The 288,358-nt window shown below is 42.6% G+C and overlaps 3 protein-coding genes across 19 annotated transcripts in view; 1 reads left to right on the forward strand and 2 right to left on the reverse strand.

The window, feature by feature from the left end:
- Positions 1-4,557: 4,557 nt before the first annotated feature.
- Positions 4,558-14,375, reverse strand: IBA57 (iron-sulfur cluster assembly factor IBA57). 7 transcript variants are annotated; one of them, XM_033960921.1, is made up of 3 exons: positions 13,917-14,375; positions 12,518-12,864; positions 4,558-5,957 (listed from the first exon to the last, which is right to left on the reverse strand). In XM_033960921.1, the coding sequence occupies exons 1-3, from the start codon at positions 14,360-14,362 to the stop codon at positions 5,572-5,574; spliced, it is 1,179 nt and encodes a 392-aa protein (XP_033816812.1). In that variant the 5' UTR covers positions 14,363-14,375; the 3' UTR covers positions 4,558-5,571. The 7 variants fall into 7 exon arrangements, with proteins under 7 accessions (XP_033816812.1, XP_033816814.1, XP_033816815.1 ...); XM_033960923.1 differs by lacking the exon at positions 13,917-14,375 and adding an exon at positions 13,617-13,715; XM_033960924.1 differs by lacking the exon at positions 13,917-14,375 and adding an exon at positions 13,548-13,715.
- Positions 13,860-140,839, forward strand: CSNK1D (casein kinase 1 delta). 9 transcript variants are annotated; one of them, XR_004540873.1, is made up of 10 exons: positions 14,299-14,436; positions 18,161-18,271; positions 43,196-43,344; positions 43,884-44,112; positions 67,143-67,313; positions 82,008-82,156; positions 104,172-104,343; positions 115,307-115,446; positions 119,994-120,319; positions 140,027-140,839. XR_004540873.1 is itself a non-coding variant. In XM_033960920.1 (10 exons), exons 4-10 carry the CDS (start codon positions 43,246-43,248, stop codon positions 140,075-140,077), a joined length of 1,011 nt encoding a protein of 336 aa, XP_033816811.1. In that variant the 5' UTR covers positions 14,421-14,436; positions 18,161-18,271; positions 22,610-22,779; positions 43,196-43,245; the 3' UTR covers positions 140,078-140,839. The 9 variants fall into 9 exon arrangements, 8 of the variants coding, with proteins under 8 accessions (XP_033816809.1, XP_033816807.1, XP_033816804.1 ...); XM_033960920.1 differs by lacking the exon at positions 119,994-120,319 and adding an exon at positions 22,610-22,779 and having other exon boundaries at positions 14,421-14,436; XM_033960918.1 differs by lacking the exons at positions 14,299-14,436; positions 119,994-120,319 and adding an exon at positions 13,860-13,963.
- Positions 140,840-157,523: 16,684 nt separating this feature from the next.
- The window catches only part of SLC16A3 (solute carrier family 16 member 3), a 133,719-nt gene continuing 2,884 nt past the window's right edge, over positions 157,524-288,358 (reverse strand). The window contains exons 1-5 of one of the 3 annotated variants that reach the window (XM_033961477.1): positions 265,775-265,805; positions 219,722-219,965; positions 195,324-195,467; positions 183,926-184,693; positions 157,524-163,897 (exon numbers count right to left, since the gene is read on the reverse strand). In XM_033961477.1, the coding sequence (XP_033817368.1) occupies positions 163,632-163,897; positions 183,926-184,693; positions 195,324-195,467; positions 219,722-219,944 (1,401 nt within the window). In that variant the 5' untranslated portion in view covers positions 219,945-219,965; positions 265,775-265,805 and the 3' untranslated portion in view covers positions 157,524-163,631. Of the gene's footprint in view, positions 163,898-183,925; positions 184,694-195,323; positions 195,468-219,721; positions 219,966-228,014; positions 228,064-265,774; positions 265,806-288,358 lie in introns of those variants that run through there. The other 2 variants (XM_033961478.1, XM_033961476.1) reach the window with 2 other exon arrangements.

Consider the following 288,358-nt stretch of genomic DNA (forward strand, 5'->3'; position numbering starts at 1 on the left):
CGTTTGTAAGGGCGCCTAACATAACCCCTATAACCTAACATTGTGAGGGCCACTACCAATCCTTACACCTTCGTTTTACCTCCCCCCCCCATCCAGCAGCACCTCTTCCCTGCTCCCCCTGTCCAGCAGCACCCCTTCTGGCCCACCGGCACGAACCTTATGTCCATCTCTCTCCCTCCACCTTCTGTCTCCTCACTGAATTGCTCTCCCTCTCACCATCTTGCCTCCTCCAAACACCTCGTTGATGGCCGCTCTCAGCCAGGTCGTTCTAGCTGCAGCGGATGAGCTGGTTTTCCACCCACACCGGCATGCTTGTGAAAGGCTATTAAGGCCCGTCTCCCATCTTCCTGCCCACAAGCGCCAATTCGGTGCACGCGAACGCCGCCAGCACCTGCCCACTTCCCAACGACCGCCTCGCGGTCCACTGCGGCCAGCCCTAGCGAGGTTTCTCTGGCGGTGGATGAGTGAAGGCGGGAGGGGGGAGTTGCAGCGTGTTTCCTGCCTCTGTCAATCGGCCACTGCCACAGCTAAGCGTTCATGCGCACTTCTGCCAGCCAGGGACCTACAGATCACAGAAAACGGAACACGCAGGGTAAGAGTGTGCATGCATGCTTAGCGTTTTATTATAGTAGATGCACAGGGAGGGCCTATCCAAATCTGTCTTTGTCTCAATTCTCTATGTGCTTTCTCAATCCTTATACGGGACTTGTGCTGGTGTGTCAGAGAAGCCATGCATTAGAAGCTTATGAGTAAACTGTATCAGTCACTTCCCTACTCAGCCCCCTCCGGTACACCATATACTGCAGATTTGATCTTACAAGATTTTATAAAACTTCCAATTTTTGTAGTCATATATCCCATACATTTATGAAGAGTTGTAGTACCTCCAAACCTTTGTTCTGAACCACTTCCATCAAGTGGTGTCCCTCTGCTTCATCAAGCCTGTCAGACAGAGCAGTTATTTTTGCATCTAACTTCTCCACCATTTCGGCGATTTCTAATTTTGCTGACTGTAGCTCTCTCAGCACGATTTCCAGTGCTTCATTCTGAGATGTTTCCAACGCCCATGAATGGGGAGAACCCCCCAATCATAACACTTCTGACTGAACTCATGCTACTTCCAGCTCTTGGTTTGGTGGCCTTACTTGCGTAGAGGTCCTTTATGGTGGGAGTATTCTTTCCTTTGAGGAGTTGAGATATTCCTGTTATTAGCTGCACTCTTTTGCTGCAGTGTTTAACTCAAGGGGAGAGGCTGTGGATCACAGAACATAAGAATAGCCTTAATGGGTCAGACCAATGGTCCATCTACTCCAGTATCCCGTTATTGTGGAGGCCAATCCAAGTCAGAAGTACTTGACAAAAAAACAAACAGTAGCAGCATTCCATGCTACCTTCCCATGTCTATTTCAACAGCAGACAATGGACTTTTCCTCCAGGAATTTGTCCAAACCTTTTTTAAAACCAGCTACATTAACTGCTCTTACCATATCCTCTGGCAACGCGTTCCAGAGCTTAACTATTCTCTGAGTGAAAAAATATTTATTCCTATTGGTTTTAAAAGTACTACTCTGTAACTTCATTGAGTGTCCCCTAGTCTTTGGAAATCTTAATGCAGTAAAAAATCGATCCATTTGTACCCATTCTACGCCACTCAGGATTTTGTAGACTTCAATCATATCTCGCCTTAGCCATCTCTTTTCCAAGCTGAAGAGCCCTAACCTTTTTAGTCTTTCCTCATACGAGAGGATTTCCATCTCCTTTATCATCTTGGTAGCTCTTCTTTGAATTTTTTCTAGTGCCGCTATATCTTTTTTGAGATAAGGAGACTACAGAACACAATACTCAAGGTGAGGTTGCACCATTGAGCGATAAAGAGGCGTTATAACATTCTTAGTTTTGTTAACCATTCCTTTTCTAATAATTCCTAGCATCCTGATTGCTTTCTTGGCCGCTGCCGCACATTAGGTGGAAGGCTTCAGCATATTGTCTACGATAACACCCAGATCCTTTTGTTGAGCACTGACCCCCAAGGTGGTCCCTAGCATCCGATAATTATGGTCTGGATTATACTTCCCAATGTGCATCACTTTGCATTTGTCCACATTGAATTTCATCTGCCATTTGGACACCCAGTCTTCCAATTTCCTAAGGTCTTCCTGCAGTTTTTCACAGTCCGTATGCATTTTAACAACTTTGAACAGTTTAGTGTCTGCTCAGGATGGAAGCTCACCCAAAGTCCCATAACTAGCTACATTGAGATGGACATATATAAACCTACATTTCAGTGCCTAGTTAGTTGATTATCTTTCTGTATATTAGTAGCTATTTTTCAGAAAACATGGCTGCCTTCATGAACCTAACCATGATAATAAATATCAGACTTGCTAAGTTTGTTCATATTTGAAAAATGAAAGTCAAAACAGTGATATGAGCTGTGTGATACATTACAAAACAAGAAAAATGAGAACAAGTCCCCCCCAAAAAAAACAACCTACAACCCAGATGCGCAAATTAGACACTGAGAAATGGAGTTTTCAAGGAAGTCTTTAATGGGCTTAAAATAGAGAACCCGACACAGTCTGTGTTTTCAGCCCAAGCATGGGCCTGCCCGAAGCAAGTCCACCTTTCTCTCTCTCACCATTTATCCTTCAGTGCGTTAAGATAACTCTTTAACACAGTTGCCCTTACATCATTAAGAACATTTGCTTTCTTCAAATAAGGCTTGTCATGTGGCTGAACATAGCCAGCGAGCATAATTGTTTTTCTTCAGCAGTAGTGGAGTTGCTTTGGTTATAAAACTACACTTCAAGCATTAAAACATCATTTACAAAACTGTATTTTAGGCTTTCAATAGCATTTCTGGAAGTTTATTCATTCATTTGTTTTTATGTTTTACTTTCTCATTAAGGACCCTTTTATGAAGTCATGTTAAGGTTTTTATTGCCTGCTGCTGTGGTGAAAGCCCTCCTCAGGAGATCTTTAGAAGCACAGTGGCTAGGAAGTCTAGCGAGCTATCCAGAAAGTCAGCTTTGAAAACCGGCACTTGGACGTTTTGGTGAGAAAAATGTCCAAGTGCCAATTCATGCCATTTTTTGGACAACTTAGTGTTTTCAAAATGTCTTTTTTTTATATCATTTTTATTAACGAGGCAACAAGAGAAACGAGCATGATACAAAGATGAAAAAGCAAACATAGGCAGCAATGAACAAAGAACACAATAACCATCAATAAGAGTACATAATAGGCCAGCAAAACACAGGACTCCAGGAGCAATAACAGCCCACTTCCCTCATCGGTTCTATAAATTTTCAGTAGAATAAACCCAGCCCCAAGGAGCCCCTACACAAGGGGCTACACATACACCTCAAAATGCCCTTAATAGTCATGCAAGTGCCTGAGTAGAACCTGCAGTCAATGCAGTGACAGGTAGCAGACTGTATGATGCCTGTAGTTACCTCAACAATGTGCTGGAAACTGCCAGTAGCCAGAAAGGACAGCTGCTGGCAAGGCATGGCTCTTCAGGGTAAGGACCTTGAGCATGTTATTCAGCAGCTCACAGAGGTCTGCAATAATGGCCCTATTGAATCTGGTGCTCTGAAATGCATCTTCCTTTGTGAGCTGGAGGTAACTCACTCTGAGCCTTGTATCTGTGTCTCTGATGCTGGGGCTTTGCTAGATCATGCCCTTGTACCTGTGTCCGGAGAGATGCCTTATTTATTTTCTGAGTTTCTATGCACTATATTGTTGTACTATATAGCCCTAGCACTAGGAGGAAAAAACCCCAACCTAACCTAACCTTTAGTTTTTCTACTAGGGCCCCATAACCCATCTCCCAAATCTATTCAGTCTTCCACCCTTTGCTGAGACTGCCAACAAATAAACCAGTCAGTGCCAAGTATTTTAAGGCTGTTTTGAGTTTTGCAATGTGGACTCCTATCCACTTCACATAAGCCAATAGGCAGCCTAGTGCAACCTACTGGCCTAGAAGAGGCAGCTACTATAGTATCGTGTTTCCCCGAAAATAAGCCCTAGCAGGATTTTCGGGGTAGGGCTTAATATAAGCCCTACCCCAAAAATAAGCCCTAGTCCTGGGATTCGCCGGCAGTTTCCCTTTCCTCCCTCCCATCCCTTGTGCAGCAGATCCCTTGAGCAAGCACCCCTCCAGCACCCGCCCCTGCTGTGCAGCTGAACCCCCATCCTTCCCTCCCTCCCATCCAAACTCCGCTAACCGCGAGCGAGCCCTACATATGGTACCTCCCTAAGCAGTGTTGGGCCGGCAGCACTCTAAACAGGCTGCTTCGGCCTTGTCTGCCCGTGAATTCACTCTGCCACGTTACTGATGCCCGACGCTGCTTAGGGAAGTATGTAGGTCTTGCTCATGATTGGCGGGGTTCGGATGAGAAGGATGGGGGTTTGGCTGTGCGGCGGAGGCGAATGCTTGGGGGGGGGCAGTGCTCGCTCAAGGGTTCTGCTGCACAAGGGATGGGAGGGAGGGAAGGGAAGCTGGGCAAGGGTCCTTCTGCACAAGGGATGGGAGGGAGGGGAAGAAAGATGCTGCACATGTGGGGGAGAGAAAGGAAAGAGGAAGAATTGAGCTGAAGGAGAGGCAGGGAGAGATGATCATGTACATACCCCGAAAATACGACCTAGTGCATTTTGGGGGCCTAAAATTAATATAAGATACTGTCTTATTCCCATTAATGATCATATGGTCAGAATAGTACTAGGAAATTTTAAAACAATGTAGGAATGTGAAGACCTTTGAAGTGAAGATGATGAAATACTTGGGGCACCATAAGAAAGGACTGAACAAAGATCTAGCTTTCCTGTCACCTTATACTGCTTTTTCAGTTTGATCATCCATCCATCTCTCTGTTTCTCACTCCCGTCCCCTACCTTTCCCCTTGAAACTACCACTGGAATGCTTTTATCTTTCATTCATGTGTTCCGATAGTCATTTTTTACTCCTGCTGACCTGACCTGAGGAAGAAGTGTCTGGTCTTTGAAAGCTAGTCCTTTAAAAAAGTATCATCTTATTTTATTTTGTGTTATTTCTATTTATTATATTCTATCAAAGCACCCAGTGTCCAAACAATATAGTATGTGACCTCATAGATTGCAATAGTGCTGGATTAGCTACACTCTGATACACATGAAAACCAAAACTTAAATGCAAACTCCCGCCATGTATTCACATTAACATCATTCTTAAGATTATGTCTTGTAGGCCAGGGAGGTAGTTTTAGAATTGTTATAACATTTTGTGATTGTATTATCATTCATGATGTTATGCCAAACTCTGCACTCACTGAAAGAGATCACATGTAATGCAATGTAATAATAATTATTTGTAGTAATATACCGTAATAATTGTCAGTTGACTAGCTGAGGGACAGCATTGGTTCTCCAGCATTAAACTTTTCCCTTAGAGAATCTTGTACACAGCTCTATCCCACAACAAGCCAAGACTCAAGCAGATGCCAGCTGTGGCATACGCAAAAGCAGAGAAACAGACAGGCTCACTTTTCAAATGTACTAAACAAAATAATTTCACAAGATTTAACTGATCATTCAATTATTGCTAGCTTTTGGCCACCATTCTGGTATGGAAGCACTTAAGTTTATTTGAGCATTCCCAGCTATTTTCAGGTGCAGCTCTTCCTTTACGTAAACCAGTCGAAGCAAGGCTAAGCCAATATCCTCCTGCCCTGCCCTGTATCTGCCAGCTGATTTTCCTGCCTGGGTTAACACCTCTGCTCCCTCAGAGATGGGCACCACAGATGAGAACCGAACTGGCACCAAGCGCTTGCGGATGACTCCGGTATGGTGAGTCCTGGCTGTTAGCTCCTGACCCAGATAACAGCCTTTGCTAAAGCAGATGCCATTCATGTAAGCCAAGTTGGATTCCAAGGGCAATGCGATGCCTGGAGGAAGGTCTTTCACCCCTTCAGGGATTCCTGCAATAATGAGAAAAACAAGTATGTCAGAAGGGATGGAACTGTGCTTCCCAACCAGTGATTTCCCCTCATGCTATGCTCACAGACCTTTAAAATGAGGTGGGATCTTTTCTGAAGTTACCACCACTACCACCCAAATACTGCAAAATCAGAAAAGAGCAGAGGTTTTCAGCTTGTCTTGCTCAAAGTAATGGCAGCTTATTGAACTTTTTAAAATGGACAACAGAATGTATTTTGAGATTAGCTAAATTATTGTTCAAATATATTTTATTGAACTCAAAAAGGAATCACACAACAGTGCACAGATAACAGCAAAACAAGCTCAAGGTATATAAAAAATCTCTAACTTACAGTTATTCAACCCCCCAAACTAGACCCCCCCTCCCCCCTTCCCCGGTCTTCCTTCCAAATAAACACCCTGAATGTACAGAGTAGTACCACCGAAAAGAGAACAGTATACATAAAATAAATATGACAGTAGAAAAAAGCATCAACAATTAAGCAAACGGCTACGCCCCAAAGACATCATAGTGTTCCAAAAGGGTTCCCAAGTGCACTGAAAAGAGCACCCTGGGAGAGTGGAGAAGTCGGAAACATCTCGTCGTTCCCATAGCAGAAGAGTAATCATCTGGCACCGCCAAAGAGAGTAGTCCGGTGCCTCATGATCAAGCCATTTAAGCAGGATGCATTTCAATGCAAGAAGAATTGTCCATTTGAGGAAAGCTGCAGCCCCCTGTTTACGGGGGGGAATAGTGGGGGACAGCTCCAAATAATACCAAGGGAGAGTGGCATATAGTTATATTCCAAATGCGCTCCACAAAGAAAAAAATAGCATCCCAAAAGGAGCGAATGCTGGGGCAAGTCCAAAACATATGTCCCAAATCTGCCTCGGACATCTGGCATCGTGGACAGGCAGCTGACTCCCTAAATCCAGAAAGGTGAGCCCTTTTAGGGGAGATGTACAATTGAAGGACCAATTTATAATGTTGTTCCCCAAAAAACAGTGTATTTATGATAAGTAGACAACCTGTGAACAGCTTGCAAAATCACAGATAAGTCCACCCCAAGGTTACGTGTCCAGGCATACCATAAGCTAGTGATCGAACAAGGGGGACTCATCCTTCAAATGATGATGGTGAAACTTAAGAGGAACAGAGAGTTGAGAGCCAAAAGTAAAGGCCGTAGATAACAACTCTTGACAGGGGGCCATGAGTTAGAGGGTAGGGAATTAATATAATGTTGAATTTGCATATAGGCAAAAGTATCAGTAGACGGAATATCAAAATCAGTCCGCAACTGATTAAAGGACTTAATTCTCCCATCGTCATCCACCAATTGAAACACATAATGAATGCCCCTTGTTTTCCCATCTAGCAAAACTCACTCCATCAACCCCAGGAAGAAAGTTATTATTGAAATGAATAGGCATAAAAGAAGTGATAGTAGGGTTAATAGAATGAAACTTACATACCCAGTGCCATGCCTTTTACCTTACTAGTGAGAGACTGAGAAGCAGAGGGGACAGAATGAAGGTATGCACTAAAATGTGTAGTCCAGAAACAAGAAAATTCTAAAGAGGTATTAGTGAAAGCAGTGGAACCCCGAAAAAAGTCATTAATATAGCGCATACCGCAACTAATAGTCAGATAGCAGATATTCAGCAAACCTAGGCCGCCCTTGTACCACGGAGCCACTGCCCGTTTGTAAGGAAGTCGGGCCCTCTTACCCAACCATAGGAACTGTTGAACCATACGTTCCAGGTGACACTCATCCCATGAAGTCAAATAAAGAGGGAGCACCTGAAAAACATACAGCCAACACGGGACAATAAGCATGTTATATAAATGAACCTGGCCGAGAAGAGAAAACGGTAAACCCCTCCAAAGGTGCAATTTATTCTGAAGGGCTTGAAACAACAGTTCCACATTAAGAGAATACAAACGATAAATCAAACGGAATAAGTACCCCCAAATATTTTAAGTTTGAGTCCGCCCATCGAAGAGGATATGTACCCCTCCATGCAGAGCGGAGGGTAAAGCAATGGACTTATCTAAGTTGAGAGAAAGACCGGAGTGAAACCCAAATTCTGAAATAAGGTCCAATGCCGTTGAGAGAGAGTCCTCTGGCCTAGTAAGAATCAAAAACATATAATCAGCAAAGGCCAAAGTCTTCAATGTAATCCCAGCAACACTAAGACTGTGTACAGCATCAAACCCACGAAGAGTGCAAAGCAGAGGTTCCAGAGAAATAATAAATAGCAGGGGTGAGAGAGGACAACCTTGACGCGTACCCCGAAGAATAGGAAAGGAATCTGTGCGCGTCCCATTAACCAATAAAGAGGCACGCGGGTTAGAGTAAAGAGAGCTAACGGCCTTCAGATAGAAGTCTCCCAGCCCAACATACTCAAGTGTTCGAAACAAAAAAGACCAGTGGACGCTATTGAAGGCCTTGGAGGCGTCCAAACTGACGAACAAAGCAGGAATATGATGATATTGACAACGTGACAGTGTAAAAAGGACCTTATGGATGTTACAGACGGATTGGCGACCACGAACGAAGCCCACTTGGTCCTCATGGGATTAGCTAAATTATATTTAGCATTAAATCAGTTTATATTTGCTTTGATGCAGATTTATAAAACAAAACCTTGGCCACATTTGTATGTGGTTTCCCATATATTTTAATATGTTTAATATATATGTTTCAAATATTGTAACCAATTACTTTTTACGGAATCCTGTGATATTGCTCACACTCATGATGTCTTTGCTCATAAAACTAGATAGGAAGTGATTTAATTTTTTTTTTCTATTTACAGATTTGCTTTTTTCTTAACTTTTTTAAGAAGTCTTTTTTATTAACAACCATGAAAAAGTTAACAAAACTCAATACAAGATATTCTAGCAAAAATTTTACACTAAGAAACATTGATTACACCAACAACCCAAGTCCAAACCTCCTTTGTCATACCTAACCCTACCAGTAAGCCACAGTGACTAGAGCCCTTGACTCGTTATGGGCTCCAGTCTCCTTGACTTCCTAACCTTATACAGGCTTCCCCTTAACCCCCTTACTAGTTCTCTTCATTTTTAAAAGACCTCCTAACTGCCGAAAAGAAGGGGCAGAAGTGTCGGTGGAGCCTCCCGACGGTCGGTAGCCCCGTTGCCTGCTGTGGATGACATCTTTCGGCGCCTCTTGAGCGAGCAGGATTTGTCGGGGATTCGCACGCTGGGAGCCCCGGCAGAGAGTAGTGCCGCGGGGTCTCCCTAAGGGCTCAATGTCACGCTGAGCCCCGACGTAAGGACGCCTCCTCTTCAACCACTATCGCTGGGAGCCAGCTCACTGTGAGGAGAGAGCACATCCGAAGAGGAAGTGTTCTCTCCCCGAGAGGCCAGTCTGTTGGAGGGCTTGCTACAAGGAACAGCCCAGAGTGATATTCTCCTCTGGAAAGAACCAGCAATTGGGACAACATTGGCTGAAAAATCCCAGGACCCCAGTGAGGTAAATCAATTGACTGAACAACAACCATTAATGATACAAGCAACTTTTACTCCTCCTGTTAAGCCCTCTGAAGTCACTTTAGATTCTCTTTGGGACTTAGTCATTAATTTAGGAAATTCCCTAAATCCGCAAATAAAATATTTGGATCAAGAATTAAAAAACCAGAAAGAAGAAATTAATATCTTAAAGTAAAATATTGTATTGTTGAAGTCCGACATACAAGAGGAAATCAAATCAAGATTTATTTGTTAAAGATAATTTAATTATGAAAAAAAATTGGAAGATCTTGGGAAAATAAAACTCGGGTTAATAACTTGCGCCTAATTAATTTTCCAAAAATTTCATCAATTTCTCCATGAGAAATGATAAAGCGCTACTTTCTGGAGATATTAACAATACCTGAGGATTCTTTACCACCTCTTACAAGGGTATATTATTTGCCTACAAGAAATCAGGATCCTCAAAAGAAAGAAGATGAAGGAAAATCGCAGGAAGCACCCTTGGATGTTTCTACGTTATTGGAATAATCGGATAGAGAATTGGCTATTCCAGCCACTCTCTTACTGACTGTAGCTTTGGCTCCAGACAAAGACTGGATCCTTAAACTTTTCTTTAAAAATAGGTCTAAGGACTTCCTGAGTTTCCATATTCAGATATTCCCTGATGTCTCGAAGGAGACTCAGAAGAGAAGAAGGGAATTCCTAATGTTGAAACCAGGTGCGACTCAGATTGGAGCTTTTTTCTTTCTTAGATATCCATGTAAATGTATCATTAGATACCGCTCCTTTAAATATGTGTTTGCAGAATCGGCTCACTTGATTGCTTTTCTCTCTCTGAAGCGTCTTGAGTCTTGTGACAGGGAAGCTCCTGTCACAGGTAAAAAGACGGTGGGTCCAGTCAGAAATACTGCCCTTAAGGCTGTAAGCTCTAAAATAAAGCCTGTTTCTCCTGGTAAAAGCAGCAGGGTAGCACAATCAAAGAACCTGGGGGAAAAGCAGGGGTGGAGTCAGCCCAAAATTCTGGAAGGGAGGGCACTGAAACCACAAGCCAGTCCCTATTACTCCTTTCCCCAGGTTAGAGAAATCCAGGTAGAAGGGGGTGGAGCTGGTCACCGAGCCTGGCAACCATGCAAACCTCAAATAGGCAGAAGGCAGAGTAATCAGGGAGGAGGAGGAGGCTCACCTGTTCCTGATTGTAGGAGCCCAGCAGCACACCAAGATAGCTGCTATCTCCCTTCTTCCACCAGCCAACCAAGAAAGTTCCCAGGACGCCAGCCCATCAAGGGAGAGAGATTACCTCCAGGGAAGTACAATCACTTTCCTAACACATTTTTGGGTGAGGGGCTGGAAGGTGTACCTGAAGGGGAAAACGATTGGAGAGGGCTAGCCAGCATTCAGAGAGGGGGATGGGAAGAACCAGCAGAAGTGCAGGACTTCATAGAGAGCCCTAATCCCCTGGAGCCAGCCTGGGAAATGCTCAGTGAGGAAGGCTCTGGAGAATACATGTTTGAAGAAGACATGGACATTGGGACCTGAGCAGGAGGAAAGCTCCCTGCAAAAGGCATGGCAGCCATGTCCAATTAAGAAAGAGAAAAGTATTTCCTAGAACCTCATTTCTCCCAGTAGTCCTTTGAAATAAAGTTCAGGATGTTAGGGGCATGTTTGGGTGGGCGAGAAGATCTTTAGCATAAGGGAGGCTTGCCCGCACAACCTGGGTTCAGGTTAGGGTTAGGGTCCCAATGTCCATGTCTTCTTCAAACATGTATTCTCCAGAGCCTTCCTCACTGAGCATTTCCCAGAGGGAGGGACTAGGAGAGAAAGAGGAAAAAGAATAAAAGCCAAAAACGGTTTTTTTTTCTTCTACAAAGTATAGTGGAAAGCTTGCCGACACCTGTTGTGCTCAGCTGTGAATTAGTAAACCAGCTTGGGTTGGGAAAAGTCTGAGGCCTGAGAGGAGACGCTACGGAGGCAGTGAAGAAACTGCAGAAGCATTTTTCAGATTTTTTTTTGTTTTCTGATTTCAATGCATTGAGGAAGATTGACAGTCCCAGGCAGAGGCACATCCAGCGTGCCCTGGACTTGTGTAATATACTGTGAATGCAATGACTGTGCCCTGTGACAAATGTGCATGCAGTGATGTTTTGTTTTGCACGTTAATAAACCCGAGGAAGTTTTGCTAGAAGTCCAGTCTCCGGGTTTTTCCTTTGACTAACTATATAAAAGGCGCTCCTAAAAATCTTATCTGTGATCCGAGCCGGGGTTTCCCACCTATTTGGGGCCTGGCCCGGCCACAGTCTGAAATACCACCTGTATCCAAGTGAAAATTAGCTCTGCGTCAGCACAGATTAAGTGAAATTTCTTTGTAAAGTTATTCCTCAAATTTAATTACTCTTTTCGTTAATCTTGGATCTAAATAGAGGGCTAGTGTGTGATTAAGATGAGAAGTGTTTTCTTTTTTCCTTTTTTTTTTTCTTGAAGTAAATCTAATTTTATGGTTTCTTGATCATACTTTCTGTACTAGATGTGATGCTTGATAATAATGTAAAAATCTTATAAATAAAAAAAAGACCTCCTAATAGCTTTCTGATGTTGAAGGAGAATATGGGTTGCATTTCACTGTGCAGTAACAGAGAGGAAAAAAAGACCATTTAATGCAATCCGGGAGCCGGAGAGCAACAAGCAATGAACATGCAAAATGGTACTGTGTGTTGACACCTCTTCCCTTTGAGGGTGGCTGTCAGGTGGAAAGAGGAGGCATGGGAAGGATGCTATTGGGGATCCTTCCAGTGCAAAAGCAAGGATGATCTTTACAGTTCCCTAACACTATTTCAAACCAGATTCTGTTTTCATAAAGTCACTTCTTACCAGAGGGCTCAAAACAAAGAGGAATGTTCTAATATGACAGTCACACAAACATGTAAGAGGAGGAGGGTAACCTAAGGATACAGTGGCAGCTGTTTTCTCTGTCAACCCAAGGCCACCTCTTCCATGAGCCACTCATATTTAGCAACCTAGCAATGAGGATTCTTGAGTGATTCCCTTCTGTAGAAGATGTTTTACCTTGATGGTACCTGTGTCTGTGATAGTCCTTATCATATCCTAGTTGACTATATTCCACAACCTCCAGTGGGTTTTTGTTTTTGTCAGTCACCATCCTCCAACCCATAACCACTGCTCTTGGATCAGGGGTTAAGATCAGAGCACCATCAGGACAGGAAGTGAAGGAACAGGCTGCATCCTCAGGCTGCTCCAATGGAAGAACTGCCCACAATGACAGATGTAGGCAAGGGGCAATGGTCACCTTCTTCCGAATCTTGTACACCTTCAAGTGCTTCTGGAGTGGTTCCAATGCAGACACATCACACTCCAACAGAATGTCTGGTTCTTCTTCCAGTCGTGTGTGCAGCCTGAAAGGAAAGACAAAACAGCAGCTTGTAAAGAAGGAAACAATGGGAGAGCAAACTCATGGTGCAAGCCAATAGACAGTTGCTACTACACCTTCTCAAAGTGTTTGTGTTCTAAACAAGGTCTCACCAAAGACTTACAAAGAAGCACTGTCACCTCCATTTTTTCTGCTGGTCATTCCTCTCCCTAGGCACCCAAGCACCCTTATGGCTTTTACCAAAGCTTTTTCTACCTGTCTGAAGAGCTTTAGATCATCAGATACAATTACACCCAAGTTCTTTACTTAGGGACCCCAAGGTCTGGCCCCCATGAACCAGCCTTTGAGCTGACACTACTAAGACTCAGTGGGGGGAGACAGAACCAGCCCACTACAGGTCGGACTGGCCCAGGGGATGTGGTGTTCCGAGCAGTCTTTTATTTCTGCATCCCCAATTTAGGCCAATCTTGCAATATGAACCATGAAGATATCAAGGTTCATACTATCCAGGGAGGCTGCTATTTACCTGGATACAGGATGAAAATTCCTCTCTTATGCAGAGAGATATTCCCTGTCCTGATAGCTTGTAAAGTTGGGCACAAAACACTGAAGGCTTCAAGAGCAGAATTTTTGAGTTTATTTAATAAATGCAAAGTAAATATAAAATTAAAAGTACTTTTGTGTTCAAGGAAGAAGAAAACGCATTACATTCTCCTGATCTGACAAGGCTATACATTTTATCCTTTCCCTGACATCACTTGCAAAATTAACACAGACTTTCCAAACATCCTGTGGAGCCTGCGATTAGTATAGCAGCTGGGCTAAGGCAGCCAGTCTCCCCTCCCCCCCCTCAACGATCGCGGCAGGAGCGTGCCCAACTCCTCCTACCGGAACCCCTCCCTAGGGCTTACTCGCACTCGTCCAAATGAGGCGGGCCCGCCCCGCCCCGCCCCTGCCCAACCCACAGGATCCTAGGGCCGGATTGGCCCAGACGCCGACTCCGGCCCAGAATCTCTCCGCGCGCAAGAATGACATCGTAGTCTGGCGCCTCAAAGCGTTCCAAGGCACCGCCCTCACCTGTACAGGATGACGTCATAGAGCGTCCTGCCCTGCAGGTTGAGTAGGTGCGCGTAGAGCGCGCGCCGGCCCTCGGGGCGCAGGTACTGCGCGTCATTGGTGATGAGCCCCTGCAGGAAGGGCCCCGCCTCGGGACCCTGCAGTCGCAGCAAGCCGCGCTGCTCCAGCGGGAAACAACGGAACCTGGCCCCGGGAAGCGGCGTGGAACACAGAGAGCGGACGGCCGCAGAGCACGAGCGCAGGCTACCCAGCTTAAGCGCAGGCACCCAACGCATCCTGCCCGTCTGCGAGGGAGGGGAAGTGACATCAGAACCCGAGGGAAGTGCTTCCGGGTCGTGGCGCCGGGTGCCCCTCGTCGCTCCTATGGATAGTGAAGTACAGTGAACGCGTCGCTCGCGCGTTCTTTCGGCGGCAGCCGTTTGGTGAGCGGAGCCGGGCCGGGCCATGGAGCTCAGAGTCGGGAACCGCTACCGGCTGGGTCGGAAGATTGGCAGCGGCTCCTTCGGTGACATCTATCTGGGTGGGTGGAGGCGGCCGAGGCCCAGCAGGGGCTGGGAAGAAAAACCCGCCTTGCACTTGAACGAAGGCTGTGAGGCCACTTTAACGGAAACCCAAAAGCCAAAGAGACGGGGGCAAAACCTGGGTAACAGGAAGCAATAATGCTTGCCCTGGATGGTAGCATGGAATGTTGTTACTCTTTGGGTTTTGACCAGGTACTAGTGACTTGGCTGGCCACCTTGAGAATGGGCTACTGGGCTTGATGGGACCATTGGGCTGACCCAGTAAGGCTTTGGATGCACTGGGGTAGGGGATTTTTCTAGAATAGGGTCTAGGTAGGGGTTCCTCACTTTACACCAGGAACATTTATTTTTAATTGTCAGGTCTGGTGTGGGAGGTGCCATTAGATACCAGGGCAGTAGTTTTTTAAATTGGGAGGAGGGAAATTGGTCCTGGGTGGGATAAAGGGGTTGAGGATGGCTGGTGGTTGTGTTAGGGGAGAGAGAAAAAGCTAATAGATATTAGTATACAGGAGGTGAGTTTTTTTTTCAAATGAAGGAAAACTCCAGAGGGCATAGAATGAGGTTAAGAGGCGAATAATCTAAGGAAATACTTTTTTTACAGAAAAGGCAAAAGTCTCCCATTGGAAGTGGTGAAGACAAAGACTGTGTCTGATTCAATAAGCATGGGATCTCTTAGGGAGAGAAGGAGATAGCAGATGCTGTAGATGGGCAGACTGGATGAGCCATTTGGCCTTTATCTGCCATCATGTTTCTATCAGGAGGTGGGGGCAGGGTGATAATTGGGGCCAAGGCTGAAAGTGGAGGCTATATGCCAATCTCAGATCAGTGGTAGGCTTCTGGCTAGTGCTGTCTGATTCAGAGAAAAATATTTTGATTCGATTCACCCTGTTGAATCAATTTTTTTATTTGATTCACTGTTAATGACACAGCTTTTTAAGTTTAAACATTTTATTTAACCAAGGCAATATCATGTCAAAAATAGGTACATCCAAACTATAACATAGCTTTAAAATTAGTTAGAAACATAGATTAAATAAATTACATTTGCCAGTTCTTATTTAGAAATATCAGTTTGTCAGCTTTGGCTGGCTTCAGAAAACTTCGCCAAGCAGCAATTATTTAGACTATTGTGTACAATTCTGGAGGCCGCATCTTCAAAAAGATATGAAAAAGATGGAGTCGGTCTAGAGGAAGGCTACTAAAATGGTGTGTGGTCTTCATCATAAAGTGTATGGGGACAGACTTAAAGATCTCAATATGTATATTCTGGAGGAAAGGTGGGAGAGGGGAGATATGATAGAGACGTTTAAATGCCTATGTAATGTAAATGCGCATGAGTTGAGTCTCTTTCATTTGAAAGGAAACTGCAATGAGAGGCCATAGGTTGAAGTTAAGAGGTGATAGGCTCTGGAGTAATCTAAGAAAATACTTTTTTTTGCAGAAAGGGTGGTAGATGCATGGAATAGTCTTCCAGAAGAGGTGGTGGAGACAGAGACTGTCTGAATTCAAGAGGGCCTGGGATAGGCACGTGGGATCTCTCAGAGAGAGAAAGAGATAATGGTTACTGCGGATGGTCAGACTAGATGGGCCATTTGGTTTTTATCTGCCGTCATATTTCTATGTTTCTATTATGAGTTATTGTAGAGATAGACGCGACAGGCTTTCAGAGTCTGTTGGATTTGCGTGAATATGAGTAAACCTAGCCTAGAAATCCTTTTTATCATGCAGTGGCTATTAACAATCCAGTAAACTGCTCCTTAAGGGTGTACTGTAGGCTGGGACAGCTTTCTGCATCGGATCCAGAGTTTGTGAACACTGTCATATTCAGGAAGCAGTAAATAACAGTCCTAAGCAACCAAAATCACTACGAGAGAATTTAGAGCAGTGTTTGTAAGCTTTATATATTCTTAAACAGCTTTAGCATCTTTGTAGAAAGTTCAAATCCAAAGCTCCCCAGCCAGAGAGGGGAGTGGAAATAGCAGCTATGACATCAGAGACAGAGTTCAGAGTTCCCCAACTAAGGGACAAGTGAGTAATTACTGTGATGTGGAAGATATGGGAAAAGGCAGCATCTGAAATAGGGGCAGCCCAGGCAGTAGAAATACTGATTCCTCTTTGGAAGGGAAACAAATACCCTGTTATTGCTGGGAAATAATTGTAGTGTTTGCTATATTGCTAAAGTTAGGTTTTTTTTGAGTGAATAAAGACTTGTTCAAAACTTATACATGTCTTTTGATGCATGTGGAGGAGGAGATCATCCTTATTCAGAATGCAAGTGCAGCCAGAAGGGGGCTGCTCAGCTAGTGGTATGGTGTACCCCAACGGTGGTGGGCTGTCACACTGGTGATTGTGATGCATGTGAAAGGCAATTCTATAATTAAGTAGCCTGTTGCAAGCGAATGATTATGTATATTGCATTAGGTGCTTAAATGCAAGGGTCTACATGTTAGCAGAACATGTGAGAGAGCTGGGGGTATTCCCAACTGATGTGCACAACTTAGAATACTGTAAAAGTGCTTTGCATGCTGTGCTTAGCTGTGTCCATTTTTGCCTGTCATTGACTAGACACGTGATTACACTTATGTGTGTCAGTGTGGATTTAAGAATCAGAATGCCTGGATGTCATCATAGAATAAGCACTCTCACACACAGCATAAGGGTACCTTCTTAATCTTTATTACCACAATTCAGTACAAATATCAATGTTCTGGCCCTGTGTTGATTGTAATACTTTTCTGATAGAGGTGTTTAAATACTTAAGTGATGTAAATACGCATGAGTTGAGTCTCTTTCATTTGAAAGAAAGCTCTGGAATGAGAGGGCATGGGATGAAGTTTAGAGGTGATAGGCTCAGGAGTAATCTAAGGAAATACTTTTTTACAGAAAGGGTGGTAAATGCGTGGAACAGTCTCCTATTAGAGGTGGTGGAGATGGAGACTGTCTGAATTCAAGAAAGTGTGGGACAGGCACATAGGATCTTTTAGGGAGAGGAGGAGATAAAGAATGTGCCATTTGGCCTTTATCTGGTGTTTGGAATTAACTAACTGATGGTAGTGATCATAGGAGCCATCTTTTAAAATGAGTGGTGGTGCTAAACCCCAACAGAGATTACCTCTCCATGGTCACAGTGAAGCAGTTTGTTCAGTAGTGTGTGTGTGTGTATTCAAGCACCCACAGAGCTGGCTCTTTTGATAGTGGTGTGAGCAGGGGTGGATCTGCTCCCCCCTTCCACCCCCAAGGCACTAAGGGTCTTTGGCCCCTAACCACCTATCAAAATTGATTAAAACCAGATGGAAGTTAGGGGAGAGTGGGCCCTCAGGTGCTGCCCTATTGTCCCAATAGTTAGCTCACCCCTGGAGTGAGAGTTCGCCTTCCCCTGGTTTACAGTTGTGGAGCATCAGAGTAAGTTGCATTGATGCACATCTGTGCAAAAGATTCCTCTGTACAGAATTCAGTGGTGAATAAAATTTAATGAGTCATTCCATAGCTCCCCACTCAACCATCTCAGAAATTGATGACATTTTTTTAAGGGGAAATGTTGGGACCTCCATATCCAAAGTTTTGGGGAATGATCTCAACTAGGTCCAGAGTTAGGGGCCACTTTTTTGTACCTGCGGAAGATGTCGAGTGGGGACCCTCCTTTATACTGGACCAGCATGGAATTACCTGTATTCTATGTCCCTACAACTAAGTTACATATCTTATTTCATTTTTTTTCTCTAGGAACTGACATTGCTGCAGGAGAGGAAATTGCCATCAAATTAGAATGTGTAAAAACAAAACATCCCCAGCTTCATATAGAAAGTAAAATCTACAAAATGATGCAAGGAGGAGGTAAAATCATGGAGCGCTTTACCTTTCTATATAATTTGTCAGTATGATGAAAAGTACAGTCATTTACTATGCTAGAATAATAAGATAGGGCAAATGTAGCACTCAGAAAATTTTGCTACTGTGTATAGAACCTATAGTTTTTTATGTCTGTCTTCTGGAGATGGGCGATACCATAAAAATGTTTCTAGTTCAATAGGAACGTCGGTCTTGAACAACTAGGTTTATGCACCTTCACCCACGGGGTATGTATTTTTTCATTTTTTTTCTTTCTTTAATTATTTATATACCACTTATAGCCTAAGTGGTTTACATTCAGGTACTCAAGCACATTTGCATTTTTTCCGCTCTGCCTCCCTTCTCCCTGAGCTGTCCAATACTCCTTAGTTATTCTCTCTACCCGTAAGGTGGTAGGAGCCCATCTGTTCTGCTCGGGTTTATTTCTTTTATTTTTTGAGTTTTTTTATCAGATGGTCAAGAAGCTTTTCAGTGCTGCACCCAGCCTCAGGACATTTTTGATTGCAGGGGTCGATTGGGAAGTGCTGCGCAGGGGATGGGAGGGAGGAATGGAATTCCCTTTTCCCGTGCAGAATCTTGCCGTGCTGGGCCATGTCAACATCAAATCTTGCCGCATCACAGTATCAGCAGCAATTCCCACATGGTGCCGCTGACACACAAGTCTTTCTACAGCAGGCAGGATGTGAGAGTCACTGCTAATACCGTGATCCGAAGAAGCAAACCTTGGAGTACAGTGGTGAGAGGAAGGAAAGCTGGTGGCATAGGAGGAGAGAAGAGGTAATAGGAAAGAAAGCTGGTGGCACAGGGGGAGGGAAGGGGTGAAAGGAACTTCAGGAAGGAAAGTTGATAGTACAGGGAGAGGGGAGGGTGAGAGGAAGGAAAGATGGTGGCGCAGGGGGAGGAGAAAGAGACATGCATGGTGAGGGGAGAGGATGAAATTGCAAATAATGGAGGGGAGGAAGGGAGAGATGGAGCATGGAGGGGAATAGAGAGATTTGATGTAGGGCACAAGGAAGAGAGAGGTGTTGGACATGGGGGCAGGTGAGAGGGAGAGAGAGATACACAGGAGGTGAAAGGGAGATGTTGGATCCAAGTGCAGAATGGAGTGATGGAGAGATGCCTCGAGAGGGTGGCAAAAAAATGGATAAGAGGGTAGAAATATGGTAATGGAGGTACATTGAAGATGAAAGGGAATGGAGGGCTGAGGAAGGAATGAGATGGGAATGGGAGAGAAGATGAAAATTTGATAGGTCTCGATGGATATACTATCAAATTCTATAAACACTTTAGAGAACTGTTGGGACCTTTATATGTTAGAATGGCTAATGGGGTGAAGGAGGGTGGCTCCCTACCAGCTTCGATGAGTGAAGCAGGTATTTCAGTGCTGCTGAAACCAGGTAGGGATTCACAAAACTGCCGGTCTTATTGACTGATTTCCCTTCTAAATATTAATGCTAAGATTCTTGCCCTCTGGTTGGGTAAAGTGCTACCGAATTTAAATAAATAAATAAATAAATTTTTATTTATAAGATTTTCACTTTTACAACCAAGCATTAAATTTACAACTTGATAAAGATCTAACAAAATCAAAGTAGTAAAACATAAGAAAAATTTAACTCCTATTTAGCCCACAACATTGGAGATCAAGAAAAGAAATAATTTCCACCTATTATTAATTAAAGATATATTAGAGTAACGGCACTAGATAACCCATCCTATAGCCGGTATGTGCACGCAGTGGAAGGTCATACATCATTAATCATGGTTACCAGCCCTTCTTTTGACCCAATAAATTCTATAAGCTGTTTGAGCTCAAAGAAAAGAAAATTCTTACTTTGATAAGATAGAAAACATTTTGCAGGAAATTTCACAAGAAATGTAGCTCCCAGAGCAATGACTCTTGGCCTCGAGGCCAAGAATTCTTTCCTTTGTCTGAGTTTTCTGAGCAATGTCAGGAAAAATGCGAACATTAGAGCCCAAAAACTGGTCATTAATAGGACGGAAATACAAACGAAAGAAACTATACGACAGCCTTTTAGCGACACAGGCAGCAAAGATCGATACTACCATCACCAATCTACTGACCAAATCTACAGACATTAAAGTATTCCGAAAAGAAATCAAAACTCATCTCTTCAAAAAACACTTCCCATCATCATAACCTCACAAAAGTATTAGAAAATGTTCTCACGACCACCTCCATCACCACCACCAGCAACACCCTGAATCCGAACAGTATTATCTCTATTCGTCTAAACAACCTATCACTATCTACTACCTGCTATCAATTTCTCCTGGAAAAGTCCAGACTAACAATTGTAACTGGACACACTCTTGATTACATGTACTGCAATGCTACTGGAAATGTCCAGTCCTCTAACTTGTAATCCGCTTAGAACCGCAAGACACAAGCGGAATAGAAATCACTAATGTAATGTAATGTAATGTAATATTCCTTATTACTTTCTAAGTCCTTCTTATATAGAGACGCCTTTCAAAATTAAATCTTTAAATGTATAATGTTTCCTCGTAAAGAAACAAGAATCACAGGAGGCTCCAGACATTTCCCCTGTTAACCCAATTTGTGCTTACCATGTTTGTTTCTTTCCTATAATTATTGTAATTCTACCCCTGACCCTTTTGTATCATGTTGGTCCTTATTTGTTTTGGTATATGTTCTTAACTTGTAACATTGTATCCCTATTTTAAAATTGTATATCGCTTAGAAGTATTATAAGCAATACTGTACTATCAAATTTTAAATAAACCTGAAACCTGAACATGGTAGTTCTATCCATTACAAATTCAAGGGAACTTTCCCAATATGTACCGGTAGTCAAATTCATGTCCACCACTTTATCTACTGGCATTTCAATAGGAGTAGATTCCCCTTGAGATCTCTTGATATTCAAATAGTACGCTCTCACAAATAGAGGCAGATTTTCTAATGGAATGGCCACAATCTCATGGAAATATTTCCTTGCCATCTCAACTGGTGATATAATAGGACATTTTGGAAAATTCAAAAATCTCAAGTTATTTTTTCTCAATTGATTCTCAAAGTTCTCCATCTTGCTGCATGTCTAAACTTCAAATGTAGGCATTGTCCATCCAAATTAAATTGAATGCTGCTAAAACCAAATTGCTTTGGGCTGGGCCAAGAGTAGAAAAAATCCCTTCCTCTGTTATACTGAAAACAGGCATTTCACTACATATAGACTTTTCTTCCAGAGTCCTGGGTATCATCCTGGACTCATCACTTACATTTCATGAATAGATAAATTCTTTGACAAAAAAGTATTTTTTTAGTCTGCATATGTGGAGGAAAGTTAGATCATTATTCCATCAAGAATATTTTTCAGTGTTGGTACAATCCACTGTGCTTGCCCAGTTAGATTACTATAACTCAGTTTATCTGGGCATTAAGCAAGGCAGTCTGAAACGACTTCAGTTAATACAAAATATAGCAGCTAAGCTTATTTTTGGGAAATGCAAGTATGATCATATGTCTCCTCTGTTGAGAAAGCTTCACTGGCTCCCAGTCCGTTTTAGAATCCAGTTTAAATGTGCATGTATAATCTTCAAGCTTCTCTATGGAATATTTGACTCTTTAGTCCCCTTATGTTGGAATACCTTTAGATCTTGTCAACTGAGGAATACACAGCAATATAAACTATCTTTCCCTTCTTTTAAGGGAATCAAGTCTGCTGGGAAGCTTAGTCAATCTTTTGCCTTCAAGTTGGTAGAGATCTGGAATGGACTTCCTGACTCTATTAGACTGATAGGCCAGCTACAACTATTTCGTAAAGCCCTGAAAACTCTGTTGTTCTCACAATATTTAAACGGCTTAACTACAATATCAACGAAATGATAATACTATAGCTCTTACTTCTCTTATGTTCCTCTTCTATGTACTCTAGTCTTAATTATATGTGAACCGAGTCGAGCTCCATTGGGAGATGACCTGGTATATAAACCGAAGATTAGATTAGATCTCTCTTTAACCATTTCCAATTGTACTGTTTTCATCTCATTTAACTTGACTTCTTGTTTCTCCAACTTTTCGTTTAAGTTAGATAGTAGTATCACCTGTTGTTCCACCTTAGAAAAGACAGTTCCATAGTCTGTTTTGAAGATTGTAAGATTCAGTTTAAGATTGGAGTCCATGACTGATATGGCCTGCCACAATGCTTCCATATCGATTTTCTCTGGGGGGGTTTAACTCCCCCAAATTGATAGAATTCCCTCCCGAAGCACCTCTCACCTCTTCTTCTATGGTGCAGGGAGAATGCTGACTAATTTCGTCTGCACCTTTCTCCTTAGAGTCCAGTGGAGGCGTCCCTCCTAGACTGAAGTCCAAACTTCCCTCTTGGTGCACCAAGATTCCAGCTGCTCCCTGTGCCAAATCACTTCCGGGTTGGGGAGGAACCGGTTTCTGCTCCAGGCTCAATGATGCACTAAGATTACCCGCGAAGTCTGGGTTCTCCCCCGAGGTAGGTCGGGTATCTTCACCCGAGTGGGCGAAAGCACCCATAATCGTTGTCTGGACCAGCCGCTGGGGGGGTTCCAGTCACTGGAGGGTTAGGGCAAGAGGTTCCTTTTCTCTTTCCCATATTGTAGCCAAGAAAGAGTAACCACAGTCGTCAGGACAGGCAAGTCAAGCAGCACAGCCCACTCAGGCGTCCGCTCTCAATGCCATCTTGACCAAAGTGCTACCAAATTTTTTTTAATGTTTTATTTTTATTTTAGTGAAAAAAAGAAACAGAGAAAAACAAGTGCAGCAAAAACAGTTGCATCATGACTCTTAGATACAATGCCCAAAAACACATCAACAATTGTTCTACAACCCTCCCCAACCTCCCCTCCCATGGAAATAGCACAAAATCATAACACAGCTAGACAGAGATTCCCCTTTGTTCACACCAAACAACATATGGTTTCCACCATTTCTGAAACCTTCCCAATCTATGGTGCTTCATAGTAGTTAACTTGGTCATATGGTAGACATAATCTATTTTTTGAACCACTTGATCCTTGGAAGGAATATGCTCCTGACGCAATGCTGCGGATAAAACCAGGCACTGCAGTCATCAAGGAGGCAATGATAGGAGAGAACCTAGCAGGCACTCCAATTGGAGTCAAATTTAATAACGCACATCCCACCTCTTTAACAATTAAAACCCCACAAATATCAGATAAAATGGAAAATACCATATCACAGTAAGGACCCACCTTGGGGAACATCCACCAAATATGAGCAAGCATCCCTTGAGCTCCACCGTTACACCAACAAATATCTGGCAAGTTGGAATTAATCTTGTGGAGTCGCTCCGGGGTATAATACCACTGATAGAAGACTTTATAACCGTTTTCCACTATGTTTGTAGCAATGGAAACTCACAGTAAAGCATGCAACATGGATTTCCATTGTCCCTTGGTAAATGTGCACTGCAACAAAGTCTTCCAATGCTGAAAATAGTGTTCCGGTGGGGGGGGGGGGGGTCATGGTGCACCAACAATTGATAAAGTCTGGAACTACATCCCCTCCCACTAGAGGCCTCTCAAGCTCTATCCCAGGCCGTGGTATCTTGAAGCAGATCTGGTAAGGCTTTTCTGCAAAGAAAATCCACCACCTGATTATATTGAAAGACCTCTGACGCCGTAAGGCCATATTCTCACTGCAGGTGGGATGCAGAGATTAAGTTACCATCAACCAAGAACTGTCCCAATGTACCCAGGCCCCCCACCTCCCGTACTTTATATCTATTGTCGGTATGACCCGGGACAAAACCCTCGGACACTACAGCAAGAACTACAGCAGAACGGGACTTGGGAGTAATCATTAGCGAAGACATGAAGTCTGCCAATCAAGTGGAGAAAGCATCATCCAAGGCTAGACAAATGATGGGTTGTATCCGAAGAAGCTTTGTCAGCCGGAAGACCGAAGTTATAATGCCATTGTACAAATCCATGGTGAGACCTCATCTGGAATATTGTGTACAATTCTGGAGACCGCATTATCAAAAAGATGTTCAGAGAATGGAGTCGGTTCAGCGAATGGCCACCAGGATGGTCTCAGGACTCAAGGATCTCCTGTATGAGGAAAGGCTGGGTAAGTTGCAACTATACTCACTCGAGGAGCGTAGAGAGAGGGGAGACATGATTGAGACGTTCAAATATGTCACGGGCCGTATTGAGGTAGAAGAGGATATCTTTTTTTCTTAAAGAACCTACGGCAACAAGAGGACATCCGTTGAAACTCAGGGGTAGGAGATTTCATAGTGACACCAGGAAGTACTTCTTCACCGAAAGGGTGGTTGATCATTGGAATAGTCTTCCACTGCAGGTAATTCAGGCCAGCAGCACGCTGGACTTTAAGAGAAAATGGGATAAGCATGTGGGATCACTTCAGGGAAGAATTTAGGGGGTGGGTCATTAGAGTGGGCAGACTTGTTGGGTCGTGTCCCTTTTCTGCCGTCATCTTCTATGTTACTACTGATGTTTGGCCAAAATAGGTCCTTCCCGGAAATAATTTCTCCCAGAAGGAAACCCAAATGCGAAAGAGCACTCCTATCAAGGGATTAACCCGTGGGATCATAGAACGAAGCTTTCTCAGTGCTAGCCACAGCACATGTCTCAGGGAAACATCCCCCAAAAACCAGGCCTCCATTTGTACCCAGGACTTATGGGATTCCTGTTGCCAATTGATCAGCCATGTAATAGTAGTAATAATTCGGCACCGCCAGCCCGCCCTTTTTCTGAGATTGAAAGAGCATAAATCTTCTAACCCGGGGGGGTCGCTTCCTCCAAATATAAGAAAAAATTCTCCTATGCAGCGAGACAAAGAAAGATTTGGGAAGGAAAACTGGTAAAGTCGCAAGTAGATATAAAAACTAGGGAAGGACCATCATTTTTATCATATGCACCCTTTCCAGCCAAGAAATCTGCAGATGCTCCCAGCGGTCCAAATCTGCATGGAACTTTTGCAAAAGAAGGGGAAAATTAGCCGTGTACAGAGAGTTCAGGTCAAGTGCTACCAAATTTAAAACATATCGATCAATCTGTTTTTATACAGAGGCGGCAAGTGTGCGATATTAGGTGCATGCTGCATTTGACATGGGAATCTGGTTGGAGGCCAGATAAAGTTGCACTTCTGGTGATTGATGTCGAGAAGGCTTTTGATAGTTAACTGGGATTTTTTGTGGACAGTAATGGAATGAATGAGTATGGGTGGCCCTTTTTGTGAGTTGAGTAAAAGCATTCTATCCATTCCCTTGTCCTTGTCTTAGGATTAACAATGCCTATACTGACTTTTTCACAATTGCGCATGGGACCCAACAAGGCTGTCCCCTTTCTCCATTGCTGTTCGCAATTTTGATAGAGCCTTTGGCTAAATATATTAGGAGACAGAATGAGGCTACTTGCAAGCAAAATCAAGACAGAAATTGAGAAGTTTTTAAACTAGGAAGAAGGGGGAAGCCGACAGTCAACCAAGAGTCGATAATTCGGGAACTGGTATACCCAGAGGATACTGTGTGGAAAGATAGTGGGGAAGACTCACATGAACCTTACATGACCTTACATGAACGCAAGGAGCCTAAAGAATAAGATGGGTGAAATAGAAGCTATGGCACAAAAAGATAACCTTGACATCGGCATCACAGAAACATGGTGGAATGAGGAAAACGTCTGGGACACTATGCTACCGGGATACAAGCTCTACCGCAGGAACAGAATGGGACAAAAAGGTGGGGGCATTGCCCTATATGTCAAAGAGGGAATTGAGTCTACTGGAGAGAACACAAAGAATAAGTCAGAGTCTCTATGGGTCAAAATTACAGGAACAAATGGAATGGAACCGAAGATTGGCATCTACTACTGACCCCAAGGGCAGTCAGAAGAAATTGATGGAGAAATGACAGATGAGATTAAACACAACTGCAAGGGAGGCAACGCAGTTATCATGGGTGACTTCAATTATCCAGGGATAGACTGGAACCTAGGCACCTCTGGCTGCGGTAAGGAGACCAAGTTCCTGGATGCAGTAGGTGATTGCTTCCGGAACAACTCGTCAAGGAAAATACGAGAAGAAACGCAGTTCTGGACTTGATTCTAAATGGATTACGAGGACCGGCGCAAGGTGTAGAAGAAGAGGGGATGCTGGGAACCAGTGATCACAATATGATCCACTTTGACCTGGACACAAGGGTGAAACATCGATCCAGAACAACGGCCATGGTGCTGAACTTCCGAAAAGGGAATTACGAAGAGATGAGACTCATGGTGGGGAAGAAGATTAAGAGGAGGATAAACACTGTAAAGACGCGGTCACTGAGGCGCAAAATCTGTATATACCATGTATCAACAAAGGATCCAAGAGGATCCTTTGTAGCGTGGCTCACTGTGACGGTGAAGGAAGCGATCAGAGACAAGAAGACTTTGTTTAAGGAATGGAAAAGGTCAAAAATGGACGAAAACTGGAAAAACAAAAATAGCATCAAAGCAGGTGCCATAAGGTGATAAGAGGGGCCAAAAGAGACTACGAGGAAAAAATAGCCAAGGAGGCAAAAAACTTCAAGCCGTTCTTTCGATATATTAAGGGGAAACGACCTGTGAAGGAAGCAGTTGGATGACCATGGAATAAAGGGAGTGCTAAAGGAGGACAAAGCTATCGCCGACTAACTGAACACATTTTGCTATACACGGGGAACAAAGATGGAAAACTGACAGGGTTGACGGTCAGTCTAGAAGAGGTATGCAGGCAGATTGATAGACTTAAAAATTATAAATCCCCTGGGTCGGATGGCATCCATCCGAGGATCATCAAGGAATTGAAAGGGACTATAGCTGAACTGTTTCAAGTAATAGCCAATCTGTCGATCAAATTGGGGAGGATTCCGGAAGACTGGAAGATGGTGAATGTTACGCTGATCTTCAAAAAAGGTTCGAGGGGTGATCCGGGAAACTACAGACCAGTGAGTCTGACCTCGGTACCGGGAAAGATAGTAGAGGTTCTGATAAAGGACCGCATCATTGAGCGCCTTTACAGACACAGTCTGATGAGGACCAGCCAGCATGGCTTCAGCAAAGGAAGATCTTGCTTGACGAACTTGCTGCATTTTTTCGAGGGAGTAAACAGACGGATAGACAAGGGTGACTCAGTCGACATTGTATATCTTGACTTTCAGAAGGAATTCGACAAGGTTCCACATAAATGTCTACTTCAAAAAACTTGCGAGCCATGGAATCGAGGGTGAAGTACTCATGTGGATTAAAAACTGGCTTGCGGATAGGAAACAGAGAGTGGGACCTGTGCTCTTCAACATATTTATAAATGATCTGGACATTGGTATGACGAGTGAGGTGATTAAATTTGCGGATGATACCAAGTTATCCAGAGTAGTGAAGATGCAGGAGGATTGAGAAGACCTGCAACGGGACATAAACACGCTCGAGAAATGGGCTGCGACATGGCAAATGAGGTTTAACTTGGATTAGTGTAAGGTGATGCATGTCTGTAACAAAAATCTTATACACGAATACAGGATGTCCAGTGCAGTACTTGGCGAGACCCCCCAGGAAAGAGACTTGGGAGTACTGGTCGACAAGTCAATGAAGCTGTACACACAATACACTGCGGCAGCGAAAAGGGCAAACAGAATGCTAGGAATGATTAAGAAGGGGATCACGAACAGATTGGAAAAGGTTATCATGCCGCTGTACCAGGCCATGGTATGCTCTCACCTGCATCCAGCACTGGTCGCCGTACATGAAGAAGGACACAGTATTACTTGAAAGGGTCCAGAGAAGAGCGACTAAAATGGTTAAGGGGCTGGAGGAGTTGCCGTACAGTGAGAGATTAGAGAAATTGGGCCTTGAAAAGAGGAGACTGAGAGGGAACATGATTGAAACATTCAAAATAATGAAGGGAATAGATAAAGACAGGTTGTTCATCCTCTCTAAGGTAGGGAGAACAAGAGGGCACTCTCTAAAGTTAAAAGGCGATAGATTCCGTACAAACGTAAGGAAGTTCTTCTTCACCCAGAGAGTGGTGGAAAACTGGAACGCTCTTCTGGAAGCTGTTATAGAGGAAAACACCCTCCAGGGTTTCAAGACAAAGTTAGACAAGTTCCTGCTGAACCGGAGTGTACGCAGGTAGGGCTGATCTCAGGGCATTGGTCTTTGACCTGGGGGCTGCCGCGGGAGCGGACTGCTGGGCGCAATGGACCACTGGTCTGACTCAGCAGTGGCAATTCTTATGTTCTTATCTTTATGGGGGATTTCTTTAGCTAGTGTAGACCATCGCATAGCGCTATTTGCTAATGATATGTTATTGTATATCAGGGATCCCAGGGAATCAATACCTCCTCTTTTATCCATCATTGGGGAATTTTGGGAGGCTTCTGGATTTGATTAATTTGGATGAATCTGAGGTGTTGAATCTTACCCTTGAAGAGGAGGAAGTTCAGTATCTTGTGGGTCACTTTCCTTTTAGATGGGTGAACAAAGGGATACAATATTTGGGTCTCGGATTCCCAGAGATCTGTCTTGTTTACATGCAGTAAATTACATCCTGGTAATTAGAGAGATTTGTTCTGTTGAATGGTTTTGTCTAAAACCAGTCTGATTGAGGTGTAGGGCTTTTGTTTTTTCGTCAAATTCTGAAATTTGATTAAACAAAATTTTTTCTGTGAGTTTTGCTAAGAAGGGGATATTTGCAATTGGACGGTAATTTTGCCTTCTCAGATGAGCTTTCCTTCTAATCTTTATAGGGTGGATTGTTGATTCTTTCCATACTTTTGGTAGTGTTGCTGATATCAAGCTGTTTGGGACCAATTTGTGTATGTGAGATCCAAAGATTGTGAAATAAGGTTTTGAGATGCATGGGGGCATTGTGTTAGAACTTGATCCTTTAGTGTTCATTGAATATAATATTCGTTGTATGTTGTTCAAAGAAGGAAGGGAAAAAAAGAGTGCATTGGTTTTGCTTGGTGGGGTGGATGATGTAATGAAAGAGGGTTGGGGAAGACTGGTTCTAATAGTATGAATCTTATCTACAATATAAGCCACGAGTTCCTGAACAGAGGGAAGGTTTTCCAGCATTGAATTTTTGTGTTTTGTAGCTGTAAGTGCCTTAAAGATTGTGTATAATCTGGATGAATTTTTTCCTTTTGATATGCAGTGTGACAATCCTGCAACCCCAAGGCTTGTCACAGAGAGATTTGGGAGGAATTACAAGCCCAGATACAGGAGGGCGAACCAAGTCAGAGCCCGGGGGAGTAAGTCATCTGACTATCCTGTGGACTCAGAGGGAGAAAGGGAAGCAGGTCCAGAAAGCTGGGACTGCTCTGATAATGTACTGAGATCAGACAGTAAAGATTGGCCTTATCGTTTTACAGAGTCTGTGAAGCAGAAGGCAGCACAGCAGGGTGCCTGGAGAACAGTTTAAGCCAAGGGAAGAAAACTTTCTCCCCTGCTGGAAAAGGGGAGTGTTTTTTTCCCTCAGCTTAAACGGAGACTCTCTAATGAACTAGAGGGGAGAGGAGGAACATGGCAGAAAGGAACCAGCAGATTCTCCAGGAGAAGAGCAGAGCTGGAGCCAGAATCCCAGCCTGAGGCTGAACTAGTCTGGAAACACCCAGTGCCCCTTTCTCTGACCGATTGGGACATGCCAGAGGTACAGGTTAGACACTCTCCTGTGGATTCATGTATGCCTGAACCTATGTTGATAGGAGAAAGCTATAACTTAGGAGAAACCCAGAGTGAACCCATGGAAATCTCCTAAGGAAAGGTGGGGGCAGGGAAAACGTTTCTTCTGCCTACTGGTCTTCTGCTGACCTGCTGGAACGTAGGGAAAGCCTAACAGGATGTTAAAGTGTTGTAAACTGCCAAGTTGTGTTCCTGTATGCTGGATTTGTGTAAAGCACTAGAGCTGATAGGATGTGGTAAAGCATAGCTTACTTAAGCAAACGCTGTACAGGGAATCTGCCTAAATGTCTGTGATTCATAATACCAAACCTCGTGCAGGCACAGCTGTTAGCTAATCACATTAGCAAACTGTGGGAGGTAATTTAACTCCGTGTGCTTTTTGAACTGGATAAAGCTCCAACTAAAAGGACTGTTCTGTTTGACCTACATTATCTCCTGCAGTACAAACGCAGGAAAATAGTTTCCATAGAATCAGGTTCTACAAGACTGCTTAGAATAAGAGAACCTGGAACTTTGAGGGCAGTTAGCCCCTTTAATGAATGCACTCTGGTGAAGAAAGCGAAGTTACTTACCTGTAACGGGAGTTCTCCGTGGACAGCAGGATAAGTCAGCCACACTTTTGGTGACGTCATCTACGTTCCCAATTTGGAATTGCTCTCCCAGAGCTCAGGTGAGGCTTTAGGAGCCTCATCTGAGCATGTGCAGGTAGCCCTATATATACCTGTGCTGTCCCTCACTAATCCAGAGATTCCCCTAGCTTGAGTCTTATTGCAGTGTCACCCATAGGGGAGGAGGGAGGGTTAGTGTGGCTGACTTATCCTGCTGTCCATGGAGAACTCCCGTTATAGGTAAGTTACTTCGCTTTCTCCATGGACAAGCAGTATAAGTCAGCCCCACTTTTGGTGACTCTCCAGCTGCGTCCCCGCTACCTCGCTGCGGTAGGGTGAGGCTGCATAAATGTCAGGTGAGGGACAGAGACAAAGCCCCAGTTACTGAGACCAGTCAGAGTTATGTGTTGTAAACAATAGGAACTTTATGTTGGTCCTTAGAACTGGACCAACACTCCCTTTCTTTTTTTTTTTTTTTTTTTAAATCTACCAACATGGTAGAGTATGTATCTCAATAACAGATAGCAAGTATAGCAAAATATATCACCAACGTGGTGTTTGAGTAACACTTTTTTTTTTTTTTTTTGATTGTGCCAACATAGCAGAATATAAGCTATCTAGCAATCTCTTCTATGTCTAACATTCAGACAGATCAGATAGTCCTGTTCATCTAGTCCAGTTATTGGTGTCTTTTGCTGTGTCTGTTTTGGTCACCTTTCGCAGTATGTTGAGACCAAAGTCATTGGAGGTCTGTTTTCGGGCGATCCAGGCAATAGTGTCTGGTGAGGGTGTGTGGGGTAGACCATGTGGCTGCTCTACAAATGTCCTGAAGTGGTGTGTTGCTGAGGTTTGCCAATGTTGTGGCCATGGCTCTTAGTTGGTGTGCTGTGGTCTTTCTCTCAAGGGACACTCCCTCTTGCTCGTAGCAGGAGGCAATGCAGTTTGAGATCCAGTTGGATATAGTGCGTTTCCCCACTGGTGTTCCTGGCTTGTTGGGGTCAAAGGAGACAAATAATTGTACTGCCTTTCGCCAGGGTTGTGTTCGTTGAATGTATAGGCAAAGTGCACGGGTGCAGTCCAAGGTGTGTAGGAGTTGTTCCGTGCTGTTGGTATGTGGTCCCGGGCAGAAGGAGGGGAGCACTATCAATTGGTTTACATGGGAAGATAAGACTACCTTAGATAGGAACTTTGGATGAGTTCTCAGCACTGCGTGATCATGAAGGATCTGTGTGTCTGGTGGGTATGTCACCAGGGCCTGTAGTTCGCTGATACGCCTTGCTGATGTGATGGCAATGAGCAAGACTACTTTCCAGGTGATGAATTTGATTGGCGCATCCTCCAATGGCTCGAAGGGGTGCGCTGTTACCCTGCGGATGATGATGCTCAGGGGTTATTCCATGTCAAGTGATCAAGGGCTCCCTGCATGACCATCACGGATTTTGATAAAACTTTATGCACAAAGTCCCACATGTATCAAACGAACTTTGGTAAAGTTTTAGTTTCGCCTGTGGAATATTCGTGGAGATATAGCCATTTGTTTGACCCCATACTGCAATGACATACAGTACATAGAAACATAGAAAAAGCGGCAGAAAAGGGCTACAGCCCACCAAGTCTGCCCATTCCAAGTATCCCCCCCCTGAATTTACTTCCTTAAAGATCCCACAAGAGTATCCCATTTATTCTTAAAATCCGTCACGCTGCTGGCCTTTACCACCTGGAGTGGTAGTCTGTTCCAATGATCCACCACTCTTTCGGTGAAGAAGTACTTCCTGGAGTCGCCGTGAAACTTCCCTCCCCTGACTTTCAGCGGATGTCCTCTGGTGGTCGAGGGACCCATGGGCCAGAAGATATCATCTTCTGACTCGATGCGTCCCGTGATGTATTTATACGTTTCGATCATATCTCCCCGTTCTCTTCTTTCCTCGAGTGAGTACAGTCGCAACTTCTGTAGTCTTTCACCATATGGGAGATCCTTGAGCCCCACGACCATCCTGGTGGCCGTTCGCTGAACTGACTCGATCCTTAGCACGTCCTTTCGGTAGTGTGGTCTCCAAAACTGAACACAGTACTCCAAGTGCGGCCTCACCATGGCTTTGTACAACGGCATCATAACTTCAGGTCTCCTGCTGACGAAACCTCTGCGGATACACCCCAATATTTGTCTTGCCTTGGAGGAAGCCTTCTCCACTTGATTGGCAACTTTCATGTCTTCACTAATGATCACTCCTAGATCGCGTTCCTCCGTGGTCCTAACCAAGGTCTCGCCATTTAGTACATAAGCTCTACGCGGGTTTCTCTTGCCCAAGTGCATTATCTTGCATTTCTTAGCATTGAAGCCTAGCTGCCAAGTATTTGACCATTGTTCCAGCAGCAGTAGGTCGTGTGTCATATTATCAGGTAATGAGCTTTTGCCTACTATGTTGCAAAGCTTGGCGTCGTCGGCGAATAGTGATACCCTTCCTCTAAGTCCTTGTGTCATATCCCTTATGAATAAGTTGAATAGAATTGGGCCCAGGACCGATCCCTGCGGCACTCCACTGATCACGTCCGACGCTTCAGATGGGGTACCATTCACCACCACCTTCTGACGTCTGCCGTTCAGCCAATCCCCAATCCATGTTGTTAGAATGTCTCCTAATCCTATCGATTTTAGCTTGTTCAGTAATCTTCGATGAGGGACGCTATCAAATGCTTTGCTGAAGTCCAAATATACCACGTCTAGTGACTCTCCGGCGTCCAGTTGTCTAGTAACCCAGTCAAAAAAGCTAATCAGGTTAGATTGGCATGATCTACCCCTGGTGAACCCGTGTTGGTGTGGGTCACGTAGGTTTTCTTCGTCTAGGATTGTGTCAATATGCTGTTTGATCAGCGATTCTATGAGTTTACACACTATAGACGTGAGACTCACTGGTCTGTAGTTTGCTGTCTCTGACCTGCAACCCTTTTTGTGGAGTGGGATTACATTGGCGGTTTTCCAGTCCAAGGGGACCCTTCCTGTGCTTAGGGAAAGATTGAAAAGAACCGATAATGGTTCTGCCAGGACTTCTCTTAACTCCCTGAGCATTCTGGGGTGTAGGTTATCCGGTCCCATTGCTTTGTTTACTTTGAGTCTTGATAGTTCGTTGTAGACGCTACTGGGCGTAAATTCGAAATCTTGAAACGGGTCTTTCCGGTTATCTCTCGTCTGAAGCTGAGGACCAGCTCCCGGTGCTTCACGAGTGAATACTGAACAGAAGTATTTGTTTAGTAATTCTGCCTTCTCAGAGTCTGATTCTGCAAATTTACCGTCCGATTGCTTCAAGCGTACTATGCCATCTTTGTTTCTTTTTCTGTCACTGATATAGCTGTAGAAAGATTTATCCCCTTTCTTCATTTTTCGTGCTAGCTCTTCCTCCATTCGGAGTTTGGCCTCTCTGACTGCTGTTTTGACAGTTTTGGATCTGTCAAGATAGTCCTCTTTTGCCCCCTCTCTGTCTAAATGTTTGTAGGCGATAAATGCGTCTTTTTTCTGTTTAACTAATTCTGAAATTTCCTTACTGAACCATTGGGGTCTTTTGTTTCTTCTACGTTTACTTACTGTCCTTATGTATCGGTTTGTTGCTTCGTGTAGTATGGACTTCAGGGACAACCACATATCCTCCACGTTGTTAGTTTGTTCTTGTTTATGTAGTTCCTGATGGACGAACTCTCCCATTTGATTAAAGTCTGCGCCTCTAAAGTTGAGAATCCTTGTTGCTGTGCTTGTTTTTGGGAATCCTTTTCTGAGGTTGAGCCATATCATATTATGGTCGCTGGAGGCCAGTGTGTCACCTACCGAGACCTCAGTGACACTATCTCCGTTGGTGAGGACCAGGTCCAGTAACGCCTGGTCCCTGGTGGGTTCTGACACCAATTGCTTGAGGCGTGCTCCCTTTATGGAGTTTAATATTCTTTTGCTGCTACCCGTGGTAGCAGAGAGTGTGTTCCAGTCTGCATCTGGCATGTTGAAGTCTCCTAGTATTACTGAGTCCCCACGCAGCGTGATATTCTCTATGTCCTCAATCAATTCCATGTCTTTGTCCTCCTGTTGCCTGGGAGGTCTATATATCACACCAAGGTATAGGCATTTTTCATTCCCTCTGGCCAGATTCACCCAGAGGGATTCCCCAGTGTATCTAACATCTGTGATTTTGGTGGTTTTGATGTTTTCCTTAGTGTATAATGCTACTCCTCCTCCCAATTTACCCACTCGGTCGCAACGAAGTATGTTGTACCCTGGTATAATCATATCCCATCCATGCGATTCCGTGAACCAGGTTTCAGATATCGCTATCACGTCAAGATCGGCGTTTGCTATTTCAGTCTCTAATTCTAGAATCTTATTGCCCAAGCTGTGTGCATTAACATACATAACCCTCCATATCTGTGAAGAGTTTTCCTTATTTGTCAGTGTGGCTCCCGAAAACTCAGTGATATTTCTCCCTGATCTATTGTGGGTATCATTGGTACTTACCTTAGACTTGGTAGTATGAGTACGACAGTGACATTCGGACAACTTTGAGACACAATATCTCACGAGCTATGTTTCCAAAAAAACTGAAACTTAGCTACCCTGCACAACTTTTGGAGCTCTATTCAGTACTACCAATAATAATTTTTGTCGAGCACTGAGTGAATGGCTGAATTACAGTAAACTTGTCCGAAAAAATTAGTGCTCCAAAAAAAGTCAGTTTGACATTACTTAGCTCCCACAATAATTGAGTAATAAATGCGAAATTTGGCGCATAATGTCTCAGTACAACGTTGTTTTCAAAAGTACAATTTCAACCTCCAAGCTCTTTCCATTAGTTTACAAATTAAGTGTAAAGTTGCTAATTTGTGTAAAAAGGCCAAAAATAGGGTATTTTCAGCCTGCTTTTACAGAAAAATACCTTTCAGAAACTCTTTCAAATCAGTCTCATTAGAAAGAGCATATTTCAAACCCCCTAGAAAAGTGGGCTTCATTTTTCAACGCAGGTTAACAATGGCCGAAAAAGGGGGACAAAGTTGGGAGATGTCACCATGGCAACGGCCTATGTTTCAACTTACAATTATGTCACTTTTCACACTGTTTTTCCCTGTTTATTTTTACTCAAGCTTTGGGTACAATTATAGTGTTCTTAATTAATGATTATTCCTAACTAGAAATTGAGGTGATAATTTTGTTGCATGCAGATCACAAATTACAACTTGTTTTCTTTTTCAGATCCACATTATTATTAATTCAGTTTAAAATGGATGCCAACGAATCGACTAATAATAATCCTTTTCTGCCAGACTGTGCCATTGGGCAAAAATTGTTGTCAAAGTGTCATGACGGCACATTTTATTCTAAAAAATGTGGGCTCATTTTTTTACATAATTTGTCAACCGATGAAAAATTGCTTATCACTCGGCGCTCTGAAGTTGAACTGATGGATAAAGACCAAATCTGCCTCCACCACAAAGCAAAGTATCTCGACAAATACGAATTAAAGCAAACATCGTGTTGTAATCCATTTGAAAAGAAAAATCACATTGTTCAAAGTGGATTGTTAAAAGTCGATCTTGCCATGTCTAATGATTTTAGAAAAGTGGCAAAAATAAATATCAAGCCAGGTCAGAAACTTTGCAGTAGGTGCAAAGCCCAATACGTTTCAATGAGTGAAGCTACTGCAGCATCTTCATCTTCAGACAATTTTGATATCAGCATCTCCGATGCAGTTGATCAAAGCTTGACTGCTTTAGGAACCTCTCCATTGAAAATTCGAAGGTTAGCTAGTAGAGATAAAGCCAGCTATGTGATATGAAAAATTGAACGTGTGCAGAATGTGATAGCCAAGAAGATTACATCTGCTGCTGGAGTTTCAGCTGAAGAAGTTGGGCCGTCTCGTCAGTCTGTAGAATGCAAGTTATGTGAAGATTACACTGACCTCATTGAAGAAATGAAAACGAAAATTGCAATATCCAACAGGTCAATGAAAGTTCAATTATTGACGATGGCCCCAAAAAGTTGGTCAATAAAGGAAACAGCAATGAAGTTTGGTGTTTCAGAGCGCATGGTTAGAACAGCCCAAAAAGTAAAGAAAGAGAAAGGCATTTGTTCTATACCTGATGCAAAAATTGGCAAGTCCCTTCCAAAAGAAATTGCAAATAGAGTTCAAGATTTTTACGAAGACGATGAATTCAGCAGAATATGTCCTGGCAAAAAAGATTGCATTTCAGTCCGCCTCAATGGTTTAAAAGTACAAAAGCAAAAGCGGCTGCTGTTGTGTAATTTAAAAGAGCTGTACGTGGCGTACTGTAACAAATACGTTACTGAAATTGTTTTTTCCAAATTATGTGAGCTCAGGCCAAAGTGGTGTGTAACCGTTGGTGCATCAGGTGCACACTCCGTGTGTGTCTGCTCGATACATCAAAATGTAAAGCTCATGCTACAAGGCGCCAATGTCAAAGAGAACTACAAAGTTCTTATGGAAAAAACTGTGTGCGACCTAAATGTCAAGGACTGTATGCTACAACGATGTCAAAACTGCCCTGGTGAAGAAGCACTAACAGCATACCTGGAAGAAATATTCAAGGATTTAGATCCAGAAGAATCAATAGAATTTAAGCAATGGGTTCACGCTGACCGTGAAACATTAGAAACAAGCGTACTAACCATGGACAACTTTATTGAAAGACTTGCAAGCAAGATTTGGAAGTTGACAAGCCACCATTTCATTTCAAAACATCAAAGTGAATATTTGAAGATGTTGAAGACAGGCTTAAAAGAAACGGAAATGATCGTTTTGATGGATTTCTCTGAAAATTACTCATTTGTTGTACAGGATGCCGCCCAAGGCTTTCACTGGGAAAATTCACAAGCTGCGGTACATCTACACTTCTATGCTCTACCCTAGGCCATGGAGCAGCCGTCGGGGAGCTATCCTGTAGTTGGAAAGTTTCAGGAGCAGTCTACTCTGTTTTTGCTGGGCTTCCTGAGGCAGCAGATAAGCAGGGGCTGCTTTTTGGCTGCATTTTTTTTTTTTTCTCTTCTTCCTTCGCTGGTCTTCCCCCATGGTGTGCAGCTTTTGGAGCCGATTTCTTCTAGCCCTCAGACATTTTTAGGCACTGAGGGCAGGCTGCCATGAGGTGTGCTTCTCCTAGGCAATGGACACACACCTCATGGGGGTCCAAGGAGCTCATTTTTCTTTTGCAGTCCGGGCACTTCTTGAAACCCGGTTTTCCTGCAGGCTTTTCATTTGTTTTTTTTCTGCCATTCTTCTTCTTTTCTTCCTTTCTGGGTTTTTTGTTCTTGGTTTTGTTTTTTGTTTTTTGTTTTGAATGGAGAGCTGTGATCTGTCCGTTTGGGAAGAGCGGATGAACTAAACTGGATTAATGAGGGACAGCACAGGTATATATAGGGCTACCTCCACATGCTCAGATGAGGCTCCTAAAGCCTCACCTGAGCTCTGGGAGAGCAATTCCGAATTGGGAACGTAGATGACGTCACCAAAAGTGGGGCTGACTTATACTGCTTGTCCATGGAGAAAATGCTTGTACTATGAGGCATTTAGGAAGTCCGGAGTAGTGGGAATTATATTTTTGATTTTGAATGAACTTTTTCCTGTGTGCAAAATTTATGTTACCGGTGAAACCGGGCTTGCCTGAGGTTGCCAAGGCCAGTGGCCCAATAAAAGCTCTATCATATTTTCACTTTCTTCTCTTCCGAGAAATGCACTATGTAACTTTAACCTACTTTACCCCTTCCCATTGTTTTTCTAGTTTGTCTGTACTGTCTGTCAGAAGTATTTTTGTACCTCTTTTAAAGCTATGTACAGCATCTTTTTTTTAAATTGTTGCTCGCTTAGTATGAAATAAGCGATTTATCAAATTCAATAAAACTTGAAACTTGAAACTATTGAAGCCATTCTGACTGCTGGAGTTTTCTGTGCCAAGAACACACCACATCTAGCCCAGAAAACTATAGGGGCAGCCTGCAAGGTAGCCCTACTTAGGGGCTCACGCCAGGTGTTAGAAGTGTGTCACTGCCTAGCGTTGGAAAACCGCTCGGCCAGAGACTAGGTGGTGACAGCAATCAGAGTAATATATATATATTTTTGGCCAAGTTTATTTTTGATTTATAGTAGATAACCACTATTACTACTACAAGGAACGTGCAAAGGTTTGGATGATCTAATGGCTAGCAAACCCAGGTGTTTAGCAGATAGCAGACCAAAAGCCCCTAGGAGGTCTGCTCGAAATAATTTTCCTGGCTTTAGGTGCTTCGGCCCAGAGATCCTTCCAGAGCCTGAGGCAGAGATTTGGGGGAGCTAAACATTCCCCTGGACAATTGGCTGATTCAAGCCCCATCCACAGCCGAGAGTAGAAGCCAGCAAGACACATGGTTCTGCTACTTCAGACCCTTGGCAGGGTCATAAATGTCTGGAAGAGCTACTTAGACCCATCTCAGTCTCTGGAGTACCTGGGCATATGTTTCAATACAAAAGACAACAAGGGTTTCCTCCCAGAGGCCCGCAGACTAAAGCTCACATGGCAGATCAGAGAGCTGCGGGACAAGCCAGCATTGACAGCATGGCAGTACTTGCAGGAACTGGGTTCAATACCAATGGTAGCAGCGGGTACCTTGGGTCAGGGTGCATTTGCGTCCCCCTACAGGATGCCTTAAACTTGAATAATAGAATGGGTTCGGTAACCTGTGGGCTTTGTTTGGGGTTTTTTCCCATTTTTTTTTTCTACGGCATGGATGTTGTGTGCCTTCACTGCCCCCCTCACCCCCCGTACCTCTAGCTCTTCACTGGTGCAAGTATCAACTCCAACCTGTTGCTCGTGCCAGCGTTGGCTCTCCCTCTGATGTCATTTAAGAACATAAGCAGTGCCTCCGCCGGGTCAGACCATAGGTCCATCCTGCCCAGCAGTCCGCTCCCGCGGCGGCCCAAACAGGTCACGACCTGTCTGAATCACCAGAAGGGGCTCCCTTGCCACTTTGGTTTCTCATTGAAGTCCTATCTTCCCATCGAAGTCCTAACCCTCCGGTCTTGCACATGCATGACCTGGTTGGGTTTCTATACTTATTACCTGGTTAGCTTTCTATACTTGTGTTACATCCCAGCTCCTCCCTCAGTATCCCACGATCCCTTTATCCCTCAGGAATCCGTCCAATCCCTGTTTGAATCCCTGTACCGTACTCTGCCTGATCACTTCCTCCGGTAGCGCATTCCAAGTGTCCACGACCCTTTGGGTGAAAAAAAACTTCCTTGCATTTGTTTTGAACCTATCTCCCTTCAGTTTCTCCGAATGCCCCCTCGTACTTGTTGTCCCCTTCAGTCTGAAGAATCTGTCCCTATCCACCCTCTCTATGCCCCTCATGATCTTGAAGGTCTCTATCATATCTCCCCTGAGCCTCCTTTTTTCCAGAGAGAAGAGCCCCAGCCTATCCAACCTCTCGGCGTATGGGCAGTGTTCCAGCACTCTTACCAGTTTCGTTGCTCTCCTTTGGACTCTCTCAAGTACCGCCATGTCCTTCTTGAGGTGCGGCGACCAATAATGAACGCAGTATTCCAGGTCAAAAATGTATCAATGTTCAAGGGAATAATAGAAGACAGCCTCACCACAGTAGAAGTGGACTTGGACTAGATATACTACCAGATCGACAAACTTAAAAGTGACAAATCCCCCGGACCGGATGGAATTCACCCGAGAGTCTTAAAAGAACTGAAGGTTGAAATCGGAGAACTATTGCAAAAACTTGCCAACCTGTCAATTAGAACTGGACAGATACCTGATGACTGGAAGATAGCGAATGTTGCGCCGATTTTCAAAAAAGGATCAAGAGGAGAGCCGGGCAACTACAGACCTTCGAGTCTTACGTCTGTCCCTGGAAAGATGGTTGAAGCACTGATTAAAGATAGCATAGTCTGGCACTTAGATACACATGACCTGATAAGAGCCAGTCAACATGGCTTCAGGAAAGGGAAATCATGTCTGACAAATTTACTTTAATTTTTTGAAACAGTGAACAAATTGATAGTGGAGAACCGGTGGATATAATATACTTGGACTTCCAGAAAGCGTTTGACAAGGTTCCACATGAAAAACTTCTCAGTAAACTATAAAGCCAAGGAATAGAGGGAGATATACTAATATGGATAGGCAAATGGCTGGAGAACAGAAAGCAGAGAGTGGGCATAAATGGGAAGTTCTCAGACTGGGAGAAAGTGACTAGCAGTGTGCCCCAGGGCTCGGTATTTGGGCCCATCTTATTTAATATTTTCATCAGTGACCTAGAAGAAGAAACATCCAGTGAGATCATCAAGTTTGCAGACGACACAAAGCTATGCCGGGCAATCAGATCGCAGAAGGATAGTGAGGAGCTCCAGATTGACTTGTGTCAATTAGAGAAATGGGCAGGGAAATGGCAGATGAAGTTTAATGTGGAAAAGTGCAAAGTAATGCACTTAGGCAGAAAAAACAAGGAACATGAGTATAGAATGTCAGGTGCAACTCTGGGTAAGAGCGAACAAGAAAAGGACCTGGGTGTACTGATAGATAGGACCCTGAAGCCATCGGCATAATGTGCAGCAGCGGCAAAGAAAGCAAATAGAATATTAGGCATGATAAAGAAAGGAATCATGAGTAGATCGGAGAAAGTTATAATGCCGCTTTATAGAGCAATGGTCAGGCTAGTAAATGGTATGGAGAACTTGAATTACGAGGAACGACTTGAGAGACTGGGATTGTTCTTCCTTGGGAAGAGGAGACTGCGAGGGGATCTGATTGAGACTTTCAAAATACTGAAAGGAATCGACAAAATAGAGCAGGAAAAAAAGTTATTTACAATGTCCAGTGTGACACGGACAAGAGGACATGGACTGAAGCTGAGGGGGGACAAGTCCAGGACAAATATCAGAAAGTTCTGCTTCACGCAGCGGGTGGTGGACACCTGGAATGCCCTCCCGGAGGAGGTTGTTGCGGAATCCACCATTCTAGGATTTAAAAGCAAACTAGATGCGCATCTCCTTACGAGAGGCATAGAGGGATACGGGTGACTAAAATTACACCAGGGTACACCTGGCTGGGCCTCTGCGTGTGCGGATCGCTGGACTTGATGGACCTAAGGCAGTTCTTATGTTATGTTCTTATGTTAATTTGATTTTCTATTTATATTTATTAACCTTAATAAACTTGGATGCCACACTATTTATCCTGAATTAAAAATAAAATTATTTTTTCTGTCTTTGTTCTGGCCATTCATTTCTCTGGTTTCTGATTTCCTTCCTCTTAAGTCCAGGATTTTTCTCTTCTTTTTCTTTCAGCTTTCTTCAATTTATTATTCCACCTCTATGTCCAGATGTAACTCATTCGTAATATCTAGTCTTCAAGTTCCCTCTTTTTTACGTTCTACCAGCAGCTTTCCATCTCTTTACCTCACTCTGACTTTCCTATTTTACATCCCCTTATTCCCAGCCTTTCACTAACTGTGTCCCCTTTCTCTCCAGTTCTGTACAGTGATTGCTCCCTATATCTGCCCTTTTTTCCCCTTCCATCATTATGTCCCTCATCTCTCTCCCCCCAAAATATCTGCTTATTTTTCTCTCCTCTTCCATCCAGCATTTACCTCCTTCTATATAGCGTTTCTCCTCTCTCCTTTTCCATCCAGCATCTCTACACTTCCTCTCCCATCAGTATCTCCGTCCTCTGTCTCTGCCCCTCTTTCACTTCCTCTTTCCATCATCTCCCTCCTTTCTCCTCCCTCTTCTATCCAGGCTTCAGTCTCCCTCCTTCTTTACAGCTTATTCCCTCCTTCCCTTTCCATCAAGCAACTCCCTTCTCTCCCCTTCCATCTTCTTTGTATCTCTCCCCTTCTATACTGTATGTCTGCTCCCTTTTTCGCCCTCTCCTTCTATCTAGCATCTCACCTTTCATTTCCCCTGTTCCATCATTTCCCTTCTCTATGTACCTCACCCCCATCATCTGCCCTCTGTCCTGTTCTGTCTAGAATCTCTTTCCAGTTATATACAAAATCTAACCCCCACTCTCTCTCTCCCCTTCCCAAACCATTTCCACCAGCTTCTGCCCCCTCTCTCTTCTCCCACCCTACTTCCACCAGTGTCTACCTCCTCTTTCCCCCCACCCCACATCCACCAGCATTTGCCCCCTAGCATCTCCACTGTGGCTGCTGCTTTCCCAAAGCAGCAGCAACAAACAAAACCAGCTGTGGAACCTTCCCATACATATCTGCCTCTGCTGGCTTTGCCCCAGAAGAAGTGACTTCGGAGAGGGCGGGCTGGTAGCTGTGAGTATATATGAGAAGGTCCCACAGCTGGTGTGTGTCAGTTTCCTGCTGCTTTTTCAGGAAAGCAGCAGCAGAGGTACAAGATGGAAGAGTGATACTAGAAAGGTGCTGGTCCCGACTCCTCCAGCTGCATGGTGGGGTTGAACGGAAACAAAATTTATGGCCTTCTGTTAAAAGGTGCATGGGTGCGCAGCTTAGGGGGAACATTGATTGAAAGTATACAGGTAGATCCTACATCATAATAGGTGTTACAATCACTGCTAATACAATGAATAAATTTTGTCTCTGTTCTAGTCGGTATCCCCACAATTAAATGGTGTGGAGCAGAAGGAGATTATAATGTCATGGTAATGGAGTTATTGGGACCAAGCCTGGAAGATCTCTTTAATTTTTGTTCACGGAAATTTAGTCTGAAAACTGTGCTGCTGCTTGCTGACCAAATGGTAAGATATTATTTAAATAATAATTTCTGGGGACAGACTTAAAGATCTCAATCTGTATACTTTGGAGTAAAGGTGGGAGAGGGGAGATATGATGGAGATGTTTAAATACCTATGTAGTGTAAATGCACATGAGTCAAGTCTTGCATTTGAAAGGAAGGTCTGGAATGAGAAGGCATAGGATGAATTTAGGAGTAATCTAAGGAAATACTTTTTTACAGAAAGGGTGGTAGATGTGTGGAACAGTCTCCCAGAAGAGGTGGTGGAGACAGAGACTGTGTTTGAATTCAAGAAAGCTTGGGATAGGCACATGGGATCTCTTAGAGAGAGGAAGAGATAATGGTTACTGCAGATGGGCAGACTGGATGGGCCATTTGGCCTTTATCTGGCCTTTATCATGTTTCTATGATTTTTTTTATTTGCCATGCTTAAAATTTAGGGTTTAGAGACTGTGCTATCGATACTAAAGATTTAGTGGGGTGGGTGTATGATATTTTTTCTTCTAGAAAATCAAAATTTTAATTTTGGTTTTGCACTTCTAGATTAGTCGAATTGAATACATTCATTCAAAAAATTTCATCCACCGTGATGTGAAGCCAGATAACTTTTTGATGGGGCTGGGAAAGAAGGGGAACCTGGTCTACATCATAGATTTTGGACTGGCAAAGAAATATCGAGATGCTCGAACTCACCAACACATTCCCTATCGTGAAAATAAGAACCTAACAGGAACTGCCCGTTATGCATCTATCAATACTCATCTTGGAATTGGTATGTTGTATTGGCTGCATGCCCCACTAAAACTTAAACAAAGAACTTATTTTTTTATTATACTCCATAAAAAAAATGATATTGTTAGTCTGCAGTAGAGAATTTGTCCCCGTCCCTGCGGATAACCGTCAGAAACCATCCCGTGTCATTTTTAGTGTATCTTAACCTCGGTCTTTCTACACCAGCATTCTTCAATGCATGGCTTTGAGGGTCAGTGGCTGGGCCAATTTATACTCTGATTCTTCCCTCTCTCCTTAAAGAATGACATGGGGATGATTTCCCTCGGATAACCATGGGAACAGGGACTGTCCTTGTGCCAGTCTCTTAGCTCTGTAGACTTGTACTTTTTCTACCTTATAGAGCAGGGGTCTCAAAGTCCCTCCAGTCGGGTTTTCAGGATTTCCCCAATGAATGTGCATGAGATCTATGTGTATGTGCTGCTTTCAATACATATTCATTGGGGAAATCCTGAAAACCCGACTGGATTGCGGCCCTCAAGGAGAGACTTTGAGATCCCTGTTATAGAGTAACCTTATAAGGAACTTCAGCATATAGAAGAATGTTTACATGTTTAAGGAATCTTATATAAAATTGGCTGATGTATCGTATTTTTTGGACCATAAGACGCACCCACCTGTAGAGGAGGAAAAACCAAGAAAAAAAATTTGGTTCAGAATTTTTTTCTTCTTGGTTTTTCCTCCTCTACACATAGGTGTGTCTGGTGGGCTGGTGCTGGGAAGCCTGTAACAGCCCAAAGAAGCAGACTGCAGCCCGAAGCAAGCCCCTCCCCTCGAAGCCTGAAAGCCCACCCCCAAGCCGCCCGAAGAATGGCCCTTCCGAAGCCGCCCAAAGAATGGCCCTTCCATAGCCGCCCAAAGAATGGCTCACCCGAAGCCGCCCAAAGAATGGCCTTCATGAAGCCGCCCAAAGAAAGGACCCCTGGTACTTTTTTAAGAAGTGGTGGTCCAGCGCGGTCTCCTGCTGGACGGCTGCCTCTCTGTAAAGCGACATGATGCACAATGCAGGAGCACGACCTTTGCGCTTCCTGCCTGGTCCCACACTGCTCTGTGATTGGCTATAGTTGACTCAAGGGAGAAGAGGCCCAGTTTTTCTAATCTCTCACTGTAAGGCAACTCCTCCAGCCCCATAACCATTTTAGCTGCTCTTCTCTGGACCCTTTCGAGTAGTACTGTGTCCATCTTCATGTAAGGCGACCAGTGCTGGATGCAGTATTCCAGGTGAGCCACAGTTTTTTCAATGTCCCAAATATTCTTTATACTTCTTTTATAATTCCTATTTAGGGCCTCAGATTTGCCATTAGGTGCCACACATTTCTGGGGTCACCAATCAACTTTTGGCTATGGCTTCCATACTAGCCCCATTACACTTTTTTAATGTTTTTTTATATATATGTAAAGTGCTTAGTGCTATATTAATAACTTAATCCGGTTTTGCTTAGTTTTTTCATAAGAACATAAGCATGGCCTCTGCCGTGTCAGACCAGGGGTCCATCGCGCCCGGCAGTCCGCTCCTGCGGCGGCCCTCCAGGTCCATGACCTGAAAGTGTTCCCTACCTCAGTGGTTCCCAACCCTGTCCTGGAGGAACACCAGGCCAATTGGGTTTTCAGGCTAGCCCTAATGAATATGCATGAAGCAAATTTGCATGCCTATCACTTCCATCATATGCAAATCTCTCTCATGCATATTCATTAGGGCTAGCCTGAAAACCCGATTGGCCTGGTGTTCCTCCAGGACAGGGTTGGGAATCACTGCCCTACCTAACTTAAAATGTCCATACCCTATTCGCTCAATGTCCTGTAAGGTAAACCTCTATCTGTACCCTGTTAACCCTGTTTTCTCAGCATAAAAACTTATAAGAACTTTATAACTTATCTCAAATCTTTTCTGTTAATAACATCGGGAAGGGACCTGTCATTCAACATGTTTCGCCCTCAGGCTGTTTCAAGAAAAGTCCCCCCTTTTGAAATTTACTCGTGCCATCCTGATCTGCATAGCATTTCTGAAGAAAAGATCCAGGTGAGGGCATATCAGAGAGAGAGAAAAGGAGACAGGCTGGCCATTGGAAGGTGGGTGTGAGTGTGGGAGAGAGAAAAGGAGGCAGACTGGCCGTGGGAAGGAGGGTATGGGTGAGAGAGAGAGAAAAGGAAGCAGACACACCCACCCATCTCGAAAAGATAACAACAAACCCAACAACAGGTGAAGCCATCGTAGCAGACAAGCTGGTCCAACTTCCCAATCCTACTTTGATCGGATATGAATTGACTCTACAATAAATATAGCCATGCTTCCAGCGAACTAAATAATTGCCCCACCTACCTGTTATCAAACGCCTCCACCACATTCAAAACCAACTTCATGCTATGGATTCAAACCACATTGACAGAAGGCCAATTCCCACAGGACCTAGGAGAGATCTTAATCATGAAAGATCACAGAGGCCCAATAGATAGCCCCTCCAACTACAGACCTATCACTTCAATTCCAATATACGTCAAAATAATAGAAAGCCTAGTTGCACAATACCTCACAAACTACCTGGAAAAACATAACCTACTCCACCCCTCACAATCAGGATTTCGAACTAACCATAGTACAGAAACACTACTTGTCTCACTTCTAGATACAGCCTGGCAAAACATCAGTAAAGGAAAAAAGATGATACTAATACAACTTGACCTCTCTGCAGCATTTGACCTAGTTGACCACACCTTATTACTACAGATACTCGACGCCATAGGGATCTCAGGCAAGGTCTACAATTGGTTTCAAGGGTTCCTCAAATCAAGAACCTATAGGGTAAAACACAATGATATCAAATCTGAGCCATGGGCAAATCCCTGCGGAGTTCCACAAGGATCACCTCTCTCACCTAAGCTCTTCAACCTCTTTATCTCCTCCCTAGGAGCCACCTTAGATAACCTAAATGTCATATCCTTTAGCTATGCAGACGACATCACCATACTCCTCCCCTTCGACCCATCAGAGCCCACCACCACAGCAAAGCTGGAAACAACCCTAGATACAGTAGAAAAATGGATGATGGATCACAAACTAAAACTAAACTCAGAAAAAACAAAATTCCTTTTGCTCGAAAAGGCCAAAACTCCTACCATCACAGAACTGATAATCAAAAATACCAAATACCCAATACAACCCGAACTAAAACTCCTAGGAGTTACTGTAGACAGATGTTGCACAATGCAGTCCCAAATCAACAAGACGACCCAGAAAGCTTTTCTAACCATGAGAAACCTATGTAAAATCAGAAAATTCTTCAACCAAACACAATTCAGACTAATTGTACAATCCCTAGTCTTAGGTCTGCTGGACTATTGCAACTCCCTATATCTTCCTTGTCCAGCCATTATGATAAAGCAACTCCAGACCATATAAAACACCGCCCTCAGACTGATCTACTCACTTAGAAAATATGATCACATAACAACTGCCTTCTTAGACTCCCACTGGCTACCCAAACAAGCACGAATTCAATTCAAATTCCACTGCCTATTATTCAAAGCAGTACACGGCTCTTCCCCCTCCTACCTAAACAACCGCTTAAACCAGATCTCCACCTCAAGACATAGAAGAACCCCTAACCCTTTTGCCTTCCCCCCACTCAAAGGCACACAACGCAAAAAAATGTTTGACAACCTTCTGGCAACACAAGCAGCAAAACTCAACCATTCCATCTCCAACCTGCTGACAACATCGGACGACTTCAAAACATTCCGTAAAGAAATCAAAAAACCCTGCTTTTCAAAAAATTCATCCAAATATCTTAAACCCTCTTCACCTACCTCCAGCTAATTCACCTACCTCCAGAGAATTCACCTTCCGCCAGATAATTCTCCCCCAAATATCCCACCTAAACACCTTTCAAGTAAACAGACCCCTAAAATAGACTGTAATCTGGCCTACTCTAACTGTATTCCATTTGCTAATATCACACAGTTCGGCACTGTCAGTTTTACTATCCAACCCGTAAGGTCCCCTAGAATTCTATCCAGCTACCCCCCCTTAAAAAAAAAAAATTGTATCTTCACTGGAAAATGTCCAGTCAAATCTTCTGTAATGTGATCTTCACTGGAAATGTCCAGTCAAATCTTTTGTAATCCGCCTTGAACTGCAAGGTATAGGCGGAATAGAAATCCGTAATGTAATGTAAGGTAGAAAAATGAAGTAAAACGTGTTAGGCAATAGTCATTGGCATAAAGAATACACTTATGCCCACACTGATTACTACCTGAAATTTACAGGCAGAAGTTTAGAAAAAAAAAAATATAAGAAGTCTGTTAGAAGAGGAGAGATGCCAGCTCCAGTCCGCACTGGGCTTTTCACCAGGGCAGAGACAGCCAAGAAATAGAATTAAAAGCACAAGGTAAAAAAGTAAAAGTTATTAGTAGAGATGTGGCGTGTCTTAATTAACTTTGAAACAGGCTTTTCTTCAGAGCAGCTCAAATATTCTTACATGCAACACACTCTAGCAAGCCTATAATAGCAAAGCATACAATGCAAACTGGCACAGGTAAACTACAAAGACTTTTGATAGTAAAATCTCACCAAATATAAAACCCAAAATATTACTGGACCTTTTCACAACTGTGTCATCCAGTCTAAAACTATTTAAGGGTTCCAGAAGGTCTTTTGATTTCTATCTCACTCTGTCTATCAATCAAAATACAAAGTCTATTGCTAAGTAAAATCTCACCAAGTATAAAACCCTACAATATTACTGGAACTTTTCACCAGTGTGTCATCCAGTCTAAAGTACAATCAATCTAAGGGTTTTCCAAGGTCTTTTGATTTCTATCTCACTCTGTCTATACTGCACAAGGTTTTTTGAGTGAAAAATACCATCCCTCACCTTGTCTTATGCAGCCAATAATCCTATTACACAGTGCATATAAGAAAAAATTGAATTCTACTTACCCAAATGAAATCATCGGGAAGGACCGAGACGAGCCCCCAAAATGTAAGGTTTGAAAGTCAGGTCCCCCACAAGGTGAGGTGGTAGGGGGTAAGAGGATAAATCAGGGGAAACAAAACCACAACCTCAAAAGCACAGAACAAGGGTGGAATTGGCCCAATCAGAATGGTGCACAAAATAGTATCTTTCAACTCATCTGATAAATCCAAATGCCTTTATTCATCCAAAATTCATAAAATGACTCTACGACTCGACATGCGCATGTTTCGGCCCAACCGGCCTGCCTCAGGAGTCTTATGAGTCTTCAGTTTTGTAAAAAGGTGCACAACCTCACTAAATGTTCCTTCGGAAACACGTATTGCGGTGACACACACTGCGACACTGCTGCAAAAGACAATTCCACCTTTGTTCTGTGCTTTTGAGGTGGTAGGGGGTTATATGAGAGGCGCCCTTACAAACGCCAGGTCCCAGGTTCAGTTCCCTCACAGAAGATTCACCAGGAGTAGAATCAAATAAGAAACACAGCCAGAGGTGATTGCACAAAGAATATATTATAGAAATAGGCTTTCAGAAAAGCAATATTTATAAGCATTACAATTAAGCATTACAATTAATGAGAGAGTAAAGCAGTTTCCCTGCCTTACAGAGTTCAGAGGAAAAGAGTGAGAGAGAGTCTGAAGTTCTAGGGAGAGCCAGAGAGAGAGAGAAAGGGGGATGGGGTGATGGTCTAAGTTGCAGGTTCCAGAGATTGGCCAGAGAGAGAGAGGAAAAAAGATGAATGTGTGTTGCAGAGAGGAGGCTTTTATAGTTTGGAATCTTATTCTGAATATAGAAAACTACTGAGCTTCAATAGAAGTTAAACCTCCCCCTCCTTAGTAAACTTGTGCTAGACAGAATAAGAATAGGCTGCAGTCATATGTGATTTCCAGTATGTCTCTGACAATAGTTTCTGATTAACTTTAGTTATCTGTGCACCTGGACCCATTGTCCTAAGCACCCTCTTAATCAGACATTAACACATTAACACCTTTTAGCTAATCATGATTTAATCAGGGCTATTTGAAACTGTCTTTTAGGGTTGTATGAAACCGTCTGCCTGCACTCGGTCTATCTGCATTCACATGCCAGAGTCAGATTGATATAATTTCCCACAGGCCTTTGCTGACATTAGTTATGCCAACTGAAAATGCTGATTGCTAGCAACAGCTATGCTGACAGCCTGTAGTTTCCCGGATCTCCCCTCGAACCTTTCTTAAAGATCAGCGTAACATTCGCCACTTTCCAGTCTTCCGGAATCCTGCCCGATTTGATCGACAGATTGGCTATTAGTTGAAGCAGTTCAGCTATAACCCCTTTCAGTTCCTTGATTACCCTTGGATGGATGCCATCCGGTCCCGGGGATTTATCACTCTTGAGCCTATCAATCTGTCTGTATACCTCTTCTAGACTGACCGTCAACCCAGTCAATTTCCCGTTTTCGTTTCCTAGGTATAGCCTGTCAGCCTCCGGTATGTTGCGTATATCCTCTTCTGTAAATACAGATGCAAAAAATGTGTTCAGTTTGTCGGCTATGGCTTTGTCCTCCTTTAGCACTCCCTTTATTCCATGGTCATCCAACACAGGTCGTTTCCCTTTAATATATCGAAAGAACGGCTTGAAGTTTTTCGCTTCCTTGGCCCCTCTTACCGCCTTATAGCACCTGCGTTGATGTTGCTTGTGCTTTTTCCAGTTTTCGTCCATTTTTGACCTTTTCCATACTTTAAAATAAATCCTCTTGCCTCTGATCACTTCTTTCACTGCTACAGTGAGCCACGCCGGTTCCTTGTTCTTTTTCCTCTTGGATCCCTTGTTGATATGCGGTATATATAGATTTTGCACCTTAGAAACATAGAAAAATGACGGCAGATAAGGGCCATAGCCCATCAAGTCTGCCCCCTCCTGGAAATCACACTCCTAATGACCCATCCTTAACTCCACCCTCTTAGGGATCCCACATGGGCATCCCATTTACCCTTAAAATCTGGCACGCTGTTGGTGACTGTGTCCTTGAAAAGGGACCATGCTTGCTCTAGCGTTTAACAAATTATTGTAATGAATGAATACTATTTTTCCCCTTAATTATGCATGTCCAAGGTTGGGGAATGGGGGTTAGATTTTGGTCTTTGTATAAATGTAAGGAATGTGGGGATGGGGACTATTATATGATTTTCTGTGTTCAAAAATTGTTATTGCTTAGGGGGGAGGAGATAAGTTCTAAACTGGATTATTGCAGAATATTAAGTGCTGTATCTAATATTTTTTTCTCAAAACAGTGACAGGTGTGACAAACCCAAGTCCGTTTCGGGTTTTGTTTATGACAAACCCAAGTCCGGTCCGGGTTTTGCCACAGGGACAAGGAGGAAATACACTATACCCCTATGCAAGAGAGCGGACCACGTAGAATCATACACTACAGAGTTAGCTGACTACTGCTTGGGCATTGAAGGGGAGTCGGAAGAGGCAGAGCAGGAAAAGTTAAAGCAGGGAATCTGCGCACCGTTTAAACCTGGCCCTAAGCCTGCTAGGAGATTACTACCTTTCCAGCAGCCTATCCATACAAGAGTCAAGGCTGGAAAGGAACATGCACTTAGCCAGATGGAACAAGCCTGTGTGTGGGAGGCCCTTCCCCCATCTAGTCTGAGGGGGAGTGTCTCTCCACAGTTTAAAACGAGGCAGTGCAGAACACTGGGGAGGAAGCAGAGTGGAGGCAAATGGGAGAGAGTAAATCTGGAGGGAGCCAGCCACTCTCTCTTCACCCGATGGAGTCTGGAGGTACAGACTGGCAGATGGTGGATGCAGAGGAGCTTGCTTCTGTCTCTGATAGTTGGGAAGGAACCCCAGGGGAAGCCATGGATACACAAGAGAGTCTTGTAGGAACGGAGGTTTTTCCCATGGACATTGAAATGTGTAGTGCCTTTGCCCACAATCTTTGAGTCTCCAGAGAAGACAGAGTTTTGTTTTGAAGGGGATTTGTATGTCTCTCTGTTTATATTGAACTTTAAGTTTGAGCCTGAGAGCTTTATTTTGAGGCTAACAAATGTTTGGAAGTATTTTCCTGTTAGCTGCTAGGCTGAGCCAGGCACGTTCCTCCCCCACAGCTGTGCATAATTAATCACAGTAAGGTCTCAGTAAAATGTGCTGGGAGCCCTGCACGTTCCCAGAGGCAAGGCTATTCCAAAGATAACTTCTCTATCGATTTGGTTGTGCTAAGGGTGCCTTATAAAACTTGTGCATGTGAGGGTTATGCCTCTTTACAAAACAACAGTGTGTTTGGGGAAACTGAGCTGGAGATAAAACCAGGTGACATGCTTGCCTGTTTTTCGTTGTTGCTCAGTTTTGTTTGGAGTTTGTTTTTCTTTCCTGGACTTTACATGCCCATGAACTGGCACAGCTGCTGAAGCACAATCAGCTTAGTAAATGTTCCAGAAAGGATGTGCTTAAACTACCTGCTCTGGTGAAGAGGACTGTGTAGCAGAATACTGAGAAAGTCCAGAGGCAGGGGACTGAATGTTAAGGCTGTACTTACCAAAACCTGGACACTGGATTAGAGGATTTTGCCTCCGAGTGAGCAGCTTGTGTTTGCCAAAGGTTGATGAGGCTCTTTTGACCTGGTTGCTATAGAGATGGACTTTTCTTCTTACTACAGAGATTACATTCCAGGGGAGGAGGTTTCCCTCTCCTTTTTTGCAGGGTAAAGTTAGAAATGCTAATTGGATATACAAAATGATGAATTAAATGTTAGTAAACTAATAACATAGGGACTTTCATATTCAAGGGTTCAGATTGAAATATAATTACCTCTAACAATTGTACTGGAGGAGTCATATAGGAAAATGTAGGGTCTGTGGGAGTGGATTGGCCACTCCCCTTTTCTTTCACTGAGACACGGGATTTTCAGTGCATGCTCTTAAATGACTCAGTAATATGGGAGAAGTAGTTTAACTCTTAAAGAGAAATGATTTAAAGCTGTGTGAATGGATAATTTTTCCTCTGTAAGTATATTATATTGTAATACTTTTTCCTGGTTTCTTCTGTACTTTTCTTTATTAGATAAGCTAGTATTAAAATGTAACTTTTAAGAATTCTTGTGTGAGGGGGACGGACACTCCCCCAATATGCATTCAAGCGCCTTATATGGTATAAGTATTTATGACCAATTATATGCAGACAGTAAAGTGTCATCATGTATTAGGTATATTTAAGTGAACCTAGCAGAACAGAATTTTGAGGGCGTTATGTCAGGGAAGTTGCATTTACACTCTGAGTTGTAATGTGCCTCAATTGTACAAATGAATGCCTTGAAACAGGACTGTCTGTTGAACTTTAATAAAACAAGATTTTATCTGAAATATTTGTACAATTATCATCATTTCAGTGCATCTATGGCAGGGGTGTCCAATGTCGGTCCTCGAGGGCCGCAATCCAGTCGGGTTTTCAGGATTTCCCCAATGAATATGCATTGAAAGAGGGCGTGGCTTGGAGCGCGCACGATATGGCAGCTTAACCGCGGCGCTCCTGAGTCCCAGGCAACAACTGAAAAAAAAAAAAAACCCTTTACTTCACTTGTCCGACTTAAAAATAATAAAAATCAACGGCGGAGATGGCAGCGATAAGGCAAGGAAAAAATGAAAAACCTTGTACATCGGGAGTGTCGGCGAAAAGGTCGAAGGTAACCCCTGTATCGCCGTCCAGCGTACCAATCCCGCTGGAAGCAGATGAAATTAATGAAAAAGCTGACATCATGGCGGAATTATTTAAAATCAAAATAATGTTGACTGATAATGCCAACAAATTATCAGAAGTAAAGGAAGAGTTGATTAACCTGAAACAAGAAATCCAAACTGACAGACAAAGAATGTCTGTGATGGAGGAAAGAATCTGCCAGTTGGAAACTTTCACACAAAAGTGTGAAGAGGAAAAGAAAGATGTAACAGCCTTAAAAAATCAACTAATTGATATGGAGAATCGAGGAAAAAGAAAGAATATTAGAATCCTTGGCTTAGCTGAAAATATTGAAGGAGAAAACCCTATACAGTTTCTGGAAAATCTTTTGCCAAAACTGCTGCAGCTGAATTCTAAATGGCCGTTGGAGATAGAACGTGCCCACAGAATCCCCACAAGAAAACCAACAAACCAGACAGCTCCTAGACCTCTGATCTTCAAAGTATTAAGATACCAACAAGCATTTGAGATCTTAAAAGTGGCAAAAGCAAATAAAAACCTAAACTATAAAGGATCTAAATTGATTTTTGTTCCTGACTTTGCTAATTATACTGCAAATATAAGGAAACAATTCCTCACATTCAGACAACAATTAAAAGAAAAGGGCTATATGTATGGACTATATTATCCGTCTACAATGAGAATTTCTACTGGGAATAAATCTATATATTTTCAAGATCCAGCAAAACTGAAAGAATTTTTGACACAAGAAGAACCAATGTCAACATGATAAAAAAGAATAAACAGAGGAAAAAAAAAAAAAACAGAAAAGGAAGAAAAAGAAGATGGTTAAAAAAGAAAGAAGAAAACAATGACTACTAATAGAATAATTGTTTTTTTTTTTTTACTTATATTGACTATCTTTGATTTAAATATTATTATAATATATTGAATGTCATGATTTTTATTAATTATTGATTTTATTCCATCTATTTAAAAACAAAACAAAACATTTTATAATTTTTGATTCAATTATTATTAATATATATAATGGAAGTTATAATAAATTATAATATAATACAAATTAATATTATATATAAAAATTTCTACATCTATATTTAATAATGTTAATATTAACTGGAAAAAAAAAAAAAATTCTTTTTGAATTGATTAAATGAATGGGAAATTATTATAAATTGATATTAATTATATAATTTTCTCGATATAAAATATATTTTATTTAAATACCTATATTTATTAGGTTATTATAAATGATAATATAAAAAAAATGTTTAAAATAATTTATTAAAATTTAATATATGGAATTAGAAATATATTTAAAATATATTGAACTTAATATAGGAATAATATACAGTGGTGCCTCGCATAACGGACGCCTCGTACAGCGAACGCTGCGCATAACGAACTTTTTGTCTTGCTCCCTATAACGAACTTCGTTTCACACAACGAAGTCGCCCGAGGGGCCCGGGGGGGGGCGGAACTACTCTCGCCGAAGCCGGGAACAGCAGCACCCTCCTGTCTGAATGCAGTGTTCCATCATCTCCCTCCACCTTACCTTAGATGCCGAGTTTTCCGGCTTTCTTTTTCGGCCAGCCACACACTTTCAAAGAGCAGCACATGCGCGCATGCTCTGTTGTTCAATCTTCTCCTCTGACGCAACCGGAAACCGGAAGTTGCAGGATAAGAGAACATTGATCAACTTCAGCAGCTGCGCGTGCACAGCTTTTTGAAAGCGTGCGGCTGGGTGAAAAAGAAAGCTGGCAAACTCTGCATATAAGGTGAGGTGGAGGGAGGGAAATGTAGGGCTGCAGAACGAATTATTTTCTTTTACATGTATTCTTATGGGGAAACAGGGCTGCAGAACGAATTATTTTGTTTTACATGTATTCTTATGGGAAAACGCGTTTCACACAACGAACGTTTCACATAACAAACTTAAGTACATAAGTACATAAGTAGTCGCCTCCGCCGGGGCAGACCAGAGGTCCATCCAGCCCAGCGGTCCGCTCACGCGGCGGCCCATCAGGCATATTGCCTGGTCAGCGGTCCCTGACTAATTTTATTGCCTACCTCTACAGTTATCTCTAAACCTTCCACTGCTCTTATCTGTACCCCTCAATCCCTTTGTCTTCCAGGAACCTATCCAGGTCATCCTTGAAACCCTGTACTGTGCTATTTCTTATCACGGCCTCCGGAAGGGTGTTCCATGTGTCCACCACCCTCTGTGTGAAAAAGTACTTCCTTGCGTTTGTTTTAAACCTGTCCCCCTTCAATTTCATCGAGTGACCCCTTGTTCTTGTGGTTTCTTTCAAATTGAAAAATCTGTCTTTGTCAACCTTTTCGATGCCCCTCAGGATCTTGAAGGTCTCTATCATATCTCCTCTGAGTCTCCGCTTTTCCAGGGAGAACAGCCTCAGCTTCTTCAGTCTGTCAGTGTATGTAAGGTTTTCCATACCCTTAATCAGTTTAGTTGCTCTTCTCTGGACTCCCTCAAGCATTGCCATGTCCTTTTTGAGGTACGGTGACCAGTACTGTACACAGTATTCCAGATGCGGGCGCACCATAGCCCGGTACAGTGGCAGGATGACTTCCTTCGTTCTGGTCGAGATACCCTTCTTAATGATACCTAACATTTGGTTTGCTTTCCTCGAGGCTGTGGCGCATTGTGCCGACGCCTTCAATGTCGTGTCTACCATCACTCCCAAGTCTCTTTCCAGATTACTGACCCCTAGCATTGATCCCCCCATTTTGTAAGTGAACATCGGGTTCCTTCTCCCTATATGCATGACCTTGCATTTCCCTACATTGAAGCTCATTTGCCACTTTTTCGCCCATTCTTCCAATGTCGTAAGATCCCTTTGGAGATTCTCGCAGTCAACCGTGGTTTCAACCTTGCTGAATAGTTTGGTGTCATCTGCAAATTTGATGACCTCGCATTTTGTTCCCGCCTCCAGGTCGTCAATGAATATGTTAAACAGGAGCGGTCCCAGCACCGATCCTTGAGGAACCCCGCTCGTGACCCCTTGCCAGTCCGAGTAATGGCCCTTTACACCAACCCTCTGCTTCCTGTCTGCCAGCCAGTTTTTGATCCATCGGTGGACCTCCCCGCGCACCCCATGGTTCCATAGCTTCCTGAGCAACCGCTCATGTGGTACCTTATCGAAGGCTTTCTGGAAGTCTAGGTAAATTATGTCTATGGGTTCTCCTTTGTCCACCTGGTTGTTTACCCCCTCAAAGAAGTACAACAAGTTTGTGAGGCACGACCTACCCTTGCAGAACCCATGCTGGCTCGACCTTAGCTGTCCATTTTTTTCGATATGGTCACAGATGCTGTCCTTAATCAGTGCCTCCATCATCTTTCCCGGGACCGATGTGAGGCTTACCGGCCTATAGTTTCCCGGGTCGCCCCTCGAACCCTTCTTGAAGATGGGCGTGACATTAGCTATTTTCCAGTCCTCCGGGATCTCTCCAGTTTTTAGAGATAGGTTGCATATTTGCTGAAGTGTCTCTACTATTTCATTCCTTAATTCCTTGAGCACCCTTGGGTGAATGCTATCCGGACCTGGCGACTTGTCGCTCTTTAGCTTGTCTATCTGCCTGAGGACATCCTCCTGGCTCACCTCTAATTTGACCAGCTTGTTATCTTGATCTCCATTTTCTATTTCCTCTGGTTCCGGAATGTTGGATGTGTCCTCCCTCGTGAAGATCGACGTAAAGAAGTCATTTAACTTGTCAGCTATTTCTTTTTCCTCCCTCACTACTCCCTTTCTATCCCCATCATCCAAGGGCCCCACTTCCTCCCTCGCTGGTTGCTTCCCCTTTACGTACCTGAAGAATGATTTGAAATTTTTTGCCTCTCCCGCTAGTCTCTCCTGGAACGGATTAAGTTCGTTGTGTGAGGCACCACTGTATTAGTTAAATCTAAGAATTGAAAATATTAATATGATTTATACAATTTTAATTGATACAAATTATTATATCTATATTAATACTGATATTATTAATGAGGAAATTTTTTTGGAATAAGTTTACTGATATTATTAATGAGGAAATTTTTTGGAATAAGTTAAATGAATGAGAAATTATTATAATTAAGATATTAATTATAGAATCTTCTTGATATAAAATGATTTTATCAAATATCTACTATTATTTTTATAGGGGAAAACATATCTATTTATATATATGAGAATATGATATATGGAATTAGACCTATATTTGAAATATATTTAATATTATATAAAGGTTTAAATGAATATATATGGTGGGAAAAGAAATATGGAATATATTGAATTAGAATGATTGTTGCCTGAGGAAGGGGATTTAGGTTTTGCATGACCAATGTGTGTTTCAAGTCAAACATTAATAATGGGAGGGTGGGGAGGGAAAATAGAGGGTGGGATTGGGGATCAATATATATTAATTGTGCTAAGAACTAATCATGTATATTATCATAGAATATTGGTTAAAATTTAATGATAAATAAGATGGATATAAAATTTTATTCTATGAATGTCAATGGTTTAAATCATCCTATTAAGAAAAAGAAAATATTATCGTTCCTTAAAAATCAAAATGCGGACATCTACTTCATTCAAGAAACCCATCTTTCTGAAATAGAATCTAAAAAATTATCTGAAAGTTGGATCTCTAATTGTTTATTTGCACCGGCTTTAAAGAAAAAAGCTGGAGTGGCTATTCTGATAAACAAAAAATGCAATGCAAATTTTAAATTAATAAATTATGACCCCTTAGGTAGATGGGTGCTTGTCAAAATGGATCTGGGAAATACAACCATGGATTTATTCAATTTATATGCTCCTAATACAAATCAAATGGAGTTTTTCAAACAAATTCAACAATTACTTTTACCACTGGCTACATCTAATTTAATAGTAGCAGGGGATTTCAATGCTGTAATGGATCCAATTTTGGATAAAAAACCAAGTAGAATTATGAAATCATTAGGCTTAGATAATTTGATTCAATCTTGTGATTTAATAGATATATGGCGTATTCTTCATTTTAATGATCGGGAATTTTCCTTTTGTTCTCAAGTCCATAAATCCTTTTCACGAATTGATTATATATTTGTTTCTAATAACCTAGCGCAGCGTGTATTAAAAGCAGTAATAGATCCTATTATAATTTCGGATCATGCTGGTGTGTGGATTAATCTTCAAAATTATGATATTGAACATTTCAATTCAATATGGAGATTTAATAATAATTTTTTAGCAGATTCAAATTTCCTTGAAGAATTTCAATTAAAAATACAAGAATTTTTTCAAATTAATGATTCAGAAAATATTAATGCTGAGATTTTATGGGACGCTTTTAAAGCAACAATGAGAGGAAATATTATTTCATATTCAGCATATATCAATAAACAACATAAAAAACAATTTTTTGAATTAGGAAAACAAATTCAATTATTAGAAAATAAATTAATTGAAAAATGGGAAAATAATACATTACAAGACTTATTAAAACTAAAAGTTAAATATAATGAGATTTCTTCTCAATTTGTGAGGAAAGATTTATTTAATAAACAAGTTCAATTTTATGGAAATTCGAATAAAGCTGGAAAATTATTGGCAAATTTTCTTAAAGCAAAAAAAAGAAAATCCAAGATTATTGCAATAAAAGATATACAAGGTAATACACACACTAACAATAAAGACATTTTAATACAGTTTCTTGATTTTTATAAAGATTTATATTCTTCTGAATCTTATAAAAATAAAGAAACAGATGGACTTAATTTTTTAAATTCATTTATTGGACCAAATGTTCCAGATCATATAAAAGGAAGTTTAGAAGAACCTATATCTTTAAAAGAAATAGAGTCAGCATTGAAGTCTCTTAGAGTTGGATCCGCTCCGGGTGGTGATGGTTATACGGTTGAATTTTATAAATCATTTCAAAACATTATTTTACCATATCTATTAAAGTTGTATCAATATCAAATGAATAATGGAAATATATCAGGTACTATGGCTGATTCACTAATTATTGTCTTACCAAAACCAAACAAAGATCCTACCTTGGTTTCAAATTACAGGCCTATTTCTTTATTAAATGTAGATGGTAAATTAATTTCTAAAGTACTAGCAATAAGATTAGCAAAAGCTCTTCCTTTCATTATTGATGTGCATCAAACAGGATTTATTGCTATAAGACATTCATCACACAACACTAGATTAGCATTCCATTCTTTAAATCTAGCAAAAAATATAAATGATCCTGCATTTATGATATCTTTAGATGCAGAAAAAGCATTTGATAGAGTGGAATGGAAGTTTATGTATCAAGCTTTAGAATGGTTTGGAATAGGCCCCGGTTTTATTAAAATGATTCAAACCTTGTATAGCTCTCCTGGTGCAAGATTATATATAAATAACAATTTATCAGACAGATTTAAATTGCAAAGGGGAGTTAGACAAGGATGTCCTTTATCCCCCTTACTTTTTGATGTTGTTTTAGAACCCTTGTTAATTGCAATTAATCAAACTAAGGAGATAAAAGGAATACCATTTTCTAACTGGGAATATAAACTATCTGCATATGCAGATGATATTTTATTATATTTGAGAGAACCGAGGAATACTATTCCAAGTTTACTTAATCTTCTAGAGAAATTTGGAAAATTTTCTGGATATAAAATTAATTGGAATAAATCAGAAATTCTTCCTATTAATGTTCATTGTAACAAAGGATTATTTGATTCATATTCATTTATTTGGAAAGAGGAAGGATTAAAATATTTAGGAATTATTATCAAAAATACAATTGATGATACAGTCAAAGAAAATGAAAAACTTTTATTGAAAAAAATTACAGAAATGTGTGAACAATGGAATCCTTTACATCTTTCATGGTGGGGAAGAGTTCAAACAATCAAAATGATGATATTGCCTGTGGTTTGTTATCAAATGAGTATGATACCAATATTTTTTCAGGGGTCCTTTTATAAAAAATTAAACAATATTCTTACAAAATTTGTTTGGTTTGGGAAAAGACCCAGAATTGCTTTAGTATCTTTACAAAGACCAATTATGGAGGGAGGGGTAAATTTCCCAAATTTTTATAGGTACCATCAAGCCTATATTCTAAGACAAGGTATGTATTGGATCCTCCCAGATCTCATGGAGAATGTACCAGATTGGTTATATTTAGAATGGCGGCTCCTGTTCCCATTACATTTAGAACATTTAATTAGTATAACAATGCCTAGAAGATACAAAGACAACAGAATTTTATTAGACACTTGGAAAACATTAAGATATATTAATAACCTATCATCAGATCCAATTAATAAATCACTAAATCAATCTATTTGGGTAAACTCCAGGATCAAAATTGGCGGATTTAAGATCGTCTGGAAACAATGGATAAGTGCAGGAATACGAACATTAAATGATGTCATTTCAGAAGGTTCACTGCTTAGTTTTTCACAATTGCAAAATAAATTTGGCTTAAATAAAACACAATATTTTAAATGGATGCAATTGAAGCAGGCCATTCAGATAGGGTTCTCTGAATGGAAAAATCTTAATACTCAATATAGTCTGCCGGTTTTATGTTTCCAGGCGGATTTCTTGGGACACCAAGCCGCAAAATGGTACAAATTAATATATGGATTTTTAAATAAAAAGAAGAAAACTGGTCTTAGAGATATTTGGAGTATTGAGATTGGACAGACAATTTCTGCATCTCAATGGCCACGATTTTGGTCCTGGAGACTAAGATCTACAAAGTCAGCATCTATGAATCAAACATGGTTGTTTTTATTACATAGAGTGTTATGGACCCCTACGCGCCTGCAAAAAATAGATAATACTAAATCCAATAGATGCTGGCATTGTAAAATAGAAATAGGGACGTTAGATCACTTAATTTTTTTTTGTTCCTGTGTAAATGCTTTTTGGAATCTGATTTGGCCCCAAATTAACAAATTACTAGAAAATCATGTAGGACTCTCATATGACACTGTATTATTTGGAACTGCAATGAGAACTCAGAGTCCGATCTCAGTAAACAATAATAAACTACTATTAATATTGACAGGAGTCGCCATGCAACAAATCACTCAAAATTGGAAAGACTATACCAAATTAAATTATACGTTCTGGTGGAACTCTGTCTGTCATATCTACAAAATGGAAAAAGTAATAGCATTACAACATGGGAACTTTCATAATTTCAATAAAATTTGGCAACCATTGACTAATTATTCTAATGATTAGATTTCTTAGCAAAATTATAATACTTATATAGAAAAGGGGTGGGATATGTATAATTTTTAGAATCATTAATTGAAAAAAGGGGAGGGATTTATAACTTTTGAATATATATAATTTATAATATATACTGTTTATAAATTAAGTTGTATTAATGATAGATACAATGATATATAGTAATTAATTATATTACTTGAAATTCAACTATTGTAAAAATTGAAAAATTTAATAAATAAAATTTAAAAAAAAAAAAGAATATGCATTGAAAGCAGTGCATGCACATAGATCTCATGCATATTCATTGGGGAAAACCTGAAAACCCGACTGGATTGCGGCCCTCGAGGACCGACATTGGACACCCCTGATCTATGGGCAGGGTAGAACCAAAACTCTGCTCAAGGTGAATGATTATTTGTTTTGAAACTGCTAAGCTGAAGCCTGTTCTTTTTGCTTGATGAAACCAGTGACCATAATAAAACTTTGATTTAAGGCATTCTGACTTGGACTCTTCCCTTACATGCCCTTCTTAGGCTGATAAGAAGCCAGACAAAGTCCTGAAGGGTCCCTTGGTGGTAAGGGACACATTGGACCAGAGAACTGTCACGATCCCGGGGCTCGCAGCGCCGCTCTAGAGCGCGGGTGTGACACAAATAAGTATGTTGGTTTGCTTATGATGACTAATGTTATTCCGATGTTAGGAGACCATCCCGGAATATGTATCACAGCACCTTCTTGCATCCGTTCACACCATGCAGCACCCGCAGCGAAAATGTCCCACCTCACCCACCCTGCTAACAGACCAAACATCTGCTTTGCATAAACAGACATTCAAATTCCTATTACAAGAAAGTGCAATTTTGCACTCCTTAGATTGAAACTCAGATCTAACTTGTAGCTTGGGCCACAACTGTTTAATTTTCCTGCCCAATCTTTGAGGTAAGTGAGAAATCTCATTATACAAGGAATAGAGGAATCATTTTTTATCTCTTATTTGATACTGTAACAACTGTTTATGAGAACTATACCAAGCTCTCTTGAACGCTTTAGAGATCACTGTTCCTGGATACCCTCTCTCCTGATATTTCATTTTCAAAGTCTCAGCCTGAGACAAAAATTCATAATTGGAATGACAAATCCGACAGTAATGTAAAAATTGAGATGTTGGCAAGTTATTCTTCAATGCCCCAGAATGCATACTTGAGTATTCCAATAAAGTATTTCTATCAGATGATTTATGATGTACTGTTGTCTGAAATGTAGTATATAATTTTGTGATCTTCACATCCAAAAGCACAATCTTAGACTGATGAATGTGCATATCAAATTTAATGGTGCAGTGGCAATTGTGCAAATATTCCACAAACTCCATAAATCTCTTTTTGGTAGATGTCCACAAAATAAAAATGTCACCAATAAATCTTTTCCAAAGGTTCACATAAAAAAAATATTGTGAACCATAACATAAACTCAATTAGCCTCAAGGTTGGCCATAAATAAATTAGCTACGGAAGCCGCAAACAATGCTCCCATAGCAATGCCTGACTTCTGCAAATAAAAGTTATCATCAAACAAAAAATGGTTTTTGGACATGTCTAGCATTGCTAACTTTTTAAGAAATTCTGTAGGAACTTGATGTGGTTTGTTGTCTCTCATTTAAATTTTTCACTAATACCTGGATCACCTCTGTAGTAACCTCGGTAGTAACACCTTACTATCGACGACTGCATTGGCTGCTGATGGAGGCGCATGTGAAGTATAAGTTTGGTTGTTTTTGCTTTAAGGCACTATTCGGTCTAGCCCCTAAATATATAACTGACCTTTTCTTTTTCTCAGCCAACAACATAAGAGAAGCTCACACTTGAACTTTGTTTCCCCTCTAGTTAGAGGATGTAAACTTAAAAGACATCATCAACACCTTCTCTCGCATCAGGCAGCATTATGGGGTAAAGATCTAGATCAATTGCTTATGCCCCCTATGTATGGGGAATTTAGGAAACGCCTAAAAACATATCTGTTCCTGAAGTATTTAGGTAGCTGACCTGTACAATTCTTACTCCAAAATAACTGTTAATCTATACCTGTTAATCACTAGCTCTTAACTCTGTTTATTCCACTCAAGTTGTACCATCTTTTAATCTTTGTACACCGCATAGAACTTCACGTTCCTGCGGTATATAAACAGTTATTATTATTAGTCGCTCCTGAGCTCTGGAAACGTTGCCCATTTTATTGCAAGAAAAAAAAAATCTCAACCGTTTTAAAGGCCAACTCAAGAGTCATTTATTTAAAGAAGTTTTCAATTTATGATATCTGCCTGTTTGCAGTTTGTCTTTAACTTTCATAAGAAACAATTTTCAGTAACCCCGAACCTCTTATTCTTCCATTAATTGTTCTCCTCTACTATCTCAATTGTATTTTCTACCCATATACCTTTCGTCTCATGTTAGTCTAGCCTTATTTGTTTAATACTGTTTTAAAATTTTGTTGAATTTAGTCTATTTTTTAATTGATGTTTATTTTAGTCCCCCATTTTTACTTGTAACCCACTTAGAAGTCCAGATAAGCAATTGTATCAAATTTTTATTAAAACTTGAAACTTAAATAAATAAGTCTTAAATTTTGGCTGGAGCAAAAGACTCCTACCCTTCAACAATGGCGACAGCACATGACCGCTTTGCTGAAAATGGAGCGCACTCAGCTCAGAAATCTGGATTCCCCAGCAGGTCGGCGGTTTATACGCATTGAGCATGGTTAATTGGACGCCAGCGCACTCATAAAGCTGCAGTTGCCAATTAAGCTGCTAGCTTTCACTCGAGGTGTGCAAAATAACAAAAAACATGGAAAATAACGCATAACACATAACGCAAGTTTCACCAAAATATAATTTTATTGCTTTTATTTTTCCATCATGAAACTCAAAAGACTAGTTGTGTTAGCGGGAGGTCGTTATAGTTGCCAAAACGCTGGCCTTCTGATAACGATCTCCGCCCGATACTTCGAAGCTCCCCAATGTATACCTTCAGTCCAGTGTGACATCATTGACCATGGGCCAATCCAAATAACAGAGGTGGTGCAAAGAAAATTCCTTTACATGTTTAAAAGTTTCAGAAATCATATTTGTTTTCTTTACATTCATTTCTGAATATACATTAACATTTAATTACATATCCAATATTCTTTTTGTCCTTTTCACAAAAGGTATATTAAGAGAACCTGCATTTGTTAAGTGCTGAGATATTCTCAGCCCTCCCTGTCAGCCTTAGAGAAAAAGGAGAAGGAGGGGCTGTTTCCCCCTCTCCCTGAGCTGACAGCTTCAAATTTCACTGATTCTCACACAGAAACCTTTCTAACTTAACCATTTCCAGATGCTGTGTTTAGGATTTTTCCTTAGTATTCTTTTTATAAACCATTTATATCACCACATATCACATTCAGGGGCCCCAAACATTCATAGTTTCATTCATACCATGTATTTCATTTATAGTTTCACACATTATATGTATCTCAGGTTGGGATACGTAATCTAATATACTTTTCCTAACCAGCCTAAGGCACATCTGGTATCAATTAGAACCACGAGGCTAGAAGCGGGAAACTAAACAAAAGGGACACAGGCTGAACACATAATGGAGTAAAACCAAGCAGAAAGACAGAGAACCCAAAATGGAGTCCATGTATATCCTGATTTCCTCTATGATCTAGCTTAATAGTAAAGTACATAAAAAGAATATTATTATGCTTTTCCTTAATATTAATCTGTAGTGAGTTTTTCTGGCCTTGGCTACATCCATATATTTTTCGTACGCTTCTATTGGGTGTGGCCTTAACTAACACATATGCTTGTATCTAACTAGAGTTACCCAGAATCATATAAAAAGCAAGCGCTTTTGTAGAAAAATTCCACAAAATACTGCACTATCATGTCCTGACGTCCATTTCATTACCGTACCATAGACATCACCCCCTACTGGCCATGAGCCACTACTGCTCAGCATCTGGGGCCCCTTCTGGAATTCCTTTTCCCCAATTGCGCGGAATCGCCTTTTGAACTTTTAAAATGCTGTTGGAGTCCTGCAGTGTATTTCATGGTTATGTTATTTTCATTGCCCTCTTTTTTTCTCTCTTTGTTCCGTACTTTCTTTAGCTCACTTGCTGTTGCTTGGCCTTGGGTGGGTGGGTGTTTGGTTGGGTGGGTTGGCAGGGTGGGTTTGGTGGTTGAAATTGAAACTTTGAGCTTGCTTGTTGTTGTTTTTGCTGTTCCTTTCTTGTATTGCTGGTTCTTGTCTTGGCTATTTTTTGTATTGGCTTTCTTTGCTCAATAAAAATGATTTAAACATAACTCTTAAATTTAATTTTTTGTTGGTTTTGCAGTTTTATAATTTCAGTTCCAGGATGCCATTTCAATATCAAGCCTCTGAAGCCTGATAGGCAGTTTGCTTACACCTAGGTCTCTACCAAGCAAAGCATATCTTTTCACCTTGCCTTAACCTATACCCAGTAAAGGGTTTCTCCTCATTCTCTTTGACTGTTCTTCAGAAGCACAAGGTGTTGTAAATTCTGTTACATTCTCTCTTTTCTCTCAGTTGCTGCACTCTCGCAAGCATTGCTTATAAACTTTCAGATTACAAATATTCTAGTCTTGGAAATGGGCTGGTAAATACACCATTTGGGCCTTTCAGCAGGTATGAGTTCCAAATGTTTACAGCAATGTATCGCAAACTGTATGCCACTGCAAAGTAGTGTTCTGCAGCGAGATCCCGGGTGTTCCGTGAGAGGCATATTGTGTAGGCGAGTCAGCTGGTGCCTCTCCTGCTCTCCGCACCTCCCCACTGGTGTAGTAATTTCTGGGTTAACAAGCTCACACCAGCTGGAGGGCCTTTGCAGATGTGCAGATCTTGATATGATGAAGTCATTGCGTCAATGTCTGCACATGCATGGAGACCTTCCAGCTGCGGCCCGAGTTTTGTGTGCCGCGGCTTGGTAAAATTTGCGAGACACTGGTTTACAAAATGGTTACTAGAAAAGTATGGTCTACAGAAAATGACAAAAATGCAGAACCGAATTATATGTGCTGCTATTTTTCTGTGTCATAAAGTGACTGCTTTACCTTTCAGAGCAATCTCGCAGGGATGACTTGGAGTCCTTGGGTTACGTGTTGATGTACTTCAATCTGGGTTCCCTTCCATGGCAAGGATTAAAGGCAGCGACAAAGAGGCAGAAATATGAACGTATCAGTGAAAAAAAGATGTCAACACCCATTGAGGTTCTGTGCAAAGGATACCCCTGTAAGCACTATTGCCTTTTCTTGCCATTATATTCTAGATGTCTGGTTTTGTTTTGTTTTTATTGAACTGCATTGCAATTAAGTATGTTGTTTTTCAACTGTAGCCCCTTGTAACTCTGCACTTAGTCACAAGGAACTGCAGTGGGGTGGGGAGAGTAAATAAATATCACCTTTAATCAGGATTAAAAATGTTTAATTGAAATGCAGTCCTAAAAAAAAAATTAATTAAAAAGTAATGAAAAGAGAGAAAATACTTATTGAAAAATTACAAATTAAAGAATCTAAAACAGCATATTAAATAGCTATAAATAGCCTTACTGTTTTCACAGCCTACTTTACTACTACTATTACTACTTATCACTAAATAAAAATAAAAAAAATAAAAGTTATTATTATTATATAGTGCTGAAAGGTGTACGCAGCGCTATACATTTTGACATGTATAGACATTCTTGCTTGGAAGAGCTTACAATCTAACTTGGACAGACAAACATGACATATAGGGTTGGGGATGCAGAATCCAAGGTGAGAGTAGTTAGGAGTCGAAAGCACTCGCAAAGAGGTGGGCTTTTAACTGGGCCTTGAACACTGACAGACGGAGCCCGCAGCAAGGCAGAAGGGACAGAGTCTAGGATTGGCAGTTGAAGAGAAGGGCACAGATAGGAGGGACTTAGCTGAGTGGGGATCATAGGAGGAGATAAGTGAAAAGAGAGTGAGGGGCAGCCAAGTGTGTGCATTTGTAGGTCAGTAAGAGAAGTTTGAATTTTAATCTGAAATGGATGAGAAGCCAATTAAATGATTTTTGTTGAGGGGTAACATGAGTAAAGCGGCTCTCCAGGTACATGAGTCGTGCAACCGAATTCTGGATGGATTAGCGGGGAGTGAAATGGCTAAGCAGAAGGCCTCAGAGTAGCGTGTTGCAGTAGTCTACTTTAGAAAAGTAAGCCTATTTTTTTATAGTTCTAATTTTTACTGGATTTTAAAGGTCTCCTGCTAGGTACTCTTGCAACTGATACAGTATTAATACATTTTAATTCTTGTGCTGCTTTCATCAATGTTATCAGTATGATACTTAATGAGGAATGGGTACACCTGCTTGCTATCTAGAAATAAAGGGGACCAACATAAGAATTGCTACTGTATACAGGGATAGACCGAATATCTTCAAGTCCAGTATCCTGTTTCCAGCAGTGGCCAACCCAGGTTATAAGTATCTGGCAAGATCCCAAGGAGTAAAACAGATTTTAAGTTGCTTATTCTAGGAACAAGCAGTGGATTTCCTCAAACCATCTTTTTTAAAAAATTATTTATATATTGTTTAATATTTGGCTGTACACTTGTGAATTATAAAATGAATAAAGAAATAAATAATAAATAAATAAAAATAAAAATTATTTATTAAATTTTCAATATTATCATCAAGTAAATACTTGAATAGAAAGAAATATATAGTAGTATCTGTAAGATTTGAAACGCCAGGTCCCAGGTTCAATTCCCTCACCGAAGATTCACCAGGAATAGAATCAAATGAGAAGCACAGCCAGAGATGATTGCATAAAGAATATATTATAGAAATAGGCATACAGAAAAGTAGGATTCATAAAAGTTACAATTACATTCATAAAAGTTACAATTACAGAGACTGCTTCTATGTTCTTGTGAATGAGAGAGAACACACAAAGAAAGAGAGAGAGAGAAATAGGGTTATAGGGGGTGGGGAGGGTGATGTCCCAAGCTTCAGGTAGAGAGCAAGACGAACAAGAAAAGGGGAGTGATGTTGCGAGGGGGCTTTTATAGTTTGGAAACTTATTCTAAATACAGAATCTATTGAGCTTCAATAGAACTTAAACATAGTAAACTTGTGCTAGACAGAAGAATAGGCTGAAGTCAAATGTAATTTCCAGTATGCCTCTGACAATAGTTTCTGATTAATCTTAGTTATCTGTGCACCTGGACCCATTGTATATCCTAAGCTGTCCATCCTAAGCATCAGACATTAACACATCTTCTTAGCACCTCTTCGCCCCTCTTAGCTGCAAGTTGGTTTGTAATCATGATTTAATCAGGGCTATTTGAAACTGTCTTTAGGATTATATGAAACCGTCTGCCTGGATGCTTTCTGTGAATAAGCACTCAGGGTCTATCTGCATCTACATTCCAGAGTCAGATTGATATAATTTCCCATAGGCCTTTGCTGACATTAGTTATGCCAACTGAAAATGCTGATTGCTAGCAATAGCTATGCTGACAGTATCATTACATCAAACTTAGATTATTACTAACATATTTAAGAAGTCCACAATATTTGGATCCAAGATTTCAAAAAGTGGACAAAAAAAAAAAAGAAAAATGTAATAAGGAACCTTTTACTAGAGCTGATTTTACTGTTATTTTATTACCAATTTTAAGTTTAACTGTTTTAGTATTACTGTTTTTTACCTTGCTTTTATTATTTCTTCCAACAGTTCTCTGCAAGGCTCCTCTGCTGCCGCATAGCGGCGGCACGTCCCGGACTCCACCCCCTTACACCGTTCTCTCCAAGGCTTCTCTCGTTAAAAGGCATTATCTATATTGAAAAATTAGGAAAATCTCTTTACTTTAAAATTACTGAGCTTTGGAATAACTTTCCTGTCCAGCAGCGTAATTTGGGCTCTTTCCAATTATTTCAAAAACATCTGAAAACGTCCTGGACTCCGCCCCCTTACACCGGTACATGCCATTTAAATTTTGGCTCTTTGCGGCGCAAACCAAAGGCGTGTGCCAAAGGAGCATGTCATGCTCCTTAATGCGCTCCTATGTGCGCTACTATTGTGCGCTTGGAAAAACCTAGCTACTTTAACATGTAAGTTTTTAGAACGCCTTTGTTTATCCAAGTTATCACTTCTTTGCTCATTTTTATTTCTGTTTCTAAGCAGTCGACCAATTCATGTTCTTCAGAAACATGCCACAATTTCTATTTCTATCTACCACATTCCCATTATGGATAATTCCTCCTTTTCCATTCCAGTTATTTGGGGACACCGGCCAAAAAAATTAGATAATAACATTGTTTCTTTACGCTGTCCTGAATATTTAGATATTCCACTACTCTCTCATCGGATAGCCTCTCCTACATTAATTTCATCTTCCCCAGATTTAAAGGCCACTCAATTTAATATAGGTTTAATTAACATCCGTTCCATTAAAACTAAATATCACTTACTTAAGGATCTTATTATTCAACGCTCTTTTGATGTTTTATGTTTAACTGAAACTTGGCTTACTGAAGGCGAAGAAGCCTACCTCTCTTATGCTTGCCCCCCTGGATTCTCATTCCTCTTTAACCATCGACGCCATAAACGAGGAGGAGGACTAGCAACTATCTTTCGTGATTCCCTACTGATAGGTATCGACAACTCCCCAGCAAATTCTTCCATTGAATTCTTACAATTTTCTCTTCAAACTAGACCTAGAACAGATGTACTTCTACTTTACTTACCGCCTCCCATTAACTCCCAAAATTTTACTCAATTGCAATCTCTTCTTTTTGACTTTGGTTCCTCCACTTTAAACCTATTGATTCTGGATGACTTCAATATACATTTTGATGATCCCAATAATAATTATACTAAAGCAATCTTACCTCACATTAACCATTTAGATTTATATCCCTTACTAACAATGCCAACCCATCAAGCAGGCCATACAATAGATATGGCCCTAACATCTACCTCAACAATTACCAACTACTTTGTAAATTACTGTTTACCTGTCCCTTGGTCAGACCACTTTCTAATTTCTATAACACATTCTGTTTCTCATAGTTTACCTCATGTAGTGCATCAGACGATCAAATCTAGGGACTTTAATAACCTTTCTTTAGATTTAATTCGCTCAACTTTTGAATTGGATTTTTCTGACTCTAAAACTACTCCTTTGGATGATTTGCTAACTCAATGGAACATATCTACAAACTCATTATTAGATGAACTTGCACCATTGAAATCTAAATTCATTTCTGCACGAAAAATTTTGAATCCATGGTTTACAGCTGAACTTGCTCTTATTAAAAAGCAACTTAGATCGTTAGAACGCAAGTGGAGAAAAGAAAAACACAGGCCAATACCCAATTATTCAAAGAGCATTCTAGATTTTACAAATCAAAAATAAATCAAGCAAAAACGAAATTTTACTCAGGCAAAATCTTGAAAGCCAAAAACTCCTCAGCACTCTATGCTATACTAAACTCAATAACATCTTCAAATAAGCGGCAAATTCAAACTACCAACTCCTTACCCACTGCCCAGGTACTTGCAGACTACTTTATTGATAAAGTTAACAAGATCAGAAAAACTTTTACAGCAAGTCATCATGCAATAGCTGATCATGAACAAACTGTTTCGGATTCATTATACTCAAAATGTTCACAATTTAATATATCAAATCTTAAAGAGATTGAGTCCATCGTTAAGTCTATTAATATTAAGGGTTCTAAAGCAGATTTAATTCCTCCTTTTATCTTTAAACGTTACTTTGAGATTTTTGGTCCTTTTATCCTTACGTTAGTTAATGAAAGCCTACGTCAAAACATCATGCTGAAGGCCTGGAAGAAATCAATCATCCGACCTATTATTAAAGACCAAAAAATTAGTCCTGAGGATCCATCTAATTACAGACCAATAGCAAATATTCCTTTCCTAGTAAAATTGAAAGAGAAGGTAGTCTTTAATCAAATTTCGGAATTTATTGAAAAAACCCAACGTTTTATATCCGAATCAAACCGGTTTTAGACAGCACCATTGTACAGAACACTCATTGATCGGTATGTCCACCTCTATACAATACTTTCTGGATCATCATCAATCGGTTCTGTTAATTTCTATTGACCTTTCTGCAGCCTTTGATACGATCGATCACCGGCTTTTGTTAGACAGACTTCAATCTATTGGTATTACAGACCAAGTTTTTTCTTGGTTTGTATCATATTTTACAGATTGTACCTCTACCGTTTTCTTTAACGATTCGATCTCTAAAAGTTCACTGACTACGTATGGTATTCCTCAAGGGTCTATCCTTTCCCCACTTTTATGTAATATTTTTCTTGCCCCATTGATGACTTTGTGCCAATCTGTTGGTTTTCACGTATTTGCCTATGCTGATGACATTCAGCTCTTACATCCTTTAGATGCTAATAATTCTTTGGACATCATAGCAGTTAATAAGAAGCTTGACCAAGTTCATCAATGGCTGGATACTAATAGATTAGTGCTTAACATTAATAAAACAAATGTGATGCTTTTTCCATGGAAAGATAGTTCTAAACTCATTTTTCCTATTTCCATAAAAATGTCCCCCTACAATCAGTTAACAACATAAAAATTTTAGGGGTTATTTTCAATTATAAACTAACTTTCCATGATCACATTAGTAGTATTATTAAAGCAACCTTTTACAGGCTTCGTCAAATCCGTTCACTTTCACAATTTCTTTGCTCAAAATCTCTTAACATTCTCATTCACTCCTTGGTGATTTCCAAAATTGATTATTGCAACACCCTTTTTAAGGGAATTGCTCAGAGTGAAATAAAACGTCTACAAATTATCCAAAATGCTTCCATTAAACTTATATAAAAAACTAGGAAATTTGATCATGTAACTCCCCTTCTTAGGAAGGTGCATTGGCTTCCCGTATCTCACCCGGATAACATATAAATTATGTCTACTTACTTTCAAATCCCTACTTTATAAAACCCCAGCATTTATTTATAAATTATTAATCCCTTATACTTCCAATAGAACATTGAGATCTAATGAACAGCTTTTATTGACGATTCCTTCTGTTAAGGTTATTAATACGAGACGGCAATTTATTTTTTCTGTTACAGCACCTCAAATTTGGAATTCTCTTCCTATTTATTTAAGGGAAGAGTGTAATCTGGAGAAATTTAAGAGTAATTTAAAAACTTTTCTTTTTAAAGATGCCTTTGATAACTAATTAGCCAGTTTTCTGGCTAATTTTATTTCTGTTGTATAATATTATGGAAATTTTCTGTTTCCCCTGCCTTATGTATTTTCCTCGATTGTTCTGCTTTCTTTTAAATATTTTGTAGTTCACTTCCCTTTCCTTCCTTGTGTTCATAGGTTTGTTAAGTTTGTTAATAGTCCTGTTGGACTTAATTATTGTTAAGTATTGTATTGTTCCCCAAATATTGTAATTTTATTATGTTCATCGCTTAAACTTGAAACTTGTCTCAAGATCAAAAGAATGGAAATCACTTTAATTTCAGAGAGTTAAGGGAAGCATCTTAAGTTCCCTCAATATGCTAGAAATGCTGTAAGGTGGGAAGGTTAAAAAAAAAAACATATTTCAATTATTGGTTTTTCACAATACGTTTACAAGAATATCGCAGGAAAAAGGTTCCGCCAATCTGTGTTACACCAGATTTCAAAAGTAGAAACTGTCGCCTCCTCTTTGGACGTCGTGTACCTGGACTTCAGTAAAGCTTTTGACAGTGTCCCACACCACAGGCTGCTAAGCAAGATGGAATCGATGGGGTTAGGAGAGACACTAACTGCATGGGTCAATGATTGGCTGAGTGGCAGACTTCAGAGGGTGGTGGTTAATGGTATCCTCTCTAAAACATCGGAGGTGACCAGTGGAGTGACGCAGGGCTCGGTCCTGGGTCCACTCCTTTTCAACATATTCATAGGGGATCTGACTCAAGGAATGCAGTTTACAGAATTATATGGCGCAGGACCTGCTTACATTGGAAAGTTGGTCCTCAACCTGGCAGCTAGGCTTCAATGCTAAGAAATGTAAGGTCATGCACCTCGGAAGTGGAAATCCATGCAGCACGTACTTCTTGAACGGAGAAACTTTAACTAGGACTTCAGCAGAACGAGATTTAGGAGTAATCATCAGTGCAGACATGAAAACTGCCAATCAAGTGGAGAAGGCTTCATCTAAGGCAAGGCAGATATTGGGTTGTATCAATAGAAGTTTCGTCAGCCGAAAGCCTGAAGTCATAATGCCGTTGTACAGGGCCATGGTGAGACCTCATCTGGAGTACTGCGTGCAATTCTGGAGGCCACATTACAGTAAAGATGTGCGCAGAATTGAATCGGTTCAGCGGACGGCCACCAGGATGATCTCGGGGCTCAAGGGTCTCTCGTACGAAGAAAGCCTGAACAAATTGCAGCTCTACACTCTCGAGGAACGTAGGGAGAGGGGAGACATGCTCAAAACATTTAAGTACCTCACGGGACGTGTCGAAGTGGAAGATGATATTTTCTTTCTCAAGGGACCCTCGGCCTCAAGAGGGCACCCGCTCAAACTCAGGGGCGGAAAATTTCATGGCGACACCAGAAAGTATTTCTTCACAGAGAGAGTGGTTGATCATTGGAACAAGCTTCCAGTGCAGGTGATCGAGGCAGACGGCGTGCTAGACTTTAAGAATAAATGGGATACTCATGTGGGATCCCAACGAGGGTCAAGATAAGGAAATTGGGTCATTAGGGCATAGACAGGGGGTGGGTAAGCAGAGTGGGCAGATTTGATGGGCTGTAGCCCTTTTCTGCCGTCATCTTCTATGTTTCTATGTTTCCTCTTTTATGTATCCCTAAACTAAACTAAACCTTAAGCTTATATACCGCATCTTCTCTATAAGGATAGAGCTTGGCATAGTTTACAAGAGTTTTGAAGAAAGGAAAATGTAATAAGAATTAGTGATTCTATAGAGAGCAGCAGAATTTACATTTTTGAAAATAGCCACGTTTTCAGATGTGTTTGAAATAATTGGAAAGAGCCCAAATTACGTGCTGGACAGGAAAGTTATTCCAAAGCTCAGTAATTTTAAAGTAAAGAGATTTCCCTAATTTTCCAATATAGATAATGCCTTTTAACGAGGGGAAAGATAATTTAAGCTTTTGGATAGATCTGGTAATATCAGGTCTCACAGAATTCCAGGATAGAGGAATTAAAGGGGGAAGAGTGCCATGTAAGATATTAAATGTTAGGCAGGCACATTTAATGTAAACCCTAGAGATTACTGGGAGCCTGTTAAGTTTTAACAAAAGCGGGGAAACATGATCATATTTGCATTTTGCAAAGATCAACCTAGCTGCAGTATTCTGGATCTGTTGAAGTTTTTTAAGACTTTTAGGTTAGACTTAGACCGAATTACAATAATCCAACCTCGAAAAAATGATTGATTGTACAAGGACTGCAAAATGTTGTTGGTGGAAGCAGGATCTCATTTTCCTCAACATATGGAGACTAAAGAAGCATTTTTTTTAACCAGAGAATTAAGATGGTCATTGCATGAAAGTATTGAGTCTATAATGACACCCAAAACTTTACTTGAGAATTCAATCCGCAGTGAAGATCCAGATGGCAATGAAATGGACGAAGGTAGTTGATCTAGTTTAGGGCCAAGCCACAGTAGTTTGGTTTTGGACTAATTCAGCTTCATTTGCACAGTAAAGGCCCAAGATTGAAGTTTCATTATGCACCTAATATAATAAAGCCCTAAGCACGCATGCGCACTCCCACTTGCGTGCTCCCGTTTTCCGTGCGCTGTAGGGCACCGCAGGTAGGAGTGCACATGCGCGAGAATCCCCCCAAGGGGATGTCGGCTGCAGTGGCTGTCGGCGGCTGTAGGCCGCAGCGGCGGATGTTGACGGTTGCAGGCCGCAGTGGCGGCTGTCGGCAGCTGTCGGCGGCTGTGGAGTATTCCCAACTTTCACCCGTTTGCAGCCACCCTTGGCGGAAGATGGCTGAAGCCTGGCTGCAGGAGGAGGATGCTCCATGGTTTATGGCCCCACGGAGAAATATGTCAAACAGACTTTGGCCGATAGCAACTGGAAAATTAGTCTATTAAAAGTGAATTAGCCATTTAACAGTTCTTCAGTTGAAAGACTTAATTAATGGCTTGAGCAAGCACATAGAGAAATATTTGCTGTGAAACTTATGAAGGAATCGAAGCCAGAAAGTATTCAATATACTTCACATACATCGCCATCTCACAAAAGTGCAATATTTTCAAAGGAGAGGTTGGGTTTATTATTATTTTTATTTTTATTTTTTTAATCTTTATTCATTTTATTTTCAACATCAAGTGTACAAAAATTTCAACAATAAAATATCACATCACTTGAAATATTTCAATAATAATTAAAATGAGATTTATCCCTCCACATCCCCTCCCCATTCATCCAATAATCCAAATATTAAACATATAATAATAATATCCAATTTTTAATATTAAAGTATCATAACCCACCCTCCTCCCCTTTCTTTCATTAATATCCCATAAGGAAAAGAAACAAATAATCATTAATCATTACAATAACTTATTAATGGCCTCCACACATCCTTAAATTGATCAAAATAACCATTTTGTATTGCAAGTACTCTCTCCATTTTATATAAATGGCACACCGAGTTCCATCAGAAACTATAATTTAATCTAGAACAATTCTTCCAATTATACGTTATCTGTTGGACAGCCACTCCCGTAAGGATCAACAAAAGCTTATTTTTAGCAGCAGAAATTTGACTCTTAGCCCTCATACTCATTCCAAATAAAATCGTATCATAAGATAGTGCCACATGATTTTCCATCAGAAGATTAACTTGGTCCCAAATTGAATACCAAAAGGCCTTAATAAATGGACAATGAAATAATAGATGATCCAAAGTTCCAACTTCAATATGACAATGCCAACATCTATTAGACCTAGAGCAATCCAATTTTTGTAAACGAACAGGGGTTCAGAATGCTCTATGTAACAAGAAAAACCATGTTTGCCTCATTGATTCTGATATTGTACATTTCATTCTCCAAGACCAAATATGTGGCCATTGAGACGCATTAACCTGATGCCCAATCTCAATGCTCCAAATATCCCTAAGACGAATTTTGGGTTTTTTACTCATTTAATTAGATAAAATTTTATACCACTGTACGGCCTGGTGACCCAGAAATTCTGCCTGAAAACAGGAATTCTAAACTAAATTGATTATTTAGAGATTTCCATTCATGGAACCCTACCTGAATAGCCTGCTTCAATTGCAACCATTTATAACTTTATTTTTTATCAAGACCATATTTATGTTGCAGTTGTGAAAAATCAAGCAGCTTACCATTGGCAATAACATCATTTAAAGAACGTTGGGTTTATTATTAATATCTCTTTGTTGACATTGTAGGCCAGGGAGGAGCTGCGAGAGCTCCGCAGAGGCAGGAGGTGAGGAGAGAGAGACAGAGACAGATGGATGAGAAGGACAGAGGGGAGGGGGACCAGGAGAGATGGTAGGGGATAGGGAGAGATAGACTTCAGGGAGTGTGGAGGGGGCAGGAGAGAGAGATGGTCTTGGGGAAGGACAGAGGGGGACAGGAAAGGGAAAGATGGCAAAAGAGGTGAAACAATCAGAGAGAGATGGTAGAGGGAGTGAAAGGGGGAAAGGGAGAGATGGAAATGGTAGGACCACTGTTACTTTGGGGTACTGAGGGAGGAAAGGTTGGTACGTCAGGACTGCTGCTGCTGCCTCGGGCAAGTAAAGACCCTGTCAGGAGGGCCAAAAGGGTACAAAGGAAGTGGTGAAAGGTGAGGTGGTGGGACTGGGATCAGTGGGAGGTAGGGTCCGGGCATGATAGAGGCGGGGCATGGGTGGGATCAGAGTCAGGGTCAGGGTATAGGTGGGGTTATTCTAGCACCCGTTACTGTAACGAATGTAACGGGCTAAAACACTAGTGCTATTATATTCTCAGTGAGGTCTGTGAGATTCAAATCTACCTCAAGAAGGACAAAGATGTCGTCTGCATATGTATATAATGTTTCAAAGAGAGATAGATGGAAAAGTTTTAAAGTAAAACCCACAAGGTAAACTTTGTCAATTCAATCTTATAAATGGATATCCCACTCTGACAAATTATACTAGACACTGTGGTATACAGGCCTATCGCATAAATCACAACTTTAAACAAAACGAGCCTCAGAGCAAGAGGCACTGTGATTAACGCCAGAGCCCCTGTATTATTCAGCTACTCAGCTGACCTGCTTCAATCATTGGGTCCTCTTACAGCCGGCGGCAACCACGGAAAAAACTCCACCAGGAGAAAAAAAACGTAATGCAACCGGTTGTAGAGTATTACCTAGCTTAAAGCTCTATAAAACCCAGTGTCTAGAAGTGTGGTAATACAAAAAACATAAACATCACAAACGCACACACAAACAAGCCAAGTACTTAGCTGCACAATATAGGGACATCCTTCCAGAGAAAAAAACTTGATGTAAATTTCACAACCAACAGACCATTTGTAATGTTCTCACGGGGCTGTGCTTTCAATCTTCAGTGCTCTCCACTCCTGATCACAGTTCCCAAGAGAACACCTACATCTAGATGCACTTGAACACGTCCTATTTGCAATATTCCATAGTCCCAAAGTTCTTATGCAGCTTCCATCAGCACTCCCGGCCAGTGGCAGAAAATCCAAATCCAAGTCCCGGGGTAGGGGTGAGAAGTTGCAGTCTCAGGTTCGTCTACTTCTCCAGGTTCTGAGACCAAGATTTTAGGACAGGTTCTGGACTCCATGGTGGCAGCTCTGGAAGTGGTGCCTTGTTTTTGCTTTCATATGAATCCGCTGCAGCAGTCTCTCCTATCCAGGTGGTTGCTGATGTGTCAGGATTACACTCGTCAACTAAGATAGACACCTCAAGCTTATCGCAGCATGAATTGGTGGCTAAGTGATGCCAATCTGTTCAGAAGAATGCCTTGTGTCCTTGGACTGGCTGGTAGTCACCATGAATGCCAGTCTGATGTGATGGGGGGGCTCAGTGCCTTCAAGGCACTTGGACTCTGGAGAAGGCTCAATGGTCTTTCAATCTTCTGGAGTTGAGGGTGATCAGACTAGCTCTGTTGGCGTTTTGGATGCTGATACAGGGCAGGCAACCAGGGTTCTGTCAGACAGTGTCACGGCGGTCGTGTATATCAACAGGCAAGGGGGCACGAAGAGCCCTCAGCTGATGCAGGAAGTGCAGATTCTTCTTCTTTGGTCCAAAACTTGTATTCTGCTTCTGTCAGCGGCTCACATTGCAGGAAAGGCTAACATTCAGGTGGACTTTCTCAGCAGAAATCTGCTAGATCCCAGAGAATGAGAACTCTCTTGGGAGGCTTTCAAGCTCATTGTTTAAAAGTGGGGTCTCCCAGAGGTAGATCTCATGGCCTTGGCTCAAAATGCCAAACTTCTTTGGTTCTTCAGCAGACACAAGGAACAGAATTCCGAGGGGGTAGAAGTGTTAGCTCTTCTGTAGCCTCTGCAATGGCTGCTGTACGTTTTTCCCCCATGGCCGATGATAGGCCAGGTGTTGCATCGTATTATGCGCTTCCCGGGGTCAGTAGTCTTGGTGGCTCCAGACTGGCCTCACCGTCCATGGTATGCAGATCTAATGGGGCTTTACAATTACAGTTAGATCATTTATATTCTGCTATTGCCAACAAATAGTTCATAACGGATTAACGGTGGGTGATCCTCTACAATTTTCAATGATGCCAGACTTACTCACACAGGGCCTTGTATGGTCAGAGGATCCCTCTCACTTTGGTCTTATATCCTGACTATTGAAAGGTTGCAGCTGAGGCGTAAGGGATATTCTGTGCTGGTTATTTCTACTCTTTACCAAGCAAAAAAGAGGTCTACGTCTATGGCTTATGTCAGGGTCTGGAGAGTTTTCGATTCATGGTGTGATCAACAGGATGTTTCTCCTTTTTAGAAGTGTGTGATTCAGTGGTTAGAGCTACAGCCTCAGCACCCTGAGGTTGTGGGTTCGAATCCTGTGCTGCTCCTTGTGACCCTGGGAAAGTCACTTAATCCCCATTGCCCCAGGTACATTAGATAGAGTGGGAGCCCACCGGGACAGTTAGGGAAAAATGCTTGAGTTCTTGAATAATTTGTAATCCACATAGAACTGTAGAATATGCAGAATTCCCTATTTTCACATTCTGTCTTTCTTGCAGGATGGCATGTCCAAGGGTCTGGTATATAATTCCCTTCGGGTTCATGTGGCAGCCATTGCTTGTTACAGAGGCCGCATGTCGCACTCTTCTTTGGCTTCTCTCCAGATCTGCAATAGAGTAAACACCCAGGATGGTGTGAATAACATGAAGAAAGGCCTGGCGAAGCTTGAAGAATGTTATGAAATTTTTGACAGCTAAAATTTAATGCTAAGAAATGCAAGGTCATGCATTTGGGCTGCAAAAACCCGAGAGAGTGGTACAGTTTAGGGGGTGGGCACAATGGACCACTGGTCTGACTCAGCAGCGGCAATTCTTATGGTACATCGCACAATTTAATGTTATAACAAAATATTAAATATGGGTACCTGTGATGTTATTTTGGATGTAACTGAATTCATCAATCCAGTTGATCATCGGGTTTACATATTAAAACATGTTGCCAGCTGTGATTCTGATTTTGTTGTTTGTTTTGTTTGCCCCTGCAGATTGTTTTACATTGGTCAAACAGCCAGGAAATTTCGCATTAGGGTCAACGAACATCATAGTGCCATAACACAAGGTGTGATGGAAACACCAATGGTCCAGCACGGTCTACAATTTTTTCATGGTTTTCAGGAGTTGAGATGTTTCATCATAGATCACATTGTTGCAGAGCAGCGTGGAGGGAACCGGAAGTTTATACCCCTGAGGCGGGAACAACAATGGATCTTTAGGTTACAGACAGTACAGCCATTACGACTGAATGTGTCCCTTGATTGGGTTTATTTTTACTAAAGAGATCGTGGATTTTCTTTTTTTGCATTTAATATTTTTGTTATAACTTTAAATTGTATATTCCTCAAAACACCAAAAATAGAAAGGATATATATCTCCCAAAGCAGATGCATCACAATCCTTAAAAAGTATTAAAGATATTTTTCTTGTCTACCTTTATTATCTGGGGATTTTTATTTTTCTGATTCGGCTAGTCCCAGTGTCTCTTCCAAGTCGGTCATCTCTTAAATTATTTTCCAGCTTTGTCTTTGTATGTCTTCTCTGTTCTATTGTCTTCCTCCTTTCCTTCTTACCCCCATGATGATGGTCATTTCTGTCCCCCAACCCTCTTCCCCATTATGACCATCATTTCTTTCCTCTACCCTGTACCTTGTAGTAACTGGCATTACTCTCCTCTACCCCCTTCCCTCAGCGACAACTAGATTTCTCTTCTTGAGGTATGTGCTGGGCCAGTGCGAAGGCTAGGAGCATGCACATATGCACAGGGGGTTGCACCAATCCAACACTATATCCTCAAGACAATATTAAAAAAAAGAGATTTGGTTGTCTTGGAGGGTGGAGGAGAGCAATGCTGGGGGGGCATTATTGAGGGACTCTTGATTTGGTTTGAAGACTTAAGAGCTCCTTTTATCAAATCGCAGTAGAGCCTCTTACTGCGGGCCAGCAAGGTAAATGCTTTGATGCTCATTCAATTTCTATGAGCATCGGAGCATTTACCTCGCTGGCCTGTGATAAAAATCTCTACCATGGTTTGATAAAAGCCAATGCAAATACTCTGGGGGTTTTGGGCCCTGAAGAAAGTAGGAGGGCTGATTTTTGGAGGTGGGAGTTTATTAGAAATAATACAGTATATTTTTGGAAGAAAAAAAAAAGTTACTGAGAATTATGTGCTACTTATTGAAATCACTTTTTTCTGTTTTTGCAGCGGAGTTTGCTACATATCTGAATTTCTGTCGTTCTTTACGTTTTGATGACAAACCAGACTATTCTTATCTAAGACAGCTATTCCGAAACCTTTTCCACAGACAGGGCTTCTCCTATGACTATGTGTTTGACTGGAATATGCTTAAATTTGTAAGTAGCCTATAGTAGATTGTATTACTTGCTTAAAAAATTAAGCAACACTCATTTGCCTTGGGGTGAAAATATCTTTTCCTAGCTACTGCCTGAAAACTGCAAAGAACTTAGAGACATTTCTCACTCAACAAGGGAAGGTAATGGATGTTCAAGATAAAGATGTTCTAATTTTCATTTATTTTAGTCTAGTTGATCGTGATTTATAAATAAATTTCTAGTTTAATAAGATCATCAGTCTTGAACCAGTGAGTTTATGCACCTTCACCTACGGAGTGTAAGTAGAGAGCCTCATTTGCATTTGTCCACCCCGCCTCCCTTCTCCCTCAGCTGTGCTGTACTGTACTCCTCAGTTATTTTCTTTACACGTGAGGTGGTAGGAGCTTGACTGTTCTGCTCGTGATTTTCTTTCTTTTTCGGGTTTTTATTATCCGATCAAGAGGCTTTTTAGTGCTGTAGAGGCTCCTGGTCTTGACTTTCAGGTCATAAGTCTGTAGTCAATGCATTGCAAGACGCCCACTTGGCCAGCCTGTACTAACAGTTTGGAAGCTCAGGGACCGATCTCCTTGGGAACAAGGCTCGCACCAGGTTCTGTCTACAGTGGGCTTGAGCAGAAGCTAAACAACTCTGTGGTGGATCTCCAGGATCAGGGCTGACTGCGTTTCTTTCCCCAGCACACATGGCAAGGGTCTGAGGTCTTGGTCCTGCTGGAGGGACTGAAAGGCAGTTGGAAGAAGCAAGCAGTCCGGTTTTCAGGCTTGCCTGAGGCAGGGGGTTCTCCTCTTCAGTTGGCAGCATCCAGCACAAGCATGGCACAATGAGTACAGGGCTGACAGCCCACAGAACAAAATTGGTGAGGTGGGGGGGGGAGTTTCTCCAAAAGTGCTTTTCAGGGGGAGTTCTGAGGCAAGAGTCAGGGGTATCCATTCCTAAAATCCTAAAATTGCTGTGTTTTAACCCCCAATGTAGCTCCCACAGGATGTTTTTAACGCCAGAATCACTGCCGCAGCAGCTATTTGGATTTCCCAATTTTTTAATAAAAGCCTCTATCAGGTTAGATGGACTCAGGCCAGAATACTCTGGATTCATGCCAGATTTGCAGTGGATGGCTGTCAAGGGACTGTCCATGTTCCATGTGCAGTGCAGTATGGGGGGGGCCATGGGCATAGCCCCCCCTCCTCCCCCCCCCCCCCCCCGGTTAGTTTCTATGGTGGTTTGGATTCCCAGTCAGTCCAATTTCCAAGTCAGAAATCCTGATCGGACTTGGGAAATGCCAACTGTGTGGCCCCAGTGAAGAAAAGCCACGCTATTACCGGGAAAACACAGGAGCACCCACAGGGGCCCTTGGGGAATTCTGGTCAGGGGTTTGCTCTGGAATTTATCAGCATGATGTACAAAACATACTTCAATTGCAGTGGCTGCATTAACCCCTCTGGGCAGCTTTAGTGCTGGGGTTTTCACCCACTCAGAGCACCTAGGCCCCGTAGTAAAGACATGCTGGAGTGACGAGGGTCCAGTTTGAAGACTGGGAGGAAAAGAGTTCATTTTTTATGTTGTTTCTCTCATAGTCAGGGTTCTCATTAACTGGCAATTTGGCCTCATGCTTGGAGATACTGGAGACCAACCAGACAGTGGCCCTGGATCTGGGAGAGTACCTTATAGTGTACAGGCTTTTAAAGCCCTCAGCACTATTAGAGGTAATCATTGAGTCTCTCAGAATTAAAAATAGGGCTGCCTCAGTCCTATGGCTCAGTGTTGCTTATGAGCAGCACAAAAGCTCAGACTAGGTGCTTTCCTTCACACTAGGATGCTAATGAAACATTGGAATGCTCCTGAGGGTTCCCTGAAGCAAGCAAAGGCCATGACAAAGTTGTATCCCACGAACACTGAATTCCAACATCTTTTCATCTCACCTAAGATGGATTCACTGGTTTGGTGCAAGTTACCAAGTATACCTCCCTCCCCAGTGAAGGGGGAGTCATGTTAAATGATCTGCAAGATCACAGGCTGGATTGAGATTAAAGGCAGTAGCAGCGGCATTCCTACATCTCATAGGCATTCCACTAGAAGTTATGTCAAACCCCAGCAGGAAAAAATGATGTAGACACTCATTTTTTGATGGAAAGAGTGGATTATGTGGCAGATGCACTGTATGATCTCTTCAGAGTACTCAGCAAGGTCTCTGCATAAACTGTCTCTGCCCATAAAATGCTGTGGATTAGACAATGGGCAGGAGATTCTGACTCTAAAGTGACTGAGCAAATTGTCTTTCAAGGGTCAATTGCTCTTTAGTAAAAGGGCTGGACGATCTGATGACTAGTGTAAGGGATTGCAAGCTCATGTCTCTACCATATAGCAGACCAAATACCCCTAGGGGGTCTGTTTGAAGTCATTTTTGTGGCTCTAGGCGCTTTCATCCGTACTCACCAGGTTTTTCAGCCCAGAGATCCTTCCAAAGCCCAAGGCAGAGATTTGAGGGGAGCTAAACATCAGACCACCTAAAGAAAGGGACATAAAAAACTACCTCAATGTATGCCCTAAATGAAACACCCGGGTATCTGTGGGACACTGCAAGGCCTCACCACCCTACACACACATCACTCACTCACAATCAGAGAGAGAAAGAGACAGAAAAAAAGTGGAGAAAAAGCCTCAGTTTAGCTTCACATGGCAAAAAAACCCTCCACTTCTGTGTCACGCAAGCAGACCAAATGAAACCACTTGCACATGTGTGTTAAATCAGCAATGGTGGAAAAAAATAAGGTCACTGGCAGCCCCCCAAAAAACCACCTTACAAAAAGCACGCCAAAAATTCACAAGTCCATTGTGTGGAAAAATCTGCACTTGAATAGAACAGTCATCAATATTGTAACATGAGCAGAAAAAGCAAAAAAGACTTAGCTGCCAGTGAAGTCCCAGCTGTTTCCAATGTGCACAGTAATCGTGCACCACTGCCCGGACTCCGTAGCCAGTCAATCTGACTGGGAAATCTCCATTTTGCTCTGCTGTGTCAGGGGTGTAATACTTCCTGCATCATAGGCAATCAAACATGACCCTCCATACATTCCACAAATGATGTATTGCTGGCGCAAGGAAACGCCACAGTTCACGAAACATTTCCAGTCTGCCAGAGCCTGGGTCACAGGGGGCCCCAAAAAGCAGTTATGCCAAGATGGCAGCCTTAACCCCCAGAAAAGGAAGGAGGTTAACAGCTTATTTATTGGGAGGAATGGGTGAAAATCACCACAGACCACTGGGTTCTGGACATTTTTCAGGAGGGATACAAGCTCAAATTCTTCAGTTCCCTCACAGAACTATTTGTTGACTCCCCAGCAGGAAGACTGGAAAAAGTAGTCGAGGTCCAAACCACCATGCAGAGACTATACTGTTCGAAGAATCGGGATTGGGCAGATATTCCATATATGTCATTGTGCCAAAAAGAGACTCTGAAGATTGGAGGCTGATTCTGGACTTCAGGTTGGTGAATGCCGCCCTCAAGGTCCCATACTTCCATGTAGAAACAGTTTAGTTGTTGCCTTAGTGGCACCGGGGGAGTTTCTGGCCCCTATGCATCCCCATCTTCCCGGACCACAGGAAATATTTGAGGTTCCATGTTATGGAACAACATTTCCAATTCTCTGCCCTGCCATTAGGGCTTGCTACAACACCACAAACCTTCATCAAGGTAAAGGTCAGCGGCAGTTTGCTTCCACAAGGAGGGTATACAAGTACAGAGCCGTGCAAAAGTTTTGCATCACCTCTGAGTAATACATTTTCTGTCTTTCTTGCTGGATCACAGCAATATTTCTGATGCCTACTGCTGCATATTATATACTGACGTGTTCAGAATTTTATGCTCTATCAACCTGCGCATTTTAAATTGTTTTAGTACTTCCGATTTAAGCCTTGTAAAGCATAAATTGCGTAATGTCGAAAATGTCGATATTTCGCATCAAAACCGGATCGAAACAGTCCAATCAGATCACTCCATTTTCAACCAATGGCGTTTGTTTTGAAGAACCAATCACAGTGCAGCAATCACGCATATATGACAATGCAGGAAAATCAGTTTTCATAAGTCTGCTACTCCAGTGACAGCATAATCGCAACATGGGAAAAGTTAGAAATTTTTCAAAAGAAGAGCGTGTGACGGTGGTTGTACTTAATGAATAAGGTTATTCAAGCCAGCAAATTGCAGCCAGGGTGAAGTGCAATCAAAGTACAGTCATACACTTGCTCAGTAAGAAAAAAGAGACAGTAAATGTGACTGACAGGGCTCGAAGTGGAAGACCATGCAAATCCACTGTGCAAGAGGACAGGGTTGTTCGCCGGATCTCAGTGGCAGATCGCAAACTCACATCACCAGAATTGTCAGCCAAGTAGCAGGAAATGTGTTCAGTGAACATATCTCCCTCAGCAGTACGTCGGTGGTGCCTGGAGTTTGGCCTATGTGGCTGTAGAGCAAGAAAAAAGTCATTGGTAACGGCAATGCAAAGAAAGCGACGAGTTGAGTGGGCCAGAAAGTACCATATGTGGACTCCAGAGGTGTGGGAAAATGTTCTCTTCAGTGATGAGAGTACTTTCTGTGTGTTAGGAGGCCAGTGCAACACGTTTGTAAGAATGAGGCTTTCAAACCACAGTGCCTGGGCTTGACTGTAAAGCATCTGACAAAAATCATGGTCTGGGGCTGTATGTCAGCCAATGGCATTGGACGCTTTCAGGTGATTGATGGCATGATGAACAGTGCCAAGTATCTCTCCACTTTGGAAACGTAATGGTTCCGCCTGCAAGGAGTCTTTTCCAGGGTGACTTCCACTTCCAGGATAACAATGCACCCTGTCATCAGACAAAGATGGTGACAAAGTGGATGACATCGAGCCATACTCAGTGACTGGAATGCCAGATCTCAATCCAATTGAGAATTTGTGGAATAATCTTGCTGTCAAGGTGTTCAGAAAACACCCAGAAACAAAGGTCAAATTAATTGAAACACTGATTTATGCTTGGCACCATGTTGCACAGCCAGATGAACTTCGAAAATTAGTTCACTCCATGCCTCAACGCTTTAAGTTTGTTATCAAGAACAAAAACTGGCCCATATGTTATTAGAATAGCAGAAAACAACCAGCCCTTTTCACGGCTACCTCCTCTTGAAGGGAGTAACAGTTAAAATACAAATAAACTTAGTACATATTGAAATAGCTAATGTAATCCATTTACAAAATATCAACATTTTTCGACATTCTGCAGTTTATGCATTACAAGTCTTAAATCTGAAGTCCTAAATCAATTTAAAATGGGCAGGGTGATAGAACATACAATTCTGAACACATCAGTATATAATATGAAGCAGTAAGCGTCAGAAATATTGCTGTAATCCAGCAAGAAAGATGGAATAATGTATTACTCGGAAGTGATTCAAAACTTTTGCATGGTTCTGTACATCCATAACTGGATGATTGGCTGATTCAAGCCCCATCCACAGCCAAGGGCAGAAGAGCATTGAGGTGTATGGTCCAGCTCCTCCAGACCCTAGGATGTGTCATAAATTTCTGGAAGAGCCACCTGGAACCGTCACAGTCCCTGGAGTACTTGGGCATATGTTTCAATACAGACCGAAGTTCATGCAGCAGATCAGGGAGCTGCGGGACAAGCCAGTGCCAACAGCTTAGCTGTACTTGCAGGTACTGAGCTCAATGGTAGCAGCAGTAGATGTGGACCTTGGGCCATGGCACTTCTGTGTCCCCTACAGGAGGCGCTCTTATCTTGATGGTTCACACAAACAGATGTGTTGCAGATGCCACTTCCTTGGATAGCCCTGGTGCATCACAGCCTGAACTGGTGGCTGCAACCACACTTTGACCCAAGGAATGCCACTTTGAATTTCCAGACAATAGATGTCAGCCTCGTCAGCTTTGGAATAGAGAATGACACGGTGGATGTTACCAGCGAGTAGCCGCGGGTAACCTGCCATAACAGTGGAGGGGGGGAAAGGTGCTCACTGCAGGTACGGGGACAAGGCCATCCACCGCCCCATGGAGTGGTGAATGGCCTTGTCCCTGCAGTTAAGGGAGGGAACGCACGCAGCCCCCTCCCTCCTTCCTACCTACCCGAATCTATCTACCTCCCTCCCCCCCCTTATCTTCGCGGCGCATTTTAAGGTTTGAGATTTGTTGAAAGCCGCCGGAGCGTACGTGCAGTCGCATGCATGTGTGGGCAGAAGCTTCTCTGACGCAACTTCCACCCACACAAACACGCAACTGCACGAACACTCTGGCGGCTTTCAACAAGCTACTCAAACCTTAAAACGTGCCGCGAAGGTAAGGGGGAGGGAGGGAGATGCACTGACTGCGCGAGGGGTGCCGAAGGGCAGTGAGGTGGTGAGAGGGAAGGATGGATGCTGCGGGGACGGCAGGGATAGGAACAGGGCGGTGAAGGGGACGATGGTCCGGGGACGGGGCAGTGATGGGGACAGATTTTTTTCCCCCATGTCATTCTCTACTATGGAGTGCATTGTGAGGGATGACCAGTATAGGGACGTTGGTCCCCTGCACAGAAGTGGACAATCAACATTGGAACTGAGAGTAAATCTTCTAGCACTGCAGGCACTAGGGAACTTATTACAGGGTAAAGCAATACAAGTATTCTCGGACGATGCAACAGCAATACATTATGTCAATTGGCAGGTAACAAAGAAACAAAGAAAATGACGGCAGAAAAGGGCCACGGCTCATCAAGTCTGCCCACTCTAATGACCCACCCCCCTAATTTCTTCCATGAAGAGATCCCACATGCTGATCCCATTTTTTTTTTGTTTTAAATCTGGCACACTGCTGGCCTCAATTACCTGCAGTGGAAGATCATTCCAATGATCAACCACCCTTTCGGTGAAGAAATACTTCCTGGTGTCGCTATGAAATTTCCCACCCCTGATTTTCAACGGATGCCCTCTTGTTGCCGTGGGTCCTTTAAGAAAAAAGATATCTTCTTCTACCTCAATACAGCCCGTGACATATTTGAACATCTCAATCATGTCTCCGCTCTCTTTGCGTTCCTCGAGTGAGTAAAGCTGCAACTTACCCAGCCGTTCCTCATACGGGAGATCCTTGAGTCCTGAAACCATCCTGGTGGCCATTCGCTGAACTGACTCAACTCTCAGCACATCTTTTTGATAATGTGGCCTCCAGAATTGTACACAATATTCCAGATGAGGTCTCACCATGGATCTGTACAGCGGCATTATAACTTTGGGCTTTCGGCTGACGAAACTTCTTCAGATACAACCCATCATTTGTCTAGCCTTGGATGAAGCTTTCTCCACTTGATTGGCAGTCTTCATGTCTTCACTAATGATCACTCCTAAGTCTCGTTCTGCTGCAGTCCTGGCTAAGGTCTCGCCATTTAGGGTGTAAGTTCTACATGGATTTCTGCTGCCAAGGTGACCTTACACTTTTTGGCATTGCCAAGTCGTGGACCAATGTTCCAGTAAGAGTAGGTCCTGCGTCATACTGTTGGGGACTGCTTTTGCCTACTATATTGCATAGTTTGGCGTCATTGGCAAATAATGTAATTTTACCTCGAAGCCCCTGAGCCAGGTCCCTTACGAAGATGTTAAATAGGATCGTGTCCAAGACCGAGCCCTGTGGTACTCCACTGATCACCTCCGACGTTTCGGAGAGGGTACTGTTCACCACCACCCTTTGAAGTCTACCTCTAAGCCAGTCTTTAACCCATGCAGTAAATGTTTCACCTAATTCCATCGAAATCATCTTGCTCCATAACCTGCGGTGTGGGACGCTATCAAAAGCTTTACTGAAGTCCAAGTACACGACGTCCAGGGACTCCCCCCATATCCAGCTTTATTGTTACCCAGTCAAAGAAGCTGATTAGATTGGATTGGCAGGACCTTCTCTTTGTAAATCCATGTTGAAGGGGATCTTGTAGATTCTCATCATTCAGGATTGTATCTAATTTGTGTTTGATTAGTGTTTCCATAAGTTTGCTCACTATCGATGGAGACTCACCGGTCTGTAATTCACAGCCTCCATCCTGCATCCCTTTTTGTGGAGTGGTAAGCACCAAGAGTGCTCCTCTGCACTTGGAGATCCAAATGCTGTTTCATTGGGCGGAGAACCATCTGTTGGTGATCTCAGTGGCACATGTAGCGGGAATAGACATTGTCAAAGCAGATTTCCTCTTAAATTAAGAAAGCCTGCCTAAACAAATAACATTTTCAAATTTTTTGTAAACTGATGAAAGGTTAAGTAGTCCCGCTGTGTGCTTGGGAGAGCATTCCACAGATTTGGTCTTCCAATTGAAAAAGTGCCATTGATGGTATTATCCTAGAACAAGCTGGCAGCTCATTCTCACACATGGGTGACATCATCCACGGAGCCCGATAAGGACAATTTGACAATGAACTGTCACTTTAAGTTTGAAAAACTTTGCGACTGCCCGCACCACACATGTGCAAGTGCCTTCCTGCCCAATGTTAGCTCGTGCCCTTCAGTTCTTCATTTTCCGCAGAGCGAAGAAGTTATCTTTTCTCTGAGCTCCGTTCAGGTTTTATTGCCTTCTTGCTTCACGTTTATTTTCTATATTCATATTTACTACTTTGGTTTGGTTTTTTGACAGGTTTTCTTTTAAAAATAAAAGAGAGAATTTTTCCGTCAAAGACAACTTCTGTCCGTGGCAATGGCTTCTTCAACGGTAGTTACTGGCCTTTTCAAAGGTTGGCAGCTTTCTTCTGTAACACCTTCTTGATTTATTCGTTAAATAATTCTTTCACCCCCTTTTTTTCTGTCAGGAACAGTTCTAGTGTGCGAGCATGGACGTTGCCAGGTCTTCGCAGCCTTTAATGTCGAAAGCATTGACATCGGCATCACAGGACATTCCAGCATTGGAGAAGCCAGCTAAGAGACCATCCACTTCCCAACAAGCGTCATAGGTTTCTACAGCATCAACTCAGTCGATACAGATCAAACGACGACACCACCGCTCCCCAGCTTCATAGGTTGTCTCACCTTCAAGGTGTGCTTTTTGCCAAGGTCACCCACACCAAGGCAACCTGCTGCACCATTAGAAACATAGAAACATAGAAAGATGACGGCAGAAAAGGGCCACAGCCCATCAAGCCTGCCCACTCTATTGACCCACCCCATTGAGTCTGAGTGCTAGTGACCTAGTTCCTTAACTTGACCCTCGTAGGGATCCCACATGGATGTCCCATTTATTCTTAAAATCGAGCACGCTGGTGGCCTTGATCACCTGCACCGGAAGTTTGTTCCAGTGATCTACCACCCTTTCCGTGAAGAAATACTTCCTGGTGTCACCACTAAATTTCCCCCCTCTGAGTTTGAGCGGGTGCCCCCTTGTGACCGAGGGTCCCTTGGGAAAGAATATATCGTTTTCCACCTTGACACGACCTGTGACGTACTTAAATGTCTCAATCATGTCACCCCTTTCTCTGCGCTCCTCCAGGGTATAGAGCTGCAGTTTGCCCAGTCTTTCTTCGTATGAGAAACCCTTGAGTCCGTCGACCATCCTAGTGGCCATCCGCTGGACCGACTCAGCTCGAAGCACATCTTTCTGGTAATGTGGCCTCCAGAATTGCACACAGTATTCCAGATGAGGTCTCACCATGGTTCTGTAGAGTGGCATTATGACTTCAGGTTTGCGGCTGATGAAGCTTCTATTGATACATCCCATCATTTGCCTTGCCTTAGATGAGGCCATTGGTTCCAGCTGTTCAACCTTCAACCAGTGCTTTCATTTCGGGAGCAACTCAATGAGTTACTCCAGAGGGAGTTTGGTAGTGTGTTTCAGCTGCTGCCTATGATACAATCTACTCCCTCAGTACTGACCCAGCTTGAGCTTAGCATTACGAGGTCTAAATGTACCAGTGTCATCTGTATAGTGGAGCATCGATCATCTCCTGTGAGGCATCGTCGCTTCTCTTCTCGACGACGTTCACCTTCCAGTCATCGCTCTTTGTATTGATGTTCCAGATCTTCTCATTGATATTCTTCCTCGAAGCATCAGTCTTCTACTTCGAAGAATCATTGATCCTCTTCGAGGCATTCATTTCGTCAATCTCAAGCACTGAAACGAAAAAGGTACACGTATCGATCCTCGTCCTCTTCTTCAGGGGATTGGTACCAGAGATGTTGAAAGCTTTCTCATGTGCATCGCTCTCAATGTACTCCATCTCCAAGACTGATTTGCGCTCTATCTCAGACTATTCGCGTACTTTGTCTGCTCCTGAGTCTTGCAGTCTTTCCTCACAAAAGTCACCACAGAACTCACCTCCTAGGAGAAAATCTCTGGAGAGACTTTTTTTCACCAGATACATCAGGCATTTAGGTAAAGCTCTGCCTGTTAAACTGGAAGCTGACACTGCTCATAGTGCGGAACACTTGGAGGCCTTAGATTATGATGAACCTCCTAAAGAACCCCTTAAGTTACCACTTCATGTCATTCTCGGAGACTCTTCTTAAAAATTGAGAAACACCTTTAAATATTGTAGTAGGCCCCAAAAAACTTGACTCTTTTTACAGGATTGTTTCTTGTCTAGGGTTTGACAGACCACAGCTTCAACATCAATCATTAGTGGTAGAGTTAACCCTTAAAAAATCTTCTATGATCAAAGTTTATGCCTCAGCACTTCCAGGACGTGAGGGTCGTACTATGGACAAATTTGGTCGTAGACTTTACCAAAATACTATGCTGGCGAGCAGGATACTTAATTACAATTTTTATTTTTCCTGTTATTGGAAGTGTTTGATTAGTCAATTGCCTGATTTTGACCAGTATATTCCTTCACACCACCTTGCGCAATATCAATAGATAGTATCTAAACATACTAAACGATATATAGCAAGGTCAGCCTATGATGCTTTTGAAATGTCATCTAGAGCATCGGCTATGTCTGTGGCTATGAGACGCCTGGCTTGACTAAGAGTCTCTAATATGGATGTTAATCTTTGGGATCGGTTAGCTAATATTCCCTGTTTGGAAGATAAGCTGTTTGGGGATTCCATTGAAGCAGCTACACAATAGTTAACCCTGCATGAAACCAGTTGGGATTCTTTGGTCAAATCAAAGGCAAAGCCTTCCACTTCAAGGCAGTCAACCAAGGCTTCTTATTCATATCAGAGGCGTTACACTGCTAAATAACCTGTTTCTAGACAACCTCCTCAGAAAAAGCAGAACAGCAACACTCTCAGAAGCCTCAATCAGCAGCTCCTCAAAAGCCTACTCAGTCTTTTTAGCATGCTTCTCGAGAGCATAGCCACTATTCCTCTATCTCATCCTCTTCCTCAACCAATCAGAGGTCGTCTGCAAATTTATTACCTGTGTTGGACCCTGATCACAATGGATTCCTGAGTTCTCAAAGTAATCAGGGAAGGTTACTTTTGATTTTCTTACCATACCTCCAAATCATCCTCCAAGAGAGTCTTCTTCCAATCCTAAGCAGAAGTATCTTCTTCGAGAAGTAGAAGCTCTGCTTCAATTAAATGCTATAGAGGTAATACCCCCTTCCTAGAAGAAGCAGGGCTTTTATTCAAGGTATTTTCTCATTCTGAAGAACACGGGAGGTCTACAACTGATCCTCAACCTCTGACACCTCAATAAGTTCCTAGAGACAACATTCAAAACTTTTCTTTTACTAGGAATTCTGTATCCCCTGTTAGAGCAAAATGATTGACTATGCTCTCTAGATCTTAAGAGGCTTATACTCACATACCAAGTTATTCAGCTCACAGAAAATTTCTGTGATTTTGAATTGCCCATCATCATTTTCAATACAAGGTTTTACCCTTTGGCCTAGCCTCTTCTCCAAGGGTTTTCACCAAGTACCTGGTGGTTGTCGCAGCAGCGTTAAGAAATCAAGAGTTTCAAATTTTCACATATCTCGACGATTGGCTCATAAGACATTTCTTCCCAAGGAGTATGCTTGGCAATTCAATCAACAATTCTGTTTCTCCAACATTTACGATTCAAGATCAATTTTCCCAAATCTCAATTTCGACTTTCTCAAACTCTACAGTTCATAGGAGCCCTACTCGACACCGTACAACTCAGACTGTTAGGTCACATGGCCTCTATAGTCCATGTTACTCCCTTCGCCAGACTTCATCTCAGGATAGCTCAATGGTCTCTGGCGTTTCAATGGTCTCAGGCTCTCGATCCATTTACACAGAAGATTACTGTCACATCATTGCTGTATCAGTATCTTCAGTAGACCTATTTGTGTCCTCCATCAAGCACAAACTGCCTCAATTCTGTTCCAGGCAATACTCTCCTCATCGGATAGATGCAGATGCTTTTCTTCTCAATTGGAAAGACAAGTTCCTCTATGCATTTCCTCCAATTCCTCTTATTCTCAAGACGCTGGTCAAACTCAAACAAGAGTTAGCCACCATGATCCTAATAGCTCCTCGGTGGCCCAGGCAACCGTGGTTCTCCCTTCTACTTCAACTCAACATCAGAGATCAGATAACTCTTAGTGCTATCAGTGCTTTTCATGTTCAAGTTGATAAATAAATCTCTGGCTGCACATCCTCTTATCTCTAGCTTTATGAAAGGTCTTTTCAACATCAAACCGCCTTCAGTAATTTGGGATCTTAATGTTGTTCTTTCAAGATGAAGCCTCCATTTGAACCATCAGCTCATCTTAAATTTCTCACTTGGAAAATGGTATTTTTAATCTCAATCACTTCTGCACGGCGAATGAGTGAGCTTCAAGCCTTGGTATCTGACCCACCTTTTATAGTTTTTAACTATGATACGGTGGTTCTTCGCACTCATCCTAAATTCCTACCAAAAGTTGTATCTGAGTTTCATCTGAATCAAATCCAGTGTTACCAGTTTTCTTCTCAAAACCTCATTCTCATCCTGGCGAGCCAGCTCTTCATTCCATTAGACTGCAAACGAGCCTTAGATTATTATTTACAAAGAAATCGGTCTCACAGAAAATCTCCTCAACTTTTTGTCTCCTTTGACCCAAATAAGCTGGGCAACCCTGTCACCAAGAGAACCATTTCCACATGGATTGCAGCTTATATTTCTTTTTGCTTTGCTCAAGCTGGATTGCAACTCGGGGATCATGTTATAGCACACAAAGTCTGAGCTATAGCAGCTTCAGTTGCATTCTTATGCTTCACTCCAATGGCTAAAATCTGCAAAGCAGGTACTTGGTCCTCAGTGCATACGTTTACTTCTCACTGTTGTCTGGAATCCTTTTCCAGATGTGATGCTCACTTTGACCAAGCAGTGCTACAAAATTTATTCTCTTAATTTGACCAACTCTCCCTCCATCCCATTGCAGTAAGCTAGGGAATCCCATATGTGAGAATATGCTGCCTGCTTGTCTTAGAATAAAGCAGAGTTACTTAACGTAACAGGTTTTATCCGGAGACAGTAGACAGATATTCTCACATCCCACCCACCTCCCCAGGTTGGCTTCTTAGCTTGCTTATGGAACTGAAGGGCATGAGCTGACGTCAGGCGGGAAGGCACTCGCACAAGCGCGGTGCGGGCAGTCGCAAAGTTTTTCAAACTTAGTGATAGTTCACTTGTCAAACTGTCTGTACCAGGCTGCACATGTGAGAATATCAAGTTTCAAGTTTATTAAAAATATGATGAAACGCTAATCAAAATTTCTAAGTGTTTTACAGTAAAAATTTTAAAAGGGGTTCAGTTAAACTATTAATAACATAACTTTACTTACATGAAGCATAAGAACATAAGCAGTGCCTCTGCTGGGTCAGACCAGAGGTCCATCATGCCCAGCAGTCCGCTCACGCGGCGGCCCATACAGGTCCAGGACTTATATAGTAATCCTCTATCTATACCAGTGGTCTCAAACTTGCGGCCCGGGCACCACATGCAGCCCGCCAGGTACTATTTTGAGGCCCTCGGTAAGTTTATCATAATCACAAAAGTAAAATAAAACAGTTTTTGATTATATGTCTCTTTAGCTATAAATTATATTATTATTATTAAGATTTAGCCAAAAGGAAAGATTTATAAACTATAAAGAGTTTTACTTCATGCAAAATTGTAATTTCTCTAATAAGATATTAACTATTTTTTTGCGGCCCTCCAAGTACCTACATATCCAAAATGTGGCCCTGCAAAGGGTTTGAGTTTGAGACCACTGATCTATACCCTTCTATCCCCTTTTCCTTCAGGAAATCATCTAATCCCTTCTTGAACCCCAATACTGTACTCTGTCCTATCACACCCTCTGAAAGCGCATTCCAGGTGTCCACCACCCTTTGGGTGAAGAAGAACTTCCTAGCATTGGTTCTGAATCTGTCCCCTCTTAATTTTTCCGAATGCCCTCTCATTCTTGTAGTTTTCAAAAGTTTGAAGAATCTGTCCCTCTCCATTTTCTCTATGCCCTTCATGATCTTGTAAGTCTCTATCATGTCCACTCTAAGCCTCCGCTTTTCCAGGGAAAAGAGCCCCAGTTTCTCTAATCTTTCAGCATATGAAAGGTTTTCCATACCTTTTACAATCACGTCGCTCTTTTCTGAACCCTCTCGAGTATCGCCATATCCTTCTTAAGATAGAAACATAGAAACATAGAAATAGATGGCAGATAAGGGCCACGGCCCACCAAGTCTGCCCACCCCAATAACCCTCCCCTACCTTTCTCTGTGAAGAGATCCCACGTGGCGATCCCATTTTGACTTAAAATCAGGCACGCTCCTGGCCTCGACCACCTGCAGTGGAAGATTATTCCAGTGATCAACCACCCTCTCGGTGAAGAAGTATTTCCTGGTGTCACCGTGTAGTTTTCCGCCCCTGATTTTCCACGGATGCCCTCTTGTTGCCGTGGGGCCTTTGAAAAAGAAGATATCCTCCTCCACCTCTATACGGCCCGTGAGATATTTGAACGTCTCAATCATGTCCCCCCTCTCTCTGCGTTCCTCGAGAGAGTATAGCTGCAATTTTTTCAGCCTTTCCTCATACGGGAGATCCTTGAGCCCCGAGACCATCCGGGTGGCCATACGCTGGACCGACTCAAGTCTCAGCACATCTTTGCGGTAATGCGGCCTCCAAAATTGTACACAGTACTCCAGATGGGGTCTCACCATGGATCTGTACAATGGCATAATGACTTCGGGCTTCCGGCTGACGAAACCCCTACGTATACGCCGATGATGCCAAACTATGCAATGTAGTAGGCAGGAACACGTCAGACCAAAGCACAGGGCCAGACGGAAACTCAATGCCTGACAGTATGGTGCATGACCTACTCCTACTGGAGCACTGGTCCAGGACCTGGCAACTCAGTTTCAATACCGAAAAATGTAAAGTCATGCACCTGGGCAGCCAAAATCCATGCAAGACGTACCTTTAATGGTAAAATCCTACAAAGGACTGTAGCAGAACGTGACTTAGGGGTGATCATCAGTGAGGACATAGATGAAGCTTTCTCCACTTGCTTGGCAGTCTTCATGTCCTCACTGATGATCACCCCTAAGTCACGTTCTGCTACAGTCCTTTGTAGGATTTTACCATTAAAGGAAAGGAAGAAATCAATTTTAGTATAGAAAATAAGCTTAGAAAGTCCCTTAGATCAATTAACAGTCATATGCATCTTTAAATAAGAAGCCTTTAAGGCCACCCTTGAATTTATCTAAATTCTGTTCAGACCTTAAATATAATGGTAACAAATTCCATATTGTTGGAGCAGTCATTACGAAAGAAGAAGCCCTATGGGTACTAATGATTTTTAGGGATGGAACATGAAGAAGATGTGATGCCTGCTGTCCCCGGATACCTATTACGGTAAGTGTGCTATATCATGTTAGGGAAAAATGCTTGAGTACCTGAATAAATTCATGTAAACCAAGGGTGTCCAACCCGCAGTCCACGGGCTGCATGCGGCCCCGTGAAGTATTATGTGCGTCCCCGCTCTTGCTCAAGAGCAATACAGTGTTTTCTTCTGCCGCCCCCGGGTGTTTACCGTCTTGCCAGCTCCCTCCTCCATCTTGCTGCAGCGTTTGCTCAAAGCCGCAGGCAGCGGATCCTATGTGCCTCTTGCGGCTGACCTGGAAGTGTTCCCTCTGACATTACAACATAATAAAAGCATCATTCATGACCATGAGAAACCTAAGACAAATCCGAAAATTTTTCGACAGTAAACAATTCCAACTTTTGGTACAATCTCTTATCCTTGGACTAATAGACTACTGCAACATACTTTATCTTCCCTGCCCAACGACCATGATAAAGCAATTACAAACAATACAAAATACAGCCCTAAGACTCATCTACTCATTGAAAAAATATGACCACATCACAGAAGCATACCATAACTCACACTGGCTCCCAATACAAGCAAGAGTACACTTCAAATTCTACTACCTACTATTCAAGGCTATTCATGAAGAAAGCCCAACCTACTGGAACAACCGACTAACTCAATCCACCTCAACCAGGCACAGGAGAACCCACTCACTATTCACACACCCACCATCCAAAAATGTCAAATGAAGAAAATTATATGACAACCTAATAGCCACCAAAGCAGCTAAACTGGACAGACAAATCACTAATCTGCTGTCCTCGACCACAGACTACAAAACCTTCAAGAATGAAACTAAAACCCTACTCTTCAAAAAATACATAAAACCTATTTAACACAACCAGTTCCTACCCAATCCCCACCTACTCTTGATACTAACGAACCTCAATTCATTAATAAAATACTTATTCCATATAGTACTTCACGTTCTCTTCGGTCAACTAACCAAAGACTTCTAACGATTCCCTCCTTGAAAATTATTGGAATCCGTCGACAAGATATGTTTTCAGTTTTAGCACCACAACTCTGGAATTCTCTACCTCTACAATTAAGAGATGAAAATAATCTAAGCTATTTTAAAAAGAATTTAAAAAGCTTTTTATTTAAGGATGCTTTCAGCTTATAAATTGTTTTCCAGCCCTTCTTCTTTCCCTTGTTTTCTTCCTTAACTTTATTCCTCTTTATGTTTATCTTTCTTTTTCCCACTATATTATTTTATCAATTTGCCAGTTATACTTATTATGTAAGCATTATTTTTTTTAATTATATTTATTGTGTAAATTGTCTGCTTTTTTGGATTTTCTGTATGTTGTTTTTTTATTTTAATATTATGTTTAACTATGTTATTTTTATATACTGTAACTCGCTTAGAAAAACTTTAATTAAGCGATTAATCAAATATAAATAAAACTTGAACAAATCTAAAATGCTTCTAATTACCCAACAAGTATCACCTTAAGGTCTCAACAACTCTTATGTAATTCTTATGACAATTCTTGTTATGTTACTATTCTTGTAACCTCTTGACAACTCGTATGTAATCCGCCTTGAACCGCAAGGTATTGGCGGAATAGAAATCACTAATGTAATGTAAAGATGGTAAACACGGCGCAGAAGGGAGGGAGGGAGAAGGGCGTGTTGGGACTTGAGAGGGAGGCAATGCCTGCGGCTTTCGGCAAAAAAATGACTAGCATTGAGAAGGGAGCCGGCCTGAAGGTAAACACCCGGGACACAGAAGGGAGGGAGGGAGAAGGTCGTGAGACTTGAAAGAGAGGGAGCACAAACTTAGGAAAAATGATGGAAGGAAGGAGGGAGGGGCATGAACTTAGGACACAGAAAGAAAGGAAAGATAGAGGGGAGCATGAACCATAAGATGGAAGAATGAGGGAAAGAGATGCAGAGGGAGATAATAGAAAGGGAGAATTGGGTGTCTGAGAGAGGGAAAGAGATGGTGCATTTGGGGAGATAAAGAAAGAGGAGAACTGTTGGGCAGAGAGAGGAGGGACGGAGACAGAGAGAGAATTATTGGACATGGTGGTGGGAGAGGAGTGAGGTAGAGATGCATGGGTGCAGAGAGAAGGGGGAGAACATGCTAGTGCGAGGAAGCCTCCTGGACTTTTTTTTTGGGGGGAGGGTATTAAAAGAAGTGCCAGATTGGGCGTGGGGGGAGAGCTTATAGGACCGGAAACAGAGGACAGAGAGAGAGAGAGAGAGAGAGAGATGGTGGGCAATAGTCTGAAGGGAGAGAGGTTGGACCTTGGGTGGTGTGGAGGATGAGGGAAAGAGATACTTGAAGGGAGAACTGTTGGGAAGAGAAAGAAAGAAATGGTGGATCTGGGGAAGGGAGGCAGGCAGGCAGGGGTAGAGATGGGATGGGGGCAGTTGGGAAGAGAAAGGGACAGAAGTTGGATATGGGGATGGGAGAGAGAAATGTTAGGCCTGTGGATGGAAGGTAGAGAGATGCAGCATCTCTCTTTTTTTTCTCCATTTCATTGTTCAGCATCAAGGGAGGAGGGAAGAAGAAAAACAGAAAAGAGAGGGAGCAAAATGTTGGACCATGGAGATAGAGGAGGAGAGATGGAACCATGGAAGGGTAGGAGGGAAGAGAGCTGGGATAAGATGATGCTAGGGGATGGAAAGAAAGGGACAGGGAATTATAGCCTGACCAGTGGAGAGAGGGGGGGATTCTGAAAGTGGTGAGCATGTGGATGAGGTCAAAAGGGAGATGACAAGATGAGTGAGAAAGCAGTGAGTACAGTGGTAGAAATGTGGTAATGGGGAGTAGATAGAAGGGAATAGGAAGCTGGGAAAGGAGTGTAATGGGAAATGGGAGAGCTAGGGACAGAGAAGATGGAGAATTGAGAGGTAGCTGAACATTTAAAAAGAAGAAGGGTGAGAAAGAAGGCAAGATTTGAGTGGACAGAGGCAGAAAAGAAAAAGTTAAGAAAGCTGAAAGGGAAAAATCAATACATTAGAGACAGGCATAAGAAGAAAATGGAACGAGAGAAGAGGAAAAAAAAATGGACAGCAGATGCTGGAAAGAGAATTAGTTGAAGATGGACAAAAATCAGAAAGAGAAACTGGGACAAAAAGGATGGAAAAACAAAACATCCAGACAACAAGGTAGAAAAAATTGTTTTATTTTGAATTTATTAACTGGAATATGTTAGCTTTGGGATATGTGCATCACAATTATTTTTGTATTCAGTGGTGTAGTCATAGACAGCTGATTTGGGGGAGGGATTGAAGCCCAAAATTAGTGGATGGGCACCAAAGTTTCTCCCTGCCTGAATGCAATTTATAAATACTTGGGCTAGTGGGGATTCCCAAGCCCATTCCAACTGAAGACATCTTCCTCCAGTCTGGCAACTCAAAATCTCCAAGCTTTGCAGCCAGTGCAATATCCTCAAGCTGCCCCTGCTTTCATCCAAGCATGAAAGCCAAGGAGAGGCAGGGAGGAGGGAAGGCAGCAGCTCTGCAATATTGCTGCCAGCTGCAGAACTTGGGAAGTTGGAGGGGGAGGAGGTGGCTGTCAGTTGGTGAGGCTTGGGTATCCCTACTAGCTACAGCAGGGGAGATATTCATTTTGAGGGAGCCTAAGCTCAAAGTGGGAGGCCCAAAAAAGCAGTAATATTTACCCTGATTAAACGATCCTCCACGTGCACTGCTGACAGCTGATTCAGCACCCTCGCTCTGAAGAGGCTCACCGTAGCTTTAATAGAAGTGAATGGTAGAACCAGGAGCGCCGATCCCTGTTCATCAGAATGGGGATGCGGAAGCCTATGGCTACTCCCACTGTCAGCGGTGTATGTGGAGGATCACTCAGTCAGGATAAGTATTACTGCTTTTTTGGGTTCCTCTCCACAGTGTCCCTTTAATGAAGGTTTATTATTAGATACGTACATCTATATTAGTGATTACAAATTTGGGACCTGCTCAATCTTTTTTGGGCTCATCAGCTAATGTTAGTGTTTGTGCGGCCCCAGAAAATTTTTTTTCAGCCAATGCGGCCCAGGGAAGCCAAAAGGTTGGACACCCCTGATGTAAACCATTCTGAGCCCCCCCTGAGAGAATGGTATAGAAGAGTGAATGAATAAATACATAAATGTTTTAAATTAGGTAGTGTCCAGTTTTCATGTCAACCAAGAGGTCCGGTTTCCTGCTTGTACATTTTCGGAATCCAAGAAGATGTACAGGATCATGAAATTGCTGGATATGCACTGTGTGTTTCTGCACTACCTAGAAGTAACTAATGAGTTTCAGCTGTCAGATTGTCTCTTTGTGTTAGCGAGCACTAGCCGCTGGGGACAGCTGGCTTTGAAAGCGACCATTTCCAGATGGATTTGAAAGGCCAATTTGTCAGCTTATATCGGTAGCGGTAAGATACCTCCAACTTCTTGGAGTGTAGCCTCTTCCTGGGCAGAGTCCAAAGCAGTGTCCACAAAAGAGAGTTGAAGAGCAGCCACTTGGTCCTTTCTCCATAGTTCACAACATTTTACAGGGTGGATGTAGCAGCAAGATTGGATACCGCCTTTGGAGCTTCAGTGCTGTCAGCAGGCTCATCTGTCCCACCCTAGATTTCATGGACTGCTTTGTTACATCCCAGTGGTTCAAGACTGACGATGCTATTGAACTAGAAGGGAATATTGTCAGTCTTGAGACCTGCTCTTTCAGATGATTCCTAGCCTGCCATTCTGTTTCAGACATGTCTTTAGCACCGGAAAGCTTGCTTTTTTCCATGGCCTCTAGCAAGAGTTCAGATAAAAGAAGCTCACCTATCTCAAGAATGCAGGGGGTATCTGCAAGAGCCTAAAGTATATCTTAAATGTACTCCTGGTGTATATCATTTACTGTTGTCTTGTCATATTAACCTTAGCAAAGGAGGAAAAGCCTCAGATCCCCGTATGCTTACAAGTGCAAAGCTGAAAAAAGCATAATAGATAGGGAAGTAACTGCATAGGCTGAAAAACCTGCTGTTTGAGCAACACTTCACAGTTATGCAAACAATGCTTCAATGTGCATTCAAACTCTGTGAGAGGTCAAAAAAGAATTTTCCTCCTTTTTTGCTAAGGTTAATGTAACAAGACAACAGTAAATGATATACACCAGGAGTACATTTAAGACATACTTTAGAGTTTTATGACACAAGGAGAAGGTATTTTTTGGTGAATTGATTATTCTTTATGTGCTTGCATATTTTTTGGGTGAGGTATCTGCAAGATCCTAATGAATATTAGTGCATGCTGAACTCAAGTAGGTGAACTGTGTTCCGCCTCATTATGGGTTATAAAGTGTTCATCATTGTTAATGTTATTGTTCTTTGTTGTGTTATAAGCAGAACAGACTAGTTTCTCGGAGAGAGTCCCTGAAACCCTCCCTCTTGTTTATTCTCCAACTCTGACAACCTGCTTTGATATGAACTGAGGAGTACAGGACAGCCCAGGGAGAAGGGGGGTAGAGCAGAATAATGCAAATGAGGCTGTCAATACACACCGTGTGAGTGAAGGTGCATAAACCCACTGGTTCAAGACTTATGTTTCTATCTCCTAGAAAGAAGATTAACAAGATAGGTACATAATCTTCCCTTACTTGGTGGTATTGATTACCTGTTGATGTCCTGACTTAAGCATAGTAGCAATTATACCACAAGTAGCACAGCCTTTTCTAGGGACAGTGTAAGGGTGTTCACAAGAGCCATATTAAGACTTGTTACAAATTTATTTGAACTTGTGGAGAACTGTGCTTTGCTGCAAGATTTTGTTAATTTTCAAATGCAACTGAAATTTTATGGCACCCCTCTCTAGTTCTGGTGACCTCCTGCCCTGGTTAAGTGTTTTCTGCTGTCTCCAGTTCAGAACTGCTAATTTAAAGAGAGATTGTCTGTTTTGGTAAAATAAGAATTTCAAATTCTTAAAAAATCTAAATGTTATCCTGCTATTTTTTATCTTCTGTTATATTTTACTTTTGACTGTCTTTCTTATTCATATTCTTTCTCTCTTTGTCTTTAAAAGAAAATGACAGAGAAATATGCAGACAGAAGCCATAAACAACAAGCAGCAGCACAATAAATTAACCCCCCCCTACATTTCAAATATTTTCAAAATTGCTTTAACCCTTTGGAAAATACCTTATATTTAAGCATAGTGCTCTTTCCACTGACTAATTGTAAGAATTTTGTAACTGAATTTCAAGGGTGCAAACAGAGCAGCTGAAGATACTGACCGTGAGCGAAGGGAGCGAGATGAGAGAATGAGACAAACGAGAAATCCTGCAGCTCCAGGCCTACCCTCCACTGCTTCTGGCAGACTGAGAGGAATGCAAGAGGTGCTTCCGCCCTCGCCTCTTACAGCAGCTTCTCATACCGGTAATAAGCCTGCATCTCTTGGTCTTAGTGCACAGTTTGTTCTGTTCTTGTTTCAAATTTTTATTAAAGGTGCTATGCTGGATCTGGCCAGTAATTTATTGAACCCAGCATTCTGTTTTCAACCGTGGCTAGTCTGGGTCTCTTGGAAGTACCCAACATGTTCTAATAGGAAAGTCTTTTTCATATTGCCCACTCCCAAAAGTCCCAAATCTATTTAGTCTTGAGATTTTGTTCATCATGTTTAAGAGGCTGTGTCTACCTCCCAAGGAAAAGCTTCCAGAGCACAAAATAAGTTGTCCTGTGTCTGCAATATTCTACCCTTCCTATCCTGACATGTTATGTTCTCTTTCTGTCCAGAAATCCGTGACCCCCAAATAAAATTTTACAGTCCTACAACTCTTCTTCAATTCATTCCTTCTTAAAATAATGTGCCTCTGGTTTCTAATGGGGCAGGGATGATTTCCAGTCCCCTAGCCCTATTGGTACAACAATTCAAGATGGTGCTGGCCATTAGAGATTATGACTGAGGGTTGTTCTGCCTGTTTAGACCCTGCGTCTCATGATTATAAGTGGGAGAATGTAGGGGGGGGGGGTTACTGAGTATGTGCTTGGGAGTATTGTTTTTCTGAGCAGTGGAGAGAGGGCTGAAGTAGGACAGCTTCTGCAGCAGGGGTTTCTCTTAAGGGGGTGATGATGATGAGCAGTGTTTTGTTTCATTGATATCTTAGGAGCCTTTTTACAAAGCTGCATTAAGCAGTTAACATGGGATTTATCCCAGGACAAGCAGGCAGCATATTCTTACATATGGGCAACGACATCATCCATGAAACCTGGTATGGACAGTCCACAAGTACAAGTACTTGAAGACCGTCTGCACCACACATACACGAGTGCCTTTCTGCCCACTCATGGGACCATCAGTTCTTAGTTTCCATGAAGCTGAGAAGCTGTTTTTCTCTCAGTGCATCTACTATTTGCATCTGTTTTAGACACAATTTTTCTACATACTTTTTGTGCGTATGTTCTTTACTTTTGTGCCTTCCCGTTAACCCAGTTTCATCATTTTTCATTGAGTTTTTATTTTGGGCCCTTAAGCCTGTCTTCAGGCTGGGATCATCCAACCTTTTTCAGTTTACAGTTTGCTCTACCTGTATCCTTTTATTGACTGTTTTTATTTTGTATTTAGATATTGATTGTTTATGCTGTATTTTAGATATTGACTGAATGTTATTTTTTGTTGTGAACCGCTTCAAACTTCTGGTATAGCGGTATACAAGAAATAAATTATTATTATTATTACCTCCCCGAACCATTTGACCTCGCAATAGCAGCTTTTCCTCCAATGTCCAAGGCTTCTAGTGGATTTAAGTGATATTCTCGGTGTCGCAGGGCTATTTCCATCTGTACAGATGGTGTCACCTTTGAAGCACACCTCGATATTGATCCTATGATACCAGTGCATGTTCTGGTTATTGCACCATCTCTGCAGGAACAGCTTTCCATGCTATTGCAGAAAGAGTTAGCTGTGCTGCTGCAATTACAAACAATTCCAGCCTCAGCTCAGTCTTGAATGTTGCCTAGATACCCAATTAAGGTATCTATCTAGACCATGCAACCTCAAGCATCATCATCTATGGTCAACGTAAATGACCAATGTACATAAATGACACACATCAATGATGCCCAGACATCAAACGTCTACATCAAGGCATGCATCCTTCATCAAGAGAGTGCAGTTCATCTCATTCTCAGCGTTCCTATGGATGTTCATCAAGATAGTCTAGTCAATGTTCACCTCAACGTCACCCTGTCTCCTTGATACTCCTCTCAACAATTTCCTCGACATCATTCTCCACTAACAGAACCCGGTATTGAGGACTAGGATTCTGACCAAAATTGGCACTCTTCTAACGACTGTTCAGAGTTGTCAGCGGTTGAATCTTAAGAACATAAGAATTGCCATACTGGGACAGACCGAAGGTCCATCAAGCCCAGTATCCTGTTTCCAGCAGTGGCAAACCCAGGTCCCAAGTACCTAGCTAGATCCCAAGTAATAAAACAGATTCTATGTTGCTTATCTTAGGAATAAGCAGTGGATTTCCCTAAGTTATCTCAATAATGGCCTATGGACTTCTCTTTTAGAAAATTATCCAAGCCTTTTTAAAACCCCGCCAAGTTAACTGATTTCACCACATTCTCCGTTAACGAATTCCAGAGTTTGTTTAAACTTTTTAATTGCAAGTCTTTTTGGAGGTGGGTGGTCAGATATTTGGAGGGTTCGTTGGGCTGCTCTATACCTTTCACTCCAGTGGGATTTCTCCTGGATAAAGTTGAGGCATTTTGGATGTCGCCTATTTTTATGGAAAGTTGGATTGGTGGCTAAGAAGGTTATCCTGACGGAGTGGGTGTCGGCTAACCCTCCCTGTTATTGGGCATGGCGCATTCAGTTGCATGCTTTGATGTTGCTTGAGAGAGGTCGGGTGCGTACTTCTTTTCAACAGTCTAAATTCTTTTTGCAAGTCTGGGGCCCTTATATCTATTCCTTGTCTCCTAGAACCCAAAGTCTGATTCTGAATGCTTTACAAGTCTGAGGTGATTTGAGTGGTGGGGGGGTCGGCAGTTCTGGGGTTGCCTTTCCCCAATCAGATCTCCTATGTCTTCCTTCAGACCCTTTCTTCTTTGTTTTGGGGTTTTTTTGGTGCTTGTGTGTGTGTTTTTGTTTACCTGTTAGCGTGGTGTGTCCTCTTTTCTGGGGAGGTGGTATCAGGGGGTGGCGGAGGCATTGCCTTCTACATCTCAGGGTTCATAAGAACACAGGGTTCTGTTTGCAGTGTTTATTATACAATTTGGCTGGGCTTCTCCGGTTGGGTAGGGTTGAGCTTTTGGCTTTTTGCTGGTTTCTTTTCTGGCTCATTGTTCTATCTGGAGTATCATGCTGTGTTTTGGGTTACTGTACTTCAGTACATCGCCTTGGTGTCGTGTGGCAGATACTCATTATCTCTGTATCAATTGCAATTTTGTAATAGCAGGGATAATGGGAATGTGGATTTTGGTATCAGGCAGGGGAAGGGTGGGATGTGAAGGGGGGGTAGAGACTGGAGGTTCAAGTTTCAAGTTTATTCATATTATTTGATTGAACGCTTTTCCAAATTACAAAGCGTTGTACAAAAGATAAAAATATGATTTTAGAGAAATCACTTATACATAATACATTAATCAGACCTACATGGGTAATTGCTTTTAAAACCACGGGAAACAATAGGAAAGAGGGGAGGAAATACAATTTTTTGAAGAAAAAGTACATAAAAGGGAAGTACATTAGGAGGGTAGGAAAAAGAGGATAACTGGCAGAAGTGGGGTCGAATAAGAGAGCTATTAGAGCTATTAATTTGTTGTTGATGCATATTTCTTGAACAGTTCTTATGTCTCTGGTTTTGTAATTTTCTTCTACCTGTTCAATAAAAATTGTTTTCTATAAACTTTTTAATTGATGATGATTATGAACAAACTAACAAACAATGAACAAATACTGAGCAAAAATTAAGCTAGGCAAATGAAAAAACCATCATCAGTCATATTTCACCAAACATAAACCCCTAACTCCCCCTCCCCGAAAACAACCTCCATCAGAAAGCCATGCCAATTGTACCAGGGTACTGTATTCAGTAACAAACTGCTCCCCCCTCCCACCCCCCGCGAACCCCCTCCACTCCTCAAATCTAGCTAGAAAGTACCAAGAATATAAAAGAAAGCCCATCAACAAATGCAATGTCAAAGCAGACTACTACCGTGCAGAGGAGGGTACCCACCCAACCTCCCTTCCCACTATTACTACCCAACTATCAGCAGCCCCCCCATAAACTAATATGCTAGACAAATTCCAGAGTTTAATTACATGTGTGAAGAAATATTTTCTACAGTTTGTTTTAAATCTACTACTTAGTAGCTTCATCATATGCCCCCTAGTCCTAGTATTTTTGGAAAAAGTGAACAAGCATTTCACATCTACCCTTTTCATGCTACTCGGTATTTTATAGACCTCTATCATATCCCCCCTGAGCCATCTCTTCTCCAAGCTGAAGAGCCCTAGCTGCTTTAGCCTTTCCTCATAGGGAGGGAATCCCAAACCTTTTATCATTTTTGTCGCCCTTCTCTGTACATGCTCTAATTTTGCTATATCTTTTTTGAGATAGGTGACCAGAACTGCACACAGTATTCAAAGTGTGGCCATACCATAGAGCGATACAAGAGCTTTATAACATTTTCATCTTTTTCCATTCCTTTCCTGATAATTCCTAACATTCTATTTGCTTTCTTAGCAGCCAACACACATTGAGTTGAGGGTTTCAATGTATCCTTACCATAACATAACATTGTGCTTGTTGACCGTGTAACCATTAGTTCAATGCGGTTTATAAAAAATTACTAAAGAAAATCATAATTCATGGGATGAAGAGAGTTAGTTGGTCAGGTATTTAGAAAATAAATAGGTTTTCAATTGTGATCTAAAGTCTTTATAAGAGTGAGCTGCTTGCAACAAAGCTCGAAATTCTTTATCATGAAGGGCCGCTTGGGGCGCCAAAGTGTGATTGAGAAATTTTATACTTTTACAACCATGGATTGAAGGAGAGTTAAACAAAGGATGGGTTCTTCTATGTCTATATGATGCCAAGAAAAATCTGTTAACCAAGTATAGAGGGGCTGTGGTGTAGAGGACTTTGTAGCAGACGCAGCTCAACTTAAACAATACAAGAGCCTCCACAGGCAGCCAGTGCATCTCACAGAAAAAAAAACCGTAACATAATCATATTTCTTCAGGCCATAGATCATTCTAACCGCCGTGTTCTGTATCAGTACAGTCTCGCTAACTCTTTCTTAGTAATTGTCAAATAAATGATATTACAATAATCAAGGAGACTTAATAAAAGCGATTGAACCAATAATCTAAAAGCAGCAAATTCAAAGTAAGATCTAATAGTTTGTAATTTCCATAGGGTGAAGTAGCTTTTAAGTACTACAGCATCTACCTTAATTTTTCATAGTGAGTTGCTGGTCCAAAATAACTCATAGATCCTTTTCCTGGGCAGTGACTCCTAACATAAAACTCAGAATCACATAGTTGTAGCTTGTGTTCCTGTTTCCCACATGCATCACTTTGCACTTGCTCACATTAAACGTCATCTGTCATTTTGATGCCCAGTCTCACAAGGTCTTCTTGCAATTTTTCACAATCCTCTTGCGATTTAACAACTTTGTGTCATCAACATATTTAATTATCTCATTAGTTATTCCCATCTCTAGAGCATAAATATATTAAAAAGCAGCTGTCCCAGCACAGACCCCTGGGGAACCCCACTATTTACCCTTCTCCATTGAGAATATTAACTATTTAAATCTGTTTTCTGTCTTTCAACCAGTTCTTAATCCATAGTAGGACATTACCTCCTATCTCATGACTTTCTTCGGTTTGTTTTAAATCTATTACTTAGTAACTTCATCACATGTCCCCTAGTCCTAGTATTAGTATTTTTGGAAAGAATAAACAAGTGATCCACATCTGCCCATTCTACTCCACTCAGTATTTTATAGACTTCTAGGTCACCCACATATGAGAATATGCTGCCTGCTTGTCCTAAGATAAAGCACAGTTACTTACCGTAACAGGTATTATCTAGGGACAGCAGGCAGATATTCTCACAACCCACCAACCTCCCCTGGTTGGCTTCTTTGCTGGCTATCTGAACTGAGGAGCCACGCGCCTACGTCAGGCGGGAAGGCACTTGCGCATGCGCGATGTGGGCTATTGCAAACTTTCTGAAATCTTAAAGTGGCAATGCACTTTTAAAATGTCCATACCGGGGCTCTGTGGATGACATCACCCACATGTAAGAATATCTGCCTGCTGTCCCTGGATAACACTTGTTACGGTAAGTAACTGTGCTATATCTCCCCTGAGCTGTCTCTTCTCTAAGCCAAGAGACTTTGTCGCTTCAGCCTTTCCTCATAGGCAAGTCATTCTATCCCTTTTTATTATTTTTGTCACCCTTCTCTTTACCTTTTCTAATTCCGCTATGTCTTTTTTGAGATACGGCAACCAGAATTACACACAGTATTCGAGGTTTAGGTGCATCAAAGAGCAATACAAGGGCATTATTATATGGAAGGTTTTGCCACTTGAGCTGGATTGTATCTGGAGATCATGATTTGGCCTTTGCCTCCGAGAGAGATTGAATTGGATGGGGGTTGTCGGGAAAGCCGTTAGATATGCAGGGGGAGGGGGGAGCACTACTGCAGACCTGTTGACAGTGGCTGTACTACTGGATTGCCATAAGTGCAGGCTCCACTTACTGACACTTGTTGAGATGGAGACAAATACAGCTGTGCCAGTGGCAATCATAACAGGTACTGCGCAGTTAATAACATTCAGTCTAACTAATCTAACTAGGACAAAATGGAAAGAACAATTGCCATACAAAAGGGAAATTATAATAATTTTAAAAAGATATGGGGGCCATTGACAACTTATTGCAATGATTAGACGCCATTTTTCATTGAAAGTAAATTCATAATATGAGGGGGTGGTATAAAGTTCTATTTAAGGTTTAATCATTAGATAAGAATGTAATATGTATACGAAATTTATGATTAAAATACTTGTGGGAAGGGTGGGTGGGGAGAGAATAAATTCATGTTTTTAAGATATTAATAGAAAGAAATTCAATTGATGTGTATAAATTTAAATGATGTAATATTGTGTACTTGATGTAAGATGAAAAATAAATAAAGACTTTGGACATAATCTAACTAGGACATTTATATTCTGCTTAACCATTCAGCTCAAGGTGGTTTACAATAACTGTTTGTTACTTTTCTCAATAGATCACAGAAGATAAGTAAAACAATCAGGGTGGATGCCACGTTCCATGTGGCAAAGTTCATGCAGTGTATGTGTGGTAGCTGTCCCCCACAAATAGCCGATATAAGATTTGAGTGCCACATTTAATCAGTGGCAAGCAGCTCACACATGTGCCACCTGTGTAAATATCCTTGACCTGCCCCTGTCACATGACTTTGGGAATATAGTAACAGTCACATGGAGGGCAATTTTCTGTGACCTGTGTTAATTGCACAGGAAGGTACCATTTTGACTTGTTTTAAAGACAGAGGTGCCTGTCTGTTTTTTTTAAATATAATATTAGCACAAATCCTGAAGAACGAACATATCACCTGCTTGACATGAAATGTAAAATGCTTAGGTATAAAAGTATACACAAATCATGACTCTGCCTGTTCTCTGCCTATAATCTACCTTTGAATATAAGAAAAGCCATGCTGAGTCAGACTCAGCCCAGCATACCTTCTCTGACAGTGGCCAGACATGCTTTTAAGTATTCAACAGATCACAAACAACTGAACAATTTCACATAGTCCATTTCCAGGGATGAAGAATGGCTCGTCCAAATTTTTTTTAGCTAAATTAACCCAGATATTCAGTGGAAGGTGGGAGGTTTGAAACGCCAGGTCCCACACAAGGTGAGGTGGTAGGGGGTTATGTGAGAGGCGCCCTTACAAACGCCAGGTCCCAGGTTCAATTCCCTCACCGAAGATTCACCAGGAATAGAATCAAATGAGAAGCACAGCCAGAGGTGATTGCATAAAGAATATATTATAGAAATAGGCATACAGAAAAGTAGGATTCATAAAAGTTACAATTACGGCTGGCTGTCTCCTGCTGGAGTTTCCACTCTCCAGTCAGGCACCCCTGCAGCCCACTACCGGCATCTGCCGATTGAGGAGAGGTCCTCTCTCCTCGGGATAAAGACCTGGTGAGCCGCGGAGGAAGAGGGCTGGCTGTCTCCTGCTGGAGTTTCCACTCTCCAGTCAGGCACCCCTGCAGCCCACTACCGGCATCTGCCGATTGAGGAGAGGTCCTCTCTCCTCGGGATAAAGACCTGGTGAGCCGCGGAGGAAGAGGGCTGGCTGTCTCCTGCTGGAGTTTCCACTCTCCAGTCAGGCACCCCTGCAGCCCACTACCGGCATCTGCCAATTGAGGAGAGGTCCTCTCTCCTCGGGATAAAGACCTGGTGAGCCGCGGAGGAAGAGGGCTGGCTGTCTCCTGCTGGAGTTTCCACTCTCCAGTCAGGCACCCCTGCAGCCCACTACCGGCATCTGCCGATTGAGGAGAGGTCCTCTCTCCTCGGGATAAAGACCTGGTGAGCCGTGGAGGAAGAGGGCTGGCTGTCTCCTGCTGGAGTTTCCACTCTCCAGTCAGGCACCCCTGCAGCCCACTACCGGCATCTGCCGATTGAGGAGAGGTCCTCTCTCCTCAGGATAAAGACCTGGTGAGCCGTGGAGGAAGAGGGCTGGCTGTCTCCTGCTGGAGTTTCCACTCTCCAGTCAGGCACCCCTGCAGCCCACTACCGGCATCTGCCGATTGAGGAGAGGTCCTCTCTCCTCGGGATAAAGACCTGGTGAGCCGCGGAACGCGGCCCGCGGACGTGTGCCCAAGGCCGCGTGGCCGAAGGGGCGTGTCCAAAGGGGCAGGACACGCCCCTTTGGAGCCCCTTCGGAGCCAGGAGGAGCGAGGAGTAATTGGGAGGAATAATGGGAAAGCGTAAAGTCAAGATTATTTCTTCATCACCTTCTAATGTCTATGGACCTATGGATCGTCATCTTTCGGCTTTACAAACGATATCTGAAGGTAAGACTGATGTTTGTTCCCAATCTACCTCTCTCTCATCTGGCGAACCCACGCCTCCACCTCAACCTTTAACTGAGATATCGGAGAAGGCTGACTCCATTTCCCAGTCAGGGCTGGACTTAGCCTCCCCAGTACTTTCAGAGTTGGATTCTAAAAATAATTCTATAGGGGAATATTCCTTTATGGTCTCTCCTGTTTCAATGCCTACCGGACCTATTCAAAGGCCTGAGGTGGGCAATAAACCAATTACTTTGCAAGATGTCTGGACTGTTGTTAATAGAATTGAGAGTTCACTACAGGGCACAGTAGTGCAATTATGTAAGTTTTCTTCAGAAATAACGAATAAAGTGGCTGAGCATGATACTCAATTGGTTAATATGGGGAAAAATTAGATAAAATAGAATCATCTGTGTCTGTAATGCAGCCTTGTATGATATGTCAAGTGAAAGATAATACTTTGTTACACTTACAGTTGGAAAAAATGGAGAATGCTTTGAGATCTAGGAACCTCAGATTTCTGAATTTTCCTTTATCTCATTTTCTTTCTCCTTTAGAACTACTTAAAATGTATTTAAAAGACGTACTAACTTATACTGGTTTAGAAAAGTTTTGTCCAGATAATCTTTACTATTTATCCAGTAGTAAAATAAAGATATTAGAAGAAGGGGGGAAAGATCAATTAGTGTCTCCTGACAGTTTGAATATTTCCCAATTCCTGGAATCATCTAAAGATTATATAGCCAAAAGAGCAACATTATTAGTCACATTTAAAACTGAGATGAAAAAACAAGATATTCTTAAATTATATTTTCTAAATAAAACTGCTTTGTTCTGTGGTCAACAGATAAATGTTTTTCCAGATGTCTCTAAGCAGACACAATACAGGAGGAAGCAATTTCTACAACTTAAGGATAAAACCTTGAGTGTAGGTGCTTCATTTTTTCTTAAATTTCCCTGCAAATGCTTAGTGGTACATCAAGATACCAAGTATATTTTTTTGGATCCAACTCATTTAGAAAATTTTCTTATAGATAAACCCAAGTTGGACATTTTGCCTGTTACTAACGCAGAGGTTGAGATGGAATGATAGATGGAATTATTATTATGCTTGACTCTAGAGTGTATTTGTGTTGAAATATACTGATTATGCTTAAGTATTGCTTGTTAATGGACGAATCAGGAATAGCCAGCCCCCAATAATGTGGACTTGAAGATTACTATCTATTTTTATTTAAAATTTCCTCTGTATTTGTTTATTTTTCTTGTACTTGTTAAAAAAAAAAAAAAAGTTACAATTACATTCATAAAGTTACAATTACAAAGACTGCTTCTGTGTTCTTGTGAATGAGAGAGAACACACAAAGAAAGAGAGAGAAAGGGTGGTGGGGAGGGTGATGTCCCAAGCTTCAGGTAGAGAGCAAGAAGAAGACAAAGACCAGAGCCAAGAGAGAGAGGGGGGATGTTGCGAGGGGGCTTTTATAGTTTGGAAACTTATTCTAGAATACAGAATAAACATAGTAAACTTGTGCTAGACAGGAAAAGAATAGGCTGCAGTCAAATGTAATTTCCAGTATGCCTCTGACAATAGTTTCTGATTAATCTTAGTTATCTGTGCACCTGGACCCATTGTATATCCTAAGCTGTCCATCCTAAGCATCAGACATTAACATATCTTCTTAGCACCTCTTCGCCCCTCTTAGCTGCAAGTTGGTTTATAATCATGATTTAATCAGGGCTATTTGAAACCGTCTTCCTGGATGCTTTCTGTGAATAAGCACTCAGGATCTATCTGCATCTACATTCCAGAGTCAGATTGATATAATTTCCCATAGGCCTTTGCTGATATTAGTTATGCCAACTGAAAATGCTGATTGCTAGCAATTGCTATGCTGACAGAAGGCCATGTCCAGGCACTGAAATTGAATATCTGGGTCAGCAGTGAAACCCAGATGATACCAGGATGGATCAGTAGATAAAGTTAGGACAAAATATCTCCTCTAATTGGTTAAGTTCTCTTTACATTTCAATGGATTTGTCAAACAAAGCTTCATAAAATTAGAAAATATCTGAAAGACTTAAAACAGAAGTATTTTTATTATTGTGCTTTACAGTTAGTAAGACTTCCTTATACAGCATATAGAACATGGGAACAAAAATTTAGAGAAGCAACTTAAAAAAAAAAATAAAGCTAAAGATTTAAACAAAAAATAAAGCTATGGGTGAAAATCAGGAGTTAGCATGTTAATGTTCTCATTCTCTCAGCTAACACTTCTCCTCGTCCAGTATCTGGGTTTGAACGTGAACGGAAAGTGAGCATGAGATTGCATCGTAGCGGCCCTGTCAACATGTCGTCATCTGATTTAACTGGTCAACAAGATACTTGTCACATATCAACGTCACAGGTACATAACAAGCATGTTTGTTTAAGTACTTGGGGGAGGTTTGTTTACCGTATTTGCCGGCGTATAAGACGACTTTTCAGTACCTTAAAATCCTCCCCAAAGTCGGGGGTCGTCTTATACGCCGGGTACTGTTTAGAGAGCTGCACGGGGACGCCCCTAGGGTCGCGGGGATCCCGTGGGGACGCCCCCTAGGGTCGCGGGGATCCCATGGGGATGCCTCCGAGGGTCGCGGGGCTCCTGCGGGGCTGGATGCTCAGTCTTCTGGATGTACGCGGCTCTTCTTCTCCCTACCTTCTCTGCTTGCAGCACAGAGCCGAACGGAAGTCTTCCCGACGTCAGCGCTGACGTCGGAGGGGAGGGAGGGCTTAAACAAAGCCCTCCCTCCCTCCGACGTCAGTGCTGACGTCGGGAAGACTTCCGTTCGGCTCTGTGCTGCAGGCAGGGCAGATAAGGAGAAGGAGAGTAGCCTCGCGGTTCGAGTGGCTACCAAGGGAGAGGGGCGGTCTGCCCCTCCCCGCCCCGGTTGCAGCACAGCCGGCCAGGTTCCCTGACTTTTGTGGCACTTCCCCGACCGACCGATAACAGCCCGGGTCCGACAATCCTCCCTGCCCTGTAGCCGCGAATCTAAATTACCTTCTTACAGCAGCTGTAAGAAGGTAATTTAGATTCGCGGTTAAGGGCAGGGAGGTTTGTCGGACCGGGGCTGTTGTCGGTCGGTCGGGGAAGTGCCACAAAAGTAAGGGAACCTGGCCGGCTGTGCTGCACCCGGGGCGGTAGAGAAGGAGGGGGGAAGAAGGACGCTGAAAGGCCATGGTGAAGACAGGAGGGGGGGGGAAGGACTCTGAAAGCACTTGAAGACAGAGGAGGGAGAAGGAGGCTGAAAGCACATGGGGGAATACAAAGGGGTGGAGAAGGACGCTGAAAGGCCATGGGAAGGGTGGGGGGGGGAGAAGGACATAAAGGAAATGAGGAAGAGAGAGTAGGGAGAAGACGCTGGCAGGGAAGAAGACAGATGCCAGACTATGGGGGGAGCAGAGAGAAGAAGATGGGTGCCAGACCAATTTGGAAGGGGGAAGAAAGGGAGAGGCACAGTAACAGAGCAAATGGAAGATGCAGAAGGAAGAGAGATAGTGGATGGAAGGAATTGAATGAGAACATGAGGAAAGCAGAAACCAGGCAACAAAGGTAGGAAAAGAATTCTATTGCTTTAGTGAATTAATTAAAATTGTTGAAATAAATTCTGATGTTCTTTTAAGTTTTATTTGTTGTGCAGAAGGTGTGCGGAAGAAGGGGTAGTCTTATACGGCGAGTATATAACAAACTCTATATTTTAACTGTAAAAGTTGGGGGGTCGTCTTATACGCCCAGTCGTCTTATACGCCGGCAAATACGGTAATTTGTGAAAACAGTAATTTCAGATTAAATAATAATAATTTTATTCTTATATACCGCCAAAGCCATGGTAGTTTGAGGTGGTTTACAATAAGAAGAGCTGGACAATTATTGACATAGTTACAATGTAGAATCATCGAATACATGTATACAAAATATGAGAGATAATGAACTATAAATCTTAGGTAACAAATCGGTTAAACAGTTTCGTTTTTACTAATTTTCAAAAACTAAAATAGGATGAGGAGTGAATGATAATGTTACCCAGCCAATTGTTCAGTTTACCTGCCTGGAAAGCTAGAGTTCTGTTCAGGAATCTTTTATAACGGCAGACCTTTATTGTTGGATGGATAAACATGTGGATTCTACGTGTGGGCCTAATAGCACAGCCCAAATTAAAGTGGGAAACCAGGTTCATAGGGGCCAAACCAAAGATTGATTTGAAACAGAGACAATAAAATTTAAACAAAACTCTTGCTTCCAGGGGCAGCCAATGAAATTTTTGGTAATAGGGACTTATATGTTCCCATTTTTTTTAAACCAAAAATCAATCGTACTACCGAATTTTGAATAACTCGGAGTCTTTGAAGGGTTTTCTTGAAAGTTCCCAAATAAATGACGTTACAATAGTCCAGCATGCTTAGAATAGAAGATTGCACCAGTAGATGGAATGATGCTGCATCAAAGTATTTTCTGATGGTTCTTAGTTTCCATAATGTTGAGAAGCATTTTCTAGCCAATAAGTCTGTATGAGTGTCTAAAGTAAGGTATCAGTCAAGAGTCACTCCCAGAATTTTTATGAAATCGTCAATAGGGAAGTCCGTCCATTCAAGAAAAGTGTTTAATCTTTGATTTTATCTTTGGGCTCCCCAGAAAAAATTTGGTTTTATCTGAGTTGAGTTTCAATTTGAATTCTGTCATCCATAATTCGATTTGCTTTAGGATAAATGCCAGATGATTCTTTGTCTCAGAAGTCAGGTTTGTGAGAGGAAGAACTATAGTGATGTCGTCCACATAGATATAGAATTTGACTTTTAAGCTTTGCAATAGATTCCCCAATGGGGCAAGGTAAATGTTAAACAGAGTAGGGGATAGAGGGGAACCCTGCGGAACTCCGCAAGAGTTTGTCCAGCTGCAGGATTGTTTATTATCACTGTAGACTTGGTAAGACCGTTTACTCAAAAAACCCTGAAACCAGTTTAACACTTTACCAGAAAGTCCAATTGACTCCAAACAGTCAATTAGAATGTCGTGATCGACTAAGTCAAAGGCAAATGTCTTTAGCACAGATCAGATATTCTAAGACAGTTTTAAATATTCAGTTGGAAGTGGCCTGAGAGAGCTGCTGATCTGCCAGTTCTCTGTTGGTCTGTCTTACTGATTCCTTATACTGCCAGACAACAACAGGTTACATTTGAAGCTGAACATGAGTAAACACCACAGTTTTTTAAATTACTACCTCATTTATTTAAAGAGCTAGCAGGTCCTTTTACTAAGCTGTGCTGCCAAGCACCACATGCTAAATACCAAGTCACCCATTCTGTTCCTGTGGGCGGCTCAGCATTTAGCATGTGCTGCTCTGCACTGCAGCTATGTAAAAGCCCACCCAAGTTGTCCAACACTCGTGAAAAAGTATCTGCTCCCTAAACCTAATGGCTGATTGCACCATCTTTAGCAGCAATAATTGCAAGAAAACACTTCCTGTAGTTTTTATATCACTCTTTCACATCACTGTTGAGGAATCTTAATCCACTTTTTTATTTTTTAGCAAAACTTCTATTTAGGTGCCATGTCTGGGTGTTCAGTCTATCACACCCAACAGGACTTGTTCTAGACGTTTTTTACTTGGACGAAAAGTTTGACAAAAATGTGGTATAAAGATGGACGATTTAGCGGCTTGGACGATCAGATCGACAGGACGTATAGTTAGACGATTTTCGAAACAAAAAAAATTTTTCAAAAATGTGTCTTAGGCTGTTTTTTACTTTGGATGACTTGCGAGTTGGACGCAAACGGACTTAGACGTCCCTTTCGATTATGCCCCTCCACTTTCTTAAAACGCCTTCACAAACAAGGAAATTTTTAACAATTTTTTTAAACTCTTCAGATCCTTAATCACTCTCAATTGTTCAAGCAAATTATTCCATAGCTTACTCCCGCCACCAAAATAACAGTGGTCCTTGTACTGGCATATTTTACTTTCTGCAATCCATCTACAGAAAGGCAGATTATATTCTCCAGTCTCAATGACCAACATGGTTTATGTAATTCCAGTACTTGACAAAAAATACACTGACAATTTTGATGAATGGCTTGAAAAATTAATGTCCAACATCTTAAATACTACACAAGATTTAATTGGCAGCTAATGCAATTGACACAAAAAAGGAGTCGCATCTCGATTTTTTCAACTCCAAAAATTAAACATGCAAAAGTGTTCTGAATCACTTGCAAAGAGCCATACTTAACTAATGACATGCCCAAGTACAGAGCATTGCAGTAGTCCATAATTTGAGCCAAATGTAATGATTTTAAGGTGGCCAGTCAGTAGAAAAGGCAACAGCGAAAGCTAGAAGAATGCTTGGGTGCATAGGGAGAGGAATGGTCAGTAGGAAAAAGGAGGTATTTATGACCCTGTATAAGACTCTGGTGAGACCTCATATATAATATTGTGTACAATTCTGGAGATTGCACCTTCAAAAAGATATAAACAGGATGGAGTCCGTCCAGAGGAAGGCTACTAAAATGGTCAGTGGTCTTTGTCATAAAGCATATGGGGAGAGACTTCAAAGTCTCAATGCATATACCTTAAGTGAAAGGCAGGAGAGAGGAAATATGATAGAGATGATTAAATACCTCGTACCTATGTGTCATAAGTGCACTTGAGATGAGTCTTTCAATTGAAAGGGAACTCTGGAATGAGGGGGCATAGAGTAAAGGTGAAATGGGTAGATTCAGAAGTAACCTCAGAAAATACCTTTTCACAGAAAGAGTGGTGAATGCATGGAACAACCTGGTGGAGATGGTAAAGACAAAACCAGTATTTGAACTCAAGACAGCTTGGGACAAGTACATTGGATTTCTTAAGGGAAAGGAAGGGTTAGTAGATGGTCATATGGTCTTTATCAACCTTCATTTTTCTCTGTTTATTGTAGAGTCATGAACACTGACCTTAGCTGAGGCTAGAGAGACCTGCAGTTCTTTGGATGATCTGGGAAGTTTTGTGATGCCAAGAGAGCAGCAACAGCTAATCCAGGGAGTAATTTTGGCAGGCCAGCCACTCCTGGGAAGATTTCACCACTGCTCCAAATCTTGTGGGTTGGGAGATAATGGCTCCTTGGAGTCCTAGAGCTTCAAAAATGACTTTGTGTACCCTTTTCCAGACTGACACATTTCCAACTGTTTTTTCTCCTGGAATTTCCTTTGCTCATAGTATATAGTGTTCCAGTAGAAACTTTGTGGTGACTAATTCACCGAAATGGTAAGGTTCAATATATAGTGAGGTTTAGATTCAGCATGCTGGCTTTGTTCAACCAGTTAAATCTAATCATCAGTTAAATTTAGTTGATTAAGGGAGCAGTTACTTTTTCACTTGGGTGATACACTGAATGGTTCTCCAAAACTCTTATGCAGTGCACAAAAATAGGGGATATCAGGAGGGGGAACATTTTCACATCACTGTACGGGGTGTGCTCTCACTGGCGTTTATACATTTGGAGGTTTTCGTTAGTATTAAAAGAGAAGCCTTTTACTTAAGTTATCATGCATGATAAATGAGTATGATTAGTTGTGCATGGAGGCATGGGACCTGCCTACTGCACAGAGCACTTAACCCAGGACTGATCTCCCAATACCAAAAGCCCTTCACGAACAGGAAAACACTTGAAAGTAACTAGCTTTGAGCTACAATTATAAAAATGTGAACCTCAGCTATGTCTCACACAATAATCTGTGTACCTAATTGCTTAGGTGACTGATTAAGTAATCAAGAATTGATTTTGAATGTAGGAAAATATGTTGCCAAGTAGAACTCTTGTAAGCCTAATCCACTGGTATTAAAACTGACGTTACAGGGTTAACTTTGGGATTTCATTGTGATGATCAGATGAAATTTAATTTACAGAATAGTGATGTGGTCGAGTCTTGTTTTCAGATGAGAATGATTGTCAACTAAATCCATTCGAGCAGATCAAATTTTATGAAAATTGCACATGCTCTTATAACGAGCAGATTGGATAATTGCAATTGGCTTTTTCAGATTGAATAGACTGCAGTTAATTTAAAACAATGCAGCTCAATTGATCTAAGGGGAATAGAAAAGAGAACAAATCATATAACACCAATTCTTTTAAAATATTTTTGTTTCAATATGACTGAATTTACTTGAGCTCAATTATTGCAATATAAATTATTGTCTAATTCTGTAGTTCCTGGATAAATTGGACTGATTTTCACTTTTTGTTATCTGTCCTTGAACTAATTAGGTAAAAGCAGAATAGAAATACCTGTATAAGATAGCATTTTGGCAGAATTGCACTGATTGCCAACGTTACCAAGAATGCATTTTTAAAATGTTGTGTTTGGTATTTAAAACTTTTCATACGGAAGTCCCAAAATATCTTTCTGATGTAGTTAAAAACTATGCTCCTACAAGGCAGCTGCATTCATCTCTGTATACTTTAATGGAACGTCCTTCATTGTCCTCTATCAGGAATTATGTATTTGGTTACTTTGGGCCTCCTTATCAGAAGAAATTAGAAGTTTGAAGAGCTATTTGATTTGTAAATTTTTTACATAGCTTGTTCATGTTTTTTGAAAAATAATTACAAATACGATTTCTCTGTTTCTTACATTTTATGATTTGTTGCTGTTGTTAATTTTCTTGCTATATTGTTCCTTGTGAACCAAATCAATTCAAATCTCTTAATGTTAGGGCTTTGCCTCTAACAGCAACCTGTATACCTAATACCAGGTCTGAACTCTTTACCAAAAGTCCTTCTGGGACAAGGGAATACGTACTTTCTCCAAAACATAGTGAGGAGGCAAGTTGGATATGCTGAATTGATTTGAAGGAAGTTCAGATGCTCTGCCTTAAGGGGACAACAAAAGGTTAGGACTAGGCTAATAGATTACCCACCCCCTTCTTGCTGAAGAGAGTCCAGTGGTACTTCCTACTTATATCTTCCACTACTCTTAAAAGTAAGATCCACCAGATGGGAGTACGCACATGCACATGCAGCCAGTGCAAGCATATTAGGAGCCCCAAACAACCCTTCAGCTTCCTCCAATCGTTTTTCAATCACCTAGCCACCCACTATAGATGTGTGTGAAGTTATTTTTTTAATGAGCTTCCTTACTTGTTTAACATCTGTGCACAGAGGTTATACCAGTTTTCAGTTTTTGCAGACTAGGCGACTAAGCTTGATCAGCAACGCTGCTAAGTAATACATAGTACGTTGTATTGTTCATCATCTTATTCATCCATAGTGGATCATGGCATACCGGACCCCGGAAGAAGGAACAAGGACTGTGTCGGGTCTATACCACTATCGATCTACTGTGTATTTCTGTATTGGATGTTGGACTGCACCTTTTGATTCTTCTCTCTATGCAGCTCAGTATCCTAGCTACAGCTACTACTTTATCACATTGTTTCATGGCCTTGAGATTCTCAGACACTATCATGCCAAGGTCCCTCTCTCATTCCCTGCATAACAGCTTCTCGCCCCTTAGCATATATAGCTCCTTGGGATTGCTTCACTCTGCACTTTTTTATGTTAAATTTTAACTGCACAACATTAGACCGTCTCTTCATGTTTTCTATTCCCTCTAGCATGTCCACTCTGTTGCAAATCTTTGTGTCATCTACAAAAAGACATACTTTTCTATCTAATCTATCATTAATATCGCTCACAAATATATTGAACAGAATGGGTCCCAGTGCCGATGCCTGAACAAATTTCATTTACCACTACTTTGTCATCTGTCAGTCATTCAATTTCTAATCCAGATCATCGTTTTGGGTCGTAACTTCAGCCCACTGAGTTTATTGATGAGCCTCCTATGAGGAACCATGTCAAAAGCTTTACTGAAATCCAGGTAGACTACATTTAGTGCACATCCTCTATTCAGTTCTCTGGTCACCCAGTCAAAGAAATCATTTGTTTGGTGCAAGTTCCCCTTTGTGAAACCATGTTGTCTTGGATCTTGTAACACATTCAGTTTGAGGTAGTTCACTATTCTTTCTAATCCAGTCTAAATCTTGGATTTATATACTGTGTCATCTCCCCAAAAGGAGCTCGACTCAGTTCACATAAAAATCGATAATCGAAGTGAAAATGGTTAGATTAGAAGAAAAAACTTTTTCTTTTTTTAAATTATCCTAAATTTACAAGTAAAACTACTTGCTCCAGAAATTCAGTCATATCCAAACTTAAACATCCCATTAGGAAACAGTATTTAAAGGAAAAAAAGAAGAAAAAACATTGGAATTTTAACTCTTCCTTAGACCACAATATTCAACGAGAGAGAGAAATAGAAATTAAAGGGAGAAAATTATAACAATACAATTCAAGGCTAAGGCTATTATACGGCTGAAACCCCTCAGTCTTCACATTTTGGAGTTTCCACCCTTAACACTGGTTAACCCCTTGAAGTCCAAAAAAAGATCTTAGATCAGGAATAAAGAAGACATATTTTAAACCCAAGTATTTAACAATACATTTATAGGGGTAGGCCAACATAAAAGTAGCACCCAACCTCCTCTTTTCATCTCTCATAGCAAGAAACTGTCTTCGCCTATCCTGTGTGATTTTGGTTACATCAGGATATAACCATAAACGTTGACCACAAAAAGGTTCCAGAATTTCTGAAGAACAATCTCATGATGGCATTGAGGTCTTGTTCAAAAATAAAATTGACTATTAAGGTAGCTCTCTCCTTGACATCTAAAAAAGAATTTTCCAAAACTGCCATAAAGTTTTGTAGCTCATTTTCAAAGACCACTTTCTCACCTGGAGGTATATCATTAAATGTGGATTTCTTTTTTGAAACAGGTAAATAATTAGCTTTATTTCTTGGTGGAATCTGGTCTTGAGAAAATAGAAAATAACTTATTAGTGAAGACCCTCATCTGACATCCTAGAGAGAAGATAACTAATTTTCCTTAAATTTTCGAGGAACTGTTGAAATAACTGTTTTCATAGATTTATGGAAAATCTGGAAGGAGAGAAGAGTTATAACACAAGAAGAAATCCCATTCCAAATCATTGTAAAAGTATATGAGAAAGATCGAGTAATATTACCAATAGATTTTATTCCTTTTAAAGTTGGAAAATACAGTTTCTTTCTCATCTTTCCAGACCGATACAGGCTTCACTGAAGGGTATTAGCTCACCATGACCAGCAGGTGGAGACTGAGACCAAACTCTTGGTTATAGTGCTTAATAGTTGTCCCTCCCACTATCTAACAGTCTTCTCTCAGTCTCTATCAGGTGGTAGAGTCTCCCCTTGTTAGGGCTGTTGGAATTTGTTTAGGGCTCCTTGTCCCTGTTCTGGTGCCGGATTGAGCTTGGAGGGGCCCTGTTTGGGGGTCCGTCCGACCTCGGGGGTGTCACACTCGATGGGCCACGTCTTGAGTCCCTCCTCTCCCTTCCTTCACCTCCCCAAAATTTTGTAAAGGTGCCTCAATGTAAGCCTTACCACCGATACAGACAAGGCATATAGCTTTGAGAGCCAGTGGAGTCTGTTCTGAAAATCAAAAAATCTGTGCCAGTCTGAAGGGAGCATTCCCCTTGTCTGTTATTGCTTTTTTTTTTTTTGCTAACTAGCAATTTGTATTTTACCTAGATCATAAGAACATAAGAACATAAGCAGTGCCTCCGCTGGGTCAGACCAGAGGTCCATCATGCCCAGCAGTCCGCACACGCGATGGCCCAACAGGTCCAGGACCTGTGCAGTAATCCTCTATCTATATCCCTCTATCCCCTTTTCCAGCAGGAAATTGTCCAATCCTTTCTTGAACCCCAGTACTGTACTCTGCCCTATTACGTCCTCTTGAAGCGCATTCCAGGTGTCCACCACACGTTGGGTAAAGAAGAACTTCCTAGCATTTGTTTTGAATCTGTCCCCTTTCAACTTTTCCGAGTGCCCTCTTGTTCTTTTATTATTCGAAAGTTTGAAGAATCTGTCCCTCTCTACTCTCTCTATGCCTTTCATGATCTTGTAAGTCTCTATCATATCCCCTCTAAGTCTCCTCTTCTCCAGGGAAAAGAGTCCCAGTTTTTCTAATCTCTCAGCGTATGAAAGGTTTTCTATCCCTTTTATCAGACGTGTCGCTCTTCTCTGAACCCTCTCTAGTAACGCCATATCTTTCTTAAGGTACGGCGACCAATATTGGACGCAGTACTCCAGATGCGGACGCACCATCGCCCGATACAACGGCAGGATAACTTATTTCGTTCTGGTTGTAATACCCTTCTTGATTATGCCTAGCATTCTATTTGCCTTCTTAGCAGCCGCTGCGCACTGTGCTGTCGGCTTCATTGTCATGTCCACCATTACCCCCAAGTCCCTTTCTTGGGTGCTCTCCTTCAATAATATCCCTCCCATCGTATAGCTGCACCTTGGGTTTCTGCTTCCCACATGTAGTACTTTACATTTCTCAACATTGAACTTCATCTGCCATCTCGTCGCCCATTCCTCTAGTTTGTTCAAGTCTCTTTGCAATTCTTCGCAGTCCTCTTTAGTCCGAGCTCCTCTAAATAGTTTGGTGTCGTCCGCAAATTTTATTATCTCACACTTCGTCCCTGTTTCTAGATCATTTATGAATATATTAAATAGCAGCAGCCCAAGCACCGAGCCCTGTGGGACACCACTCGTGACCCTCCTCCAGTCCGAGTAGTGGCCCTTCACTCCCACTCTCTGTTTCCTACCCGCCAACCAATTTCTGATCCATCTATGTACATCTCCTTCCACCCCATGGTTCTTCAGTTTCCGAAGTAGGCGTTCGTGGGGTACTTTGTCAAAGGCTTTTTGGAAGTCTAGATATATGATGTCTATGGGGTCACCTCTGTCCATTCGTTTGTTAATTCCTTCGAAGAAGTGCAATAAGTTTGTTAGGCACGATCTCCCCTTGCTGAAACCATGTTGGCTGACTGTCAGAAATTTGTTTCTTTCAAAATGTTCGTCGATGTTGTCTTTTATAAGTGCTTCCACCATTTTCCCTGGAACCGAGGTCAGACTCACCGGTCTGTAGTTTCCTGGGTCACCCCTTGATCCCTTTTTAAAGATGGGCGTAACATTGGCTATCTTCCAGTCCTCTGGGATCACGCCTGTTTTCAGGGATAGATTGCAGATTTGCTGCAGTAGTTCCGCTATCTCCTCCTTTAGTTCCTTCAGAACCCTTGGATGGATTCCGTCCGGACCCGGGGATTTGTCAGTTTTTAGTTTTTCTAGCTGCCTGCGTACGTCTTCCAGGCTCACTTCCATGGATGTTAATTTTTCTGCTTGATCTCCCTTGAAGATTTGCTCAGGTTCCGGTATGTTGGATGTGTCTTCATTTGTAAATACAGACGAAAAGAACATGTTAAGTCTTTCTACTACTTCTTTCTCTTCCTTCACCACTCCCTTCCTGTCTCCATCGTCCAGCGGTCCCACCTCCTCCCTGGCTGGCTGCTTCCCTCTAACATATCTAAAGAACGGTTTGAAATTTCGAGCTTCCCTGGCTAGCCTCTCTTCATACTCTCTTTTGGCTTTTCGAACCGCACGGTGACATTCTTTTTGATACTTCCTGTGCTCTTTCCAGTTGTCCTCAGTTTTGTCCTTTTTCCATTTCCTGAATGAATATTTCTTATTTCCTATCGCTTCCTTCACTATTTTAGTTATCCACGCCGGGTCTTTTGTTTGACTCTTTTTGCACCCCTTTCTGAATTTGGGGATATACAGATTTTGCGCCTCGCTCACAGTGTCCTTGAAAAAAGACCAGGCATGTTCTACCATTTGCCATTTTCTGGAAGTGTTCCTAAGTTTCTTCCTTACCATTTTCCTCATTGCTTCGTAGTTTCCTTTCCTGAAGTTGAACGTTGTCACTATGGTTCTATTTCCTTTCGGTATTCCTACTTTGACCTTGAACTTGATCATATTATGATCGCTGTTTCCCAACGGTCCTACTATTTCCACTTCCTTTGCTGGTCCCTTTAACCCATTTAGGATTAGATCCAGAGTGGCATTTCCTCTCGTCGGTTCTCTTACAAGCTGCTCCATGAAGCAATCTTGTATAGCCTCCAGGAATTCTGTCTCCCTAGCGCATTTTGAGATTCCAAGACTCCAGTCTATCCCAGGATAGTTGAAGTCTCCCATAATAACCGTGTTACCGCTTTTGCATTCACGCTTCATCTCGTCTTCCATTTCTTCATCGATATCTCTGGTTTGCCCGGGTGGTCGATAGTATAGACCCATCTTTATTTCAGGCCCTTTCATTCCCAGTATTTTAATCCATAGCGATTCCAGCTTGTTGGTCATCTCTGCTTTGTCCATTTTTGTCGATTGTATGCTTTCTTTTATGTATAGGGCTATTCCACCTCCTTTTTGTCCTGACCTGTCCTGGCGATAGAGCTTGTACCCTGGCAGTGCTGTATCCCATTTGTTTTCTTCATTCCACCACGTTTCAGAGACTCCAATAATGTCTATGTCTTCTGCATTGGCCATGGATTCCAACTCCCCCATTTTGTTTCTTAGGCTTCTTGCGTTAGCATATATGCAATTTAGATCCTGGTATTTTCTTGTCTTCATTTCCTTTCCCTGTGCTTCAGTCTTTAGTTTATTCTCTTGTGCTACAATACTTCTAACCTCCTCTTCTGTGTTAGTTAACTCCTGTAATTTGACCATTGTTTCTTCCCAGCCTTTTTTCCCTTTAGTATCTTCATGGGATACCTTCTTCCGAATCGTCGACGCTTGGTCGACTGTCGGCTTTCCCCTTCTTCTTAGTTTAAAGCCTGTCCTATTCCTTTCCTGACGTTGTTTGCTAGAAGTCTAGTTCCCACCGCGCTCAGGTGCAGTCCATCTCTCCTGTAGAGCTTGTTCTTGCCCCAGAACGTTGTCCAGTTCCTCACGAAGTGGAATCCTTCTTCTTCACACCATTTCCTCATCCACGCATTCATTGATTGTAGTTCCTCCTGTCTTTTCACATCTGCCCTCGGTACCGGTAGGATCTCTGAGAACGCTATCTTCTGAGTCCTCATCTTCAGCTTCCTTCCCAGAATCTTGAACTGTTCAATCAGCGTGCTTCTTCTGTAGTCTCTCCTGCTGACATCATTCGTCCCGATGTGGATCAATACTGTGGTCTCTTCTGTCTCCGCTCCGTCCAGGATCTTTCCAATGTTGTCTATGATGTCCTTGGTTCTTGCTCCTGGGAGGCAGGTCACCAGTCGATCCTCTCTCCCTCCTGCAACGTGGCTGTCCACATGCCTCAGGATCGAGTCTCCCACTAGGATCGCTGACTTTCCCTTCTTTAATTTTCGCTTCGGTCTCAGGTCAATGTCCTTGGAGTACTTCGCTGCTTCTTCTTCTATGTCTTCGATGTGCTTCGATGTTTCTTCTTCTAGGCATCGACCAGCCATTTTCTCCCCCTCGTGTGATGCTCCTCTGTGGGCGTCTTCTTTGAGGTCATCTGCTTCTTCTTCTCCCTTCCATGTTGGTGTAACTTCATCTTCCATCTGAAGTTCGTTCTCTTCCACCCTCCTCCTGTAGGCTTCCTCAATGAATTTCTCGAGTTCCCTGACTTCCTCCTCAATGTGTCGCTTGTTCATGAAATCTTCAGCTGTTGTGACTGGGTCCTCAGTAGTGTAGAGTCCTTCTAGCTCCTGTATCTTGTCCTCTAGTCGCTTTACTTCCTTCTTCAAGCTTTTCAGCTCCTGACACCGACCGCATACATATGACTGTTTCCCCGAGGGGAGGTAGTCATACATATGACAGTCTGTGCAGAACACTGAAAAGCTCATCTTCTGGTTTCTCTCTACTTCCATTGTTGTTCCTGCTTTAAAATAACAGTTAGCAGTTTACGTGTGACCTGCAGATGTTATGTATGGTAGTGCCTTCTGTGTCTGCTTTGTGTCCTCTCTCTCACTCTCTCTGCCTGCTGCTGGTGTCCTCTCTCTTCCTCTGTGGCTGGTGTCCTCTCTGCCTTTTGCTTGTGTGTGCTGTCTTGGCTTTACCTTACCTGTGTGTGTGTGTTCCTTGTGTGTCTGTCTCTGCTTTACCTTCTGTGCCTGCCGCTTCCTTACCTTGCAGGCTTTCCCTGGTGTCCTTGGTTGTGGTGACTTTGTCCCTTCTTGAGGCCCTTCGCAAAGGCGCCGCGCGCCGAACGGCTGAGCGCCGTTAGTCCCTCCCCTTTTAAGGGGAAGCTACTCTGGATGACGTCGGGGGTGGGCGGAGCTAACTCTCGCCGCTGCCCCAGTCGATCCGGCCTCCTCTGCTCCTGCTTTTCTCCTCCGGTTGTGTTTGTTTCTTGGTTTTGCTCCCCTGTTCTCCTCCTCTCGCTTCTCTGCCTCCTCTCTGCCTTCTACAGAGCCAAACGGCATGTATTGTGCAATGAGCACTTTCACTAGGAGAAAGTGCTCCAGACGCAAGGCACTCGCAGCCAGTCTGTGCAGTCACTGTAAAGGGGAATCCTCATCAGCATCGGGTGCTGACATCCAAGGATCCTCTTTGCGAGTACCTCGCTCGCTGGCAGCTGACAGCAGGAAAGTCCGGGTATCCCTCTCCACGCTCACAGGGTTTCCCCTAGCCGCCTACGGTCAGGGAAATAAAGTTTCCCTTACCACTGGTGCCGGGGACTCCTTTACCACTGCTGCCGGCTTGCCTACTTTAGCAACTGGGGCGATTTAGGCCTCTCAGCCGCTATAGGCCTCAGAGGGATCATTTTTGGCGGGAAGCCCCTCCATTTTTTTGTCTGCAGCCTTAAGGTGACCTTCCTCCTGTATTGGAGAGACAGGGGCAGGTTTCTGTTGGGTCCACTGCTTTGGCAGTGAGCCCCATTAGGCCGCCAGGGGTCCCCCCCCCCCCCCCATTTATGTTTTTACCTTGTGCAAGGCTTATTTTCAAGCGGCTGAGAGTCCTGCTTCCACCCCTGGGGTCTTGGGGGGGGGGGGTTCCCTCTATGTTCACTCCGGATCGGTCTCCCTCAGCTCCAGTCGTGTCCCCGTCTTCTCCCTCGTCCAAGTAGCCGCGGGTGTCTTGGGACGAGGATGTGTTGTCTGAGGAGCAGTTTTCATAGGATGACGACCTGGATCTTCTCGGGGGAATGGAGGATCTTCTCGGGGGAACAGATGCCAGTAGCGGTGCTTTTGCAGTTCCATCACCTGGCGAGGAAGCGTCGTGGTGTACATTTTTCAGCAGGGTGAGCTCCAGGACCTGATTCTTCAGGTCTCCTCGGTGTTGCGCTTAGAGGAGGAGGCGAAGGAGACCCCGCATGTGGTAGATGCTCTGATTGGGGGGATCCGGTCTGCATCTCGCTCTTCCTATGCATCAGGATATTCAGGATGTTGTTGGAGGCGCCTTTTCATTTTGCATGCTCCATGGCTTATCTGTATCCCATTCCAGAGGGGGATAGGGATACCTTGAAGTCACAAGTGGTGGACACAGTGGTCTCAGCTATCGTTAAGCGGCATACGGTGCCTGTTGAGGGCGGCGGCGCCTAGCGAGACTCTGAGGAACTTAGGTTAGGGGCCCTTCTTAGGCAGAATTTTGATGTCTGCCTCATCAATTGGGAAGTTATCTATACTGATTGCGGAGGATAGCTGAATGACCTCTTTCCATTGGAAGAGAAGGCAATTTGTTTTAGAAGTGCTTAGGGATAACATTATCTCTAAGCCAGTTTTTAATACTAGTTAATTTTAAGTTGCTGGCATGGATTTCATTCTTATTTGAAGGGTCAATTGGATGAACGAAATGAATGTCATCAGCATAGGATGTAAAACCTATTGATTGGCATAACGTCAGAAGCAGTGCAGGTAGATGTTGAATAGCGGAGAAAGAATCGAACCTTGTGGAATGCCGAAGTTATTTGTGTAGATTTTTGAGTTGTGCCATTAAAGACCACAGAAGAAGTTTGGTCTGTGAAATGAGGGCAGACCCATTCTATAACCTGCTCTTTGATTCCAACTGCAGATAATCTTTTCAAGAACAATTGGTGATCGACGGTATCGAAAGCCGCTGATAGGTCCAATGAAATGAGAATTACCAACTTATGTTGGTCAAGGAAATATTGGATTGAATGGTCAGGCCTAATAAGGAGTGGAATGATGGCAGAAACCTGTTTGATTTGGGTGTAGTATATTGGGTTTTTTGACAAAGTAGTGCCTGCGGTTTGCAATTTTGGGACAGCACTATCAGTTTTGTGTGCTTTCCTTTGGTCTGGCTATGGCTCCTCAGACGTTCACCAAAATTATCGTGGCTGTGGTGGCGGCCTTTTGCAAGGAGGGCATTCTGGTTCACCCCTACCTGGATAACTGATGGATCCGAGCAAAATCGTTTCAGGAAAATGCCTGGGTTACGGCTCTGGTTGTGGATTTCCTGCAGTCGCTGGGATGGGTAGTCAACCTGTCAAAGAGCCAGTTGGCTCTGTCTCAGCACCTGGAGTACCTTGGGGTTCTTTTTGACACCGGCTTGGGGAAGGTCTTCCTGCTGGAGGCCCATATGGTCAAGATGCAGTTCCAGATTCACCTTCTGATGTTTTCCTGATGTCCTAAGGCTCAGAGATTTCTCCAGGTTCTGGGGTCAGTGGCGTCTTCCCTGGACATGGTTTGGTGGGCCCTAGCTCACATTCGCCCACTTCAGCATGCTCTGCTTTGGCGGTGGTCACCTTAGGTGCACGACCTGGACTCTCCTGTTCCTCTTCTGGGGTTTGCTTGTCACATTCTCCGTTGGTGGCTACAATCATCCAGTCTGGTGCAGGGAGTGAGGACAGTGGACAGTGCTTCTCACGGATGCCAGTCTACTTGGTTGGGGAGCTCAGTATCTTGGTTGCCTGGCTCAGGGCAGTTGGTCTCTGGAGGAGGTGTCTTGGTCGATCAGTGTTCTGGAGACTAGAGCCATCCAGCTAGCGTTCTAGCGTTCCAGACATTGTTGACGGGCAAGTCTGTTTGGGTTCTCTCGGATAGTGCCAAAGCGGTGGCCTATGTCAATCGTCAGGGGGAAACCAAGAGTCGTCTGGTGGCGCAGGAGGCAGCTTTGCTCATAGCCTGGTCAGAGACTCATCTTCTGGACATCTCGGCTTCCCATATAACAGGAGTGGAGAATGTCCAAGCAGACTTCCTCAGTCGGCACGTACTAGATCCCGGCAAGTGGTGTCTCGATTCTGCAGACTTCATGTTGATTGTTCAGACTTGGAGTCCGCCAGTCATGGACCTGATGGCCATGAGTGTCAACACCAAGGCACCATGGTTCTTCAGTTGGTGCAGGGATGTTCAGGCTGAGGGACTGGATGCTCTGGTACAGCCTTGGCTGACAGCGGGCCTCCTGTACATGTTTCCTCTGTGGCCAATGGTGGACAGAGTTCTTCTTTGCATTACTCGGCACCCCAGCTGCGTGATCCTGGTGGCCCCAGATTGGCCTCAAAGCCCGTGGTATGTGCCCGACCTTCTGACTCAGCCCATATCCAGGTCCCTTTTGTCTTACAGCTTGGCTCTTGAGTGGAAACGCCTAGGTAAGAAAGGTTATTCAGATAAGGTGATCTCCACTCTCTTGGGGTCCCGGAGACTTTCCACTTCCAGGGCTTATGTTCGTGTGTGATGTCTATTTGAGGAGTGGTGTGCTGCGCGTGGAGTGGTTTCCTTTTGTGCCTCTTGGAGTTCTTGCAGGATGGCCTGGACAGGGGCCTTGTCCGCTTTTCGTGGGTTGCTGCAGGGTCAATGCTTGACATCTCTGCCAGATGTGGTTCGCCTCCGGTGTGGCCTTCAGTTCTGTCTTGGGATCTCAAGCTGGTCCTGTCCGTGCTTGTGCGCCCTCCCTTTGAGCCCTTACGTTGCTGCTCTTTGAAGGACCTTACTCTTAAAGCGGTCTTTTTGGTGGCGATTACTTCTGCGAGACACGTTTCTGAGCTGCAGGCTTTCTCTTGTAGGCCTCCCTTCCTGGAGTTTTCTAGGGAGCGTGTTGTGTTGCAGCCTGTTCCTTCTTTTCTGCCGAAAGTGGTTTCGCCTTTTCATGTCAATCAATCAGTAGTCCTCCCGGTGTTGGGAAGTCGAGAGGACTCTTCGGAACAGAAGCAGTTGTGCAAGTTGGATGTCTGTCAGGTCCTTCATTCTTATGTTCAGTGGACCCAGGAATTCCGGAAAAAGGATCATCTCTTTGTCTTCTTAGAAGGTCCTTGTAAGGGGGATGGTGCTTCCAAGGCTACCATTTTGCATTGGATTAAGGAGACTATTGCTTCTGCATATCTTCAGAAGAAGTTTGTTCCAGATTTTCTCAAGGCTCAGTCCACTCGGGGTCAAGCGGTTTCTTGGGCTGAGTCTTCTCTTGTGCCTCCAGTGGATATCTGTAAAGTTATGATTTGGTTTTCTCTGTATTCCTTTATTCACCATTACTGTGTGGATGTTCGGTGATGAGTCAAAACAACGCGAGATAATTGCACGTGGACAATTGAGGACAGACAAATCGCGCGCAGGACATCAGTGCGTTGGATTCAAAACACTATTTTACAGTGGTCCGAGGGTGTGTGTGGGGGGAACCCCCCACTTTACTTAAAACTGTTGGTGCTCCCGTGGGGGGAATATCCATTACAGATGAAACTGTAATTTTCCCCTAAAAAGAGGGAAAAAGGCTGTTTCCTCTATAATGGGAGGGTTCCTCCCACACACCCCCTCGGACCGCTGTAAAATACTGTTTGAATCCAGCGCGCTGACGTCCTGTGTGCAATTGTCTCACGCGTTTATGTCTGTGTAACGGACATTCAGGTGTATCGGGACGCAGTGGTTAGCGTGTTCTGGTGTCGGCCCTTTGATGGGTACTGCTTTGGTATGTCCCATCAGTGAAGCCTGTACCGATCTGGAGAGATGACAAAGAAGGAGAAATTAGGTTCTTACCTGCTAATTTTCTTTCTTTTAGACTCTCTATACTGGTACAGGGACCCCACCTTGTCTGTTGTTTGTTCTTGCGGGTTTGTTTGCATGAAGATTTTGCTTTTTCTATGGGTTCTAGTATTTTTCTAGGGCCAGGGAGATCAAAGAACAGCAGCTGTGGCTCGGCTGGCGAGCTGTGGGTACCTTTTGCTGCAGGGGTCTGTTCTATGTTTTTTCCAACCGCATTCCTGTATATAAATTGTTATTCCTGTTCGGAGTATTACTGTTTATAATTAGCTTTTCTTAGTTCTGCTTGGCTATTCGGCAGGCTGTTAGATAGTGGGAGGGACAGCTATTAAGTACTATAATCAAGAGTTTGGTCTCAGTCTCCACCTTCTGGTCATGGTGAGCTATTACTCATCAGTGAAGCTTGTACCGGTCTGGAGAGCCCAAAAGAAAGAAAATTAGCAGGTAAGAACCTCATTTCTTCTTAAATTTCTGAGAATTTCTTGAATTAGAAGATCTGATTATTCAAAGATAGAGGAATCAGATGTAAATAGCCCATGTATGATTTTAAAAACCATAGAAGTGCATTTAAACTGTATCCTAAGATAGACAGGGAGCCAGTGAAGATTTCTCAAAAGAGGAGACACATGATCCTTCAGCAGAGCTTCTGTTATTTTTCCAGCCACCGAAGTGAGGCTTATCAGCCTGTGTGTAATATTTACTTCGTTCCAATATATACCTTTGTCAGCCAAATGAGGTCCTTTGCTAGAGCCTGTAAAACTACTTCAGATACGCTCCCCCGCCCCCCCCTATTACTGACCTCTATTTTACCTATTCTGTCTAATATGTATAAAGCTGCATTTTATTACAGAACAGGTGCATAATGATAGTCCATTATCCATTTCCCTTTTCAAACTTACATTAAGCTGAATTTGGAATCTTAATAAAGCAGTGTGCATAGCATTCTCTAATATCTTCCATTCCTGTTTGTAAAGCAGATCCGAACAAGGTTGTTTTTACCGGGGAATACTCAAGGAAGGAATAATTTTGATTATTGAATAAGTGATGCTTAGGGGGTTGGGATATATCAGGGTTGTAGATGGTTCTTCTTGGTGACTACAAAGAAGAAATAACTTCCAGTCACTATTTTGTATAATTTGTAGATCTTTGGGGTTTTTTTTTGTAAAAATACATCACCTCTGGGATTGATTTAGTTCCAATCATATGTTGTTTGGTAATTCTATCTGTTAACTGAGTTATTATTGAGCTTTGTAATTTGTTGCAATGTTAATAAAGACTATTAAAAAAACAAAACAAAAAACAAATACTATGTGATGCTTACAATAGAAAGTATTGCTACTGGACCAACAATTGCCCCCTTCCTGTTTTCTCTTCCTCCTTTTGATGTTATTCTTGGTATGTATTTGGCAGATTCCATAAACATCAATAATAATAAAACCCTAAGTGTGCATGCGCACTCCTACCTCCATGATCCCTGCCTCCATGATCTGTAGCTCCGTGGCCCCCCATGGGCAGTAGAAGGAGCCTGTGGTGTTTTGTGTGCGGCGGTTTTCTGGCTCCTATTGCGCATGAGGGGCCACGGAGTTTGAAGTGGCAAACACGACAACTCCGTAGAGGAAGCCACTGAGCAGGAAAGCCGCCGAGCAGGGAGGAACCACCGACTAGGTAAGCGTCGGCACAGTGGCAGCAGTCCTCACCTGCCAACCCCCATTCCTTACCCAAAGCAGCAGTGACAGCACTGTAAACAGGCTGTTCGCGGATGTGATAGAAGAAAGGCCCTGTCGGCTGGCTGCGAACAGCCTGTTTACAGCGCTGCCCCTGCTGCTTTGTGTAAGGAATGGGGGGTTGGCGAGTCAGGATTGCTGCCGCTGCTACTGATATTTAGGTGGGAAAGGAAAAAGATGCATGATTGGGAGTTGGGGCCTGGATTGGTGAGGAGAGAGACATGGGATAGCCACTAGAAAGTGGAAGCCATAGCTGGATTGAGGAAAGGGCAAGGGATCCCTTAGCTGGCACAGCTGGAAGGCAGCTTCAGTGAGAGTCTGGGCAGGGACAGAGAGATAAAGATAGGCAGCAGGAGAGAGAGAAAAAGAAAGATAGATGGGGCAGGGAGAGAGAGAAAGAAGGAAAAAAAGATAGATGGGGCAGGGAGAGAGAAAAAGAAAGAAAGACAGACATCTATTCTAGCACCTGTTAATGTAATGGGTTTAAACATCAGGCGGCGATCCAGCACAAGGATGAGCGAATGGGGTTCGGAGGGGAGATGAGACGTGTTTGCCCATTGTGTAAGCTGGGCAGGTGTGTGCCGGCAGCTGGATTGAGGAAAGGGCAAGGGATCCCTTAGCTGGAAAGCGGCTTCAGTGAGGGTCTGAGCAGGGAGAGAGAAAGAAAGAAAGATAGATGGGGCAGGAAGAGAGAAAAAGAAAGAAAGGAAAAAAGATAGACGGGGCAGAGAGAGACAGAAAAAAAGAAAGACAGACAGACATCTACTCTAGCACCCATTAATGTAACAGGCTTAAACACTAGTTCTAGCTATAAAGTGATAAGCTGAATTTTCAGCCCTTGTGAAACATAGAAATAGACGGCAGATAAGGGCCACGGCCCATCCAGTCTGCCCACCCTAATGACCCTCCCCTACCTTTGCCCTGTGAATAGATCCCATGTGTCATCCCATTTGGCCTTAAAATCAGGCACGCTGCTGGCCTCAATCACCTGCAGTGGAAGACTATTCCAGCGATCAACCACCCTTTCAGTGAAAAAGAATTTCCTGGTGTCACCTCGTAGTTTCCCGCCCCTGATTTTCCACGGATGCCCTCTTGTTGCCGTGGGACCCTTGAAAAAGAAGATATCTTCCTCCGCCTCGATGCGGCCCGTGAGATACTTGAACATCTCGATCATGTCCCCCCTCTCTCTGTGCTCCTCGAGCGAGTATAGCTGTAATTTGTCTAGCCGTTCTTCATACGGTAGATCCTTGAGTCCCGAGACCATCCGGGTGGCCATTCTCTGAACTGACTCCAGTCTCAGCACATCCTTGCGATAATGCGGCCTCCAAAATTGCACACAGTATTCCAAGTGGGGCCTTACCATGGATCTATACAATGGCATAATGGCTTACGGCTGACGAAACCCCTGCGTATGCAACCTATGATTTGTCTTGCCTTGGATGAAGCTTGCTCCACTTGATTGGCAGCCTTCATGTCCTCACTGACGATCACCCCTAAGTCTCATTCTGCTACCGTTCTTGTTAGGATCTCGCCATTTAGGGTATAAGTCTTGCATGGATTATGGCTGCTCAGGTGCATAACTTTGCATTTTTTGGCATTGAAGCTGAGTTGCCAGTTCCTAGACCAGCGCTCCAGTAGGAGCAGGTCGTGCATCATGTTGTCGGGCATTGAATCTTCGTCCGTTGTGCATTTGCCCACTACATTACTTAGTTTGGCGTCATCGGTGAATAATGTTATTTTACCTCGAAGCCCTTCTGCCAAGTCTCTTATAAAGCCCTGTAGCACTCCACTGATCACCTCCGTCATTTCGCAGGGGGTGCCGTTCACCACTACCCTTTGAAGCCTACCTCCAAGCCAGTTCCCAACCCATTTCGTCAATGTGTCACCTAATCCTATAGAACTCATCTTGCTCAGCAACCTGCGGTGTGGTACACTGCCGAATGCTTTGCTAAAGTCCAGGTACACGATGTCCAAGGACTCTCCAACATCCAGCTTCCCCGTCACCCAGTCAAAGAAGCTGATCAGGTTGGATTGGCATGATCTCCCCTTAGTAAATCCATGTTGACGGGGATCCTGTAGATTCTCCTCATCCAGGATCTTATCCAATTGGCGTTTGATTAAAGTTTCCATTAGTTTGCTCACTATCGATGTTAGACTCACTGGTCTGTAGTTTGCAACCTCCATCTTTGAGCCTTTCTTATGGAGTGGAATGACGTTAGCCGTCCTCCAGTCCAACGGGACGCTGCCTGTACTAAGGGAGAGGTTGAAGAGCGCGGACAGTGGCTCCGCCAAGACCTCACTCAACTCCCTAAGCACCCTGGGGTGTAGGATGTCAGGCCCCATTGCCTTGTTAACCTTGAGCTTTGACAGCTCACCGTAGACACTGCTGGGCGTAAACTCAAAGTTACTAAACGGGTCAACTGAGTCAACCCTTGTCTGTAGCTGAGGGCCAAGCCCCGGCGCTTCTCGGGTGAAGACTGAGCAGAAGTATTCATTTAACAGTTGGGCTTTTTCCGAATCCTTTTCCACATAGTCTCCGTGTGGTTTCCTAAGACGTACAATCCCGCCTGAGTTTTTACTTCTGTCACTGATATATCTGAAGAAGGATTTATCTCCCTTATGGATGTTCTTTGCCAGAGATTCCTCCATGTGGAATTTAGCCTCCCTGACTGCTGTTTTGACGGCTTTTGACTTGGTCAGGTAGTCTGCTCTAGAGTCCTGTTTTCCCGATTGTTTGTAAGAGATGAATGCTTTTTTCTTCTCCTTGATGAGGTCTGAGATCTCTGCAGTGAACCACTGCGGCTTATTGTTCCTTCGCCGTTTACTTATCAATTTAACATAGTGGTTTGACGCTTCCTGTATGGTGGCTTTCAAAGTCGACCACATTTCTTCCACGCTATCGGTTTCTGTTGGCTTTGTAGCGCCTGGTGAACAAAGGAACCCATGTCTTGGAAGTTTGTGTCCCTGAATTTGAGAACCTTGGTCAGTGTGATAGATTTAGTGAAACCTTTCCTAAGATTGAACCATACCATGTTGTGGTCACTGGAGGCCAATGTGTCGCCCACCGAGACCTCTGTGACACTTTCTCCATTGGTAAGTAATAGGTCCAGAATTGCCTGATCCCTTATTGGGTCCAACACCTGTTGCCTGAGACCAGCACCCTTCATAGAGTTTAATAGCCTCCTGCTGCCGGAAGCTTCAGTGAGATGACAGTTTCATTCCACTGAAGCTGAGATAAGCGATGACTTCACTCTTTTTTGTTTATATTTTATCCTTTTTCTGAAAAAAGGAGGTGATATTGTTGGTTATTAAACATTTCTAGTTGGCAATGATCAGTTTATTAAACATATATATTTGACAGTGACCATCTGTTAAATTAATGCAAGCCTTTTGCCCATTTTACAGTAGTATCCTTTTCATTCTGGGAGGTCATTAAAAATGTATAGGAAGCGTTTCATTTCTTAGAGCTCAGAATCTCCAGCCTGGTCGTAAGTAGGCAGCAAATGTTTAGCATACAAGTATGTATGAACATATCAGAGAGTATACACGCCCAAGAGTCAATCTATAAATGTGTGCATATCTCTGCCAATGAATAGCTTAAAGGTGGCTGGGTATATGAATAGGCAGAGCAGGGGTGGAGTGCAAAAGTTATATGTATATCTCGGGGACATAAGTGTACACTTAAGCCAGCTGTATGGCTATTTGTAAGAGCTACTGCCTTGGCGTTATATGCAAGTAAATACTCACTTATGCTCTATTCTATAAAGAAAAGAAGGCACCTACTTCACTTTTTAGAATAAAGGGCCCTCCAGTCACCACTGAAAACTGACTTATTTAATAAATTTATTAAAATGTACATTGTTCTTTTAGACTGTTAGCCTGATTTTAATATATATTTTAAATCAATTGTATTTTATTTACTGTTTGTATAAATTCTCTTTGTATGTGAACTGCCTAGAAGTATATAGTGTGGCGGTATATAAAAAATAAAATTATTATTATTATTATTCCCCCACCCCACCCCGCAGTGTATTTCCTTTGAATTCTTTTTAGCTGAGATTTTATTTCTTAGAACATGAGAGTTGTCACACTGGACAGACCAAAGGTCCATCAGTTTCTTCTTGGTTGCATTTCTCTTGTTTCCTGGACAATGCTTGTGCTATAATAGGTAATAATTTTGTGTTAACTTATGAATGCAAGGAATATGGCATTTCCAGCTGGTGGCTGTTGTATTAGCATATAGAAATAGGGATGTCCTGTAGAATGTGAAAATAAGTTTTGTAAAGTTAAACAAAAACTACTAGAGTTGTCTGCTATAGTCAAGTATATTAGGAGATCTCAAGGTTTTTTCTTCTACTATTAAACTCTCATTTTTGCACCTAGATCCCTGGTCCTTTACCTTCCAAAGGGCTTCAATCTGTGGCACATCAATGAAAAACATTTTACCAAGGCGATAAGACAATGCATGTTACCATTGGGTTTACTAGGAAAAATATCCTCCACTGAAACAGAGCCAAAGAAGATGAAGCTCTCCATGTCTTTTGCAAAAATGGACAGTCTCAAGCCCTAACTTCAAAAGAAGCTGTGATCAGGAACTTTGACCTCTTAAGTGAACTCTAGCATTAGGACTGGGAAAAGGAGAAACTTTTTCTGCTATAATTATAAATCTTGATTGGTTGAAAATAATTTTTTCTATCATTTAACTATTTTAGTAGCATATTTCAGAGTTGAAGAATTGCTTTTATTCAATTAAAACCACATAATTTGAAAACTCATAAAAAGAATGATTTGAAATTTCCAATGAAATGTCCTGTTAGAATAACTTTTTTTAATATTTGGGGGTCCTTTTATCAAGCCGTGCTAGTGGGATTAGCGCGTCAGACATTTCATCACACGCTAACCCCCGCGGCCGGCTAAACAACACCTGCTCAATGCAGGCGTTAGTGGCTAGCACGGCAGCCGGTTTAACACGCGTTAAACCCCTACCGCAGCTTGATAAAAGGACCCCTTAGTTGCTTTTGTTAGTTGTTTCTCATTTTTCATGTAGAATTTCCTTGCAATACAGAAACAATTTAGAATTTGTATCAGAATAGAGTCCAGGAAAGTTTACTAAGTGCAATGAAAGGTTTAAAATGGAAAGGATGTTGTACTTTCTAGACAGGGAGGGGATGTATATATTAAAACATCATTGCTTTAGTTTGTCTTTCTTTTAAATAGTAGGGCTCCTTTTATCAAGCCGCACTAGCGGGGTTAGCGCGCGTGACTTTTAATCACGCGCTAACCCCCATGCTGGCCAAAAAATTATCGCCTGATCAAGGCAGGCATTAGCGGCTAGTGCGGCCGGCGGTTTAACGCGTGCTATTACATGCGTTAAACCGCTAATGCTGCTTGTTAAAAGGAGCCCTTAGTCTTCTTATTATTTTTCTTGAACATGTTAAATTTAAGACACTTTTGTACATAATTAAACAGTGACAGCTGAGGCTGTGAAGTATGGCATTCCATATGCTTATTTCTCTGGCGACAAGCAGGGGAACTGCAGTCACACTTGCTGGCGAAATCCTCTGACTGAGCCTGCGTGCCAGTGTTCTTCCGTAGGTACAGTAGAGGTTACTGAGCATGTGTGGACACCTTGCCTCCCAAGCTCCATCCCCTTAGCTGTTCATTTTTTCTTTGACAGTTGCAGCTCTACCCTCTCCTTGCCTCTTCAGTCACAATTTAAAAAAAAATAATTACTAAACACATTTAATTATTGATATTTCTTTTTAAAAATATATAAAATAGAGTACAGATTTTTAAAAGACTGCCACTATTCTTTTCTCTATACAGAAAAAAAACCCCAAAGGAGAGAGAGACTCGCAAAAACACCGCTGGTATTTTGTTTTTGACAAACTTCATAATCAGGCGGTTGCTAGGACCGCAAAGACTTTTTTCTTTTGGTATGGAACGGAATTCCTCTTCAGTGGTGCTGGAAAATCCCTGATGCCCCTCCTCCCCCTCAGGGTCCAAGTCAGGTACGGCCGGGGAAAGGAAGCTCTTCACTGTGGTCGCTGTTGGAGCAAAAGAAAACGGCATCCGTGGCCAGTGTGAAGAAAAAGCAACCAGCTCTGGAGGCTTGCAAAACACCTCCCCCACCGGTTTACATGAAGCCCACGTCTGCTTCTTGTCCAAAGGATAAAATGGGGAGACATCCTGCGGGTACTGCCACTGCCTCACAGTCCTCATCTGAACCCACACAAGATTCTGAAGGTAAACTTTTAACTTTTCACAGAAAAATGGGATCGAAACGGCCACTATCTCCAATACGGGTTCCTGACAACCCCATATCTCCAAAACAGTTATATATGCCTCACTTGCTTCCAACAATTTTTCCACAGGCTCAAAGTTCCATGACTACAGTAGTGAATTTTTCTCACTTTTACAAAATTGTATTAGGGACAGTGTTGCTCTTCTCCATCAACCCTCTCCCGCTCCTGCTGCCTCAGAGGATATTCAACAGTGCCCTGACTGCATTGAGCAGCATCCATCACCAGCCCTTCTGTGCTCAGAACCTTGCTTCAATCCTCCAAATATTGCTTGTTCTTCTTGTACATCGCTCTCCCCTTCGCTTCAACAACAGATGTCTCCTGTACATAAGAACATAAGCAATGCCTCTGCTGGGTCAGACCTGAGGTCCATCGTGCCCAGTAGTCCGCTCACGCGGCGGCCCAACAGGTCCAGGACATAGTAACATAGACCTGTGCAGTAATCCTCTATCTATACCCCTCTATCCCCTTTTCCAGTAGGAAATTGTCCAATCCTTTCTTGAACCCCAGTACCGTACTCTGCCCTATTACGCTCTCTGGAAGCGCATTCCAGGTGTCCACCACACCTCGGGTAAAGAAGAACTTCCTAGCATTCGTTTTGAATCTGTCCCCTTTCAAATTTTCTGAATGCCCTATTGTTCTTTTATTATTCGAAAGTTTGAAGAATCTGTCCCTCTCTACTCTCTCTATGCCAGGGGTATCCAATGTTGGTCCTCGAGGGCCGCAATCCAGTCAGGTTTTCAGGATTTCCCCAATGAATATGCATGAGATCTATGTGCATGCACTGCTTTCAATGCATATTCATTGGGGAAATCCTGAAAACCCGACTGGATTGCGGCCCTCGAGGACCGACATTGGACACCCCTGCTCTATTCCCTTCATGATCTTGTAAGTCTCTATCATATCCGCTCTAAGTCTCCTCTTTTCCAGGGAAAAGAGACCCAGTTTCTCCAATCTCTCAGCGTATGAAAGGTTTTCCATCCCCTTTATCAGACGCGTCACTGTCTTCTGAGCCCTCTCGAGTAACGCCATGGTCCTTCTTAAGCTACGGTGACCAATATTGGACGCAGTACTCCAGATGCGGATGCACCATCGCCCGATACAATGGCAGGATAACTTCTTTCGTTCTGGTTGTAATACCCTTCTTGATTATGCCTAGCATTCTGTTTGCCTTCTTAGTGGCCGCTGTGCACTGTGCCGTCGGTTTCATTGTCATGTCCACCATTATCCCCAAGTCCCTTTCTTGGGTACTCTCATTTGATAACATCCCTCCCATCATATAGTTGTACCTCGGGTTTCTGTTTCCCACATGTAATACTTTACATTTCTCAACGTTGAACTTCATCTGCCATCTCGTCGCCCATTCCCCTAGTTTGTTCAAGTCCCTTTGCAAACTAGAGGAATGTCTTTTTAGGTGAACAAGTGAAAGCTACTGTGTCACAGCTCACAGAGGACTCTAAAGCAATGCGTGAGCTCTCTGTCTGTCCTCCGGATCAGTCCCAGCCTTATCACAGATCTTCTACTGCTTTGTCTTATCAAAGATCATACCATCAACAATTTTTTCAACAATACTTTTCTTGGAAGCATTTCACTCCTTATGCCAGGACTGCTCCTTTGAGATCCCAAGAAATGTGGTCGACTTTGAAAGCCACCATACAAGAAGCAACAAACCGCTATGTTAAATCAGTAAGTAAACGGCGAAGGAACAATAAGCCACAGTGGTTCTCTGCGGAGATTTCGGACCTCATCAAGGAGAAGAAAAAAGCATTCATCTCTTACAAACAATCAGGGAAACAGGACTCTAGGGAAGTCTATCTGGCCAACTCAAAAGCCGTCAAAACAGCAGTTAGGGAGGCCAAATTCCGCATGGAGGAGTCTCTAGCGAAGAACATCCAGAAAGGAGATAAATCCTTCTTCAGGTATATCAGTGACAGAAATAAGAACTCAGGCGGGATAGTACGTCTTAGGAAACCAGACGGAGACTATGTAGAAGCGGACTCGGAAAAAGTCCAACTGTTAAATGAATACTTCTGCTCAGTCTTCACCCGCGAGGCGCCAGGACTCGGCCCTCAGCTACAGACAAGGGTTGACGCAGATGATCCGTTTAGTAATTTCGAATTTACACCCAGCGGTGTCTACTGCGAGCTGTCAAAGCTTAAGGTTAACAAGGCAATGGGGCCTGACAACCTACACCCCAGGGTGCTCAGGGAGTTGTATGATGTCTTGGCGGAACCACTATCCGTGCTCTTCAATCTCTCCCTTAGTATGGGTAACGTCCCATTGGACTGGAAGACGGCTAACGTCATTCCACTCCACAAGAAAGGCTCCAAGATGGAGACAGCAAACTACAGACCGGTGAGTCTCACATCAATAGTGTGCAAACTAATGGAAACTCTAATCAAACGCCAATTGGATACGATACTGAACGAGGAGAATCTATGGGATCCCCGTCAACATGGATTTACTAAGGGGAGATCCTGCCAATCCAACCTGATCAGCTTCTTTGACTGGGTGAAGAGGAAGCTGGATGTTGGGGAGTCCCTGGACATCGTGTACCTGGACTTCAGTAAAGCATTCGATAGCGTACCACACCACAGGTTGCTGAGCAAGATGAGTTCTATAGGATTGGGCGACACATTGGGTTGGGAACTGGCTTGGAGGTAGGCTTCAGAGGGTAGTGGTGAACGGCACCCCCTCCGAAATGACGGAGGTAATCAGTGGAGTGCCGCAGGGCTCGGTCCTGGGCCCGATCCTATTCAACATCTTTATAAGAGACTTGGCAGAAGAGCTGCGAGGTAAAATAACATTATTCGCCGATGACGCCAAACTAAGCAATGTAGTGGGCAAAAGCACAACAGACATAAATTCAATGTCCGACAACATGATGCATGACCTACTCCTACTGGAGTGCTGGTCTAGGTCTTGGCAACTCAGCTTCAATGCCAGAAAATGCAAAGTCATGCACCTGGGCAGCCAAAATCCATGCAAGACTTACACCCTTAATGGCGAGATCCTAACAAGACCTGAAGCAGAAAGAGACTTAGGGGTGATCGTCAGTGAGAACATGAAGACTGCCAATCAAGTGGAGCAAGCTTCATCCAAGGCAAGGCAAATCATAGGTTGCATACGCAGGAGTTCAGCCATAAGCCTGAAGTCATTATGCTATTGTATAGATCCATGGTGAGGCTCCACCTGGAATACTGTGTGCAATTCTGGAGGCCGCGTTACCATAAGGATGTGCTGAGACTGGAGTCGGTCCAGAGAATGGCCACCCGGATGGTCTCGGGACTCAAGGATCTCCCGTACGAGGAATGGCTGGATAAGTTGCAGCTGTACTCACTCGAGGAACGCACTCGAGGAGACATTCAAGTATCTCACGGGCCGCATTGAGGTGGAAGAAGATATCTTCTTTTTCAAGGGTACCGCGGCAACAAGGGGGCATCCGTGGAAAATCAGGGGCGGGAAACTGCACGGGGACACCATGAAATTCTTTTTCACTGAAAGGGTGGTTGATCGCTGGAATAGTCTTCCACTTCAGGTTATTGAGGCCAGCAGCGTGCCTGATTTTAAGGCCAAATGGGATAGACATGTGGGATCTATTCACAGAGAAAGGTAGGGGAGGGTCATTGGGGTGGGCAGACTAGATGGGCCGTGGCCCTTATCTGCCGTCTATTTCTATGTTTCTATGTTTCATTTACTCAAAAACAATGTCCACGAGACCGCAAGCAACTGTCAGCTACTCAACGCCCTCTGCTCAAACCGGCTCCTACTTTGGGTGGGTGGGGGGGCTAACACATTTTTTCTCAGCATGGCAGAAAATCACCACAGACAATTAATTGGGTTCTTATGATCATTTCTCAAGTATACTCCCTCAGTTTCCTTCCATACTATCTCCAGATTTTTCCTCATCCAAAAGAAGATGCAGGGTCTTTGATCTATACTTGACTTCGGTCCCCTAAATGCCTACCACAAGACAGAAAAATTCTGCATGATTTCACTCCTAGCAATACTCCCACTTCTCAGACAAAATGATTGGTTAGTCGCCTTGGACCACAAAGATGCATACACTCGCATCCCCATTCATCCTTCTCACTGGAAATTTCTCAGATTTATGTTCCTTAACAAACATGACCAGTACAAAGTTAAACCTTTCAGCTTATCAGCACCACGTGTATTCACAAACTGTTTGGCAGTGGTAGCAACCAACTTGAGAAGACACCACCACATAGTATTTCCTTATCTAGATGGCTCCTAGTAGCACACTCCAGGGAGCAGTTGCTAATGACCATTCACACCACAGTGCACTCTCTACAGGCACTGGTTTCATAATCAAGTTAGACACATCAAAGTTCCAACCAGTTCGTTGTCTCTCATACAACTCGACAAGGGCCTATCTTCCAGAAGATTGGCATCAAACCATAATCGCTCTATCAAACCAGATGAGGCAGTCTTCCACTCTCCCAGTGTGCAAAGTTCTGCACAGCCTTTACAGCAGAATGTCAGTTCCTCCTGGAGGGCCGCAATCCAGTCAGGTTTTCAGGATTTCCCAATGAATATGCATGAGATCTCTTTGCATGCACTGCTTTCATTGTATGCTAATAGATCTCATGCATATTCATTGGGGAAATCCTGAAAACCTGACTAGATTGCAGCCCTCCAGGAGGGACTTTGACACCCCTGCTTTACAGGCTTAGGGTTACCAGATTTGGTAAGTCAAAAAAGAGGACATCTGACTCCAGCCTTGCCCATTCCTTACCCTTTCTCCAGCCCTGGCCTACCCCTTCATTGCCCTAGTTTCACCTCCAAACTGCACCACATCCCCAGTGCAGCCTCTCTCCAGCTCCCCACCTGGTCCACCCTGGAATCAGGGTGGCTCTTTGAGTCTCTCCTGTCCCCATGTACCTCCAGTTCTGCTGTTTCAAAACTTTGGGCAGCCGGCAGCGTTAGCAAGTGATCCTGCTGCCATTGGCCTGCCCTAGAAGCCTTTGCAGTATTTCCTGTTCCAGGTACTAGAGAGCTGGATTGGCCATCATGAGGACGGGCTACTGAGCTAGATGGACCATTGGTCTGACCCAATAAGGCTATTCTTATGTTCCCTCTTATGCAGATGCTGCAGAGTGAAGGCTTCTGGGCAGGCTGATGGCAGCAGGATCACTTGCTAATGCTGCCGGCTGCCCAAAGTCTTGAAATTGCAGCACTGGAGGAGGTACATGAGGACAAGGGAGACTCAAGAGAATCATCCCTGACTCCAAAGTGGGGGCTGGACTGAAGAGAGTAAGCCCAAACATATACAAACTCCTTCCAGTCCTTCCAGTCGAGCAAGGTCTTGGGCGTCATCATTGATTCCACATTGTCCTTTAATGACCACCTCCAATCCTTGGTAAAAAATGCTTTTTCAACCTTCACATGCTGAGGAAAGTTAGATCCTGCTTCCATCAAAAACATTTTACCCTCCTTGTCCAATCCATCATCCTCTCCAGATTGGACTATTGCAACTCTATTTACTTAAGCCTAACCAAGAAAAGCCTCCACAAACTCCAACGGATTCAGAATGCCGCGGCCAAGCTCATCTTCGCTAAAAGCAAATTTGACCATGTCTCCCCGCTCCTGGCCAAGCTCCACTGGCTTCCAATAATCGCCAGGGTTCACTATAAATGCGCCTATTTAGCTTTCAAAATCCTGCACGGTATCCTCCCTCCCTTTATCCCTCTTTCTTGGAATTCCTCAAACCCTAACACCACCAGATCCTCCCACATATTAAAACTATCCTTCCCCTCACAAAAAGGCATTTCCCACAAAGGAAAGCTAGGGACCTCCCTCCACTTCAAAATCACTGAGCTCTGGAACAACCTTACCTCCCCTCTTCGGAACTTGAGCTTTCTCCAAATCTTCCACAAGCATCTGAAAACCTGGCTTTTCTCAAAAATGTAAGTCTCCCTCCAAATTAGGAATCAAGGAAACTCTTTTATCTTGGCATCCCAAGTCCTCTAAATTTTCTTCACACTTCTACCTCTAACCCTCTGTTGTAGTTCCTTCCTATTTCTTCCACTGTAAACCACGCCGAGCTCTACAAACATGGAGATGATGCGGTATACAAACCTAAGGATTAGATTAGATTAGATTAGAAACCATCTGGGTACCCAGATAGTCCTCTAAAAAGAGTGCATGTCTGGGTAAATTTGGACATTGGTAACCCTATACAATATACATGCTTCCAATATGGACTAGGACAGGGGTAAGCAATTCTGGTCCTCAAGAGCCGGAGCCAGGTCAGGTTTTCAGGATATCCACAATGAATATGTATGAGATGGATTTGCATTCACTGCCTCCTTGAGATGCAAATCTATCTCATGCATATTTATTCTGGATATCCTGAAAACCTGACCTGGCTCCAGCTCTTGAGGACTGGAATTGCCTATCCCTGGGCTAGGATAATGGAATCTGAGGTATGCTAGAAGTGTGATGAACTTGCAGAAACCTTTATGTACTACTACTACTTATCACATATAGTGTTGAATGGCGAACACTGCGCTGTACATTTTGACATTTATAGACAGTCCCTGCTCGGAAGAGCTTACACTAACTTGGACGGACAGACACGACAGCCGGGGTGTTAAAGTTCCTCCTAGAGGGCTGCAATCTAGTTGGGTCCCTCCTAGAGGGATTGTGGCCCTCTAGGAGGGACTTTAACACCCCTGACATATAGGGTTGGGGTTGCAGAACCCAAGGTGAAAAGAGTTACGAGTTGAAAGCGCTCTCAACAAGGTGGGCTTCTAATTGGGCCTTGAACACTGCCAGAGACAGAGCCCGGAGCCCACTGTAGGGATTCAGGCAACTTGTTCCAAGCATACGATGCAGCAAGGCAGAAAGGATGGAGTCGAGTTGGCAGTTGAAGAGGACACAGATAGGAGGGACTTACCAGCTGAGTGGAGCTCATGGGGGGGGGGAAGGGGGGATCAAAGAAGGAGATAAGTGAAGAGAGATAGTGAGGGGCAGCTGAGTGAGTACATTTGTAGGTCAGTAAAAGGAGTTTGAATTGTAGTCTGAAATGGATGGGAAGCCAATGAAGTGAATTTAGGAGAAGGGTAATGTGAGTATAGTGGCTCTCCCGCAATATAAGTCATGCAGCTGAATTCTAGACAGATTGGAGGGGAGCAAAATGGCTAAGCGAAAGGCCTGAGAGTAGCGAATTGCAGTAATCTAAGTGCGAGGAGATGAGGGCGTGGATAAGTGTTATGTATTGTGTCTGGGATTGCTATGGGAACATCTTGGTGACAAAAACATGACAGCAGATAAAGGGCAAATGGGCCATTCAGTATGTCCATCCACTATCTCCTCTTGCTAAGACAGGGGTGTCTGGTCCCTCTTCGAGGGTCACAATCCAGTTGGGTTTTCAGGATTTCCACAATGAATATAATGAGATTTATTTTCATGCACTGCTTTCATTGTATGCTAATAGATCTCATGCATATTCATTGGGGAAATCCTGAAAATCCGACTAGATTGTGGCCCTCAAGGAGAAAAGATGTGCTGAGAGTAGTCGGTGCAACGGATGGCCACCAGGATGGTCTCGGGGCTCAAGGATCTATCGTACGAGGAAAGGCTGAAAAATTTGTGGCTGTACTCAAGGAACATAGGGAGAGAGGAGACATGATCGAGACGTTTAAGTATATTACCGGCCGTATCGAGATGGAAAAAGAGATTCTCTTTCTCAAAGGACCCTCAGCCACAAGAGGGCATTCGCTCAAACTCAGGGGCGGGAAATTTCATGGTGACACCAGGAAATATTTTTTCACCGAGAGAGTGGTTGATCCTTGGAATGAGCTCCCGGTGCAGGTGATCGAGGCAAACAGCGTGCAAGAATTTAAGAGCAAATGGGATCCCTTAGAGGGTTAAGCCAAGGGAACCTGTCACTAGAAGTGGGATCCCTAGGATAGTAGACTTGGGGGTGGGTCAGTAGAGTGGGCAGACCTGATGGGCTATGGCCCTTATCTGCCATCATCTTCTATGTTTCTATGACTTTGACATCCCTGCTCTAAGAGAACCCACGAGCCTGTCCCATGCTTTCTTGACTTCAGAGAGTCTTTTGAGTGGGGGAGTGGCCTAGTGGTTAGAACAGCACCCTGAGGCTGTGAGTTGGATTCTCACGGCAGCTCCTTGTGACTCTGGACAACTCACAAAATAAGTACCTGTCTACAATATGTAAACTACTTTGAATGTGTAAACCACACAGAAAAAGTGGTATATAAGTCCTTTCCCCGTTCATTACATGGATTAGCATAGAAAGGAAACCACAGGTGTATGTGTTAGACATTAAGTTAGAATGGCATTAGGCTTTGGTACAGCTATTCTTAGGAAGATATATTCAGATTCAATGGATTTCAGAGACACCCCTTTCATTTAACATTATGGAGAAACTATTGTGCAAATTTCTGAGGATGGAAAGAATGTCATCCTGAACATAGGGAGGTGGCCAGTATGTAAATGTTTCAAGTCCCATTTCTTTTTGTAATATCTAGATTAGGTAATGGTCTGGTGAACTCTTTGACTGTGGAGTGGAAGAGTAGCTTTGTGGTTAAATCAGCTGCCTCAGCACCCTGAGGTTGTGAGTTCAATTCCCACTGCAGCTCCTTGTGACTCTGGGAGTCCCTATCTAAAATATATAAACCACTGGTTGCCGTACTTGAAGAAGGACATAGTACTACTTGAAAAGGGTCCAGAGAAGAGCAACCAAAATGGTTAAGGGGCTGGAGGAGTTGTCATACAGTGAAAGATTAGAGAAACTGGGCCTCTTCCTTGAAAAGAGGAGACTGAGAGGGGACATGATCAAAACATTCAAGATAATAAAGGGAGTAGATAAAGACAGGTTGGAGAGGTTTAGAGAGGGCACTCTCTAAAGTTAAAAGGGGATAGATTCCGTACAAACGTAAGGAAATTTTTATTCACCCAGAGAGTGGTTGAAAACTGGAAGCTCTTCTGGAGGCTGTTATAGGGGCAAACACCCTCCAGGGATTCAAGACAAAGACAAGTTCCTGCTAAACCAGAACGTATGTAGGTGAGGCTAGACTCAGTTAGGGCACTGGTCTTTGACCTAAGGGCCGCTGCAGGAGCAAACTGCTGGGCACGATGGACCTCTGGTCTGATCCAGCAGTGGCCATTCTTATGTTTGATTATAACCACACAGAAAGGCGGTAGATCAAATCCCATCCCTTTTACCCTTCTAAGTATTATGGTTATATATTTAGCCTGGTGGAAGGGTAGGTATGATGGGAAGAGAGCATAGGGAATGGTTTAGTGGGTGCTGGGGGGAAAAGGGGAGGAAATGAAAATGGAAAAAGTCACGTACTGCATGAATTGAAATACTAATTGTCAGCCTAGCATTGCTAGCAGTCAGCATTTTTGGTTGGCCTAACCAACGCCAGCAAAGGCCTATGGGACATTAGATTAATCTGACTCTGGAATGTTGATAGACCCTAAATGCTCTTGCACAGAATTCACATACATTAAGCATCCAGCCAGACTGGACTGTTTATCAAGAAGATAGGCCCCTTGAATGGGACAAAGAAGCCAGAGACTAATCCCATCTACCATGCCTGCAAGTATCACACCTTCCATATCAATTAAACTAACCATTGTTTCAAACAGTTTACAAATTAAAAACAGAAAGATACTGGGAAATACAATAGTTTCTACCTATAAAAGCCTCCTCTCTGCAACATCCCCTCTCTCTCTCCCTGAAACATCACCCCTCCCTTCTCTCTTTCTTCTGGACTCTGTAAGGCAGGTAAACTGTCTTTTCTCTCTCATTAATTGTAATGCTTGATGTATCTTTATAAAATTCTGCTTATGTTTTCTGTAATAGTAAGCTTATTTCTGGACAATATAGATATTCTTTATGCAAGCACTCTTAGTGGTCTTTGTCAGTAATTTTACTTCCTACTGAATCATCTATGAGGGTATTGAACCCGGGACCTGGCGGATTGTAAGGCCACCTCAAACCCCTCCAAAACCTTACACTAATATTCAATGTCTGTATAGCCATTATTGCACTGTTGTAATGTTGAACTAATGATTCAAGAAACAGCATTTAAAATCTCTCTCTCTCTCTCTCTCTCTCTCCTCCCCCCGCCCCCCCCAAAAAAAAAATCCTCAGGCCTGGAACACTCTTGTTGTATTAAAAAATGAGCCTGGCTTTTGAGATTCAGGAAATAATCGGGGATATAGAAAATATCACCTTGCGTGGGGACACAGTATTGTTAGGTGACTTCAACATGCCTGATGTGGATTGGGATACACTAACCTCTGATTCCGGCAGCAACAGGAGGCTATTAAACTCTATGAAGGGAGCTGGTCTGAAGCAACTGGCAATACTGGACCTATTACTTACCAATGGAGAAAGTGTCACAGAGGTCTCGGTGGGCGACACATTGGCCTCCAGTGACCACAACATGGTATGGTTCAATCTTAGGAAAAGTTTCACTAAATCTACCACGCTGACCAAGGTCCTCAAATTCAAGGACACAAACTTCCATGACATGGGTTCCTTTGTTCACCAGGCGCTACAAAGCCAAGCAAAAACCGATAGCGTGGAAGAAATGTGGTCGACTTTGAAAGCCACCATACATGAAGCGACAAACCGCTATGTTAAATTAGTAAGTAAACGGCGAAGAAACAACAAGCCGAAATGATTCACTGCGGAGATCTCAGACCTCATCAAGGAGAAGAAAAAAGCATTCATCTCTTTCAAACAATTGGGGGAAACAGGACTCTAGAGCAGACTACCTGACCAAGTCAAAAGCAGTCAAAACAGCAGTCAGGGAGGCTAAATTCCACATGGAGGAGTCGCTGGCAAAGAACATCCAGAAGAGAGATAAATCCTTTTTCAGGTATATCAGTGATAGAAGTAAAAACTCAGGCAGGATTGTAAGTCTTAGGAAACCACACGGAGACTATGTGGAAAAGGATTCCGAAAAAGCCCAACTATTAAATGAATACGTCAGCTCAGTCTTCATCTGTGAAGCGCCGGGGCTTGGCCCTCAGCTACAGACAAGGGCTGACTCAGCTGACCCGTTTAGTAACTTCGAGTTTATGCCCAGCAGTGTCTACGGTGAGCTGTCAAAACTCAAGATTAACAAGGCAATGGGGCCTGACAACCTACACCCCTGGATGCTTAGGGAGTTGAGTGATGTCTTGGCGGAGCCACTGTCAGCGCTCTTCAACATCTCCCTTAGTACAGGCAGCGTCCCGTTGGACTGGAGGACGGCTAACGTCATTCCACTCCACAAGAAAGGCTCAAAGATGGAGACAGCAAACTACAGACCAGTGAGTCTAACATCAATAGTGAGCAAACTAATGGAAACTCTAATCAAACACCAATTGGATAAGATCCTGGATGAGGAAAATCTACGGGACCCCGTCAACATGGATTTACTAAGGGGAGATCATGCCAATCCAACCTGATCAGCTTCTTTGACTAGGTGACAGGGAAGCTGGATGTTGGGGAGTCCCTGGACATCGTGTACCTGGACTTTAGCAAAGCATTCGATAGCGTACCACACCGCAGGTTGCTGAGCAAGATGAGTTCTATAGGATTAGGTGACACATTGACGAAATGGGTTGGGAACTGGCTTGGTGGTAGGCTTCAAAGAGTAGTGGTGAGTGGCACCCCCTCCGAAATGACGGAGGTGATCAGTGGAGTGCCACAGGGCTCGGTCTTGGGCCCGACCCTATTCAACATCTTTATAAGAGACTTGGCAGAAGGGCTTCGAGGTAAAATAGCATTATTCGCCGATGACACCAAACTAAGTAATGTAGTGGGCAAATGCACAATGGACGAAGATTCAATGCCCGACAACATGAAGCACGACCTACTCCTACTGGAGCACTGGTCTAGGACCTGGCAACTTAGCTTCAATGCCAAAAAATGCAAAGTCATGCACCTAGGCAACCATAATCCATACAAGACTTATACCCTTAATGGTGAGATCCTAACAAGAACGGTAGCAGAACGAGACTTGGGGGTGATCGTCAGTGAGGACATGAAGGCTGCCAGTCAGGTAGAGCAGGCCTCATCCAAGGCAAGAAAGATCCTAGGTTGCATACGCAGGGGTTTCGTAAGCCGGAAGTCATTATGCCATTGTATAGATCCATGGTGAGGCCCCACCTAGAATACTGTGTGCAATTCTGGAGGCCACATTATCGCAAAGATGTGCTGAGACTGGAGTCAGTTCAGAGAATGGCCACCCGAATGGTCTCGGGACTCAAAGATCTCCCGTACAAAGAATGGTTAGACAAACTGCAGCTATACTTGCTCGAGGAGCGCAGAAAGAGGGGGGACATGATCGAGACGTTCAAGTATCTCACAGGCCGCATCGAAGTGGAAGAAGATATCTTCTTTTTCAAGGGACCCACGGCAACAAGAGGGCATCCGTGGAAAATCAGAGGCGGGAAACTACGAGGTGACACCAGGAAATTCTTTTTCACTGAAAGGGTGGTTGATCGTTGGAATAGTCTTCCACTGCAGGTGATTGAGGCCAGCAGCGTGCCTGATTTTAAGGCCAAATGGGATCGACACGTGGGATCTATTCACTAGGCAAAGGTAGGGGAGAGTCATTAGGGTGGGCAGACTAGATGGGCCGTGGCCCTTATCTGCTGTCTATTTCTATGTTTCTATGAAATATTTGATATTGATCTGTAATGCTTCTAACATCATCAAATCACACATTTTATGTAGGATACAAGCTGCAAAAAATCTTTCTAGGTGCCAATTTAGGCATACAATCCATACCCAAAATGTATTTCAATTGTTTGTTATCCCACCTAGGATTGTTATCCCATATGATATATTGTAAGATAGGGGGATACTGGTAAAATAACTATATATTCACATTTTTAAGCATGACATACAGTTTCCCAGAAGAGGTGGTGGAGACAAGAGACTGTGAATTCAAAAGAGCCTGGAATTGACACATGGAATCTCTCAGAGAGAGATAATGGTTACTGCAGATGGGCTGACTAGTCCGCAGAAAATTAATGCCAGTCCGTGCAGGGCCAGTGAGATTGACGAGCCGCAATTTCCTGCCGGTCCACACAGGGCCGGCGAAATCATGGGTAGCCTCCGCCAGTGGCTTTCTCCCCTCCCAGCAGCTCTCAGTACTTACCAGCGCAGTGATTCACTAAGGCAGCCTTGGGGCTTTTGCTGAGTCACGACTGCTTCTGATGATGCAACTTCCTCTTTCCTCAGAGGCTGGAATGAATCATGTAAAAAGGAGAGAGAGGCACAGGCTAGATGGAAAGGGATGTGGGACATAGAAAGACAGATACCATATGGAAGGGGGAGAGGGCAGACAGTGGATGGAAGGGGCAGATGCTGGATTGAAGAGACAGAGAGGGCAGATGCTGGAAGGAAGAGAGTGAAAAGAAGATGAAAGCAGAAATCAGAGACAACAAAAGGTAGAAAAAAATAATTTTATTTCGTGTATAGAATATATAAGATTTGAAATATATATCCTACTAAAGCTCATGTTCGACATAACTGGGGACTGCAAAGCCCAGGCAGTGCTTCTTTAGCTTCCGGCTGGCTTAGGGTTCTCTCTGACCAGGGGGTAGTTGCCCTAGTTGCACTCCTCTAACACTATTCCTGTTATGTGTGACTGTGGTATTCTGTTAGCATGATATTTCTGTGTAGCATTCTGTAATAATTTGGCTTATTCAGTTTTCTTGATAGCAGAGGGGATATATGTGAAGGGGAGGGAAGACAGGGATTTTGTTGATCCTTGCTCTGTATTATTTGTATTTATAGAATGACAATTGTACAGAATATTGTTTCTTTTTATACTTTAATAAAATACATTCTTTATAAAATCATAACTGAGGCTTGTGCGGATGGGATCAGATGGTTTGTGGGGAACAAGCTTACGAAGACAGGGTGGAAACGGGGGTTTTTAATTTCAGTCCTAATTGTTTGCTGGTCCACAAAATAATTCTTTTATTTCCGCCGGTCCATAAGTGTAAAAAGGTTGAAGAACACTGGTCTAACAGACAAAAATTATGTCAAGATTACAGTTATAAATGTGAACACAGAGGGAGTGATATTCAGCCTGCTTGTAAGCCACTCAGAGCCAGGGCAGGTTGAACCCTTTGTTGGAACCCTCATTGTAAATTTAAATATACTTTAAATCTCCCACATATGGGGTTTTGCACGATTCTGACTACAGAGGAAAACTGGCAGAGGAAACCCTGCTCGCTGGTTCCCCCTGCTGACTAGAAAGCAGTACACAGAGAGAGAGGAAGAAGAGACAAACCTCTGTGGTTAACAATAGTCTGCATCCTCCATTCCCTCCCGATTCTCTTCTATCTGGCAACAACTAACATACCAGGGCAAAAATCTGCTTTGACTTGCACATTTGAGAGGGCCCCTCTGAAATATTTGGGCCTTAGGCCAATGCCTAGTTTGCCTATGATTTAATCCTGCCCTGTTCACAACCATAGACTGATCTAACCCTGGCTATTTAATGCCGGGGCATGGACTGCTCCTGGAACTGACTATCCCAAGTATGTGTGCCCTAACTTAGCTGGTTAGCTGACTGAATGTGGCTATACCCAAGCTCTGGCCTTGGACTGCCCCTAACCTAGATGGCTAGTTAGCAGATATATTCAGTGGCATTCCCTGATTTCAGTGGCCAACCAGCTCTATGGGGTTTTAATTCCTGCTAAGTTGAGCATTTGAATATTTACCCTAAAGTTTTTGGGGCAGATTTTCAATGCAGAAGCACAAAGGTACTTTTATCATGAAAATTCTGCAAAATCCTTTGTTTTCCTACCAGAATACACACGTCAAATGACACTGTAAGATAACAATTCCAAACCCAGTTATGTGGGCAACAAGTTAAAAAGAGAACAAATGGTCCTGCCCCCAGTGCCACATAAATTGAGTCACCTCGTCTCCTCTCTCCCCTCCCACCCCCACAGGTGGTGGCAGCGGGAGTCATCTATGGCAGTGGTCCCCAATCTTGTCCTGGAGGACCACCAGTCCAACTGGGTTTTCAGGCTAGCCCTAATGAATATGCATGAGGAAGATTTGCATAAAATGGAAGTGACAGACATGCAAATCTGCTCATGCACATTCATCAGGGCTATCCTGAAAACCCGATTGGCCTAGTGATCCTCTAGGACAGGGTTGGGGATCTATGGTGTATCTGTTTGAAAATTGTCCTCATCAAGTGCAAGAACTTGGTTCAAAGGTCAGGTAAAAGAGAGGAGCAGAGTTGATGTTTTAGGAATTTACTTAACTATCAATAGTACTAGAGAGCCAGAGAAAGAGGAAAGTAGGCACGTCACTCAATCTTCCATTGCCATAGGTATCTTAGATAGATTGTGAGCCCACCAGGACAGATAGGGAAAATTGCTTGATTGCCTGAAAGTAAACCGCTTAGGTAACGTTAATGGGTGATATATAAATACCTAAAATAAACAAATAAATATAGTACCTTGAATTGAATTAAAAAATCAAAGAAAAGGGATAACAAAAATGCAAAAACACAAGAATATACAACAAAAAAAGCACAACTGGCCTTAAGAACAGGAACATAGGACACCTTTATTAAAATGACCCAACGGCCTGTGGTTTGTCTAAAAACCTGTAACAGGAGTCAAATGATCAGTGTAGCTCTGCCGTACTTCCGGCATGTGAGGTCAATAAATTCTCATATACAGTAGTAAGTAAAATGAGTACCATGCTTATGCGGTCCATGCGTATGAACACTAAATCACACTATGTATGTAATATGTAATAGATATACTTTCACAGAGACAATAAATGATGAATGTAAGCCCTTTTTCCAGCCGGTTGTTGGGAAGGGGCTTTCAGTAGGGCTTTAAGCTGGGACCAGTGCCAAGCACTCTCCACTCAGCCACCATCTCTTTTCAAAGAAAGCAGAACACTCCAGTTGTTATGAAAAATAAAACAACTCTTACCTCTTCTTCCAACGGGAACAAGAGGCACACTTAAACAATACAGTTTCAACCAAACCCTCCCCCCCAAAAAAAAAACAACAGGCATTTTATATACTGTATTATTTATCCTGGTTTACTATGAAATGAAAAATCTCTTAATAAAAAGATCCTCCATTTTGGCTGGATCATGATTTGCCCAAAAATAATTCTCCCGCCCAAAGCATGAGCTGATGATGTCATTCGTTTTTTTTCTTTGAATCCACCATTCAGAGAGATGCAAGCACTGCCTGGGTCTCATTCACGGCACGTTTCCAGAAGTTGCTGGAATCCAAAGGCTGGGTTTCCAACTGCCTTCTGAACTCTGTTTACCTTTATTACCAGTGTAGATCAGATTTCACATATCAGCCACCTTTTCTGACCGACAACCCTAAGCCTAGGGACTGCTATCAACCATTAGCCTCCCCAAATCATGCTCAGGGGCGACTCATGCACCAAACATCATCCCTGGAGCATGAAATCTACCCCTTACTATATGAAGATTAAGAATTATCCCAAGATCAAGATATACACAGTTCACTTCTTATATTCACTCCCCACAGGTTATACAAAATTCTGCAACATAGCTCTTATTGGGTCTTTCAAAAATTAACTGTTTTACTCATCATCTAGAAGCAAGGAGATCTTGGATTTGCTACAGGAAGAACTATTCCAGCAGTTAGTAACAGAACCCATCCAGGATAAAACTGTTCTGGACTTGGTGCTTACAAATGGGGAAACTGTTTTTGATGTTACAGTGGGTGATCGATTGGCATCTAGTGAGCAACGAATGGGGTGGTTTAATATTAAGATGCAGGAGGAGAGACTCTATTCAAGATTGAAGGTTCTAGACTTCAAAAGAACTAACTTTGTCATGATGGGGGAATATCTCAAGGAGGAGTTAGTTGGATGGGAACAGCTTAATGAAGCAGGAAAGCAATGGTCAAAACTGAAAGAAACTATTTTAAAGGTGGTAAACCTTTAAGTTAGAAAAAAAATAATTAATTAATTAAATTCATTTTATATTCCGTTCTCCCCAGAGAGCTCAGAATGGATTACAAGGTAACATACTTCATAACTAAACAAAACTGAGACACAGAAAACTAGGTGAGTACAGGTTACAGTGATATTCATATAATACAGTTGTTCAGCCTAAATTAGCATTCACAGAGAGATATTTTTCAACTTATAGATAGTTCCTCATACATTAGCAATCACAAAGAGATGTTAGTTCAACATACACGGGTAATACTTAAACTGAAGAAGGAAGCTTGGTGGTTGGATGCTCTGATAGCTTGTTTAACAATGTTGAGATTAAGGGAATTAGGTGAAGAGGTAAGTTTTTATAGCTTTCACAAAGCTCAAAAGAGAGGTTAAAACAAGGGTCCCTCAGGGTTCATCTCTGTCCACAGTACTCTTTAATTTGTATTTGGTTACACTATGCAAGCTAATGAAGAGTCTAGCAGTATCATATAGAGTGCAGACGATTTGCTACTTTTCTTCCCAGTTGAGAGATTGACGAAGCAGACATTATCACGCATGACTGAGATTATGTTAAAGGTAAAAATTGGATGTGTGTAAATAGATTGAGAAAACAAAAATGATGTATATGTCCAGGACTGAGAAAATGAATATTCTGCCATCAGCAATGATTCTAGGACATAATGTAAAGCTTTCATCTGAATTCTGATAGTTGGAGGTAATGATCAACTCAAAATGAATAAGGAAAATCTATTTTAAGTTAAAACTGCTGAGTAAACTGTATCACTATCTTCCATGGGGTGATTTGTAAAACATCCTGCAAACTATCGTTTTATCGACGTACTGCTTGGAACGCCTTCATCTGTGGCCCAGAACACGATTATTAGGGCCTTACTAAATGTATCTTTATTGTAAACCATTTCTATCCCATGTACTGTTAAATGTATCTTTAATGTAAACCGCTTCGAACTTCACGGTATAGCGGTATATAAGAAATAAATTATTATTATTATTATTATTATTATTGTTTAGACTGCAGAAATGTGAGCATGTTACTGGATACTACCTTAAGCTTTATTGGCTTAAGGTGGAATTTAGGATTAAATAAAAAATGTTGCTATTGACTTATTTGAGTGTGAAAGGGCTAACGCCAGCTTGAATATCTTGTGAACTGTGTTTCCATGAACACTTTACTTCCAAAATTATGCTCTGCTACTCATAATGATTTGTCAATTCCAATGAGGAAGAGCTAAGATTACAGTCAGTGAGATCAGGGGTTATTTCTTATTCAGGGCCTAAGGAATGGAATAAACTTACTTCTTATATCAGAAAACAAGAGAACATTTTATTGAAGCGGTATTTATTTTATCATCTGAAGTCTCCAGAATAATAGTTTCATCTTAAGGAGGAAAATGTGAAATTGCTGTATTGAAGTTGTTAGGGTGGAGAAGATTTAAGACTGTATTGTAATTTGTTTTATGTTATATGTATGTTATGGATTGTGTAATCTTGTGATTGTATGTTGATTTTATTGTGCATGTTTTGGTGTACTCTGCTTTGGAAAAAGCGGACTATAAGCAACTAAACTAAACTTCTAGGGATCTGATATGCAGAGCCAGTTGAATCCAATACCTTGGTAAGAAATGGGAGTAGGATCAACATCTGGCACTTTCTAGTCAGAAAGGCCACGACTAAGGGGTAATTGTAGACATTCCTGGGAGAAGAAGGGTCTATTCAGGATGTAAGGTGAAAGTATGGCTGATATTTAGCAGGGTGCCATGTTGTGTAAAGACTTGTACACTAGTACTAAAGCCTTTGAAAATACAGCATTTGGCTATCAGTAGCCAGTGGGCTGATGCTAGTGCTTGAGATATTGGATCGTGGGTGCAAAGGTTCTTTAGAAGTCTAATTGCTTCATTTTGTACATGTTAGAAACGCTGAAAATTTTTTGCTGTCAGTCCATTGAATAGTATGTTGCCGAAGTCCAGGAGAGGACGAAGGCATAGAGAAATTGGGTAAAGTCAGATTCGGAGAAGTAGTTTCTTATTTTCTGCAGTTGTCAGAGATAATAGAACAAAGAGACCACTTGAGAAATAAGGTTGGTAAATGATAGGTTAGAATCGAGAAGTACCCCTAAGTTGTGTACATAAAGATAAAAGGAAAAGAAGGCCACTTTAGTTCTCAAATGTAGTAGCTAAAAAGGTAAGAGAAAAAAGGTTAGCTTTCATAAATTACAAGACATTGCAGAAAAAGGAAGACAGACAAAAATATGTGGAATAGCTATGAGAAGCAGAAAAGGTTGTCAGGAAAGCAAAGAAGCAAATGGAAGAAAAGATAGCTGACATAGTAAAGTTTTTACGTATGTAAGTGATAGGAGGAAGTGTCAAAATGGCATTGTGAGGCTCAAAGGTGAAGGGAACAAATATGCAGAAACTGATAAGGATAAGGCTGAACTGCTTAACAATTATTTTTGATCTGTGTTCACGAATGAAAGGCTGGGGACTGGACTGCAGATGGAAATGGATGTGAGATACACCAGGATAGAGTCTCAGAAGACTGTATTTGTGAGGCACTAGCTAACTTAAAAATAGACAGAGGGATGGGGCCTGATAGGATACATCCGAGGGTACTTAAGGAATTCAGAGGGATTTGGGTGGCTCCATTGTCTCACCTTTTTGGTGTGGTCCCAGAGGACTTGAGAATGGCAGGTGTGATTCCTTTGCACAAGAACATTACAGGCTGGTTAGTCTCATCTGCACATGTGACCCTTTATCAGCTTATAGATTGATTACAGTGCTCCCTATTCCCTAGGAATAGGCATAAAACTACTGGCACTATATGTATGTAGGACTATGATCTATACTTCCCCTAAATCCAAGTTCTACTCTGCACAGCCCAATCCTAACAAGCAATAACCCAGGACTTTCCTGAACTGCTGTGCTCTAATCTAATTTTATGCTTTGAAATGCAACCTAAACACATTTTATATAGTGTAAAAAACCTAACTGATACGCTACAGGCTACACTATTGCCTAAACTGACTTTGCTGAAAAGAGCAGAGTACTGAAGCCCAAGTTTTACCTTTTCCCAAGTTTGAATGCCAGTGGGTAAGATATTCCAATGGAGTTTTTCTTCCCCTTAGCAGATCCTCACTCAGCACCTCTTCAGGACAAGGAGCAGTTAAGGTCTGGGTTACCTTTTTTTGTTAGCAGTGCTTCTCAAGTGAAAATGATGTCAGCTACCCCTCCTGGATGAATCACCCTGCACTGATCCTTACCTAATCATGCACTATTGTTTAACTGAAAGGCAACTAAATAAAAAAAACAATTTCTAGCTACCTAACTGAAAATTCCTTTGCAAAAAATATGTGCTGTAGGGCTATTTTTTTTCTAGCTGTATTTTAAACTAATGTTAAATATTAAACAAGGATTTTCCTCAACTGCTATCTGTGCCTTAAACTGATCTTATCTTATGTTTGAATAACTTGTAAGTTTCATGGCTCCACATCATTCTCTTGGTTAGGTTGAGAACTTTTCAGTGGCCCTTGTAACACTGCATCAAGGTGGAGTGCTCCCACAATTTTTATTGCAGGACATACTTTAACAGTTGAATTAACATGTGCAACCTGGGAACTTACTGCCTCCTGTTTAATGTGTTAACAGTGCATTGGCCATTTGTAGCAAGCGGTAAGTACAATAGGGACGATATTCAGACTGTAGGAGATAGCTGGGCTGACTTCTGTAGTCAGCACTGAGCCTGGATATTGAATGCTGGGCCATTTCTGGTGACTGGTATTGAATATCAGGTTTATTTTTTGGCCACTATAAATTTAATTGGCTAAGTTTTATAGTAGCCAAAGATAGTCCAGCTATTTACTTGACCAGATTTGGCTGCTAAACCTGGCCAGCAAGCGCTTTAAATTTTGCAGATAGATGACTATGTCACGCGACATAGCTGTCTTTCCCCTAGCCACTAAGCTCTAATAATAGGCGGCCATTTTGTTCTGAATATTAGTGCTCAGCCGGCAGGCAGCTGTTCCTGGACGGTTAAATAATATTGAATGTACTTACTGGTCTAACGTTTCCACAGCAACTCTGCCTTTGCCACACCCTCAAATAAAAATTTTTGAAAAATTTAGTAATGCATGGTTTAATGCTTGAAACAGGAAAACTACCACAAAGCTCATTAACACAGTAGCTTGTCTCTACACATTATCCCTGCATTAAGAGTTTATTCTCTTTAGTAAAAGGGACTCTTAGATACCTATATTTAGGGCTGCTATTCTTAGATGGCTCTGAATTTTGAATATGGGTGATTATGCTCAGTGTTGATTGGTGTTTTCACACCACAGGTGGTACTTCCGGCTGCTTCCTGGTATTTCTGGTGATGTCACTTAAAAGGCATCGGTGCACAAAAGTGGAGGACAGAAGACATGCTGGGGGGGGGGGGGAGGTGGTGTTTTCCTACTGTTAATCTATTCTAATTTTTATGAGTTTTATTGGTTAAAATTAAGTCCTACTTATAATGCACAAACAAGTATAACCAAATTTTGCCTAAAAAATGTAACAAATGATGAATCAGGTCAAGTTATTTTCTAGGTAGAGAAACTTTCTCTTAATTTCTGAATGGTTTTTAACCTGCCTACAAATGACGTAGCCCTCGCTCATTCCTTTAAGTCCTGTTCTTTTGATTAGCACATTTCCATGAGGGCTGTGTCACACACATGTCTCTGAGTTAGTACCGACCTCCCCATTCTTTTCAGGTTCATTCTTTAGAAACTGCTCCACATCCATAGAGTCCAGCTTGACATTTCCTATTGCTTTACCATCTGCCCATTCTGCTGCTTCTTCTTTGGATATGGGTACTTCAGGTTTCTTCTTAATGCAAAAGCAATTTCCTAATACAAGCACGAATGCTGAGGTGACCACTTCAGTTCCAGCCAGGAGAAATAACAAATATCCTTTTATATCCAAGAGTTTGCCTGTAAAGAATCAATTTCGCTATTAGGTGCATCAATATTCTCTTCAAAAATAATTTTCTAGAAACAGAACAGAACTTTCTAATAAACTTAGATAAGCAAACTAAAACACAAAGAAAACATCAGGTATGTAATTCTACTAAAGTACATTTGCCAACAAATTATCTTGGCATCTTATAAAATGCTGATTAAAAACTCAAAATATAATTACCATTCTAAACAAATAGGAAAGGAGGGTACTGATCAGTGTAAGTTATTTAACCTTATACATAAAAGCCCGGATTCTGTAACTGTCGCCCAAGTCGGTGGCCACCTTAAAAGCAGCCACCGATCGCCTGTCAATCAGTCCAGGGTGACGGTTACAGAAGTGATCCAATTTAGGTAGCTGAAATGTAGGCCACTTATCTTTGCTGCTAGATCGCAGCAGCCAATCACGGCAGGGGGATTCCCCCATCCCCCATAAGCTGAGTGGCAGGGATTCCACAAAGCTGCGATTCTGTAACTGGCACACAAGTTTTGGGCACCGATTACAGATTTGCAGCTTTAGGAAGTCCCTGCCGCTCAGCTCATATTGGAGGGGGAATTTCCCTGCCATGATCGGCTGAGATTGACCACGACAAAGAGCCCCTGTACCCAACCTCAAATCAGCCAACAGGAGAGATGCCCACTCCCTCCTGCTGGTGCCCCCACCCCCCACTAACATCCCCAGCAGATCCCTTAGGCCACTTCTATGGGGGGTGGCCAATTGGGATCTTAGGCCACTTCCAGTGCATCCCAGAATGCACTGCAAGAGGGACCTGCGATTCTGGTTGGCCCAGGTGCCTAAGGCCCCCCTTAAGGGAGGGGTCTTAAGCGCCTGGGCCAATCAGGGCCTAAGGCTCCCCCCCCCCCCCCGGTGCATCTCACAATGCTCTGGGAAGGGGCAGACCCGCCATTCATGCGAAGGTGGGCCAGCTGGCTGGAGACCTCCGGCCGGCCAACATTATAAGTTAGGGGGATCCGGGGGTGGAGGGGTGGGATGGAGTGGGTCTGCTGGGGGAGCCTTATGGGGTGGGGGTGGGGGTGAGGGTGGGTGGGGTGGTTTCGGCAGGAGGGATTGGGCATCACTCCTGCCAGGGATGTTCGGGGGGCTGTGGGCAGGAGGGTACCTGCCGGGAATGTTAGCGGGGGGGCGCCAACAGGAAGGAGTGGGCATCTCTCCTGCTGGCTGATTTGAGGTCAGGTATGGGAGTTCTCTGCTGCTACTGCTCTTAGTCAATCGCAGGAGGGGAATTTCCCCCTCCAAAATCAGCTGAGCGGCAGGGACTCCCTAAAGTCACGATTCTGTTGCTGGCACCCAAGAATTACAGTTTTGTGGAATCCCTGTTGCTCTGATGATGGGGGAGGGGGGAATTCTCCTGCTGCAATTGGCTGCTGCGGTGTAGGCAAAGATAGGTGGCTAAAATGTAGGCCCGGGTTACCTGGGCCTATCTTTTAGCCACCTATCTTGGTGTGATTCACGACTGAGTAGCCACTTTAGTTTGCCTAACGCCACTTTAGGTGTTGGCCACACCTACTTTGGTGTTAGGCAATCTAAAGCACCAACTAGCCGCGATTCCAGTGACCATATTAGCCACCTTTTATTTAGGTGTCGGTAGGTGCTTCAACCCTGCCATTTCTGACTATTGGCAGGTCACCTACCGACGCCTAAATTTAGGCATTGGTTATAGAATCAGGACCAAAATTGTTCAAAATGTGGATTGCTTACCCACCACTCAATCATCTTACCCACAATGCCAATGAACTAGCAGATTTCTTTAACAAGAAGATTGAGAGGATTAGAGATCAGATAAACCAGGGGTGCCCAAAAGGTTGATCGCTATCGACCAGTAGATCGCAAGGGCTACGCGAGTCGATCGCAGAGCCCATCCCAGGCTCTGCGATACACTCGCATTGCCTTTGTGTTCTCCCTGCTTCCCTAACATGCAAAAGCCAGGCCCGTGCATCCACTACACAAGCCTCCCCTCCCACGTCAATTCTGAAGTCAGAGAGGCAGTTCCGGGTCAGCCAATCGTCGCCTGGCTGGCCCGGAATTTCTTCTCCGATGTCAGAATTTACATGGGGGGAAGGCTTGTGTAGTGGTTGCACGGGCCTGGCATTTGCACGTCAGGGAAGAAGGGAGAAATTGTCTGTGGCGGTGGCTTGGGGGGGGGGCAGGGAGAGAGAAAGATAAACAGTGGCGGGAGGGCAGGGAGAGAGAGTAGAAAGAGGGGCAGGGTGAACAAACAAATTGATAGTGGAGAACTGGTGGACATAATATACTTGGACTTCCAGAAAGCGTTCGACAAGGTTCCACATGGAAGACTTCTCAGAAAACTACAAAGCCATGGAATAGAGGGAGATATACTAAGATGGATAGGCAAATGGCTGGAGAACAGAAAGGAGAGTGGGCATAAATGGGAAGTTCTCAGACTGGGAGAAAGTGACTAGCAATGTGTCCCAGGGCTCGGTACTTGGGCCCATCTTATTTAATATTTTCATCAATGACCTAGAAGAAGGAACATCCAGTGAGATCATCAAGTTTGCAGATGACACAAAACTATGTTGGGCAATCAGATCGCAGAAGATAGTGAGGAAATTCAGAGTGACTTGTGTCAGAGAAATGAGTGGAGAAATGGCAGATGAAGTTTAATGTGAAAAGTGCAAAGTAATGCATTTAGGCAGAAAGAACAAGGAACACAAGTATAGAATGTCAGGTGCAACTCTGGGTAAGAGCGAACAAGAAAAGGTCCTGGGTGTACTGATAGGACCCTGAAACCGTCCGCACAATGCGCGGCAGCGGCAAAGAAAGCAAATAGAATGTTAGGCATGATAAAGAAAGGAATCACGAGTAGATCGGAGAAAGTTATAATGCCGCTTTATAAGGCAATGGTCAGACCACACTTGGAATACTGTGTCCAACATTGGTCTCCCAACCTAAAGAAGGATAGAAAACTGCTGGAGAGGGTGCAGAGATGAGCAACAAAGCTAATAAAAGGTATGGAGAACTTGGAATACGAGGAACGACTTAAGAGACTGGGATTGTTCTCCCTTGAGAAAAGGAGACTGCGAGGGGATATGATCGAGACTTTCAAAATACTGAAAGGAATCGACAAAATAGAGCAGGAAAAAAAATTATTTGCAATGTCCAATGTGACACGGACAAGAGGGCATGGATTGAAGCTAAGGGGGGACAAGTCCAGGACAAATATCAGAAAGTTCTGCTTCATGCAACGAGTGGTGGACACCTGGAATGCTCTCCTAGAGGAGGTTATTGCAGAATCCACCATTCTAGGATTTAAAAGCAAACTAGATGCGAATCTCCTTACGAGAGGCATAGAGGGATATGGGTGACTAAAATTACACCAGGTGTACATCTGGCTGGGCCTCCGTGTGCGGATCGCCGGACTTGATGGACCGAAGGTCTGATCCAGAGATCGCAGTTATGTTCTTATGGTAGAAAGAGTAACATCAAGCCCCAAAGGTGCAGCCGCTCCTTCAGGCTGGGCAAATGCAGGGCTCTCACCTCTGGTCTATGCTGCTGGGTTCCCGGTAAAATCTCTCTCCATTCTTTATTGTACCAGAGAGGAGGTGCAATCAAGTGAGGTAGTACACCCCACCATCTCTTTTCTTTTACTATGCGGCATAGTTCAACTAAATTGTGGCAAACAAAAGCAAAAAAATCTTGTCTCAACAGAGGAGAGACACAGAGCTCACCAGGTGTGTGCCACTATCTTGACCACTCCCACACAGTGGCTTGGGGGGGGCAGGGAGAGAGAAAGACAGACAGAAAGAAAGGGGGTCAGGGAGAGATAAAGAAAGAAAGATAGGGGAGGGGGCAGGGAGAGATGAAGAAAAAGTTGGGGGAGGGAATGGAGTGTGGCAGGGGGCAGGCTGGGAGAGAGGAAGAAAAAGTTAGACTCATGGAGGGACAGAAAGAGATATTGGTTGGGGAATGGAATGAGGTCTGGAGGAGAGGAAGCATGCAGGAGGCAGAAAGAAGGGAAGAAACACTGGATGCACAATCAGAAGGAAGTGCAACCAGAGACTTATGAAACCACCAGACAACAAAGGTAGAAAAATGATTTTATTTTCAATTTAGTGATCAAAACGTGTCCGTTTTGAGAATTTATATCTGCTGTCTATATTTTGCACTATGGCCCACTTTTACTACATTGCAATAGTGTTTTTTAGCGCAGGGAGCCTATGAGCGTTGGGAGCAGCGTGAGGCATTCAGCGCTGCTCCCTGTGCTAAAAACCGGTAATGCGGTTAAGTAAAAGGGAAGGGGGTATATTTGTCTATTTTTGTATAGTTGTTTCTGAGGTGACATTGCATATTTTAAAGTCATCTGCCTTGACCTCTTTGAAAAAAACCCTGAATATAAATTATAATTAACATTTTCTCTGCGTACAGTGTGCTTTGTGTTTTTTAAAAATTTTATCGTTGGTAGATCATTTTGACTTGGTCATTTTAAAAGTAGCTCGCAAGCCAAAAAAGTATGGGCACCCTTGAGATAAACTATATCCCCCAAAACAGGATCCTTAGTCATAGACGGGTCCTTTTACTTAGGTACACTGCTAAGCAGCACATGCTAAATGCTAAGGCACCCATTCTATTCCTAGGGGTGGCTCAGCATTTATTGGCAATGTACCTTTGTAAAAGACTCTGAGATTCTTTCCCATTAACATAAGGGGAAGATATTATACCTTTGAGAAATGTGCTACTTTACACTGTATACTGCAGGGGTGCCCACACTTTTTGGGCTTGCGAACTACTTTTAAAATGCCCAAGTCAAAATGATCTACCAACAATAAAATTAAAATTAAAAAAAACCAACACAAAGCACACTGAAAGGCAGAGAAAATGTTAATTATCATTCCTATTCTGGGGTTTTATCAAAGGCAGATGACTCTATGTAATGTCACCTCAGTAACAACCATACAAAAATAGACAAATATACCCCCTCCCTTTTTACTAAACCGCGATAGCAGTTTTTAGCGCAGGGAGCTGCGCTGAATGCCTTGCACTGCTCTCGATGCTCTTAAGCTCGATGCTCATAGACTCCCTGCACTAAAAAACACTGTGTGCAATTCTGGAGGCCGCATTATCGCAAGGATGTGCTGAGACTGGAGTCGGTTCAGAGAATGGCCACCCGGATGGTCTCGGGACTCAAGGATCTCCCGTACGAAGAACAGTTAGACAAATTACAGCTATACTCGCTCGAGGAGCGCAGAGAGAGGGGAGACATGATCGAGACGTTCAAGTATCTCACGGGCCGCATCGAGGCAGAGGAAGACATCTTCTTTTTCAAGGGACCTGCGGCAACAAGAGGGCATCCGTGGAAAATCAGGGGCGGGAAACTACGAGGTGACACCAGGAAATTATTTTTCACTGAAAGGGTGGTTGATCGCTGGAATGGTCTTCCACTGCAGGTGATTGAGGCCAGCAGTGTGCCTGACTTTAAGGCCAAATAGGATCAACACATGGGATCTATTCACAAGGCAAAGGTAGGGGAGGGTCATTAGGGTGGGCAGACTAGATGGGCCGTGGCCCTTATCTGCCGTCTATATCTATGTTTCTATATTGCAGTTTAGTAAAAGGGAGCCATAGTGCAAAATATATACAGCAGATATAAATTCTCTAAACGGACACATTTTGATCACTAAATTGAAAATAAAATCATTTTTCCTACTTTTGTTGTCTGGTAATTTCATCAGTCTCTGGTTGCATTTTATTTTTCTGACTGTGCATCCAATATTTCTTCCCTTCTTTCAGCCTCCTGTATGCTTCCTCTCCTCCAGACCTCATTCTCTCCCCCAACTTTTTCTTTCTTTCTCCCTGCCCCCTTCTTTCTTTCTGTCTCCCTGGTCCCCCTTTCTTTCTGTTTCCCTTCTTTCTTTGTCTCCCTGCCCCCCTTCTTTCTGTCGTCCTGCCTGCTCCCTTTCTTTATTTCTCCCTCCCCTCCCCCAAGCCACTAGGTTTGCCGTTGCCATCGAAGAACAGGCCCCCAACCCACTGCTGCCCCAAGCTCTCCCTGCAGAACCTTTGCGCTGACCAGCATTCCGCTCCCCAACGTCAATTCTGACGTCGGAGAGGAAGATCTGGGCTAGTCAGGCAGTGATTGGCTGGCCTAAAACATCCTCTCTGATGTCAGAATTGACGTTGGGGAGCGGAATACTGGTTGGTCCGATGCTTCTGCAGGGAGAGCTTGGGACGGCGATGGGGGACGTTGGGGAGAGGAAGACTGATCAGCCCGGTAGATTGGGACGGCAACGAGTCTATCATGGAGCACGGGTTGGGCTCCGCAATCGACTCGCTTTGCCTTCTCGATCTACCGGTCGATTGCGATCGACATAATGGGCACCCCTGGTATACTTGATTCCTGTGTGCTTAAATCACCTTCTTCTAATTTTGAATTCTGGTTTTTAAGATGGTTGAATTATGATTTGTCTCAAGGTTTTATCCCAAAATCTCTGGGTGATATTAGTCTAACTCTCATTCCAAAGAACAGGACTCAAGTTCCAAGTTTATTAAAAAATTTTATATCCCGCTTTATCAATATCAAAGCGGCTTACATTAAAAAAATATAAAATCCAAGATTTATAGGAGAAATCACAGATATGATTTCACATTATAGACCTGTCACTTCCATACCTTTGTTTGCAAAGGTGCTGGAGGGACTAGTAGCTATTTACCTGTTGGAATATCTGGAAAAATATAATTTATTGGATTCTGAAAAGAACAAAGTTTGCCCCTGTCCCTGCCCCTGCCCCGTTCCCACGAGTTCTGTCCTTGCAAACTCTGTCTTGACCCCATCTGCACAAGGAAAGATTAGGTTCTTACCACAATAATCTTCTTTCTAGTAGACAGACACTCTATTCTTGAACCTGTGAGCAATCCCTTCTTGCGAGAACTCTTGTAGAGAGCCTCATTAGCATTCTTTTGTTCCGCCTCCCATCCCTCTGGGCTGTCCTCCAATTCCTCTGTTTGTATCAAAGCAGATGGACAGCCGTGGACAGAAAATAAAATAGGGAGGATTACGGGGACTCTTCCCATGAAACATGTCAGTTCTGCTCATTAACATATAACAGATAAGACAAACCTTAACCATTTGCAATATATAACAAGGTGAAAACAAACAAGTCGCAAACCTGAGTGCAACCTGCACTAAGAGTGTGGAAGATTCTGTAGATACCCCCTAGATTCATCAATGCGGCATTCATGCCCTCTATCCTTGTTAAAGCTAGATAAAGGAAAGAAAAAAAATGTCCAGATGCTCTGGCGCATTCTAGGCAGTAAGAAGGCGAATGGACATCTGAAAGGATGAGCTTCAGGAATGGAGTGTTTGTCTACTAGAAAGAAGATTATTGAGGTAAGAGCCTAATCTTTCCTTCTAGTGTGACAGACACTCTATTCCTGAACTTGTGGTTCTTATCAAAGTAGTCCTCCAAGTTTAGGGCAGGGCCAATGAGCTTGCTGATAGAACAGAAGATCCAAATGTGTAATCCTGTTTGGCAGCCATATCCACTCTGTACAGCTTCATGCATAGGCGTTGGAACGGGGGGACCACAGGGGCTGTGGCCTCTCCAAAAAATGGTACTCCTGCCATGTCTTGTGATCCCTGGTAGTCCAGAGTTTAAGCGGGCAGGAGCAAGCTTTCCACACTCCAAAAAATGGTACTCCTGCCATGTCTTGTGATCCCTGGTGGTCCAGAGGTTCAGCGGGCAGGAGCAAGCTTTCCGCACTCCTACCCCGCTGCTAATCCAGTCATCGGAGGCTGCCAGAGTTCACTGAGCGGCCCCGAGCAACAGTGCACTTTGGCACTGCTGCTCGGCATTGAGCGGATTCCTGTCTGGCTCCCACAAATTCTCGCGAATCATGAGAATTCACGGGAGCCAATCAGGAAGCCGCTTAGCACCAAGCAGTAGCACCAAAGTGTGCTGCTGCTTGGGGCCACTCAGCAGCTGAAGAGAACTCCAGCAGTCTCTGACGACCGGGTTAGCAGCAGGGCAGGATTGCGGAAAGCTTGCTCCTGCCCACTGCACCTCTGGACCACCAGGGATCGGAGGAGGTACACAGACAGGGCAGGAGGGCTGGGTGCAGAGCCTGACAGGAGAAGGGGGACTGGGTGCAGAGCTAGGCAGAAGAAGGAAGGGGGCTGGGTGCAGAGCCTGGCAGGGAGGGGACTGGGTGCAGAACCTGACAGGGGAGGGGCTGGGTGCAGGGGGTAGGGAGTTGGGAAGGCAGGGAGGACAGATACTCAAGGGGGTTGTGAATGACAGATACTGCACATACTGGGAGAGGGTTGGGAAGGACAAATTAATGGGCTGGACTGGGAGAGTAGGAAAGGAGGAAAAGAGAGATGCTGCACAGGTGGGGTAGTGGGAAGGGAGAGAAAGAAATGCTGCCAGTGGGGAAGGGAAATGGAACATAGAATTGCTGGATATAAGTGTGTGGTGTGAGAGGGAAAGAGAGATGATGTATATGGGGAAAGGGAGAATTGTTGGACATGATAGTGGTGGAGAGGAGGGAGGGAGAAATATTACACTGGGAGGGAGGAGAGATGACTCAAAGAAGGGAGAGATGTCAGACCACTAGAATGGGAAGGAGAGAGAGATGCCAGACCACAGAATAGAAGGGAAGGAGGGGAGAAAAAGATGTCAGACGGCAGAAAGGAGATGTACACCGCTCAGAATTCTGATTGAGCGGCATAAAATTTTTTTAATAAAATAGAAACAAACTTGAGATGTTAGACCATGGGAAAGGAAAGAGATTCCAGGCTATGGGGAGGAGAGGAGAAATATGCCAAACCATATGAGGGGGGAAGACAGAGATGTTTGACCATGGGAGAGGGACAATGTATTTAGCGCTGTTCCTCAAACATAAGCACACTCTTAGTGTTGAACATTTAGAAACATGCTTTGTATTTCATGCCCATTGGAAGTAATTGCAAGGCTGCAGAAAATGAAAACTGTACCATCCCATCTCAGTAAACATGTTCTTTTCAAGCGGCTTTATGGGTTAAGGACCTGAATTATGTATTTACATCATCCAACTCCTACCAACAGTTTCGACGGGCTTTAAAAACACATCTTTTTATAGAATCTTTTGGAAGTCAGATCTTTGTTGCAGTATTCACCTGTATTCTTTATCCTTTCTGAACCGCATAGAACTTAGCAGTATTTGTGGTATAGAAGTGAGTTTTATGTTATGTTAAGTTCTTTATTGTACATACTGACTGAGGATTATATTCTATGACAAATCTGATTAAGTGTAGGTTGTACTTTACTTCATCTTGTTTTTTTCTAATCACTCTTTCTGCATTTACTTTATTTTTAACCAGAACACAAATTATTATTATTGTTGATCTGTTCCCAGATTTTCTCCCCTTCTCAGAACTGTTTAAACAACATAAATCTCCTTGTTGTCAAAACCTGACAAGAATGTTCCTCTGGCACAAGTGATCCCTTTCAGTAGCAGGAGATACACCTGCAGCAGAGATACACCTCAGTGGATTGCCAAGGAGACTCAATACAGCCAGTTCTCACCAACTCTTTCTGTAAGATGTAATATATTCCTTTCTCTGTTTATCATGAACAAACACCAGGTGATTTACATCGAACGCTGGCCAGCATGCTGTCTAATCAATGCTGACACTCAATCTGGATATTCAATGCTGAGTCATGTCCGGCAACCAGCACTGAATATCAGGGGTGGTGGGGGCGGGAGGGTTGGCTGGCTCTAACTTAACTGCTAAGGAACTATTCAGTGTTGGCCAGTTAAGTTAGTAGCAGGAAAAGACAGAGCTACTCTTTATGGGGTCTGATTTGCCCATTAAACTTAGACAACCAGCACCGAATATTCACAGCTAGCTAGCTAAGTTGGGCAATGCAGCTGGTTAGCGACTAGCCACTAACTACGAATATTCAGCAGAGATAAGCATCGCTCTCTCAGTGAATATTAGTGATTAGCCAGCTAAATACTTTTTAACTGGCTAGGAGTCATTCCTGGTCACTTAAATAGCGTTGGAAATCAAAGGGACAGATTAAAGAGGAGCCCCTGCTTACAGCTGAAGAGCAGCTCTGTCCTGGGCAGTGACTGTTCAGTTTTTCCATTCAGGTTGGTCAGCATTTGGGTCATTTCTACTATGCTTAGTGCCAATAAGTACCAGGGGCCCATAGGAATAAAATGGGTCACATAGCACAAACTAGGCTGGAGCAAACGTGGCCTTTAATTATACACCAGAAAGAGCAATCACTGGTCAATTTATTTCCAAGAGTACTTGTGAGCCTAATGCAAGCATAAGCAACAGATTTTTACTTGTCTCTGTCCCTAAATGGTCAGGATGAATAGCACAGTTACTTTAATTGGTAAAAAAGACCTGCTCTCTGCTCTTGAAAAGCTGTGGGTACTAAGGGCTCTTTAGTACAATGTTCAAGATCCAGGGACAGCAGGCAGATATTTTCGCATGTGGGTGACGTCATCTACGGAGCCCCGATATGGACAGCTTTATAAGTGCATCACCACTTTAAGAGTGCCTACCCGCCTGATGTAGGCTTGCAGTACATCAGTTCTGTAAGCAAGCTAAGAAGCCAACCAGGGGAGCTGGGTGGGTTGTGAGAATATCTGCCTGCTGTCCATGGATAACACCTGTTACAGTAAGTAACTGTGCTTTATCCCAGGACAAGCAGGCAGCATATTCTCACATGTCGGACTCCCTAGCTTACTACAATGGGATGGAGGGAGTGTTGGCCATTAAGAAAATAGATTTTGTAATACTGCTTGGCTGAAGTGACCAACCCGTCTGGAATAAGATTCCAGACAGTAGTGAGATGTGAATGTATGAACTGAGGATCAAGTAGCAGCTTTACAGATTTCATCAATAGGAGTGGAATGTAAAAAAGCAACTGAAGTTGCCATGGCGCGGACCTTGTGGGCTGTGACACGACTCCCCAGTTGTAGCCCAGCCTGAGCATAACAGAAGGTGATCCAAGCCACCAACCATCACAACTTATTAGGATCAAATGAGACGAAGAGTTGAGGAGATATCCTATGAGGATGAGTACCCTGTAAGTAGTTGGCCAAAGCTCATTTACAATCCAATGTATGAAGAGCCGTTTCTCCTAGGTGAGAATGAGGCTTGGGGAAAAAACACTGGAAGCACAATGGATTGATTGAGATGAAATTCAGTGACTACCTTTGGAAGGAACTTTGGATGAATGTGAAGCACTACTTTGTCATGATGACACACTGTGAACAGTGAATCCGCAACCAGAGCCTGAAGTTCATTTACGCTTCGTGCAGATGTAAGAGAGAAAAACCACTTTCCAAGTGAGATATTTAAGATGAACCGAGGATATTGGTTCAAAAGGAGGTTTCATTAGTCTAGCAAGAACCACATTAAGATCCCAAACTACTGGAGGTGGTTTGAGAGGAGGTTTGATGTTGAAAAGTTACCTCATAAATCTGGATACAAGAGGATAAGCAGTGAGAGGTTTTCCATCAACTAGTCTACAAAAAGCGTTGATAACACTTAGATGAACTCTAATAGAAGTGATTTTGAGGCCTGAATTGGATAAATATAGAAGGTAAATGGTAAATGTAAATGTAGAAGAGAAAATGGTAAAACTAGCGGGCATAAATTGAGGTTGCAGGGAGGAAGACTCAGGAGCAATTTTAGGAAATTCTTTTTCACGTAGAGGGTGGTAGAGGCCTAGAATGCCCTCCCGAGGGAAGTGGTGGAGAGGAAAACAATAATGGAATTCAAAAAAGCGGGAGATAAACATAGAAGATCTCTAATTAGAAAACGAAGAATGTAAATTAAAGAGCTAAGGCCAGTACTGGACAGACTTGTACGGTCTGTGTCCCATATGTGATGATTTGGAGTAAGATTGGGCTAGGGAGAGCATCAATGGGAACTCCACTAACTTGGAACATGTTACTGGCCAGACTTATGGTAGATATCTTGCAAACAGGATGGTTGGATAGGCTGGAGAGAGCTTGGATGGCAACTTTAGCATTTGGAACCTAGGACAATACCAGGTGGACTTTATAGTCTATTTTCCAGAAATATCAAAGAAGAGACAAGTTAATTTAATCATGTATTTTTAATGGGTATAACTAATGGGCAGACTGGATGGACCATTGAGGTCTTTATCTGCCATCATTTACTATATTACTATGTTAGGTAATCCAAAACTGAAGATACAGAGGTGGATTTAGCATCATGATGATGAAGAGAACACCATATAGAAAATCGCTTCCATTGCGTAGATGGTTTTCTTGATGCTTCCAAAATGAGTCTGACAGGCTGGGAAAGATGAAGGTCAGCTGACGTCAGGCTGAGAGGTACCAAGCTGTCAGGTGCAATGACTAAAGATTGGGATGCAGAAGAGATCCAAGACTCTTCGTGAGAAGAGATGGAAAAATCTGAAGCAGATTGGTTCCGTGATACTGAGTTGAAGCAGAAGGGAAAACCAGGGTTGTCTGGGCCACTGAGGAGCTATGAGAATCATGGTGGCCTCCTCCCGTTTCAGCTTGACAAGCATCCGTTTCTAGCCGTTGGGGAGAGTACTGCCTGGAGCAAAACTGGTGCAGCTTGTGGTTGAGCGGGGATGCAAATAAGTCTATCTGAGGAGTCCCCCACTGAGAGAATATGTGATGCAGAACTGCAGAGTTGTGGCTGTAGAAACCTGCTGAGTTTGTCTGCAAGATAATTATTTTCTCCTGGAATTACATTACATTACATTAGTAATTTTTATTCCGCCATTACCTTGTGGTTCAAGGTGGATTACAGAAGAGGATTTCTGGATATGTCCAGAGGTGTTACAGAGTAGAGTGGGTTGCTTCAGAGGATTGAAATATTTTATACGGTGTTAGTTAGTCTTCATGGATTTCTTGAATAGCAGGGTTTTTATTTCTTTTCTGAAAGTTTTGTAGTCTGGGGTCACAATTAGTAGATTGGAGAGTTGGTGGTCTAGTTTTGCTGCCTGTGTGTCTAGAAGGCCATCGTACATTTTTTTCTGTTTGATGTCTCAGATTGGAGGGTATGTGAATGGTGTCTGGGTTCTCCTGTGTCTGGTTGTAGTAGTTTGGATTAGGCGGTTATTCAAGTAGGCTGGGCTGTCACCATTTATGGATTTAAATAATAGACAGTAGAATTTAAATAGTATTCTTGCTTGAATTGGGAGCCAATGTAAGTCGAGGTATGCCTTGGTGATGTGGTCGTGTTTTCTTAGTGAATAGATTAGTCTCAGGGCTGTGTTTTGTACTGTTTGTAGTTGTTTTATGATTGTTGCGGGGCAGGGGAGATATAGGATGTTGCAGTAGTCACGGAGACCTAGGACTAGGGACTGGACCATGAGCTGGAATTGTTTTCTGTCAAATAATTTTTGAACTTACCTTAGGTTTCTCATGACCGCAAATGATTTCTGTATTGTTTTGTTGATTTGTGGTTGCATGATGTAGCATCTGTCTATCGTCATTCCCAGAAGTTTTAAAGTGGGTTGAATGGGGTATGTGATTGAGTTTATTACTAGGTTTGTTATGGTTGAGGTTTTATTTTTTTCGAGAAGTATGAATTTTGTTTTGTCTGGGTTCAGTTTTAGTTTGTGGTCTTTCATCCATATTGCCACTGTTTCTAGAGTTCTGTGTAGTGTGTCTGTCATGGTGGGCGCTGGCTGATCAAAAGGAAGGAGAATAGTGATGTCGTCTGCAAAGCTATAGGAGGTTAAGCCTATATTGTCTAGGCAGTTGCCGAGGGATGCAATGTAGAGATTGAAGAGTGTTGGAGATAATGGTAATCCTTGGGGGTATGCCACAGGGGTTGGACCATGGTTCTGATTTTTCTTTGTTTGTCTTTACTCTGTAGGTCCTGGATTGTAGGAATCCTTGAAACCATGTGTGTACTTTGCCTGTGATTCCTATTGTATCTAGTATTTGTAGCAGGATGTTGTGGTCTACCAGGTCAAATGCGGCGGTGAGATCTAGTTAAATAATCAGCATTTTTTTTGCTTGTGCTGAGGTGTTGTCTAGCTGTGTCCAGAAGGGAGCCTAGTAGTGTCTCAGTGCTGAAGTTGGTTCTGAATCCAGACTGTGTAGGGTGGAGCAAATTGTGGTTTTCTGTGAGGACTTGGTGAGGAGTTTAGCTACGAGGCCTTCCATTAGCTTGACATATAGTGGAATTGAGGCTATGGGTCTGTAGTTGAATGGTTGATTTGTTGCTCCTTTTGGGTCTTTTAAGATCAGGGTGATGATGATTTTGGAGAGGTCTTGTGGGAAAAGGCCATCTGTGAGCATGGTTTGTATCCATTGCATGAGGAGAGTGCGGAATTTTAGGCTGGAGGTTTTTAATAGGTATGGAGGGCATTGCTTGAGGTCGCAAGCTGCGTGGCTGTATTTTTTTTAGAGTTTGTTAAGTTCAGACCATTGTATTTTGGAGAAGTGGGACCAGGTTCTATCTGCTGCAGCTGATTCTTTTTCTGTGGGGGGCACTGTGATCTCTTCTAGGTGGATTGTGGTTCCTGCGAAGTTTGTCCTGCCAGTTGTAATTTTGTTTTTAAAGTATTCAGCTAAAAGGGTGGCTGAAGGTGGAGGGTTGTCGTTTTTGGCTAGGTAGGGTTTGGTGTCTGTGAGTTCTTTTAGTAATTGGAAAAGTTTTTTTGTGTCTTGGGTTTCTATGCCTATTTGGTTTGTGTAGTATGTTTTTCTTTTAGTTTTAGTTTGTATTGTTGGTTTAGTTTTTCCCATGCTGCTCATGTGTTCTTGGTTACTTTTCTACATTTTCTTTCTAGTCGTCTGCATTGTCTTTTGAGTAGGAGTAGTTCGTTGTCGAACCATTTCTCTGATCGTCTGCTGATTCTAGTTTTTGTTTGTATTAGGGCTAGTTCGTCTAGGGTAGTTGTGCTTATATTGTACCATTGTGAGATGAAGTCTTTGGGGTCACATTCTTGGATTGTAGCGTCTGTTTTATTCCAAAATTTGGAGGGGTCGATATATGTACGTGATTTGTAGGTTAAGCTTTGAGATTTTGGTTTGGTTTTGCCTTTGGCCCAGTTGATATTGAAGGTGTATGTCTAATGGTCTGAACAGATGGATCTGGACCATTTTCCATTTGAGGTTTGAATCTCTGGTAGAATGGGCTGTTGGGTCATGAAGGCTGCAATGTCTAATTGGTGACCTTTCTTGTGTTTGATTTGTGGGTCTAAGATCTTGTAGGTTAAGGCTTTGAGGTAAGATAGTAGGTTTTCTACTTGCTTAGAGGTATGGTCTTCGAGATGGAGGTTTAAATCTCCTAGGATTAGGTTGTAAGTTGCCGTTAGTGAGTTTTGGTATATAAAATCTTCGAATTGTGGTCTTGCTGTGTTCCAGTTCCCTAGTGTTATGTAGCAGAGCATGCAGATTATGGATCCTTTTAGTGCGGTGCATGAAAGTTGGCAGGCTAGTAGATCCATGGGATGGACATTTTGTCTAGTATGTTTAAGTTTAGGGAGTTTCTGACTAAGATAGCTAGACCGCCTCCTCTTTTTTTCCCCCTGCAGACCACTGTTATCTTGTATCCCTTCGGGCAAATTTCCATTATCCTGGGGTCCAAGTCTGAGGTTAGCCAGGTTTCAGTGAGGAAGAGGCAGTCTAGATTTTCAGTTTTTATCCAGTCTTTTATGTGTTCTGTCTTTGGGCCTAGAGCTCTGATGTTTATGTAGGCACATGTTAGTGTGATGTATTTTGTTTGTGCACTATTTGTTGCTTTTGGGTAGACAAGTGCTCTTGGTTGGAGTGTGGTTTAGTCCTGGAAGGGTTTGTTGGTCTTCTCCTCAATGTTGGTGTGATGATGTGGTGTTGTTTCTGACTGTAATGGTTCTCCTGGCTGTGTGGTGAATTATATTTGTAGATGAAATAATTGGTATTGGGGAGATGATTTTGCTGCAGCCTTCCAGTTGGTTAGGAGCAAGATGATCAATAGGATAGTTTGTGTTTGTGGTATAGCTTTCATTGTGAAGGATAGGAGGAAGGGGGTTGGTGGGAGTGAAGTTGTAGGTGATTTCCTGGGGGTTAGATAGTTGATCTTTCTCTAGGTGTTTGTTGGTGGTAAGTGATCGGGACTTGCATCTTAGACGGTGATTGGGATGTGTGCCTTAAACGGTGCGCCGAATGGCTGCGTGCCGTTAGGTGCTGAGCTTTTTAACTGGCTCAGTGGCTGGAGCATAGGTGAGGGGCAGAGTGCTCTCCCACACCCGAGGGGATCCTCAGTTGCTCCAGAAAGAATAAAATGGCAGAGCCAAAGGAAAAGCGAACTTTTAAACAAGCAAGGTTTCCCGCTGAGCCCTCCAACTGGCTCAGCGGCTGGAGTGTCGGTAAGGGGCGGCTCTCCCACGCCCGAAGGGAATCCTCAGTTGCTCCGGGAAGAATGAAATGGCAGAGCCAAAGGAAGGAAATCTTTTAAACAAGCAAGGTTTCCCGCTGAGCCCTCCAACTGGCTCAGCGGCTGGAACATCGGTGTGGGGCGGAGTGCTCTCCCACGCCCGAAGGGAATCCTCAGTTGCTCCGGGAAGAATGAAATGGCAGAGCCAAAGGAAGGAAATCTTTTAAACAAGCAAGGTTTCCCGCTGAGCCCTCCAACTGGCTCAGTGGCTGGAACATCGGTGTGGGGTGGAGTGCTCTCCCACGCCCGAAGGGAATCCTCAGTTGCTCCGGAAAGAATGAAATGGCAGAGCCAAAGGAAGGAAATCTTTTAAACAACCAAGGTTTCCCGCTGAGCCCTCCAACTGGCTCAGCGGCTGGAACATCGGTGTGGGGCGGAGTGCTCTCCCATGCCTGAGTGGATCCTCCATTGCTCCGGGAATAACAAAATGGCAGAGCCAAAGGAAAGGGGAATTTTTAAACAAGCATGGTTTCCCACTGAGCCCTCCAACTGGCTCAGCAGCTGGAGCATCAGCGAGGGGCAGAGTGCTCTACCCTGCCCAAGGGGATCCTCAATACAGATCACAGTGCTCTTAATGCCAGGAAGGCTCTTCTTTTCTGAGTCTGTCTTGTCAGAAACAAAATCCAAATTTTCTTGCCACAAAACAAGATCAGAGAACTCAAAACATTTTGGGTGGATTGTTCAGATCTCCAGTTTCTGGCTGCACTACACAGCGGTCATCGACCAGTCCCAGGGTATTAATAAATCCATTACAGACCCCTCGGCATAGAGGGAGACAATGTCACCAACATGGAGAAAACTGGACTATAGCTGAACTTCTTCAACAAATAGCCAATCTGTCGATCAAATCGGGAAAGATTCCAGAAGACTGGAAGGTAGCGAATGTTAGGCCGATCTTCAAAAGAGGTTGGAGGGAAGATCTGGGAAACTACAGATCAGTGAGTCTGACCTCGGTACCGGAAAAGATGGTAGAGGCGCTAATAAAGGTGAACATTAATCACCTTGATGGACATGGTCTGATGAGAACCAGCCAGCACGGATTCAGCAAAGACAGATCTTGTTTGACGAACTTGCTGCACTTCTTCGAGGGAGTAAACAGGCAGATAGACAAGGGTGACCCGGTCGACATTATATATCTGGATTTTCAGAAGGCGTTCAACAAGGTTCCACATGAATGACTACTTCGGAAAATTGCAAGCCATGGAATCGAGGGTGAAATACTCACATGGATTAAAAACTGGCTGGAGCATAGGAAACAGAGTTGGGGTAAATTGTCAATACTCTGATTGGAAAAGCGTCACCAGTGGGGTGCCGCAGGACTCAGTGCTTGGACCCGTGCTCTTCAACATCTTTATAAACGATCTGGATATTGGTACAATGAGTGAGGTGATTAAATTTGCAGACGATATGAAGTTATTCAGAGTAGTGAAGACACAGGGGGATTGCAAAGATCGGCAACGTGACATAATCAAGCTCAAGAAATGGCATCGACATGGCAAATGAGGTTAAACATGGATAAGTGTAAAGTGATGTATGTCGGTAACAAAAATCTCATGCATGAATACAGGATGTCCGGGGCTCTACCTGGAGAGACCTCCCAGGAAAGAGACTTTGGAGTTCTGATCAACAAGTCGATGAAGCTGTCCGCGCAATGCGTGGCAGCGGTGAAAAGGGCGAACATAATGCTAGGAATGATTAAGAAGGGGATCATGAACAGATCAGAGAAGGTTATCATGCTGCTGTACTGGGCCATGGTGCGCCCTCACCTGGAGTACTGCGTCCAGCACTGGTCGCCATACATGAAGAAGGATACGATACTACTCAAAAGGGCCAGAGAAGAGTGACTAAAATGGTTAAGGGGCTGGAGGAGTTGCCGTACAGTGAGAGATTAGAGAAACTGGGCCTCTTCTCCTTTGAAAAGAGGAGACTGAGAGGAGACATGATCGAATCATTCAAAATACTAAAGAGAATAGACTTAGCAGATAAAGACAGATTGGTCACCCTCTCCAAGGTAGGGAGAACGAGAGGGTACTCTCTAAAGTTGAAAGGGAATAGATTCTGTACAAACATAAGGAAGTTCTTCTTCACCCAGAGAGTGGTAGAAAACTGGAATGTTCTTCTGGATACTGTTATAGGGGAAAACACCGTCCAGGGATTCAAGACAAAGTTGGACAAGTTCCTGCTAAACTGGAACATACGCAGGTGAGGCTAGACTCATTTAGAGCACTGGTCTTTGACCTGGGGGCAGCCGCATGAGCGGACTGCTGGGCACGATGGACCACTGGTCTGACCAAGCAGTGGCAATTCTTATGTTATGTGTATACCGTATTACCTTCCTGATCTATGCGGTTCACAACGCAAAGAAGCTGAGACAGACTCAGAAAATACAGATTTATAAAAATGGTCAAATACAAATATTCTCTCAAGAATTTATCAAATAAATGTGTTTTCAAGAGTTTTCTAACATGTTGATAAGATACAGCACTATCTATCAACTGGCTGAACTCTTTATCTCTAACTGCTGCCTGAAATGAAATTGGCCTATCAAAGTTTTGTTTTTTTTTCTCGTTTTGCTCCCACAATCAGAGGGGCACTGTAAACGCCTGCTTTCACGACATTCCCTGCTCTGGTGGATTTGGAGAGTGGAAGTTTGAACCTGAGAATCAAACTGGGTACCTTCTGTTTAGTGACTGGGCCAACTAACTTTCTCCTAAAATTATGAACAGTGAACTAATAAGATCTACTACCGTTGGTATTATACCCCTGTTAAATTGTATCAGATCAATAAATCTGGCTCTGCGCTCTGTTGGCGTAGCTGTGGTGAGCGGGGTGATTTTTGCCATGTGTGGTGGTGTTGTCCAGCGATCAAGCAGTATCGGCAATTCTTGGTTTCTATTGAGGTTGGTCAATTCTTGGTTTCTATTGTGCGCAAGCATTGCCCTCTATTGATGGCATGTTGTTTGCTTAATGCTCCGATTCCGGGCTTTATGAAACCGGAGCATCGATTTGCTTTACAACTGTTTTCTGCAGCACATTTAGAGATTGCTGCGTGCTGGAAGCATAAGAGGGTTCCTGATATGTGTAGAGTACGTGGGCGTTTGGATTATTTACATCTGATGTCCAAGCTGACAACTATTCGCCGATATACTCTGCCCCTGTATCATTACATTTGGGATCCTTACTTGGCCTGGCGAGATTCAGGATGAGGAAGCTATGCGGGAGGGTTGCTGTTGGGTGCTCCTTTGTCCACAGTGCTTTTTTTTCTTTTGCGTTTTTGTACTACTGGGGGGCTTGGGGGGGGGGTTTCTTTGAGATTTCATTGCTCTTTTCTGAGGGCTGGGTTGATGGGGGATCCCTGTGTGGGAGGGGGGGGAAGTGGGAGGATTCACAATTGTATTAATGTGAGGGTTTATTTGTATTTAGCTGCTGTTTATGCGGTATTGTGAATTTGTTTTTGTTGGGGTTGCTTTTTGTAAAAATTGAATAAAAACAATTTGAAAAAAAAAAAAAAAAACCAAAACTTATGAACTAGGAAGAAGGCATCTCAAGTGAACATGGAAAACAATACATGTTGCATAAATAGAATACTTACCTGCTGATGGAGGACCAATCAAAACAGCCACAGCTTCAGCTAGAAGCACCAATCCAATGGCACTGGAAAACTTCTGTGTTCCAACAATTTCCATAAGGACCTCAAATTGTAGAGCGCCAATCATCCCATAGGAAATCCCAAAGAAGACGCAGAAAACTGCTAGACCAGCATATGAATCAGACAAAGACCCCATGAGATCAGTAAAGCCATTGAAAAACATAGAAAAGCCAAAGAGATAGATACAATAAGGTCGAACCCTCTTCAGACCAGCAACCACTCCACAAGTAGGTCGAGCAAAGATGTCCACAAATCCAAGAATGCTAAGTAGGAAAGCTGCTTTGGTGTCCTGAACCCCCATATCCTTAGCATAATTTACAACAAACACAGGCGGCACAAAGAGGCCTAGAACCATTATGGTTGCAGCCACCATATAAATGACAAAGCCTCTATCTTTAAAGACACTGAAATCAAGGAGTTTTCCGGGCTTTTTCTTGGCAATCTCTTGGGTATTTTCTCTTGATATCTTTGGAGGTTCCAGAGGCCGCATCAAGGCTCCACATGCACAACAGTTGAGAAGCATTCCACCCAGAATGAGGAAGCCACCACGCCACCCATACTGAAATTGAAATATCTGTCCCAGTGGGGAGAGAGTAGATAGGAACACTGGACTCCCTGCGGCTGCCAATCCATTTGCCAGAGGTCGACGTTTATTAAAGTATCGATTTAGCATGATGAGTGAGGGCTGAAAGTTGAGTGCCAGACCCAAACCTGAAATAAAACAAAGAAAATAACGTACATGTCATACAGTATTAGAAACCTTCTGATCTGACTGGGGCCTAGCCAGAAAAAGAACTGTCACATAGCGATTCATTAAACTAAAATAAAACTTGAAACTTGTTAAAGGAGAAAGTTCATTAGGTTAAATGTGTGTGCTACAATCAAAGCGGAGTATGAATCCAAGGGGCTATCAGTGTCAAAGTCATCTGTTTGATAAGTATTTGAGAAGTATAGGTGGTTAATGGGTTGGGGTTGAGGGGAGTAATGAAGAAGGGCATTGGTTTTATCTTGTTGATGATCTGCTATCGTGTTCTGATGTTTTTGTGCAATAATATAATAAGACTGTATGAAAGTCAATGTGAGTCTTTGAGAGCTTCAACCAATGAAGTGGGTTCATTTTGGTTTTTTGTGATGCATGTAGCCTGTACTCTGCTCTTCCCCACGTTCACATACTCAACCTGATTTCTTTATTGCCATTTACCGAGGCTACAACTCAAACAAACATTTAGATTGAATGAAATTAAACCTACAATGAGCTATCACAGTTGGACTCACATAGCAAAAGGAACCTTTAATGCAGGGGTCCCCAAAGTCCCTCCTTGAGGGCCGAATCCAGTCGGATTTTCAGGATTTCCCCAATGAATATGCATTGAAAGCAGTGCATGCATATAGTAACATAGTAACATAGTAGATGACGGCAGAAAAAGATCCGAATGGTCCATCCAGTCTGCCCAACCTGATTCAATTTAAATTTTTAATTTTTTTTTTTTTTTTTTTTTTAAATGGAGCTTTTGGATACAAAAGTAGATATTTATAATATAGGATACAGAGATTTTATGGTTATTAAATTATTATAAAATAAGATTTACTCTCTGAGCATTTAACATATGAATATTTTAATATATAAGGGAGTATAGATGACATATTGACATTATAAGATGAAAATTAATTAGTAAGTTATTACATAAGAGATATGAATTAATAAAGAATGTAATAATAAGTGTGAGTGGATAATGTGAATGGTGTGAATGCTTGAACAAGGTACTAGGATTTTGAGATATATAATAAATAAAATTAATGTTTAATATATTCTTTTAGGATGTATTAGAGAATGTTCAGAGATACATGGGGTAAATAGAGAAATATTATATATTGCATAAGGTATATATATAAAATATAACAAAATGCTTGTATAAGGTTAACATATATGATTAAATTGAAGTATTTCTTATATAGTTTAAGAAGTTTTAAGTTTTAAAGAAACTTAGAAAAGAAGTAAGTACTAATATTTTTATTTTATGGTAAGGTACAATTATATTATAGAACGGAAGAGTTATAAGACTAAAAATGTCTTGGTTTCAATAAGATGGATATTGAATATAGTTAATATAAAGAATGGGTCTGATTTTGGATTGAAAAAAAAAAAGTATATAGGGGAAAATAAATATTATGGAAAAAAGATTTGGAATGTTATGAAGTTTTATCCCTTTGCTTATGATGATTCTCTTTTTATTATAAAGGTTTTTTAAGTTAATGATTGAATGGGTTTAATTTGCCTGTGGGGAGTTTATCTTTTGCTTGGCCACCATGGGCGTTTTGCAGTTTGCATTTATTTTGGGGAGGGAAGGGGTGGGAATGAGGGAGGGGATATGAGGGGGGGGTTAAGAATGAGGATTTAAGGGGGGGTGTAAATTTTTGGTATGAGGAAAAATTTATATTTTATTTTTGAGATGGATATATTTGTATAATAAATTTCATTTATATAATGGGTTTTAAAATTTTCTCCTTGAACGTAAATGGCCTTAATCACCCAATAAAAAGGAAAAAGGTATTGTCATATATTAAGCAACAGAATATAGATATTTGTTTTCTACAGGAGACACATTTGTCTGGGTCAGAATCCATGAAGCTGTCAGGTAATTGGATAAAACAGTGTTTATTTGCACCAGCGATAAAAAAAAGGCAGGAGTAGCAATCTTGATTAACAAAAAATGTTCGGCAACATTTAATATGGTTAAGGCAGATCCTCTAGGAAGGTGGGTACTTGTTGACATGAGCATGGGTAATACTACAATGGTGTTATTAAATATATATGCCCCTAATTTGAATCAAAGTGAATTCTTTAAATCTCTACAACAATTAGTATTACCACTGGCTGCTACTAATTTAGTGGTAGCGGGGGATTTTAATGCTGTTATAGATCCAATAATGGATAAAAAACCTAGTAGAATTATGAAATCAATGGGTTTAGATAATTTAATGCAATCATGTAATTTAAAAGATATATGGCGTATTCTTCATTTTAATGATCGGGAATTTACATTTTGTTCGCATGTTCATCAATCATTTTCAAGAATTGATTATATTTTTGTTTCAGATCAGATGTTACAGCAAGTTGAAAAAGCTGCCATAGAACCAATAGTAATATCAGATTATGGTGGTATATGGATAGAAGTAAATTTAGTAGATCAAGAAAATTCCAAACCTGTATGGAGGTTTGATAATGCATTGCTTGCTGATTCTAAATTCTGTACAGAATTTCAGGTCAAAATTAATGAATATTTTATACTTAATGATTTAGAGGAAACATCGACTGAAATTTTGTGGGATGCTTTCAAAGCAACTATGAGAGGACAAATTATTTCATATTCTGCATATAATAAGAAACAGCTAAGAAAGCAGTTTGTAAGCTTGGAAAAAGAGACTAAAAATTTAGAATTACAATTGGTTAACAAGTGAGAACAGGCTACATTTCAAATATTGTTAAAAAAAATGTGAACATAAGAACATAAGAAGTTGCCCCCGCTGAGTCAGACCAGAGGTCCATCTTGCTCAGCGGTCCGCTCCCGCGGCGGCCCATCAGGCCTAGTGCCTGAACAGTGGTCCCTGATTAATTTTGTAACTTACCTCTAATCCCATCCCTTTAATCTACCTTTACTCTTATCTGTACCCCTCAATCCCTTTGTCTTCCAAGTACCTATCCAAAGCTTCTTTGAACCCCTGTAGCGTGCTCCTGTTTATCACATCCTCTGGTAGCGCGTTCCATGTATCCACCACCCTCTGTGTGAAAAAGAACTTCCTGGCATTTGTTCTAAACCTCTCCCCTTTCAATTTCTCTGAGTGCCCCCTTGTACTTATTGATCCCCTTAATTTTAAAAATTTGTCCCTGTCTATTTTTTCTATGCCCTTCATGATCTTGAAGGTTTCTATCATGTCTCCTCTAAGTCTCCGCTTTTCCAGGGAGAAAAGCCCTAGCTTTTTCAGTCTGTCAGTATATGAGAGGTCCTCCATACCCTTTATTAGCTTAGTTGCTCTTCTCTGGACCCTCTCAAGTACCTCCATGTCCTTCTTGAGGTACGGCGACCAGAACTGAACACAGTATTCCAGGTGCGGGCGCACCATATACAGTGGCAGGATGACTTCCTTTGTCCTGGTTGTGATACCCTTCTTAATGATACCCAACATTCTGTTTGCTTTCCTTGAGGCCGTGGCACACTGCGCCGACGCCTTCAATGTTGTGTCTACCATCACTCCCAGGTCTCTTTCAAGGTTGCTCACCCCTAGCGCTGATCCCCCCATTTTGTAAGTGAACATCGGGTTTTTTTTTCCCTATATGCATGACCTTGCATTTCCCTATGTTGAAACTCATTTGCCACTTTAGGTTAGTAAGGAAGGACATTTTTGCTCAGCAAGCATTGTATTATGGTAGTTCAAATAAGGCTGGAAGATTATTGGCAAATTATTTAAAAGCAAAGAAAAGGAAAGAGAAAATAGGCATAATTAAAGATGATTTAGGGAATTCTCATTCTCAGATTGGAAATATATTAAAACAATTTTTGAATTATTACAAGTCCCTTTATTCTTCTGAGTCTTATGCAAATAAAGAGAAAGATGGGTTGGATTTTTTGAGTTTAGTTGAAGGTCCTAAGGTTCCTGATCATATAAAAAGAAGTTTAGATGAACCTATATCACTAAAAGAGTTACAAACAGCATTGAAGTCCCTTAGAGTTCCAGATGGGGATGGATTTACGGTAGAGTTTTATAAAGAATTTCAAATTTCCCTTTTACCATATTTGTTAAAATTATATCAGGATCAACTAAATAAAGGTTGTATATCAGGCACTATGGCAGAATCTTTAACTATTGTTTTGCCAAAGCCAAATAGAGATCCAACATTGGTTTCAAATTACAGGCCTATTTCTTTAATAAATGTAGATGGTAAAGTATTAGCTAAGATTTTAGCATTAAGATTGGCTAAAGCTCTTCCGCATATAATAGGTATGCATCAAACTGGATTTGTTGCTCAAAGACACTCTTCCAATAATACTAGATTTGCATTTCAGATGTATTATTTAACAAAACAAATTAATGATCTGGCTTTTTCAGTATTATTAGATGCTGAGAAAGCTTTTGATCGTATAGAATGGAAATTCATGTATCAAGCTATGGAATGGTTTGGTATTGGTTCCGGATTTGTACAAATGATTCAAGCACTGTATAGCTCCCCGACTGATCGTTTATATATAAATAATAATTTTTCGGATGCTTTTAAATTGCAGAGGGGGGTTAGATAGGGTTGTCCGTTATCTCCTTTGCTTTTTGATATAGTACTTGAACCCTTGTTATTAGCTATTCGACAGGCAAGGGACAAACAGGGTATTCCATGTGCAGGAGTGGATTATAAAGTATCCGCTTATGCGGATGATATTTTGCTTCATTTGAGAAATCCGGAAACAACAATTCCATGTCTACTTGAAGTAATTGATACATTTGGAAAATTCTCAGGATAGAAAATAAATTGGACTAAATCGGAAATTTTATCTTTAAATGTGTATTGTACAAAAGGTATATTTGATTATTTTCCTTTTATTTGGAAAGAAGATGGAATAAAATACTTAGGCATTTGGTTGAAAAATACACTCAAAGAGACAATGAGAGTAAATGAAAAATTTTTATTACAAAAAGTAACAGAGTTGTGTGAGCAATGGAATCCTTTGCATTTGTCATGGTGGGGAAGAGTTCAAACTGTTAAAATGATGATTCTGCCTGTGGTTTGTTACCAATTGGGCATGATACCAGTGTTTTTTCAGGGGTCTTTCTATAAAAAGTTAAATAGTATTCTGGTTAAATTTATTTGGCTGGGTAAAATTGCAAGAGTTGCTCTAGTGTCTCTACAAAGGCCAATTAAGGAGGGTTCGGGTAAATTTCCCCAATTTTTATAGGTATCACCAATCCTATACCATGCGCCAAGGTATGTATTGGGTCCTCCCAGAGCTTTTGGAACAATTGCCAGACTGGTTATGGGTTGAGAAGTCGCTTATATTCCCACTTAGACTTGATCTTCTGCTCAGTATAAAGATGCCTAGAGTACGTAAGGACAATAGAGTATTAATGGATACTTGGAAAACATTAAGATTTGTAGACAAATTAACTCCTGAGTCTATTGGAAAATCTACACATCAATCTATTTGGGTAAACTCCAAGATACAAATAGGCGGGTTTAAGATTGTCTGGAAAGATTGGATTAAAGCAGGTATAAGATCCTTAAATGAAGTTATTCAAAATGGTAAACTGCTTGATTTTTCACAATTGCAACATAAATATGGTCTAAATAAAAAAACAAAGTTATAAATGGTTGCAGTTGAAGCAGGCTATTCAGGTAGGGTTCCCTGAATGGAAATCTTTACATGATCATTATAGCTTAGAATTCCTATGTTTCCAGGCAGATTTTCTGGGTCACCAGGCCGCAAAGTGGTATAAAATTTTATCTAATTATTTGAATAAGAAACCTAAAAATGGATTAAGAGATATTTGGAGCATTGAGATTAAGCACCAGATTAATGCATCTCAATGGCCACGTATTTGGTCTTGGAGAATTAAAGGTACGATGTCGGCATCTATTAGGCAAACATGGTTTTTCTTGTTGCATAGAGCATTCTGGACCTCTACTAGATTACAAAAATTAGATTGCTCTAAGTCTAATAGGTGCTGGCATTGTAAAATTGAAATTGGAACTTTAGATCATCTTTTATTTTATTGTCCATGTATTCAGGCATTTTGGTTATCAATCTGGGATCAAGTTAATCTTTTAATGGAAAATCATGTGGCATTGTCATATGATACAGTTCTATTTGGAATGTGTATGAGATCTAAAAGCCAAATATCTGCAGCAAATAATAAGCTTCTGATGATCCTTACAGGTGTAGGGATACAACAAATAACACTTAATTGGAAGAATTGTTCTAGACTAAATTACAGCTTCTGGTGGAACTCAGTGTGTCATCTGTACAAAATGGAAAGGTTAATTGCAGTACAAAATGGTTATTTTAATAGATTTCAGGATGTGTGGGGGCCAATAATAAAATATTATAATGATTAATGTTAATTTATTATTCTTTTTCCTTATGTGATAACTGAAGGAAGGGAGGGGTGGGGGAATTAGGGAGAATTGCATATATATATTGCATATTTTTAAATGATTAATATACATATGAATTTTATTATTTGTGTATGGTTATGGGAGGGGGGTGGGATATAAAACTTTTAGATACACATTGTGATGGAATTTTCAAGTGATAATGTATTATGATAGTTTGTATTTAATGTACACTTGATGTATGTATTAAAATGAATAAAGATTTGGGGGGGGAAAAAAATTAAATTTTTTCTTCTTAGCTATTTCTGGGTAAGAATCCAAAGCTCTACCCAGTACTGTGCTTGGGTTCCAACTGCCGAAATCTCTGTTAAGACTTACTCCAGTCCATCTACACCCTCCCAGCCATTGAAGTCCTCCCCTGCCCATCCTCCACCAAACAGCCATATACAGACACAGACCGTGCAAGTCTGCCCAGTACTGGCCTTAGTTCAATCTTTAATATTATTTTCTGATTCTAAATCCTCTGTGTTCATCCCACGCTTCTTTGAACTCAGTCACCATTTTCCTCTCCACCACCTCTCTCGGGAGCGCATTCCAGGCATCCACTACCCTCTCCGTAAAGTAGAATTTCCTACCATTGCCCCTGAATCTACCACCCCTCAACCTCAAATTATGTCTTCTGGTTTACCATTTTCCTTTCTCTGGAAAAGATTTTGTTCTACGTTAATACCCTTCAAGTATTTGAACGTCTGAATCATATCTCCCCTGTCTCTCCTATCCTCTAGGGCAGGGCTGCCCACACTTTTTTGATTCGCGAGCTACTTTTAAAATGATCAAGTCAAAATGATCTACCAACAATAAAATTTTTAAAAAACACAACGCACACTGTACGCATAGAATTGTTAATTATCATTCCTATTCCGGGGGTTTTTCAAAGAGGTCAAAGCAGATGACTCTATGCACTGTCACCTCAGTAACAACCATACAAAAATAGACAAATACCCACCCCCTCCCTTTTTACTAAACCACAATAGCAGTTTTTAGCGCAGGGAGCTGCGCTGAATGCCCAGCGCTGCTCTCAACGCTCATAGGCTCCCTGCGCTAAAAACCACTATTGCGGTTTAGTAAAAAGGGAGGGGGGTGGGTATTTGTCTATGTTACTGAGGTGACAGTGCATAGAGTCATCTGCTTTGCGGTTTAGTAAAAGGGGACCATATTGTAAAATATAGACAGCAGTTATAAATTCAGACATATTTTGATCACTAAATTTAAAATAAAATCATTTTTCTTACCTTGTCTGGTGATTTCATGAGTCTCTGGTTGCACTTTCTTCTTTTGACTGTGCATCCAATCTTTCTTCCCTTCTTTCAGCCTGTATGCTTCCTCTCCTCCACACCTCATTCCCTCCCCCAACTTTTTCTTCCTCTCTCCCTGACCTTTCTTTCTTTCTCTCTTCATTCCCCCTTTCTTTTTTTCTGTTTCTCTTCTTTCCTTCTGTCTCCCTGCCTGCCCCCTTTCTTTCTTTCTCCATGCCCTTCCCCAAGCCACTGCCACTGCCGCTGCCATCGGGGAACAGGAGCCAAAACGCCACCAATGGATAACAGGCCCCAAAGCCGACGCCAACGCCACCCCATGCTCTTCCTGCTTCGGGCGGACCAGCATTCCTCTCCTCGACTTCAATTCTGCCGTTGAAGAGGAAGTTCTGCCCAGCCAGCGATTGGCTGGCCCAAACTTCCTCTCCGACAGCAGAATTGACGTCGGGGAGAGGAAGAATGATCGGCAAAGTGAGTCCTGGGTGATCGACTCACTTTGCTTTGGCGAGCTACCGGTCGATCGCGATCGACCTATTGGGCACCCATGCTCTAGGGTATACATATTCAGGGCTTCCAGTCTCTCCTCATACGTCTTCTGGCGCAAGCCTCCTATCATTTTCGTCGCCCTCCTCTGGACCGCCTCAAGTCTTCTTACGTCCTTCGCCAGATACGGTCTCCAAAACTGAACACAATACTCCAAGTAGGGCCTTACCAATGACCTGTACAGGGGCATCAACACCTTCTTCCTTCTACTGACTACGCCTCTCTTTATACAGCCCAGCATCCTTCTGGCAGCAGCCATTGCCTTATCACACTGTTTTTTCGCCTTTAGATCTTCGGACACTATCACCCCAAGGTCCCTCTCCCCATCCGTGCTTCTCTCCTCCCAGCATATACAGTTTCTTCCTATTATTAATCCCCCAAATGCATTACTCTGCATTTCTTTGCATTGAATTTTATTTGCCAGGCATTAGATCATTCCTCTAACTTTTGCAGATCCTTTTTCATATTTTCCACTCCCTCTTCGGTGTCTACTCTGTTACAAATCTTGGTATCATCTGCAAAAAGGCACACTTTTCCTTCTAACCCTTTAGCAATGTCACTCACAAACATATTGAACAGGATTGGCCCCAGCACCGATCCCTGAGGGACTCCACTACTCACCTTTCCTTCCTTCAAGTGACTTCCATTAACCACCATCCTCTGGCGTCTGTCCGACAGCCAGTTTCTGACCCAGTTCACATGCATATTCATTGGGGAAATCCTGAAAACCCGACTAGATTCAGCCCTCAAGGAGGGACTTGGGGATCCCTGCTTTAATGTCTGCATAGGGTCCATTATATTATTCTTTTGTATAAATTTCCTGAACAGAAAAAATGCAATGCAGAGATAAGGAAATCCTAGCTATCAAAAATATAATTACTTTCTATCATAAAGTTGTTTATTTTATGATACACATGTAATGTAATTTGAAACAAAGGGGCACTTTTAATAAACTGTGTTAAGCAATCAGCACAAGTTTTATCATGCAGTAGAGATTAGGCACAGACCTACGCTGATGCTCTATTAAAGCAACAAACATGGTAAAAATCCCACACTACCTGCTTAATGCAGAAGTGAGCATGAGCAGAGTGAAGGAGTGTTCTGCTGTGACAGCTATCGAAAAGGTTATTACCAATGATAGCACGGCTGCATATAGTGCATGAACTGGTATGTGTAGTCACGCTACTGGCAGGCCATTAGCACAATAAGTGGCACAGAAGCGCTCCCCCTCTGTAACACTTCCAGCACATCTGATCTCCCCAACACCTCCTCTGATTTGAGTTCCCCACTCCGAGACATCCTCATGATCCAACCTCACCCCTGGGCAAAAACACCTCTCCTCCAACTGGAATCTTCCCCTCCCCTCACACACCCCTTGTGGGACCTACCAGATGGTCTTTATTGGTGGTCCAAGTAGAAATGGCCCCTCTCTGCTCCCACCTAGACCTCGGCTGGGATCCAAAATGGCCACCATAATCACTAGTGTCAGTCTTCATCCATGGAAGGATGCCCCATAGCAGTAGTATTGTAAGACTCCTGCTAGGGATAATGGAAGCCATTCTGGATTTCAACCAAGGCTTGGGCAGGAGCACAGAGTGAACTACTACTACCTGGTAACACTGACCCAGGGTAATTCTCAGCAGGGGATTGTTAGGTGGGACTGCAAGGCTGTGCACTGCTTTTACAAAGCAACAACTTCCATACTTTCTTGAAAGGACCCCAAAGCACTAATGATCCGATATTTAGATGGCGGGAGGCAGCTTGGCCATTTCCCACGATTGACGGCAAACCTGGAAATTCAATGCTGAACCATATGGCGACTAGAGCCGGTTAAGCTGATAAATTCATCTGCTGACCGGCTAACTTATAATGGCAAAAGACAGACTTATTCTTTATGTGAATCTATCTGGCTACTAAACTTAGCCAATTGGCCAATGAATGTTGACGCTAACCACAAATATTCAGTGGGAATAGGCAGCTATCTCCTGCTGAATATTTGCAGTTAGCCAGCTTAGCACTACTTAACTGTCCAGGAACCATTCCTAGCCAGTTTAATTGAGCTGAATATTGGTCGGTAAATGCCATTTTGACAGCAAATCTGCCCATTTCCTTATAATGTCAGCATATCTGTTTATAGATTTTCATTGTTTAAGACATTTCTGAACTTTCTGAACAGTGTTTTTTCCAGGCTGCGTAGAAATCTGCTGCCTCTGTCCTTAAGCTCTCCTTTGAGTTGAACTGTGTCAAAAGAGCAGATTTCATGGCATTTGCCATCTATATGCAATCAAACTCTGAGAGGGCTCTAGCAGGTGTTGTGCAGTTCAGAAGAAACAGTTTTTTGGGCCATTTATCAACCCGAGCTACTGATATCTTCATACGCACCACTCACCAGTTATGACACCAGCAGTGAGGTAGACCTGAATAATACTGGTACAGAATGAAGCCAGAATCATCCCTGATGCGGCAAAAAGACCTCCAACCATCATGACAGGACGACAGCCAAATCGATTCACGCACACACTGCAAATGGGGCCTTGACAAAGGACAACAAAACAGCAGGATTCAAAATACAAATTGGATCTTCATTCTCAGTTAAAGTCTTCTCTTTACTGACAACAGTTTACAGTTCATTTACTTTCTGAAACACCATGAATCATAAATATTGCATCTAGACAGTTTACAATTTCTAAACTATGTGGGTTAAATAAAGTACAATATAACAGGAAAAAAAAAAGAATGTATTAGAATAAAGTCCATTCCACTGGGGAAAATTAATTCTGAACAAGAAAACAGAATAAGTGAATTTTTTTTTTCTGTTTGTTTTTTTCCTGAAAAACAGAAAGGTGCAGAATAAAATGTGGTTGTTCTGTACATCCACTTGAACGCACAATAGTACAAAACCGGGTGATGATATTTAGCCGACAGCAGTCAGTGGTTTTGAAGCTTCCCTCTGACCTCATTTTGTTTAGACTGCTACAACAATGATGCATTAGTTGTCGAAAGTTAGTCAATCTGACTCATATTCGGACCATAGGAGATCACCGTGATCCCCAGCAATCCACAGAATAATGCTAATTCAATGCCAGTGACATTGAATGTCCGGTCTGTTTTTGGACAGTCGAGACCTAGTTGGCTATGTCAATATTCGTAGGCTAGCCAGCTACGTCTCAAAGGCCAAAAACAGACCCACCTTTTAGGTGGCTGTCCTTGGCTGTCCAACTTAGCAGGCATGCCACTGAATATTGCTGGTGAAGAATCGGCAAAATCCCAGATGCTTAGCCCCGCCCTGTTCCACCCCAAATCCACTCTGTGCTGCCTTTGGCTCTGCCCCAAGCCCCAGCCCCAGCAGCCTCGTCTCATTATGCCTGACCTCCAGGCCAAGTCCAGGGGCCTCCTAAGAGACACGGACATGTGTGACATCATTTGCACATGCACAGAGGCCCTCCACACATGGCCAGAGTTTTCTAAAACCCAGACAACTGCTGGGTTTTGGAAAGTTCATCCAGGCACCAAGACAGTCCTCAAAATAAGACATGTCTGGGTTTTCCCGGATGTCTGGTAACCCTAGTGAAGAAGGTACAAAGTTACCTAGTACTTCTGCAAGTGAAGTTTTCACTGACCTCAGATTCTGAAAGGGAAATTTCCTAGGGAAGAAGGGGCCAAACAAACTCTGTGTTCTTTGGATTCCAATAGGTTGGTTTTACCTTCACTAAGCACTACTCGTGCTTGTGCCCATAACTATTTGCTCTGAACTTTCATGTCCAAGGTTTAAAACATTATTGAAGACATTTTATTTTCAAAAAGCTTTTAATACTTCTACTGATTAATTGCTGTCATAGATTTGGTTCTGTAGCTGCTGCTGGACAACTGCAATCGTAATCTTTGACATAGTTATTTTATTTAAGATTTTGAATTGTTTATTTTATTGTGTGAATGTTCTGTGCTTTTATCTTTTATATTTTGGCATTCTTTTCTTTTAGTTATGTTTTATGGATTTGTAAGTCGTCGTTACTTTGAGCAATCAGGGGGTATGAAGTGTGTAATTACCATAAACTTAAACACTAGGATTAGCGGTAGCAGCAGATGTTATTTTCTGAAAGTGTTTCCTTGTGCCACTGATTGATATGTACAGTGCTAAGTAGCTCTTCTTGGTTCAACCCTCCAGTCACTGATGGGCCCATGCTCTACTCTACTGCGAATCCTGAGCTGAAAGTCAAGTAAAGCCTGCCACAGCATGCCAGTCCCTTTCCTGAGCCAAGCAGACCCACCCAGGCCAGGCACAACTCCCTAACTGCTACTGGCCCTGGTGGTCCAGTGGATTACTGAAACCCTCCGACCCAACCCAACTCTTTACCCCCCACCCAGCTGGACCCAGCTCAGCTATCACTACCTTGGTGATCTAGTGATGTTCAGACCTTGGCCCCTCCTCACTGGTACTCATCATCTAGTACAGCCCCCACCCCTCCACATACCTTAGTCAAAGAAGTAGGTATCCCTTTCTGCTGCCTCCGAACTGCCCTTTCCAAAATGGCAGTTGCCTGCTCCTACCTGGTGCATCCTGGGAAGCACAGGTAGGGCCTAAGTACCATATAAAGAGTTTTTTTTCTTTTTATGGAGCTTTGGCCCCACCTAGTATGAAAGCAGAGGTACTAGTGGAAGGAGACTGTGACATCTCTACTTTTGTGTGGTCTAAAACAGTGCTTCCAGATGTTGGGGTTCATACAGCAAGTCAGGTTTTCAGAGAATCCACAATGAATATGCATGAGAGGAATTTGCATATGCTGCCTCCTTGGAATGCGGACCTCTCTCATACGTATGCATTGTGGAAACCATTGAAGTACAAGTCTATAAGCATTTATTCATTCAGTTTTCTATACCCTTCTCCCAGCAGAGCTCAGAATGGTTTACATAGGCAGATCTTAAAATGTTAGCTCTAACTGATAAATCAGTGCATTTGCAACAGCCCAGTTATTTGAATAGATTGATAACTCCCTTCACATCATCACGAACAATCAGATCACTTAAAGATAATAGACACCACTCTAGAAATCATAATGTAGTAAAAGTGAGCCAAGTATAGGACAATGAAGCCATTGTGACTTCACTGATGAGTTTGGCTCTTATTGGTGGAATGAGGCATTATGACATCACAATACCAGCTCTGGTTATCAGAGGCTGAAACTTTTCACACTACTTATTTATTCAATTTTCTATACTGTTCTCCCTGGGGAGTTCAGAATGGTTTACATGGATTTATTCAGGTACTCAAGCATTTTTCCCTGCCTATGCTGGTAGGCTCATAATCTATCTAATGTACCTGGGGCAATTGGGGGGATTAAGTGACTTGCCCAGGGTCACAAGGAGCAGCGTAGATTTGAACCAACAACTTTAGGGTGCTGAGGCTGTAGTTTTAACCACTGTGCCATACTTTTCCCTCTATGAGGCATGAGATTAGTTGTCTGAAGAGACAAAATAATCTGAAACCTGTTGAGAATCAGCTATACAACGAAACTGAATGAATGTTAGATATTTCCTTTGTTTTTTTTTATGGAGTTCTTTTCTTTATAGTGTGACCAGGCAGACAAGAAGCATGCCAAGGTCCCAGCTAAGCCCGGAGAAAAAGTTAAAAAGAAAACCTGGATGGGATTGTATAAAGGGTGTCCTAAGGGAAATAGGGATGATTCTCAGGTTGACCACCAGGGGGAGCCTGAAATCTCCACGGACCTCCTGGACGAACAGTATCTAGGCCACCACAGGAGGAGCCCTAGAGCTAAGTTGTTCCCTGCTGAGTCAGCCAGGTTAGGGTGTGTCCCTAGAATATATAAACCAGCAGCTGAGAGCAAACAGACAGGCAGGCTAGGTCCCTGAGAGTCTCCTCGGGCCAAGCAAGGGTGATACAGCCTCACCTATGGAGGTGCAGGAAGCCGGAGAAATGCTGGAGGAAGTCTTTTCAGATTATGATCTCCCCATGGAATTGGACAACCTGCCTGAGGGAATAAGTTTTGATGAAGAAGCCATGGAGGTTGGTCTTTCCACCAGCTGCAAGTCCCAACTGGATTGAAACAGTGAGTGTTTTCAGCTTGCTTTGTTTGGAAAAGACTGTTTATTGAAGCTGAACCTTTTTGGGATTTTTGCTTTTCTTTTCTTTACTGTTTAGCATTTTCTGTGAAGCTGATAGTGTCTGTTTGGGAGAGGTTTGCTGTTACCTGGGAGGGCATTTTGTAGGCTATATTGTAGCTAAATGAAAGCAAACCTAAGGCACTCTCCATTGCCTGGCAGTTTAGTGAAAGGCTGCCAGAGGCTTCACTTTGAAGCACTGAGAATAGGGTATCCAGTGTCTTGAACCCTATTGGGTTTTTTTTTTGTTTTTTTTTGATGAACTGAATATCCTGCTTAGGAGCAGGCTGATTTAAATTCTAAGGTGTGCACAAACCTCAGAGGTGTGAAAGAAGGAAAACACTTTGGACTTTATATTTTGAACTGTTTATTGCTCTTACCTTTTGAGTTTGGACTGTTTGAAGTTTGATAGCCTTCTTACCTGTTCTGTGGAACTGATAATTATCCTGACTTTTGTGTTTTGGAAAGAATAAATCTGAGACATTTTGATTTATTACCTTTTTGGAACAGTGTGATTTTTGTTTTCTAATTGGTCAGTTCAGGCCTGCAGAGTGACTCCAGGCCGGGTCACAAGCCATTGCTCTTTGTTAATGTAATCACTAGAGGTGCTGTGGAGTCCCGGGCGGACCACAGTGGTGGTCACAATAGTTATTATTTTAATTGAATTGTAAATCGCTTAGAACTGTTGCATGCTTTAGCGGTATATCAAGTTTTAATAAACATCTTAGACTCTCTGTATGGAAAATACTGGGCAAAAATGAAAGGATATATTGTTTTCCTATTTTTTTCCTTATTTGCATGTTTCCTTTCCTATCACTTAAATAAGACGATAAAAGCTTGCTCTTTTAATCTGTGTTATGGGATGCAGGCAGAGCTTTTAACTCATTGGAAATGTTACAAAGCACTTTTACAAACTATAGATAGAAAGATTATTTTATCATGTTATTTCATTTAGAGACTATTGAGCCGGTTTAGGTGGATAGTAAAAGCCTTTCTTGTTCTCTGTGGGCTGAAATTATTGATTACAGGAATGGGGAAGAGGAGAAAGGGTGGAGGCCGTAACTTGCTGTTCTTACTGTTATCATTGCTAAATTGTCATTTTGGGTCAGATTCAATAAACAGTGCCCAGGTTAGGTGCTGCTAACATACCCTAATTGAAGACGCCTAGCCGAGTTCCATGTAAACCTGTACTAAAATTATGGCAAATCTGGTGCATATCATCACATATTTACTGTATACTATGTATGTTTAACCTGTAACCCGTTCTGAGCTCTTTAAGGACAACAGAATAGAAAACAAATTAAATAAATACCGTATACTGTAGACTTGAATATAAGTCGAGACCCCAATTTTTCCCCCCATAACCCTGTAAGGTTATCTTGAATGAATTGATTACTCAAATCTCTAATATTTTGGAAAAGGTAAAACTGTGGATGTTACAGTTTAGGTTGAAGCTTCATCCTGATAAAAACAATATTTTTTAGCTAGCCCTAATGAAAAAATTCAGGAAACAACTATTCAATTGAAGGGTAGCTTTGAGATAGTGCCAAATTTGAAAATCTTGGAAATAACTCTGGATCGTAGCTTAACTTTTAGGAAGCATAACAGATTGTGGAAATTGAGGACCATTAAGAAGTTTTTTGATATGGAGTCCTTTCTGTATTGTCTACCTTGGATTATTGTAATATTGTTTATTTAGGGTTACCAAAAAAAGACTTTATTAAGACTCCGATTAGTTCTAAATGTTGCAGTCCGTTTGATTTTTGGTCTTAAGAAATATGATCATATTAGTCCTTTTTACGCCAGACTGCATTGGCTGCCATTTGGGGCCAGAGTGTTTTTGAAGTTTGGGTGTATTCGTTATAAGGCTCTTTTTGGATTATTACCCTCTTATTTGGTATCTTATCTGACATTGTCCTATTCAACAAAATGTACCAGAAACTCAGGTATTTTCATCTTCCCTACCCCAAAGGCCTGTCATTACAATACTTTTTTGGACAGGACACTGGAGTATCAGGCGGGGAAGATGAACTCCTGGATGAGTCTGTTGATTGCCCAAACCTATTCTTATCTTACATTTAGGAAATTATTAAAAACTTACCTATTTGATAAACAAGAATGCTGATTTTTTAATTATATATTTATGAAGGTGTTTTATTTCAATTATTCTTTAAATCTAATGTAATGAGTTTGTAATTGTATTTTAACTAATGTCATATTCAACTGATGTATTAGTAGCAGTGTGTTTTTGAAATTGTATTTTTTGCTGACATGTTTCAGTTTCTCTGTTGTGAACCGCCTAGAACTGTTGGTGGGGCGGTATACAAGAAAATAAATTATTATTATTATTATTATAAAGGAGGAAAAATGGTTGATTTGAATATAAGACGAGGGCTTAATATTCAACTGCCATGCCCTGCCAGGATCTGGCACCCAGTGTCTCCTCCCTCATGCCCTCCCCTGCCAGGTTCTGCACTCAGCACTCCTCCCTGCCAAGTTCTGCACCAAGCCCCCTTCCTTTCATGTCCTGCACTCAGTCCCATTCCCTATCAGGCTTTGAACTGAGCCCTCTTCCCTGCCAGGCTCTATACCCTGTTTCATCTTCCTTCCCTGTACTCTCTTCACACTAAAAAGAGCCAACCTCATCAGTGATGTCACAATGGCTTCATTGTCCTGTACTCCCCTCTGCCTTCCAACCCAGCCAGCAGATTAACCCTTCCCCTTAACTGAAACCACCTAGTGGTAGGCCGGGACAGAAGGGAACCCTTCCGTCTCCTGCCCTCGCCAACATTAACAATTACCAACCTCCCTCCCTAACTTGCGTAACTTTCCCCTGGTGGACCAGCGTGTATCCCACACTGAATCCATGCTGCAGATTGCGAAGGTAATAGCCAGCGGCGTACCCGGGCCGGCACACAGGAGCGAGCTTTTCGTGCTTCTAGCCGGCCCTGCACTGCTCCTTGATGGGCTGCTGCAAGAGCTGCGAATCCCGCGAGAACTGGCAGCAACCTATCAAGGAGCGGTGCAGGGCTGGCCGGAAGCACAAGAAACTTGCTCCTGCGTGCCGGCCCGGGTGCGCTGCTTGCTACTAGCTTCGCAACCTGCAGGAGGGGTTCAGGTGGGAAACATGCTGGACCACCAGGGAAAAGGTACGCAGGGGAGGGAAGGAGGGAGTGTGGTAATTGTTAGTGTCGGCCGGGGCAGGATATGGGCCTGCAGGAAGTCCGGGAGGGTTTCGGGTGGTCACTGGGGGATGACTCAAATATAAGATGAGACCTCCATTTTTGGGCCATTTTTTTGGCCCAAAAATCACATCCTATATTCGAGTACATACGGTAAATAACTCAAAATTGAGCAATGAGCTTAATTGGTATGATAACTGACCATGTCATTAAAATCTCATTTATAAAAATTAAAAGCAACTAATTATAAGTTCCATGCAGAACTTGGAGCAGTGCCTAAGCAACCAAATGATGCCTACCTCAAAAGTGGGCATGGCTAGGGGCGTAGAATAGACACGGTAGGACTTATGCATTGTTAGGCGTCTGTGTTAAGTGCCAGTAAACTAGGCTAGAAAAACCCTGGCCTAATTAATATACTGGCACCTAACATAAGGACTAATAATGCTTAGGTGCCACTAGGCATGATTCTGCCAATGGCGTCTAGCGGTTGATCAACAATCACATCAAGTGGTGCCATTCATAGACTCAGACCCTCTAGGTCAAGACTGTTATTGCAAATGAATGGTAAGGGGTGTCAGGCAATGCTTTTTTTTATCTTCACTTCCCAACCCTCTTCATCCTCCCAGACTACCAACACTCAAGCCCCCTCCCAATATGCATCCCTCTATGAAGGGTAGCAAGAGACATGTTAAATCTGACATCATCTTCTGCTGCCTCAGGGCCAAATCTGTGTAAGTCAGTCTCATGACAACAGGAAGTGATGTACATTACCTAGATATACATAGGCAGTATAAAAGTCTTAATAAGCAGAAAGAAACTGAGGATCAAGTGTGGATAATATCATTGTGGCTTGCTCAAACCTAGGGAAAGATGGAGTTAGGGGAAAGAGCTTTGTTAGCTGGACAGCTGGGGCTCTGAAACACATAGCAATCCAACCTGTTTTTTCTTTCCTGTCACTTTCCTATGAAATATGGAGTTTCTTTCTTCTCTGTTCTTTCTGTTTTCTATAACTTAATTAATTTAATTAGAAACTGCTCAGAAGCAGTGGCGTAACAAGGGGGGGGGGGGAAGTCCACCCCGGGTGCAGCCTTAGGGGGGTGCACAGCCGGCCCGGTCCCTATCGCCCTCCCACCCTCCCAGCGAGAGCAGCAAACCTCCCTCCAGTAGCGTCGGCTGCTTCGCGGCTTTCTCCTCCCTCTGACGTGTCACTGATGACATCATCACCGGCAGGAGAAAGCCGTGAAACAGCTGACGCTACTGGAGGGAGGTTTGCTGCTCTCGCTGGGAGGGTCGGAAAGGTTCACTTAGGGGGGGAGAGAGATAGGAGGGTCAGTGGGGGTTCGGCTGGGAGGGGGGAGAAGCGGTCTGCCTCGGTGCTCCAAGGCCTGGCGCCATCACCTTCTTCGGGCAGCAGCAGCTTTTACAATTCGCTGCTGTTGCCGGCTTCAGGCCTTCCTCTCTGCCGGGTCCTGCCTACTTCCTGTTTTCATGAAGACAGGACCCGACAGAGAGGAAGGCCTGAAGCGGGCAACAGCAGTGAATTGTGAATGCTGCTGCTGCCCGATGAAGTTCAGGACACCAGGCCTTGGGTGACAGAAGGAGAAAAGGAAGCAGAGGGGGAGAGAATTGGGGAGAGTGTTGCTGTACCCAACTGGAGGGAATGAAAGAAGATGCCAGGGCTTGGAAGGAAGAAGAGATGCCAGGGCATGGAGGGAAGGAGGAAGGTATGCCAGATCAAGGGGAAAGGAAGGGGGAAAGGAAGGAGGAAGGTATGCCAGATCAAGGGAAAAGGAAGGGGGAAAGGAAGGAGGAGATGTCAGAGCATGGAGGGGGAGGGAGAGATGGAAGAAAAGGAAAGGAAAGAAATGCCGGGAATCAGGGAAGGGATGATGCCAGACCATGAGGTGGGAAGGAAAGAAAGGAGAAGAGAGAGATGCCAGAGCATAGGGGAGGAGGTGGTGACAGAGAGAGATAAACGGAGAGGTGGCAGAGTTGAAATCAATCATGTACAAAGGAGAGAAGGGGCACGGGATACATAGTTTATGGAAAGAGCATAGAAAGAGGGAAGATGCCATATGGGAGAGAGAGAGAGGGTGCACACTGGATAGAAAGAGCACAGAGGGCAGTGAATAGAAAGGGCTAGATAGAGGGTGAACAGCAGATGGAAGGGGTAGAGAAAGGGAAACAGACACTGAATGGAAGTGTGGCGCAGAGGAAGGACAGCTGCTGAATGAAAGTGTGAGGGAAAGGGGGAGCAGATGCTGGAAGGAAGTGAGGAGGAGAAAGAAAAAAAAGGGCACATACAGGATTGAGGGAAGAGGATAGAGTTAGTTACTGGAAGGGGTGAGGGAAAGAGGTTGCAAGCTATAGGTAGACACAGTGAAAGAGGGAATTTGAGGACTGAATAGTAAAAAAGAATTTAGACAGAGGCAGAAAATAAATTGAAAAGGAAGACCAGGACAGGAGGAAGGGAGCGGAGAGAGATGCCAGAGCAGGAGGGAAGGAGAGGAGACAGATACCAGACCAATGGGGGTGAAAGGAGAGATGGAAGGGGGAGGCATACAGTTTCTGGAAGGGGCATAGAAGGAGAGAAGATGCCATATAGGGGCAGATAGATGGCAGACAGTGGATGGAAGGAAGAGAGTAACAAGAAGATGAGGAAAGCAGAAACCAGAGAAGACAAAGGTAGAACAAAAAATTTCTATTTATTTAGTCAGTAGAAGGAAGAAGGTGTTGATGCCCCTTGTCACAATCCTATCCCTAAAGTGCAGCTTTCGCCAGGGCAGGCTATTGTTAAACCTGGCCCGGTGATCCGGAGGGCAAACCACGGGGATAGGATTGTGACCAAGCCTAGGGAAAAACCCAGGTTTCCCTTTGTAGCAGACAGGTCGGATCTCCAGGGAGGAGAAGAGGAGAGTTGGGACAGCCCACAACAGCCCCAGAGAAACCTTTCTTTCCCTGGGGATCATCAGCTGAAGGGGATAATTAGGCTCCCAAAGGCAGGCAGGGAGAGTAAGCCAAAAGCTCCTCCCCTTCAGAGGGCAGGGCAGTTTCCTCTGACTACTTTGGAGGCTGCTCTAAGGAGAAAGAGGGCAGTCCTTGCAGAGCCAGCCAAGGAAAAGAACCCTCCTGAATGTACTCCTGAGGGAAGAGACTGGGAAATGCAGGAGCCTGATGCTGACACGGTGGCCGGGCAGTTTACTGGGGAGGAACCCATGGAATGTGTTGAAAGTTCCAGTCTCTCTGAGGAAGACCTTATGGAAGTTAGTTAAGTGACAGGTCTAGAGATTGTTTGTTCATTTTCCCTGTTGAGCTTGAGGGTTGTGCACTGCTTAGGAAAAGGGTGGTTGTAAGGAAAACCCCATTGCAGGACTTGTGCTGGCTGTATCTGCCCTGCTTGAATTAAGCAGCAAGAAAAAAAACAAAAAAAAAAAAACACGTTTTTTTTTTCAAGTTTAAATGAGTCAGCTGAAGTTGAAGCTGACTGATTGGGTCAGGGTTGTGAGGGAACCCAAGGGAAGTAAGTGGGGAAGAATTCACTATACATCCGGTTGGGATAGTGGGGCCATTATTGGCAAGTCTGTTATACAGATTAAGTTAGGTGAATTCTCTTGCTTCCCCTCCCCCTCACCAACTCCTGAAGAGCTGGCTGGGGAAGAAGCCAGAACAGCGACAGGCTTGTGCACCTGAACAGTTTCAGCGGTGCAGAGAAATTGGACTTGTTGTGCCAGTGAAAAGAACTGTTTACACTCTTTTATTTTTTCCTTTGACGTTTTGATGCTTGACTACTTACCTGATGAAAGGACTGAGTGGTTGCTTTTGCCTTTTGAAACCACTCCAGCCTGAGTTCCTAAGTTAAAGTATTTGCTTTAAGAGTGTGTATTTGTGGAGCAAGTTATTATGCCAAGCTAAACATTCTCACCATCAAATAAAGTGGATAATTCATGTTTGATAAACATTGACTCATTTTTGTTTTGTTTTGCTTCACTGAGAAGCTAGTGAATAGAATCCAGCAGGACCTCTCTCAGTTGGGGAGGCACGTCGGAACAGTTTACAAGGAGCGGGGCCGTGGTGGCCTGGACTACCGGTACCGGCCTGGCTACACCCTGTACAGGTCATTGGTGAGGCCCCACTTGGAGTATTGTGTTCAGTTTTGGAGACCGTATCTGGCGAAAGACGTAAGAAGACTTGAGGCGGTCCAGAGGAGGGCGACGAAAATGATAGGAGGCTTACGCCAGAAGACGTATGAGGAGAGACTGGAAGCCCTGAATATGTATACCCTAGAGGAAAGGAGAGACAGGGGAGATATGATTCAGACGTTCAAATACTTAAAGGGTATTAACGTAGAACAAAATCTTTTCCAGAGAAAAGAAAATGGTAAAACCAGAGGACATAATTTGAGGTTGAGGGGTGGTAGATTCAGGGGCAATGTTAGGAAATTCTACTTTACAGAGAGGGTGGTGGATGCCTGGAATGCGCTCCCGAGAGAGGTGGTAGAGAGTAAAACTGTGACTGAATTCAAAGAAGCGTGGGATGAACACAGAAGATTTAGAATCAGAAAATAATATTGAACTAGGCCAGTTACTGGGCAGACTTGTACGGTCTGTGTCTGTGCATGGCCGTTTGGAGGAGGATGGGCAGGGGAGGGCTTCAATGGCTGGGAGGGTGTAGATGGGCTGGAGTAAGTCTTAACAGAGATTTCGGCAGTTGGAACCCAAGCACAGTACCGGGTAAAGCTTTGGATTCTCGCCCAGAAATAGTTAAGAAGAAAAAAAAAAATTTAAATTGAATCAGGTTGGGCAGACTGGATGGACCATTCGGGTCTTTATCTGCCGTCATCTACTATGTTACTATGTTACTATATTGCTTTAGGAGACATGTGTCACTGTTTCTGTGGTATTGCATTGTATGCAGAGTCCAGCTTCTTGCTGGTTCAATTTAACCTTTGTCTATGTATTTCTATTTTATCCCCCCTTTCACAAAACTGTGGAGCGTTTTTTAGCGCCAGCCGTGGTGGTAGCAGCTCTGATGCTCAGAATTCTATGAGCATCAGAGCTGTTACCACCGTAGCTAAAATCCACACTACAGTTTTGTAAAAGGGGGAGGGGTAAGTTTGTGATGACATTCCATACTAGGTGAAGGTGTTTTCTGTGTTCTGTGTGTTCGAAAGACATGGTTTTCTGTTAGGATTGACTGCAGGATTGATCTGTACTAGTCTGGCTTGTTTAGTTTTACAATGGGTGTATTGCTGTTGTACTTAGTACTGGTAACGTCCCGTTGGACTGGAAGATGGCTAACGTCATTCCACTCCACAAGAAAGGCTCCAAGATGGAGACAGCAAACTACAGACCGGTGAGTCTCACATCAATAGTGTGCAAACTAATGGAAACTCTAATCAAACGCCAATTGGATACAATCCTGAACGAGGAGAATCTACGGGATCCCCGTCAACATGGATTTACTAAGGGAGATCCTGCCAATCCAACCTGATCAGCTTCTTTGACTGGGTGACGAGGAAGCTGGATGTTGGGGAGTCCCTGGACATTGTATACCTGGACTTCAGTAAAGCATTCGATAGCGTACCACACCGCAGGTTGCTGAGCAAGATGAATTCTATAGGATTGGGTGACACATTGACGAAATGGGTTGGGAACTGGCTTGGAGGTAGGCTTCAGAGGGTAGTGGTGAACGGCACCCCCTCCGAAATGACGGAGGTAATCAGTGGAGTGCCGCAGGGCTCGGTCCTGGGCCCGATCCTATTCAACATCTTTATAAGAGACTTGGCAGAAGGGCTGCGAGGTAAAATAACATTATTCGCCGATGACGCCAAACTAAGCGATGTAGTGGGCAAAAGCACAACAGACATAAATTCAATGTCCAACAACATGATGCACGACCTACTCCTACTGGAGTGCTGGTCTAGGTCCTGGCAACTTAGCTTCAATGCCAAAAAATGCAAAGTCATGCACCTGGGCAGCCAAAATCCATGCAAGACTTACACCCTTAATGGCGAGATCCTAACAAGAACTGAAGCAGAACGAGACTTAGGGGTGATCGTCAGTGAGAACATGAAGACTGCCAATCAAGTGGAGCAAGCTTCATCCAAGGCAAGGCAAATCATAGGTTGTATACGCAGGAGTTTCGTCAGCCGTAAGCCTGAAGTCATTATGCCATTGTATAGACCCATGGTGAGGCCCCACCTAGAATACTGTGTGCAATTCTGGAGGTCGCATTACCGTAAGGATGTGCTGAGACTGGAGTCGGTCCAGAGAATGGCCACCCAGATGGTCTCGGAACTCAAGGATCTCCCGCACGAGGAATGGCTGGATAAGTTGCAGCTGTACTCACTCGAGGAACGCAGAGAGAGGGGTGACATGATCGAGACATTCAAGTATCTCACGGGCCGCATCGAGGTGGAAGAAGATATCTTCTTTTTCAAGGATCCTGCGGCAACAAGGGGGTATCCGTGGAAAATCAGGGGCGGGAAACTGCACGGGGACACCAGGAAATTCTTTTTCACTGAAAGGGTGGTTGATCGCTGGAATAGTCTTCCACTTCAGGTTATTGAGGCCAACAGCGTGCCTGATTTTAAGGCCAAATGGGATAGACATGTGGGATCTATTCACAGAGAAAGGTAGGGGAGGGTCATTGGGGTGGGCAGACTAGATGGGCCGTGGCTATTATCTGCCGTCTATTTCTATGTTTACTTCTCACTGCAGTATGCAAGATGTTGCCTTTTCCTAGGTACTCATGTGTGACGTGTGGCTTGTTACTAAAAATCATGTTTTTCGTACAGATGGGGGGGTGCCAAAAAATGATGTGCCCCAGGTGTCAAACATGCTAGGCATGCCACTGCTCAGAAGGTAACTGATGGGCAGTTTAGGAAGTAATGATTAAACTTGAAACTTGAACAATAAGTCAGGATAAGGAGGGAGATCAACATTCGCAGGTAGGAAGGGTGTGAGAAGAGAAGAAGAAAGCCTCTTTAGAGGGAGGGAGAGAGAAATGGGGGAAGCATGGAATGTTGCTACTCTTTGGGTTTCTGTTAACAGAATTATGTGCAAAAAAGCTAACATTTGGAAGGAAGGAAGGCAACACTAGCTTGTCTTCCTTCCTTCCAAATGTTAGCTTTTTTGCACATAATTTATTTATATTAAGATATTTTAGGTATATGTATGCCCTAGGCACAAGCACTTTAGTTTATACCCATATTTTTCTTCATATTTTACAATCCATTAATTGAGTCTTTCATACCTTAAGGTCTTTTAGGCACATGCGCTTCATGCACTTTAGAAAGTTTTCCAACGTTATAAATTTATTGAATTTTAATATAATATAATATGAATTCAGCACATTAAAATGAATTAATAGTTTAAGTTTTTCAATACACGTGTTGCCTATTGTACTTTTTAAAAAGCATATATTATAACAACAAAGTTACTCATAATTATAATAATAGTTAAATAAAATTAGTGATAACAATAATCTTCAGCGAATATGAATAAAATTAAGTAGATTAATTATTTCTTCAGTAGGGGGTGGTGGACATTGATGATTACAGCAATATACAAGATAGGAACTTGTAATGGTATATATCATAAAAGGTTCCAAATACTGAATTTATGATATGTCCACCACTATTTTCTTCAAACACTCAATAGGGATTGTGACTTAATATTTTTATGAAGATATTTTTAGATTTGATTTAGATTTGATTTAGATTTGATTTGCTAGATGCTATCATGGCTTTGATTCAGTCATTAATATTGTTAGAGTTGATTGTTTAATCACTCCATTTTTTGAATTATCTTCCCTTCTATCTTATTCTGTTAACAATTACTTGATCTACAGGATTGATACATTATTAAGGCCCTACAATATATTAACTCTTTGGGTTTCTGCCAGGTACTTGTGACCTGGATACTGGGCTAGATGGACCTTTGGTCCAAGTTTCCAAGTTTATTTATCATTTGATATACTGTCTATCAAGCAGTAGCTAAACGGTTTACAATAGGCATAATAGGCATGTAACTCCATTATATTTGAAATTCCATTGGCTACCAATGAAATCTAGAATTACATTTAAAATCCTGATGCTGGCACCTAGGGCATTATTTGAATCGCAACCATTATATCGCTCTAATCTAGTGTTATTTTACACTCCTAGTCGCTCATTGAGATCTTTAAATGACAATAGAGTAGCTGTTCCCCATATCTCAAAGGCTCACCTTGCCTCAACCAGAAATGGTGCAGTTTTCTACTTAGTTCCAATATTGTGGAACAATTTACCAGTAGAGTTATGGAAGGAAGAATCATTTCAAAATTTTAAGAGACATCTAAAAGCACATTTTTTTCAACTGGCTCTCCCGAATTGAATAATGGAATGGGAACCGCAATCTGCCTTAATTTGTGTTGATTTGGGTTTATTTATTTCATATAACAGTTTTAGTGGATATGTTTTAGAAATGTTAATTTCTTTGATGCTCTCAAGCTCTGCCAGTAACGGATCTGTGAAATATATTAAGACCTGCACTAAAATATGACGCTTTGCTATCAGGCCGCTTCAGAGACTTTTCTCTCTCTTAAATTTGTTTTATTTTATTTTTAATTTTCTATTTCTTTGATTTTTGATCTTGGAAATGTATTATATGTTGATCAGGTACTTTAGCTAGATTGTGAGCCTTTGGGACAGATAGGGGAGTTTTTCTCAAGTACCTAATTTCGTTTTAGTGTCATACATTATAAACCACTTAGGTCAGTAAAATGCAGAAGCAGTAGAGCAAATATTAAATAAACATAAGATAAGAAAAATAAGGAAAGAAATTAAAACCAATATCAAGTATGATATAATAAAACTGGGGTTAAAAACAGACAAGAACAAACAGGGTCATGGGAGAGAACATTGGGGAAGGTACTGGTAGCTCCACTGACTGACTTTTTCAACGAGTATCTAGAGTCGGGAGTGGTACCAGAGGACAGGTGAAAGGCGGATGTGGTCCCTCAGGAAGGAGGAAGTAGGGAATTACAGGCCAGCAAGTCTGAATTCTGTGGTAAGCAAATTAATGGAAACACTTTTAAAACAGAGAAAGGTCAAGTTTCTGGAATCCTGTGGATTACAGGACCGGAGGCAACATGGATTCACTAGAGGTAGGTCTTGTCAGACAAATCTGATCAATTTCTTTGACTGGGTGACTAGAGAATTGGATAGAGGATGCGCGCTAGATGTGGTGTATTTAGATTTTAGCAAAGCCTTTGACAGTGTTCCATACAGACGTCTAATAAATAAACTGAATGCCCTTGGGATGGGTCCCAAAGTGACGGGCTGGGTCAAGAATTGGTTACGTGGAAGGCAACAGACAGTGATCAATGGAGATCGCTCTGACTAAAGGGATGTTACCAGTGGTGTGCCTCAAGGTTCTTTTCTTGGGCCTGTTCTTTTTTTTTTTTTAAGTTATAAAAAGTTTTATTTAAATTTCTTGGTTACAATGTTTTGGGCCTGTTCTTTTTAATATTTTTAGAAACAATATTGTTGCAGGGCTGTCAGGTAAGAAATGCCTCTTTATGGATGATACCAAAATCTGCAATAGAGTAGACATGCCGGATGGTATGAATAACATGAAGAAAGACCTGGCGAAGCTTGAAAAATGGTCTGAAATTTGGCAGCTAAAATTTAATGCTAAGAAATGCAAGGTCATGCATTTGGGCTGCAAAAACCCGAGGGAGCGGTACAGTTTAGGGGGTGAAGAACTTATGTGCATGACGGCAGAGCGGGACTTGGGTCTGATGTATCTGATGATTTTAAGGTGGCCAAACAGATTGAAAAGGTGATGGCAAAAGCTAGAAGGATGCTAGGTTGCATAGGGAGAGGAATGGTGAAAATCTGGAATGACCTTCCTTCAGACATTAGAACTCTCTCTTCATTGACTCATCTTAGAAAAACCTTAAAAACTTATCTGTTTAAGAAATATCTTACAGATAACTGATAAAATTCTTTAGCTGATAATTGTATATTGATATCTACTGATTCTTCCTCTTCTATTATTGTTTATCAATCTCTTTAAGATTGTGTTTTGTTAACCAGTTTGAGTCCCTTAAGGGAATGACCCGGTATATAAGACCAAGGATTAGATTATGGCCAGTAGGAAAAAGGAAGTATTGATGTCCCTGTATAAGACTCTGGTAAGACCTAATTTAGAATATTGTGTACAATTCTGGAGATCGCTCCTTCAAAAGATATTAAAAGGATGGAGTCATTCCAGAGGAAGGCTACTAAAATGGTGTGTGGTCTTCATCATAAGGCGTATGGGGACAGACTTAAAGATTTCAATCTGTATACTCTTGAGGAAAGGTGGGAGAGGGGAAATATGATAGAGACATTTAAATACCTACGTAATGTAAATGCGCATGAGTCAAGTCTTTTTCATTTAAAAGGAAACTCTGCAATGAGAAGGCATAGGTTGAAGTTAAGAAGTGATAGGCTCTGGAGTAATCTAAGGAAATATTTTTTTACACAAAGGGTGGTAGATGCGTGGAATAGTCTCCCAGAAGAGGTGGTGGAGATAGAGACTGTGTCTGAATTCAAGAGGGCCTGGGATAGGCACATGGGATCTCTCGGAAAGAGAAAGAGATAATGGTTACTGCGGATGGGCAGACTAGATGGGCCATTTGGCCTTTATCTGCCGTCGTATTTCTATGTTTCTAAATAAAATAAAGTAATGAGGAGGGAGTGGAAAGTCACAAAAGGGAGGGGGGTCGCTTCTTAGGAAACGTTTATAGTTCTTTTTAAAGAAGTGAGGTCTCAAATTCCATACGCATCCCTGAAGAGAAAAGTTTTAACTTTGAAGCAAAATTTTCAAGAGAAGGTTCTAGCTTAATGTCTAGTGGTAGAGTGTTCCAAAGCAAGGGTGCGGTAACCGATAAATTGGCCTTTTGGGTGGTATCACAGAATAGTTCACAGTCAGAGGGGATTGCCAATAAGTTCTGATTATTGGATCTTAGTGTTCTGGAGGAAGAATAAGGAACCAAATGTTTATCAATAAATGCTGGATTGTGAGTTTGTTTAGTTTTGTATGTGAGGAGAAGTATTTTAAAGGTGATGTGATGTGTTATACAGTTATTTACAGATATTTTATTTGATATACTGCCATTATTAATAAAAAGTCAAATCAAAACGATATACAATTAATAAAAACAATGGGCAATCAAAGCGGTGTACAGTAAATAAAAACAGTGGGCAATATTTAAAATAAAAATATAACAAGGGGGAAAGTACACGAACAAATTAACCAAACTAGACACAAAAGGACAAAAGAGTAGGAAAGGTTTACAATATCTTAAGGAAAAGATACAAGCAGGACAGGAATAAGAGGGTAGGATACAGAAAGAATATGAAAAAGAAAAGTAAAGTAAAGATAAGCGTAAGATAGTGACTACCTGATCACTAGTAATATGAAAAAGTTACAAGGAAATTAACTACCTAGTCAGAATTAGGGGAAAATATTGCAGAGATAAAGACTCTGTAGTCTCAAGTCATGGCAAAAGTTGCGAAGTGACGAACTAGGTTCAAATGCCATTTAGAAATAATAAGCCTTCAAGTGAGACTTAAATGACTTCAGCCAATGGACATCACGAAGGAGGGGGGTAATGTGATCAAATTTCTCAGCTTTGTTATTAAGTTTGACTACTGTATTTTGCAGAATTTGAAGTTGTTGAATGTCTTTTTGCTTTATGCCTTGATAGAGTGAGTTACAGTCTACAGTCTAAGTGATATTACTAAGGAGTGAATGAGTATGTTTACAGATGGGGGGCCCAAAAGCGATATGATTGAGCGCATGAGTTTTAGTTTGAAGAAGCATTTCTGAACAACTAAGCTGATCTGTTCGTGAAAGGTTAAATTTTTGTCCAGGATTAGCCCCAAAAGTTTAATTTTTTTAATCCATTTGAATCAGTATGCTAACTATGCTGATCGGTAGAGTAAAATCTTCCTTTTCTGAGGTTGGGAAAAGTATGCCTTTGGTTTTAGTGATCAATACTAGTATGTTTTCATGAAGCCAGGTGCTGATTTTTGTCAGCTTAGTGTTTATTTCTTGAATTTCATAGGTGACTTGTGGATTGAGAGGGTGAAGCAGTTGGATGTCATCAGCATAGGTGAATACCATGAATCCTATTCAGTGTTAGTAATGGGGCTAAGATATTGAAAAGCAACGGTGGGTTGGATGTTTTGAAGGGTGGATGCCCTGCAAAACATCTTAAGATCTTTGTTTCAGTTATCGGCAATTAGACGTTTTACAGAGAAAAATGTTCAAGTGCCAATTTTTGTGTTTTGAAAATGCCCCTAATAGTTTAATGAGAATGAGTCAAAAGTGGTTTATTACAGGCCAGTCTTGCCTTAACAATTTATTGGGTGTTTTGAATGTGTAAAACAAGAGTAAAAGTGAGCCTGATGATGAGAACTGAGATGGGAATTCAGCTGTCCAGACTGAGACATCAGGACTAGAGAATGATACGGTGGCTGTTACCCGCAGCTAGCCGCAAGTAACCCGCCAAAACGGTGGGGGGAAAAAGTGCTCACTGCATGGAGCGGTGAATGGCTTTTTCTCCGCATTTAAGGGATGGAACGCGCGTGGCCCCTACCTCCTTCCTACCTACCAGCCACATCTTTCTCCCTCTCTCTTACTTTCTGGCATGTTTTACAGTGTTCAAGCCGCTGGAGCCTGCCTGAAATCACATTTGTCTGCGGGTGGAAGCTTCTCCTCCGATGCAACTTCCAGTTGTGTCAGAGGAGAAGCTTCCGCCTGCAGACGCACGCAACTTCAAGCAGGCTCCGGTGGCTTGAACACTGTAAAGTAAAACGCGCCAGAAGGTAAGAAGGAGGGAGATGCTCGGACCGCGTGAAGGGTGCTGAAGGGCGGTGGAAAGGAAAGGAACAGACGCTGAAGGGGGGTGACGAGAGGGAAGGTTGATGGTGGAAAGGAACAGATGCTGAAGGGAAATGGGGAACAGAGAGTGGGGAGAAGATGCTGAAGGAAAATGGGGAACAGAGAGTGGGAAGAAGACGCTGGAAGGGAAGAAGACAGAGATGCCAGATTATGGGGAGAGCGGAGGGAAGAAGATGGGTGCCAGACCAATTAGGGGGGGTGAAGGGAGAGATGGAAGGGAGAGGCACAGTAACAGAGCAAATGGAAGATGCAGACAGTTGATGTAAGGAATTGAATGAGGAGAAGATGAGGAAAGCAGAAACCAGACAACAAAGGTAGAAAAAAATTCTATTTCTTTTCTTTCTTTTTTTTTTTTTTTTGCTTTAATATAAAGTAGTATATTAGTTGTGTTGATAAAAATTTATAAACAAAGCCCTGCCAGCTGAACATCTCTTTCTCTAGTTCAGCAGCCAGAACTTTGATTTATAAGGAAGGAATAAGCTAAATATTGCAGTACTGAGGCTTGTATGGATTCTGCGGAGACAGTAGTCGCGGGGATGGGGTGGGGCAGTGACAGGGACGGTGGTTGCGGGGACGAGGATAATTTTTTCCCCCCGCATCATTCTCTAATCAGAACATAAGAATAGCCATACTGGGTCAGACTGGTTCTCCTCATATTTCCAGGATCGTAACTATCGAGTAAACTTTGACAATTCAATATCTTCTACTATCACCCAAAATCATGGAGTCCCCCAATAGCACTTAAGGATGCAAGTAGCACTTATATGGTAGTATAGTAGGATTTTGGTAGACTCACACTTTTCACCATAAATGTAGTGGTTAGAGTGAGGAGGGAGTCAGGAGAGGAATAGAGCAGGCTTTAAACTAAGAAGAAGGGGAAAGCCGACAGTCGACCGGGTGTCGATGATTTGGAATAAGGTATCCCGAGAAGATACTGAGTGGGAAAAATGCTGGGAAGACATAACGGGCAAACAACAAAAGTTGACGGAACATGAGGATGATAAGAAGAACATAGCACAGGGGGGAAGACAAAATGGGCAAAAAACAAGAATTGATAGGACAAGAAGAGGATAAGAAGAATGTAGCACAGGAAAAGAAAATGAAGACAAGAAAATACCAGGACCTAAATTGCATGTATACTAATGCAAGGTGCCTAAGGAACAAAATGGGAGAATTAGAAGTCATGGCCAAAAAAGAGAACCTAGACATCATTGGGGTCTCTGAAACATGGTGGAATGAAGAAAACAAATGGGACACAGCACTACCGGGGTACAAACTCTATCGCAAAGACAGGTCAGATCAGAAAGGAGGAGGAATAGCCCTATACATAAAGGATAACATACACTCGACCATAGTGGACACAGCGGCGACGACCAACAAATTGGAATCACTATGGGTTAAAATACCAGGACGAAATGGGCCAAGATAAAGATGGGCCTGTACTATCGTCCACCTGGGCAAACCAAACTAAATGATGAAGAAATGGAAGCCGAAATGAGGCGGGGATGCAAAAATGGTAACACCATTGTTATGGGAGACTTCAACTATCCACTAGGGAAACCAGATTCCTGGAGGCTATACAGGACTGATTCATGGAGCAGCTTGTCAGAAAACCAACGAAAGGAAATGCCACTCTGGACCTAATCCTCAATGGGCTAAGAGGACCTGCAAAGGAAATGGAAGTAGTGGGACCGTTAGGAAACAGCGATCACAATATGATCCAGTTCAAAGTCTAACTAGGAATATCAAAGGGGAAGAGAACCACAGTGACAACTTTTAACTTCAAGAAAGGAAACTACGAAGAGATGAGAGTAATGGTAAGAAAGAAACTTAGGAATAGCTCGAAAAAATCGCAGAGTGTGGAACAGGCCTGGTCCTTATTTAAGGACATGGTGAGTGTAGCGCAAAATCTGTATATCCCCAGATTTAGAAAGGATGCAAAAAGAACCGAACAAAAGACCCGGCGTGGATAACTAAAGAAGTGAAGAAAGTGATAGGAAATAAGAAAAAATCATTCCGGATGTAGAAAAAGGACAAAACCGGGGAGAACTGGAAAGAGCACAGGAAGCATCATAAAGAATGTCACCGAATGGTTAGAAGAGCAAAAAGAGAATACGAAGAGAGGCTAGCCAGGGAAGCATGAAATTTCAAACCGTTCTTCAGATATGTTAAAGGGAAGCAGCCGGCAAGGGAGGAAGTGGGACCGCTGAATGAAGGAAATAGAAAGGGAGTGGTGAAGGAGGAAAAAGAAGTGCGGCTAGACTAAACATGTTGTGTTCGTCAGTATTTACAAGAGAGGATACATCCAACGTGCCGGAACCTGAAAATCTTCAAAGGAGATCAAGCAGAAAAATTAACATCCATGGAGGTAAGCCTCGAAGATGTACTCAAGCAGATAGATAGATTAAAAACTGACAAATCTCCGGGCCCGAACAGAATCCACCCTAGGGTATTGAAAGAACCAAAAGAAGAAATAGCGGAAATACTACAGCAGATTTGTAATCTATCCTTGAAAACAGGGGTGATCCCGGAGGATTGGAAGATAGCAAATGTTACACCCATCTTTAAAAAAGGGTCGAGAGGTGACCCGGGGAACTACAGACCGTTAAGTCTGACTTTGGTCCCGGGGAAGATGGCGGAAGCACTGATAAAAGACAGCATCAAAGAGCATCTAGAAAGAAATAAACTGATGAAAACAAGCCAACATGGCTTCTGCAAGGGAAAATCGTGCCTAACGAACTTACTGTACTTCTTTGAATGAATTAATAAACAAATGGATGAAGGGGCCCCCATAGACACCGTATACTTGGATTTCCAAAAAGCCTTCGACAAGGTACCCCATGAACGTCTACTACGGAAAATGAAGAACCATGGGGTGGAAGGAGATATACATATATGGATCAAAAATTGGTTGGCGGGTAGGGAGCAAAGGGTAGGAGTGAAGGGCCACTACTCGGACTGGAGAAGGGTCATGAGTGGTGTTCTGCAGGGGTCGGTACTCGGACCGCTACAGTTCAATGTTTTTATTAATGACCTAGAAACAGGGATGAAGTGCGAGGTTACAAAATTCGTAAATGACAAAACTTTTTAGTGGGGTGAGAACTAAAGAGGACTGTGAAGATTTATAAAAGGACCTGAACAAACTGGGTGAGTGGGCGAATAAATGGCAGATAAACTTTAATATAGAGAAATGTAAAGTCTTGCATGTAGGAAACAGAAACTCGATGTACAGCTATACAATGGGAGGGCTGGTAATGGGTGAAAGTAGCCTAGAGAAGGACTTAGGGATACTGGTAGATAAAACGATGAAGTCGTCAGCACAGTGCGCAGTGGCCTCAAAGAAGGCAAACAGAATGGTAGGTATTATCAAGAAAGGTATTACAACCAGAACGAACGATGTAATACTGCCGTTGTATTGGGCGATGATGCGTCCGCATCTGGAGAACTGCGTCCAATATTGGTCGCCGTACCTTAAGAAGGATATGGCGATACTCGAGAGGGTTCAGAGGAGAGCGACGTGACTGATAAAAGGTTTGGAAACCCTTTCATATGATGAAAGATTAGAGAAACTGGGGCTCTTTCACCTGGAGAAGGGGAGGCTTAGAGGGGACATGATAGAGGCTTAGAGGGGACATTATAACATCCTTAGTCTTGTTATCCATCCTTTTTAAAAAAATAATTCCCAGCATTCTATTTGCTTTCCTGGCCATTCAAAAATGGCAATTTCTCTGCCTCTGACTTTGGACATTTGTGGGAAACGTCCAAAGTCGCACTTAGGCATCCTATTGAAAATGGCCCTTCATGTCTTGCTGTAATTGCTCATTTATATCCAGAAAATACATGTCTTATCTATTATCTTTACTGTACTACTTTACAAAATATTTTTCTTACTTTCTTATTTATTTGTTGTGATTTATTAACCACTTTTATGCAAAGATTCGCCAAATTTACACAACCCCACATGAACAACCAGAAACAAAAACATCTTCGCCTATCCTAAAATCACTGGCTGCAAATACAAATCCTTCCTTGACAGAACCTTCATGTTCCAAGCTAAAAAACAACAATCCTAGCTGGGAAACTACATAAATAAAACCAGACAGACCTACAATGCATTCCGAAAATCAATCAAATCCACTCTGTTTGACAAATTCATCACCTAAACAGACCGACCTTCGCTCACCATGCTTTTCCCCCTACAAACCCGAAGCAATCTCTCAGGCAACCCCTCTCACTTCCCTCCCCTTACAACCCCTCTTACTTTTCTTCCCTTACTACCTTTTTCTTCTGTAACATTCCCCCTCATGCATTTGTAATTCGCTGAATGTCCAGCCTTCTTTTGATGTGAACCGCCTAGAAGTCGTCTGACTATGGTGGTATAGAAAAATAAAGTTATTATTATTATTATTATTATTAAATTCAAATTTGAAATCGTGAAAGACTTGCTGTAGTAAATTTAACCTCCTATATTTCAGTGCTTCAGCAATGATGAATGCATCTCAAAATAACATGCAGTGCTTGTTAAATTATGTTCTAAATAATCAACTCACCTGTTCCATAAAGCATTGCCAATAAGATGGAGGAAATCCATGCTGTGTCACTGTATCCAATATGAAATTCATGCTTTAACTCTTTAAAGAAAACACTAACTGCTTTGGGGAATGCATAGGAGAAGCCAGTGATGACAAAACAACCAAAGAGAACAGCCCAGCCCCATCCACCATCAGGGGCTTTGACATCTGATGGGCCATCGTCAATCGCTACACCTCCCATGTTGCAAATGCTGTCTGTTTTCTGAGAAACAAATGTAGAGAGAATGAATTAGGATATGTTAAAAAAACAATTCAAGGTCGAAACCAGTACATTAACTGCAAGTTTTAGTAGAGGTCTCCTAGAAATTACCAGCTAAACTCAACATATAGAGAACACTTTTCAAAATTACTTCCCAAGGCAAAATAACAACTTATTCCAATAAACTAACTTGTGAAAACTGTCCCCCTCTTGCAAGGTACCCCTTTCCACAATGTGCACTCCTTCAGGCAGGTTACATGGAGGCATTCCAGGGGCTTTAGAACAAGTGTATCAAACAAGGGAAGACTGCTTTGGTCATAGTCACACTTGCATGAAGAAAAATAGGCTAAAAATGAACCCTGGGAATATTAAAATCTCATGGTTTGGAGCTTCAAAGTCCAAAAATATTCAGATATATAACCTAAGTTTAGAGATATTCCTGTGATGCTTGAGGGTGAAAATTGATCAACATTTGACAATGGATGATCAAATCAATATGGTCATAGGAGTAGTTCAGAGGGTGCCACTGAACACTGAGAAAAATCCTTCACTATGTCCAGGAAGGGGTAGTTTGTACTGTGCTTAGCACCCTCAGTCATAGGGGTGGGGGTGGGGGGAACCACAGGGTCAATGGCCTCCCCAAAAATTGGCAGTGGCTCTGCACCCCTACCTCCTCTTCTGGCTGCTGTAATTTTAAATCTTTGTCATGTAGCATGCAGTATGTTCTTCTTTCCTGCTACTGGGACTCTGCATTACAACTTCTCTCTTCAGTTTCTGACTCCCACACCCACCTCCTCCCCAGTTACTGTTAAATCTTTAGGCAGCCACCACGCAGCATCAACGAGATGAGCCTGCCCAAGAAGTCTTCATTCTCCAGCAACTTCCTGTTCCCATGTAGGCAGGATGCTGCAGAAAGAAGTGTTCTGGGACAGCCTAGTGGCAGAAGGCTCATCTCGTTGATGGTGCGCAACGGCTGCCCACACATTTAACAGTGACCAGGGAGGAGGTAGGTGGGGGTATTGAAGAGAGAGGTTGTAATGCAGGGTCCCAAGGGAGGTGGGGAGAGAAGAACATATGCTACATGTCACAGGCTGGGGGTAGGGGGTTGGGAAGACTGGGAGGACAGATGTTGCAAAGACAGGGAGGGGGTTGGAGAGAACAGATGCTGCATGGACTGGGGGGTTAGGAAGAGAGGGCCCATCTTCACAGAGGACAATCCAAGTCAAAAACCCAAACAATAGCAGCATTCCATGCCACCAATTCAGGGCAAGAAGTAGCTTCTCCTATGTCTGTCTCAACAGCAGTTTTGGACTTTTCCTCCAGGAACTTGTCCAAACCTTTTTTAAAACCAGCTACATTAATCACTCTAACCACATTCTCTTGCAACGCATTCTAGAGCTTAATTATTCTCTGAGTGAAAAAATATTTCCTCCTATTGGTTTTAAAAGTATTACTCTAACTTCATTGAGAGTCCCCTAGTCTTTATAAATTGTGATGCAATAAAAAATCGATACACTTGTACCTGTTCTACATCACTCAGGATTTTGTGGTGCAGTGGTTGGATCTACAGCCTCAGCACCCTGGGGTTGTGGGTTCAAACCCCGTGCTTGTCCTTGTGACCCTGGGCAAGTCACTCAGTCCTCCATAGCCCCAGGTATGTTAGATAGATTGTGAGCCCATCAGGATAGATAGGGGAAATGCTTGAGTACCTGATTGTAAAACTGCTTAGATAAACCTTGATAGGCAGTATATAAATACCTTATAAACTTGAAACTTCTATCATATCTCCCCTTAGCCATTTCTTTTCCAAGCTGAAGAGGCATAACCTCTTTAGTCTTTCTTTATACGAGAGGAATTCCATTCCCTTTATCATCTTGGTCACTCTTCTTTGAACCTTTTCTAGTTCCACTATATCTTTCTTGAGATAAGGAGACCAGAACTGAACGCAATACTCAAGGTGAGGTACATAAGCACATAAGCCGTGCCTCTGCAGGGCCAGATCTGTGGTCCATCATGCCCAGCAGTCCGCTCACGCGACGGCCTATCAGGTCCAGGACCTGTATAGTAGCCCTCTATCTATACCCTTCTATCCCCTTTTCCTTCAGAAAATTGTCCAACCCTTTCTTGAACTCCAAGCGCATTCCAGGTGTCCACCATAGTCCTGTTTACCATCCTTTTTTTAAAAAAAATATTTCCTACCATCTTGTTGCTTTTTGGGCTGCCACTGTACACTGGGCGGAAGGTTTCAGCGTATTGTCTACAATGACACCCAGCTCTTTTTCTTTCTTTTTTTTTATTTATTTATCAAGTTTTCATCATTATCATTTTTACAGATAATAATAAGGAAAGGATAAGTTACAGAAAAATAACATATTTCAAGTATTATTCACTATCTCCACTAGTCCGCTTAATGGGAGAATATAACCTGATATTAACTAGTCAATACATTCAAACATAATAAGAACTTAAGAACATAAACAGTGCCTCTGCTGGGTCAGACCAGAGGTCCATCCCCCCTAGCAGTCCGCTCACGCGGCAGCCCATTAGGTCCAGGACCTGCATAGCAATCCTCTATCAGTACCCTTCAATCCCCTTTTCCTTCAGGAATTCATCCAATCCTCTATCTAAACCCTTCAATCCCCTTATCCTTCAGGAAATCATCCAATCCCTTCTTGAAACCCAGTAGCGTATTCTGATGTATCACACCCTCTGAAAGCGCATTCCAGATATCCACCACTCTCTGGATGAAGAACTTCCTAGCATTGGTTCTGAATCTGTCCACTCTTAACTTATCTGAATGCCCTCTCATTCTTGTAGTTTTCAAAAGTTTGAAAAATCTGTTCCTCTCCACTTTCTCCATGCCCTTCATGATCTTGTAAGTCTCTATCATGTCCCCTCTAAGCTTCCGCTTCTCCAGGAAAAGAGGCCCAGTTTCTCCAATCTTTTGGCATACGATAGGTTTTCCATACCCTTTATCAGTCACATCGCTCTCCTCTGAACCCTCTCGAGTATCACCATATCCTTCTTAAGGTATGGCGACCAAAATTGGACACAGTACTCCAGATGCGGGCGTACCATTGCCCGATATAGTGGCAGGATAACTTCTGCCTTTCTGGTTGTAATGCCTTTCTTAATTATACCTAGCATTCTGTTTGTCTTCTTTGAGGCTGCTGCGCACTGTGCTGATGGCTTCTTTGTTTTGTCCACCAGTACCCCTATGTCTTTCTCAAGGCTACTTTCACCCATTACCAGCCCCCCCATCTTGTAGCTGTACATCGGGTTTCTATGTCCTACATGCAAGACTTTACATTTCTCTACATTAAACTTCATTTGCCATTTATTCGCCCACTCTCCCAGTTTGTTCAGGTCCCTTTGTAAATCTTCACAGTCCTCTTTATTCCTAACCTCACTAAAGTTTTGTGTCATCTGCAAATTTTATAACTTCGCACTTCAGCCCTGTTTCTATGTCATTTATGAAAATATTGAACAGCAGCAGTCTGAGTACCGACCCCTGCGGGACACCACTCGTGACTCCTCTCCAGTCTGAGTAGTGGCCCTTTGCTTCCTACCCTTCAACCAATTTTTGATCCATCTATGTACATCCCTTCCACCCCATGGTTCTTTAGTTTCCTAAGCAGGCGTTCATGGGGTACCTTGTCGAAGGCTTTTTAAAAATCCAAGTACAGTAAAACCTTGGATTGCAAGTAACTTGGTTTGCAAGTGTTTTACAAGACAAGCAAAACATTTTATTCAATTTTAACTTGATATACAAGCAAAGTTTTGCAATTCAAGTACATACAGTATACACGCATCACAACTGAGCAAATGGTTCTTCTCTCTTTGACGCTGCGGGATTGTAGTGACTGTTCTAAATGAGCAAAGTCTTGCAATACGAGTACATACAGTATACACACATCACAACTGAGCCGATGGTTCTTCTCTCCTTGACGCTGCGGGATTGTAGTGACTGTTCTAAACGAGCAAAGTCTTGCAATACGAGTACATACAGTATACACACATCACAACTGAGCCGATGGTTCTTCTCTCTCTGACGATGCGGGATTGTAGTGACTGTTCTAAATGAGCGAGGTCTTGCGATACGAGTACATACAGTATACACGCGTCACATCATCACAACTGAGCCCATGGTTCTTCTCTCTCTGATGCTGCGGGAGTGTAGTGACTGTTCTAAATGAGCGAGGTCTTGCGATACGAGTATATACAGTATATACGCGTCACATCATCACAACTGAACTGATGGTTCTTCTCTCTCTCTGACGCTGCAGGAGTGAAGTGACTTGCAATACAAGTATGTATAATATTTTGTATTAAAGTTTTTGGGTTGTGGAACGAATCGTCTGAGTTTCCATTATTTCTTATGGGGAAATTCACTTTGATATACAAGTGTTTTGGATTACAAGCATGCTTCTGGAACGAATTATGCTCTCAAACCAAGGTTTTACTGTATACAATGTCTATGGGGGCCCCTTCGTCCATTTGCTTGTTTACTCCTTCGAAGAAGTGCAATAAGTTCGTTAGGCACGATCTTCCCTTGCAGAAGCCATGTTGGCTTGTTTTCATCAGTTTATTCCTTTCTAGATGCTCATCGATGCTGTCCTTTATCAGAGCTTCCACCATCTTCCCCGGAACTGATGTCAGACTTACTGGTCTGTAGTTCCCTGGGTCACCTCTTGAACCTTTTTTAAAGATGGGTGTAACATTTGCTATCTTCCAATACTCCGGGATCACCCGTTTTCAGGGATAGATTACAAACCCGCTGTAGTAACTCCGCTATTTCCACTTTTAGCTCTTTCAAATATTTATGGTGCATCACAATTCTAAACTCCAAAATATTATTAATTCAGATGGCGGCCTTACAAGTTTCATGCAGTTGTAAAAATTGTTCCAATTGAATAGAGTCCCGGTAACTATGATTTGGATTATTCTTCCCAATGTGCATCACTTTGCATTTGTCCACATTAAATGTCATCTGCCATCTGGATGTCCGATCTTCCAATTTCCTAAGGTCTTCCTAAGGTTTTGCACAGTCCGCATGCATTTTAACAACTTTGAACAGTTTAGAAACATAGAAACATAGAAATTGACGGCAGAAAAGGGCCATAGCCCATCGAGTCTGCCCATACCAATGATTCACTCCCTGATTCTTACTCTCCTAGAGATCCCACATGAATATCCCATTTTCTCTTGAAATCTAACACGCTGCTGGCCTCAATCACCCGCTGAGGCAGCTCGTTCCAATGATCGACCACCCTTTCGGTGAAGAAGTACTTCCTAGCATCACCCCGAAATTTCCCTCCCCTGATTTTCAGCGAGTGTCCTCTGGTTACCGAGGGCCCTGTAAGACTGAAGATATCATCTTTCACCTCTATACGCCCAGTAATATACTTAAAGGTCTCAATCATGTCCCCTCTCTCTCTTCGCTCCTCCAGTGAGTACATCCGCAGTTTTTTTAACCTTTCTTCATACGTGAGATCCTTGAGCCCCAAGACCATCTTGGTAGCCATTCGCTGAACCGACTCAATTCTCAACACATCTTTTCGGTAGTGTGGTCTCCAGAATTGAACACAATATTCGAGATGAGGTCTCACCATGGATCTGTACAGTGGCATTATGACTTCAGGTTTTCTGCTGACAAAACCCCTACGGATACAGCCTATCATCTGTCTTGCTTTGGACGAAGCCTTCTCCACTTGATTGGCAGCCTTCATGTCGTCGCTAATGATCACTCCTAAATCCCGTTCCACCGTGGTCCTGGACAAGGTTTCACCATTTAGTGTGTAAGTTCTGTGTGGATTTTTTTTGTCTAGGTGCATTACTTTACATTTTTTAGCATTAAAGCCTAGCTGCCAAGTTGATGACCACTGTTCAAGCTGTTTTAGGTCCTGCGTCATAAAGTCAGGCACACTGCTTTTGTTAACTATGTTGCATAGTTTGGCATCGTCGGCAAACAGTGATACTTTTCCTCTAAGTCCTAGGGTCAAATCTCCTATGAATAAATTGAATAGAATCGGCCCTAAGACAGAGCCCTGAGGTACTCCACTCATCACTGCTGACATTTTGGAGGGGGTACCGTTTACCATCACCCTTAGAAGCCTACCATCTAGCCAATCCCTTACCCATGTAATGAATGTATCTCCTAATCCCATCGATTTTAGTTTGTTCAACAGCCTGCGGTGTGGGACGCTATCAAAAGCTTTGCTGAAGTCCAAATATATCACGTCAAGGGACTCACCGGCATCCAGATGATTGGTCACCCAATCAAAGAAGTCAATCAGATTAGATTGGCAGGACCTTCCCCTGGTAAATCCGTGTTGATGTGGATCACGTAAATTTTCTTCGTCTAGAATTTTGTCAAGTTCCTGTTTGATCAGTGTTTCCATGAGTTTGCACACTATGGATGTGAGACTCACCGGTCTATAATTTCCTGTCTCTGTTCTGCAGCCCTTTTTGTGGAGTGGAATTACGTTAGCTGTTTTCCAGTCTAGGGGTACTTTTCCCGTGCGCATGGAAAGATTGAAGAGTACGGATAGTGGTTCTGCCAGAACTTCACTCAGCTCTCTGAGTACCCTGGGGTGTAGATTGTCTGGCCCCATGGCTTTGTCTACTTTGAGTCTTGAAAGTTCGTGGTAGACGCTACTAGGTGTAAACTCGTAATCACGAAACAGGTCATTTTGGCTGTCTCTTATTTGCAGTTGTGGACCATTTCCCGGTGCTTCACAGGTGAATACTGAGCAAAAGTATTTGTTTAGCAGTTCTGCCTTGGCAGTATCAGATTCTGCATAGTTTCCATCTGATTGCCTAAGGCGTTCTATTCCATTTTTGTTTCTCTTCCTGTCGCTAATGTACCTAAAGAAGGATTTGTCCCCTTTTTTAATGTTCCGTGCTAGATCTTCCTCTGTTTGAAGTTTGGCTTCCCTGACTGCCTTTTTGACAGCCTTAGATCTGGCCAGATAGTCTTCTTTTGCCTCCCTTTTCCCAAGATGTTTATAGGTGATAAATGTTTCTTTTTTCATTTTAATGAGGTCCGAAAGTTTAGTGTCATCTGCAAATTTAATGACCTCACTCATAATTCCAATTTCCAGATCATTTATAAATAAGTTAAATAGCACTGACCGCAGTATAGATCCCTGTGGCACACCGCTATTTACCCTACTCCACTGAGAAAAATGGCCATTTAACCCTACCCTATGTTTTCTGTCCTAACACTAATTCTTAATCCACAACTGAATATTGCCTCCTATCCCATGACTTTTCATTTTCTCAGGAGCCTCTCATGGGGAACTTTATCCACATGTTTATTCACACCTTCAAAGAAGTCAAGCATATTGGTGAGGCAAGACCTCCCTCGGCTAAACCTATGTTGACTCTGTCTCAATAAATCATATTTGTCTACATGTTCCACATTTTATTTTTTATAATTATTTCCACTATTTTGCTCAGCACTGAGGTCAGGCTTACCGGTCTATAATTCCCCGGATCTTCCTTGCAACCCTTTTTAAAAATTGGCATAACAATGGCCACCCTCCAATCTTCAGGTACCACAGATGATTTTAGCGACAGATTACAGATCACTAACAACAGATCAGCAATTTCATGTTTGAGTTCTTTCAGTACCATCCAATCCAGGTGATGTATCACTCTTTAACTTGTCGATTTAGCTTAGTATATCTTCCAAGTTCACCGAGATTTCTTTCAATTCTTCTATCTCATCACCCTTGAAAACCATTTCTGGTTCTGGAAGATTTCTTACATCTTCTTCCGTAAAGACCAAAGCAGAGGTTTCAAGGTTTTATTAAAATTTGATTTGATCGCTTATCCAATTTCTAAACGAATTTACAATATAAAAAAATAAAATAAAAAAACAGATCATGAACATAATATAAATGCCTTTAACAATACCATTAACACATACGGTTTTCAAGAAGGGGTTGGACAGGTTCCTGAAGGAAAAGGGGATTGAGGGATATAGACAGAGGGGGTACTATACAGGTCAAAATGTCTTCAAAAGAGGATCATTTGCAGGTCACTGACCTGGGGGGCAGCCGCGAGAGCGGACTGCTGGGCACGATGGACCTGTGGTCTGACTCGGCAGAGGCGATGCTTATGTTCTTATGTTCTTAAGAAAACAATGATAGAGAAACATCAACTGATACATTGCATATTAAAAGGGGATAAATGAGACAGACAGACAGGAAACAAAAGGGAATAGGGTTGGAAATACAAATTGGATAGGAACGAAAGCCAAATAAGGAAAAAAAACAAAAGGAAAGGGTTCATTGCTGCTTAATTCCTTAAGGGAGTTAAAAGGATACTGTAAATTACTAAATCAAATGTTAAAAGATTCTTTAAATAAATGACTCGAGTAGGCTTTTGAAACGTTCAAGGTTGGCTTCTCTTACGAGAGCTGGTAGGGTATTTCAAAGTTGTGAGGCTACAATTGAGAAAATGTTGTGCCTTTTGGTTCCTATTATATGAAGGGAGGGGACCGTCAGCAATTTACAATTAGATGATCTAAGACTGCGGGGTGGCTCATATGGGATAAGATATTTAACAATACATTGGGGCTGTTTAGAATGAATTGTTTTAAACGTAATTAAAGAGATTTTGTAAGAGATTTTTTGATTAATTGGCAGCCAATGGGCATTTCGAAGTAGGGAGTTTACATGGTCGTATTTTCTAGATTTTGTTATTAATTTAATTGCGGCATTTTGAATTATTTGTAGGCGTCTTAATTCTTTCTGGGATGCTCCGGTAAATAAACTATTACAGTAATCTAACTTTGCAATGATTAATGAATGAACCAGAATGTTAATGGATTTTGGTTCTAGAATTTAGAGATTGACCGAATCAGTTGCAGTTTGAAAAAACATGATTTGATAACAGAACTTATATGGTTGTAGAAAATTAGTTTTTTTTAAATCAAATACAACTCCTAGGATTTTTATAGAATCAACATGGTCCTGGGGACAGGTATTGAGAAGAATTGGGGTGTTTAGTGCTATTCCCTCTTTCCAGGGGAAGAACATTATTTTTGTTTTTGAAGCATTTAAGGCTAGCATATTTACTTTCAGCCATAGTCTAATATGTTTGAGTTTATTGTTAATTTCTGTAATTTCATGGGTATTTTCTGGGTTTAGTGGGTGTAATAATTGGATATCATCTGCATAAGCTGAAAAACCAATTGACTGATATAAGGTAAGTAGAGGAGAGAGGAAAATATTCAACAGTAAAGGAGAAAGAATAGAGCCTTGTGGTACACCACTTAGACAAGCAGAGAGATCTGATGAGGCATTATTGAAAATGACTTTAGATTGACGATTTGAGAAGTAGGACTGTAGCCATTTGAGAACCTGGTCTGTAATTCCATTGGATTCAAGTCTTTCTAAGAGAAGTGCATGATCTACTGAGTCAAAAGCAGCAGAGAGGTCTAGGGAGATAAGGACCATTGATTTGTGGTGGTCTAGATCAGTGGTCCCCAACCCTGTCCTGGAGGACCACCAGGCCAATCAGGTTTTCAGGCTAGCCCTAATGAATATGCATGAGAGAGATTTGCATATAATGGAAGTGACAGGCATGCAAATCTGCTCCATGCATATTCATTAGGGCTATCCAGAAAACCCGATTGGCCTGGTGGTCCTCCAGGACAGGGTTGAGGATCACTGGTCTAGATGGTAAAGCATGGTAGTTTGCATCCCTAATAGAGAATGTTCGGTTGAATGGTTTATCCTAAAGCCTGTTTGGTGGGGGTGCAGAATGTTAGTAGATTCAGCAAATTCTGATATCTGGTTGAAAACAATTTTTTCTGTCAATTTCGTTAAAAACTGAATTTTTGCTATTGGGCAATAATTGGATTCTTCAGATATGCTAACTTGTTGATCCTTAATGATGGGATTAATGATAGAAGTTTTCCAGAGTTGTGGTAAAGTTCCTGATTCTAAGCTGTTAATTACTAGAGAATGTATAAGGACCCCAAACTGAGAAAAAAATTTATTCAAGATGAATGGGAGTATCACTTCTGCTTTAGATCCCTTGATGTTAATAGCCTGAAAGATACGTTGAATTTCAGGTAGGGTAGGAAGGTTAAAAGTAGAGCATTTGGTCATCGGGATGAGTACTAGAGGGAGAAAGTTGATCGGTATGATTTATAGTGGGGGTGGGGATGGGGTGAGTCTCAATTTGTTTTCTGATATTCTCAATTTTTTGTTGGAAGAAGTTTGTCAAGGATTGGGCAGATGGAAGATTAGTAGAAGTTAATTCTCTTTTCTTTGAGCTGGGAGATAGAGATTTTAGAATTTTGTAGAGGATTGCTGGGTTTTTGGCTTTATTAATGCATGATAAATAATATGATTTCTTAGAGTAATTTTAGCCTTATAGAAGGAAGCTTGAGCATGAAATTTGTTAAAATTATCTATAGTTTTGCTTTTCCTCCATTTTTGTTTTAGACTCCTAAGCTATAGTTTTAAAAAATGTAATTCTTCAGTAAACCATGGATTTTTTAATTTTTTTTTTTTTTTTTGCATCTTGGGTGAGATAGTTTTTGTTATCTCAGGGGTAGTATTTAGGATGAGCGCATGAATTGCAGTGTCCCATGTGGACAATTGATCATCCATGTTTTTGTTGGAAAGATCTTTTTTTAGAGTCAAGAAAGTAGAAATTGAGGATGAATCTAAATTATTAAAATTATTTTCAGTCTCTCCACTATGGCCTTATCCTCTCTGAGTGCCCCTTTTACTCCTTGATCATCCAATGGTCCCAGAGACTCCCTCACAGGTTTTCTGCTTTGATGTACCTAAAAAAATTGTTACTATGAGTTTTTGCCTCTTTGGCAACTTGTTCTTCATATTCTTGTTTAGCTTTCTTTATCAATGTTTTGCATCTAACTTGCCAGTGCTTATGTCTCTTCTTATTTTCTTTATTCTTTAAAGGATGTTTTCTTGGCTGTAATAGCCTCTTTCACTTCACATTTTAACTATGCTGGCTCTCGTTTTCTCTTCTTTCCACCTTTTTTAATACGTGGAATACATCTGGTCTGGGCTTCCATGATAGTATTTTTAAATAACATTCATTCCTGGTTTACACTTCTGACCTTTGCCACAGACTCTTTTAGATTCTTTTTAACCATTTTCCTCATTTTATCAAAGTCGCCCTTGTGAAAATTAAACGCCGCTACAGTACATTTATTTAGTGACATCACTCCAGTTATCAGCTCAAATTTAATCATGTTTCAAATTAAATTAAACACAGCACTGTGCAGGCAATCACTTCATAAAGCAGCACAGCAGTGAAGAAAAAAACACAAAAGTTACTTAGCTTGCTCTGATTCTCCTCCGTGCTCTAATGGACCTTTCACAAACACTTCCAGCAGTGTCCACTATATCCAAACCGTGAAATCCAGCGCACTCTGTTTGTGAAAGGTTTGTTGGAGCACGGAGGAGAATCAGAGTATGCTAATTAACTATTCTGGTTTTTCTTTCACTGATGTGCTGCTTTATGAAGTGACTGCCTGCAGAGTGCTGTGTTTAATTTCAATTGAAAGAAGATGATTTAGGATTGAAGTATTTTTTTAATTGAAATATATGAAACATATGAGACCAAGACCAATGGGGTTTGGGAGATTTTTGGGGCCTATGAAGCCAAATTGAGGCCTTTTTTCTCCAACCCAGTGAATTTTTCTTCTGAAACTTCAATGATATAGCAGTACACTCTAGTTGGCTATAGACTTCTGTTTGTTATTTTGAGTAAGAGATTAGTAAAAAGTTGGTGGTTGAAACTTACTCTTTCGCCTAAGTATACAGGGGTAGTTGAAATTACCCATTATTATATTGTTGCCCAATTTGCCAGCTTTCCTCATCTCTGAAAACATTTCTTCATCTGTCTACTCATTCTGTCCAGGGGGATGGTAGTATAACCCTTACCTTTATATTCCTTCCCTTCATACATAGAATTTCTATCCATATGGATTCCACACTGCTATCTGTGTTGTGCAGAATGTTTATTTTGTTTGATTCAATTCCCTCTTTAACATATAGTACAACCCCCCCCCCTCCAATTTGATCTACTTTATCATTAAAATATAATTTGTAACCAGGTAAGATAGTGTCCCATTGATTGTCCTCCTTCCACCAGGTCTCTGAGATGCCTATTATATCTACCTCATCATTCAGTACTATATAATCTAACTCTCCTACTTTATTTTTTAGACTTCTAGCATTTGAATACAGACACTTCAAATTGTGTTTTTTCCTTTTATCTGCAGGCTGCTGAAAAGATGACAGGGATAACTTCACATCTTTACTCTGCTTCCCTCTTAAGCGCTCTAGGCTTTCTTCCTCCATTTTTGAAACCTCTCTATTAGGCCTCCCTAAATGTTCTGATTCAACAGTATTCTTCAAGGATACTCCACACCAAACCATCTGCTCCTGGGCGACTGTCGGCTTCCCCCGTTATCTTAGTTTAAAAGCTGCTTTATCTCCTTTTTAAATGTTAGTGCCAGAAACCTAGTTCCATCCCAGAAGGTAGCCCAGTTCCTAACAAATCTAAATCCCTCAACTTGGGTCCTGCAGGTGGAACTGGGAGCATTTCTGAAAATACTACCCTGGAGGATCTGGATTTCAGCTTTCTACCTAGGAGACTAAATTTGGCTTCCAGAATCTCCCTCCCATATTTTCCTATGTCATTAGTACCTACATGTACCATGACAGCCTTCTCTTTCCCAGCACTATCTAACATATCTAAGTGATGCCTGAGGTCCACCACCTTTGTACCAGGCAATCTTCATGCCCACCAGCCACCCAACTATCTGCATGCCTAATGATTGAATCTCTCAATACAATGGCTGTCCTTACTCCTCCCTTCTGGGCTGAAGCCCCTGGAGATAGATCCTCGGTGCAAGAGGATATTGCATCTTCATCTCTGGTTACAGGAGACCTGGTTAAGAAACCTCCCTCTTCCAAGGTAGCACAGGGGCTGCCAGACTGGAAGTGGGACTTCTCTACAACATCCCTCTAGGTCTCCTCTATGAACCTCTAGGTCTCCCTCAGCTCATCCAAGTCTGCAACTCTAGCCTCAAGGGAACAAATTTGTTCTCTGAGGGCCAGGAGTTCTTTGCAGTGAGCACACACACATTTCTCACCAACTGGGAGATGATAATACTTGTGACACTGGGTACAAAAGACTGGATAGCTCCCCTCTTGCTCTTGGATTACTGTCTGCTTCTTATTATTGAGCTGCTTAATTAAATCCTATTAAGATACTAGGTATAGAAACTGGAATATGAGGATCGACTTAAAACACTGGGATTGTTCTCCCTTGAGAAAAGGAGACTGCGTGGGGATATGATCGAGACCTTCAAAATACTGAAAGGAATTGACAAAATAGAGCAGAGAAGATTATTTACAATGTCCAATTTGACACGGACAAGAGGACATGAAATGAAGCTAAGGGGGGGCAAGTTCAGGACTAATGTCAGGAAGTTCTGCTTCACACAGAGAGTGGTTGACATCTGGAATACTCTCCCAGGGGAGATTATTGCGGAATCGACAGTCCTAGGTTTCAAAAGCAAACTAGATGCATATCTCCTTGAGATAGGCATATAAAGATATGGTTGGCTATAAAATAAGCCAGGTGAATACCTAGCAGGGCCTCCGCGTGTGCGGATCGCCGGACTTGATGGACCGAAGGTCTGATCCGGAGATGGCGCTTCTTATGTTCTTATGTTCTTATGTTCTTATTTAGTTTTTGAGTCTTAGCATGTAATCTTAGGCATTGCGTGCAAATGTACCCTTTGCAATCTATAATTCTTTGCAACACAAGAACCAAGTGCTGGGGCAAAGGGTCCGATGTATCCTGTAGTCTCTTCTGATTTTGTTAGGCAGCAACCAGCATCAATAATGGAAGCTGTGGCACATTTACTCACAAATTTATGTAGCTGACTTTATTGCACCAACTTCTTTTTAAGACTATGAGTAATAAGATCCATCTTAACCTGGACCAGTTTTAGAATAGTTGTGCAGACTGTTTTACTCTCCTACTTAGACTATTGTAACTTATTGTACTATGTTCTAACTGAAAAGAGCCTACAGATACTCCAAAACACAGCAGCCAAATTAATCTTCCGAGTAAATTGATTCGAGAAGACTAGTCCGCTAATGGAAGAATTACACTGGTTGCCAGTGAAAAAATGATTCAATTTAAGATTGTCTGCATGGTCTACAAGGCAATATATGGAAAGAACTCCAATGGACTAGTATCGGATATTAAGGCGACACATTCTTCCCTTAACTCGAGAACAACACATCGCCTCAAACTGGCCTTCCCATCTCCCTAACAAGTTCAATGAAAAAAACTGTTTGAGTCTACCTTCGAATTTCAAGAGCCCACAGTTTGGAATGTCCTACTGTTGAGTTTGCATCAACTCCCCACCTATTATAAATACAGGAAAGTGCTAAAGACATATCATTTCTCTCTTAGTGATCTAACCACATAGAGCCCTAAAAACCTTGCTGTAATTTCTACTGCCTATTCTTGTAATTCTTTTGTAAACTGCAGTGATTCCAAGCCAAAATTTGTGGGATATAAGAAATTATATGGTATAGTTTCCAAGTTGTGCTGAGTTCTGCTATGATAATAAATAATAATAATAATTTATTTTTATATACCGCCATACCTGAAAGTTCTAGGCGGTTCACAACAATTAAGCATGGTACATACAATACAAATCATTTGAGATTTGGCAAGTTAAATGCATGGGAAGAAATACTTACAATGTAAGAAAAATACAGACAATTTTAAAATGGAATAAAAAATGTTAAGTTAAATAATAACATACATTAAGAACCCAGCCTATTGAATAATTGAATTTTTATCTGTTTTCTAAAATCAAGATAAGAGGAGGCTTCTAACACAGTTTTGGCAAGCCATAAATTCAGTTTGGCCACCTGAAAAGAAAAGGTTCTCTAGCACAATGATTCCCAATCTTTTTGTGGGTGTGACCCCCCATCATGTGGCAAAATAAATTTGAATGAGCCCTGAAGTGCAGAATAATGATACACCTCCTAGGCCATGACCCCAAAGGAACATTTTGTAATCCCCAAACTGTTTGGGAAGCTCTCCAGGCTCCATCCCTTCTTTCTTACCATGCAGTTTGCATTTGTGCTTCTAGAGGAAGCCAATGTAGTTGTCAACAATGGAGTTGCTCTTTCCCATTTATTTGCCTGGCAGATTATAGTAACATAGTAAATGTCAGCAGATAAAGACCTGAATGGTCCATCCAGTTACACTTTCTTTGATATTACTGGGTCATAGACTGTAGAAGTCTGCATGGTCTGTAGGCAGAAGGATGCTAGGCTGTATAGAAAGAGGAATAACCAGCAGAAGAAGGGAGGTATTGATGCTTCTATATAGGTCATTGGTGATGCCACACTTGGAGTACTGTGTTCAGTTTTGGAGGTCGCATCTGGTGAAAATATATAAAAAGACTTGAAGTGGTTCAGAAGGCAATGAAAATGGTAAAGGGTTTGAACCAAAAGTATGAGACTGGAAGACCTAAATATAATAATAATAATAATTTATTTCTTATATACCGCTATACCGTGAAGTTCAAAGCGGTTTACAGTAAAGATACATTTTGACAGTACATGGGATACAAACGGTTAACAATAAAGATACATTTTGTCAGTATATGGAATACAAGTGGTTTACAATAAAAATACATTTTGTCAGTACGTGCGATACAAGTCATACAAGTGGTTTACGATAAAGATACATTTTGTCAGGACATGGGATACAAAGGGAGAGAGGGTAAGAGTTAGTCTCAAATCTAGAGTTGGGGGTGGCGAGGTAGAGAGAAGTGCCGTAGCAAGGAAGAGGTGGGTTGGGAATTTAGAATTTGTTAAACAATCGAGTTTTCAGGGATTTTCTAAAGTCTGTGTATGTAGTGGCCTCAAGTATGGGTTTTCCAAGCCATGTGTTCAGCCTGGCTGTCTGGAATGATAACATTCTATCTAGAAACTTTTTGTATTGGTAAGATTTCAGGGAAGGGTAATTAAATAGGTTTGTTCTGCGAGTGCTCTTGTTGGAACCGTTGAGAAAGAACTGGGAGATTAGGTAAGTTGGAAGCATCCCAAAGAGAGCTTTGTAACAAATACAAGCAAACTTGAAGATGATTCTGGATTCTACGGGTAACCAGTGGAGTTTCTGATAGTAAGGGGTAATGTGTTCCCATTTTTTAAACAGTTTGGTGAGGTTCTTTTTATAAGCACCTAGGTATATGATATTACAGTAATCTAGAGTGCTTAAGATGAATGATTGTACTAGTACACGGAAGGACTTTTCGTCAAATTTTTTAATAGTGCGAAGTTTCCATAGAACCGAAATACTTTTTTGAAACAATAAGTTTGTGTGATTTTCCAGGGTTAGGTGTTTGTCTAGGGTTACCCCCAGTATCTTTATGGTTTGGTCAATTTTGTATTCTCGACTCTGTAAGTGAATTGCATTTTCTTTTATCTTTTCGTTGGGGGATGCCAGGAAGAATTTGGGTTTTTCTGTGTTGAGTTTCAGTTTGAAGGCCATCATCCAGCACTCTATCTGATGTAGGATGTTGGTTAAGGAGTTGATGTATTGTGACGTTAGGGAGGTTAGAGGGATCACTACAGTAATGTCGTCTGCGTAAATGTAGAATATGTATACCCTGGAGGAGAGGAGGGAGAGGGGAGATATGATACAAATGTTTAAATACTTGAAAGGTATTAATATAGAACCAAATCTTTCCCAGAGAAGAGAAAATGGTAAAACTAGAGGGCGTAAATTGAGGTTGCAGGGTGGAAGAATCAGGAGCAATGTTAGGAAATTCTTTTTCATGGAGAGGGTGGTGGATGCCTGGAATGCCCTCCCAAGGGAAGTGGTGGAGAGAAAAACGGTGATGGAATTCAAAAAAAGTGTGGATAAACATAGAGGATCTTTAATTAGAAAACGAAGAATGTAAATTAAAGATCTAAGTTCGGTACTGGACAGACTTGCATGGTCTGTGTCCCATATGTGATGATTTGCTGTAGGATTGGGCTGGGGAGAGCATCAATGGGAACTCCATTAACTTGGAACATGAGGATGTTACTGGTCAGACTTTATGGCAGATATCTTGCAAACAGGATGGTTGGATAGAATGACAAAACTTTGATCTGCGCATGTGCGCTAAGTGTTCCTTTATAAACAACAAAACTTTAATCTGAACAAGCGCACTCAGAGTTTTATTATTATACCTTCGGTTTTCTTGCGATTGTGTAGCGCGCATCTTATATAGCTTTCAAAAGTAATGACATGAAATATACTGTCCGCGTGTGCATGAACCGAAAATATAAACATACCTGCAAATGAAGAAATTTGGAAATAGTGTTGCTTTCATCAAAGGCGAGTAAAATCCGCGCAAGACAAATATCTGTTATAGAGCAAGTTCTAGCAAAACCAGAGCTTTACCTATAACGGACACGGTCAGGCAGCGAAAGGAAGGCGGGCTGTTCTGAGCACATATATAAAGAGGAAACGTAACCATAGTAACGAAAATGCATTCACGTGACTTATATTCAAAGCACAAAGAGGCAAGGGAACCATACTGATAACGTGGTGACGTGGAACCATACTGATAATGTGGTGATGTAATAACGCGGTGACGTGCTGAACATGTGTGTGCCCTTCGCCATGTGCCATTTTAAAGCGTGCTGAATTGTCATTGCGCTGAGTTGTCCCTGCACTCAATTGTCTTGCGCTGAGTTATCCTTGCGCTCAATTGTCTTGCGCTGAGTTATCCTTACGCTCAATTGTCCTGCGCGCTGTTATCTTTGCGCTGACTTGTCTTGGCAGTTTTGTTGGTGCACTGTTATCTTGTGCGCATTTGACCTATCACCGGTTGGATAGGCTGAAGTGAGCTTGGACGGCAACTTCAGCATTTGGAACCTGGGACAATACAGTCTATGACTCAGAAATATCAAAGAAAAGCAAGTTAATTTAATCATGTATTTTTAATGGGTATAACTAATGGGCAGACTGGATGGACCGTTCAGTTCTTTAATAATCTCTTATAATAAAACCCTAAGCGGCGCATGCGCACTTCTACCTGCGTGTTCCGTATGTCCTTGGAAGGCAGGAGAGCACATGCGCGCTTACAACGGGCCCACACTCGAGCGCTGTGGCCGACTCAGGAGCCGCACCTGTTCAATTTATTAAGAGCGGCGGCAGCTCCACAGGTACTGGAGAGGGAGGGACATACTGCTTCTCCTGCACATACCGGCAGAAACCTCCCTCCAGCGTTGTCAGCCGCAGCACGCTAAACAGGCTGCTTTGCGTCTTTCTCCTGCCGTTGAGTCCCTCTGCCGCGTCATCAGTGATGCGACAGAAGGACTCAATGGCAGGAGAAAGCCGCGAAGCAGCCTGTTTAGCATGCTGCGGCTGACAACGCTGGAGGGAGGTTTGTTATTAAGGTCATCTCGCTGGGAGGGTCGCATGGGAGGGAGAGATAGCAGAGTCAGCGGGGGTTGGGCTGGGAGGGGAGAGAAGCGGTCTGCCTCGGGTGCTTCAAGGCCTGGCTTCTTTGGGCAGCAGCAGCGTTTACAATTTGCTGCTGTTGCTGGCTTCAGGCCTTCCTCTCTGGCGGGTCCTGCCTACTTCCTGTTTTCATGAAGACAGGGCCTGCCAGAGAGGAAGACCTGAAGCCAGCAACAGCAATCAATTGTGAATGCTGCTGCTGCTGCTGCCCAATGAAGTTCAAGGAGGAAAGGGAGCAGAGGGGGAGAGAATGACTTGGAGGGAAGAAGAGATGGCAGGGCATGGAAGGAAGGAGGAAGGTATGCCAGACCAAGGGAAAAGGAAGGGGGAAAGGAAGGAGGATATGCCATATGGAACAGAGAGAGAGGGTAGACACTGGATGGAAAGAGAAGAGAGGGCAGTGAATGGAAGGGGCAAGACAGAGGGTGAACAGTAGATGGAAGGGGTAGAGAGAGGGAGACAGACACTGAATGGAAGTGTGGAGGACAGGGGGAGCAGATGTTGGAAGGAAGTGGGGAGGACAAAGAAAAAAAGGCCACATGCAGGACTGAGGGAAGATGATAGAGTTAGAAATAAAGATAGACAGACAGGGGGCCAAGGAGAGACACAGACAGAAAGAATGACAGCGTCCAAGGAGAGAGAGACAAATAAGAAAAAACAGACAGACATCTACTCTAGCACCCGTTAAATGTAACGGGCTAAAACACTAGTAATAATAATATACTGCAATACGACAAACAGTTCAGAGTGGTTTACAAAGGATGACACTGTATAGAGACAGTGATATTACAAAAAAACTTTCAAAATTACATTAGCATAATAAGATAAATCAAATTTTTCTTATCAATGAGGTTATGGGAATAATAATTGTAATGTCATCCGCATATATATATGATTTCAATTTTAAATTGGATAACATATTTCCCAATGAAGCCATATAGACATTGAAAAGTGAAGGGGAGAGTGGGGAGCCCTGTGGAACTCCTCAGGGATTACACCAAGCAAGGGAGAAAGTTCCTTCATTGAAAATCTGATAGATATGTTTTTTTAGGAAACCCGTTAACCAATTTAGTGCCTGTCCAGAAATGCCAATGGAATCAAAGCAACTAAGCAAAATGTCATAATCAACAAGGTCAATGGCACTGCTCAGGTCAAACTGAAGTACCAATGCGCTTTTTCCCAGGGAAAACAAATTAAAAAGATGATCAGTCATGGAAGCTAAAATTGTTTCGGTACTATGATTTGTACGAAAACCAGACTGAGTCATGTAGGATGTTGAACTTTTCTAAGTATTTAATGAGATCGATGTTAACCAGTCCTTCCATTAGTTTAAGAAAAAAATGGTATGTTGGCAATAGGTCTGTAGTTAGCAGTCAAGGAAACAGACTCCATAGAATTTTTATTAATAGGAGTCACAAGGATATGACCAAGTTCCGCTGGAAATTTGCCAGTACACATGCATAAAGAAACCCAATTAAAGAATTCAGCCTTTAAGGAGACAGGGGCTGATTTCTTAATAGTCAGTGGTCAGTTATCCAATAGGCAATTTGATGTTACATATTTTGAATTTAGCTTGAGGAATTGGTTCCAATCTAGATTTTCAAAATGATTCCAGATCATATCAACAGCTGAACTTTCTTTTCCTAAATGAATTAGAGTGATTGGTAAATCGGAGTTTGAACCTACAAGAGACAATCTCAAATTATGAATTTTTGTAGCAAAATTCGTAGCAAAAGGTGGAAAATCTGTATTAGAACGTTTATGTAAATCAATATCAAACAAAGAGTTGATTATTCTGAAAAGTTCTTTACTATTTAAAGTAGGAGAATTAATTTTTTGAGAGTAATGTTTGCAACGCTTTTCTTTGATCATTCTTTTATATTCTTTGACCTTTAGTCGCCAAGTAAGTCTGTCCTCATCTTTCCCTGATTTACACCATATTCTTTCCAATTTATGTAATTCTCACTTTAAAACAATTAAATCAGTATCATGCCAGCTGTCTGATAAACATTGTCTTTTCCTGCGTTCTTTCAGAGGTGCAATATCGTTTAAGACCTGATCGCTAAAGTTTTTCCATCCTAAAATGAAATTTGAATCAAAAACTGAGTTAGATATTAAGCTATAATGCATTCAAAATTCTACTGGGTTCAGTTGACCTCTTGAGCAAATAGTTTTCTCTCAGAAATTGTTCCTTGGTTTTGTTTTAAATTGTCTTTTAATCCAGCATAATTCAAAATTACATAAAAGATGGTCCAACCAAGGAGTATTGGTCCAAGTTTCACCTTTAAAACTTACACTGGGAGTAATTGAAACATTAGAAAGAAATGTGATCAAACCTAAGTGGTGACCTGTCTGATGGGTTTTAGTTGGAGGTGGTTTGGAAAAACCCAATGATGTAAGGAAGGATAGTAGATCAGTTACGTTGGAATTATCTTCCTTTATCTGCCGTCATTTACTATGTTACTATGGTACTGTCCATAGGTTCCAACTACTTAAGTTACTGTGGATTTCCCCAATGAATATACATTGAAAGCAGTGCATGCAAATAGATCTCAAGCATATTCATTGGGGAAATCCTGAAAACCCGACTGGATTCCGGCCCTCGAGGACTGGAGTTGCCCACCCCTGCAAACCCTCTCATCATTTGCAGGATACAGACCGTAAAAGTCTGCCCAGCTCCTCCCCATGTTACTGGAGTTCCCATCAAAGCCCTCCCTAGTCCATTCTAAACCGAATTGCCATATACAGGGCACAGACTGTGGAAGTCTGCCTAGTACCGGCCCAAGTTCTTCAATTTATACCATTCATTTTCTAATTAGAAATCCACTGTATTCATCATACGTCTTTTTAAATTCTGTTACTGTTTTCATCTCCACCACCTCTCTTGGGAGGGCATTCCAGGCATCAACCACCACCTCTGTGAAAAAGAATTGCCTAACATTCATTTTAAGTCTACCACCTCTCAACCTCAATTTATGTCCTCTAGTTTTACGATTTTCCTTTTTCTGGAAAAGATTTGGTTCTATATTAATACCTTTCAAGTATTTAAACTTCTGTATAATATCATCCCTATCCCTCCTCTCCTCTCGAGTATACAAATTCAGGTCTTCCATTCTCTTCTCATATGTCTTTTGATGCAAACCCCCTACAATTTCCGTCACCTTCCTCTGGACTTCTTTAAGTCTTCTTATATCCTTAAGCTATACCTAACTGAGTGGTACAAATAGCTAGTATAACTTCAACATATAATCCACTCTATTAGCGGAGTCTGGAATAAATGCAAGTTTAGTGTGTTTATCTAATTATCCATGTATCTATATTTCTAATTCAGGAAAAAGGCCTCAGAGTTTGGAGCTCTACGCTTAGTTTTATCATAAACTGACACTGTCAGCGTAGTTAGAATCCACACGTTTGCTCCACAATTCAATCATTGGCCAAAACCCTGATTCTCTCTCTCTATATATTTTTTATTTTTTTGTTGTAACCTTCAATCAATTTAATAAAATTATTCTTATTTATTTAAGACCTTATTTTGAAATTCACTTAGTTTGTGAACATATGCAATAGACCACCCTAATGATTTGAAAAATACCAACAGGTGATTACTTATCTTTAACGCTCTCTTATTACGTGTGCCATCTATTAAACAGCTGGAACCACAACCGGAGCATTACTTTTTCTGCTGCTTCAGGGCCAATAATCAGGCACAGGATTATATGATATTGAACTTCTTATATCCTCCAAAACTGAACACAATATTCCAAGTGGGGCTTCACCAACAATTTGTACAGCAGCATCAACACCTCCTTTCTTCTGCCGATTATGCCTCTCTATACAGCCTAGCATCCTTCTGACTAAAGCCAATGCCTTGTCACACTGTTTCATCACCTTCAGATCCTCAGACACTATCACTGCAAGGTCCCTCTCCCCACCCGTGCATATCAGCCTCTCACCTGCCAGCATATTTAGCACCCTTGGATTTCTTTTTTTTTTAAATTCTTTATTGATTTTCAAACTACAAATGAATCACATATATGTACATTGTATAATAAGTGCAGCAAACTTTCAAATATTACTGCAACAAAGAAATTTTCCCCTCCCTCCCAGCTAATATACAAACAAATAACTCAAACCTTCATGAAACCATTCATAAAATCATAAAATTCCATTCCCTTCCCTACCGTCTCCCCCCCAGGTGAACGTTGGTATTTCCATAAATACACAACGCTCTATTTTATCCAGAGTGTTTTAGTTACACACCAGACTTCTTCGGGGGATTAGAAACTAGTACTGCCCGATTCAGGAAAACAAATTTTGATTCGATTCAGGCTATTGAATCGATTTTTCGATTTGATTTTCCTGTCCAATTGGGTGGTTTTTTTTCAAACATCCTGGTGGGTTTATTTTATAGCCTCTTCACCCCTTTTATAGCCCCTTCACCCCCTTCACCCTCTCCTACCCACACTGATACTGTGGTGTAAACAAAATAAACAAACAAGACTTTTCCTCTCTCTGTTAAATCCTAGCTCATGTTCAAGGTCTAACACCAGCTCTGGCAGGATACACATTTCAAATCTGACATATTGTAATCACAAAATAGAAAATAAAATTATTTTTTCTACCTTTTGTTGATTGGTCATTATTCAAATCATGTTGGTCCCAAGCTCTAGTTGTCTTCTAATAACTTGCTTGCCAGGGTCTCTTTCTTTCTCCGTACTAACCATCCATCTTCCATCTCTGTCCTCCCCTTCCCTCTCCCGGAGGTCTGGCATCTTTCCTTTTTTTTGTCTTCATCCCCTGATCCACCTTTACTCAACTATCCTTTCATCCAGCATCTCTCCCTCCTTCCCCACCACCCCAAGGTCCACCATCTCTCCCTTTCTCTTCCCAACTACCCTCCTATCCAATATCTTTATCCTCCCTCCACACCATCCCTTGTGTCCAACTTCTCTCCCTTTCTGTTCCTTCCCTCCCTAAATCCCATTGTCCATCATCTCTCTCCCTCTCCTGTTTTTAGATCCATTATTTCTTCCCCCCAAAGTCACATGTCTTTGAACCCTCCCTTCCCTCTCTCTGTGTACTTCTACACCAGGGCCCCCCTCCCCCGAAAGCCTGTCCCCCCCGAAGGCCTACACCGTTCCCCCTGAACGCTTACACACCTCCCTGACGGCAATCCCCCCGAAGGCCTGTACCACCACCCCTGAAAGCCTGCACCCCTGAAGGCCTGTCCCCCCTGAAGGTCTGCACCCCATCCCTGAAGGTCTGCCTGTCCCCCATGAAGGCCTGAAACACCACCCCTGAAGGGCTGCACCCACCACCCATCCCACCCATGGAAGGCCTGCGTATTCCCCCCTGACCTCCATTTACCTAATTCCAGCAGTGGAGCAGCCTACATAGAGGATTGCTGGTGCTAGCGATCTTTGCAGGTTGCCATGGGCCTTCGGAGCTGTCATCCCTCTGCCGGTCCCGCCCCTCCTCTGACATCAGAGGCATGATCGCGGCAGAGGAAACAGCTCCAGAGGCCGATGGAAACCTGCAAAGATCACTAAAATACCAGCGATCCTCTCTGCAGGCTGCTCCACTGCTGGAATTAGGTAAATGGTTGTGCAGGAGCCTGGGGGAAGCTGGACACCAGCACTTCCTGACTGACCCTCCTCCCTCACCTCTAAAGCAGGAGTGGCAGCGGCCGGCTAGCAAGAGGCAGTGCTGCCACTCCTGCTTTAGGGGACAAGGGGGGAGGGTCAGTCACCGAATCGGGAGGCTGATTTTTATTGTTTTTAAATCTATTCGAATCGATTCACCTGAAGTGAATCGGTGTATCAATTCGAATTGTGAATCGGGCAGCACTCTCCTGAACTACAAATTCACACCACCCCTTTATCCTTCATTCTTCAGGATGCTCCCATTGCCTGGTCTCACCGTCTCGATCCTCCGTCAACTACCGCTGACTTTTCTTCCTTCTCTGAAATCACAGCGGAAGAAAATGCACCACTTCTGTCTTCAGCCAAGGCTACTACATGCCTCTCTGACCCTATTCCCACCCCTCTACTTGATCCCATCTTACAAACTGTTATCCCTCCCATCTGCCATATTCTCAACCTATCCATTTCCACTGCAACTGTCCCTACTGCCTTCAAACATGCGGTGGTTAAGCTGCTTCTCAAAAAACCCTCATTGGACCCCATCTGCCCATCCAACTATCGCCTTATCTATTCTTCCATTCCTATCCAAGCTACTCAAGTGTTGCTGAACTTGTATTCCATATCTCAACACACTGGTGCTGCAATAATAGATGTGTTGCTGTTTATTTCATTGATAATATCATATATATATATATATATTCCATATTTCAGATTTTTATCATCATTCTTTCAATTGTTTTGAGGAAAGAAAACAAAACAAAATATAAAATAAAATAAAAAAATTTTTCCTAGTTACACATAAATAAAAATGGTTATGGAGATTTAAGGGTGGGATGGAAGATTGACGTAGATGATTATATGGCACTGTATCAACCCAAGATAAGGACCTGAAATAACATATATCATAAGAGGTTCTATGTACTGAGCTTGTAGCCTCTGTATGATACTTCATCCTCCTAGTTTATTCATTACTTGGGAAAGTTGATATGATAAGTTGGGGTGATAAGTTGATATGTTGGGGTGATAAGTTGATATGTTGGGGTGATAAGTTGATATGTTGGGGTGATAAGTTGATAAGTTGGGATGATAAGTTGATATGATAAGTTGATATGATAAGTTAGGTGTGATCACCTAAATAATATATTAGTCATTTTTTATTCATACACTTAGAGAATTTGACACTATATGTGAAAAAATAGTGGTTTGAACAATTTATTCATTATCCCCCCTAAAAAACCCTTTTCTTTGATGATTTAGATAGATGACAGGAGCCTTTTACTTCATGATGTTACTCTTGTGGGTTGGATATATGATGAAGTGTTCCGTGCTGTTCTTATGGTAACTGTGTTACTGACAGGTCTGCCTGTCTTTTTTATTCATATTTTTTCCATGGCATAGATATTTTGCATGTGTTATACTTGCAAAATATCTGCCCCATAAAAAAGAATGAATAAAAGACAGGGCAATCTTGTCAAAAAAATGCCCCCCCCCTGGGTGACCCTCAAATGGCAGGAGGGATGCCAACTCCCTTCTGCCACTCAATGCTCCCCCCACCACGCCATTTAAAAATATGGCAGGAGGGATGCAGACTCCCTCTTGCTATCAGGCCCACTACCGACTGCCCCAACCCAAGAAAAACAAAGGCCAACCTTCCCCCTCATTGTACCTGTTGGGAGCAGGAGGGGTGCTCAGTCCTTCCTGCTCAGTATGGCTCCAGTGACGACTGGGAGGGGCCTAAAGCCCCTCCCCCTGCATCACATGATGCACTGGGGCAGGGCCTAAGGCCGGCATTGCGTCACAGGAGGACTTTGCAGTTCCTCCTGCTCCTGAAGACTGTTCGTCACTGGAGCCTTATGGAGGAGGGGTCCGCGTTTTTGGGGGGGAGGAAGCGCCGATGGCAGGAGGGAGTCGGCATCCCTCCTGCTTTTTTTTTGCAGCTGCAGCAGCGGTGATGGCAATGGCCATCAGCAGGCGACATATTGGTTCGGGGAAGGGGAACTTTGTTGGGGAGGGGGCTTTTTTTTCTTTTTTTTAATTGGGCAGTTATTTTGTGTGTATAATACATGCAAAATACCTGCCCGATAAAAAAAGAAAAACCCCAGCAGAAGCCCTGACAGCAGTGACAGGAGGCTGCTTCTCCTGTCACTACTGTCAGGGCACTGAGCAATTGAGTCGGAAGTTTGCATGCAAAAATGACAGTGAATCAAACGCTGCTTTAAAATCGGCCAGGAATCTGCCAACAGTAATTGAATTGCTATCTTTAGTGAATCTGGGCCATAGTTAGAAATACATTGCCTTAGCCTAAGAAGCCACTGATTAGCCTACATTCATCTAGGGAGATTAGGGTTTTGCTTCTTTTCATTTGTTTACAGATAGGATTGAGATAACATCAGAATCTTCAGAGCACCTGCTTGTTCCAGATAGGTGGGAGGACATCAACTTTTACCTAATGCAAGTGAAATACCAGAGAAAACAGGGATAAAAAAAAAACTTTATCTTTGTATACACACACATATATACATTTTTTGTATTTTATTGAACTTTGGGACTAATAACATAAGAATTGCTGCTGCTGGGTCAGACCAGTAGTCCATCGTTCCCAGCAGTCCGCTCCCGCGGCGGCCCCTAGGTCAAGGACCTGAGCCCTGAGTCTAGCCTTACCTGCATACGTTCTGGTCTAGCAAGAACTTGTCTAACTTTGTCTTGAATCCCTGGAGGGTGTTTTCCCCTACGACAGCCTCATGAAGAGTGTTCCAGTTTTCCACCACTCTCTAGGTGAAAAAGAACTTCCTTACGTTTGTACGGAATCTATCCCCTTTTAACTTTAGAGAGTGCCCTCTCGTTCTCCCTACCTTGGAGAAGGTGAACAACCTGTCTTTATCTACTAAGTCTATTCTCTTCGTTATCTTGAATGTTTCGATCATGTCCCCTTCTCAGTCTCCTCTTTTTAAGGGAGAAGAGGCCCAGTTTCTCTAATCTCTCACTGTACGGCAACTCCTCCAGCCCCTTAACCATTTTAGTCACTCTTCTCTGGATCCTTTCGAGTAGTACCATGTCCTTCTTCAAGTACAGTGACCAGTGCTGGACGCAGTATTCCAGGTGGGGTCGCACCATGGCTCAGTACAGCGGCATGATAACCTTTTCTGATCTGTTCGTCACCTAGTCAAATACTTACCTGTGGTTCTGGATAGCCTGGAACAAAGTTGTTATTAAGTTGAAAGGCTTGATATATTTGTTTGAGGTTTGAATATTATCACTAACTATAATGGTGTAATGCAGTATTCTTCAAACTTTTTACACCTAAGGACCGAGGGAAATAAAATAATTATTTTGTGGACTGGTAAACTACTAAGGCTGAAATAAAAACCACTACCCTTTGCGTCCTTGTCCCTTTGTACCCTATGATCAGTATTGTCCTTCTGTGTCCCCATCCCTTCTCTATCCAGCATTCCCCCTCTGTTTCTGTCCCTATTCTCCATGCACTGCATCTCTTCTCTGGGCATCATCTCTCTATTTTTTTCTGCCCAGAGCCCAGGCCCCCCACCCTATGGCTTGTATGCCTTCCTTGCTGTTAGCATCTCTCCCTCCCCGAGTCCACTGTCCCCCATCGACCAATTCACTCTCTCTGCCCCTTTCTCTACTGCCCTCTCCACAGTCCAGCAGCATTGCTCCTTTTCCCTCCTTTCCCCAGGTCCAGTAGCAGCTCTCCCTTTGTTTTCCTCTGTCAAGCAACAGCTCCCCCTTCACTATCCTCCATTTCCAGTCCAGTGTGGCAACTCCCCTGACCTGCAGAAACAGTGCCCCCTTCCCCCCAACCAGCTCTAGCTCTCCTTCTTCCTTTCATTCAACTAGCAACAGCTCCCCTTTCAAGTTTCAAGTTTTATTAGGATTTTATATACCGCCTACCAGGGTTATCTAAGCGGTTTTACAATCAGGTACTCAAACATTTTCCCTTTCTGTCCCGGTGGGCTCACAATCTATCTAACGTACCTGGGGCTATGGAGGATTAAGTGACTTGCTGAGGATCACAAGGAGCAGCGTGGGGTTTGAACCCACAACCCCAGGGTGCTGAAGCTGTAGCTTCAACCACTGCGCCACACACTCCTCCAACCAGTGGCAACAGCACCTTTCCTTACCTGGACTAGCAGCAGCTCAGTTTAACTTGCCTGCAGCAGTGTCAGTATCGTCAGCACAGCGATTCACTTAGCCTTGGGTCCTTTGATGGGTTGCACCCACCTCTGAGGAAAGAGGCCCAAGGCTGCCTATATGAATCACTGCACTGACACTGCTCTGATGCTGGGCATCATAAAGAGGGGCATAACAACTAGGACGCGGGAAGTCATCATGCCATTGTATCGAGCGATGGTGCGTCCACATCTGGAATACTGCGTTCAATATTGGTCGCCGTACCTCAAGAAGGACATGGCGGTACTTGAGAGAGTCCAAAGAAGAGCAACAAAACTGGTAAGAGGGCTGGAACACTGCCCATACGCCGAGAGGTTGGATAGGCTGGGGCTCTTCTCTCTGGAAAAAAGGAGGCTCAGGGGAGATATGATAGAGACCTTCATGAGGGGCATAGAGAGGGTGGATAGGGACAGATTCTTCAGGCTGAAAGGGACAACAGGTACGAGGGGGCATTCGGAGAAACTGAAGGGAGATAGGTTCAAAACAAATGCAAGGAAGTTTTTTTTCACCCAAAGGGTCGTGGACACCTGGAATGCGCTACCGGAGGAAGTGATCAGGCAGAGTACGGTACAGGGATTCAAACAGGGATTGGACGGATTCCTGAGGGATAAAGGGATCGTGGGATACTGCGAGAGGTGCTGGGATGTAACACAGGTATAGAAAGCTAACCAGGTAATAAGTATAGAAACCCAACCAGGTCGTGCATGTGCAAGACCGGAGGGTTAGGACTTCGATGGGAAGATAGGACTCAATGGGAAACCAAGGTGGCAAGGGGGCCCCTTCTAGTGATTCAGACAGGTTGTGACCTGTTTGGGCCGCCGCGGGAGCGGACAGCTGGGCAGGATGGACCTATGGTCTGACCCGGCGGAGGCACTGCTTATGTTCTTATGTTCTTATGACACTACTAGCACTGCTGCAGGCAAGTTAGAATTGCTGGGAGGGGAGGAAGCCACTGTTATGTGGGTTCCCAGCTCATTGGGCCCCCTTGATCTCCTTGAGCCTGAGGCACGTGCTGGCCCTGCATGGCAGGCAGGAAATTTTTGCAGATCAGCATTTGAAGAACACTGGTATAATCAATGTAAATTTGATCACACGTGAATGGTAAATTAGCCTTGCTATTCATTTATATTTTAATTTAACTTGTTTTAAAACAACATCTTTTAACAACAATTGTTTTCTTTCACTCATGGGAGAGGCCTTAGGGCCGGGGCCTGGGCCAATCAGGACCTTAAGCCCCTCTCCGGTGCATCCTAGGATGCATCGGGAAGGGGAAGACCCGCCATTCTGTGGAGGTGGGCCTGCCAGCCGGAGGAAGTAAGCATCCCTCTGGCTGGCCTGCAAGGAATAGGTACGGGGAGGGGTCCAGGTGGCTTGGGGGTGTCGTGGTGAGGGCATATTTTCAGGAGGAGTTTCTGACAGGAGGGACTGGGCATCCCTCCTGCTGATGATCTTCAGGGGGTGGCAGTGGCAGGAGGAATTGGGCACTCTTCCTGTCGTGGACATTCAGGGGGGTGGGGCTTCGGGGGTTCCAGCAGGAGGGACTGGGCATCCCTCCTGCTAGCTGACTTCACAGCTGGGGGGGTTCCTGGCATGGCTGCTGAGCTGATCATGGCAGGGAGATTCCCTTTCCACATTCAGCTCAGCGGCAACGTGATTCTCTAACTGGTGCCTGTGACAAAGATGCCGGTTAGAAAATTGGGGTGGTTAGGCAGGATTAGATGGGATTAGATGTCTGTCCGTCAGGACAGATGTGATTCTATGTAGGATTCCATGTGTGATTCTCAAAAGCCAATTAGGCAGCTGCTGAGACTGGGCATCCTATATAGAATTGGCCCTAAATGTCCAGTTCCCCCTCAAATTGCTCTGAGAGTCTCTCCCTCAGTCTTGGGCTTTGGCTGGAGAAGGAACAACCAAAAGCCTTGAAGTTACTCTAAAGCAGGGGTGCCCAACACGTCGATCGCGATCGACCAGTAGCTCAGGAAGGCAACGCGAGTCGATCGCGGAGCCCATCCCGTGTTGCCGTCCTGATCTACCGGGCCGATCAGCCTTCCTCTCCAGTGTTCTCTCTAGGTCCTTTTAGCTGGGCGGTCCTTCCAGCTGTCATCTGCTGCTGCCGCCGCTGCTGAACATTAAAAAAAAAACAAAAAAAATCAGGCTTGGAGATTTCAGCCCATAGCGAACTTATGCTCCGTGGCTCTAACGTGTGCGTGCTGGCTTCCCTTCTCTTCCCTCCGAAACCGGAAGTTATGTCCGGGGGGGGGAGAAGGGAAGCCGGCATGCACATGTTGAGAGCCCTGAAGCAAGCGTTCGCTATGGGCTAAGGCGGGAGACAGGTTAGTGAAGCATTTGCTCTTCTTGCTGCCGGGTCCTGCCTACTTTCTGTTTCCGCGAAGGCAGGACCCGGCAGCATTTCCCCCAATAGGTCGATCGCGATCTTGAGCCGATCAGCCTTCCTCTCCCCGACGGCAGAATTGATGTCGGGGAGAGGAATGCTGGTCGGCCGAAGCAGGGAGAGCTTGGGGCGTCGTCGGCTTTCGGGCCTGTTATTGGTGGCGGTTTGGGGCCTGTTATTGGTGGCGGTTTGGGTCCTGATTCCCGATGGCAGTGGCTTGGGGGAGGGCAGGGAGAAAGAAAGAAAAAGGGCAGGCAGGGAGACAGAAGGAAAGAAGAGAAACAGAAAAAAAAGAAAGGGAGGCAGAGAGAAAGAAAGGGCAGGAAGAGAGGAAGGAAAAGTTGGGGGAGGGAACGAGGTCTGGAGGAGAGGAAGCATACAGGCTAAAAGAAGGGAAGAAAGATTGGATGCACAGTCAGAAGAAGAAAGTGCAACCAGAGACTCATGAAATCACCAGACAAGGTAGGAAAAATGATTTTATTTTAAATTTAGTGATCAAAATGTATCTGAATTTATATCTGCTGTCTATATTTTACACTAAGGTCCCCTTTTACTAAACCGCAATAGAGTTTTTTAGCGCAGGGAGCCTATGAGCGTCGAGAGCAGCACTGGGCATTCAGCGCAGCTCCCTGCGCTCTAAAAACTGCTATTGTGGTTTAGTAAAAAGGGAGGGGGGTATATTTGTCTATTTTTGTATGGTTGTTACTGAGGTGATAGTGCATAGAGTCATCTGCTTTGACCTCTTTGAAAAACCCTGGAATAGGAATGATAATTAACATTTTCTATGCGTACAGTGTGCGTTGTGTTTTTTTTAAATTTTATTGTTGGTAGATCATTTTGACTTGGTCATTTTAAAAGTCGCTCGCAAGCCCAAAAAGTGTGGGCACCCCTGCTCTAAAGTGAACTTCCCTCTATAACTTTCCCCCTCCCACAGGGGAAAAGGCTCTCCAACTCCTCCCCTTCAGTCTGTGCTAGCCACAAACTGAAACCTCAGTGACCACCTGAAAAATCCTCCACCACTGCTTTTATAGCAGAGGCATTTTTCAGGGGGTCACATCTGTGACCATTTTTGTGAAGAGGGACCACATCCACTCTTCTCCAAGCCCAAGGAATCTCTCCTGTCTCCAAGTTACAGTGTCTGCAGTCTCCTACATAACATTGTTGAGCAAGCTACATAAAGTAAATTTCAATATTCAATTTGCTATTATTAAACTGAACAGGATAAAAGAGTGTATTTTCATATTCTGCAGTATTACCTCAGTTTCCAGAAAATCTGTTTATCAACTGAGCAACATGACAATCGGAATTCAACATATAGGTGGTAGTGCCAAATTCATTGACCAGATCATTTTTGTTTATCCAGCATTTAACTTAAAATAATAATGTTGGGGCTACAATTCAAAGCAAAGACAAAGACAAAAAAGTGGAACTGATGATCTTGTATTACAATTTATTTCAAAAATGAGGTGGAGGTATACAAAATAAAATGTATAATAGCACAAAAAACACACTAAAAATGTGGCATAGACCCGACACGAGCCGTGTTTCAGTCGTAATAACGACCTTCTTCCGGTCTTGCTATGAGCCACAAACTAAAAAGGCAACACAATGCAATAGAGAACTGTGTGCTAAACAAATGTAGTCTATAACTCGAATGGGAAAGCATCCATACAAGCCTGGAAAGACAACGTTGGAATTAAAGTGTTACATTTTTCAGGTATGAGCAATACATTATATTACATTAAAATGATCTTAAAACCTGCAGTTACTGTTCAGGTTCAAAATGGCTAACGATAAGAAGAACTAGAGTGTAATTAGGAATTATATCAAAATAAAAATTATTATAAAATCTACACAATGACAACTAAAAGGCAAGGACTCATATGACATCAGGTACCAAAAGATTATTACAGGGCTAATAAATATTTTCTAAACAAAAAAGTAATCACATCAGCAAATATATACAACTAGTTTACCTCCAGATTAATCAGAAATTTGTCCAGAGAACTCATGACAAATTTGGTCAGAATTAGAGAGACAAAACAGACCCCTGTGGCACACCACCCCCTCCATGAGTTAGATAATACATTTTGATATTTTACTATATAGACTCTATTTTCCATAAAATACTTTAGCCAATAAAATACTCTTCCAGCTATAATTATTTCACTTAGAATATTCAACAAGATGGAATTGTCTATGAACCAAAGACTGCCAAAAGATCAAACTGTAGGACAATAGTCTGTTGGCTGGCACTCTTTATAAAACCAAATTGTGATGAAAGCAAGAGGTTGTGATATTCTAAGTATTCTGTCAATTGCGTTGCCAACATTGCCTCTAATCTTAATGAATATTTTATTTATTGTATTTATATACCACTTATAGCCTAAGTGGTTTACATTCAGATACTCAGGTATTTTTCCCTATCTGTCCTGGTGGGCTCACAGTCTATCTAATGTACCTGAGGCCATGGGGGATTAAGTGATTTGCCCACGGTCACAAGGAACAGCATGAGATTTGAACCCACAACTAGAGAATGACACAGTGACAAAATTCAGCACTGTTCCCGTCCCCGCGGATAACTGTGGGAAACCATCTTCATGTCATTCTTTAATGAGAGAGGGAAGAATCAGAGTATGAATGGCCACAACCACTGACTCGCAAGCTTTGCTTTGAAGAATGCTGGTGTAGAAGGACCGAGGTTGAAATAGACACTAGAAAATGACATGGGATTATTTCCCGTGGTTATCCGCGGGGACAGGAACGGTGATGAACTTTGTCACTGTGTCATTCTCTACCCACAACTTCAGTGCTGAGGCTGTAGCTCTAACCACTGCACCACACACTTGGTATATTTTGCTGCAGACCTATAAGATCTTTACTCCTGGAATATGCTTCTTTACTCACACCTTAAAAACATTTAGCAAATTGGTAAGGCAAGATTTTCCTTGGCTGAATCCATGCTGCCTGTCTCATTAAACCATGCTTGTCCATGTTTTGTGTAGTCTGACGCAGTAGTTAAACTACAGCCTTAGCAATGTGGGTTCAAACCCATACTGCTCCTTGTGACCCTGGGCAAGTCACTTAATCCCCCCATTGCCCCAGGTACATCAGATAGAATGTGAGTCTGCCGGGACAGACAGGAGAAAATGCTTGAATTAATGTAAACTGAACAGTATCGAAAATTGAATAAATCATAAACTAATAGTTTCTATCATTTTGCTCAGCACAGACATTCACAGATCACCCTGGTGTTACATTGGCCATCTTCCAATCTTCAGGGAGAGGTTGTTATAGATTAGCAATTTCACTTTTTAGTCCTTTTAGTGCTCTGTAACATCTGGTACAGGTGATTTCCTGCTCTTTAAAACTTGCTGATTGGGCTTATTACATAGTTCAGGTTCACAGGCTTTTTACTTCTATTGGACCTGAAAATGTTTTCACGATGAGTTTTTGCCTCTTTTCGCCTTCCTTATCAGTGCTGTGAACATAAGAAATGCCTCCGCTGGGTCAGACCTGAGGTCCATCGCGCCCAGCAGTCCGCTCACGTGGCGGCCCATCAGGTCCAGGACCTGTGCAGTAATCTTTTATCTATACCCCTCTATCCCCTTTTTCAGCAGGAAATTGTCCAATCCTTTCTTAAACCCCAGTACCGTTCGCTGCCCTATAACGTCCTCTGGAAGCGCATTCCAGGTGTCCACCACCAGTACTCATGCTGTTTCCCAGCTAACACAATTATACTATTTGCAGAGAAATAGGATTTTTTTGTTGAAACTTGCTTATTTCTGGCTTCAAGAACTGACTGGCAGTTTTCTTGGAGAAATACTACACAAATGCTGTCTGTCACCAGGACTGTGCTTGCATTACACCTACAAATGATAAACATCCCCTACCATAAGTCAACATTGTGTACACTCTGGAATCAAATTGTGCTCTGTTTATCATTAGTTCTCCATAAATTAAACATTAAGATTATTATCCCAGTACTATGTAAGTCTCTTGCTTTTTTCAGATTTAACACAGGCACCGTGCAGCACATTTATTTACACCACGGTCACGCAATGGTTTTGCTTATTATACAGTCCTGCGTATTTTGAGAATAGGAAGCCTTTCCTTCCAGGTGCAACTTAAGATACAAGTGACTTCCAGGAAGGCCATTGTCTTAATTTCATGGATTAAAAGACGGATATTTAGCACAGTTTAAGCATGCAGGAGAGGCTCCACTGAACCAACATCCATCAGCACTTAACCCAGCAATGCTGCGACACTCTCCAGTTAGGGTCAGGATGATCCGGAAGAGGAAGTGGAGCCTGGAGTTATGCGACATCAATCAAAGGGTCTTTCCCATGCGTTGAGGTAACATTTAGCGCAGTAGTAAAATGGCCAAATTCCCATTAATGGCCACATGCTAATTTTCCCATTATCACATGGTTGTTAGCATGTGAGAATTTACTGACACCTATTTTCTAGACTAACCACAAGCTATTCAGTACACATCTACTCTCTACTCCAGACACGTTCCCAGCATTAAAAAAGATATTTCTTAGCACATGGGAAGCACACACCAATCCTACAATGACAGCAGGGCATCTGAGTGTGCCCTGCGGTAGTGGTTTGTAATTTGCAGTAAGCATGCGTTGGGACCTTGTCCCCGCAGTAAAGTATCTGCCGCACATTGCCTCTCTTCCCACCCTTCTAGGTCAGCAGTCTTCCTCGCGATTGTGCGGTCCATCAGCCCCTCCTTCCTCCCTCCTAAATCTCCAAAGTCCAGGCATCTCTTCCCCTTATCGGGCCATCTCCCTCCCTTCCCTTCACCTTCGCTTGTGTTTTTATGAGTTTTCTCTCTCCGAGCAGCCTGGACGCCACAGCCTTCTCACAAGTCATGCGCGAATGCCCTGAAACATCTCCTTGGACGCGAGCTGCACAGTTGGAAACAGGCAGTTGCATCAGAGAAGAAGTTTTGGGGCAGAAGGCTGTGGCATCCGGGCTGCTCGGAGAGAAAACCTCAATTCTGAAAAGCACCCGCAAAGGTGATGGGAAGGGAGGGAAATGGCCCAACAAGAGGAGGAGGTCGAGTGGCGCTGAAGGGGAGGGAAGAGAGGAGGGATCAAATGCTGGAAAGAAGTGGAGAGGAGAGAGAGGGGAGCAGATGTTGAAGGAAAGTAGAGAGAGGGGAAGGAGCAGATGCTGGATGGAAGTAGGGAGGGGAGAGAAGAGAATAGACGCTGAAGAGAAGTGGAGAAAAGAGAGAGAGAGGAGCACATACTGGATGGAAGGAGGGGATAAAGAAAAAAGGGCACTTGATGGATTGGGGGACAAGGATAGAGTTAGAGAGATACTGGAAGGGGTGAGGGAAAGAGGTGGCAAGTTTTAGGTAGACATAATGAAAGGGAAATTGAGGACTGGAAGGTAAGAAAGTAGACAGGAGGTAGAAAACAAATTGAGAAGGATGAGCAGAAAAGAAAAGGAAGGGAAAGGGAGGAGAGGAGAGAGAGATACCAGAGCACTGGGGGAGGGGGAGGAGACTGATACCAGATCTGAAAGGAGGAAAAGAGAGAGATGCTAAAAACCACCTGGGGGAGGGAGTGAGAGATAGAAGGGAAGAAGACAGAGATGCCAGACCATGGGGGGAACGGAAGGAATAAGATGGGTGCCAGACCAAGGGGGTGGGGGGAGAGATGGAAGGGAGAGGCAGATCGTTTCTGGAAGAGGCATAGAAAGAGAGGATGCTATATAGAAGAGACAGAGAGAGGGCAGACAGCGGAAGAGAATGATGAGAAGATGAGGAAAGCAGAAACCAAACAACAAAGGTAGAAAAATATTATATTTCTTTTCTTTTTTGCTTTAAGATATTGTAGCTGTGTTGATAAATGTTTATAAACAAAGCCCTACCAGCTGAAGATCTCTTCCTCTAGTTCGGCAGACAGAACTCTGATTTATAAAACGACAATTCTACAGAATTTTGTTTATTTTTATACTTTATGTTTAAATGATTTTTATTATTCCAGCAGTAAGAAGCAAATACAAACAGTAGTACCATTCAGGAAATAACATTTTCACAATATAATCAGTTCCCCTCCCCTCCCCTCCCCAAGAATCCATGGCCAGTCCAACAGCTGAGAGTGGGAATAAAATCTTAAAGATTCAAAAGTCTACTGCGAGCACGCGGTGTGAGGTCCTGCCAGAAGTGCTCCCACACTTGACAAAATTTGTGACCTGGGCCAAGAGTCAAGTCTCCCACCATGCGTCTCTCCAGTGTTGCGTGCACTATCATTAGGGATCTCCATTGTGCATATGACGGGGGATCACGGGAGAGCCAGTTGGTGAGGATGGCTTTTTTTCCCATCAAAAGGGCTCTGGAGATAAATGCTGACATTCCCCTGGGTTTGGGCGAGGCTATATTATAAAATCCAAATAACGCCCTCGGTTGCGGAAGCCATCGCCTTCCCCAAAGCGATGTGGTATATAGGCCAAGATGTCTCAAACTGTTGGATTGCGGGGCAGGCCCAAAACATGTGACTCAAAGATGCGTGAGCCTGATTGCATTTCGGGCAAGAATGCGACGCAGTAATCCCCATCCGGGCTGCACGTTCCGGTGGAATGTAAAGTCTAAGAACAATTTTCAATTGCATTTCCCAGTGATTAATATTGGGTGACACCTTCTGAATGTTCTTCAGGACCCGTTGTAACTGTTGAGCAGTCAACTGGCAATGCAAGTCCTCAGCCCACGCTGTCGCTAATATATCCAGATTCGTACTTGGTTGGCAATCCCGGATCCCCACAATATGAAATCGTAGAGGAATCCTCTGTTGGGCTGAAAGGCTGAAGAGTTCCGAAAGCGCCTCCCTGCAGACTTCAGTAAGGGCAGCCACTGGGAGGGACTGAACATAGTGACGGATCTGGTAATAGGCGAAGAGATCATTAACCTGTAGGTCAAAAGTTCGTTGCAGCTCAGCAAATGTGACCAGGCTCCCCTCCTCCGAAAACAGGTGAAAAATATATTGTAGACCTTGTGCTTGCCACCTAAGAAAGGTGGCATTTTGCATGCCCAGCTGGAAAGCTCCATTGCCCAGTATAGGCAAATATAAAGACACCCTAGAAGACAATTTGGCTGTTTTACAGACCCATCTCCATGTCCTTCTGGCCGGCATAAAAATGGGGTAATGAGACACCAAAGGACGCATCCTTGGATCCGCCACATGTAGAAAATAGCTCACATGGAACGGAGCCAGCAAAGATAACTCCAGTGGTGTAGCAGAAAAATCAGATGTTCCTCTAAACCAATCATTAATATGTCTCATCTGACAAGCCATAGCATACCAACGTACATTTAATAAACCATAGCCCCCCCTATCCCTGGGCAGATACATGCATAGCAAGGGCATACGTGGTCGCTTACCACCCCATAGAAAATGCTGTAGCTCTTTCGTTAAACGAATGTTATGGGCATGGGACAGCAGCAGAGGTAAAACCTGAAAGCGATATAACCATTTGGGAAAGAGCACCATATTAAAAAGGGCTACCCGGCCCGCCACCGATAAGGGAAAAGTGGACCAATTCTGTAGATGTTGTGAGGTGTCTTGAAGCAATGGGGTGATATTGCTGGAGTACAGGGTCTTAAGGTCTCGGGGGATCTGTACCCCCAAATAGCGAATTGAAGTCTGAGCCCACGTAAATGGGAAGTGACCACTCCATGTCTGTTGTAGTGTCATGGGGCTAGCTAGGGCCATAGATTTCTGGTAGTTCAACGTAAATCCCAAATAAAATTTGAATTCGTCAAGCGCTTGCAATAAATATCGAACAGAGTGAGCGGGGTCAGTTAGCAAAAATAATAGGTCATCTGCAAAGGCCAACACTTTGAGTGAATGAGTCCTGAAGTCCACACCCACTATGTTGGGGTCCTGAGACACTGTGCGAAGAAAGGGTTTGAGGTACAATAGAAATAAGATGGGTGACAGGGGACAGCCCTGTCGAGTTCCCCTCTCAATAGGTATTGGGTCAGTAATAATGTCATTGACAAGTAGTCTTGCTGTTGGAGTGGAATATAAAGTGCGTAATGCCGACGCGAACCAGCCAGATATCCCCATACAATTTAGCACTTTAAAGAGGTACGTCCAATTGACCTGGTCGAACACCTGTGCCGCATCCAAACTGAGTAGAAGCATAGGAGTATTTTTATAGTTTAATAAAATAAGTTCAGTATAAAACTATTCAAGGCTTGTGCAGATGGGATTAGATGGTTTGTGAGGATGGAGCAGGGATGGAGACTGAGCTCACAGGGATGGGGCAGAGACAAGGACCGAGCTTGCGGGGACGGGGACCTAGTTCACGGGGATGGGGCAGAGAAAGGGACCAAGCTTGCGGGGACGGGGCAGAGACAGTGACCAAAGTTCACAGGGACGGGGCGAAGACGGGTACAGGGCAGAGACGGGGACCGAGCTCATGGGGTCAGGGACCGAGCTCATGGGGACGGGACAGGAACCGAGTTCGCGGGGAAGAGGCAGGGGTGGGGACCGAGCTCACAGGGAAGGGGCAGAATCAGGGACCAAGCTCATGGGAACGGGACAGGGACCGAGCACACAAGGATGGGGCGGGGACAGGGACCGAGTTTGCGGGGACGGGGTAAAGACGGGGACCTAGCTCATGAGGACGAGGTGGGGACAGGGACTGAGTTCGCGGGGCATGGACAAATTTTTTTCCCATGTCATTCTCTACTCCAGACATCCAGTGCTTGTGCCTGAACATGGCCCAGGACTGAATATCCAGGTCTAATTTAGCCAACAGTGGTCAGCATTTTATGAAAGGCTGACCATCATTGGCTGAATATAGACACACATGATTGTAAGTTTCTTAAGACATATTCTGAATTCTTAATTTTGCAAAACAGTTCAAAAACAATTGCTCTGTTTTGGCTGTTTGCCACCAGAGAAAAAGAAGAGTTGTACATGGCTGCTTTTCATCCATGTTGTGTGCTTTCTTTATTAACAAAACACGCAGAATAATTTCATTTGCCTTTTTTTTCCCACTGGGAGGTAATTGTGATTATAAGTCCCAAGATATGGAGTTTATGGGTGAATGTGATCAGGGCAGGATTAATTAAGAACATAAGAACATAAGCAGTGCCTCCGCCGGGTCAGACCATAGGTCCATCCTGCCCAGCAGTCCGCTTCCGTGGCGGCCCAAACAGGTCATGACCTATCTAAATCACCAGAAGGGGCCCCAGCCCCACCCCCATTTATTTACCTGTGGCGCAGTGGTTAAAGCTACAGCCTCAGCACCCTGGGGTTGTGGGTTCAAACCCACGCTGCTCCTTGTAACCCTGGGCAAGTCACTTAATCCCCCCATTGTCCCAGGTACATTAGGTAGATTGTGAGCCCCCCAGGACAGACAGGGAAAATGCTTGAGTACCTGAATAAATTCATGTAAACCGTTCTGAACTCCCCTGGGAGAACGGTATAGAAAATTGAATTAAAAAAAAAAAATTTACTTCATTATTTCCACTTGATTTTCTTTCTTATTTTAAAATTAAAAACAAACAACAAAGATTACCATACCAGTGCACAGTGTACAGTTTTTTGTCTATGCAACCACCAAACATCTCTGAACAACCTCCCTCCCCCCCCCCTTTCTTCCTAGAGGAAGAGATCTTAAGCTAACAGGGCTTTGGGAAGCCCACTAATTTATATTTTGCATTTGGGTAAGGGGCATGGTGGGTAGAAGATTTAATGCCCACCATTTTATTGGACTAATACATTTCTCAATTAGCTTTCAGAGGTTAAAACCTCTTTCTTCATGTCAGTAAACTATACTGCTGTTACAGTATCCCTGTCCTGACCTGAGGAAGGGAGTTTTGGTCTCTGAATTAGTAAGAAATATATTAAAATTAGTCCAATAAAAAGGATCACCTTATTTCCATTTTCTATTAATAAACAATATCAACACAGCTACAATAATACTTTATCCTAAAGTAAAAATAAATAAATAAAACATAATTTTTTTTCTACCTTTATTGACTAGTTTCTGCTTTCCTCATCTTCTCATCATTCTCTTCCTTCTATCCACTGTCTGCCCTCTCTCTGTCTCTTCCATATGGCATCTGCTCTCTTTCTATGCCTCATCCAGAAACTGTCTGCCTCTCCTTTCCATCCCTCCCTTCCCCCACCATTGGTCTGGCATCCATCTTCTTCCCTACGCTCCCCCCCCCCATGGTGTAGCATCTGTCTTCTTTCCTTCCATCTCTCCCTCCCTCCTCCCCAGCTGATTTTAGTATCTATCCTCTCCTCAGATCTGGTATCTGTCTCCTTCCTCCTTTCCTCCCCTTCACTCATGCTCTGGCATCTCTCTACTCTCCCTTCCTCCCTTTCTTCCCTGGTCTTCCTTCTCAATTTATTTTCTGCTTCTCTCTAGATTAAATTATCTCTTATCATTCAGTCCTCAATTTCTCTTTTTCATTGTGTCTACCTACAACTTGCCACCTCTTTCTCTCACCCCTTCCAGTATCTAACTCTACCCTCTTCTCCCAATCCAGCATGTGTCCTTTTTTCTCTCTACTTCCCACTTCCATTCAGTGTCTGTTCCCCTCTCTCTCCTCCCCACTTCCTTCCAATGTCTGCTCCCTTCTTTTATCCCACTCTACCCCTCCCTTCTATCCAGCATGTCCCCCTCTCTCTCCACCCCACTTCCTTCCAGTGTCTGCTCCCCTTTCTCACCCCACTCCACCCCCACTTCCATCCAGCATCTGTCCCATCTCTCTCCTTCCCACTTCCTTCCAGTGTTTGCTCCCCTTTCTCACCCAACTCCACCCCCACTTCCATCCAGCATCTGTCTCCCTCTTTCTCCACACAACAAACCTAAAGCGCCACTCAACCTCTTCCCCTTATTGGGCCATCTCCCTTCCTTTCCCTCACCTTCTCGGACACTTTTCAAAACCAAAGTTCTCTCTCTCAGAGGGGTCCTGATGAGGAAGCCATTCTCACTAGTTGCAAGTGGCTGCCCCGAAGCTTCTCCTCTGATACAACTTCTGGTTTCTGCCCAATCGCGTCGGAGGAGAAGCTTCGAGGCAGCTGCATCATGTGCAACTAGTGAGAGTGACTGCCACATCAGGGCACCTCTGAGAGAGAGAACTTTGGTTTTGGGAAATGTCCGTGAAGATGAGTGGAAGGGAGGGAGATGGCCTGGCAAGGGAAAGAGATGGATGGACTGTGGCCCCTGGAGCTGTGAGAGCCAGGGCAGCTGCCCTGTTTGCCCTCCCCTAATGCCGGCCCTTGTCATAGCACCACACTGGTGGGCCCCCTGATGTTTTCAGGCCCAAGACATGTGCCTGATGGGCCTGCCCTTTAATCTGGTCTGAATGTGATATAAGATTAGATCAGGAGGATGCATTATAACATGTTAACAGCCCATTTAATTAGCTCTGTTTTGTTACACTACTATAGAAGCCCATGATTTGTGACATCACTGAAAAGCTAATGTAAACCTCTCAGATTTGACTGTTCCAGTCATTAATAGCAGTATATAAGCTTGAATAAACAATATTTTCCTTTTGTTGTTTCCTTATTTCTATGTCTTTTCCTTGCATTTTTTCTATGTATAATAAATGTATAATTTTATAAAATACCCATAGAGAATGAGGAGCAGCTGCAGAGTCTGGCAAAGTGGCTTAGTCTGTCATCACCTTTGCTAGCCTGCTGTTGCTGCCACTCAACTGATTGCCAGGGAGGATTAAGGAGATTGCATGAACACTGATAATATTTCATATTGTCTGTTTTTTTAAATGGCTATTCAAACTATCAAAATCAGTAAGAAATGTAACTAAAGCAGTTGCAAATATTAAGGGGCCCTTTTACTAAGCTGTGTTAATAAGTGGCCAGCGCTATCCCCAGTGTGGAGCTCTCTCATGAGTGACTGTAAATGGCCCCTTTTTCCATTTTGTCTATTAAGGCCACACACTAATGTCCCCTTTAGCACCTGAGCTCTTGCCACTACCTATTTTCCAGGTAGAAAGGGCTCCAGCACTAGCTGCCCCCTATGCCTGATATAAATGATCTGAGTTTATCTGCCAAGCCCCTTCCCTTCCCTTGTTTAAAAGCAGACTGAAAACCCACCTTTTTGATATAGCTTTCAATCCATAACCCTACTTCTCTGCCCTCCAACCCAGCCAGCTGATTAACCGTTTCCCTTAACTGTATCCATGACATCCTGTTTGCCTGTCTTGACTGTTTAGATTGTAAGCTCTTTCGAGCAGGGACTGTCTTCTTTGTGACTCTGTAAAACGCTGCGTGCGTCTAGTAGCGCTATAGAAATAATTCATAGTAGTAGTAGTAGTCTTTGGGAAGCAGAGCTGAGATTGTGATGTCATACTGCCTCATTCAACGAATAAGAGCCAACCTCATCAGTGATGTCACAATGGCTTAATTGTTCTGTACTCCCCTCGGCCCTCCAACCCAGCCAGCAGATTAACCGTTCCCCTTAACTGTATCCATGACATCCTGTTTGCCTGTCTTGACTGTTTAGATTGTAAGCTCTTTGGAACAGGGACCGTCTTCTTTGTGACTCTGTACAGCACTACGAACGTCTGGTAGCGCTATAGAAATAATTCATAGTAGTAGTAGTAGTCTTTGGGAAGCAGAGCTGAGATTGTGATGTCATACTGCCTCATTCAACCAATAAGAGCCAACCTCATCAGTGATGTCACAATGGCTTGATTGTCCTGTACTCCCCTCTGCCCTCCAACCCAGCCAGCAGATTAACCGTTCCCCTTAACTGAATCCATGACGTCCTATTTGTCTGTTTAGATTGTAAACTCTTTGGAGCAGGGACCATCTTCTTTGTGACTCTGTACAGAACTACGAACGTCTGGTAGCACTATAGAAATAATTCATAGTACTAGTAGTAATCGGTTAGCACACAGTGAGTAGCTGTACTAATTGATTAGCAATAGGCATGCCTACTCTCTACCACCATGCTAGCACGCCCAAATACAAAACCAGTGTTTGATCCCTACATCCCTCTTATTCTGAAACAGTTACTAAAAGGCCCCTAATTTTTTTCCTGAATAGAAATTGTCAAACAGTGCCATTGAGAGCTGATAAAAAGATACCATGATTTCAAAAATAAATATATTTGAGGAAGAAGGGGGTTATTCACTTATATACTTATGCAAATCTTGTTCGCCTCCTAGAGGCGTCCAGCAGATTGAGCTTTCTATGATTAAGCCAAAGGACTCACACTCTCATTTTTTCTTCTTTTTTAATATGCACATACACATTCATCTAGATATAAAATAATATCCAGCAATAAAGTAACCACAAACAAAACAAAGCCAATATAACAGTAGACACCATGGTGAGAAAAAGGTCTAAAATCCTAAAGGATAATGGGGATGGGACTTATATGCTGCTTTTTCTGGTTTACATGTTTTAGACAGATACTTATTTTGTACTTGGAGCAATGAGTACCAATACATAATCAAAAACAGATCTCAAAAATCCTCCCCAAAATAAATAAATATAAGCCTAGTTAAACACCCTTTGATAGTAAGGTAATCTTTCAATTGTGAAAGATCCCAGAAAACAAACCTGGATTCCTGAAGTGATACAAGACACTTACAGAGAAGCTTCCTACTACTATTATATAAGGATAGTGTACTTTATGACAGCTGGCACCCTCCCAGTGGGGTCCCCCAAGGATCCCTACTTTCACCATCAGTGGGAGCCAACCTAGATCTCACATGAATAAAACATTTCACCTATTCTGACGACATAACGATTATGCTACCTGTAACGGCTGCATTAGCCAACACCCTCACTACTGTCAAAAAATGTGTCCACATCATAGAAAACTGGACTTTAACCCATCACCTCAAACTAAATAACAACAAAACCAAATACCTTTGGCTAGGAGCCTCAACTGACCCATGCTACTCTCCAAGGATTACAGTAGATGATGCAGACTTTCCATTAGAACTTCAATCCCGAATCTTAGAGTAGAAATTAATAACCACTTATCAATGAAGAGCCATGTACAATCAATAATACAACAATCTTTCCTTGTGATGAGAAAACTAAGATCAATCAGAAAATACTTCAAAACAGAGGCTTTCCAAATTATAGTGCAATCCTTAATCCTATCTTGACTAGACTACTGTAATGAAACACTAGTTCTTTGCTCTAAAACACTGCTATCGCGTCTACAACTAGTTCAAAAGGCAGCAGTAAGACTAATATACGGACCGTGGAAATCAGAACATCTAAAGCCCTACCATATGAAATTATATTGGCAGCCCATAACTGCAAGGATCAAGTTTAAATTAGGCATCACTGCCTTTAAGATCCTGAGAGGGAATGCCCCTGACTATCTAACAGAATTGGCCATCCTACTCCAGGATGCCTCCAACAGATATTCCACCAGAAATCTTTTCCATTTAAAATTCTCAACATGCAACAATATAAAGTCTAGTCAAATTATCTTATCCATCCAATATCAATTAGTAAAATGCTGGAACCAACTACCATTTACCCTACAATCTTGTGACCACTATCTCAGGTTCAGAAAACTATTAAAAGCATTTCTGTACCAAAACTGGGAGCCAACCCAGAAGTAACTGAAATGGTAATTGTAAAAGCCCATTTGTAAACTGTCCAATGCTACTCCTGGGACATAATGATGAGCCAAAAACGACCTAACCTATTTATATTTGTAACTATGTATTTGTAATTATGACATAACTGTATTAATGTAATCCGACCTTGAACTGAATAGGAAAAGGCAGAATAGAAAACCTGATTAACATAACAAAACATTTCTATAGTGCTATTAAACTCAGGTGCCTCCTGGCTCTCACAACACAGACACCCCTCCCAAACCACGAATATTCTTTCTTTTCTGCTGTAACTATCTTTAGTTGGAATTTAAGCACATGCTAAACTCATAATGGCACCAGCAAGTTCCTATTTCTCCATCATATGTAGATCTCTTACCCTAAAAGTCTTTGCCATATTATCACTGGCTGCAGATTAAATGAAAACCAAAAATTTTACCTTTTTCAAGTTTGTACTTTCTCTCAAAAAGCTGCAGAGTAAGGAGAAAAGAACGCAAAATTAAATAAAGGGGATGGGAGGCTCCATGTTAAGAGGGACCAAAGCACAAGGCAACAAACAGCAACTGTCACATTTTATCACCATGTGTTGAGCTGAACTGTGAAGTTCCTCGGAGAGCATCGTTACCTCCCATTTTATTACATAAGAACATAAGAGTTGCCATACTGAGACAGACTGAAGTCCATCAAGCCCAGTGTCCTGTTTCCAACATTGGTCAACCCAGGTCACAAGTACTTGGCAAGATCCCAAAGAGTAAAACAGGTTTATGCTGCTTATTTTAGAACTGAGTTTCCAAGTCCACCTTAATAGTAGCTTATAGACTTCTAGGAAACTAACCAAACCTTTATTAAACCCTGCTAAGCTAATGGCCTTTACCATATTCTTTGGCAACAAATGCCAGAATTTAAATATACGCTGCATGAAGAAATCTTTTATTTTATTATTATTTCTAAAATTTCTTAACCACCTATAACTAAGCGGTTTACTACAATTTACTTAGTAGCTTCTATGTCACATTCTCTTGCTTCTACTGAATTCCGCACCTCATATTATTTTTGCATTACAAAAAAGGTAGACTTTTAAATTCATTGCCTATGTATGTTACCTGAGCATGTCACTTGCTAATGGCGGAATAGAAATCCCTAATGTAATGTAATTAATTATCTGCTTGATATTTTCATCCTCATATATTTTCACATGAAAGTCCAGTGTATGCAAGTATGCTAATGCATGGTTTTATATGTTCCTGTTTATTTTTACATATTATTTTTTGAATTTTACTAGTATTTTTCTATTTTAAAATGTATTATCATTGTTTTATGTTATAGTTTTAACCTCTGACACAGCCTGAGGATGAAACGTGGCCACATTGGGTGCCCTTCACCCCTTGGTTATCTATAGTCCAATTGATTCTTTTCCTAGTTTTTGCTTCTCATGTCCCTAAAAATGTTTTTACTATAGGGCCAATGCTCACCTGCAGAAGGCAGCCCACATAAGTTCCACAGTTGGTGCTGACCTTGGATATTCAATGCCAGGCCATTTCTGGCAATTGCCATTCAATATCTGGTTTCACTTTTGTTCATGACAACTTATCCTGTTAAGCCCATATTCAGCTCTAACTGGCTAAGTGCTCAGCAGTCAAAGATAGGCCGACTATTAAGCGACCTATTTTGACCGATAATAGTCAGTTTGGTGCTGAATACCTGCACCTAGCTGGCTATGTCACACATATAGTTGGTTAGTGGCTAGCTGCTAACGAGTATAGTCAGTGGCAGCGAGCTGATTATCTCTCGATGAATATCTGCACTTAGGCGCTGATGTGCTATTTAACCGGCCAGAAGCTGATCTTGACCAGTTAAATAGTATTCAATATCAGGGGTGAGTATATGTTTTTGCCTCCAATGCAATCTTCTTTTCTTGTCGATCAAAACAGGAAAGATTCCAGAGGACTGGAAGGTAGCGAATGTTGCGCCGATCTTCAAAAAAGGTTCGAGGGGAGACCCGGGAAACTACAGGCCGGTGAGTCTGACCTTGGTACCAGGAAAGATGGTAGAGGCGCTGATAAAGGACCGCATCTTTGATCACCTTGATGGACACGGGCTGATGAGGACCAGCCAGCACGGCTTCAGCAAAGGCAGATCTTGTTTGACAAACTTGCTGCACTTCTTCGAGGGAGGAAATAGGCAGATAGACAAGGGTGAACCGGTCGACATTGTATATATGGATTTTCAGAAGGCGTTTGACAAGGTTCCACATGAACGACTACTTCGGAAAATTGCGAGCCATGGAATCGAGGGTGAAATACTCACGTGAATTAAAAACTGGCTGGAGCATATGAAACAGAGAGTGGGGGTAAATGGACAATACTCGGATTGGAAGAGCGTCACCAGCGGGCTGCCGCAGGGCTCGGTGCTTGGACCCGTGCTCTTCAACATCTTCATAAACAATCTGGACATAGATATGACGAGCGAGGTGATAAAATTTACGGACGATACAAAGTTATTCAGAGTAGTGAAGACGCAGGGGGATTGCGAAGATCTACAACATAATCAGGCTCGAGGAATAGGTTGCGACAAGGCAGATGAGGTTCAACGTGGACAAGTGTAAAGTGATGCATGTTGGTAACAAAAATCTCATACACAAATAGAGGATGACCGGGGCAGTAATTGGAGAGACCTTCCAGGAAAGGGTCTTGGTAGTTCTGATCGACAAGTCGATGAAGCTGTCCGTGCAATGTGTGGCGGCGGTGGCGAAAAGGGCGAACAGAATGCTAGGAATAATAAAGAAGGGGATCACAAACAGATTGGAGAAGGTTATCATGCTGCTGTACCGGGCCATGGTGTGCCCTCACCTGGAGTACTGCGTCCAGCACTGGTTGCCGTACATGAAGAAGGACACGGTACTACTCGAAAGAGTCCAGAGAAGAGTGACTAAGATAGTTAAGGGGTTGGAGGAGCTGCTGTACAGCGAAAGATTAGAGAAACTGGGCCTCTTCTCCCTCGAACAGAGGAGATTGAGAGGGCCATGAAGGGGATAGACTTAGTAGATAAGGACAGGTTGTTCACCCTCTCCAAGGTAGGGAGAACAAGAGGGCACTCTCTAAAGTTGAAAGGGGACAGATTTCACACAAATGTAAGGAAGTTCTTCTTCATCCAGAGGGTGGTAGAAAACTGGAACGCTCTTCCGGAGTCTGTCATAGGGGAAAACACCCTCCAGGGATTCAAGACTAAGTTAGACAAGTTCCTGCTGAACAAGGACGTACGCTGGTAGGGCTAGTGTCAGTTAGGGCGCTGGTCTTTGACCAGAAGGCCGCCGCGTAAGAGGACTGCTGGGCATGATGGACCACTGGTCTGACCCAGCAGCGGCAATTCTTATGTTCAACATGGACAATATGTAATTCAAGTACTGAATTACCATAAATATATGTGCAAATGACGAGCACTTCAAACAGCACTAGGGTCAGATGCAGGAACCACTAGAGAGGTAATTTCTGGACTGAAAACATTCACAGGTAGATGATTAAATATAAATTCGTTTTTAATTTTGGAAAAAGTAGAACATATTGTTTTATTTATTATATTTGTGAAACCACTTTTCAAAATAACAGCAAGACAGTATACAACTGTGCTTAAAACTGGACAGGTACATAAAATAAAAATAATTTGCAAAATAAAACAATAATATCTATATGGATACAAGAAGAAAAGAATTGCATAACATAACCTAACAGATGAAAGACTGCAGAAAACAACTGCAATTGGAAGATCTGGAAAAATTCTTGGAAGATTGTGTTTGTGAGGAGCTAGCTAAATAAAGTGAAGGGGCAGAACGGGATCCATCCCAGGGTACTCAAGGAACTCTGGCAGCTCTCTTTAGAGTCTGAAGTGGTCCCGGAGGACTGGAGAAAGGCAGATGTGGTCTCTCTGCACAAGTAAGGGGCTGGTTAGTGTGATCTCGGTAGCGTGTAAACCAATGGAAACGCTTGTAAAGCGACTGAGAATCGAACAGACTACAGGATCTGAGGCAGCATTGTTTTACGAGAGGCAGGTCTTGTCTAACAAATCTGATTTCTTTGACTGGGTGACCAAACAGTTGGATATGGGAAGGGCACTAGATGTGGTGTACTTGGATTTTAGCAAAGCTTTCGACACAATGTCACATAAGAGACGGATAAATAAACTGAATGCAAGTGGTATGGACCCTAAAGTGACAAACTGGATTAAAGGCTGGATTAAAGGAGACAAAGGATAGTGGTAAATGGAGTTTGTTCAGAGGAAAAGGATGTTGTTAGTGGAGTGCCGCAGGGATCTGTCCTTGGGCCAGTGAGTGACATTGCAGAAGGACTGTCTGACAAAGTTTGTTTTTTTGCAGATGATACAAGCTCTGTAATAGGGTAGACACTCTGGAGGGTGAGGCATCTGGCAAAGCTTCAAGAATGGTCAGGCAATTGGCAACTAAGATTTAATTCTAAAAAATGCAGGATCATGCACTTGGCTACAAAAATCCAAGTGAACGGTACAGTGTGCATATACATAGGATGACTGATTATAGTATAAATGTGTCTGTTGAAAACCATCTAAAAAAACGCTAACTCTGTATTGAAATACCTGTTTTGATCGACAAGAAAAGAAGATTGCATTGGAGGCAAAAACATATACTCACCCCTGATATTGAATACTATTTAACTGGTCAAGATCAGCTTCTGGCCGGTTAAATAGCACATCAGCGCCTAAGTGCAGATATTCATCGAGAGATAATCAGCTCTCTGCCACTGACTATACTCGTTAGCAGCTAGCCACTAACCAACTATATGTGTGACATAGCCAGCTAGGCGCAGGTATTTAAACCGCTCTGAATTGACTTCACAGTCATTAGTAGTAGTAAAGAAGATTTCAATAAACAAGCATAGTATAGAAGGTGAGGAACTTCTGGGCATGGAAGAAGAGCGGGACTTGGGGGTGATTGTGTCTGATGATTTCAGGGTGGCAAAACAGGTAGAAAAGGTGACAGTCAAAGCCAGGAGGATGCTTGGGTGCATGAGGAGAGGAATAGCCAGTAGGAAAAGGGAGGTGATAATGCTGGTGAGGCCCTATTTGGAATATTGTGTGCAGTTTTGGAGACCCCACCTTAAAAAAGATATAAATAGGATGGAGTCGGTCCTAAGGAATGCTACAAAATTGGTTAGTGGCCTTTGTCATAAATCATATGGGGACAGACTTAGAGAACTTAATATGTATACTTTAGACTAGAGGAAAGATGGGAGAAGGGGATATGATAGAGATGTTTAAATATCTCTGAGGTGAGTCTTTTTCAAATAAAGGAAAACTTTGGAAGAAGAGGGCATTGGATGAAGTTAAGAGGTGATAGGCTCAGGAGTAATGTAAGAAAATACTTCTTTATAGAAAGGGTGGGTAGGTGGTGGAGTTGAAGACTGTTTCTGAATTTAAATGTTGGACAGGCATGTGGGATCCCTTAGGGAGAGGAGGGGATAGTGGATGCTGCGGTTGGGCAGACTGGATGGGCCATTTGGCCTTTATCTGCCATCATAAATTTATAATCCGACGGTTCTTCTCAGAACTAAATTCCCCAGCTCCAGTGTCGAAGACAGTAATCATACACTGATGAACCAAGTAAAAAAAACTCAAGGAAAAATGCTGGGTAAGTGTCTAAGCAAAGAGAAACACATTAGCTTCATTGCCAAGGGAATCTGTTTTCATCTATGAGCTCTCCGTCATGTTTGTTTTCCTTGTTTCAGGATTACATTTCTTGCTATTAGATCCATTTGTTGTGAGAGTGTGATGGTTATTTTAAAACACATTCCTGACATCCATGGGAATACCAGTATTACATGTGCAACTCAGATCACCTGGAAAAAAAGCTTGTTTTGCTATAGTGATGGCATCTATTGGAGTAAGTTTGCCCATCCATCTGTTTGCAAAGGTTTGTTTGTTCATTTACATGCAAACCTAGTTAGAAAGCAGAGCAGCAGCTGGAAGGAGGAGGAGGAGGCATCAGCGGATCAGCAGGGGGAGGGTTAGACTTCAGCAAGACTGGTAATGTGAATAAAATTGTGCTGCAGGAACTTGAGACCCCATCATACATGAAAAGGAAGCCTGCTACAGAGTGAAGAAAAAAGCAGTCTACTGTGGGGACCCCAAATCTCATGGCACGAGAGGAGATTTGCTGCAGTGGAGGCAGATGGCTGCAGCAAAACACTGAGTAGTGTTCTAGTGGAAACCCAAATTCCCACAAGTAACAAAATTGATTGCTCTACAACACTTATCTTCTCTTATGCTCTTGTTCATCTTTTTGCTGGTCTCTAATTATTTGTACACCAAGTCGAGCTCAGCTGGGAGATGACCCGGTATATAAATCAAAGACTAGATTAGATTATAAAGTTAAAGACAGATTAGGAGGAGGGTGAAGAGGTATGAAAATACCCTAAACCATAATCCAAGCATACACTCCCATACAGACACGCCTATACTCTCACCACATACACCAGTGTATTGCAACAGGTGTGCCGTGACACACTGAGGAGAAGGAGAGGCGCTGATGCCAGCTGACTGCCTATAGGACATTCCACTCGCAACGAGAGGCACATCCTGTAGGCAATCAGCTGGCATCAGTGCCTCTCCTTCTCTCTGGCCCTCTTCCCTGCTGGTACCCCCTACTGGCTCAGGGCCTATCTGGACAGCCTTCGTGCATGCACGGACATTGACGTGATGATGTCATGCATGTGCATGATGACATCATGGTGACGTCTGCGTACTTCTGGGTACCTCATGCCACAGCCACGACATTTGGGAGTGTGTGGCACAGTGGTTAGAACTATAGCCTCAGCACCCTGAGGTTGTGGGTTAAATCCCATGCTGCTCCATGGACCATGGGCATCATGTTACTTAATCCCCCATTGCCCCAGGTACATTAGGTAGAGTGTGAGCCTGTCGGAACAGATAGGGAAAAATGTTTGAGTACCTGAATGTAAACCACTTAAGGTACAAGTGGTATATAAATACTAAAATAAATTAATAATAATAAATTTAGTGAACCACAGCTCGACAAAGTTTACGGGACACTGACATACACACTTATGTGTTTTGTACCATCCAGAGACACACAAACTCCTTTTATCTTCCTCCCCCACCCCTCCCATCTACCTGTACAGCACTGGCACCTGAGTAAAACATGTCAAGTCCCTTACCCAGATATCCTCGAGTCTGTGAACTGAGAGAACGAATATGCCCCATTGTGCATGAGTGCAGTTACAGTACTACTATTTCTACTACTAATTATAATTTCTATAGCGCTAAAAGGCACACAGAGCACTGTACATTTAGCATTCAATAGACGGTCCCTGCTCAGAAGAGCTTACAATCTAATTTGAACAGACAAGACAGGGCATTTCAGGGTTCGGAAGTTTCTAGCAGAAGGAATGATACGATGGGTCTAGGTAGCTGATGTTGAGTGGGAGTTAAGAGTTGAAAGCAGCTTTAAAAAAGTGGGATTTTAGCTTGGATTTAGATACTGCTAGAGACGGAGCATGACGTACTGACTCTGGCAGCCTGTTCCAGTCATATGGCATGGGAAGGAAACAGGCCAAATGGCCCATCCATTCTGCCCATCTACAGTAACCATTACTTCTTCTTCTCTCTAAGAGATCCCAGGCTTTTTTGAATTTGAACACAGTCCCTGCCTCTACCACCTCTTCCGGGAGACTGTTCCATGCATCTACCTCCCTTTCTGTAAAAAAGTATTTCCTTAGATGACTCCTGAGCCTATCACCACTTAACTTCATCCTATGCCCTCTCATTCCACTTTCCTTTCAAATGAAAGAGACTCGACTCGTGTGTATTTAAACGTCTCTATCATATCTCCCCTCTCCCGCCTTTCCTCCAAAGTAGACAGATTAAGATCTTTAAGTCTGTCCTCAAATGCCTTATGATGAACACCATCTTCCTCTGGACAGACTCCATTCATTTTATATATTTTTGAACATAAGAATTGCCGCTGCTGGGTCAGACCAGTGATCCATCGTGCCCAGCAGTCCGCTCATGCGGCGGCCCTTAGGTCAAAGACCAGTGCCCTAACTGAGACTAGCCTTACCTGCGCACGTTCCAGTTCAACAGGAACTTGTCTAACTTTGTCTTGAATCCCTGGAGGGTGTTTTCTTTATCAGCTTCTACATATTTCTCTCCTTTACCTTTGAGTTTCATAATGCCACTTTTGCACTTCTTCCCATCACTAATAAATCTAAAAAATGTCTTATCTCCCTGTTTTACCGTGTCTGCTATTTCTCCTTCCATTTGCATCTTTGCTTTCCTGACTTCTCGACCAGCCTCTCTTAACTTTTCCAGATATTTTTGCCTGTCTTCCTCTTTCTGTGATCTTTTGTAGTTTATGAAAGCTAATCTCTTATTCCTTACCTTCTCAGTTACTACTTTTGAGAACCAAAGCGGTCTTCATTTCCTCTTACTTTTACTTATTTGCCTCACAAAAAGGTTATTGTGGAATCCACCGTTCTAGGATTCAAAAGCAAATTAGATGCACATCTCCTTACGAGAAGCATAGAGGGATATGGGTGACTAAAACTACATCAGGTGTACACCTAACTGGACCTCCGTGTGTGTGGATCACTGGACTTGATGGACCGTAAATCTGATCCGGAGATGGCAGTTCTTATGTTCTTATGTACTCCTTTCAGTTTTGCTCACTGCATTTCCACTCTTTCCAGACATTCCCATCCAGACAATTCCTTGACCTAATTCCCCATCCGAACAAAGTTAGTTTTTTTAAAGTCTAGAACAGGTTTGTCCAACCCGCGGCCCCACTCGTACTCGAGGATGATTTGATGTTTTCTTCTGCCACCCCCAGCTGTTTACCATCTTGCCGGCTCCCTCCTACGTCTTGCTGCAGCGTTCATTCAAAGTCATGACATCAGAGGGAACGTTTCCAGATCAGCTGCGGGAGGAGCATGGGAGCTGCTGCCCGTGGCTTTGAGCAAACACTGCAAGACGGAGGAGGGAGCAGGCAAGAAGGTAAACACCCATGGCACAGAAGGGAGAAAGGGAGAAGGGCGTGTTGAGGGAACGCTTCCAGATCAGACGCAGGAGGCGCGTGGGAGCCACTGCCCGCGGCTTTGAGTGAACACTGCAAAACGGAGGAGGGAGCAGGAAAGAAGGTAAACACCCATGGCACAGAAGGGAGAAGGGTGTGAGACTTGAGAGGGAGGGAACACAAACTTAGGAAACATGATGGAAAAAAGGAGGGAGGGGCTTGAACTTAGGACACAGAATGAAGGGAAAGATAGAGGGGAGCATGAGCCATAAGATGGAAGAATGGAGGGAGTGAGGGAAAGAGATGGTGCAATTGGGGAGATAAAAAAAGAGGAGAGCTGTTGGGCAGAGAGAGGAGGGATGGAGACAGAGAGAGAATTATTGGACATGGTGGTGGGAGAGGAGTGAGGTAGAGATGCATGGGCACAGAGAGAAGGGGGAGAACATGCTGGGCCGAGGAAGCCTCCTGGATGTTTTTTTTTGGGGGGAGGGTATTAAAAGAAGTGCCAGATTGGGCCTGGGGGGAAAGCTTATGGGGCCAGAAACAGAGGACAGAGAGAGAGAGATAGTGGGCAATGGTCTGAAGGGAGAGAAGTTGGACCTGAGGTGGTGTGGAGGAAGAGGGAAAGAGATACTTGAAGGGAGGACTGTTGGGAAGAGAAAAGAAGAAATGGTGGACTTGGGGAAGGGAGGTAGGCAGGGGAGAGATGGGATGGGGGCACTTGGGAAGAGAAAGGGAGAGAAGTTGGATCTAGGAATTAGAGGGAGGGAGAAATGTTAGGCCTGTGGATGGAAGGCAGAGAGATGCAGCATCTCTCTTTTTTTCTCCATTTCATTGTTCAGCATCAAGGGGGGAGAGAAGAAGAAAAACAGAAAAGAAAGGGAGCAAAATGTTGGACCATGGAAATAGAGGAGAGATGGAATCATGGGAGAGCAGGAGGGAAGAGAACTGGGATAAGATGATGCTAGGGGATAGAAAGAAAGGGACAGGAAATTATGGCCTGACCAGTGGAGAGAGGGAGGGTGATTCTGAAAGTGGTGAGCATGTGGATGAGGTCAAAAGGGAGATGACAAGATGAGTGAGAGAGCAGTGAGTACAGTGGTAGAAATGTGGTAATGGGAAGTAGATAGAAGGGAATAAGAGGCTGGGAAAGGAGCAAGATGGGAAATGGGAGAGCTAGAGACTGAGAGAAGATGGAGAATTGAGAGGTAGCTGAACATTTAAAAAGAAGAAGGGTGAGAAAGAAGGCAAGATTTGAGTGGACAGAGGCAGAAAAGAAAAAGTTAAGAAAGCTGAAAGGGAAAAATCAATACATTGGAGATAGGCATAAGAAGAAAATGGAATGACAGAAAGGAGAAAAAAATGGACAGAAGACACCAGAAAGAGAATTAGTTGAAGATAGACAAAAAGTAGAAAGAGAAACTGGGACCAAAATGATGGAAAAACAAAACATCCAGACAACAAGGTAGAAAAAATTGTTTTATTTTGAATTTATTAACTGGAATATATTAGCTTTGGGATATGTGCATCACAATTATTTTTGTATTCAGTGGTGTAGTCATATACAGCTGATTTGGTGGAGGGACTGGAGCCCAAAATTAGTGGATGGGCACCAAATTTTCTCCCAGCCTGAGTGCAATTTATAAATACTTGAGCTAGTGGGGATTCCCAAGCCCTGCCAACTGAAGCCATCTTCCTCTAGTCTGGCAACTCAAACTCTCCAAGCTTTGCAGCCAATGGCAATATCCTCAAGCTGCCCCTGCTTTCATGCATGAAAGGCAAGGGTGGGGGGAGGGAAGGCAGCAGCTCTGCAATATTGCTGCCAGCTGCAGAGCTTGGGAAGTTAGAGGGGGAGGAGGTGGCCGTCCGTTGATTACTCCCGGACGTGATGAAAGACGCTGTGTAAACTGAAGCGAGGGCTGAGAATCCGGAGTTTTTGAACCGCCCGTATAATAAATGTTTCACTAAAAGTGCTGATAAGATTAATCATAGCGCTCCTGAAGAAGCTCTGTTCTACAGTGAGAGAGCGAAACGGAGATCTTCCGTCGTTTCTTGATGGCTGTGTAGTATTCACAAGCTAAGTACTACTACAATAACGATATAAGGAAATTTTTGTATTAAATGGCTACAGTTAAAATAAAATTTTAAGTAATTAATAATAATAAAAGAATAAAAGGACCGATGATAGCTCACATTAAAGTTATATGCCCAAAAATACATTAACGGCATTGTAACTGTGAGCGCTTGAGTTCCATTACAAAATTCTTTTATTATAAAGGTCTATGAGGAATTTTTAAATGAGAAGTGTGGCTCGAGCAGCAGCCTACATATACAGTGGTGTTTAAGTGCGAGGCACAAGTTATATTTGAATGAATTATTATTTAATATAATCTTTAACATATAACACTACTCCCCCCTCCTTTTATTCCTACCCTGTCTTTCCTAAACAGATTATAGCTCAGTATAACTACATCCCAGTCATGGTTCTCCGTGAACCATGTCTACGTGATCGCCACTATATCCAACTCATCTTCTTCCATCACAGCTTCTAGATCCAGAATCTTGTTGCCTATACTTCGAGCATTAGTATATACAGCTTTCCAGACATCACCCCCTTTTCCCATCCGTGTAGAGGTATTCAGTGGTTTACTTACCTGAGGGCTTATACTCACCCGGGGGCTTTAATCACCCTGCCCCATCACTTCTAGTTTAAAGCCCTCTTCAGTAGATTAGCCAGCCTGCTGCCGAAGATACTTCTTTCCTTCTTTGATAGATGCACACCATCCCTACTCAGTAGCCTTTGGAAAATCATCTCATGGTCCAGGTAGCCAAAACGCTCTCGATGACACCATCCACGTAGCCACACATTTATCTCCAACAGCAGCAGGGGGAAGTAAGACTGCAGAGGTGCAGACTGGGGGAAAGGAGAGAGGCTTTTATTATTTTTCCGCGGCAAGGAGGGAAGGATGAAGGCAGGCAAGCTGGCTGGCTTTAGCACAGCAGGGAGGGAGAGAGATAGGGAGGCAGGCAGGCAGGCTGGCTGGCTTTGGTGTGGAAAAAAATCTTGAAGGCACTGGGGGCACTTAGGACACAGGACGGAGGCACTGGGGGCACTATGGACACAGGACGGAGGCACTGGGGGCACTATGGACACAGGAAGGAGGCACTGGGGGCACTATGGACAAGGGAAGGAGGCACTGGGGCACTATGGACACAGGACAGAGGCACAGGGGCACTATGGACACAGGACGGAGACACTATGGACATAGGACGGAGGCACTGGGGGCACTATGGACACAGGAAGGAGGCACTCGGGGCACTATGGACACAGGACGGAGGCACTGGGGGCACTAAGGACATGGGAAGGAGGCACTGGGAGCACTAAGGACACAGGACGGAGGCACTGGGGATACTAAGGACACAGGAAGGAGGCACTGGGGGCACTAAGGACATGGGAAGGAAGGAGGGAGGGAGGGAATAGAAAGGGACAATTGTTGGGCCTGAGTGCAGAAAGAAAGAAATGAAAGAAAGGATACACAGTCAATTAATAGATGTCCCCTTTTGATGAAAAAAAATAAATGGTCACATTACCTCTGACTTACTTTCTCTGCAGCAGAGTCGGCAGCCGCACTGAGGTGCAGGAAGGTCCCGGTATGACTTGTCTGCTGACTCTGCTCCGGAAGAACTAAGTTATGTCGGAGGGGGTGGACCTGGCAGACGCAGTCGTTGCGGACATTGAAGCAACACCCCCTCCGACGTAACTTACTTCTTCTGGAGCAGAGCCAACAGACGAGTCATCGCAGGACCTTCCAGCATGTGGCTGCTGAGTCCGCTCCAGAGCAAGTACGTCGGAGTAGGGTGGACTGGCAGCTACAGTCATCACGGGACCTTGCTGCATGAAGAGAGAGAAAGGAGGACTGCTGGAATAGAAGAGTGGTGGAGGGAAAGAAAGAGTGGTATGGTATGGTATGGAAGGATGGTGTTGATGGAATTGATGTACAGAGAAAGGGGAGAGACATAAGGGGGAAGGATATTGGAAGGAAAGAAAGGGGGCAGATGCTGATTGAAGAGGGGTGGATGGAGAGAGAAAGGGCAGACATTGGATGGTAGTGGGGAGCTTATGCTGGATGGAAGTGCAGATGGGAGAGATAGGGGAGCAAATGCAGGAAGGAAATGGGAGGAGAGAAAGAGGGTAGCAGACGCTGGATGGAAGTGGACAGAGATAAGGTACTAGATGGAAGGGTTGGAGAAAGAGGGTACATGATGGAAGAGGGGATAAATAAAAGGAGGGCACATGATGGGGAGAAAAGGATTGAGTTAGGGAAACACTGGAGGGGTGAGGGAAAGAAGTGGCATGCTTTAGGTCGACAGTAAAAAAGGATATTGATGAGAGGGTAGTAAGAACGTAATCTAGACAGATGCGGAAAATAAATTGAAAAGGAAAATGAGGGAAAAAGGGAAAGGGATTGCAGAGGAGAGGTGTGGGAGAGGGAAGGAGAGGAGAGAGATGCCAGACCAATGGGGCTGAAAGGAGAGATGGAAGGGGCATGGAAGGAGAGAAGATGCCATATAGGGGAAGAGAGACGGCAGACAGTGGATGGAAGGAAGAGAGTTATAAGAAGATGAGAAAAGCAGAAACCACAGAAGACAAAGGTAGAAAAAAAATTTTCTATTTATTTTTTGCTTCAGGAGACAGAGTCCAGCTTCTTGCTGGTTCAGTTTAACCTTTGTCTATGTATTTCTATTTTATCCCCCCTTTTACAAAACTGTGGAGCGTTTTTGAGTGCCAGCCGTGGTGGTAGCAGCTCTGATGCTCAGAATTCTATGAGCGTCAGAGCTGTTACCTCCGTAGCTAAAATCCACACTACAGATTTGTAAAAGACGGAAGGGTTAGTTTGTGATGACATATTCCATACTATTCGAAAGTGTTTTCTGTGTTCTGTGTGTTCGAAAGACATGGTTTTTTGTTAGGATTGACTGCAGGATTGATCTGTACTAGTCTGGCTTGTTTAGTTTTACAATGGGTGTATTGATGTTGTACTGCTCATTGCAGTATGTAAGATGCTGCCTTTTCCTAGGTACTCGCTCATGTGTGACGTGTGGATTGTTACTAAAAATCATGTTTTCATACAGTTGGGGGGGGTGTCAAAAAATGATGGGCCCCGGGTGTCACATATGCTAGGTACGCCACTGTGAGGCTGGACTCATTTAGAGCACTGGTCTTTGACCTGAGGGCTGCCGCCTGAGCGGACCGCTGGTCTGACCCAGCAGTAGCAATTCTTATGTTCTTACGAGACACAAAGTCACTTTTGATACGTATTTTGTATTGCCGTATTTTGTATTAAGTACAATCTGTGACAAATCTTTTTATGGTCCCTAGAGATATTATGTTACACTTGCAGGGATCTCAAAGTCCCTCCTTGAGGACCGCAATCCAGTCGGGTTTTCAGGATTTCCCCAATGAATATGCATTGAAAGCAGTGCATGCACATAGATCTCATGCATATTTATTGGGGAAATCCTGAAAACCCGACTGGATTGCGGCCCTCAAGGAGGGACTTTGAGACCCCTGTACAGTTACAGTAATCAAGAACTGATAGAATGGAAGTCTGAACTAATCAAAACGATGTTATATCTCATTCTCATGGTTGCTTCTTAGTCTTAGTCTTGCCACCTCTTCTCTCAGTTCTTTTATTTCCTTCATAAAGGATTCAAGCTGACGACAGCTTGTACATGGAGCTACTCCCTCTGCCTGGGTAACATTTTCTGTCTACACAGAGACAAGAAGTTGTAACCTGAGCAGCAGCTTTGGTGATATGATGTTTCCCAGCCATACTGTAGTGAAGAAGTACTTACACCTGGAAAAATAAAGAAAGGGCAGAAAAATCCTACTAAAGTAAAGCTCTGTTCCTGGTTGGCTGAAGAGCCTATAAATCAAAAAAGCTATGCTTTGGGGTGGGTGAGAGGGAATTAAATTAACATCAGAGCCTTTCCTCAACAGCTATTTGTACTCTAATCTGATATTATGCTCTGAAATGCAACCTAAAACACTAATCTAGGCTAAAACACTGTTTTGTATTAAACCCTAACAGAGACGCTAAAGGCTATGGGGAGGGTGGGTGGGCAAAGGCAGATAGTAGTTCATAGGGTGCTGAGCCTCTACAACCTCTGGAGTCTGGAGATAGCGGTGGAGGAAAAGGGTACAGATAAGAGGGACCTACCCGAGGAACAGCATTCATGGGGGGGGGGGAGCATAGCGAGGAGAGATATTGGGGGGAGGCTACAGAGTGAATGGACTTGTAAGTCAGTAAGAGGAGTTTGAACTGTATTTGGAAATGGATTGGGGAGCCAGTGAAGTGACTTGAGGAGAGGGTAATGTGAATATAGCAGCTCTCATGGAATATGAGTCATACAGCAGCATTTTGAACAGGTTGAAGGGGTGAGAGATGGATGAGCGGTAGACCCAAGAGAAGTACATTGCAGTAGTCTAAGTGTGAGATGATGAGAGCATGGATAAGGGTTTTGGTAGTGTGTTCAGAGAGGAGACGTTGGATTTTGGTAATAATATAGATGAGGAAGCAACAGGTTTTAGTGGTTTGCTGGATCTGAGCGGAGAAGGAGAGGAATGAAGGATCACCCCGAGGTTACAAGCTAAAGAGATAGGGAGGAGGAGAGTATTATCCACAGAAATAGAGAATGGTGAGAGGGGTGAGGTGAGTTTAGGTGGAAAGATAAGGAGTTCAGTTTGAGAGAGCAATGAGACATCCAAGCAGCATTGTCGGACAGGCAGACTGAGATTCGGGCCTGAATTTCTGTACAGATATCTGGTGTGCAAGAGTGCAGTTCTCAGCTTCTTCTTCAGAAACACAATTATAAAAGTCTACTTTAAATGTAATACAAATACATCACAGAATGTCACATCAAAGGATGGCGTGACTGTGCCCAGCAAAGTTTGTTGCCACTTGGCTTCCAATGTCTCTTGCATTTCTTTCTGGCTGGTATCACACCTCTATAATAAGAAGCAGCCACCCACGGGACATCCTCTTTGGAGTTACTGCGCTCGAGATGTGTTCAGTCTGCTGAGTGCTGAACATATCATTACTCATGAGCTGGAATGGTGTCCTTTCTCTGACATTTACTCTATGCTCTTAAGAGTGTCTTTGAAGATGTGATTGACAGAACTCCAGAAATGAATCTATTGATAGCAGCGTGTGCACTTTAACTTCTAATCCTGCCTTGTCCTACTTATACACACTCTCTGTATTAGAAAGCCTTTTAATATTAAACAGGTCAATCTCTAAAAGTTGTGGTAATCATTTGTTTAAAATGCAGGGTAGGGCACTAATCCAGGTATATTCAGTGGCACTATCCCACCTCCACTAGATAGACAGCAGAAATAGTCAGGAAATAATAATAATAATAACAGCTTATATACCGCAATACCGTGAAATTTTTTTGGATATTTTGGATTTTTTGGAAAATTTCTATGTGGATCGGGATGGTGCAGAATAAGTTGTGAAGGGGGGACCTTTTCTTGAAGCAGCCTGTCGGCGAAACATGTCGGATATGACAGGTCCCTTTTCCGATGAGATAAGATCATCAAGAAAAATAATATAAGATAAGTTTTAACCAGTTTTTATAATGGTTAAATTATTGATATTAAGCACTTTAATAAGTTTGAGATATAATGAAGCACTTTAAAAAAAAAAAAAAAATTTAAAACCCAAAAATTGTGAAACATATTGAGTAGGGGCTAGTGAAGAAGCCATAGCCAGTGAGAAGAATTTTGGCAACCAAGCAAACACAAAAAATTGTGTGGTGACCAAATGGCATGTCTGAAGCCCTGATGGTTTGACTAAAGCAATTTATTAAGAAGAGAGAGCGGCATTGAGAGATATAGTTGTGATATTATGAATGGTTTACCAATGCCAGAGTATTGACTGAGATTATAACCTCATAGTGTTCAAGCATTTAAAAATGAGTAGTTTTATTTCCTGCATAAACTATCTGAAGTTGTTGAGAAACTGCATGCTAGTGAAAGACTTATTGCTTCATGGTTTGAATTTAAAGTATGAAAGGATAACACTATAACAAGGAGGTTTTATAGTATGTTAAGTTCTGGCAGCATGCGGGAATCTGAGGCTTTTCCTCCTATTGAAGGTGTTCAACATAAGTTGGTCTTTTCTAGGTGTGGACAATAGACAAGATAAATAATATAAAATAATAACAATATATTTATGAGAGGTATATTTTTGGTTGATTGAATTGTTCTCTTAGTAATCGGCATATTTTTTGCTTAGAACCCCACTATTTACCCTTCTCCATTGAGAATATTGACCATTTAACTCTACTGTTTTCTTTTAACCAGTTCTTAATCCATAATAGGACATTACCTTATATCCTATGACTTTCTAATTTCTTCAGAAGTCTTTCATGAGGTACTTTGTCAAATGCCTTTTGAAAATGCAAATACACAATATCGACTACTTTACCTTTTTATCCACATGTTTATCTACCCCTTTGAAGAAATATAGTAGATTGGTGAAGCAATATTTCCCTTGAATAAATCCATTTTGGTTTTGTCTCATTGATCCATCCTTATGTATATGATATGTAATTTCAAGGTCTCTCTTTGCCTTCCTTATCTGTGCCTTGCATTTGACTTTACATTCCGTATGCTCTTTCTTATTATTTCCAGTTAGATCCTTCTTCCACTTCCTGAAGGATTTTTTTTAGCTCTAATAGCTTCCTTCACCTCACTTGTCAAGCATACTGGCTGCTGTTTGGTCTTCCTTCCTCTTTTTATAATGTATGGAATATATCTGATCTGGGCTTCCAGGATGGTCCACGCATGATGTACATTTTGACCTTTGCAGCTGCTCCTCTTTCATTTTACCATTCTTCTCATGTTATCATAGTCTCCTTTTTTAATTAAATACTATTGTCTTTGATTTTCTGTGTATACTTACTCCAGAGATTATATCAAATCTGATCGTTTTATGATCACTGTTATCAAGTGGCTCCAACACTTACCTCCTGCACCAAGTCATGCATTCTATTATGAACAAGGTCTAGGATTGCTTCGCCTCTTGTCAGATCCTGAACCAGCTGTTCCATACAGCAATCTTTGATATCATCAAGGAATTTTACTTCCCTAGCATGCCCTGATATTACATTTACCCAATCAGTATTCAGAATAGGATGATTCATCATGGCCAGTTCATCACAGGATGTTTAATTGCAGCCGCACTGAATTAGTCCATTCCACGGCTGTGCTGAATCATTGATGAATCATTCTAGACCCGTCCAACAGTAGCTACAAAAACATGGGCATGCTGTCACTCAACTTATTAATCAACAATCGCGGAGTGAAGAAGGCCTGGTTTGGCACAAACTGCACAGAAGCATTAGCAGGGCGTGACAGAGACCTTTCTAGTCCTGATCAGAGGGTCTTATATACATGTAAACACATTTAAAACTTTGAAAAAGTCAGGATAATTAACAAAAGACCAGAAAACCGATATATAGCGTAGGAAAATGGGAATTTCATAGTTATGTGAATTGCTAGGTGAAGCAAGACCATAAGGGGAATCAGGCATAGATATACATAATACACACATAGAGGTATTAAATTGCCTCCATGTTTCTTTCTGTCTTTCTCTAAGTCTGTACAGTTTCCCGCCTTGAGTCTCATGGCCTAATTGATAACAGATGTGCTTGAGCTGGTTAGTTTGGAGCATATTTAATTTCACATTCCAATGTTGGGTATAGAAGAAAAATCTTTCATGAATAAGCTTTGAATGTAGTATTGATCAGGAATGACATATGAGGGTTGCGTGTGTGAATGGGTGAAGGGATCCCTATGAATGATGTGTGAGAATGGTTTGTATTTAATTTCAAATGTTTTGCATATATAAGATTCAAGAAACTTTAAGGAGAAATTCTGAGAAGACCACATCTGGAATTTGACCTCTTTGACCTTAAGTAACTCTTTCTACTCTGTGAAACTCTGCGAGGGGGAGTAGTGTCCAGTCCATCCCGGACAAGCCCCTTCAAGTAGGTTTCTCCTTCTTCGGTTCTAACAAAGGGACCCAGACTTATCAGCACAGAGATGCAGGCTGACTGTAACAGAAAGGGTTTAAAGCTGTGTGTATGAATTATCTTTTGTGAGTATATTCTAATATTTGTTTTTGTACTTCTTTTTTATAAATCATGTAAGCTTAGTATAAGAATGTAACTTTTTAGGTATAAGAATATAACTTTTAGGAAAGCTTTTGTGACACGCCCATATGAAGGTATGGAAGCAAATATTTTTGACCAGTCAGATGTTAGTGAAGGGATGTCATCATGTAAGGTATATATCAGTGGTCTCAAACTCAAACCCTTTGCAGGGCCACATTTTGGATTTGTAGGTACTTGGAGGGCCGCAGAAAGAACAGTTAATTTCTTCTTATTAAAGAAATGACAATTTTGCATGAGATAAAACTCTTTATAGTTTATAAATCTTTCCTTTTAGCTAAGTCTTAATAATAATATTGTAATTTATAGGTAAAGAGACATATGATCAAAACAGTTTTATTTTACTTTTGTGATTATGATAAATATACCGAGGGCCTCAAAATAGGACCTGGCAGGCCGCATGTGGCCCCCGGGCCGCGAGTTTGAGACCACTGGTATATATGGATGTACAACTAGTAAAAAGTCAGGTCCTTTGCTAAAAATGCCAGATTTAGGCTTCTGCAATAATCCCCATGATGCAAATACCTTTTGGAGCGAAACATGTCGGGTCTGACTCCCAGGTTTCGGCTGAACATTAAGTTAAGTACTTAAGCACTTTATATTTATATATTTATAAATGGGATATTTATTCTTCATTTACACAATAACATGGAAGTTGCACAAAAGACACTTTAATTACATTTAAATGGAAGGCCAATGATGAGGCACCACATAATTCTTCCCGCATGTATAAGATAAATCAGCGGTGGAGTGGTGGGGCTGAGGCGTCCTGAAGATATTAGAACAGTTTTCAATTATCCAGATGTCATCGGTGTGGACTATGCTTAAATGTTAAGCAGGCACATTTAAAATAAACCCTGGAAATTATTGGAAGCCAATGAAGTTTTTGCAGGAGCGGAGAGACGTGATCAGATCTACTTTTTGCAATATTCTGGATCAGTTGAAGTCTTTGAAAGCTTTTCTTGGTCATGCTTAAATAAACCGAATTACAATAATCTAGCCTCGAAAGGATGATTTATTGAACAGCAAAGTGTTGATGATGGAAACAGGATTTCACTTTCCTCAACATATGGAGACTAAAAAACATTTTTTTTTACCAGAGAATTAAGATGGTCAGTGAATGAAAGTGTTGAATCTATAATGATACCCAGAACTTTACTTGAGAATTCAATCTGCAGTGAGGATCCTGAAGGCAACAGAATGGACGAAGGTAGCTGCTCTAATTTTGGGCCAAGCCAAAGTAACTTTGTTTTGGACTCATTCAGTTTCATTTGTACAGTAAGGGTCAAGACTGAAGTTTCATTATACATTATACACTAAGACACCCTAGGATTGCTAGTTATATGTTAGGGCAAGCTATTAGAATATTTACTTTTTATTGTTATTTAAAATATTTTACATTCCTAAGATAGCAGCTGGCTATAGAAACATAGAACATGACGGCAGAAAAGGGCCACGGCCCATCTAGTCTGCCCACACTAATGGCCCACCCCCTAACCACCTCCATGAAGAGATCCCACATGCCAATCCCATCTTTTCTTAAAATCTGGCACACTGCTGGCCTCAATTACCTGTTGTGGAAGATTATTCCAGCGATCAACCACCCTTTCGGTGAAGAAATATTTTCTGGTGTCACCATGAAATTTCCCACCCCTAATTTGCAAAATTTCAAATAAACGTACAATTACTAAATTATTATGCTTCATCAATGCCAAATAACAGAATAGTTGAGGCGCATATGGGCCCTTTTACTAAGTGACCTGTGCTATTTTTAGTGTATGGGTTTCCTGCATGCTGAGGCCATTTTTAGTATGGCTATAAAATGACCACAATTTCTTTTTTCCCCATTAATGGCCACGTCCTAATTTTCCAATTAGCACGTGAGCTCTTAATGCTCCTACTTTAACACTGCACTAATCAATCAGCACGCTCTAATGTCTGTGCACTAACTGATTAGCACAGGGCATGTCTACTCTCCGCCTCCAAACACGATCTCTCCCCTGCGCTAAAAATTTAAAAAGTATTTTTTAGCATAAAGTTACCATGGGATGCCTGAGCACATCTCATGCTGGTGCCTTTTTAATCTGCAGCAAGCACGGACTAGTGCTTCCTGCAGCTTAGTAAAATTACCCACTTATTTCTTATACACACTGCAACCAAAAATTCAAGGTACTTCTTACAGTTTCAAAAAATATAACTAATGAAAAAGTAAACAGCATGAAAGCCCTGTTTCCTTCTGCTCCCTTTTTCCAGCAATCACAGTTTTTGCATACCTCTTGGAATATCCTCTGGGTTTTCCATTCGTATGGAAAGAGACAGGGGTACCTATTTAATATTTTAGCAGTTTCTTTTGGACTGAATAACTTGTAAATAATATATGTATATTTAAGATCAAGGGCATATGCTAGACGTAATTTACTTAGATTTCAGCAAAGCCTTTGACACAGTTCCTCGTAGAAAGCTCTTGAACAAACTTGATGGGCTATAGTTAGGACCCAAACTGGATTAGAAACTGGTTGATGGACAGATGCCAGAGGGTGGTGGTTAATGGAATTCGCTCAGAGTAGGGAAAGGCGAGTAGTGGAGTCCCTCAGGGATCGTTGCTGGGGCTAATCCTCTTCAATATGGTCATGACACACAACATAAGAACATAAGCAATGCCTTTGCTGGGTCAGACCTGAGGTCCATCGTGCCCAGCAATCCGCTCACGTGGCGGCCCAACAGGTCCAGGACCTGTGCAGTAATCTTCTATCTATACCCCTCTATCCCCTTTTCCAGTAGGAATTTGTCCAATCCTTTCTTGAACCCCAGTACTGTACTCTGCCCTATTACGTCCTCTGGAAGCGCATTCCAGGTGTCCACCACACGTTGGGTAAAGAAGAACTTCCTAGCATTCGTTTTGAATCTGTCTCCTTTCAACTTTTCTGAATGCCCTCTTGTTTTTATTATTCGAAAGTTTGAAGAATCTGCCCCTCTCTACTCTCTCTATGCCCTTATAAGTCTCTATCATATCCCCTCTAAGTCTCCTCTTCTCCAGGGAAGAGACCCAGTTTCTCCAATCTCTCAGTATATAAAAGGTTTTCCATCCCCTTTATCAGATGCGTTGCTCTCCTCTGAACCCTCTCGAGTAACACCACGTGCTTCTTAAGGTGCGGCGATCAATATTGGACGCAGTACTCCAGATGCGGACGCACCATCGCCCGATACAATGGCAGAATAACTTATTTTGTTCTGGTTGTAATACCCTTCTTGATTATGCCTAGCATTCTGATTGCCTTCTTAGCGGCTGCTGCGCACTGTGCCGTCGGCTTCATTGTCATGTCCACCATTATTCCCAAGTCCCTTTCTTGGTTACTCTCATTTAATAACATCCCTCCCATCGTATAGTTGTACCTCGGGTTTCTGTTTCCCACATATAATACTTTACATTTCTCAACGTTGAACTTCATCTGCCATCTAGTCGCCCATTCCCCTAGTTTGTTCAAGTCCCTTTGCAATTCTTCGCAGTCCTCTTTAGTTCGAGCTCCACTAAATAGTTTGGTGTCGTCCACAAATTTTATTATTTCGCACTTCGTCCCTGTTTCTAGATCATTTATGAATATATTAAATAGCAGTGGCCCGAACACCGAGCCCTTTGGGACCCCACTCGTGACCCTCCTCCAGTCTAAGTAGTGGCCCTTCACTCCTACCCTCTGTTTCCTACCCGCCAACCATCTATGTACGTCTCCT

The sequence above is a fragment of the Geotrypetes seraphini genome, chromosome 10 (genome assembly GCF_902459505.1).
Source record: "Geotrypetes seraphini chromosome 10, aGeoSer1.1, whole genome shotgun sequence".
Lineage (NCBI taxonomy): Eukaryota > Metazoa > Chordata > Amphibia > Gymnophiona > Dermophiidae > Geotrypetes > Geotrypetes seraphini.

What these genes read in the sequence shown, in the direction of transcription:
- IBA57 (XM_033960921.1), bottom strand. Translation starts at nt 14,362, where the DNA reads ATGGCCCGGCCCGGCTCCGCTCACCAAACGGCTGCCGCCGAAAGAACG. An exon ending in TATGACGTCATCCTGTACAG is followed by an intron (nt 12,865 to 13,916) that starts GTGAGGGCGGTG and finishes CTTTCCTTTCAG; the next exon opens with GCTGCACACACGACTGGAAG. An exon ending in CAGACACAGGTACCATCAAG is followed by an intron (nt 5,958 to 12,517) that starts GTAAAACATCTT and finishes TCATTATTGCAG; the next exon opens with GAATCCCTGAAGGGGTGAAA.
- CSNK1D (XM_033960913.1), top strand. Translation starts at nt 14,361, where the DNA reads ATGGAGCTCAGAGTCGGGAACCGCTACCGGCTGGGTCGGAAGATTGGC. An exon ending in CTTCGGTGACATCTATCTGG is followed by an intron (nt 14,437 to 18,160) that starts GTGGGTGGAGGC and finishes TTTTTTCTCTAG; the next exon opens with GAACTGACATTGCTGCAGGA. An exon ending in TACAGCAGCTTCTCATACCG is followed by an intron (nt 104,344 to 115,306) that starts GTAATAAGCCTG and finishes TCATTCTCTCAG; the next exon opens with CTAACACTTCTCCTCGTCCA.